Here is a 288,358-nt window from a genome sequence, read left to right on the forward strand (position 1 = left end):
TCTCCCCGTCTCCACTTTCCCCCACTCTCTGCTCCCCCTCTCTCTCCCCTTTCCCCACTCTCTGCTCCCCCTCTCTCTCCCCTTTCCCCTCTCTCACCCCTTTTCCTCTCTCCTTTCCCCCTTTTCTGCTCTCTCCCTTTACCCACTTCTCTCACCACTTCCCACTCTCCCTCCCCTCTCTCCTACCACCGCTCCACTCCCCCTTCCCCTCGCATCTTTCTACCCCTCTCTCTCTTTCTTTTCCCTCTTTCTCCCCCTCTTTCTCCCCCTCTCACCCCTTCGCTCCTCTCCCTCCCTCACCCCTTCTCTTCTCTCTTTCTCACCCTCTCACCCATTCGCTCCTCTCCCTCCCTCACTCCTTCTCTTCCCTATTTTCCACTCTCTCCCTTCCTTTCTCCCCTGTTCTCCTTCACTCCCTTCCCATCTCTCCCTTCTCCCTTTCTATCCCTCCTCCTTCCCCTCCTCTCCTCTCCCCTTCCTTCCCCTCCTCCCTCCCCCTCCCCTTCCCCCTCTCCCCTTCCCCTCTCTCCCCTTTCCCCTCCTCCCCTTTCCCCTCCTCCCCTTTCCCCTCCTCCCCTTCCCTCTCCCCTTCCCTCTCCCCTCCCCTCTCCTCTCCCCTCCCCTCTCCTCTCCCCTCCCCTCTCCTCTCCCCTCCCCTCTCCTCTCCCCTCTCCTCTCCCCTTCCCTCTCCTCTCCCCTTCCCTCTCCTCTCCCCTTCCCTCTCCTCTCCCCTTCCCTCTCCTCTCCCCTTCCCTCTCCTCTCCCCTTCCCTCTCCTCTCCCCTTCCCTCTCCTCTCCCCTTCCCTCTCCTCTCCCCTTCCCTCTCCTCTCCCCTTCCCTCTCCTCTCCCCTTCCCTCTCCTCTCCCCTTCCCTCTCCTCTCCCCTTCCCTCTCCTCTCCCCTTCCCTCTCCTCTCCCCTTCCCTCTCCTCTCCCCTTCCCTCTCCTCTTCCCTCTCCTCTCCCCTTCCCTCTCCTCTCCCCTTCCCTCTCCTCTCCCCTTCCCTCTCCTCTCCCCTTCCCTCTCCTCTCCCCTTTCCCCCTCCCCTCCCATATCTCCCTTCTCCCTTTCTATCTCTCCTCCTTCCCCCTCTCCCTCCTCCCTCCCCTCCTCCTCCTCCCCCCCACCTCTCCCCTCCCCCCTGCCTCTCCCCTTCCCCCCTCCTCTCCCCTTCCCCCTTCTCCCCTCCCCCCTCTCCCCTTCCCCCCCTCTCCCCTTCCCCCCTCTCCCCTTCCCCCCTCTCCCCTCTCCCCTCCCCTTCCCCCCCTCTCCCCTTCCCCCCTCTCCCCTCCCCCCCCTCTCCCCTTCCCCCTCTCTCCCCTTTCCCCCCTCCCCCCCTCTCCCCTCCCCCCCTCTCCCCTTCCCCCCTCCTCTCCCCTTCCCCCCTCCTCTCCCCTTCCCCCCTCCTCTCCCCTTCCCCCTCCTCTCCCCTTCCCCCTCCTCTCCCCTTCCCCCCTCCTCTCCCCTTCCCCCTCCTCTCCCCTTCCCCCTCCTCCCCCCTTCCCCCTCCTCTCCCCTTCCCCCTCCTCCCCCTTCTCCCTCCCTCTACCCTTCCCCTCTTCTCCCCTCCCCTCTACCCTTCCCCTCTTCTCCCCCCTCCCCTCTACCCTTCCCCTCTTCTCCCCCCTCCCCTCCCCTCCCCTCCCCTCCTCCCCTCCCCTCCTCCCCCTCCCCTCTACCCTTCCCCTCCTCCCCCCCTCCCCTCTACCCTTCCCCTCTTCTCCCCTCCCCTCTACCCTTCCCCTCTTCTCCCCCCTCCCCTCTACCCTTCCCCTCTTCTCCCCCCTCCCCTCTACTCCCCCTCCCCTCCCCTCCTCCCCTCCCCTCCTCCCCCTCCCCTCCTCCCCCTCCCCTCTACCCTTCCCCTCCTCCCCCTCCCCTCTACCCTTCCCCTCCTCCCCCCCTCCCCTCTACCCTTCCCCTCTTCTCCCCCCCTCCCCTCCCCTCTTCTCCCCCCCTCCCCTCCCCTCTTCTCCCCCCTCTCCCCTCCCCTCTTCTCCCCCCTCTCCCCTTCCCTCTTCTTCCTCTCTCCTTCTCTCCACTTCCCCTGCTCTCACTTTCCCCTGTCTCCCCTTCCCCCTCTTTCTCCCTCTCTCCTTCTCCCCCTTTCCCTCTCTCTCCCCATGTCTAAGGCCCCTCCACACGCCTTTCCCAGCTCCTTGCCCTCCTCACGACCACAGCCACTGCTGAGTCAGACGACTCAGGGGCGGCTGTGATGTCCTGCCCCGTTGGATGAGCTCACTCCGCCCGGGCTACACCCTCTCGCAGCTGGAAGGAGGAGGGCCGGGGAGTGGGGAGTTGGTCTCTCTGTCCTGTCCGCTCCGGGAGACCAGCTGGCGGCCATGAGGTTGCGGCCTGCCCCCCGACCCTCTCTGGGTGTCTTCCTGCTCTGCTGCCGCGTCCTCGGCCGGGCTTACAACCTGGACTCCACCGAGCCCTCCGTCTACTCCGGACCTGCGGGCAGTTACTTCGGATTCTCCGTGGACTTCTCCGTGTCCGATCCCAAATCGTGAGTCACCCCTTCTCAGGTTCCGAGGCAAACTTGTTCATTCAGTTTTAAACGTCTTGTCTGAATCTTTAGGCAAACCTATCGCTGAAGTTTGCAGACAAACTTTTCCCTGAACAAACTTTTCTGAGAGGTTTGCAAGAAAATATTTCTCTGAAGTTTGCAGTCGAATTTGTTCATTCAGTTTTATACTCTTCCCTGAGCAAACTTTTCTTAGAAATGTACAGCGAAAAAAAAATTGCACTGAAATTTACAGGATTTTTTTTACCTCCTGAAGTTTGCAGGAAAACTTTCAGACTATCTTTTCCCCGAATAATTCCCTGAAGACAGAGATTTCACTTTTTAAAACAGAGATTGACAATTTAAGGGAGAGATTGACAGGTATTAGTCAGGGCATCAGTATACAGGGAGAAGGCCTGGGAGTGGGGGCTGAGTGGGAGGGTGGACCAATGCGTGATAAAAATTTCAGTGCCGTTTCGATGGGCCGATTGGCCTGATGTATTGAAGTTTTCAGCCTGAATAAACTTTTCCCTGACGTTTTCATGCAAACTTTTCCTCTAAGATCTGACTCAAACCTTTTGCAAGTTTGACCATTTTCAAAACTGGTGAGTCAAACTTTTCACAAGTTCCAAGCCAAATTTTTCATACATTTCAGCCAAAACGTTCAGAAGTTCAGAGTCAAAGTATTTGCAACTTATTAGCCATAAATGTTCATGTTCTGAGTCAAACAAGATTGAAAACGAGCATTTCACAAGCTTGGAGTCAAATTTTTCAGATGTTCTGAGTCACTGTTCCAGAAGTATAGACTGTGTGTGTGATTTTAATTGGAGACACGTTTTGTTTTCCAGAGGAAGTGAACTAATGCAGCATTTGGGTGGGGGCTTTATGTGGGAAGGGGGAGGGGTTGAAACTGTAGGTCAGGAGAATTTGTTGTACAGTAGTAGTGCTGTCATTGTGTAATACCAGGGTACAGTGCTGGTAGCCGATGGGTCTGTCACTTTATAACACTGTGATACAGAACTGGTGGGGATGGGACTGTCACTGTGTAACACAGGGGTACAGCGCTGGTGGGGATGGGTCTGCCACAGTGTAATATAGGGCTACAGTGCTGGTGGGGATGGGTCTGTCACTGGACAACATTGAGGTACAGAGCTGGTGGTGATGGGTCTGTCATTGTGTGATACTGGGCTACAGTACTGGTGAGGATGGGTCTGCCACGGTATAACACTAGTGTACAGTGCATGTGGGGATGTCTGTCATTGTATAACTCTGGGTTAGAGTGCTGTTGTGGATGCATCTGTCACTGTGTAACTGGGGTACAATGTGGTGGGGATGGATCTGTCACTGTGTAACACTGGGGGACAGCACTGGTGGGGATGGGACTGTCACTGTTTTACACTGAGATACAGTTCTGGTGGGGATGAGTATGCCACAGTGTAACACTGATGTGCAGTACTGGTGGGGATGGGTCAGTTACTACTGGTGGGGATGGGTCAGTTACTACTAGTGGGGATGGGTCAGTTATTTTGTAATACTGGTCTGTAGTACTGGTGAAGATGGTTCTGCAATGGTATATGCGTCTATCACTATGTAACTGGGGTACAGTGTGGTGGGGATGGATCTGTTACTGTGTAACACTGGAGTATAGTGCTGGTGGGGATGGGAGATTCATTGTGTACTTCCAGGGTACTGTGCTGGTGGGGATGGGTCTGTCAATGTATAACACATGGGAGTTCAGTGCTGGTGGGGATGGGTCTGTCATTGTATAACACTGGAGTATAGTGGTAGTGGGGATGGTCTGTCACTGTATAACACTGGGATACAGTAGTTGTGGGGATTGGTCTGTCACTGATAGCACTGGGGTGCAATTCTGGTGGGGATGAGTCTGTCATGGTATAACACTGGTATACAGTGCTGGTGGGGATGGGACTGTCAATGTTTAACACTAGGGTACAGAACTGGTAGGGATGGATCTCACTGAATAATACCAGGGTACAGTGATGATAGGGATGAGACTGTCAATGTATAACACTGGGGTACACTGCTGGTTTGGATGGGTTCGTCACTGTAAACTCTGGGGTACAGTGTGGTGGGGATGGAATTGTCACTGTATAACACTGGAGTATAGTGCTGGTGGGGATGGTCTGTCTCTGTATAACACTGGGGTACAATAGTTTGGGGAATGGTCTGTTACTGTATAGAACTGGGGTAGAGTGCTGGTGTTGATGGCTCTGTCACGGTATAAAACTGGTGTACAGTGCTGGGTCAGTGATTGTATAACATTGTTAGGTTGAAAGGAAGGGTCAAAATTTTGAGAGAGCCATGGTTTTAAAGGGATATTGGAAACTTGGTTTGAAAAAAGAGGGAGACCTACAATAAATATAAGAAACAAGGAAAAAAGATGTTCAGAGAATATAAAATGTAATATGAGAATGTAAAAAGAATCTTAAGAAAGAATTAGAAAATCCAAAAGAAGGTACGAGGTGGCTATACAAGCAGGATGAAATAAATCCAAAGGGTTTCTACAAGTATGTTAATAGCAAAAGGAGAGTGAGGGACAAGTATGTTAATAGCAAAAGGAGAGTGAGGGACAGGTATGTTAATAGCAAAAGGAGAGTGAGCGGACAATTGTGCGTGGAGCTATAAGTGATGGGGGAGATCTTGAACAATTCCTATTCTTCGGTATTCACTAAGGAGAAGGATATTGAATTGTGCAGAGGGTAATTATGGAGACTATAGTGATTAAGAAAGAGGAAGTACTGCAGCATTTGAAACATATAATGGTGGATAAGTCTCTGGGTCCCGATGGGATTTTCCCCAGGACCTTGAGAGAAATCAGTGAGGAAATAGCAGCGGGTCTGACAGTGGTTTTTCAAATGTCATTAGAGATGGGTTTAGAGCAGGAGGATTGACGTATTGCATGCGGTTCCTTTGTTTAAAAAGAGTTCGAGAAGCAAGCCTAGCAATTATCGGCCCAGTGTACATACAAGTATCTGGAGAGACATTTAACACGGATTTGTTCGTGGAAGGTGTTAGGTCTGCTTTGTTCATGAATGAGTGAGACAAACACCAGGCTGAGTCGAAATCAGGGTTCTTTGTTCTTTATTACCGGATTGTAACACTTGCGACTAACCAAGTTAGTCGGAGAATGCATTCTGCCGTTATCAGCAAAATGGTGATTTTTTATACCCTTGGATACATGCTTAGAACATCATCATATCATTACTTGTCCAATGACTAAAACTGTTGCTATCCTTTCCCTGCTAGCTTCCTGCCTCTCAATCCATCAATGTCTCTCTTATCTTGTAAGTACAAGGATGCATTCTGTTACTCCTTAGTACTGGGTGACTCCTTCTCCGGTCCCATCTCATGATGTTTTACCTTACAAAGGTCATGTTTGACCAATCTTGTTGAATTTTTTGAAGAGGTGACTGGGAATGTTGATGAGGGAGAGCAGTGGATGTTGCCTCTATGGACTTTAGTAAGGCCTTCGATAAGGTTCTGCATGGAAGGTTAGTTAGGAAGGTTCAGTCATTAGATATTAATTTTAAGATAGTCAAATGGATTCAACAGTGGCTGGAAAAAGTTGCCAGAGAATCATAGTGGATAACTGTTTGTCAGGTTAGAGGCCGGTGACAAGCGCTGTGCCTCAGGGATCTGTATTAGGTTCTTTGCTGTTTGTCATATACATTAATGATCTGGATGATGGGGTGATAAATTGGATTAGTAAATATGCAGATGATACTAAAATAGGTGGAATTGTGGATAATGAAGAAGGTTTTCAAAGATTGCAGAGGGATTTGGACTGCTTAGAAGAGTGGGCTGAAAGATGGCAGATGGAGTTTAATGCTGAAGAACTTCATTTTGGTAGGAATAATCAAAGCAGGGCATAAGTAGTAAATGAGAGCGCATTGAGGAATGCAGTGGAGCAGAGAGATCTAGGAATAATGGTGCATTGTTCCCTGAAGGTAGAATCTTAAGTGGATGGGGTAGTGAAGAAGGCTTTTGGTATGCTGGCCTATATAAATCAAAGCATAGAATACAGCATTTGGTAAGTGACGTTGAGACTGCTTAAGGCATTGGTGAGTCCAAATTTAGAGTACTGTGTGAAGTTCTGGCCACCAAATTATGGGAAGGATATCAACAAGGTAGAGACAGTACAGAGAAGATTTATGAAATATCTACCTGGGTTTCAGCATCTAGATAACAAAGAAAGATTGAGCAAATTAGATTTTTATTCTTTGGAGCGTGGAAGGTTGAGAGTGGATTTGATAGAGGTATTTAAGATTATGAGGGGAATATATTGAGTTAAACTTTTTCCCTTGAGGGTATGAGAGATTAAAATAAGAGGTCATGAGTTAAGAGTTAAGGGGCAAAAGTTTAGAAATAACATGAGGGGGAATTTCTTTACTCAGAGAGTGGTGGCTGAGAGGAATGAGCTTCCAGGAGTAGTGGTGGCAGGGCCAACTTTGTCATTTAAGGAAAAAAAATGGATAGGTATATAGATGGGAGTGGAATGGAGGGTTATGGGAAGGGTGCAGGTAGGTGGAACTAGATGAGAGTACTTAGTTCAGTGTGGACTAGAAGGGCCAAAATGCCTGTTTCTGTGCTGTAATTGTTATATGGTTAATACTAGAGTACAGTAGTGGTGGGGATGGGTCTGTCACTGTATAACACCAGGTTACAGTACTGGTGGGAATGTGACTGTCGCTGCTTTACACTGTGGTTTCGTACTGGTGGAGACGGGACTGTAACTGTAGACCACTAGGTTACAGTACTAGTGAAGTCTGGCCTTCCACTGTATAATGCCAGAATAAAGTATATTTGGGGATGGATCTGTCATTGTATAACAATGTGGTACAGTACTTGAGGGGAAGAGGCTGTCACTGGTGGGGTGTTTCTGTATAACACTGGAGTACAGTACTGGTATAGCAAATTGGGGCACAGTACTTGCATCGATGGGTACGTTACTGTAAAACTCTGGGGTATAGTACTGATGGGGAAGCATATGTTATGGTATAATACTAGGTTATAGTACTGGTGGGGACGGGTCTGTCACTGTAGAACACCAGCGCACAGTACTGATGGGGATAGTTCTGTCACTGGATAACTGTTATACCGTACAGTTGGGGACTGGTCTGTCATTGTTTAACATTGGCATACAGTACTGGTGGTCTGTCTGTGTGTAACATTGGAGTAGAGTACTTGTGGGTGTGGGTCTGTCATTGCACAACACTTCAAAGTAGTACTGGTGGAGAGTGGTCTGTCACTGTGTAACCCTTGCATACAGTACTGGTGGGGACGGGACTGTTATTATAATACTGGGGTACAATTCTGGTGGGGATGGGCCTGTCACTGTGTAACACAAGGGTATAGTGCTTGTGTTAGGTATAACACTGGTGTACATTTCTGGTGAGGACTGATCTGTTTATAATATAGGTACAGCACTGGTGCGGATGGGTCTGTCACTGTATCACACTGGGGTATACTACTGGTAAGGCCGATTTTGAGACTGGATAACTTGGGTTCATTACTGGTGGGGAAGGGGCTGTCACTGTATGACCCTGGGGTACAGTAATGGTGGTGACAGGTCTGTTACTGTATGACACTGCAGTTTAATACTGGTGGAGGTGGATCTGTCATTATATCTCAGGGCAAGTATATTGATTGTGGAGATGGGACTGTCACTGTATAACACTACAGTACAGTACAATGCTGGTGGGGACAGGTCTTTCACTGGATAAAATGGGTACAGTAATGTTGGGGACAAGTCTGTGACTATATAACACTGGGGTACAGAACTGGTGGGGATGGGTCTGTCACTGGATAACACTTGGGATCTGTATTGTTGGGAAGGGTCTGTCATTGTAAAACATTGAGGTACAATAAAGGTTGGAATGGGTCTGTCACTGTATAATATGGGGACACTAGTTGTGGGGTCAGGACTGTCACTACATATCACTGGGGTACAATGTTGGTGGGGACTTGTCTGTCACTTTATATCACTGGGCTACAGTACAGGGAGGGACATCTCTATCATTGTATAACACTGCGTTCAGTGCTGGTGGGGACAGCTACGGGTATGTAACTTTATGACGCTGAGGTGCAGTATTGGTGGGGATAGGTGTATCAATGTATAACAATGATATACAGTACAGGTTAGAGTGGGACTCTACTGTATAACACTGGGTTACTGTTCCGGTGAGGCTGGTCTGTCATTGTATGATACCGGGGTAGAGAAATGATGAGTTGGGTCTGTCAATGTATAACAAACAATTATAGGACTGATGGGGTTATGTTTGGCACATAGATGCTCTCAGGTGCATCTGTATAATACTGATGTACATTCCTGCTGCCAATTGGACTGTTACTGTATTAGCATGGAACCAGTACTGGTGGGAATGGGTCTGTCACTGTATCACACTGGGTTTCAGTACTGGTAGGGATGGGTATATACCTGCATAAAACGGGTGTACAGTACTGGCAGGAATAAGTGTGTTACTGTATAACATAGGTACAATACTGGTGGGTTCAAGTCTGAATAACATTGGGGAACAGTTCTGGTGGAGAAGAGGCTGTCGTTGAATCACACTGGGGTACAGTAATTGTGGGGCAGGAACAGAATGTCATTTTTTAACTTTGGGGTACTGGTGGGAACGAGTCTGTCACTGAATAACATTGGGGCACAATACTGGTGGGGACAAATCTGTCAACCGTATCATGCTGGGCTGCAGTAATGATGGGAAAGGTGCTGTCACCATATGATACTGGATTCAGTAATGGTGGGGATGAGTTTGTTGCTGAATAACACTGGGTCACAGTTCTGGTAGGGACAGGTCTGTAACTGTATCACACTGGGCCACAGATTTGGTAGGGATGGGACTGCAACTGTATAACACTGGTGAACTGTAGTGCTGGTGACGGGACTGAGTGCAGGATTGGTGGGGATGTGTCTCACTGTTTAACACTGGGGCACAGTTCTCATGTGGACAGGTCTGTCTCTGTAATAACACTGCGGAACAGTACTGTTGGGGTCCCATCTGTCATTGAGTAACACTGGGGTATGTTATTTGTGGGGACAAGTCAATTATTATAACACCAAGACAGAGTACTGGTGGGAGAGAACCAGAGTGCCATAGCAGATAGAGGAGTGGAGGAGAGAAAGCATTATGTGAAAATTGCATGCTCTGTTAGAACTCAATGAATTGAACGTGGTGGAAATGTTCTCAGGTTCATCTATTTCAATGGAAGGAGTATTGTGGGAAAGGCAGATGAGCTTAGGGCTTGGATTGACATGTGGAATTATGACACTGTGGCCATTAGTGAATCTTGGTTGCAGGAGGGGCTAGACTGGCATCTCAATGTTCAGTCTTCCGTTGCTTTCAATGCAATAGAAAGCGGGGAGGAGTGGCATTGCTCGTCAGGGGAAATATCACAGCTGTGCTCAGGCAGGACAGATCAGAGGGATGGTCTACTGAAGTTATATGGGTGGAGCTGAGGAATGGGAAAGGCATGATCGCACTCATGCGGTTGTATTATAGACTGCCCAATAGTCAACAAGAATTGGAAGAGCAAATCTGTAGAGAGATAGCAGTCGGCTGCAGGAAACGTAAGATGGTGAGAGTAGGTGATTTTAATTTTCCACATATTGACTGTGATTCCCATACTGTAAAAGGGCTGGATGGCTTGAAGTTTGTCAAGTGCATTCAGGAAAGTTTTCTAAATCAATAAATATAGAGATACCATCTTGAGAGGGTGCAATACTGGATCTCCTATTATGGAATGAGAAAGGACAGATGACAGATGTGTGAGGGAACGTTTTGGGTCCAGTGATCATAATGCCATTAGTTTCAATTAATTATGGAGAAGGATAGGTCTGGCCCTTGGGATGAGATTCTAATTTGGAGAAAGGACAATTTTGAGAAAATGAGAAAGGATCTAAAATGAATGGATTGGGATAAGTTGTTTATGGGCAAAGATGTGCATGGAAAGTGGAGGACCTTCAAAGGTGAAATGTTGACAGTACAGAGTTTGTATGTTCCTGTCAGGATTAAAGGCAAAGTTAACAGGCATAGAGAACCATAGTTTTCAAAGGATACTGGGGAATTGGTTCAAAAGCAGAGCGAGGTAATATAACAGGTATAGGTAACATGGGGAAAATTAGGTACTTGAGGAGTATAAAAATGCAAGAAAAGCTTTAAGAAAGAAATCAGGAGGCTAAAAAAAGAAATGAGGTTGCTTTGGCAGACAATGTGAAGGAAAATCCTAAGGGTTTCTAAAGGTATATTAAGAGCAAATGGATAGTAAGGAAAAAAAAAGGACGCCTTGAAGAACAGAGTGGGCGGCTTTGTATGGAACCAAAAGAGATAGGGGGAGATCCTAAATGTTTGTTTTCATCAGAATTCACTCAAGATACAGGCACAAAGTCATGGGAAGTAAGGAAACAAGCAGTGAGGTCACAGAACCCATACAGGTTAAAGAGGAGGAAGCGCTTGTCTTAAAGCAGATAAGGGTGGATAAATCTGCAGGGCCTGACAAGATATTCCATCAGACCTTGAGGGAAGCTACTGTAGAAATTGCAGCGGCTTCGGCAAAAATATTTAAAATGTCCTTAGCCACGGGTGTGGTGCCAGAGGATTGGAGGGTAGATCACATTGTTTAAAAAAGGCTCCAACAGTAACCCTGGATATTATAGGTGAGCCTGACATCAGAAGTAGGTAAATTATTGAAAGGTTTTCTAAGAGATCGGATATACAATTATTTGGATATCCAGGGACTGATTAGGGATAGTGAACATGGCTATGTGAGTGGTAGGTAGTGTTGAATCAATTTTATAGAGTTTTGCAAGAAGGTTACCAGGAAAGTTGACAAAGATGTGGATGTGGCTGTGGATGTTGTCTCCATGGATTTTAATAAAGCCTTTGACAAGGTCCCACATGAGAGGTTAGTCAGGAAGGTTCAGATGCAAGGCATTCATGGTGAAATAGTGAACTGGATTCGACAATGGCTGGATGGGAGAAGCTAGAGAGAAGTGGTGGATGATTGCTTCTCAGACTGGAGGGCTGTGATTAGTGGTGTACCATTGGGATCAGTGCTGGGACCATTGTTGTTTGTCATCTATATCAATGAACTGGATGATAATGTGGTAACTTGGATCAGCAAGTTCGCAGACTGCATTAAGATTGGAGGTGTTGTGGACAGCAAAGAAGGATTTCAAAGCATGCAGAGGGATCTGGACCAGCTGGAAAAATGGACTGAAAAATGGTAGATGGAATTTAATGCAGACAAATGTGAGGTATTGCATTTTGTAAGGACAAACAAGAAAGGACGTACACAATGAATGGTACGGTGCTGAAGAGTGGTGTAGAACAGAGGGATCCGAGAATTCAGATACATAATTCGCTGAAAGTTGCATCACAGGTGGATAGAGTTGTAAAAAGAGCTTATGGCATATTAGCCTTCGTAAATCAAAGTATTGAGTATAGGAGTTAGGATGTTATGATAACGTTTTATAAAACAATGGTGAATTGTTGACAGTACAGAGTTTGTATGTTCCTGTTAGGATTAAAGGCAAAATTAACAGGCATAGGGAATCTTCGTTCAAAAACAGAGGGAGGTGTATAAATTTGGAGCATTTGTGTGTAGTTTTGGTCACCTCAACATAGGAAAGATATCAATAAGATAGAAAGAGTGCAGATATTTACTTGGATGTTGTCTGAACTTCAGGAACTGAATTAAAGGGAAAGGTTAAACAGGTTAGGAATTTATATCCTGGAGTGTGGAAGAATGAGGGGTGATTTCATAGAGGCATTTAAAATTATGAGGGGGATAGACAGAATAAATGTAGGTAGGCTTTTTCCATTGAGGGTGGGTGAGATACAAATCAGAGGACATGGGTTAAGGGTGAAGGGAAAAGTTTGGAGGGACACGAGGGGGAACTTCTTCACAAGAGAATGTGGGATTGTGGTACGAGTTGCCAGCTGAAGTGGTGAATGTGGGTTTAATTTCAACATTTTAGAAGAATTTGACCAAGTATATGAATGGGGAAAGTATGGAGGGCTATGGACTAGGCAGAAAAAAAATTCATTAAGGATTAGAAGGGCTGAAAGGGCCTGTATCTGTGGTGTAATGTTCAATGGTTCTATGTCTGTACTGTATTGCAGTGGTGAAGATGTGTCTGTTTTATAACACTGGGATACAGTACTAGTGGGGACAGAGCTATCACTGTTTAACACTGGAATAGAGTGCTGGTGTGGATAGGTCTGTCACTGTATGACGGTGGGCTACAGTATTTATGGGTACACGTCTGTCATTGTATCAGACTGGGGTACACTACTTGTGTGGATGGGTGTCACTGTATAACAGATTTCAGATTTATTGTCAGTGTACATACATGACATGACATACAACCCTGAGATTCTTTTTTTTTTCTGGAGGCGATGAAGAATTATCACTAATTGGTAGTACAAAAACAATTGTAGACAATGTACACATATAAAGAAATAAAAAACTGTAAACAGATAATGATTTTAAACAAATTGTACAATACAGAGAGAATAAAAAATAATAAAGTGCAAAAATAAGAGTTCTTAAACGAGTCCCTAATTGAGTTTGTCATTGAGGATTCTGATGGTGGAAGGGTAGCAGCTGTTCTTGAACCCTGGTGATGCGAGACTTGTGACACCTAGACCTCTTTACTGATGGCAGCAGTGAGAATAGAACATGTGCTGGGTGGTGTGGATCCTTGATAATTGCTCCTGTTCTCTGACAGCAGCATTTCCCGTAGATGTTCTCAGTGGTGGGGAGGGTTTTGCCAGTGATATCCCGGGCTGTGTCCAGTACCTTTTGCAGGGCTTTGTGCTCAGGGATACTGGAATGTGTGATGCAGCTGGTCAGCACACTTTCCACCATGCATCTGTAAAAATTTGCCAGGGTTTCTCTCTTTCAATATTTTTTATTGAGTTTTATAGAACAAGCACGCATTGTATGGAGATCACAAGGTTAAATATGAAGAAAATAAGTACATTTCCAAAAATAATACAATAGCGATATCTCCCTTCTCCATACAATGTTGTCAGAATTTCAAAAAAGTGAAAAAAAAACAAAGAAAAGAACTTTAATCCTCTTCTGAAAAAAACCTGGGATGTTTTGATATAAAATTAAAGGTCATATAGTTCTGCAGGATCTATAAAACATTACTAACTGAAGGAAAACCACGTAGATAAATAAATACATTCAATGATCAAAACAGATTTAATGAGCATGAAAATAGTCTATAATGTTATGAAAATTAGTGTTAGCATATAAAATGGAAAACCTTCTTTTCTAAATTAAGGTAAGACATGACATGACAGAACTACTGAGTTTTGGAGCGGGTAGAAGTGGATCGCTTTTCATGCCATAGAAGTGGTAAATAGTATGACTTGATGATCAGATGAAGAAAATCGCTTGTTAATATTATCTAACACTCCAAACAAAGCCATTAAATTATTAGGTTCACAAAAAATCTCCTTTCAATAAGGTTCAAGATCACAATAAGACCACAATATGCATATCAAGGTTGCTTCCCTGTCATTACATCCATCATATTGGGAATTCAGATCAGGAAATATATGGGACAATTTGTCATTAGACATGCAAGTCCAATGTACAACCTTGCAATGAATAAGAGAATGTTGAGCACATAGTGAAGATTTGTTAACTAATTTAAGAAGCAAATCCTAATTTTTATCCGAGATAGAAAACTGTAGATCATGCTCCCATGATCTTTTAATGTTATTGAGGGAAACCTGATATGATTTTGAAAGCATATCATATATAAACCCTTCTGGGAGGGTTGTAATTTGAAAATTACATCCAATATGTTAGTTTCACAACCCATGGGGAAATTTGGTAATTGAACATGAAAACAAAAATTCTGATCTGCAAATATCTAAAATAAATGTGAATTTGATGAATTAAACTTGATTGATAACTGTTCAAAAGACATGAGACACTGTCAACAAACAAGTCACGAAAACACTGAACACTATTATCATACCAATTAACAAATGTCGAATCATATAAAGAACGAGGAAATATTGTAGTGCACACCTTATGCGAGAGTGGAGAAGAACATCACGCACAACAAAACCTTGGATAAAGGAAATGATTTATTGGTCTAGTGTCATGCTTATATGGGCTCCTGGCACTGATGTCGGGGCCCCATTTTATCAGAGCACTGGGCTCAGATTGGCCAGCGTTCCCACCAGAGTTCTCTTTGTTCCCACCATGCAGATGTCACCTGGGACGACAGCTCGTGTCACCTCCAGGTCTGCGTGGTCGCCACATTCATTGACCATTTTGTGGGCCAGTCCACTACACAACACCCCCCACATCCCCCCAGAACTGGTGACCAGGTCATTGTTTGTAGCCTTAGGTCACCTGTCCCTGCAGCATGGGGGAGGAGTGGACATCAGCTCATTACAGTGCAGATATGCTGGTTTCAGGCAGTCGTCGGTAAAAGTCTCCTCGTGCCTGCTGATGTTGAGGATGAAGATGGAACCATTGTTCTTAACAACTTTGTAGGGTCACTGTAATGGTGTCTGAGTGCATCTCTCCTCACGATAATAAAGGTAGGATGAAGATTAAGGTAAAAGGTAGAAAAGAGAATATAGGTGAGGGTCATTCTCTGAAATGCATATATTTTAATGCAAGAAGCATAGTGAACAAGGTAAATGAGCTTAGAGCATGGACAGATACTTGGGGTCATGATATTGTGGCAATTAGTGAGACCTGGCTACAGGAGGGGCAAGACTGGCAACTTAATATTCCAGGATACATTTGTTTTAGATGTGATAGAGCAGGGGGTAAAAAAGGGGGAGGAGTTGGTCTGCTTGTTAAGGAGGACATTACTGCCGTGAGGTGGCAGGATGGTCTGGAGGGATCTTCCAGTGAGGCTGTTTGGGTGGAATTGAGGGGTGAAGGAGGCATGAGGGTGCTAATACGGGTGTATTACAGACCACCAAATGGGCCAAGAAAATTGGAGGAACAAATTTGTAGGGAGATAACGTATATGTGTGAGAATCATAAGGTAGTGATCATGGGAGATTTTAACTTCCCTCACATTGATTGGGATACCCCATACAGTTAGAGGGCTGGATGGGCTAAATTTCGTTAAATGTGTTCAAGATTGTTTTCTAAATCAATTAGTAGAAGAACCGACTCGGGAAGGTGTAATACTAGATTTCCTGTTAGGGAATGAGCTAGGTCAGGTATCGGACATTAATGTTGGTGAACAAATTGGGTCTAGTGATCATAACTCTGTTACTTTTCGGGTAGTTTTAGGGAAGAGCAAGGAGGGGCCTAAAGTTGAGGTTCTGGATTGGAGAAGAGCACATTTCGAAGGAATAAGAAGGGATTTGGGCAGTATTGAGTGGGACAGGATATTTTCAGGTAAGGATGTAAATGAAAAATGGAGGATATTCAAAAAAGAAATTTTGAGGGTACAGAGTAGATATGACCCAGTGAGGATCAAAGGAAAGGCTGGAAGTCATAGGGAGGCTTGGTTTTTGAGGAATATTGAAAATTTGGTTAGGAGAAAAAGGGAGGTGTACAAGAGGTATAAAGAGCAGGGAGCTGAGAGTTTGAAGGAGAACTACAAGGAGTGTAGAAGGAATCTTAAGAAAGAAATTAGAAAGGCCAAAAAAAGGCACGAAGAGGCTTTGGCAGACAGAGTAAAAATAAATCCAAAGGATTTCTATAGGTACATTAAAAGTAAAAGATTAGTGAGGGATAAAATTGGACCCCTTGTAGATAGCGAGGGTTAGGCTGAGTGAGAAGTCAGAGGAAATGGAGGAAATTTTGAATGATTTCTTTGCCTCAGTATTCACTAGGGAAAAAAATATTGAACCAGTTGAAATAAAGAAAAATAGTGGGGAGGTCATGAAGCATATAAGGATAACTGAGGAGGTAGTGATGGCTGTGTTGAAAAAGATAAAGGTGGATAAATCTCCAGGACCGGACAAAATATTCCCCAGGGCACTCAGGGAGGCTTGTGGACAGATAGTGGAGCCATTAACAGAGATATTTAGGATGTCACTGGTCACGGGGCTAGTGCCAAAGGATTGGAGGGTGGCGCATGTGGTACCGCTGTTTAAGAAAGGAAATGTAAACCTGGGAATTATATGCCCGTGAGTCTGACGTCTGTGGTGGGTAAGTTGATGGAAAGTGTTCTGAGGGATGGTATTTACAAATATTTGGAGGTACAGGGATTGATAGGGAGTAATCAGCATGGTTTTGTCAGGGGTAGATCATGCTTGACAAACCTGATTGAGTTTTTTGAGGGGGTTACAAAAAAGGTTGATGAAGGGAAAGCTGTGAATGTTGTCTATTTAGACCTTAATAAAGCTTTTGACAAAGTTCCCCACAGGAGGTTAGGGAAAAAGGTTAGGTATATATAAGGAGGTAGTGAAATGGATTCAGCAATGGTTGGATGGGAGGTGTCAGAGAGTAGTGGTAGAAAATTGTTTGTCCAATTGGAGGCCGGTGACTAGTGGAGTTCCTCAGGGATCGGTCCTCGGTGCACTATTGTTTGTTATCTATATTAACGATCTGGAAGTAGGGGTGGAGAATTGGATAAGCAAGTTTGCGGATGATACAAAGATTGGTGATCACCTGAAAAGGTGATTTAGGAAGGCTGGAGGTGTGGGGTGAGAAATGGCTGATGGAATTTAATACAGATAAGTGTGAGGTGTTACATTTTGGAAAGGCAAATCTAAATAGGTCTTATGCATTAAATGGTAGGCTATTAAGATGTGCAGAGCAACAAAGGGATTTAGGAGTGATGGTAAATAGTACCCTCAAGGCTGATACTCAGGTAGATGGTGTGAAGAAGGCACTTTGAATGTTGGCCTTCATAAATCGGAGGGAGGTTATGATGAAATTGTACAAGGCATTGGTGAGGCCAAATTTGGAGTACTGTGTACAGTTTTGGTCACCAAATTATAGGAAAGATATAAACAAAATAGAGAGAGTGCAGAGAAGGTTCACGAGAATGTTGACAGGATTTCAAGGTTTGAGTTACAAGGAAAGGTTGTGCAGACTAGGGCTTTTTTCTCTGGAGTATAGAAGATTGAGGGGGGACTTGATAGAGGTGTTTAAGATTTTAAAAGGGACAGACAAAGTAAATGTGGATAGGTTTTTTCAATTTAGAGTGGGGGAGATTCAAACTAGAGGGCATGGTTTAAGATTGAAGGGGGAAAATTATAAGGGGAACATGAGGGGAAATTTCTTTACGCAAAGGGTGGTAGGGATGTGGAATGAGCTTCCGGCAGACATGGTCAAGGCGGGATCATTGGTTACATTTAAGGAAAGACTGGGTAGTTACATGGATAGGAGAGGACTGGAGGGGTATGGACCGGGTGCTGGTCAGTGGGACTAGGAGGGTGGGAATTTGTTACGGCATGGACTAGTAGGGCCGAACTGGCCTGTTCTGTGCTTTAAGTGGTTATATGGAACACATACTGACAAGTCTGTAGGTCCTTTGGGACACTATGCTTGGGCTGGCTGTGCAGTGGGGGTTGCTTCGGGACCAGGAACACCCCGGGGATGATTAAAGGCATGCGGTAGATCATCTCTGTCGCCAAGGCATTGAAGCCCTCCTTCAGGATGGAACGACTTCCCAACAGGACCCAAGGCAGTTCATCCACCCAGTTGCGACCTTTGAGTGGGGCCATCAAGGCTGCCTTAAGGTGTCTGTGAAAGCGCTCCACCAACCCATTGGCCTGAGAGTGATAGACGAGATGTGGTGAAGCTGCATCCCCAGAAAGTTAGCCAGCGTAGCCCAGAGGTGAATTGTGCCCCCCTTGAGTGCCCTGGTGCAGGTTTCTGTGGTGGGATCAGCCAGTGGAACTGCCTCCACCCACCTCGTGGAGTGGTCAACCATGGTCAGGAGGTATCTCGCTCCAAGGGAAACTGGTAAAAATGTCTGTGTGGGCACTGTCGTGTCAACCTGTACTTCGGAGGACTGACAGTTCATTCAGTTCTTGGCCCACTGGCTGAACTGTTTACAGAGGCCATACCAGACAAAACCTGCTGGTCACCATTTTGACTGTGGTGCAGATGGCAGGGTGCACCAGGTTGTGGATGGCCTCAAAAACCTGGTGCCTCCATACAGCCAGAACGATTGGACGGGGGCTACCAGTAGAGACATCGCACAGCTGTGTCAGGTTACCTGAGGCAAGAGAGGGCTGTCCTATAAGCGAGGATCTCAAGGTCTTGCTGCCGTGCTTTGGTGAGGGCCACGTATTTGTTCCCTTGGGACAGGGCGTGTATCAATTCGATAGTGGGGCAGGACAAAGTGTCGGCTACCATATTGTTTTTCCCGGCAATATGTTGAATGTCTGTGGTAAACTCAGATACATAGGACAAGTGTCTCCGTTGTTGGACTGACCACTATACCTTATGGAAGTCAGTAACATGGTCAGTGAATACTTTGATTTACTGGCCTTCCAAAGAGTAATGGAAATGGCTTACTGCCAGGTACAGTGGTAACAGCTCTCAGTCAAAAGTGCTGTATTTAAGTTCTGGGGAGTGGAGGTGCCTGCTGAAGAAGGCCAGTGGTTGCCATTGTCTTTTGCCTTGCTTGTTATTAGCACGAAGAGGGGAGAGTATGAACATGTGATAAAAGTTTATCATATCAGTGAATTCCTATAACCCTTTAACCGTGTGAAGCTTAGCGAAGTGCCAGACTGCCTCCATCTTCTCATCCCCATGAAATCGATGGTGTCCAGACTGAACTGGCATTTTGCGGGGTTTATGATCAGCCCGAACTCACTCAAGCAGGTGCACAGATATCTGAGGTGGGTGGCGTGGTCCTTGCAGCTCCAGCTAGCAATGAGGATATTGTCCAAATAGATGAACACAAATAGGAGATCCCAGCCCACTGCATCCATCAGCCACTGAAAAGTTTGTGCCACATTTTTTAGCTTGAAGGGCATGTGGAGAAATTCAAACAAACCAAAGGGGGTTATGATTGCAGTCTTGGGGACATCGCGGGGGTGAACTGGGATTTGGTGATACCCCCGGATGAGGAACACCTTGGAGAACACCCATGCCCCAAGCAGTTTGGCGGGAAGGACTTGGACGTGGGGCGTGGGATATCTGGCAGACATGGTTAATGTAGTATGGGCGCTACATGAGCATGGAGAGGAATGACACACATGAGACTGATTTATTGCTTTGACTGTTGCGCTAACATCAGAGCCCAGCATCATCGGAGCACTGGCCTCGGATTGGTTGGAGTTCCCACCAGAGTTCCCCCATCTTCCCAAAATGCAAAAGTCCCCTGGGGTGACGGCAATGTCACCCCAGGTCATCGCAGTTGTCGCATTCGTCATCTATTTTGTGGGCCGGTCCATGTCTCTGCGCACTGGCCGCTGCAATATAAAACTTGATAAGGAAAAACCTTTTAAGTAAAAAAAAAGCTTGAAGTGAAACTAGATATGCGAGGAATGTTTTATTACAGGGCTTTATATCATTCAGTTAAATTTAGCTAAAGAAAAAAGGAAGTGCTACTCCTAAAAAGGATAAAACAGAAAACTTCTCAGCCAACCTCAATTCCAAAGAGACCAAAACTGGATGGTACAATCCTAAACAATAATGAATCCTAAACAAGATAAAACATATGTTGATTGCCCAGTAATAGTATCTAAGATTTGAAAATTCTAAGCTCCTTTTAGATCTCTGCAAATGAAGCTTATTCGGCCAAGGATGTTAGTGTTTTTTTCTGATGTTATACTAAACTTTCATAAATTCCTGAGGAAGTTGAGGAGCTGAGGAGTTTCTTCATGATGCCATCAGTGTGTTGGTTCCAGGAAAGATCCTCCAAGTTAGTGGGGATTGTCTCTCACAGTATAATACTGCAGTATATAATTTTTGGGGATGGATCAGCTTTTATAACATTGGGGTACAGAACTGGTGGGGTTGGTCTATCACAGATTCAAAGTGAGGTACATAACTGAAATGGTTGACCACTGGTAGATTCCTGTCACTGGTGTGGACAGGGTGAAGGTGCTCAGCGAAGCAATCTCCCAGTCTGCACACAGACTCTCTGATGTAGAGAAGGCATAAAGGGAACATTGGATGCAGTAAATCAGTTCTGCGGATGCACAAATGAAGTGTTGCTTCACTTGAAAGTCTGTTTGGTGCTCCAGACAGTGGAGAGGGAGGAGATTTGGGTGCATGTCATCTCCTGTGACCACACGCAAAGGTACTGGGGGGCGGTTCGTAGGGAGGGATGAGTGCATGAAGGAGTCATGAAGGGAGCAGTCTCTACTGAAGGCAGAGAGGAGCTGGAAAGTTGTGTCTGGTAGTGGGGTCCTGTTGTAAGTGTCATGAATTCCAGAGGATAATATGCTGGATGTGGTCCAACATTGTATGACATTGGAGTAGAAAACTGATGGCAAGGGTCTGTCTCTGTATGACACTGGGGTACAGTACTAGAAAGTATGGGTCTGTCTCTGCATAACAGTAGTGTACAGTACTGGCAGGAACAGGCCTGTCAGTGCATAACACTGGGGTATAGTATTGGTGGGAAATGGTTTGTCACTGAACAACTACAGGGTACAGCACTGGTGGGGTTAGGTCTATCACTGTATAACCATCATGGTTGTGACTACCCCTCAAGGTTGAGGATGATGGACTTCGTTCCGCTGATCTATTTATTTATGGGCTCTCAATCTTGTCTTTGAAAGATCTTCCTCATCCAGGACAGGTCGTTCCAAATGACAGATTGGCTTTGCTTCTTGCTGCCTCTCTCTCGATGTACTTATCTTTACTTCTAGTTCTGCATATCTGTTCGAAAGTAGAAGTTCCTTCTCGAATGATGGTTTGACAGAATTTCCTGTCCTTGGCATTAGTTTCCCAATGATTGATGTTGATGTTACATTTCTTCATTGATTGTTGATTTTAAGACATCTTTGAATCACTTCTGTTGTCCACCTCTCTTACACTATTTTTTTATTTTTCAAACTATGAACCATATCAACCAAAATATGTACAAACGTTTCTCATTAAATTTACACAATGGTCTTTTCTCCCTTTTTCCCCCCTTTCCCTCCCTCCTCTCTACCCACCCTCCTCCAAAACCCATTCAACATATACAATATAATAAAACCATAAAACAATGTCTTCACACAAAGGAAAATAAACAAGAAAAATGCATCATCTATTTATTACACACTGAATTTAGTTGTTTTCTCTTCTTATCATTTTCATTCTCATTCTAGGGGATGGAGGTCATAGGCAAGCTCTCTCTGATATGTTCCATTATAGTTCCCAAATTTGTTCAAACATTGTGACTTTATTTTTTAAATTATATGTTTTTTTTTCCAATGGAATACATTTATTAATTTCCATGTACCATTGCTGTATACTCATGCTCTCTTCCATTTTCCAAGTTGACATTATATATTTTTTTGCTATCGCTAAAGCTATCATAATGAATTTTTTTTTGCACTTTATCCAATTTGAGGCCTAATTCTCTACTTCTTATGTTACTTAAAAGAAATATCTATGTTTTTTTGGTATGTTATTTTTTGTAATTTTATTTAATATCTGATTTAGTTTTTCCCAAAACGTATTCACTTTCATACAAGCCCAAGTTACATGTAATGTTGTTCCCATTTCCTTCTTACAGTGAAAAAATCTATCCGCTAATGTTGAATCCCATTCTTTTAATTTTTGAGGAGTCATATATACCCTGTGTAACCAATTATACTGTATCATGTGTAACCTTGTGTTTATTGTATTCTTCATAGTTCCAGAACATAACTTTTCCCATACTTCATTTTTTATCTTTATGTTTAGATCCTTTTTCACACTTCTGCTTAGGTTTATAGCTTATTTCATTTTCCTTATCTTGCAGCTTAATGTACTTGCTGGTTATAAATCTTTTAATCATCATTATGTCTGTAATTAAATATTCAAACCTGCTCCCTTCAGGTAATCTCAAGCTGTTTCCCAATTTATCCGTCAAATAAGATTTCAATTGATGATATGCAAGCATTGTACCATGAGTTATTTCATATTTGTATTCAACTGTTCAAATGTTAATAAATTATTTCCCAAAAAAACATTTTTTTATTCTTTTGATTCCTTTTCTCTCCCATTCTCTAAAGGAAAGGTTGTCTATTGGAAAAGGGATTAGCGGATTTTATGTCAATAATAATTTTGGTATTTGATCATTCATTTTTTTCCTTTCTAAGTGGATTTTCTTCCATGTATTAAGTAAATGATGCAGTACTGGTGAGTTTTTATAATGCACCAGCTTTTCATCCCACTTATATATGTATATGTTCCGGTACCTTCTCCCCTATTTTATCTAGTTCTATCTTAGTCCAGTTTGGTTTTTCCCTTGTCTGGTAAAAATCTGATAAATACCTTAATTGTGCGGTTCTATAATAATTTCTAAAATTCGGTCACTGCAAACCCCACCTTGATTAAGTCTTTCTGCTAATTTATCTAACGCTACCCTTGGTCTCCTCTCTTTCCACAAGAATTTCCTTATTATTCTCTTTCGTTCATTAAAGAATTTTTCTGTTAAATGAATTGGTAACGTTTGAAATAAGTATTGTATCCTTGGGAACACGTTCATTTTAATGCAGTTTACCCTCCCTATAAACGTTAGAGGTAATTCTTTCCAATGTTCTAAGTCTTCCTGCAATTTCTTTATTAGTGGCTGATAATTTAGTTTGTACAAGTGGTTTAAGTTATTATCTAACCTGATCCCTAGGTATCAGATTGCTTGTCCTTGCCATTTAAATGGTGATTCTTTTTAAAATTCTGTATAATCTGTGTTACTCATTGGCATCATTTCACTTTTCTTTGCGTTGATCTTGTACCCCGATATTTCTCCATATTCCTTCAATTTCTTATGTAATTCTTTTATTGATATTTCTGGTTCTGTTAGGTATACTATGATGTCATCTGCAAATAAGCTGATTTTATACTCCTTCTCCTTTATTTTTATCCTTTTTATTTTATTTTCTATTCTTATCAGTTCTGCCAAAGGTTCTATTGCTAAGGTGAACAATGAGGGAGATAGTGGACATCCCTGTCTAGTTGACTTACTTAATTTAAAGTGACTCGATACATATCCATTTACTGCTACCTTCGCCAACGGTCCATTATACAATGCTTTAATCCAATTTATATACTTTTCTGGTAGATTGAACTTGTGTAATACTTTAAATAAGTAGTTCCACTCTACTCTGTCAAAGGCGGCTTTTTCTGCGTCTAGAGCAACACCCACTGTTGGTTTCTTATTTCCTTGAACTGTATGGATTAGATTAATAAATTTGAAGACATTGTCCGCTGTTCGTCTTTTCTTAATAAATCCAGTTTGATCTTGTTTTATTATTTTAGGTACACAATCGGCCAATCTGTTTACTAATAATTTTGCTATTATCTTATAGTCTGAGTTAAGTAGAGATATTGGTCTATATGATGCTGGTTTTAATGGATCCTTCCCCATCTTTGGTATTACTGTAATTATTGCTGTCTTACATGAATCTGGCAAGTTCGGTGTTTCTTCCATCTGGTTCATTACTTCCATGAGAGGAAGAATTAATAACTCTTTTAAATGTTTTATAAAATTCTATTGGAAACCCATCCTCTCTTGGTGTTTTATTGTTCGGCAGCTCTTTTAATATATCCTTACTTCCTCTATTTCAATGGTTTTATTAGTTTGTTCTCCTTCTTGCAATTTCAGCAGTTTAATTTTAGCTAAAAATTCCTCTATTTTATCATCTTTCCCCTCGTTCTCAGTTTGATACAATAGTTCATAAAATTCCTTAAAATTTTCATTAATCTCTGTTGGGTTATATGTAATTTGTTTGTATTTTTTCCTTGATGCCGATACAGCTCTTTTAGCTTGTTCTCTTTTAAGTTGCCAGGCTAATATTTTATGTGTTTTTTCTCCCAGTTTGTAATATTTGTGCTTTGTTTTCATTATGTTCTTCTCCACCTTATACGTTTGTAATGTTTCGTATTTATTTTTTTTGTCCACCAATTCTTTCCTTTTCGTTATATCATCCCTTTTTACTAATTCCTTTTCCGTACTTACTATCTCCTTTTCCAACTGCTCTATTTCCCGATTGTAATGCTTTTTCATCTTAGTCACATAACTTATTATCTGCCCTCTAATGAAGGCTTTCATTGCGTCCCATAATATAAATTTGTCATTCACTGATCCTGTGTTTATTTCAAAATATGTTTTAATTTGGCGTTCAATAAACTCCCTAAATTCTTGTCTTTTAAGTAGCATGGAGTTTATTTACCCTCTATCTATATGTTCTTGGTGGGATGTCCTCCAGTTCTATTGCTAATAATAGGGGTGAATGATCTGATAGTAGTCTAGCTTTATACTCAGTTTTCCTAACTCTCACTTGAAAATGGGCTGACATCAAAAATATAAGTTTTGTGCCTACTCGAATAATATGAAAATTCCTTCTCTCTTGGGTGTTGCCTCCTACATATATCCATAAGTTTCATTTCCTGCATTGATTTAACCATAAATTTGGCCGCTTTATTCTTTTTACTTGTCTTTTTTTCCAGTTTTATCCAACATTGGGTCCAAATTAAGGTTAAAATCCCCTCCTATCAATATATTTCCTTGTGTGCCTGCAATCTTCAAAAAAATATCCTGCATTAACTATTGATCCTCCTTGTTAGGCGCATATATATTGAGCAAATTCCAAAATTCTGAGTATATCTGACATTTTATCATTGCACACCTCCCTGCCGGATCTATTATTTCATCCTCTATTTTGATTGGTACATTTTTGTTAACTAGTATGGCTACACCTCTAGCTTTTGAATTATAGGATGCTGTCGTTACGTGTCCTACCCAGTCTCTCTTTAGTTATGCTCCGCTTCAGTTAGATGCGCTTCCTGCACAAATACTATATCTATTTTTTCCTTCTTCACTAAATTTAGTAGCCTTTTCCTTTTAATTTGGTTATGTATTCTATTAATGTTTATAGTCATATAGTTCAATATGGCCATCTTATATCTTGCATACACCTCTTTTCTACCTCTTCACCACCTTCATCCCCCTTTTCCCCATTTTCATCTCTTAGTTTTCTCTTATTACACTTAATGTACGACAACGCATTTAAGACAGAAAGTACCCCCACAGTTTCCACATCCACTAATACTTTATCTCCAAAAGTTTCCCCCTCTCTGAGTTGCCCCATATCCCTTGCCGGGCAACCACAACTCCCCTTTTCATTTGGATTGTGATCATGTTTGCAGTGTCAACTGATTTTGCAGTGACAGTTATGCCCCCTCTACCCAGCCCTCTCCAGAAAACACTTTTTTTTAAACACATATAATAAAGCTCTCTCTCTTCTTTTTTTCTGCCTTACTCCCTTCCTTCCCTTCTCTTTTCTCTCTTTAATTCTTTACATATACATTGTTTTTACATCTTTATATATACTTTATCGCTGTTCTTCATTCTTGTTAAATTTCTTCATCTCTTCTCCTGTCTTGCAAACGTTCTGCAAATTCTTGCGCTTTCTCTGGATCTGAGAACAGTCTATTTTGCTCCCAGGATATAAATATTTTATGCATGGCTGGATGTCTTAACATGAATTTGTAACCTTTTTTTCCATAAAATCGATTTCGCTGTATTAAACTCCTTCCTCCTCTTTAAGAGTTCAAAACTTATGCCTGGGTAAAAAAAATATCTTTTGACCCTTGTATTCCAATGGTTTATTATCTTCTCTAACTTTATTCCTTGCCCGTTCCAGTATATTTTCTCTTGTCGTGTATCTCAAAAGTTTTATTAAGATGGATCTTGGTTTTTGATGTTTCGGAGCTAATGCTCTGTGTGCCCTTTCTATTTCCATTTCTTCCTGCATTTCTGTCGTTCCCAGGACCTTCAGGATCCATCCTTTTATAAATTCCTTTTATAAATTTGTTCTTCAAAAAAAACTTTTATCTATATTCTGTTCATCAGTTTTACCTTTTATTTCTCTTTGTCCATCAGTTTTACCTTCTATTTCTCTGTGAAGATCTTGGTATTCTTCCTCTTTTTCTGTGTCTGTACCTGTGTTTGTGTCTTCTTCTTCTCTTCTTTGTGTCTGTGTCTCTTCTGTTTTCCCTGATGAGCTGCTTGTATTCCTTTGTTGGGCCTCTTCTTGCTGGGACTCCCCTCCTGGTCTGCTCATCTGTTGTGCTTCCTGTCGTTGGCCTTCTTGTCGGTCATTCCTCCGTCTATCTTCCTCATCTGTTTTATCGCTCCCTCTTCTGCTGTCTTCTTAGTCCTCCAGCTGAGAGCCCTGGTGACGGGCGTCCCTCAGCTGTTCGTGCTGTGGCAGCCCACTCCTCTGCTGAGCTCCGCTCCTGCCGGTGTCCTCTTTCTCCTTTGATTGCGCACTGGGAACTTTTGTTCGGCTGCGAGAGCCATTTTTGTAATCCATCGGCTGGTGAGTTGTGACTCTGCAGGGCATACACTGACCTTGAAGGTTGGGCCCCTCACCACCACAGTGCCCTGTTCCTTCTTGCAGGTAAGGCCTTCTTCTTTCTTGTCTGGTGACTTTTCTACTTCATTTTTTCCAGTAGTTTTTAACTTTCTCCTTCTTGGGAGCCATCTTCTTTCTCTTCTCTGTATCTTTATCTTCTATTTCTTATATTTTATTTTTGTTATGCTTTGCTTTTTCCTAATGTTTTTCCTATTTTTCTGGAGAGGGCTGGTTTTCCCGACCGGCCACTCCTCCATCACATACCTTGCCTTCTTTAAGGTGGGAGTAAAAGATTTGTTTTGGCAACGTTCGTGGTTGATCTGCTTGTTGTTTTTGCTTCATTTAGCATGCTGATGTTAGTTCTTCTATCTTCCCAGCTGATATTTAAGATGTTTTGAAGACAGCATTGATGGAACTTTTCAAGTGCCTTCAGATGCCATCAGTATGTTGTCCAGGTTTCCGAAGAATACAGAAGCGTTGGGATCACCATTGCTTTGTACACTAATATTTTGGTGTCAATTCAAATGTCACGATCATAAAAGACTCTTATTTGGAGATGTCCAAAAGTTGTTCCAGTACATTTAAGACAATGTTGGATCTCATCATGAAGATCGGCATTGGAAGAGAGGTGACTTCCAAGATACAGAAAGTGGTCCACACTTTCCAAGATTGTTTTGCTAAGTTGAAATGACGGTTCTATCCAATTTGTCTCAGTTGGTGATGGTTGGTAGATGACTTGAGTCTTCCTGAAATTGATGGTAAGTCCAGGTTTCGTGTATGCATGGCCAAAAGCAGTCAGAATATGTTGTAGGTGGTATTCTGAGAGAGATGCAACACTGTGATTATTTGCGTATTGGAACTCGATGAGGGAACTCATGGGTGTCTAGATTTTGGACTTGAGATGGGGAAGTTTGAAAAGTCTGCCATCAGTTCGGTAGATAATTTTGATTCCTGGGGGTAGTTCTTCCTTGATAATGTGGATTATTGGTGCAATAAAAATGGTGAACAAAGTTGGGAAAATCACATATCCCTATTTCACTCCATATTTGGTGAAAAGACTCACTGCTTCTGTTGTTGACCATGACTGTGGCAAACATACCATCATGGAGGAGTCTCAGGATTCCAATATACTTTTTTAGGACATCCATAGGGTGGATAGGACATCCCATAGGAATTCCCTTGATACTGAGTCAAAGGCTTCGGTGAGGTTGATGAATGCCATATACAAAGGTTAAAGATGTTCACGACATTTTTCTTGCAGTTGTTGATTGATCCATGTGATGGTCTAAAACCAGTTTATGTCTCTGGAAGGATCTTTCCTGCTGTTGCTAACAGGGAAATTCTATGATAGTTTTCACATTCAGATCAATCGCCTTTCCTTTTGTAAATGGTAGCAATTGCTGAGTGTCTAAAGTTTGCTGGTTCATCTTCATTTATGCAGGTCTTGATGAGAAGTTGATGCAGTTGGTAATGAAGTGGGTTACCTCCACTTTTGTACACCTCAGGTGGTATTCCATTGAGACCAACAGCCTTATTGTTTTTCAAGATTTTAATGGCTCTCTTGACTTATTCAAGTGTTGGTGTTTTGCTTGGGGGGGGGGGGGTCATCAATGGGATGCTTGGAATGTTGTTAATTGGTTTGATTTAGATCTTCAAAGTGCTCCCTCCATTGAAAGTATATGTCAGTCAGCATTGCTCTTCAGGATGGTTGAAACATCTTTGCTTTTGAGAGGGGCTTGACTGAGTAGATGGGCCAAAAATAACTTTATTTGCATTAAAAAAGCCTTGAGTATCATTGGCATCTGTTAGTTGTTGGATTTCCTGAGCTTTCTTCCTCCACCATTGATTTTTCAGGTTTTAGGTGCTCTTCTGGACGGTAGCCTTGCGTTCCCGATAGTGTTTCTTTTTGGTAGCCGATTGTTGGTCATATTGTAAGATGATGGAAGCTTTTATTTTTTCATGGATAAGTTGTTGGGGTAGTTTGTTGCTATTATTGAACTAATCCTCATATTTTTTTTCTCCTGAACTCATCTGTTTCTTTGCAGGAGGTGATGACAGGATTCTTCAATTGATTCCAGTGTTTTTCTACAGATGATGAGATTCGTTCAGGCAGTTGTTCATGAAGATAATGTTGGAACTTCAGTACATGGTTGATGTCTTGAAGGATGTCAACATTGAATTTCTTAATAGAGTTCTGATTTTGATGTTTTGTTTTGGGCCGAATCTTCATTCTCATGGTGGATGAGATGTGGTTGGTCCAGCACTCGTCAGCACATCTTGTTGGTCCCGAGATCGTACAATGATATAGTCAGTGAGGTGCCAATGTTTGAAGCTTGGATGCTGCCAAGATACTTTCTGTCTATTTTTCTGGTGAAATAGGGTGTTTGTAATCACCAGGTTGTTCTCAGCACATTGGCATTGACCTTGCCAACTTCTTCTTTGTTTTATAACCAAGTCCAGAACCTATGATCTTTCCAGAATATGGCATTGAAGTCTTCCAAGAGAATGATCTTGTCATTGTTGGGAACAGAGGAAAGATCGTCGTTAAGTTGCGCATAGATGTTCATCTTGACTTCAACTTTAGTGTCCAGAGTTGGAGCATAGTTGTTGATGATGGTGCCATGTTGGTTCTTGATGAATTGGATTTACAGAGTCATGAGACGTTCGTTAATTCCCAGTGGTTGTTCTGTCAGCTTCTGAAGTAGGCTATTTCGGATGGCAAACCCTACTCCATGGATCACTGGTTGTTCAGGATCAAGATAGTTGCAGAAATAGATATCGTTACGAGCCGAGAGGACCCTAAAACACAGCAACAATAGATATTCATCAAGACAAATGGTTTCTTAAACAAAAGTTGCTTCAATTATCTTTAAACATGGTAATAGAAATCAATCTTTAAGTTATCACTTTTAACTTAATTAACCTAACTTAACCCCCTTCTAATTCTAAGCACATGTGTATGTAATGTGTGTGTTAGTTCAGAAAAGGTCTTTGGTTCACAGTGTAATTCACTGCTTACTCCTCTACGTTCGCTGGTTGCAGGCAATTCTTACACTGTGCACAGTACTTAACACATAAAGTTCACCAGGCTTTGGTGCTTGAAACGTAAATGGTTACCTCTCAGGAAGGTTCTTGTTGGTTTTCAGAGAGAGATTTGTTGTTCCAGGACATCCATAATTGATGTACTTCCATCAACCACTCCAGTGTCTTGCTGACGAAACGTGTCCCTTCAGGATTCTTTCAGGTAACCAAGAGTTCATTTTTGTTTCTCATATTCCAAGTGAAACAATAGACAATAGGTGCTGGTGTAGGCCAATTGGCTCTTCGAGCCAGCACTGCCATTTATTGGATCATGTCTGATCTTTCCCTTTCAATAACCAATCCCAGCCTTATCCCCATAACCCTTAACTCCCCTGCCCATAAGAGCCTCAGCTAACTCACTCTTAAATATTTCCAACGAATCTGCCCCCACTACCCTCTATAGCAATGCAATCCACAGACCCACAACTCTCTGGGTAAAAAAAATTCACCTCATTTCTCTGTTAAATGGCCTTCCCTGTATTCTTAAACTATGCCCTCTAGTCCTAGTCTCACCCATCATTGGGAACATGTGCTCTCATTTCACCCTGTCAAGCCCTTTGATAATCCTAAATACCTCAATCATGTCTCCCCTCATCCTTCTAAACTCCATCGCATATAATCCAAGTCTTTCTAACTTATCCGCGTATGACAATCCTGCCATCCTGGGATCTAACCTTGTAAACCTGCGCTGCACTCCCTCTATAGCAAGTATGTCCTTTCTCAAATATGGGGACCAGAACTGGACGCAATACTCCAGGTGTGGTCTCACCAGGGCTTTGTAGAACCGCAGGAGGTCTTCTCTACTCCTATACTCCAATCCCCTCTTTACTGTTTGCCTTCTTCACCACTTGCTGAACCTACACATTAGTTTTCAATGACTGGTGAACAAGTATGCCCAGATCCCTTCGCATTACCCACTCCCTAGCGTAACACCATTTAAATAATATTCTGCTCTCTTGTTTCTTCCTCCAAAATGGACAACCTCGCATTTACTCACATTAAACTTCATCTGCCACCTTTCCGCCCACTCCCCTAAACTGTCCAAGTCCCCTTGCAATTTCCTGACATCCTCCTCGCTCTTTACACTACCACCCAGTTTAGTGTCATCTGTGAATTTGCATATGTAGTTATTTATCCCCTCATCCAAATCATTTACATAAATGATAAACAACTGAGGGCCCAACACCGACCCCTGTGGGACCCCACTCATCACATCCTGCCATCCAGAAAATGACATGTTTATCCCAACCCTTTGCATCCTATTTCTCAACCAATTATCTATCCATGACAGCACCCTACCCCTGATAACGTGGTCCTTGATTTTGCAAACTAGCCTCCTGTGTGGGAGTTTATCGAAGGCTTTCTGAAAGTCCAAGTGCACCGCATCCACTGGCTTCCCGAGTCCACCCTCCTTGTTATGTCCTCGAAAAATTCCAGGAGATTAGTCAAGCAAGATTTTCCTTTAAGGAACCCATGCTGACTAGCACCGATACTATTATTCCTTCCTAAGTGTTCTGCTATTTCTCCTTTAATGATGGATTCCAATATCTTCCCCACCACCAACGTCAGACTGACTGGTGAATAATTTCCCATATTCTCTCTCCCTCCCTTCTTAAAAAGTGGTACAACATCAGCCACTTTCCAGTCTGCAGGCACTTCCCCCGAATCTAAAGAACTTTGGAAAATGTCAAGTAGTGCTTCCACAATTTCCAGAACAACCTCTCTAAGCACCCTGGGATGCAGCCCCTCAGGCCCAGGGGACTTATCAGACCTCAGTTCTAACAATTTGCTCACAACCACCTGCTTCTGGATCTGAATATCCATAAAAATCTCTGTTTCCTTCAATAAATTCACCAAGTCTCTAGATACTGCCTAACCCCTACCCCTATTTTGATCATAACCAATATCCTCCTTGGTGAAAACAGATGCAAAGTAATTGTTCAATTCCTCAACTATCTCCATGTCCCCATTGATAATTTCACCTTTCTCTGATTAAAGGGCCCAATTTTGGCCCTAACCAATTTCTTCCTTTTAACATATCTGAAGAAGCTTTTGCTATCCCATTTTATATTACTTGCCAATTTTGCCCTTGTACTTCATTTTCCCCTCCTGAATGACTTTCTTAGTTTCTCTCTGTTGGTTTTTAAAGGCCTCCCAATCCTCTAACCTCCCTCTCTGCTTTGCCATCTTATACATTTCTTTTAGACCTGAATCTGGTTTTGATCTCCTTTGTCAGCTATGGCTGCCATTTGCTCTTCGTAGAGCCTTTCCTCTTTTTTGGGATGAATATATTCTGAATCCTGTGAAAAATGTCTAGAAATACCTGACATTTTTGCCCAGTTGTCCTCCCAGCTAGAACGTCCTTCCATTTTATTTTAGCTAGCTCCTCCCTCATAGCTGTATAGTCACCTTTATTTAGCTGTAGCACTAATGTTTCTGACTTCCTTCTCTTCTCCCATTCCATTTGCAGATTAAAAGTAATCATATTATGGTCACTATTACCTAATGGCATCCCTACCTCAAAGTTCCTTATTAACTCCACGCCGGTGCACAGTATCAAGTCCAGAATTGACTTTCCGCTGGTAGCTTCCGTCACAAGCTGCTTCAAGAATATATCTCGGAGACATTCAATAAACTCATTCTCTACCTTTTCCATACCTACTTGATTTTCCCAGTCCACTTGCAAGTTGAAGTCACCCATAACTACTGTATCACTACCACTCTGACATTCCATTTTTAATTCTTTATACTGATTCTCACATCAGAGCCACTGTTTGGAGGTCTGTATATAACCCCCATTATGGTTCTTTTGGCTTTGCTATTTCTCAACTCTATCCAAACAGACTCTACTCCACCTGATTCAATGTCTTTCCTTTCCATCGCCTGAATTTCATTCTTCACCAACAGAGCCACTCCACCTCCTCTACCTAACTTTCTATCTTATCGATAGGACATATATCCTGGAATATTAATTTTCATTAAACATTAGACAGCTAATCCTCTCCTCTTGCATGAATAACAAGGGCTTTGACTATGCTGTTTTTCAAATGGGCTTTCCATAAGCTTGCCAGCTTATCTTGTTCCAGTCCCAGCTACTTCTGTTGGCTATTACACTGTACAAGTGATCTCTCTCTCTCTCTCCCTCTCAGAGAAAGCCTGTTTGACTCTGTCTGCTTGCAAAACCATATAACCCTCTTAGAACAACGTTCTCTTCCAGACAATCTGCGGCTCCAGCAATATCTTTCATCTGTTGCCTTTTGTAAACAATAATCCATTAGTGAAGTCTCTTGAGCACGCTTCAAAGCTCTTGCGAAAGGTCTGAGGCCCTGATATGTCTAGCATGGGGCAGAGCTCCAGTATTTCAAATAAGATCTGTTTTAAAGTGTTTGTATGTAACGTACTCTTACAAACCTTTCCCAATTTATCTCCCAAAAATATTTCTATATACCCTTTCTCTTCCCTTAGTTGCCATTTTCCAGCTCTGCAAGTCTCACTCAGAGCAACAATGTCAAAGTTGAATTTTTGATATTCCTGGGCAACAAAGGCAGTTCCCCTCTCTGATTGATCTGAATTTGGGTTTTCATCAGAGTTCGTATATTCCAGGTTCCAAATTTCATAGTTTCATTTATTGATCTTTTCGACTGCATGATGGTGATCCCTTTGGATGCAGCTTTCCGGACAGGAAGGGGTGACCCTACAAGGAGCATAGCTCCAGACGGCATCGTTCTCGGGATCTTAGGACCACGCAAGCTTCTCTACCACGACAAGGAGACAATCCACGGAGAAGCACTGTTTAACACTGATGTATCATACTGGTGGGATCTGGTCTGTGGCTGTGTATAACACCAGGGTATAGTACATGTCTGTCACTGTGTTACATTGGCGTACAAATTGGTGAGAAATGTCACTGTGTAACACTGTGTAAAGTGTTCCCCAATGGTACACTTGGGGAAAGGTCAATCACAGTATTACATGTGTACAGTACTGGTGAAGTCAGGTCTGTCTCTCTCCAACCCTGGGGTACAGTTTTAGTGGGTTTTGATGTGTCATTTTATAAAACTGGGATGCAGTACTGATGGGGATGGGTCTGTCACTGTGTTGGATTAAAATACAGTAATGGCAAGTATGGCTTTGTCTCTGTATAACATGAGCTTACAGTACTGGTGGGGACTAGTCTGTCACTGCATAACACCAGGATCCAGCACTGGTGGGGATGGGTCTGTCACTTTATAATACCGGGGTATAGCACTGGCGGGGATCGGTCTGTCACTGTGTAACACTGTGGTACAATACTGTTGGAGAACAGGTCTGTCAATGTATAACACTGGAGTACAGTACTAGTGAGGACGGGTCTCACTGTATAACATTTGGATACAGTACTGGAAGGGATGGGCCTGTCACTGTGTTATACCAGTGCACAGTACTGGTGGGGGTGAGCTGCATAACTCTAGGGTAAGGTACTGGTGGGCATGTGTCTGTCACTGTATAGCACTGGGGCACAGTACTGGTGGGGACGGGTCTGTCAATGTATAACACTACGAGATAGTACTGGTGGGCGTGGGGCTGTCACTGTATTACACTGGGGTACTGTACTGGTGGGGACAGGTTTATCACTGTTTTACACTGGGTTACTCTACCGGTGGGGTCACATCTGCTACTGTGCGGAACAGTACTGATGGGGACTAAAGCTGGGGTACATTACTGGGTGGGAATGGGTCAGTCACTGCACAAAATTTCGAACCACTCAGGGTGTGAAGGTGATCTCTCCTTGTCCCTAAGCCTTTGACAATATGTGTATGAATGTCTTTCCCTGATGTCTCCCTTCTTTGAAATCCCCACACATCCCTGCTGAAATAGGCTCTACAGCCCTTTGAGTCTGCCCTGTACTTTAATCATGAGTGATCTGCTCCACTGTCTGGCCACCACTGATGGCCTTGCTAATTAAGAATCTACCAATCTCTCCTTTAAATACCCCAAATTACTTGGGTTCCCATAACCACCTGTGGCAAAAGATTCACTACCCTTTGGCTGAAGAAATTCTTCTGCATCTCTGTGTTTGTCCTTTTCTCACTTTGGGCAAGAGAGGTGGGAACGCAATCCCTTGTTCATCAAACAAAACATGGAACACAGAACATTGCCCAGTAAAGGCTCTTCGGCCCATGGTATTGTGCCGATCTTTATGAACCTACTCAACAAACTAAACCTTCACCTCTAAAACCCTCTATTTTTCTTGCATTCATGAGCCTGTCTGAAAATCTTCTAAATGCTCCTCAAGTTTCAGCCTCCACCCCTACCCCGGCAATGTATTCCAGGCACCCACAATTCTGTGTTTAAAAAAAAAAGTTATCTCTGACGTCTCCCCCAAACTTTCGTCTCTTAACTTTATAAAGATGTCCTCTGGTGTTTGCAGATTCTGCACTGGGAAAAAGGATGTCCACTTTATCTATACCTCTCATAATTTTGTAGACATCTCTTACTCACCTCTCATCCTTCTTCGCTCCAAACACAAAAACCCAAGCTCTGCTAACCTTGCCTCATGTCTAATTTACTAATGCAGGCAATATCCTGGTAAACTCCTCTGCACCCTCTCCATAGCTTCCATCCCCTTCCGATAATGAAGTGATCAGAATTGAACTCATTATTCCAAGTAAATTTCCTGGGAGCAGATCACCATTCTTGGCTTGAAGTACCCCCACCACCCTCTTTACCACCTCTTCTCAGTGCTACCCTCAGACTGGAGGCCCCATGGCCAATGATGTACCTCAGGGTTTGGTGCTGGGGCTGTTGCTGTGTGTCATCATCATCAATAATTGAGAACTAAATGTCCATGGTATGATGAGCAAGCTTGCAGGGCATACAAATGTGTTTGAAGGGTGAAGATAGTAGCCACAGATCACTGCAGGATATTGATGGATTGGGTTGGTGCGCACAGGAAAGATTGATTGAATTTAATATAGATAAATGTGAAATGTTGTGTTTTGGAAGGTCCAAAGTGGGTATGACATACACAGTCAATGGTGGGGATTTGGGTATTGTAGTGCAGAGGGATCTGGGAGTTGTCGAGAAGTGTGGGTGGGATAGATCCATGGATTTAGAGATCATGGTGCAAGTGGGACCACTGTGGGTGCGACAGTTTTATGGATAGGGTGGATTTGGAAGGAGATGGGACAGGTGGGACCATTGTGGGTGGGACAGATTTGTGGATACGGTGGATTTAAGTAGATGTGGCAGGAGGGAGCAGTGTGAGTGGGATATTTGGACAGGTCAGTGGATGGGCTCTCTCACCCTGGCATGATGGAAAGAGAAGGGTCTCATGATGGTTCTCTCTCTCTCTCTCCACCCCCAGGCCGTCGGTACTGGTGGGAGCACCACGCGCCAACACGAGCCAACCTAACATCACCGAGAGTGGGGCGGTCTACTCGTGCCCCTGGGGGGGCAATGACACTGCGTGCTGGCAGCTGCCCATCGACCTTACAGGTATGGATGCCCCACAATCTCCTCTCCCTGTCCTGCTCTCGCATGCTCCTGAGTTGACACCCCCACTCCCATGGAAATTGCTCAGCCATCGATCGAGTCCTACAGCACAATCTGTGGGAGTTGGGGGTCAGGAATTACCATTCCTGGGCAAACATTTGGGAGATTCCACCTTGCTTGGATCTGGGGAGTATGGTGGAACAGAGGGGTCTGGGAGCTATAGTGAAGAGGGATCTGCGAGTTGGAGAGCAGAGGGATCTTCGAATTGGAGAGCAGAGGGATCTTGGAATTGGAGAGCAGGGGCATCTTGGAGTTGTAGAGGAGAGGGATCAGGGAGCTGTGGAGCAGATGGATCTGAGAGTTGTAGGGCAGAGGGATCTGGGAGTTGTTGGGCAGAGGGATCTGGGAGTTGTTGGGCAGAGGGATCTGGGAGTTGTAGGGCAGAGGGATCTGGGAGTTGTTGGGCAGAGGGATCTGGGAGTTGTTGGGCAGAGGGATCTGGGAGTTGTAGGGCAGAGGGATCTGGGAGTTGTAGGGCAGAGGGATCTGAGAGTTGTAGGGCAGAGGGATCTTGGAGTTATAGAGCAGGGGTCTGGAAGTTGTAGAGTAGGGGAATCTGGGAGTTGTTGGGCAGAGGGATCTGGGAGTTGTAGGGCAGAGGGATCTGGGAGTTGTAGGGCAGAGGGATCTGGGAGTTGTAGGGCAGAGGGATCTGGGAGTTGTAGGGCAGAGGGATCTGGGAGTTGTGGAGCAGAGGGATCTTGGAGTTGTGGAGCAGAGGGATCTTGGAGTTGTGGAGCAGAGGGATCTTGGAGTTGTGGAGCAGAGGGATCTTGGAGTTGTGGAGCAGAGGGATCTTGGAGTTGTGGAGCAGAGGGATCTTGGAGTTGTGGAGCAGACGGAGTTGTGGAGCAGAGAAATCTGAGATTTGTAGAGCAGGGGGATCTATTTGTGGAGCAGGGAGATCTGGGAGTTGTAGAGAAGGGGGATCTATTGGTAGAGCTGGGAGATCTGGCATTTGTAGAGCAGAGGGATCTGCGAGTTGTAGAGCAGAGGGATCTGGGAGTAGAGAAATTCTGAGACTCTGAGATAACTCTCTGATAGGGAAGAAACTCAGCTTGACGAAGCAGGCTGATCTGTGTTTTGGAACTCTTTGCAAGCTCTAATTATTTGCAGCCGCCAAGTTATTCTGGCGTCTGGGGAAAAGGAAATAAATCATTGAAATGTGGAGGATATATTAAAACCAAATGGGGGATTCTCTTGGATCTGGGCCTTGTTTGCTGAAATTGGCTCTCAGTCACAAGCACCCACCATAGCGGTTGTCGTCAGACAGTGTGAAAACATAGAACATTCCTGCACAGTCCAGGCTCTGCAGCCCACGATATTGTGCCAACAAACCTACTCTACAATCTAAACCTTCCTGACCTTGCACTCATAACCCTCTATTTTTCCTGTATCCATGTGCCTGTCTAAGAGTTTTTAAAATGCCCCTAGTCCAGCTTCCTCCACCACCTCAAGCAAGGTATTCCACGTGCCCTCAACTCTGTGTGTATGAAAAAAAAAACACTGACCTCTGACATTTCCCTTAAATTTTCCCTCCCTACTTTGTACAGATGTCCTCTGCTGTTTGCTAATCTCACCCTGGATAAAAGCTGTTGACTGTCGACCTTTTCTATGTCTCTCATAATATTGTCGATCTCTATTAAGTCAACTCTCATCCTTTGCTCCTGTGGTAGTACACCACTTGCCTACTGCAGGGGGCAACCTTTATTCCTGCAGAAGAACATTGGGACAAGATAACACCTGGCCGGCTGTCAATCAGCCGACCTGAATAGACCAAGCCCCACCCAATCGGGTATCAATCACCCTCCAGGATATTAACCTGAGTTGGCCCTTCGAAAACACTCTCAGAGTTGACAGCAGCTCTCCTCACAGCTGGCTCTGTGGAAGTAAGTTTATGTTGAATAAAGCCTGTTGTACAGTCTTTAGGTGTTGCGTGTTTGCTTCTGACTGACAGCGCATCACAACTCCTTTTTTTTTCAAACTTTATATAGAAGATAACAAAAACACAACATACAGTATAGAAATAATCAAAGAAAATTTTACATTAACACCCATCCCACCCTCTCACCCCTTCAGGGGAGCAAAAAAAAATTATATAGGTTATATATATTGTAAATGTTAATAACATTTCAAAGTATATCTAAGTGCTTATATTTGAAATATGGAGACCACTTACTAACAAAGAAAGAGTAATTATCATGTAAATTATAAGTAATTTTTTCCATAACAATAAATACTTTTAATTCATTATGCCAACATGCTATATTAATCTCAGTATCATCTTTCCAAGTACTAGCAACGCATTTATGCGCTACTGATAACACTAAACATACAAAAGCAATTTGAATTTATCCAATCCCATTCCCCTTAATGAATACACATTTCCCAACAAGAAAATCGTTGGATCTAACAGTAATACAAAATTATATAATTACTCCAAAACTACTTTAATTCCTTGCCAAAATGATTGAACTTTAACATAACTCCATACCGCATGTAGAAAAGTTCCAATACATGAGCCACATCTAAAACAAGAATCCGAATTACTAAACCCATAATTTTGTAACTTTTCCGCGGTCAAATATAATTGATGTAAAAAATTATAATTAACCATTCCATATCGTACATTAGTCAATTTAAATACATTGTCCTGACACATATTTGCCCAATATCTTTCGGAAAAATAAATACTAAATCATTCTCCCATTTATGTTTAGATTTCTCCCAATCTGGTTTATATCTTATACTATCTTGTAACAAATTATAAATAACTGAAATATAACCCTTTTTTGGTATAGAGGAAATCAAAGATTCAAATCTCGACAAAGTAAGTAAAATTATCTCTCTACCATAATTATCTTTTATCAAAGCTCTAAGTTGATAATACGCAAACAAAGAATTTACAGGTATATCAAATAATTCTCTCAATTGATTAAAAGAAAGAAATTGCCCCTCTACAAAACAATCTTGTATTGTCTTTATACCTTTAAAATCCCAAATCTTTAAATGATTATTAAACATTGAAAAAGGAATAAACTGATTGTTATACAATGGAGTTAAAATCGATAATATATCTTTTGACCCTAATACCCTATTTTTTTTTAACCAAATCTTTAACAAATGCTTCAATATTGGCATATCATATTGCAGTAACAAAATCAAATTCCAACAAAATATAAATTCATGTATTTCAACTCAAGAAATACACGCCATCTCTACTTTAGCCCAGCTGGGAGGCTGATCTAAATCCATCAATCTAGTAATAAACTTCAACTGGACCGTTTCATAATAATTTTGAAAATGTGGTAACTGTAGTCCGCCCAATGTATACTTCCATGTATGCAGTGCCATTCGGGCTAATTTACCTTTCCATAAAAACTCTCGCATTGCTTTATTCAAACCTTGAAAAAAGCCCTTCGAAAGTAAACAAGGTAGTGACTGAAATAAATATTGAATTCGAGGAAAAATATTCATTTTAATACAATTAACCTGACCAATCAGTAAATGGAAGATCTTTCCACTTAATAAAATCTGCTTTAATCTGTCTTAATATAGGTACATAATTTAATTGATATAATGATTGATAGTTCATATCCATAAACACACCTAAATATTTAAATTTACTTGTCCACCTTAATTTTGTAATTGTTTTAAATTCAGAATAATCTCCCACTCCAACTGGTAAAATTTCACTTTTATTTCAATTAACTTTATATCCCGATAATTCTCCAAATTTCAACAAACTCTCTTACTATTGTTCCGTAAATATACCAACACATCATCCGCAAATAAATTAATTTTATATTCTTCATTCTTAACCCTCATCCCTCTAATTTCTTCATTTTGTCTAATAGCCTGAGCTAACAGTTCAATAACCAATGCAAATAAGGCTGGTGACAATGGGCAGCCTTATCGAGTTGAACGAGTCAATTTAAATGGTGAAGAAATCTGTCCATTTGTTACCACCCTAGCAGTCAGGTTCGTATATAAAGCCTTAACCCAACCAATAAAAAAAGCGGAGAATTTAAATATCTCTAACACTTTAAGTAAAAAATCCCACTCAACACTATGAAAAGCTTTTTCTGCATCTAATGCAGAATCTAATGGTTAGGTTGCTTTCGATATGCGTTGACCAAAGTAATTAATTGAAATATATTGTCTGATGCATTTCTATTCTTAATAAAACCTGTTTGATCAATGTGTACCAATTTAGGTAAATATTTTAGCAAGTCTATTAGCTAATACTTTCGCTATAATTTTATACATCTACATTTAATAAAGAGATAGGTCTATATGAAGATACTTTTAATGGAACTCCATCTTTTTTTGGAATGACAGTTATTAAAGCACTTGAACATGATTCTGGTAACTTCTGATCTTCAGTAACTTGATTCAACTCCAAATTCATTAGGAAAATCATCATAAAAGAGCTTATAAAATTCCACAGGGAATCCATCATCCCCTGGGGACTTTCCATTATGCATTTCCTGAATAACTTCCTTAATTTCAAAATCCGTAAATTGAGATTCCAGTTCCTGAACATCATTTCCATTTAATACCGGTAACTTTAATTTAGATAAGTAAGAATCAATAGAACCATTATCCTGTTTCCCCTCAGAAGTATATAATTTCAAATAAAAGGAATAAAACTGGTCATTAATTTCCTGAGGTTTGTAAGTAACTTTTGAATTCTTCTTAACAGCATTAATAGTCCGAGACATCTGTTCAGCTTTCAATTGCCAAGCAAGTACCTTATGAGCCCTTTCCCCCAATTCATAATAACATTGTTTAGATCAATTAATTAAGCGTTCAAACTGATGTTTGTAAAGTATTATAACATAATTTCAACCTGGCTAATGTAACTTTTTTTTATCTTCTGTTACACCTTTCTGAAAATCTTTCTCTAACTCAGCAATCTTATTTTCTAACTCTAAACTTTCTGCCATATATGGTTTCTTAACTTTCGTAGAATAATTAATGATCTGCCCTCTCAAATAAGCTTTTAAAGCATCCCATATTACAAAATAACTATCCACAGAATTAACATTTTCAGTCAGAAATAAAGAAATCTGCTCTTTAACAAAAGTAACAAACTCTGCTTTTTTCAATAACATTGCATAGAACCTCCATCTAAACGATGGATATACTACCTCCGAACTTTCACTGAAAAAAAGTAATAATGAATGATCAGATATAACTCTACTTTTATATTCAGCCTGTAATACCCTACCTTGTAAATGTGCTGATACCAAAAATAAATCAATTATAGAAAACAAATAATGTCTTGAAGAATAAAAAGAGGAATCTTTCTCTGTAGGATTAACTTTTCTCCAAATATCCACCAAATTTAAATCTTTCATTAATTTGTGTTGCCATCTTTGATTTCGTTATACTTTTTGGATTTCTGTCCAATAAAGGGTCGAGAACACAGTTAAAATCACCACCAACTAAAACATTTTCATTAGTTTGAGTTAACAATAAAAAAGCTTCTGAAATAAACCACTCATCATTTATGTTAGGAGCATAAAATTCAGTAAAGTCCCAGATTCAGCAAAAATTTTACAGTTCACTTTTAATACTCTGCCGGCATACCCCTCTGAAGATTCCAAGACAAATGGTAAATTTTTATGAATCAAAATCGCTACTCCTCTTGCCTTAGAATTAAAAGAAGAAAAAGCATGACCAACCCAATCTCTTTTCAATTTCAAATGTTCTTTTTCAATCAAATGTGTTTCTTGTAAAAAAGCAATATTAATTTTCATTTTTTTTATATAAGCCAATATTTTCTTTCTCTTAATTAGATTATTTAACCCCTGAACTTTAAAAGTTGCAAAATTCAATTTAGACATATTTTTAACTATTTACACATTATATATTATATTTACACATTATAAAATAATGCTCCCCTCTATAATTCTTCCAAGAAAAAAACCCTCAAAATTTAAAAAAAACCAGAAAAATACAAAAAAACCACCCAAAGTTAGTAATACCTTAAAAATCTGGGTGTGGTGAATCCACTAGCGGCAGATGACTATCAAAGCTTTCAGTGTCATCCACCCCTCCCCCCCAGCCAGATACATATTTATTATTTAATCAAACACAATAGAATATAGTCCATATATTCAGCCCAATGATTCCAAGCCCAACGATTGCTGCGGATCTTCAACATCAAGAAGACTTTGTGTCAACTCTTCTTTCTTTCCATTCTTTCTATACTTTCTATTCTTTCCATTCCCATGTCCATTTCCATTTCCATTTACTCTCCTCTTAGGAGATAACGGAGGGGAACACCCATTTCTTCGCAATTCCGGCAAAGAATTAGCAAAAACCAAAGCATCATGATCATTCTCAAAAAATTGAGATTGAAAATTTCCAGAGAAAACCTTCAAAATTGCAGGATAACGAAAAGCAAACTTGTAGCCTTTTCGCCGCAAAACATCTTTGGGCATATTAAATTCTCGTCGTCTTCTAATAACCTCTTGACTCAAATCAGCATAAAAAAACACTGTTATTTTGAACCATTAATGGAGATCGATTCTGCCGTGCATTCTGCACTGCCATACATAAAATAATTTCTCTATCTTGATACTTTAAACAACGAATCAATACTCGGTGTTTGTCCTGGAAGTGGTTTTCTTCTCAGAGCTCTGTGAGCCCTATCTAATTCCAAACCTTCAGGGGAAAGCTTTTTACCAGCACCTCTGGGATCCAGTGTTTAAAAAAATTTTATACAGTCAGCTCCTTCAATGTCCTCTGGGAGACCAACTATTTTCACATTATTCCTTCGACTTTGATTTTCCAACAAATCAATCTTCTTCATTAAATCGCTTTTCTGAATCCCCCAATCTACAAAAGAACCTTCCACTTTTTCCATTTTTTCTAAATTATGTTCTACCTGAGTTTGACACTCAGAGAAGGCTGTTTCAATTTTCTTAAAATTATCTTGCACAGTATCAACTGATTTTATACATCTATTAATATCATTTTTTAACTACAGTCATTTCCTGTTTCACAGTTGACATTTCATCACACAAGATATTCATTTTTATTTTCATCTCCATAAATCCTTCATTCACTTGAGTTGATAATTGTTTTGACAAATTGTGCATTTGACAAGCAATCCCTTCCAAAACAGTAAACACTGAATCCAGTCCAGATTCCACTTCCACTTTTTGAGATCCACCTTCTTTAACTGCAAGCTCCTCCTCCTGGACGAATTCCAATAAGGTAAGTTCCTCTTCTTCCTCAGTCATCGTAGGTCCCTTAGCTAAATGGTTGCGGGTCTGGGCACCCAACACTGGCACCCTTACCACTTCGGGACACCAGCGTTTGGGCTCCCCCACAGCCCACACTTTCTCCAGCAGTTCTCGGACCCGCGATGCCCCACGCAGGCCAGGCAAAGCTGTCAGATGCGCAGGAGCGTCCTCCGACGCTACACTGCGCGCAACTGGGCCGCCCAGCAAGGTCGTGGTTTCGCAGGTCCCCTTATCAGCTGTGCCACCCGCGCGCACGGCTTCACATGAATGCGGGTTGGCAATGGCCGAGCTCACCAATGCGCTGGCACCATCTTGCGGAGGCAGGATTGGCGCTGGAGTCAGACTCAAAAGGGCTGGAGTCCTCTGAGGCTTGGAGACTCCCACCGATGACTCCGTTGATTCAGCTATGCAGGTAGGCCTCAATTCTTCCGCACTTTTATATGGTAGTTTTTTCTGAAACTGAGGTTTAAATTTTTTCACATTGGATGCCATCGTAAAGCACTGTTATTTAAATAACTGTAAATCTTATTTTTAACCACTTTTATACTTTTTAAAAACCGTGCATTTAATGATCCAGCTGGGGAAAGGTGGAATACAGGTCTTTCTTCTACTCCATCTTGCCACGGCCCCCCCCCCCCCCCCCCCCCCCACAACACCACAACTCCAAAGAGAAAACTCCCTGGTCTGCTAATCTTACCTTATGAGACTTGCTCTCCAATCCAGGCAACATCCTGGTAAATCTCTTCTGCACCTTCTCCAAAGCTTCCACACCATTCCTGTAAAGAGGAGACAAGAACTGAACACAATATTCTAAGTGTAGTTTCACAAAAGTTTTATTGAGCTGCAACTTTACCTCATGACTCTTGAACTCAATCTGCTGACTAATGAAGCGCAGCATCCCATGGGGCTTCTTAACTATCCTATCATCGTACTCAGCCATCTTGAGATAGCTATGGTTTTGGACCTCAGGCTCCCTCATTTCTTCCACACAATTTCACAGAATCCTACCATTAACCTTGTATGTTTCCTTCATTTGACCTTTGAAAATGCATAATTGAAATGCACTTATCCAGATTGAAGTATACCCAACACTGCATTCTTTCTATATCCTGTTGTAGCCTACATCCACCCTCTACACGACCTACAGCACCTCCAATCTTTGTGTCATTAACCATACTTCATGACATACTTCAACTTTTGCCTGCTGTAAGCTAGCCAAAGAGTCACCAATAGTGTCTCCTGTTTCCCCTTACAGTACAAGAGAAAGGGAAGCAAAAGAGAGCCCTGTCAGAGTCCCTGAGTGACTGTGAATTCACTTCCAGAGCTCCTGCAGCCTCTGCAGTTGCACAGACCCCAGTTTAAACCATCAACATCCCGAGCTCTTGATCGAATCTCCGACACAATCAGGAATTGTTCAGCACCTATGGCCTCTCTGGAGCCCTTTTTCCTCAAACCCCGAAATCGATACCTGGTTCACCTGAGCCAGTCTCCAGCAGCCTGAAGCTTCTGTGGATATTTCAGCCACTGAGCTCCTTGTTGGTCTGCTGCCATGGTGTTGGAGTAGTCCCCAATTCATGTTACAAGGGAAGGCTCAAGACCCTGCTGGCTGCCGGAAAGAAATAGCTGGGACGAATGTGATGGGGAATCCTTGATGATATCCATTAGCCAAAGGAGCAGAAATGGTCTCCAGCTCATTGCGTTTACCCCACCATTTAATAATGAGCTGATCCATTTTCCCTCTCGGCCCCACTGCCTGTCCTTCTCCTCATAACCTTTGATGTGCGAGCTAATCAAGAATCACCAATCTCTCCTTTAAATACACCCAATGACTTGGCTTCTGCAACCAACTATGGCAACAAATAGTACAGATTTACCACCCTCTGGCTAAAAAAATTCCACCCATCTCTGCTTCAAGCAGATTTCCTTCAATCCTGAAGTTGTGCCCTCTTGTCCTAGACTCTCCCACCAGAGGAAACAATCTTTCTATATCTAATCTGTCCATGCCTTTCAACATTCAAAATGTTTCAATGAGATCCACCCCCATCCCCCCCCCCCCCCCCCCCATTCTCCTAAATTCCAACAATTACAGGCCAAGAGCAGTCAAATGCTCCTCATATGATAACCCCTTCATTCCCGGAATCATCCTTGTGAACCTGCTCTGAACCCTCTCTAACATTAGCATGTTCTTCTTGAGGTAGTGCCTATGACCATAAGATTTTTGGAGCAGAAACAGGCTGATCTGCAATTTTGATTATGAGCTGATCCATTTGCACACTCAGCCCCACTCCCCGGCCTTTTGCCCATAACGTTTGATACCCTAACTATTCAGATTTCTATCAATCTCTGCCTTAAATACACCGAAAAACCTGGCCTCCACAGCTGCCCGTAGAAGCAAATTCCAGAGATTCACCACTCTGGCTAAAGAAATTCCTCCGCACTTGTTTTAAATGGCCATCCTTCAATCCTGAAGTTGTGCCCTCTTGTCCAAGATTCCCCTACCATGTATAAAAACTTTGCCACCTTTATTCTGTCCTGAGTTTTCAACATTCAAACTGCTTCCTATTCTTCTGAACTCCAGGACTACAGTCCAAGAGCCAACAAACTTTCTTTACATGCTAATGCTTTCATTCCAGGAATCAATCGTGAATCCTCTGAAATCTCTCCAATGCCAGCACATCCTTTCTTAAATAAGGAGACCAAAACTGCTCACAATGTACTGTCAACAGTGCCTTATAAAGGCACACCACCATACCCCTGCTCTTCTATCTTATTCCTAGATATGAACGCAAACATTGCATTCTCCTTCTTCATCACTAACTCAACCTGGAGGTTAACCATCAGGGTATCCTCCAAGAGGATTCCAATGTCCCTTTGCATGTCCAAAGTTTGTATTTAACCCCAACCAAATAATAATCTACCCTTTTATTCCTTCTGCCAAAGGGAATGATTGTACACTTTCCGACATTTTATTTCATTTGCTGCCTCTTTTCCCATTCTCTTGATCTATTTGGTTCCATATGCAGCCTCTCTATTTCCTCCTCACTACCCACCTATCTACCTTTGTCATCTGGCTCGAGTAGGAGGTCAGAGTATGTGATGTACCTGGCTATGTTTGCTGCCTTTTGCATCTGGGACAGAATTGTCAAATGGTCTTCTTTTAGCTATTGTTCATCAAACATGAGAGCACAGTACAGGCCCTTCAGCCCACATTGTTGTGCCGACCCATATAAACCAATTCCACAATGGACATTTTCTACAAATCCACCAATTTCTAGTTACCTCCACCTTCCCCCCTTGTCTCTCTGTCAGGATTCTACTCCTTTCTCTAAATTCCTCCGTCTCTGTCACACCCACAGATTGGAGGAACAACACTCTATATTCTGTCTAAGGACCCTCCAACCAGATGGTATTAACATAGACTTCCAGAACCACAGCACAGAAACAAACCCTTCAGACCTTCTAGTCTGTGCCAAACTATTTTTTGTTCAATCCCACTGATCTGCACCCAGTCCAAAGCCCTCCAGACCTCTCCCAAATTCTTCTTAAATGTTAAAATTAAGCCCCATTCAGCACTTCAGCTGGTAGCTCATTCTACATTCCCACTACTCCCAATGTGAAATTACTTCCCCCTAATATTCCCCCTAAACTTCTTCCCTTTCACTCTAAACCCATGTCGCCTGGTTTGTATCTCACCTACTTTCAGTCGAAAAAGTCTACTTGCATTTACTCTATCTGAACGCCTGATAATTTTAAATACCTCTATCAAATCTCCTTTTATTCTTCTACACTCCAGGGAATAAAGTCCTCATCTGTTTAACCTTTCCCTATAGCTCAGTTCCTGAAGTTCTGGCCACATCCTAGTAAATCTTCTCTGCACTCTTTTTATCTTACCGATATTTTTCCTGCAGTTAGTTTAGCAAAACTGACTGCACCAATGTATTATACAACTTTGCCATAATATCCCAACTCTGATAATCAATACTTTGATATATGAATTTTAAAAAAAATTAAACGTGCCCACAAGCCCATGCCACGCAAATACCCCAATTAATCTGCAACCCCCGTATGCTTTTGAAGGGTGGGAGGAAACCAGAGTGCCTGGAGGAAACTCACATAGACATGGGGAGAATGTACAAACACCTTACAGACAGCATCAGATTTGAACCCTATCAGGGGTAAGTTTTTTTTACACAAAAAATATGGCTGCCTGGCTTGCCTTGCAGGGGTGGTGCTGGACGCTGGCACAGGAAACAAAGAAGACTAGAGCGCAGTACAGGCCCCTTGTCCCTTGATGTCATGCCACCCTATGTATTCCCACCAAAAACTAAACAAAAAACAGCTTTCATAACCTTTTATTTTATGTGCCTGTCGAAGAGTCTCTTAAATGATCCGAATGTTGCAGCCTCCGGCACCACCCCGGCAAAGCATTCTAGTTACCCACTATCTCTGTGTTTTTTAAAAAAAACTTCCCACTGATGTATCCCCTAAATTATCCTTTGTTCACTTTGAATAGATACCCTCTGGTGTTTGCTAGTCCCACCCTGGGATAAAGGTTCTGAATGTCCGTCTTATCTATGCACCTCATAATCTTAAAGACCTCGATTAAGTCACCTCTCATCCTTCTTCGTCCAAAGAGAAGAGCCCCAGCTCTACTAACCTTGCCTCATAGCACTTATTTTCCAATCCAGATAACATTCTAGTAAATCTCCACTGCACCTTCTCCAGAGCTTCCACATCCTTCCTATAATGGGGTGACCAGAACTGAACCTAATGCTCCAAGTGTGGTCTCACCATAGATTTACAGAGTTGCAACATGACCTCTCGAATCTTGAACTCAATCCCCCGACTAATGAAGCCCAGTGACCTATGGGCCCTCTTAACTATCCTATCAATCTACGCGGTGACCTTGAGGAATGTGTGGATTTGGAACTTAAGGTCCTCCTGTTCTTCCATAACCCCATATTTTTCACACAATATTCTTTTAACAGGAACATTTAAAAGACACTTAGACAGGTATATGGATGCAAGAAAAAGAGAGGGTTATAGATGTGAGGTAGGGTGAGATTGTTTAGTGGGTTTATATAATTCGGCACAGCATTGTGGGCCAAAGGGCCGGTGCCGTGCTACAATGTTTTCTAATCACTCACCCTCGAGAACCATGACCATTTACGTTCACTCCCTGCTCGGATCTGCCCCTCTGCTGCCTGCTCAGTCTCAGACAAGATGACAAATGCAGGGGGTGGGGGTGGGGGAGTGGGTTTGAAACAGCGAGGAGGAATCCCACTGGTTCCCGGCCAGGGGAGAAGAGGGCTGTTCAAAGTCAGATGGAATCTGACAGGGAGCAGCATGACATGTTGTCAGCTTGTGGGGGGAGGGATTGACCAGGGCAGGAACTACCCAGGGAACGGAGGGAGCTTGGCAGGGCATAGGGGTCCGGGAGCATAGCTGCACAACTCCCTGTGTGGGGATCGGGCCGTAAAGATAGGTCTTGGCACGTTGGCTTTTGTCATTCGTAGTGATGGATCAGAGGAGCTCAGGATGATGCTGTACCAGAGCCCAAATTTGGAGAATTGCCCTGCAGTTTTGGATGGCGACCAGCAGCAAGGATATCAAGAGGATTAAAAGATTGCCGAGAAGATTAACAGGACCTTGCTAGGACTCAAGAAACTGAGTTACTGGGGAAAGATGGATAGGTTGAGACTTTATTCCCTCAGTGAAAAGCCCCCGCTCAGTCCACCTTCCTTCAAAAAACATAGAACATCGAACCAGAGAACGTTACAGAACAAAAACAGACCCTTCGGCTCTTCTAGTTTGTGCCAAACTATATTCCACTTCGTCCCACTGACTTGCATCCAGTCCATACCCCTCCCATATATGTACCTGTTCAAATATTTCTTCAATGTTAAACTGAGCCTGCATTCACCACTTCTGTTGCCAGCTCGTTCCACACTCCCACCACTCTCTGTGTGAAGAAGATCCCCCGTATATTACCCCTAAATGTTTTCCCCTTTCTCCCTTCACCCATGTCCTCTGGTTTTTATCTCACCTCCCTCCAGTGCGAAAAGTCTACTAGCATTTATTCATAATTTTAAATCTCCCTTCAAGTCTCCCATCATTTTTCTATGGTCCAGGGAATAAAGTCCTAACCTGTTTAATATTTCCCTGTAACTCAGCTCCTGAAGTCCCGGCAACATCCAAGTAAATTTTCTCTGTACTCTTCCAATCTCATTGATATCTTTCCTTCAGTTAGGTGACCAAAACTATGCAATACTCTGTGGCAGATCGCACCACTTAGTTCTCAAGCTCAAACCGACATTCAGGTTCTCGTGGGAGCAGGTGTCCGGAGCGTGATGGATTGGGAGAAGCAGACTGGTAGCCCGAGGCTGGGTGGTTGCTTTTCCTCTCTCTGAGTCAGCAGGTCGACTCACGTATTCGACCGTGGTTAATGACATCTGAACTGACCTGTTGAATTATTAAACTTAACGTTTGAACTGAATGGTTAAACAATTAAACTCAGTGTTTGTACAACCCACAAACAACTACAGTGGTCACCCCGACGATCCAAAACTACCTTTTTCGGATTGCAAAATGCTGGAAGGAGACAATGTAGGTTTACAGAACACAGTTTCACTTAAACTGCCACTCCCCGGACATCATAACCTCAAATATAGTTTGAAAAATCTGTAGCCCAATTCCACATACATCAGATAAACGCCAACACCACAAAGTACTACTACGTGGTCAGTGCACTGGACTAGGAAACTGCCGGGCACATCATCTATTACCTTCACCAAACACCAGCCGACAAGTTTGAAGGGATCAAAATGTCTCTCTTGGCGCAACAGGATGGCAAAACTGCTTCACATTGGATGGCTTAGGTGACGGCAAACCATCCACATTTATGAATGAAATGCTCGCCCTGATGGATGGACACAAGACCTGCCTCCTCTTCAAATAGGTTTTCCTTGAGCAAATGCTTGAGGACATCCACCTGCTCTTCTCGGATGTTGAATTCATCACCCCCCCCCCCCCAACCCCGATGGCTGGCAGCCCGTGTAGATGTACTATGGCAAACCAAACAGCCGGGCGAAGCAACTATCAACTGGGTGGCAGCTGTACCTCGCCAGGTGATACAGACGGCCCTGGCCTCCACAGAAATTGTGACAGTGATGTCAGTTTGGACAGCCCCAGTAAGGACAAGTAGTGTTCGCAGATGTCAACCACTGTGCATGCATGACCGGGAAGCACCTCGGCTGGTTATCGGTAATGGCAACAGGGGCTGGCCAAAAATATGAACTCCTCTGGGATTGTCATTCAGGATGGCATTCTCTTTTTGTTGCAGGAGTGGAGGTCAGTGTGTTGCCCCCCTCGAGCATTGACACTTGTTCTGGAAGGAAGGAGCCTCCCTTGACCTTCACCAACAGCAGCAGCATCAGGACATTTGGGTTCGCATGATCATTCTCATCTTCAACTCCTGCCATTTCAAGTGGACCTTTACCGTCTCTGACGCCTTACAACCGCTGCTGGGCACCGACTTCCTCCAGGCACACTCCTTGCTGGTCAATTTGAAAGGTCAACATCTTGTCAATTCTAAGACATTTGAACTGATTGCCTGGCTGAATTGACTGCACCTCATCTCGGCTCGGTGACCTTCTCTGACAACGAGTATGCCAGGATTCTAGCTGATTTCCCAGACATCATAACTCCCCAGTTTACAATAACCATTCCTAAGCATGGGGTGCAGCACCACATCCTCATCACCTGACCGCCACTCCATGCAAATGGACACAGACTGCCCTTGACAAGCTCCAACTGGCCAAAGACAAATTCTGAGGGGTGGAGGAAATGGGCATTGTTCACCACTCAAACAGCCCATGGGCATCCCTGCTTCACGCAGTCCCCAAACATCTGGGGGCTAGAGACCCTGTGGGGACTACCACCATCTTAATGAGGTCACACAACACCTGACCGGTACCACGTCCCTCATATTCAGGATTTCACGGCAAACCTGGATGGTGCCAAGGCATTTTCCAAGATTGACCTGGTACCAGGCTACTATCAGATTCTGGCCGACATCCCCAAGACACCTCCTTCACACCATTCAGGCTTTTTGATTTCCTGCACGTCTTTTGGCCTCAAGAATCTGGCCCAAGCTTTCCAAAGGCTTATGGATATGGTAGGCTGCGGACTTGACTTTGCATTCACCTGACATCCTCATAGCCATCTGCTCTTGCCAGGAACACCATGCACACCACCAGCAGAACTGTCAGAGGCTCGATGAGCATGACCCGGAAATCAACCTTGCCAAGTGTCAGTTTGGTCTCTCTTCTATCAACTTCCTCGGCCACCACATCAACAGGCACAGGGTGGTCCTGCTCCCATCCAAGGTCACGGCCATTCAAAAGTTTCCCAAACCCTCTCCTGTGAAGGGAGTTTGTCGGCATGATCAACTTCTATCACCGTTTCATGCCTGCAGCAGCCAGAATAATGCAACCACTTTTCAAGCTCCTGGCGAACAAGCCAAAAGAGTTCATTGAGGATGACACAGGCTGCATTTGATCATTCCAAGTAAGTGCTGGCAAAGGCAACACTGCTGTTACATCCAGGGGCCAACGAACCAACCGCTCTCATAGTCGACCCATCTGGCATAGTTGTGGGTGGAGGGCTGGAGCAACTGATCTATGATAGCTGGCAGCCCTTGCCTTTCTTAGTTATCACCTGAGACTGCCGAACAGAAATACAATGCTTTTGACCGGAAGCACCTCGCTCTCTACTTCACCATCCGGCATTTCTGCTACTTTCTCGAGGGGAGGGATTTCACGGCTTTCAGGGACCACAAACCACTCACGTTTGTCTCTGCCAAGTTAAAAACACAATGCTGCTGAGACTCAGCAGGCCAAACTGTCCTTTATGTAGTAAGGGTAGAGACACATAACTGCCGTTTCGAGCTTGAGCCCCTCATCAAAGTATGAGAAAATTCGGTAAGCATCAGAATAAAAGAGTAGGAGGGGGAAGTGGGGGCAGGAGATGAGAGATGGAGAAAGGACGGAGGGGACAGCAGCACTGAGGGGGAGGTGGATGGAAAGGCAGGGCAATGTAGGTGAAAGAACTGGAAAGGCAGAAAATGGGGGGGGGGGGAAGGCAGCAGGATTAATGAAAAGCAGTGAAGTCTATGTTCATGCCATCTGGCTTCAACTTCAAATTAAAAGAGTACCCATGGGTATCCACATGGGTCCCAGCTACACCTGCCTGTTTGTGGGCTTTGCAGAGCAATGCATGCTGTAAGCCACACAGGTGACACCCCACAATTCTCCATCCAGTATATAGTCGACTACGTAAGGGCTGCATCATCCACCTGCGATGAGCTTGTCAACTTCATCTACTTCGTGGTCAACTTCCACCTCGATCTCAAACTCACCTGGTCCATCTCTGATAACACTCTCCCCTCTCTGGATCTCTCCATCTCCATCTCGGGAGATATCCACCGATGTATACTACGAACCCATTAACTCCCATATCTACCTGGACTTCACTTCCTCACACCCTGTCCCCTGCAAGGATTTTATCCCCTTCTCTCAATTTCTCCATTTTCGCTGCATCTGTTCCCAAGATGAGGTCTTCCAGTTCAGAGCTTGTGAATTCCACATGCCTTCCCCTCCACCACTATCAACTCAGCCCTCACCTGCATCTCCATTTCCCACTCATCTGCCCTGGATCCCTCTTCTCCCAGACACAACCAACATAGAATTCCCCCCCCATCCTCACTAACCACCCCACCAGCCACCACATCCAACACATCATCCGCTGGAGTTTCTGGCATTTACTACAGGATCCCACCAGCAGACACCTCTTTCCCACTCCTCCCCTCTTGGCCTTCGGCAGGGACTGTTCCCTCCACAATTCCCTCGTGCAGTCATCCCTTGCACCCCGGCACCTTCTCCTATGCTCTTAGGAGGTGCTACATGCACCCACGCCTCCTCCCTTATCATGGTCTGGGGCCCCAAACAGCAACACTATACCTGTACATCAAGAAGACTTATTTACTGCACCTGGTGCACCCTTTGTGGCATTCTCTATGGAGAGACTGGTTGCAGATTGGGAGATCGCTTCACTTCAGCACCTCCTCTCCGTCCACCACCACAGCAACCTCCCAGTGGTCAACCATTTCAATTTTGAGTCACACTCCCATGCTCACATGTCTGTCCATGGGCATGTATACTTTTCACCCTGACCACCTGCAGATTGGAGGAACAACACCTTATTTTCCATCTGGGCACGCTCCAGCCAGATGGCATAAACATTGACTTCACTGCTTTCCATCAAACCTGCTGCCTTTTTTCCTCCCACCCCCATTCCCTGGCTTTCCAATTCTTTTACCTACATAGCCATGCCTTTCCACCCCTCCCCCTCAGTACAACTGTCCTCTCCTTCCCTTCTCCACCTATCATCTCCTGCCCTGCCATCCCCACACCCCGCCGCTTCCCCTTCCCACTCTTTTATTCTGACACTCACTGGCATTTTCTCATACTTTGATGAGGGGCTCAAGCCCAAAATATCGGTTATATATATGCCTTTGCTGTATAAAGGACACTTTGACCTGCTGAGTCTCTCCAGCATGGTGATTTTACTTGAACTAAGGTGTCCACAGAATTGTGTTTTACCTTTTGCTTTGCCAAGTGTCTGATCCTTGGTCAGTTCGACAGCAGCGCCAACTAACCTACATCTCGGAATACACAACTTCCATCTAGCACATCTCAAACAAGAAGAACCAGGTCACAGATGCAGTATCCTGTATATCAATGCCACCCACGCTCTGGCCCCAGTGTCAATGACACGGCTGTCACAGCCGCTCAGTGAGAGGTTGAAGAGATGCTCGCCTATTGCACTGCCATTTCAGATCTAACGTTAGAGGATGTGAGATTTGGGCCCACTGACATCACACTCCTCTGCGATGCCAAGACCCATCATTCCTGGATTTTCAATGTTATTCATGACCTAGCTCACCCTTCCATTCTGGCAACAAAGAAACTTATTGCAGCCAAGTTCATGTGGCATGGGCTGCACAAATAGGTCGGCAACTGGGCCAGAGCAAGCATCCCCTCTCAAACCTCCAAGATTCAACGACACATCAAAGTGCCACTGCAGAACTTCATCCTGACACACCAACATTTCGACCCTATCTATGTCGACATAGTGGGACCACTACCCCCATCCAGAGGTGTCACCCACCTCCACCATTGTGGACAGATTCATGAGATGGCCAGATGGTGTCCCCACTCTCAGACACCTTCACTTTGACCTGTGCACCTGCCCCTTTCAGCTTGTCGCCAGACATATACTCTGACAGAGGTGCGCAATTCACTTCTAGCCAGCAATGGCCCGGCTGCTTGGCACCCAATGGCCTACCACCCGCAACCAAATGGCATAGTGGAACATTTTCATTGGCACATTAAGGCATCTTTCAAGGCAAGGCTCACAGGCCCAAACTGGATGGACAAATGGCCATGGGTCATGCTAGGCATACACAGTGCCCAAAAGGAGGATCTGGCAACTTTCTCGTCCAAGCTGGGATATGACACCCTCGCTCACGGACCCAGGGGACTTCATCCCGGCAGTGCGTGGACATCAAGAACCACCCATGAGAAGATGGGCACACTTTCTCCAATCCCAATGTCCTGACATGATCTTACAACCACGTAGGTCCTACCTGACCTCCAGGACTGCCAGTATGTTTTCCTTCACTGAGATTCCCACCATACACCTCTGCAAAAGATATACGAGGGAGGGACGCTTCAGAATACTACAAAGTGAAGCTACAGTTTTCATCATTGACATAAAGTGACAGACTCCAGCCACCAGGGACATTGACCAACCAGTTCATATGGCACAAATCTGCCACTAAGGGTGTCCACCATTACAATCAAACCCACCATCAACTTGACAGCCTAACCACCTCTAATACTCCGGTTCTGGGGGTGGGGGGGGGGGGGGTGAGTCGTGTGGTCACTTAGTTCTCGAACCTTCATTCTGAGGTTTGGGCTCTTGTGGGAGTAGGTGCCCAGCGTGTGATGGGTTGGGAGAAGCAGACTGGTTGTGTGAGGCAGGGCGGTTGCTTTTCTTCTCTCTGAGTCGGCAGGTCGACTCAAGTTTTCGACCGTTGATAATGACATTTGAACTGAACTGTTGAATTATTAAACTTAATGTTTGAACCGATTTGTTAAAAATTGAACTCAGTTTTTATACAACCCACTAATGACTACAGCAAATTTGGCCATACCAGTATCTCAGTTGATGAAATAGACAAAGACGATGCAGTCGAACTATAATCATGGCTTTTATTAGTAGAAGCTAATGGTACAATAATGAAGGACAGTGGGCACATACACAGTTATACCCAAGGAGAGTGTCTTTAACTGTAGAGATAATGCACAGCCAATGTTAGTAAGTCAAGGCTAGCCGATGGGAAGGCTGTCAGCTCAGCAGAGATTCACCACAATCTCATACAACTTTAACATAACTTTCCAAAACTTTTATTCAATACTTTGATTTATGAAGGCCAAGATGCCAGAAGTTCTCTTTACAACCCAATCTCTCTGTGACACCACTTTCAGGGTATTATGTATCTGTATTCCCAGATCCCTCTGGATCTCAGTGCCCAACCATTTACCATCCAAGTTCTACCTTGGTTTATCCTTCCAAAATGCGACAACTCACACCAGTCTGCATTGAATTCCTCCTTCTGTTTTGCAGCCCATTTTCCCAGCTGGTCCAGATCCCTCTGCAAGCTTTGAAAGTCTTTCTCAGTGTCCACAATGAATCTATCTTTGTGTCATCTGCAAACTTTCTGATCCAATATATCACATTATCATCCGATTCATTGATATAGATGACCAATGACAATTGGTACCCAGCACTGAATCCTGAGGTACAGGCCTCCAGTCAGAGAGGTAACCATCTCCTGGTATTTTGTATAATCCTATCCAATGCTCTACCTCTTATGCTCCAGGGAATAAAATTCCAACCTGTTTAATGTTTTCTGTTACTTAGCTCCTTGAATCCTGGCAACATCCTTGTCAGCTTGCATGGTGAGATGGTGTTGAAGACAACAAAGAATGACAATGTTGGCATTCATTTCAAGAGGAATAGAATACAAGAGCAAGGATGTGATGTTAAGGCATTGGTGAGACCTCACAGAATATTATGAGCAGTTTTGGGCTCTTCATTTAAGAAAGGATGGGCTGACTTGGAGAGGGTTCAAAGCAGGTTCACTTGGATGATTCTGGGAATGAAAGGAATATGAGGAATGATTGAGATCTCTTGGCCTGTACTCATTGTAATTTAGAAGAAAAAAGGGAGATCTGAAATATGAATCTGAGTAGATGTAAAAAGGTGTTTCCCATCGTGGGAGAGTCCAGGACAAGAGGGCACAACTTCAGGATTTAAGGCCATCTGCTTAGAACATAGATGAAGAGGAGTTTCTTCTGCCAGAGAGTAGTAAATCTGTGGAATTTGTTCCCACAGGTGGTTGTGGAGGTCAGGTCATTGGGTGGTTTAAAGGCAGAGATTGATAGGTTCTTGGTTAGCCAGGGCATCAAAGGTTATGGGGAGAAGACCAGGCAGAGGGGCTGAGTGGGAAATGGATTAGCTCATGATGAAATGGTTGGGAAGATTCAAAGGGCTGGATGGCCTATTTCTGCTCCTAATCTTATGGTCTTAATTCTTCTCAGTGCTGTCACAATGTTATACTCTGGAGGAACTCAATGAGTCAGGGAGAGACCGTGGGTAGTCATGGTCCATCAACATTTGGCAGCAGATTGCCACAGACCCATCTAGTTTTTGCTCATCTCTAATTCACTTAGTCCCACTGACATGCACATTGGGAGGGGGGATCTTCTTCACATAGGGAATAGTGGGAATGTGGAACAAGCTGCTAGCTGAAGTGCAGGCTAAATTTTGACATTTAATAAAAATATGGATAGGTATATGAGAGAGGGTTTGAGGGCTAGAGACTGAGTGCATGTCAGTGGGATGAGGTGGAATGAAAGCTTGGCTCAGACTAGAAGGGTCAAAGGACCTGTTTTCTGTAGTGTGTTTAATGTTTCCATTTTCTTCATCTTATGAAGGAAGGTTGACAGAGCGGGGACTTTTCTCCGAGGGAATAAAGTCCCAACCTATGCATCTTTCTTCAGTAACTCAGTTCCTCTGGTCCTGGCAATGTCCTGTTAACCTCCTGTGAAATATTCATATCTTTGCTGCTGGTTGGTATACAAAGCTGCAGGCAACTCTCCAAATTTGGGCTCTTGTACAGAATCACTCTGAGCTCCTATGCTCGTTCACTACAACTGATAAATGCCAACATGCCAAGAGCTCTGTTTACTGCCTGATCGCCTCACGGGGAGTTGGAATGCCACACTCCTTCAGTTCCCCACCGATCACTGGGTAGATCCTGCCGTGGCCTTCCCTCCCCTCACAAGCTACCGACACATCATGCTGCTCCCCGTCAGATTCCACCTGATGTTGAACAGCTCACTGCTCCCCTGGCCGGGAGCCAGTGGGATTCCTCCTTTCTGTGTCAAATCAACTCGTCTGAGACTGAGCTGGCAGCAGAGGGGCAGATTCAAGCAGGGAGTGAACATAAATGGTTATGATTCTTGAGGTAGAGAGTCTAGAGAACATTCCAGTGCAGCACAGGCCCTTTGGGCCACGATGTTCTGCTGACCTATATAAACTTATTACACAATTTCACTTTTCCTTTCCTCATGCCATAAACCTATAGTTTTGCTCCTGTCTGATTCTTTCAAATGCCAGCATTGTATCAGCCTCCACCACCCCGGCAATGTATTTCAATCACACAGTGCTCTGTATATTAAAAAAAACTTACCCCTGACATATCCCCTAAACTTTCCTCACCTCAACTCGTTCAGATGTCTCTGCTGTTAGCTACTCTGGGTTAAAAGGTGCTAGCTGCCCCCCTCCCCACCCCAACTAAGCCCCTTTTAGTCTATGAAGTCACATCACAAGATTCAGGAGCAGAATTAGGTGCATCGATCCATTGCATCTGCTCCGCCATTCTAATCATGAGCTGATTTATCCACTCACAGCCCCACTCCCAGGCTTTCTCCCATAACCATTGATGGCCTTTATCAAATACCTGTCCATCCCTGCCTTAAATACCAACCTTGTTCACTCCCAGGAGGTAAGACACATCCTTCAATCAGTGCAAGATCCCACAAGTCTTCTCAGTCTCTTCTCCATAGTGTCCTCATCCTTGCTTCTGTGGGAGTAGTCGAATTTGTAAGTAGAGGATATTGGGTGAGGTGGGGAGGTGATTTAACAAGGACCTAACTTTGTTTTACTCAATATATTACTCTCATGGTTTGAACACTCTGTGGAATCACCCCTCATCCTCCTGTTCTCCAATAAATAAATGCACAGCCTGCTCAATCCACTCCATGCCCATCTCACCCTTCCCTAACACCCATAACCCTTTATTTTTTTAATGTGCCCATCAGAGTCTTCAGAATGTCAACCTACTCTACAACAATCTAACCAGGCATATAGAAGAATGAGGTGAGATTTGATAGAGGTATACACAATTATGAGGGGGATAGATAGAATCAATGGGGGTTGGGATATTATGGTGAAGTTGTATGAGACATTGGTGGTGCCAGTTACGAGTATTGTGTATAGTTTTGGTCACCTATCTACAGGATGGATACCAAATAAGTGTGAAAGTACACAGAGAAGATTTACAAGGATGTTGTGAGGACTTGAGGAACTGTGCTACAGGGAAGGGTTAAACAGGTTAGGACTTTATTCCCTGGAGTGTAGAAGAATGAGGGGTGATTTGATAGAGGTTTATTTGATCGGGCCTACTTGGTTCGGCTGGGAGTCAGAGGAGGAACTTGGAGAGAGTCGGGCTGTGAGTCAGAGGAGAAGGAGGAGCTTGCTGAAAGTGAGTCAGAGGAGGAGGAGCTTGCTAAAAGTGAGGAGAAGGTAAGCAATTAAAGTCGGGGGCTTACCGGGGCTTGGGCCTACTTGGTTCAGCTGGGAATCGGAGGAGGAGCTTGGAGAGAGTCGGGCTGTGAATCAGAGGAGGAGGAGCTTGCTGAAAGTGAGGAGAAGGTAAGCTATTAAAGTCGGGGGCTTACCGGGGCTTGGGCCTACTTGGTTCGGCTGGGAGTCGGAGGAGGAGCTTGGAGAGAGTCGGGCTGTGAGTCAGAGGAGGAGGAGCTTCCTGAAAGTGACAGGGTTAATTGGTCAAGGGGCCAGTAAAAGGAGTGAAAGGGGAGGGAGCGGCCAGCAGCGAGGAGCGGCTCAGTAAGTGAGTGTAGCAGTGAAGGAGTGAGACTTCCTGGCTTTGGCTTATCAGGCTTCGGAGAAAGCAGGCAAGGAGAAAAGGTAAGCTGAGTTATTTGCCTTCGTATTCAGAATCATGCCAATAGGGTTAGTGCTCTGTACTGGGTGTCAGATGTGGGAACAATGGGTGACCTTCACCCTCCCAAATGGCCACATCTGCACCAGGTGTACCGAGATGCAGTTACTAAGGGAGCGAATTAGGGATATGGAGTTGCAGATTGATGACCTGTGGCTTGTAAGGGAGAGTGAGGAGTTAATCGACTCAACTTTCAGGGCGATAAATACTCCAGAACCTGTGTCAGGTAAGTGGGAAACCGTCAAGGGTGGAAAGAAAAAAGTGAGAAAAACGGAGAGCCCACCAGTGACTATCCCACTCAGCAACAGTTATGTTGTGTTGGATTCTGTTGAGGGAGATGACCGGACAGAAGATGCCACGGGCACCAGGTCAATGGCAATGAGCCTGGCAGAGTGGTGCAAAAGAAAAGGAAAAGGAGAAATGCAGCAGTTATTGGGGACTCCATTGTCAGGGGTACAGACAGGAGGTTCTGTGAGCCAGATAAGTATACCCGCATGGTGTGCTGCCTCCCTGGTGCAAGGGTACGAGATATCACAAATCGGGTCCAAAATATTCTGAGAGGAGAGGGAGAGCAGCCTGATGTCTTGGTACATGTGGGTACAAACGACATTGACAAGAAAAGGGAGGAGGTAATGAAAAGGGATTACAGTGAGCTGGGACGAAAGCTGAAAGACAGGAACGCTAGGGTGGTGATCTCGGGATTACTACCTGTTCCAAATCCAAGTGATGAAAATAATGTAAGGATAAGGAAAGTGAATGTGTGGCTGAGGTGCTGGCGTACAAGGCAAGGATTTGGCTTCTTGGATCATTGGGATCTCTTTTGGGGAAGGCATGATCTTCACAAGAGGGACGGGTTACACCTAAATCCAAAAGGTGTCAACATTTTGGCAAGTATGTTTGGTACAGCAGTGGGGCAAGGTTTAAACTAATTTGGCAGGGGTATGGGAACCAGAGTGATAGGGGAAAGGGTGGGGAAGATAAAGTAGTGGCCAGTAAAATAGGAAAAGTAATGTTGGGAGGAGAAAGTAAAAAATCAGATGGTGCAATGAGTTTTCGGGTCAATGATAGTGTTAAGAAAATTAAAAAGAAAAATAGTGGGCAGAAAAATCAAAAGAAAAAGTTACAGAAGTCACTAGATATTAAAAGGACAAAGAGCATAAGGGCACTTTATCTGAATGCCCGCAGTATTAGAAATAAGGTTAGTGAACTTGAGGCGCAAATCGGTACCCATGCCTATGATTTGGTAGCCATCACGGAAACATGCCTACAAGGTGACCCTAAATGGGAATTAAACTTTCAAGGATATCAGGTGGTGCAAAGAGATAGACAGGATGGTAAGGGAGGTGGAGTTGCACTCTTAATCAAAGATGAGCTCCAGGCAGTAGTGAGGAATGATATAAGATCTAAAGAGCATAATGTTGAGTCCATTTGGGTAGAGATAAAGAATATCAAAGGGAAAAAATTATTGGTGGGTGTTATCTATCGCCCACCAAATAACAATAGTTTAGTGGCACAGGAAATAAATAGAGAGATAAGTGAGGCATGTAATAATGATACGGCAGTAGTCATGGGGGACTTTAACTTCCACATAGATTGGGAAAATTAAGTTGGTCGTGGGAGTCCAGAAGAGGACTTCATAGAATGCATCCGCGATAGCTTTCTTGAGCAGCATGTTAAGGAACCCACAAGAGAAAATGCTCTTCTGTATCTACCTATCTCCTGTGCAATGAGATAGGTAGAGTAAATGATGTAATAGTCAGAGACCATCTGGGAAATAGCGATCATATTATGATTGAATTTCTCATTCAGATGGAAGGGGAAATAGTTAGATCTAAAACTAATAAATTATGCTTAAACAGGGGTGACTACCATAGGATGAGGGAGGAATTGGGCAGAGTGGACTGGGAGCACAGGCTAATTGATGAAAGAGTTGAGGAACAGTGGAAGATTTTCAAAGAAATATTTTGTAATGCTCAACAAAAATATATTCTGGTCAGGAAAAAGGGCAGCAAGAGAGGGAAAAATCAACCGTGGTTAACAAAGGAAATAAAGGAGAGTATAAAATTGAAGGCGCAGGTGTACAAAGCTGCAAAGAGCATTGGGAAACTGGAAGATTGGGAAAACTAAGAGACAACAAGGGGTTACAAAGCGGGTAATAAGAAATGGGAAAAAGGATTATGAAAGTAAATTGGCACAAAATATAAAAACAGAAAGCAAAAAATTTTATAAATATATAAAACGGTAGAGGATGGCCAGAGTTAACATAGGACCCTTGGAGGATGAGAAAGGAAAACTGGTAGCAAAAAATGAGGAAATGGCCGAGGCATTAAACAAATATTTTGTGTCAGTCTTCACGGTGAAAGACACGTCCAGCGTGCCCAAATGCGGAGTTAAGGATGCGAATGTTGGGGAAGGCCTTGATAAAATAGTTGTTACAAAGGAGGTAGTGATGGAGAAACTAATGGGACTAAAGCCAGAGAAATCACCTGGTCCTGATGATATGCATCCAAGGGTTCTGAAGGAAATGGCAGAAGTTATAGTTGATGCATTGGTGGTCATATACCAAAATTCCTTGAATTCTGGGCAGGTCCCGGCAGACTGGAATACAGCAAATGTCACACCACTTTTTAAGAAGGGATGTAGGCAGAAGACTGGAAATTATCAGCCAATTAGCTTGACGTCTGTAGTTGGAAAAATGCTTGAAGCCGTCATTAAAGATGAAATAGTGAAACTTTTGGAACGTAAGGGTTCAATCAGGCAAACGCAGCATGGTTTTAGAAAGGGAAGATCTTGTTTGCCAAACTTGTTAGGATTCTTTGAGTAGATAGAGGGGAACAGGTTGATGTTGTATATTTGGATTTTCAGAAAGTGTTTGATAAGGTGCCGCACAAGAGACTTATCAGTAATTTACAGGAAAGTGGAGTCCGGAGAAGTATATTGGCCTGGATTGAAAATTGGTTGTCTGACAGGAGGCAGAGAGTTGGGATAAATGGGAGTTTTTCAGGTTGGCAGAGAGTGGTAAGTGGGGTGCCGCAGGGGTCAGTGTTAGGCCCACAACTGTTCATCATTTACATTGATGACTTGGAGGAGGGGACAAAATGTGGTGTAGCCAAGTTTGTGGATGACACCAAATTGAGTGGAAGAGCAAATTGTAATGAGGATGTGGAGAGTCTGCAGAGGGATGTAGTTAAGCTGGATGAGTGGGCAAAGGTCTGGCAGATGGAGTACAATGTTAGTAAGTGTGAGGTTATCCACTTTGGCAAGAAAAATAAAAGAGCTGAATATTATTTAAAGGGTGAAAAACTACAGCATGCTGTTGTGCAGAGGGACTTGCGAGTGCTTGTGCATGAATCACAAAAAGTTAGGTTGCAGGTGCAGCAGGTTATTAAGAAGGTAAATGGAATGTTGGCTTTCATCGCTAGAGGAATTGAATTCAGGAGTAGGGTGGTAATGTTGCAACTGTATAAGGTACTGGTGAGATCACACCTGGAGTACTGTGTCCATTTCTGGCCTCCATATTTGAGGAAGGATATACTGGCTTTGGAGATGGTCCAGAAGAGGTTTACTAGGTTGATCCCTGGGATGAAGGGGTTGACTTATGATGAAAGATTAAATCGTCTAGGATTGTATTCGCTTGAGTTCAGAAGAATGAGAGGAGATCTTATAGAAACATATAGGATTATGAAGGGTATGGATAGGATAGATGTAGGAAGGTTTTTTGCGCTGGCCGGGGAAACTAAAACGAGAGGACACAGTCTCAAGATTCGGGAGAGTAGATTTAGGACAGAGATGAGGAAAAATAGTTTTTCCCAGAGAGTAGTGAATGTTTGGAATTCTCTAACCAGGGAAGTGGTTGAGGCTGCCTCATTAAACATATTTAAAATTTGGTTAGATAAATTTTTACATGATAGAGGAATTAGGGGATATGGGGAGAAGGCAGGTAGATGGAGTTAGGTCATAAATTAGATCAGCCATGATCGTATTGAATGGCAGAGCAGGCTCGATGGGCCATTTTTGGCCTACTCCTGTTCCTACTTCCTATGTTTACAAAATGATGAGTACAGACATGGTAAATGCAGGTAAATTGGAGGACATGGGTTAAGGGTTATGGGAAAAATATAGAGGGAACATGGGGGGAAATTTCTTTGCACAGAAAGTGGTGCAAGTGTGGATCAAGCTGCCAGCTGAAGTGGTGAATTTAGAAAAAATTGGATTGGAGGGGTACTGAGGGATATGGACTGGATGCAGGACACTGGGACAGGACAGAATATGAGTTCAGCATAGGCTCGAAAGGCCGAAGAGTCTGCTTCTATGCTCCATGGTTCTAAACTTCCCTTCCTCACAACCATAATTATCTAGTTTTCTTGCATCTATGGGCCTGCCTAAGAGTCTTTTGAATATCCCTATTATACCAGCCTCCTCCATTACCCCGGGCACCCTGTTTAAAAAAAACACCCTGATGTCTCCCCAAATTTATCTCCCCTCACTTTGTTCAAATGCCCTCAGGTTTTTGCTACTCCTGCCTTGGGAAAAAGGTGCTGGCTGTCCACCACTATCTATGCCTCTCATGTTCTGGCAGACCTCTATTAAGTCACCTCTCATCCTTTTTCGCTCCAAAGAGAAAGCCCCAGGTCTGCTAACCTTGCGTCATAAGACACCTTCTCAAATCCAGGTCACCACAGGATATAGACGGAATGCAGAGTTGGGTGGAAAAGTGGCAGATAGCATTCAATCTGGATGCTTTATGGAAGTCTTGAAGGCTGGATTCTTAACAGTGTGGAAGGACCTTGGGATCCAAATCCATAGATCTCTCAAGGTTGTTTTGCATGTTGATATGGTAGATAAGAAGGTCACTGGTATGCTGGGCTTCATTAGTCGGAGGACTGAGTTCAGGAATCAGGAGGTGATTTTGTAGCTTTATAATTCTCTGGTGAGAATTGTATTCAATTCTGGTCAATTCATTACTGGAAAGGTGTGGAAGCAGCAGAGGGTGCAGAAGAGATTTACCAGGATGTTGCCTGGATTGGAAAATAAGTCTTATGGAGCAAGGTTAGCAGAGTTGGGACTTTTCTCTTTGGAGTGAAGAAGGATGAGAGGAGACTTAATAGAGGTCTACAAGACACAGAAGCAGAGATAAGGGAGACAGCGACCACCTTTTTCCTGGGGAAGAACTAGCAAATATCAGAGGACATCTGTGATAACTGAAGGGATGAAAGCTTAGGGGAGATATCAGGGGTAAGATTTTCTTACATAGAGAGTTGTGGATGCCTGAAATGCCTTCCAGAGCTGGTGGTGGAGGCACTTAGACAGGCACATGGATGCAACAGAAATAGAGGCTCTGGGCATGAAGGAAAGAAGGGTTAGTTTATTAAGTAGGTTTAGATAGGTCGACACATCATTGTTGATTGAATGGCCTGTACTGTGTGACCATGTTGTGGGATGATGGAGAATGCGAGACTGACAAGAGACTTCAGAGGTTTCAGAGCCACCTGGGACCCCATTCCAGTTCCAGCCCTGTCTCAGCTGAGCTGACTTTTCCAACGGACATGTTCAATTTCCATCGGATGCCGTTTAAATTCTGTCAGGTTTGGAAAAGCTCCGCAGGCTCCTAATTCGACCTCCAGCCCAATGACTTGGCCTGCTTCCCCCCCCCCCCCCCCCCACTCAACCACAGGAAATGTCTTGTTTAAATCTGCAGAGCCTCTGGAGAATAGAGTCTGGGCCAGAAATCCCAACCTTGAGTCAATTTCCTTCCTGAACAAACTTCCTGCTGTTGCTGCAAAGCACAGAGTGAGCTGGAGAAACTAAGCAGATCAGGTCATGCAGTGTCCATGGAAGTAAAGGGCAAATATGCATGGGACACAACAGCACAGAAAACAGGCCTTTTGGCCATTCTAGTCTGTGCCAAACTTTTTTTCTCTTGTCCAATGACTTGCACCCAGTCCATTGCCCTCCATACCCATCCCATCCATGCACCTGTCCAAATTTTTCTTAAATATTAAAATATGAGCCCACATTTACCACTTCCATCACTCTCTGTGTGAAGAAGTTCCCCCTAATGTTTCACCTAAAATTGTCCCCTTTCACCCATAACCCATGTTCTCTGGTTTGTATCTCACCAAACCTCAGTGGAAAAGGCCAACTTGCATTTACTCTGTCTTTACCCCTCATAATTTGTATACCTCTATCAAATCTCCCTTCATTCCTCAGGGAATAAACTCCTAACCTGTTTAACCTTTCTGTGTAACTCTGTTCCCCAAGTCCTGGCAACATCCTTTTCAATCTCTGCACTCTTTTGATTTTATTGATACCTTTCCTGTAGTTAGGAGACCATAACTGCATTCAATACTCTAAATTTGTCATCTGCTATGTATCCCCAAACTAATCCCACTGCCTGATACTCTCCCAACAGCCCTGTATCAGTTCTAAACTCTTCCACAGTCATGTATCAGTCCCTAAACAGATCCCACTGCCCTGCTCTCTCCCACACCCCTGTATCAGTCCCACACCAATCCCACTACCCCACTTTCTCCCCACACCCCTTTAGCAGTCCCACACAGATCCCACTGCCCTGCTCTCACCCACACCCCTGTATCAGTTTCACACAAATCCCACTACCCTACTTTCGCACCACACCCTTCTATCAGTCCCACAATAATCCCACTGTCCCGCTCTCCCTCCATAGCCTGTTTCAGTACCAAAGTGAATCCATCTTGCCTCACACTCTCCCCACAGTCCTGTATCAGTTTAAAATAATCCCATTGCCCCGTTCACTCCCAACAGCCCTGCATTAGTCCCCAAACTAATCCAAGTGCCTCATTCCCTCCCCATAGCCCTGTATCAGTTCCTAAACTAAATCTACCTCCTAGCTGTCTTGCCACAGCACTACTTCTAACCCTGAACTAATTCCACTGCCCAGGTCTATATCAGTCCCCTAACTAATCCCACTGCTGCACTCTCTCGCTGTATCAATCTCACACTGATCCCACTGCTCTGCTCTCTTCCCACAGTCCTGTAATAGTCCCCAAATGATTTTCACTGTTCCACTCTCTCCCCATAGCTTTTTATCAATTCCAAAACTAATACACTGCCCCTCTCTCCCCACAGTCCACTATCAGTCCTTAAACTAATCCCATGCTCTGCTGTTACCCAACAGCTGATTCAGAACCAAACTAATCTCACTGCCCTGCTCTCTCCCTACAGCTCCACATCTGACCCCAAATTAATCCTTCGCCCAGATTTATCCCCACAACCCTTTATTAGTCCCCACACTGATCTCACTGACCCCCTCTCTCCCCACACTATTGTGTCAGTTCCACACAAATTCCATTGCCCCCTCCATGACCCTGTATCATTCCCACTGCCTTGCTTGCACCCCACAGCCCCGTGTCAGTCCCACAGTAATCCCACTGCCCATGAACCTTGATTGGGAACTAAACTAATCCCACTGCCCCTCCCCCACAGCCCAGTATCAATTCCTAAATTAAACCAAATGCCCTGCTCTTTTTCCACACTAATCGTACTACCCCACTCTCTCTCCAATTGTCTGTACCAGTCTCCAAACATACCACTACCTGTGCCTCTCCATTCAGGCCAGATTCAATTGCCAAACATATCCCACTCACTCTCCACAGCCCTATATCCTTCCGTAATTTGATCCTGCAGACCTGATCTCTCCCCATAGCCCTCTTTCAGTTCTGAAATTAATCCCATGGCACCTCTCTCTCCCCTCAGCAATCCACTGCCCCACTCTCTCTTCTATTGTTTGTACCAGTCCCCAAACTAAATCCACTGCATTTGGCACTCCACACATGCCTGTATCAAACTTATCCAACTGCCCAGCTCTCTCTCCATTCCCGTTTCAGTCTTCAAAACAATTCCACTGCCCCACTTTCTCTCTCTCCCCACAGCCCTGCAACAGTCCCACATTAAGCCCACTGGCCAACTCTCTGCTGACAGCCGTCTATCATTTCTCAAACTCATCCATCCGCTTCACTCTCTTCCCTTGCCCTGTAACAATCTCCAAACTGATCCCACTGCCCCACTTACTACCTATGGCCCTGTATCAGTCCTGAAAATAATCCATCTTGCTCCACTCTCTCCCTATAGTCCTGCGTCAGTTCCTAAACTGAACCTTCTTTCTAGCTTTATAGCCATAGTCCTGCCTCTGATCCCAAACTAATCCCATTGCTGGGTCTCTCCAGAAAGCCCTGTGTCAGTCCCCTTACTATTCAGACAGCCACACACTCTCCCCATGGCCCTGTATTAGACACATACTGTTTCAACGCCCCTGATCTCTCCCCACAGCCATTTATTAGTCTCCAAACAAATCCTTCAGCCTCACTCTATCCCCACAGCTGTTTATTGGTCACTGAAGTAATTCCATCCCCTTGCTCTCTCTCTAATTTTCTGCACCAGTTCCCAAACTAATTTCACTGCCCCACTCTCTATACATTGGCCTGCATCAGTTTCCAAAACAATCCCACTCCCCTTCTCTCGCTCCCAGCCCTGTATCCATCCCTAATCCAATCCCACTGCTCCACTCTCTACCTACAGCCCTTTATCAATCCTAACTAATCCCACTGCCTTGCACTTTCCCCACAGCCCAGGACGAATCCAAAACACGTGCAACTTCTCTCTCTCCCCAGTTCCTTGTCCCATCCCCAAACTAATCCCACTGCTCAGCTCTCACCCCACAATACTGAATCAGTCCCACATTAATCCCACTGCTCACCTCACCCCACAGTACTGAATCAGTCTGACATTAATCCCACTGCTCAGCTCTTTCCCCCACTGCCCTGGTTCAGAATCAAACTATCTCACTGCCCTGCTCTCTCCTCCATTCTCTGTACCAGTCCCTACATTAATTCCAATGCCCCTCTCTTTCCCATTCCCTTGTATCCAAATGAAACCTAATGCTCTGTTCTCTCCACAGTCCCACAACTGACCCTGAATTAATCCACTGCCCTGGTCTCTCCCCACAGACCAGGTCCAGTCCAGAACAGATCCTACTGCATGCCTTTTCCCCATTTCCCATTTCCATCCCCAAACTAATCCCACTGTCTCTCTCTCTCTCCCCCCCAGTTCTCTGTCCCACTCCCTAAGTTATTTCCACTGCTCTTCTCTTCCCCACAGCCCTGTATCAGTTCTGAACCTAAGCTACTGCCCAGTTCTCTCCCCATTGCTTTATATGTCCCTCAACTAATTCATTGCATGACTCTCTATAAAGTCTTGTATCAATCCCTAAAGTAATCCCACTCCCCTGCTTTCTCCCCACAGCCATGTATCAGTCCCAAAACTAATCCCACTGCCCCGCTCTCTCCCCATAAACCTTTATCTGTCATCAAAGTATTTCCACTTCCCCACTCTAGACCCATAGACCTATATCCATCCCCAAACTAATCCCACTGCACTGCTCTCTCCCCACAGCTTTCTATTAGGCCCACAAATAATATCACTGCCCCTCTCTCCCCTATATAGTCCTATATCAGCCTTTAAACTAATCCCATTGCCCCACTCATTCCCCATAGCCCTGAATCTATACCCAAACAAATCCCACTGCCTCATTCTCTTCCCAGAACCCTATATCATTTCTTAAATTAAAACTTAAACTATGCCCTGCTCTATTCCCAGAGCCCCATGTCTGATCCCAACTAATCCCACTGCCCAGATCTCTCCACACAGGCATGTATCAATCCCACACTGCCCTGATCTCTTCCCACAGCCCTGTATAAATCCCCAAACTATTCCAACTGGCCCTCAATCCCAAAGACTAACATGATGACTTTGGGTTATTGTTAACATTCTGAGATCCAGTTGTTGGAATCTGGTGATCTGTCCCTTTCACCTCTGAGGTCTGATTTGATGAAGGCTGTTTTTGGAGGGTTCTTGCAATCAATGGTTTATGTTCATGACACCAGTTTGAGAACATTCAACCTCAGCACAGGCCTTTTGTTCCACAATGTTGTGCCATCTATTCTACAATAGTCCAAACCCATCCCTACCTTGCACCCATAACCCTCTATTTTCCTTGCATCCATGTGACTGTCTAAGAGTCTCTTCAATGTCCCTATTGTTCCAATCTCCATCACCATCCCTGGAAATGCAATCCACATGCCCACAACTCTCTGTGTGGAAAAACTTACCCCTGATGTCCTTAAACTTTGCTCCCTTCACTTTGTACAGATGATACTCCCACCCTGGTGAAAAAAAGCTCTGGCTGTCTACCTCTCATAATCTTGTAGATTTCTATTAAATTACCTCTCATCTTTCTTCGCTCCACAGAGAAAAGTCCCAGCTCTTCTAACCTCGCCTCGTAAGGCATATTTTCTAATCTAGGCAACAACTTTTGCGCCCTCTCCAAAGCATCCACATCCTTCTTGTAATAAGGGGACCAGAACTGAACTCCAAGTGTGGAATCACCAGAATTGTATGGAGCTGGATCATTACCTCATGATTATTGAACACAATCCCCTGACAAATGAAGCTCTGCATACTATTGGCCTTCTTCACTGTGGTAGAGGAGCCGAGGGCAAGAGGGCATAACTTTGATTGAAGGGCACCCATTTGAAACAGAAGTGCAGAGGAATTTCAGCTGCAGAGCCTCTCGAATTTGCTACCATGTGCAGCTGTGAAGGCCAGCCCCCATTGAGTGCATTTAAGGCAGAGTTTGGTAGGTTTCTGAATAGTCAAAGTAACAAAGATTATGGGGAGAAGGTCAGGCAGTGGAGCTGAGTGGGAGAATGGATCAGCTCATGATTAAATGGTGGGGCAGACTCGATGGGCTGAGTGGCCTAGTTCAGCTCTTATATCTGGTCTTATTGACCTTCTACAGACGTGTGGGGAGGAGAGGTCAGAAGAAGGAACACAGGCTAATAGGTAAAAAGTAGTAGTTGGATACAGGTGGGAGGGTAGATGATGAAGAGCTGAGGTGAGAGGGGGTGAGGGCCAATAGTAGTAGACTGGCGACAAGGAGGACTTTTCTGTTTCAGCAGACAGATTGAAGATGATGAACGAAATAGTCTCCCGGTCTGAGTCCACTAGTAACCTCCAAGATTATTCCACACTGTCTACCACACCCCTAATCCAATCACGCTCGGCACTGGTGCATCTCAGGTATGCATGCTCAGCTTGTTCCTGTTTATGCTACTGGCCCACCCCCTCTCACGGCTACCCCCACCCACTACTCCATCCCCTTCTCACACCCACTCCCACCCATGGGTCCATTCTTTTCTCACACTCCATCCCCCTCACGTCTCCCCACATCTCCCCCCTTGTCTTTCCCCCCCATGCTCTCCCCCTGGTCCAGCTCCAACAGTGTTATTGTTTGCAGTTGACAACAGTAGTTGGCCTCATCATCACATTACTGAATACAGAGAAGAAATGGAAAATCTCATGAAATGACACGAGAGTAACAACCTGAGTCTCGAAGTGGACAAGATGAAGGAGATAATCATAGACTTCAGGAGGACCAGGAACAATCAATAACTATACATCAATAACTCAGTAGTGGAGAGCACCAAGTTCCTTGGAGTTCTCTTAACTAGTGACCTATCGTGGACACTCAACATCACCTCACTTGTTGGGAATGCGCAACAGAGACTGCACATCTTGAGGAGACTGAAGCGGGCAAGGCTGCTGGCCACCAGCATATCAACTTTCCAGAAGAGCTCTATCGAGAAATTGATCAGAAGTCAATCCACAAGACCATAAAAGTGGCAGAGAGGATCACTGGAGTCTACTTCCCCCCCTCCCCCCCACCCCAGTATCCTCCCAGCCTTGACGTGACCTGCTGGCATCGATGTCTGAAGAGGGCTTGCAAAATTATTGAGGACAACTTTCAGCTGCTCAAGTTGGGAAAGTGATACAAGAAAATCAGAGCCAGCACCACCAGGCGGAGTAACAGCTTCCTTCCCACAAGCTCAATGACTCACACTAAGAATTGGAGACCCTCTTATTCAGGAAACAATATTTACATCAGAGATGAGGGTATTAGTCGATGACGAAAGATTGTCATCGGGGACTATACTCGTTAGAATTTAGAAGCATAAAATTATGCAAAGTATTGATGAAAGTTGTTTCTATTCATGGGGGAGCCAGAACTAGAGGTCACAGCCTCAAGATTCAGGGTGGTAGATTTAGGACAGGGATGAGGAGGAACTGCTTTTCCCAGAGGGTGGTGAATCTATGGAATTCGCTGCCTATTGAAGTAATGGAGGTGATCTCAGTAAATATATTTCAGACGTGGTTGGATAGATTTCTACATAGTAGGGGAATTAAGGGATATGTGGAAAAGGCAGATAAGTGGAGATGACCCTATCATCAGATCAGCCATGATCTCATTGAATGACGGAGCAGGCTTGACAGGTCAGGTGGCCAACTCCTCCTGCTATTTCTTATATTCCTATTTGTATATGTGAATACTTGTCCTGCATATGTATTGTTTGTCAATTGTGTGTTATGTCTGGTTGTGTGTCTGCATGTTTTGCACCAAGGATCTGAGAACACTGTTTTATCAGGTTGTACATGTACAATCAGATGACAATGAACTTGACTTGAACCTTTGGGTCATCTTCAAACCCTGCCCTCTGCACCACCTCTTCAGGTGCACATTCATCTGCCACAAGTTGCTATTCCTACCTTCACCAGCACAAGGCACAGGCAGCAATCCCGAGACCACCCTTGAGGTCCCTTACTTCCTATATTCCCTGCTCAGGACCTCATCCCCACACCTATCCATGTCATTGGTACCTTTGTATAATCTTCCAACTCTTTGATTCACTTCCACTTCTCTACTAAACTCCCCATCCCGACTGTGTCTTGTTGTAACATCCAAGCAATCTTCCACATAACACGCAACCTTGTTGTGTGATCCAACCCTCTTGAGAATCATGCCATCAGCCAGTCACACAGCTACACCTGACCTCCAAATGGGTTTTCCCTGGCAGGGGACCGTCTGTTCAATGACACGGAGGTGTTGGAAGAGAAATCCAATCAGTGGCTGGGAGCCACCATCCGCTCGCAGGGGAGCACAGTGCTGGTGAGTTGGCGGAAATCCGCGGGTGGTCCTCCAATGGCGAGGGAGAAAAGAGGGTGGGGGAGAGATGTGGAGGGATGTGGAGGGGGGATCAGTCCGGAGGGACGAGGTGGTGGGAAGGGTTGTCCATGGACCTCATGGACATTCTATGGACTGTGGAGGGGAACAGGCCTTCTGTAGTCAGAGGACGGACTGGGTCTGGGGGGGAAATTGGGTGGAAGGACCAGGGGGAGAGCATGGGGGGGAAAGACAAGGGGTGAGATGTGGGGAGACGTGAGGGGGATGGAGTGTGAGAAAAGAATGGATCCATGGGTGGGAGTGGGTGTGAGAAGGGGATGGAGTAGTGGGTGGGGGTAGCCGTGAGAGGGGGTGGACTGGAGGGGGTGGACATGAGAAGAAAATGGACCTGTGGGAGGGGGAAATTGTAGGAGAGATGGACCTCAATTACACCAATAACAATCGTAAACATTAAATCCTGATAATTTGCCAGGACCAAAAAAAACAGATAATAAATATAAAGGAATAAATAGCCACAGATGTCATTAGAGAAAGAAAAAAAGAATGTTTGAATCACGCCAGCAGAACTGTCAGTGGTCCTGGAGTCATTATGGCAGAACTGTCAGTGGTCCTGGAGTCATTATGGTCAGCCTCACACTGGGTCATTCACTGACAGCTGTTGGTCACACTGTTCCTGATCCTGGGGGTGCTCCTCTCCAGGCTTCTGTATCTACTGCCCAAATGGAGCAGAAAGACAAGATTGTCGCTAGGGTGACGGAGTGATGGATAATGCTCCACCTGCCCACTTGTTCTCCATGAGCTTTAATTCCCTGATGAGACAAAATTCCATCCAACTGTGTCTTAAATACATTCAGTGCTGCTTCCTTTGGCAGGTGATTCACCATTCGATGGGAGAAACTGGCTTTCCGCATCTAAAATTGTGCCTAGCCACAGTCATGGGTGTATAGTGAGTGGAGCAATGGGCACTATATCCACCTATCTAAAGGCCTCTTAAAAGTTGCTGTTATTTCCACTTCTATCCACATTGTTGTCCAGATTGTGGATCTAGATGACAAGCTACGGTGGTCCCAGCACCGATCCCTGCAGCACACCACTAGTCACAGGCCTCCAGTCTGAGAAGTAATTGTCCACGGCCACTCACTGGCTTCTCCCACACAGCCAATGTTTTTGAATATTTTAATATGAGATTTCACATCCAAAGTACAGAGAACCTATGGATAGATGTTAAAATTCTCAAAGATACACTGCACTTAAAATCACCAATGCCTGAAGAGGGCGCACAAAATCAGTGAACCAGTGCGGACTGTTTCCGCTCCGTAAATGGTTATATGGTTATATGGTTAATGTTCCCCAGTTCTAGTCTCACCTGCACAGTGAAAATAACCTCCCTGCTTGTATCTTATCTATTCCTTTCATTGTTTTGTTTCCATATTATCCCCTAATTCTTTTACGCTCTGGATTTAGATTCAACGATTCTGAAGGACTAACCAATAATAATGAATTTATTACCCTACACATTGTACAATGGACATATGCCTCAAATCCTTACTTACTGCAGCCGAACAGATACTTTTTAAGAAAATATAAGAGTAAACTATTTGAATTAAATTAAAAGAGGCAATCTTTACAGAGGATAAATATAAATCTGCATAGTGAAAATCCTCGTACAACAAAGTAACTTACAATAGTGTGGACGGTTCCTTTGTGGTGTTGACTAGTCCCTGATTAGTGTATCAAGGGATGGGAGGGGTTCAAGAGCCTGATAGTTGTTGGGAAAAAAAAACTGTTCAGGATGAGGTGGTGGAACTGTATATCCATGGACCTTGCCGACGTTCTTTTGACCACCTGTAGATGATGTTGATGGACGAGAAAAGACTTTCACTGCATGGACATTCTATAGACGTTATTGAGGCATGTGGGAAGGAACGAGGTCATAATGGGACATTTGTAAATGTTGTTGAGGTGTTGAGGGAAGTGGGGTTGTAGTCTCCATCAACCACCTGAAGATTTCCTGAAGGATGAGCTATTGATGGCACACTTGTAGATGTAGATTGATAGAGGGATGGATGGGTTTGCCAGTGGAACCAAGAAGGGGTAGGCAAAGACATGGGGGTGGTGGGTGAGATGGACTTTCCATGGGCCTTAAAGATGTTTCTTCATGGTCCTCTTATGGACAGTGTTGAGAGACAAGGGAGGAGTTTCTCTCCATAGACATACTACAGACATTGTTGAGGGACGTGGGGAGGAACGTGCTTGTGATGGGACACATGTCAAAATTGTTGAGGTGCTGAGGGATGTGGGAGATGTTTTTGAGCAATAAGAGGGTCTGTGGTCTCCATTGGCCACCTGTAGAAGTTCTGGAGGGATGAGCTTGTAGAGCTTTGTAGATGATGTGGAGGGACAAAGGGAGGGATAAGGTTGAAGACATTGGGGGGAGGAGGTGGTGCATCGGACTGTCCATGGACCTCGCCAATGTACTCTTAATGGGCTGTGTTGTGGGATGAGGGAGATATTTTTCCGTCGACAACCTGTAGAAAGCATTCAGGGATGAGATGAGTCATTAGAGGAAGAGTTTGCCTGTGTTGGTTTGTAGCATGGATTGTTCCATGTAACCAACAAAAAAGCAGACATAGCTTGGTCCCCTTAGGAAAGTATGATATGTCAAAGGAGAAGTTATTGAAGGTGAGGGCACGTTCTGCCAACTGGAGGAGGTTGGTGGTGGAGGGGGACTGCTTGTGTCTATTGAACAGAAAGAAACAAAGGGCTTTGCAGCCTTCTCTATGGGATATGGAGGTGTAAAGGGATTGGTCATCCACCATGAAAATGAGATGGTCAAGTTTATGGAATTGGAATTCATTGAATAGATGGAGGGCATGTGAGGGATCACAGATATAGGTTGGGAGGGACTAGACTGGAAAAAGGGCTGAGTTGATGGTGGTGGAGGGGAATCCACTATCTCCAGCTCCCTATCCTTCCACCTATCTGAGAGAACCTTGCTGTTCCCCACCTTTCCTCCTATCAGATAGCACCTTACTGTTCTTCACCTCCTTCCCACAATTAGAGACCCCCTTTCTTACTGTTCCCTACCCTTACTCCTATCACACAGTCCCTTAGTGTTCTTTATCGATTTTCTCATATCAGAGAGAATCTTGCTGTTCCCCACCTCTTCCTCCTATTTGATAGCACCTTACTGATCTCCACCCCTTCCCACAATTAAAGACCCCCTTTCTTAGTGTTCCCTACCCTTCCTTCTATCACACAGTCCTTTAGAGTTCCTCAGCTCTTTCCTCCTATCAGAGGGCACCTTCCCTGGAGTGTAGAAGAGTGAGGGAGATTTGATAAAGGAGTACAAATTTATGAGGGATATGATGGAATAAATGTAGGTTGGCTTTTTCAACTGAGCATAGGTGAGATATAAACCAGAGGATGTGTTAAGAGTGAAAGGGAAAAGTTTTGGTGGCATGGTTGGCATAGCGGTTAGTTCAAAGCCATTACAGTAGCAGCAATTGGGACCGGGGTTTGAAACCTATGCTATCTTTAAGGAGTTTGTACGTTTTCCCTGTGGCTCCATTTTCCTTCCACCGTTCGAAACGTACCGAGGGTGTTGGTTTATGGGGTGTAACATTTGGTGGCATGGACTCGTGGGTTGAAATGGCCTGTTACCATGCTGCATGCCTAATTTAAAAAAAAAATTAAAAAAAACAGATTAATGTGGAGAAGGTCTAATTTTCACATCTTGAGACTGGCGTGTCAGGGGGGTTAATTGGTGTGAGGGAGGGTAGAGCGATCTTGATAAGGAACAGGTTAATGTCCAAAAGGATCTTAGATTGATTGGAGGAACAATGCTTCATGTTCTATCTGGGCACTCTCCAACTGGAAATCATTAACAATGACCTCCAGTTTATGTTAGTTTGCCCCTGGAACCTTTATCTTTTATCTTCTCATTCTCTCTTTCCTCGTCCCTCCATCTCCTCTTCAGATCTGTGTCCACAGAGCTACCCTCTCCCCTGATCCATTCTCCTCTCCTCCTATCTATATCCAATGAAGGCTTCTTGACTATTGACCTGTGCTCATCCCATTTCCCCTCCCTCCCTCCCTCCATCCCTTCCCCTCTCTCCCTCTATCCTCCACTTCCCCTCCCTCCATCCTCCCCTTCCTCTCCCTCCCTCCATCCATCCCTCCATCCTCCACCCCCCCTCCATCCTCCCCTTCCCCTCCCTCCCTCCTCTCATTTTGCTGCCTCTTGCTCCATCCATTCTACCCTTCTCTCCTTCCCGTCCACCCATCCCACCCACCCCTCTTTCCATCCCACCTTTCCCTCCCCTTTCCTCTCCCAAATTCCTCTTTCCCTCCTCTCCTTCCCTGTATCTCCCTCCTACCCCACCTCCCTCCCCTCCTACCCTCTCTCTCCCTCCTCCACCCCTCCTCTCCTCCCACTCCTTCCTCCTCCCCTCCCCTTGTCTCTTCTCTCTCTGATCCTCTCCCTTCCCTGTCTCTCCTTATCCATCTCCCTTCATCCTCCCCCTCTCTCCTCCCTTCTTGCTTTTTCTTTCCCCCTCCTCCCCTCATCTTCCCTCCACTCCTCCCCTTATCCTACTCTTCCCTGCCTCCATCCTGTTCTCCACCCCGTCCCTCCATACCTCCTCTCCTCCCACTGCACCCTCCTCTCTTCCTGTTGCTCCCGCTCCTCCCACTGCCCATCCTCCTCACCAGACCCAGACCAACGTGACCTATTTTGCCTTCCACTAACCTGCTGGCTTCCTCCAGCACATTTGAGCATTAACTAACCTTCAATCAATGACCTTCCTCCTTTTCTAGGCCTGTGCCCCTCGCTACACCTGGAGGGAGAACCTTCAGGACTATGAGATGGTTGGGACGTGCTTTATCTCCCAGGGGAACCACTCCCAGGTGGTGGAATACTCTCCATGTCGAACCAGTAAGTGAAAACCGAACAAACTCCTGGGGCACCACTGTCTCGGGCCTCCCTCAAGGTTCTTATTCTTGTCACGCAATAACACATGGTTGTGTGGCGAGGCTCATGCGTTATTTATAAATGTGGCAGCCACAGGTGTTGGCAGAATCACAAACAGCAATGAGGAAGTGGACAGGATGGAGATAGATGAGCTCGTTGAATGATGTCACACCAACAACCGTGCACTTAGCATTAGCAAAATCAAGGAGATGATTATGGACTTCGGTAGGGGAAAACCAGAACATGAACCGGTTCTCATCGAGGAGTCAGCTGTTGAGAGGATCAAGAACTTCAAATTTCTGAGTGTCAAAATCTCTGAAGATAAATTCTGGTTTTGATGCATAAAAATATAATATACTTGATAGACTTCAACTTTTGTCTGCCACTTTCTGGCGCCCCTCATGATAGAAGAAAGAGAAGCAAAAGAGAATCCCTTCAGAGACACTGAGTATCCATGGATTCGCCTCCAGCACTCCTGCAGCCACACAGATTCCTGTTCGATCCATCGGCAATCTGAGGTTCAGATCCAAACCTCCATCCTCCGAGGCCCTTCGGAGCCCTCAGCACTGTCTCGAATCCCAGTTCCGATACCTAGTCCCCATGAACTGTCTCCAGTTCATCGACCACAATTCGCCCGCAGCCTGTGTGGGTTCCTCAGCTACTGAGCCCCTCGCTGGTCCGCCACCATGGTCACTACCATGTAGGAGTTCGACCATGGAGAGGACAATGTACTTCCAAGTCAAGACATCATGCAACTTGAAAATTGCATTCAAATCTAAATTAAATTTGGACATACCACTCAGTAACACGCCCTTCAGCCCACAAGGCCATGCCGCCCAATTAAACTCAATTAACTTACAACTGCATACATTTTTTGAAGGGTAAGAAGAAACCTGAGCACCTGGTGGAAACTCACCCAGACACGGGGAGGATGTACAAACGCCTTACAGACGGCACCAGATTTGAACCCAGATCACTGGCACTGTAACCATGCTGCCCTGACTCTAACTGTGCCATTCAGTTCTGGTTGCCTCATCACAGGAAGGATCTGCAAGGTTTGGAGAGGGTGCAGAGGAAATTTGCCAGGATGTGACTGGGACTTGACAAACTGTTACTGGGAAAATGAAAACAGGTTAGGGCTTTATCAGAATCAGAATTTATTGTCAGGAATGTGTGTCATCGAATTTGTTGTTTTGAGGCAGCATTACAGGTGCAAAAACCTGCTACAAATTACATTTCAAAAATAAATAAATTAATGCAAAAAAGGAAAAAAGTGAGGCTGTGTCTGTGGTTCATTGATGGTGGAGGGGAAGAGGAGATTTTGTGCCATTGGGTATTCATTTTCAGACTCCTGTACCTCCTTCCTGATGGCAGCAGCATGAAGAGGACATGGCCTGGGTGGTGAGGGCCCTTGAGGCAACACCACTTATAGATGTCCTCAATGGAGTGAAGACTGATGTCCGTGATGGCGCTAGTCAAGTTTACAACTCTTTAGCATTTTTCTGTCCTGTGCATTGGCACCTCCGTACCAGCCAGTGATGCTATCCATGGTATGTAAACCTGTAGAAATCTACAAAAGTCTTCGGTAACATACTGAATATCCTGACTTCCTCATGAAATATAGCCACTGGTGAACCTTCTTCATAATCTCCTACCATCGAGAAGGAAGTACGGGAGGCTGAAGATGGACACCCTGTGGTACAAAACCAGCTTATTCCCTTCCGCCGTCGCCATGAAGGCGCCAGGATAGATAATAATGGGGGTTATAGACAGAATAAATGCAAGCAGACTTTTCCCACTGAGGCTGGATGAGATTTAAACAGAGGACATGGGTTGAGGGGGAAAGACTTGCAGAATAAAGGGGAGAAATTTAGGGGGAATTTCTTCACACAGCAAGTAATGGGAGTGTTGAACAAGGTGCGAGCTGAAGTCATGAATGCGTGCTTAGTTTTAACATTGAAGGGGAAATTTGAACAAGTACATGAATGGGAGAGGTATGGAGGGATATGGACTGGGTGCAACTGAGTGGGACTAGGCAGTGGGAATAGAAGGGCCAAAAGGCCTGTTTCTGTGCTGTCGTTTTTGCCCCAGTTTTTGGATGCGGGAGTTGTGGTTGATGTGGACCTGCAGAGAGCAGGGAACCAAATATCAGCTCTTCCCCATGGAGTTCAACTGCCCAGCCTGACCGGACAGGCTTTAAACAACCCGTTAAAGGAGCTGACGCATTTTAAAATTCTTCAGCTGCGGGGGTCTGGGCCCAAGATGGCGGCACCTATGATCAGAAGTGGCCACGAGGGGTTGCAGACTCTGGAGAAGTAGAAGACTGGAACAGGACAACAGAAAATGGGAAGACCACCCATTTGAGAAGGAGATGCAGAGTAGATGACCCACTGTGACCACAGCGGCTGATCAGTGAGAGGACCTGAGGCTGAAGAACACACAGACGGTGGGCTGTTTGCAACTCAAGGTGAGGAACCCACGCAGACTGTGGGTGACTGTGATCGAGGGATCTACATCATGCAGTGGACTGCTGGACACTGGTTGAAGGGGTAGCAGGTATTGGAAATGGGATGCGAGGGTTCTGAAAGCTTCCTGATTGTATTGGATCTTCAGAATTCAGGTTGCCGATGATTTCGACTGTAGGCTGTGTGGCTGTGGGAGCGCTGGAGGAAAATCCACACAATCAAGATGACTCTGGCGGGGGGGGGGGGGGCGTGGGGGGAACGCTCTTTTGTTTCTCTTTTTCTAGCTTCAAGGGGAGCTGGGAAATTTTCGCTGATGGTAAAAAGAAATTTTGTGTAATATCAAATTTTCTGTTTATTATACGACAATAAAAATGATCTAGAATCTAATCGTGTCTCTCCGTGTCTCGATAGATTGGCACACCCATTCTGGACAGGGTTTCTGCCAGGCTGGCTTCAGTGCTGACTTAACAGAGGTAAGGGTTTCTCTGGGTTCCTCCGTGGCCTCTCCATCTGACCTGGATCGCGCTGGGCAAATCCAGTGACTCACGCAATGTCCACGGCAAGTGGAGGATATTTGGGGTTTGGGACCTGAGTACAGGGTTTCCTCTCACTTCACAGGAAGGTGCATAACCATAAAATATTGAAGTATTACAGATAATTAACCCCCTCCCCCAAGTTTACAGATAAAGCATCTGATAGGGGCGACTCTTTCTAAGCAGGGATGAGACACTCTAAGAGAGTCACCCCAACGACGAGCAACATCAATCAGCTCTTCCTCCTGGGCGACGACATTGCTGTTTCACACAACTTTATTCAAACAGTTGCTACCAAAGCCCAACCACTGGCTAAATGTTTGCTCCCACCTTCATCAAAGATGTCTATGTTACCACCGAAAACATTTACAATTGTAAACTTGCATATTTTTTTACCATTATTTTCAAATTTCAAATGTATTGTCAGTTTACCTACATGACAGCACATATAACCCTGACTTTCTTTTTCATACAGGTGATGCAGAATTACCTCTTATTGGTAGTGGAAAATAAACTCTATTCAATGTACACATGCAGACAAATAAATAACTGTAAACAGATAACAAATGCAAACAAATTAATAAACTGCAAAAGTAGTCCTTAAATAAATCCCTGATTGAGTTTGTTGTTGAGAAGTCTGATGGTGGAGGGGGAGCAGCTGTTCCTCAACCTGGTGGGGCGAGTCTTGTGGCACCGACACCCCTTTCCTGATGACAGCAGCAAGAACAGAGTATGTGCTGGGTGATGTGGGTCTTTGATAATTGCTGCTGCTCTCTGAAGACAGCAATCACTGCAGATATGCGAAGGGCTTTGCCATGATGTCCTGGACTGTGTTCTCTAACTTTTTCAGGGTTTTCCACTCAGGGGTATTGGTGTCGCTATACCAGATTGTAATGCAGCCGGTGTTAGGTCTGCTTTGTTCATGAATGAGTGAGACAAACACCAGACTGAGTCGAAATCAGGGTTCTTTGTTCTTTATTACCGGATTGTAACACTTGCGACTAACAATGTTAGTTGGAGAATGCATTCTGCCGTTATCAGCAAAATGGTGATTTTTTATACCCTTGGATACATGCTTAGAACATCATCATATCATTACTTGTCCAATGACTAAAACTGTTGCTATCCTTTCCCTGCTAGCTTCCTGCCTCTCAACCCATCAATGTCTCTCTTATCTTGTAAGTACAAGGATGCATTCACATCTTGTTACAGCCCTGTACAGGGTAACTCCTTACACATTCCCATCTCATGATGTTTTACCTTACACCGGTCAGCACACTTCCCTCCGTGCACCTGTAGAAATTTGTCAGGGTTTCTGATGTCATTCCAAACCTCAGCAAACTCCTGAGGACCTGCTTTCTTCACGATGCTATTTGTGTGTTCGACCCAGGAAAGATCTAATGAGAATTTTATTCTAATTGTTAAAAATTTTTAAAATTTATTTTCCATGCTTTTTTGTGCTGGTTGCTTGAGTTCTGCAGACCTATTTTATTGTATATTTATATCTCCTTTCAGAGTGGACGAGTGATTCTCGGAGGTCCTGGATGTGTCTTTTGGGAAGGTAAGTGGGGAGTGTGGTCAGAGTGTAGAACTTTCCAACTCTGTGGCCCACAATGTTTGGAGACCTCTGTAAACCTTCTCAACAAGCTACATCTTGATTTCCTCATACCCATAACTCTCTATTCTTCTTTCATCCATGTGTCTGTCTAAGAGGTGTTTAAATGTCCCTATTGTTCCAATCTCCACCACCATCCCTGGAAATGCATTCCACATGCACACAATCTCTGTGGGGGAAAAAAAATTACTTCTGATGTCTACCTTAAACTCTCTTTACATTGTACATATGTTGTCTGGTGTTTGCTACTCCTCCCCTGTCTTCCCCTCTCTCTGCTCTCTCTCACCTCTCTCCATTCTCTTTCTCACCCCTCTCTCTTTCTTACCCCTCTCACCTCTATCCCCCTCTCCCCGTCCCCATGTCCCCTCTCCCACCCCCTCTCCCTCTCTCCCCACTTTTCCCCTTCTCCCTCTCCCCCTCTCTCCATCTCTCTCTCTCCCTGTCTCTCTTTCTCCCCTGTTCTCTCCACCCTCCCCTCAACCTCCTCCCTCTCTCTCACCCCTCCACTCTCTCTAGCCTCATTCTCTATCTTTCCCCTTCTCCCTCTCTCCCCCCAAACTCCACACCCCTCTGTCTACTCCCCACTATCTCTTCACTCTCTCCCCCAATTCCCTTTTGTCAACTTATTCTTCCTCTCGCCCCCTCCACACCACCTAACCATCTCTCCCACCCTACCCTCATCCCCTCCTCACCCGTCAGGCATTACTCTCCCCCTCCTTCCCATCCCTTTCATCCTCATACCTATTTTCCATCCTCTCTACCCACTCCCCTACCCACTCCGAATCATCTCTCCCCTTTCCTTCCCTCCCTCACCCCCATCCCCCTCTCACCCCTCCGCACCCATTAACCACCTCTCTCTCTCCCCTTCTCGTCCCCACTCTCTCCCCTTCCACACCCATTTGCGATCTCCCTTTCCCCGTTCCCCTCCCTCTCCACATCCTCTCATCACCATTTTCTCTCTTCCCTCCAGGACAGCTGGTTTCCGCCTACATCAAGGACATTTTGCCACCAAGCGAGGACCTCAACTTCATCCAGTTCACCCATGGGGAGATCCGCACTGGCACCTCGTGGGGAGACTTTGAAGACAGCTACCTGGGTGAGCGAGACCCAGGGAGTGGGGAGGATTGGATGGGAGACAGGGGTTCAGGAGGGGGCGGCGGAGGGAGACATCGAGAGGCTGGACTGGGAGCATGGAGCGGGTATGGGGCAAATGCAGGGTGTCAAACCTCCAACTTCTCCTGAGGGGTCACCAATCTATAGGGACAGAACCAGGGCATAGAGAGCAATGAAACAAGGTCCATTGGTCCAATCTGCCATGCCAGCCAAAATGTCCCATTGCACACTGGTCCCAGCTACCCCATATCCCTCTAAACCCATTTTATCCATGGATCTATTTCATCCACAATAATCCCTCCTGCCCACGTCCCTCTAAACCCATTCTATCATCATAGATCCATCTGAACATTGCAATAGACCCTTCCTCAAACCCCACCTCTGGCAGCCCATTCCACACACCCACCTCCCACCATGCAAAAAAAATACTCCTCAGGTTCCTATTACATCTCTCTCCTTCATATTAAAGCTATGTCCTCTGATTGCTGATCACCTGTTGTGGGCAAAAGACTGTGTGTTTACCTGATCCTCTGTGAGATCACCCCTCATCCTCCTGCACTGCAACGAATAAAGCCCCTGCTTGCTTCACCTCTCCCAGTAGCTCAGGCCTGCGAGTCCTGGCAACAGCCTCATCAGTCTCCTCTGTGCCCTCTTCAACTCAACATCAGATTTCCTGTAATACAGTGACCAAATCAGAACACAATTCCTCCAAATGGGACCTAACCAACGTCTTGTACAACTACAATGTGACCTCTCGACCTCTCTACTCAGTAGTCTGATGGATAGAGGCCAATGTGATTGAGAGACTTTTTAGACCATCCTGTGTATTTGTGATGCCTCTTTCAAGGGATCGTACCTGTACTGCCAGATCCCTCGGCCCTACGGCTCCCGGAGCCCTCGGCCCTACGGCTCCCGGAGCCCTCGGCCCTACGGCTCCCGGAGCCCTCGGCCCTACGGCTCCCGGAGCCCTCGGCCCTACGGCTCCCGGAGCCCTCGGCCCTACGGCTCCCGGAGCCCTCGGCCCTACGGCTCCCGGAGCCCTCGGCCCTACGGCTCCCGGAACCCTCGGCCCTACGGCTCCCGGAGCCCTCGGCTCTCCACTTTCCCCAGGTCCCCACCGTTTAGTAGTAAAACACGAAAGTCTGCAGACACCATAGTTGAAGTAGAAACACAATGCTGGAGAAACTCAGCAGATCAAATAGTGACCTTTATATTGCAAAGATAAAGATACATAATCAACGTTTCAGCCTTGAGCCCTGAGAGCCGCAGGGGTTACAGTTGGGGTCGAAACGACTCGAGTCCAAAACATTGTTTATGTATCTTTATCTTTGCTATATACAGTACACTGTTTGAACTGCAGAGTTCCTCTAACATTGTGTTTTTACTGCACTGTCCACTGTCTTGTTCCTACCCTTGAGAGCCCTCCCCAAACCCAACTCCTGGTGTGTCCCTGAATCAAAAGGTGAAAGTACGAGTGATGAGAGTTGGAGAAGAATCTATCCCAGATGGCACTGCAACAGACACAGGTTGGGTGGTGTAGCGGAGGGTTGGGTGGGAGAGACTTTGTGTCCTGGGCTGGAGGGGTCATGGTCGGGCGAGAGCAAGAATGGCCCATGGTTTTCTTTCTGTGCTAAGACGGGACTTGGTTTCCTTTTCTGTAGGCTACTCGCTGGCAGTTGGAGAATTCAATGGAGATTTTGTCGAAGGTGGGTCACATTTGAAGGCAGAATACAATGTTTGCAGGGCAGAATGTGAGTGGCGTGGATGAACAAGAGACGTTGGGGTCCCTGTCCACAGGACACTCAAACCTGTTGATAGAGTTTATCACCAAGTTTCAAGGTTCCTTTTATTGGCACATAATCATGCATTAAAAATTCAATATACATTATAATTTATTTCAACTTTGGTCTGCCGTAAGGCAAACAAAATGTCAGCATGAGCATTGCTTGGCTTCCCAAGCAGTAGGAGAAACTGAAGCAGAGGAGAGTCCCTCCAGAGTCAATGCACTGCCATAGCCTCTTCAGGTGCACAATCTCCTGTTTGATCCATCTCAAGCTTCAGATTCAAGCCTTTGACATGACCAGGATGCCATGAGCACCCAAAGCCCTTTGCGAGTGCTTTTTGCCCTCAATAACCTCTTGAATTCCTGGCTCCGATACCTAGTTCCACGAGCCAGTCTCTAGCAGCCCACATCCTGTGTGGGTCCTTCATCCTCTGAGCCCCTGCCTGGTCTGCTGTCATGATCACTGTCCTTTCAAGTCATCTCTGCTTCTTCTCAACAGAGGATGTTCTCACCGTTTCTGGTGCTCTGTGCCAGTCTGCTGCACCCCAGAGTCTGCATCCCCTCATGGTATGCTGCCTATGTTAACATCTGACAGTGTATATCCAACCCAACGAAACAGCATTTCTCCAGAACACTGAGCAATAAAAACACTCACGCACACATGCACATGACAGGCGCAAACATGCTAATGCATACACACGCACACAACAGGCGCATACACACACAAACAGGCACACACGCACATAACACACCCACAAATATTAATCACACAAATATATATAGAGAGAAAGATACAATTTAAAATAAACATAAGTAAATATTTTGAAATGATTTACTACGTGGCACGATACTATTCATCAATCTCAGAGCCTGTGGGAAGAAGCTGTTTCCCAACTTGATCTTGATGCTCCTGTATTTCCTTCCTAATGATGAGTAGATATTGTGTGTTGGATGGAAATTATCTTCTATAATTCCTTGCGCCCTATTTAGACACCACTTCCAGTAAATGATTTCTACTGAGAACCATAGAACAGTTCAGCAGAGAAAAATATGCCCTTGGCCCATTTCAGTCTGTGCCAAACTATTATTCTGCCTCGTCCCACTGAACTGGACCCAGACCATAGGTCTCCATACCCATCCCATCCATGTATCTGTCCAAATTTTTCTTAAAAGTTAAAATTGAACCTGCATTCACCACTTCAGCTGGCAGCTCATTCCACACTTCCACCACTCTCTCTGTGTGAAGAAGTTCCCCTAAACTTTTCCCCTTTCACCCTTAACCCATGTCCTCTCATTTGTAACTCACCTCACCTCCGTGGAAAAAGTCCATTTACTCTATCTATGCCCCTCATAATTTTGTAAACTTCAGTCAAATCTACCCTTATTCATTTACGCTCCAGGAAATAAAGTTCCAACCTGTTTAACCTTTCCCTGTAACTCAGTTCTTGAAGTCGGGTGCAACATCCTAGTAAATCTTCTCTGGACTCTTTCTATCTTATTGATATCTTTCCTGTAGTTATGTGACTAAAGCTGCACACAATACTCCAAATTTTGTCTCACCAATGACTTATACAACTTTACCATATCATCCCAACTCCTGTACTCAATACATGTAGTCCTCATTAGCCCGCTCATAAGATCAAAATTTTTTTTTAAAATGCTGTACATGTGCTGAGATTCTTCATTAAAGATTTATTTGATGATTTTTTTTGAAAAATTGCTTTCATACCTCATTAGGATATTCAAATCCAACTTGCAACCAATCTGAGTTATGATCCTCCTTCAGTCCCAATTACAGTTGTAAGTTGAGGACTACCTGTAATTTGATTTATGAAGGCCAATGTACCAAAAGCTATCTTTATAACCCCATCGAACTGTGACACCACTTTCAGAGAATTATGTATCTGTATTCCCAGATCCCTCTGATCTGCCGCACTCCTCAGTGCCCTACCATTCACTGTGTCTGAGGGAATTGAAATCCCAGTGATTTTCATGGTCGTTTTAATGATCCTCTGCCTAGACCAGTCTGATTCTTTGCACCAACCGTCTCACACAATGTTGCAGCCAGACAGGACACTCTTGTGAAATGTTTTCAAGATGGTGGCTGGTATCCTTGCCCTCTTCGACCTCCTGAGGCAGCACCTCCCTGACTTGTGAGGAGGTGATCTCGGCCCAGGATAGGTCATTCTTTGATTGCACACCAAGGAACTTTGTGTTTCAACATATGGTGGAGAAGGCACATTGTGTGTTGACCTTCATTAACCACAGGATAGAGTTGGAGCCGGGAGGTAATGTTGCACCTCTGCAAGTCCTTGCTTGGACCTCATTTGGAATACAGTGATCCATTCTGGTCACCTCACTGCAGGAAGCACGTGGATGCTATAGAGAGGGTGCAGAAGAGAATTACTGCCTGGATTGGGGAACAGGTCTTATGAGGATAGGTTGAATGAATTTGGTCATTTCTCCTTGGAGCAATGGAGGATGTGGGGTGCCCTGACAGAGGTGAACAAGATGATGAGAGGCATTGATTGTGTGGATAGTCAGGCTTTTCCCCAGGACTGAAATGGCAAACATGAAGGGGTATACATTTAAGGTGCTTGGGAGTAAGAACTGGGGGAATGTAAGAGGTAGGTTTTTCACACAGAGTGGTGGGTGGATGGAATGCACTGCCAACAATGGTGGTGGAGGCAGGTACAATAGAATTTTTGAAAGACTATTAGATATGTGCATGGAACTGAGAAAAGTAGAGGGTTATGCTGTGGGGAAACTCTAGTCAGTTTCTCGAGTAGGTTATTGGGTTGACACAACACTGGGCCGAAGGGCCTGTACTGTGCTGTAGATTTCTGTGCTCCATGAAGGAAAATGTCATGTTGATTTAGACTTCTTCAGAACACAAAACATTCCAGCAAAGAACAGTCCTTTTGAGCCACAATGTTGTGCCGACCTACATAAACGTACTCAACAAACCCTCCCTCTCTCTTTCTCCATCCTCCCTCTCTCTTCCCCTGTCCTCCCTCTCTCTCTCACTTTCCTTTCTCACCTCCCTGTCCCCCTCTCCCACCTATCTCTCCTTAATTCCCCATCTCTTTCCACTTTATCCACCTTCCCGCTCACCCCCTCTCCTCCCTCTCTTGTCTCTTCTCCCTCTCTCCTCCTCTCCCTTTTTTCTCTCCCCCTTCTTCCCATCTTTCTATCCCTTTTCTGCCCCTCTCTCTCTCTCTCTCTCTCCCCCCCTCTCTCTCTCCTATCACTTCTCTCACTCACACCCTTAATCCTCTATTTTTCTTTCATCCATGTGCTTGTCTAAGCGTATTCTAAATGTCCCCCTTGTTGCACCCTCCACCACCACCCCTGGCGATGCATTAGCTTTGTGTTAATAAAAAAAAACATCACAGATGTCTCCCCTAAACTTCCCTCCCTTCACTTTGTCCAGATGTTCTCTGGAATTTGCTATTCCTGCCCTGCTAAACAGAAACTGGCTGTCAACCCTATTTATGCCTCTCAGAATCTCGTAAACCTCTATTAGTTGACCTCTCATTCTTCTATGCTCCAAAGAGAAAAGTCCAAGCTCTGCTAACCTTGCCTCATAAGACTTATTTTCCAATCTAAGTAACATCCTGGTAAATCTCCTCTGCTTCCACATCCTTCCTGTAATGAATTGACCAGAACTGAACACAATATTCTAAGTGTTGTCTCACCAGAGATTTATAAAGATGCAATATCACCTCATGACTCCCTGAACTCAATCCACTGACTAATGAAGCCCAGCATATCTATCTAATTATCCTATCAACCTGTGCGGCAACCTTAAGAGATCTATGGATTTGGACCCCGAGGTCCCTCTGTTTCTCTACACTGTTAAGCACCCTGCCAGTATCTCTGTATCCTTTCCCCTCACAATCTTACCTGAATGAAGTCATCTCTCCTCCTTCATCACTCCAAAGATGAAAGCCCTCAGCTCGGGTGTGAGATGCTGTTACCCCAAGGAACTGGTTCTCTCTGTCCCACCCTATCGCTGTCTCTCGTACACCGTCATCATCTATCTCTTCCGCCTCATGTAGTGGGGAAGAAGGTGGAGGGAGGGAGGGGAATGGGGAAGGAGGCAGTGAAGGGAGCGAGCAGAAGGAGGAAGAAGAAAATAGAGGGAGGGTGGTGAGGGAGGGAATGGTAAGAGGGAGCAAGAGGTGGGAAGAAGCAGAGGGGCAGGAAGGAATCGAGGGGGAGGGAAGGAATCAACGGGGAGGTCAGAGTGAGGGAGTGAGAGGAGGAAGGGAAAGTGTAAGGAGATCATCAGACTGACTCCATGTCCCTTCCTTTGAGGAGGGAGAAGGAGCAGATGGTGAGCCCAATAACGGATGGCAATTGAGGGAGGGATGAAGGGGAGGGTGAGGAAGGTAAGTAAGAATAGGGAAATAAGGGAGATGGTTAGCATGGGATCGTGAGGGAGGGATGGTGAGGGAGGAAGAGGGGAGGAAGTGGATATTAAGGGAACTTGTGAGGGAAGTAGGTGCAGGGAAGGCGTTAGGAAGGAGGAGAGGGAGGTAGGTGGGAAGGTAGGAGGTTGGAGGGAGGAAAGTAGAGAAAGAGTGAAAGAGTGGCAAGAGGGAGGGAGGGTCGAGAGGAAAGACAGGAGCGAGGGAGGGAGAGGCTGGGAGTGAGGGAGGGGGAGAGTACTAGAACGGAGGTGCTGGGGAAGAAAGAGGGAAGGGGAGGGGGATGATGGACAAAAAATGGGAGGGTTGAGGAGACAGACACTAACCATCTCCCTTCCTGTGGGCAGATTTTGTGACGGGAGTTCCTCGTGGGACACGCTCCCTGGGACACGTAAGCATTCCACTCGCCCGTCCTCACCCTGCCCTGACCCATTCCCTCCACAACCCCTTTCCCTCTCATTTCTCTCATCTCCTGGGGTTGGGATATTCCACCAGAATGAATGGGCAGGGTGGAGTGAAATGTCTCCAATGTTGGGGGGATGGGGGAGTGGAGGGATTTTGGACACAGGAACATGGAGAGATGAAGGTGGGAGGTGTTGCAAAGAGTGTAGGAAGTTCGAATGCGATAGAGACAGTATAGGGAGTTAGGAGAGGTGTGGGCACTGAGAGGTTTGCTAGCATTCATCATCCATCCCTCACTGTCCATGGGGAAACTGGGAGGATTGCCAGCATTTATCACCCATCTCTCATTTTCCATGGGGAAATTGGGAGGTTTGCCAACATTTATGACCCATCCCTCGATGTCCATGGGGAAACTGGTGTGGTTTGCTAGCATTTATCACCCATCCCACACCACCCAATGAGAAACTGGGAGGTGTGACAGCATTTATTCCCCATCCCATTTTCAGTGTCCAGAGGAGTTCCACGGGGATCTGTTCAGGGACCTCTGCTTTTTGTGATTTTTATGAATGCCCTGTAATAGTAGTCGAAGAAGTGGATTGATTGGTCAGTAGCATTTCCAGATGATGCGAAGGTTGGAGGAGTTGTGGACAGTGTTGAGGGTTGTTGGAGGTTACAGGTTATAGACAGGATGGGAGTTGTGGGCATATCTCTCTGAACCTGTCCTGTCCATGGATCCATCCAAATATCACAATAGTACCTACTGCAACCACCTCCTCCGGCAGCCCGTTCCACACACCCACCATGGTCAGTGTGAAAAAACTCCCATTAAATCTCTCCCCCTCACCTCAAACCCATCCCCTCCAGTTACCGATTTGCCAACTCTTGGCAAAAAACTCTGTGTATTCACTCAATCTATTCCTCTCATCATTCTGTACCCCTCTGAGATCACCCCTCATCCTCCTGCACTCCAAGGAATTAAAGTCCCAGCCTGTTCCTCCTTTCCCTGGAGCTCAAGCCCCAGCCTCATCAGCCTGCTCTGCACCCTTCCCAGCTTGACAACATCTTTCCTGTAGCACAGTCACAATCCCCTAACAGGACCTCACCAACGTCTTGTTCAACTGCAACGTGACCCCCTGACCATGACTGACGTTGTGCCAAAAGCCTTCATAAGGTCTGGACTGATCTCCTATCTCTCCAAACAGGTGACCATCTTAAATGGGACCAACATGAAACCTTTATTCAACTTCACGGGAGAGCAGGTGAGTGTGACTGTCCCGCATCTCTTCTCACACACGCAGAACCCTTCGCCATCTCAGGATAAGGAACTAATGAGCTCTGTGCAGGGCCTTCGGTTCACAATGTTCTGACATTGTATAGAAGCCTACTCAACAATCTGAACCTTCCCCCAACAAACCCCCACCACCCCACTGCGCCGTACACCAAGAACCTATTTTTCTAGCAACCATCTGCTTGTTTTAGCGGGTTCTAAATGTCGCAATGGGACCAGCCACACACACACATACACACCACACAGACACACGCGCACAGAATCACACATATAGAGGCGCGCGCGCGCGCACACACACACACACACACACACACACACACACACACACACACACACACACACACACACACACAGATACTCACGTGCAGACAGGCACACGCGCATATACACTCACGTACAAACAAACAGACACACACACTAACTCATTTATTTCCAGATGGCCTCCTACTTTGGATACGCGGTGTCGGTGAGCGACGTGAACGGCGACGGGTGAGTGTCTCAAGTGTGGATGGAGATGAGGAAGAGCCAGACCCCCCTCTTGTAGAGGGGTGTGAGGTGGGTGGGGTGAGAGATATTCCCACATCCCTCCCCCATCCATCCCCTCCAACACCCGCCTCTCCATCAACCTCTTCCCCTCACAATCCACCCCCTCCCTTTATACTCCCCTTCCGCTGCCTTTCTACCAGTTCCCCCTCTGCCCTCCTCCTGATCCCATCCAACCCTCTCCTCCCATCCTCTCCCACAACCCATCCCCTCTTCCTCCCTTCCCACCCTCACTCCTCTCATTCTATCCTCCACTTCCTCTCCACCTCCTCATTCTTACCCTTCTGCCCCTCCTCCTAATCACCTTCCCTCCTTCCTCTTCCCATCCTCCTCCCACTCCTATTCTCTCTCCTCTCCTTTATTAATACTCCATCTCCTTGACCCCCTACCTTATTCCTATCCACCCCACACCCCTCATTCCCTCCCCATCACTCTGCTGCTCCTCCTCCCCCCACCAACCCTATCACTTGCACACCCCTCCCCCTCCTCTGGTTCTGATGCTACCCCTCCATTGCAGAATCTCCCATCCACCCAGGGTCCCAACAGCTAGTTTCCCCCAACCCCCAGTGTCTGTGATCTCAGACTGTGATGGGGTCATGGGTGGGCAGGGAGCTCCTTTTCCCAGCTGTGGTATGACAAGCCCACTCCTGCTCATCAGAGGCTGAGAGCTCTTCACATGTTGTCCCCACTCACCTGTATCACACCCTTCCCTCCCTCATACCCAGAACTCCATGTTTTCATATATCCATGTGTCTGAGTCTCTGCACTACAACTCCCAGATCCCTCTGCTCCACAACTCCCAGATCCCTCTGCTCCACAACTCCCAGATCCCTCTGCTCCACAACTCCCAGATCCCTCTGCTCCACAACTCCCAGATCCCTCTGCTCCACAACTCCCAGATCCCTCTGCTCCACAACTCCCAGATCCGTCTGCTCCACAACTCCCAGGTCCCCCTGCTCAATAACTCCCAGGCCCATCTACTCTACCCTTAAGCACAGCTGCCATTGATATTTCTCTTGGACTGGATGGTCTGGCAACCCTGGTGTGTGTCCCACGATTTGGTCTCCCCATTGTGCTACCCCGCCTCTCTCCCATCCCTACCCATAGATGGGACGACGTGCTGGTGGGGGCCCCCATGTTTATGCAGAGGGATTCGGCAGGCAGGCTCCAGGAGGTAGGACGGGTCCATGTCTACCTGCAGACTGGCCTCCTGCAGTTCAACGCCACCCAGACTCTGACCGGTGAGGAGGTGTATGGACGGTTTGGGACTTCGCTTGCTACCTTGGGGGATCTCGACCAGGATGGCTACAATGGTAAGTGGGGATGGGAGGAGGGTGGGCATCATATCTGTGGGGGGAAGAGTTCAGTCACACCCAGAGAATTAGGTGGGCAACCAGACTGACCCCCTAAAGTCTACTTGCCAAAGGTCATCTGTAAATCTGGACACAATAGCATCGAGCAGTACTGCACATAAAACAGGTCATTCAGCATTTCTAGTCTGTCTGAATTGTTATTCTGCCTCGACTCACTGACCTGCGCCAACTCCATTGCCCACCATACTCATCCCATCCATGTACCTACCTGTCCAAATTCATCTGAAATGCTAAAATTGAGCCCACATTCACCACCACAGCTAGTAGCTCATTCCACACTCCCACCACTCTCTGTATGAAGAAATTCCCTCCTGATGTTCTCTTTAAACGAAGTTCTTCCCCTCTCTCCATTCTCTAAGAGACTCACTCATTCCTCCTCTCTGATTAAGTTCTCTCCCTCTCTGCGTTCATCGAAAGTCTCTCCATTCCCTGATGAATTTTTTTCTCTCTCTGTTCTGGAAATGTCTCTCTCGCTCTTCTCTGAAGTTCTCCGCCCTCTCCTATACACCCTCCTCACTGAGTTCTACCCCCTACTCTCTCTTCTCCAAAAATGTTCTCTCCCTCTCTCCACCCTCTGAGTCTTCCTCTCTTCCTTGAAGAAATTCTTCACCCTCCCCTCCATTCTGTGAGTGCCTTCCATGAGGGTTCTGTCCCTCTCTCCATTCTCTTAGTATATAACCATATGTCAATTATAGCACGGAAACAGGCCCTCTAGTCTGCACCGATTTAAGTGATCTCCTCTAGTCCCACCTACCTGCTCCCTGTTCATAACCTTCCAATCCCCTCACATCCATGCACTGATTTAACCTTTTAAATTACAAAATTGACCCTGCTGTAGATTTAAGATAGAGATGAGGAAGAATTATTTTTCCCAGAGACTATTGAATCTCTACCCGTAGAAGCAGTGTAGGCAATCTCAGTAAATATCGGTGTTCTCCTCCTCTTTCTGTCTGTGTGAGACTCTCTGACATTCTCTCTTTGAAGTTCTTCCCCTCTCTCCATTCTCTGGATCTTTATCTCTCCCCTCTTCTTGTTTCTGGAAGAAGTTTTCCTGTATCTCTCCGTTCTATGAGAGTTTCTCTCATACCTCCACCCTGCTGAATGAGTTTTTTCCTCTCCATTTTCTCTGGAAAAAATTCTTCCCTCTCTCAGTTCTGTGAGAGTCTCTCTCACTCTTCCTCTCCATTGGAGTTTTCCCCCTCTGTATATTCTGCATCTGTCTCTCTGCTCCCTCTCTTCCCTGAAAAAGTTCCTCTCCTCTCTCTCTCTGTACTCCTCCCTGTTCTGTGAGAGAGTGGCGAGTGTGTGGAATGATCTTCTGACTGAAGTAGTGAATGCGGGCTCGATTTTGAAATGGGATGGAGGGTTCGGTTGCAGGGCCTGTTTTTGAGCTTTGGTAGAAGATGGAGCAAGCCAGCACACTCCAGGCTCTTCCGCTCACATGTTGTGTTGACCGACACAAAACCCCTCCCTACCCGGTAACCCTCAATTTTTCCTTCATCCATGTGCCTGACTAAGAGTCAACCTCTACCACCATCCCCTGGCAATGCATTCCAAGCACCCACAACTCTCTGTGTATAAAAACACCCCTGATGTCTCCCCTAATCTTTCCTCCTTCCCCTTCCTGCCCTGGAAAGAAAGCACTGGCTGTCCACATTATTTATGCCTCTCAGAATCTAGTAGATCTCTATTAATTTAACTCTCATTCTTCTTCACTCCAAAGAAAAAAGCCATGACTCTGCTAACCTTGCTTCTGAGACATGTTCTCAAAGTGAAACAACATCCTGGTCCATCGCCTCTCCACCCTCTCTGAAGCATCTCCATGCTTCCTTCCATGAGAGCCTTTATGCTGTAGACCTACTCCATAACCATCTCACCCTTCCCTTCCGCACACCCATAACCCTCTATTTCTCTTACATCCATGTGCCTTTCTAAAAGTCTTAACTGTCCCTATTATTCCAGCCTCCTCCACCGCCCCTGGCAATGCATTCCAGGGTACCAACCTCTCTCAGCAAGATGAATACAGGGTTCTGAGTGGAAGAGTTAAATTGTTGTGCAGTTGGTCTGCATTTAAGCCTGGTGAATAGGAAGAATCTGGGGAATTATAAACTAGTGAGTTTTACATCAGTGGTAAGCAAACTATAGGAGAGGATTCTTAGGGACAGTCTACTCAGGGATAGTCAGCATGGCTTTGTGAGGGGAAGGTCGTTCCTCACAAGCCTATTTGAGTTTTTTGAGGAGGTAATAAAAGAAATTGATGAAGGTAGGGTTTGATGTGTGTATGATTTTCATCAAGTATTTGACAAGGTTCCCCATGGAAGACTCGTTCAGAAAGTCGAGAGTCATGGGATCCATGGAACGTTGGTTGTGTGGATTCAAAATTGACTTGCATGTAGAAAGCAAAGAGTAGGAGTGGACAGAAAGTATTTTGCCTGGAGATCAGTGACTAGAGGTTTCTGCAGATGATGCGAAGGTTGGTGATGAAGATTGTCATAGGTTACAAAAGGATATAGACTGGATACAGAAGTTGGGTGGAAAAGTGGCACATGGAGTTCAATCCGAATAAGTGTGAAGTGATGCATTTTGGAAGGTCAAACTTGAAGGTTAATGTTAGGATATGTAGCAGCAATGAAGAACAAAAGGACCATACAGGTTGCCATACAGGTGGATAGGAAAATTAAGAAGGCCTATGGCATGCTGGGCTTCATTAGTCGGGAGATTGTGTTCAGATATGGGAATGTTGCAGCTCTATATAACTCTGGTGAGACCACGTTTAGAATAGTGGGTTCAGTTTTTGTCACCTCATTATGGGAAGGATTTGGAAGCCATGGAGAGGGTGCAGAGGAAATTTACTGGGATGTTGCCTGGATTGGAAAATGCCTTGTGAGGCAAGGTTAGCAGAGCTGGATTGTTTCTCTTTGGAGTGTCGAAGGATGAGAGGAATATTAATTGATGTCTACAAGATTGTGAGAGGCATATAGGTAAGGTGGGCAGCCAGCATTTTTTCCACAGGACAGGAGCAGCAAACACTAGAGGGTATCTTTACAGAGTGAAGGGAGGAGGGTATAGGGGAGATGTCAGGTGTGTTTTGCTTTTATGTAGGGTGTTGTGGGTGGCTAGAATGCATCACTAGGGGTGGTGGTGGAGACTGAAACAATAGGGGTTTTCAAAAGGCTTTAAGAATGGCACATGGTTGAAAGAAAAGAGAGGTTTATGAGGTAGGAATGGCTTTTTTTTTTGGTTGGAATATATAGGTTGGCACAACATCCAAGACTGAAGGGCCTGTACTATGCTGCGTGTTATATGTCCTAAGACTAGAATAGGCATGGTTGTCGGAGACCCAGAGGGTGATGTTAAAATGGACCTGAGTTTGCTTAAGAAACAAATGTGAATACAGCTGCAAAAACAGATTTTTTTAATCACTTTGCAGAGCATGAGAACTCTTTCACAGCAAGATACACTACTGATAGCAACTCGTCTCACCTCATGAGAGTCTCCACAGAGCTTACAACGTCCAGTTTTCCAGAACATTCAAACTGATTTCTCCATATCAGATTCATATTTCAGATTTACTGTCAATACATACATCACATCGCATACAACCCTGAGATTCCTTTACCTACGGGTGAGGCAGAATTACCACTTATTGGTAGGGGGAAAAAAACTGCACAATATACACATGTAAACAAATGTAAACAGTTAACAAATGTCAACAAACTGCAATACGAGAGAGAAAAAAACATTAAAGTCCTTGAATGAGTCCCTGATTATGTTTGTTGTTGAGGAGTCTGATGGTGGAGGGGGAGCAGCTGTTCCTGAACCTGATGGTGCAAGTCTTGTGGCACCTAGACCTCTTTCCCGATGTCAACAGCGAGAACAAAGCGTGTGCTAGGTGGTGTGGGTCCTTGATGATTGCTGCTGCTCTCTGATGGCAACTCTGTGTAGATGTTCTCGATGGTGGGGAGGGTTTTGCCTGTGATGTCCTGGGCTGTGTCTACTACCTTTTGCAGGGCTTTACACTCAGGATATTGGTGTTCCCATACCAGACTGTGATGTAGCTGGTCAGCACACTTTCCACCACACATCGATAGAAATTTGCCAGAGATTTCCGATGTTATACTGAACCTCTGAAAACTCCTGTGAACCTCAAGTTTTTCAAAATATTCAGACAGACTTCTCCATAGAAGTACATGTTTCTTGGATTTCTCTTGGGATTTGTTAACCAGGGTTAATGGCAGATGCCATCTCACTGGCCTCACACAAAGCCCTGGAACATCTGGACAGCAAAGATGCACACAATAGGATGTTCTTTATCGACTACAGTTCGACATTTAACATGATCATCCCCTCAAAACTGATCAGCAAACTCCAAGACCTGGGAGTTAACACCCCACTTTGTAATTCGATCCTGGATTTCCTCACCTCCAGACCACAATCAGTGAAGATTAATAAGAACATCTCCTCCACAATCACCATCCGTGCCGGAGCACCTCAAGACTGTTCTTAGCCCCCTGCTCTACTTACATTACACCTATGACTGTGTAGCTTGGTATGACAATAACACCATCTACAAATTTTCTAACAATACCACAGTAGTGGGTTGTATAAAGGAAGGGGATGAGTCAGCGTACAAGATGGAGAGTGAAAACTTGGGTGAATAATGTAACAACAACAATCTCATATTCAAGGTCACCAAAACTAAGGAGCTGATTGTTGAAGGGAAGGAAACCCAGAGGTACGTCATCCAGTTAATTGGGGTAATCAGAGATGGAGAGGGTGAGCAAATTAAGTTCTTGGGAGTCACTATCTCAGGAGATCTTTCCTAGACCCAACCCACTAATGGCATCGTGAAGCAAGCACGTCACTGCCTCTACTTCCTCAGGAGTATGCAGAGGTTTGGTATGACATCAGAAACCCTGGGAATTTCTGCAGATGTGCGGTAGAAAGTGTGCTGACTGTCTGCATCACGGTATGGTAAAGTGACACCAATACCCCTGAGCATAAAGCCCTCCAAAAGGTATTGGACACAGCCCAGGATATCACTGGCAAAACCCACACCACCACTGAGAATATCTATGGGAAATGCTGCCGTCAGAGAGCAGCACCAATCATCACCCAGCACATGCTCTGTTCTCACTGCTGCCTTCAGGAGAGAGGTGTAGGTGCCACAAGACTCACACCATCAGGTTCAGGAACAGCTGTTACCCCTCCACCATCAGACTCCTCAACAACAAACTCAATCAGGGACTCATTTAAGGACTCTCATGTGCACTTTATTGAGTTTTTCTGTTCTCTATGTATTGCACAGTCAGATCATTTACATTTGTTATCAGTTTACTGTTCCTTTGATTGTTTACATGATTATACTGTGTACAGTTTATTTTTTTGCACTACTGATAAGTGGCAATTCTGCCGTACCCGCATGATAAAGGAATCTCAGGGTTGTATGTGATGTCATACAAGTTCTTGACAATAACTCTGACAATAAATCAGAAATCGGTGTACGTTACTCAATGCTTAGTAACCTTTAACTGCCTTAGCCAAATCTGGAGATGTTAAAGTTTGCTGAATTATCAAAATCTTCCATGCAATCTTCTCTGTGATTTTACTTTGGTTATCACTTTAGAAGTTACATTCTCATGCGAGGGAAGGGCCATATTTCCATGGGGCAGGAGGATGTGGATGGGTCAGGGCTGACTAGTGAATTGCAGGCAGTGGGAGGGACCAAGTCAAACCAATGGGCTGACCTACTGCCTTCTCCCCTGCAGACATGGCGGTCGGAGCACCCTATTCCGGGCCGGAAGGCCGAGGGCTGGTCTTTGTCTACAACGGAAGCCCCAGCGGACTCCGTGGGGAACCTTCCCAGGTCTTGGAAGGGCGGTGGGCAGCAGAGGGAGAGGTCCCGGCGGGCTACGGGTTCTCTGTTAGGGGGGCGACGGACCTGGACCTCAACGGGTACCCAGGTAAGGTCACAAGTGGGGAAATTGGTAGTCAGGTTATGGATATCATGGAAAAGTTGGAGGTCAGGAACAGGTTGGGGTGGTGTGGGAGTGCCAGGAGGTGGGGGAGTCATTGAGTGGTTGACGTCAAGGTACCCAGGGAGGGTCATGGACCTGGTCCTCAGTGGATCATCAGGAGTTAGAAAGTGGGTGTGAGTGGGACAGGGTCAGGGGGAGGTCATGGGAGTTCACAGGACAGGGGGCATAAGGGAAGGAGGGATGAACATCAACTGGAGCGACTACCCGGCTCAGATTGCAAAAGGGGTCATGGGGCAGGGAAAGGTCAATCGATGGCCACTACCCCCTTTGTGATCCCCCCATCCTCCCTATCCCTTTTACTACCCTCGAGCTGACCCCCCACCCCTCAGCTGTCCCTACCCCTTGGGCCTCGAGCTGCCCCCTCCCCATCCCCTCCGACCACCTCCACTCGCCCAGCCTTGCCCCCTCGGGCTGTCCACCCTCTCTTGCCCACCCTTGCTCTCTCGGGCCGCACCCTCTCACCAGTTTGCCTCCTCTCTCCTCAGATGTTATCGTTGGAGCCTTTGGAGTGAGCCGAGCTGCCGTCTACAGGTTAGTCCGTAGTGGTGGGGGGGGGGGGAAAGTTACTCCCTCTTCCTATTCCCACTTGGTGTACAGGTATCTCTGCCAGGTGGATCCTCCCCTCATTGCCCCTCAGCCCCTCCACACCCTGAGCTCTCTGTCCACAGGTTGGTGCAAGGGGAGATCCCACCCCCTGGCTCCTTTCCCACCCCATCCCTCCACTCAACCCCCCCTCACTCCTCCCCCCCCCCCCCCACCCTCACCTCTCCCCTCATCTTCCTTCTTGCCATCCTTCTGTCTCCCCAGGGGAAATAATCCCTGACTCAAATATTCAAATCTGCAATTCAGGGGAAAGTGTTCAATTTAGACTGAACAAAATTCCGAACTTGCAAATATCTAAAAAAAATATCTATTAGAGAGTATAAATTTAACTGACAATTGTTGAAAAGAAGCAAAGTTATTTTGAATAAATACATCTTTAAAATTTTTAATACCAAATCTGTACGATTCTCTTTCCTGATGGTAGCAATGAGAACAGAGCATGTACTGGGTGATGTGGATCCTTGATGAGTGCTGCTGCTCTCCAACAGCGGCATTCCCTGGAAATGTTCTCGATGGTGTGTCATGGGCTGTCTTCACTATCGTATGGCGGACTTTACGCTCAGGAGTATTGATGTCCCCATACAAGACTGTGATGCAACCGGTCAGCACACTTCCCACCACACATCTGCCTGGATTTCTGATGTCATACCAAACCTCCGCAAACTCTGTCCCTCAACCAGAGGTGTGACCACTACTGACCCTATCTGTCCATCAAGCAAGGTTCATTCATGACTGACCACTCTGCCTCTCCATCCAGGTCCAGGCCTGTTGTGCGTGCTAACGCCTCCCTGAAGGTGACCCCCTCGGTATTCAACCCTGACGAGCGGTACTGCACAGTCAACCAAACACACGTTTCCTGGTAGGTGCACTTGGGCATCTCCCACACTGATACCTTGTCTTGTGAGGAACAGGCCTCTTCCGATCCCTGCCCAGGACCTGGAGGTGAGAACCTCGCTCTGGGTGCCAAGAAAGACAGAGAGCCTTCAAATCCATCCTCCCAGCCAGAAATGTCAAAGTCCTGGCGTTTTTCGAGTACAAAATTCTGGAGGTCATGTTATGGTGTAACAGGATGTTTAAGAAGGATTTATGAGTTGTACTGCAGAGGATCTGGTAGATGTAGAACAGAGGGATCTGGAAGTTGTGGGGCAGAGGGTTCTAGGAGTTGTAGTGCAGAGGAGTCTGAGAGTTGTAGTGCAGAGGGATATGGGAGTTGTAGAATAGGAGTCTCGGAGTTGTAGGGCAGAGGGGTCTGGGAGTTGTAGGGCAGAGGGGTCTGGGAGTTGTAGGGCAGAGGGATCTGGGAGTTGTAGGGCAGAGGGATCTGGGAGTTGTAGGGCAGAGGGATCTGGGAATTGTAGGGCAGAGGGATCTGGGAGTTGTAGGGCAGAGGGATCTGGGAGTTGTAGGGCAGAGGGATCTGGGAGTTGTAGGGCAGAGGGATCTGGGAGTTGTAGGGCAGAGGGATCTGGGAGTTGTAGGGCAGAGGGATCAGGGAGTTGTAGGGCAGAAGGATCTGGGAGTTGTAGGGCAGAGAGGTCTGGGAGTTGTGGGGCAGAGGGATCTCGACATCCAGGTACATAATACCTTGATAATTGTGTCGAAAAGGCAGTCAAAAAGTATTTTGACACATTGCATTCTTCATTCAGGATACTGAGTTTCCATTTATCTCCAGGTAACTGTCATTATTCGGAGATCCCAGTGATCTTCTCAGCCACTTTGATGATCCACTGATTTGACATCCAGTCCAATGCTTTGCAGTTACAGTCCATGCCATGATGCAGCCAAACAGGGCACTCTCAATGGTGTTCCTGTGGAAGGTGGTGAAGGTGGAGGCCTGTAGCCTTGCCCTCATCAAACTCTTGAGGATATATAGCACTGGGAATGTAGGGACATGGAGGTGTTGTGGGTCCAGAGTAGTTCGTTGCACACCAGGGAGCTTTGTGCTGTCTACATCTCTCCACGACAGAACTGTCGATGCGTGGTGGAGGGAGTTGCGATATCCGTTCCCCCAATGTGCGTCACCATCTCCTGCGTCTTTCCCATGCCATATCTCAGGTTGTTGTTCCCTTATAGTTCTACGAAGTTCCCAATCTCCTTCCCGTGAGCTGAGTATTCACCGACCTGTAGTCAATTTACTGACAAGGTGTGCATTGTTCATGATCATTCCCTTGCCGCTGCTGGTCAGGGAAGGGGTGGTGCCCCTCATCCGTTCCAGGCCCTGGAGACTGCTACGGGGGGAAGTGGAGGGGAGGTCCAAATTCCCTGTGTTCTTCTCACCCCCTTCGTCTCTCTCCCCCTGACACAGCGTCAACATCACCTACTGTTTGAGTGCCTTTGGACCGCACCTTCCTGGATCAATCGGTGAGTGTAGGGGTAGGGCATCATGCTCGAGGTGAGCCCCCACCTCTGACCCAAATATCTCCTATGACCCCACAGCCCCTCTGATCCCCACAGCCCCTCTGATCCCCACAGCCCCTCTGATCCCCACAGCCCCTCTGATCCCCACAGCCCCTCTGATCCCCACAGCCCCTCTGATCCCCACAGCCCCTCTGATCCCCACAGCCCCTCTGATCCCCACAGCCCCTCTGATCCCCACAGCCCCTCTGACCCTTACATTTCCTCTGATGCTCACATCCCATCCAACCCTAAACCCCATTGACCACTAACCTCTGACCCCACATCCTCTCTGACCGCCAGCACAGTTCCCATGTCTGACTCCTAAAGACTCCTCTGAACGCCAACGCCTCACTGAGGTCCGATATCCATGACCTCTGACCCATGACCCCTCCAACCTCTGAAACCAATAACCTCTGTGACCCCTCCACTGACCTGCCCCAAGCGGCCCTCCCATCTGACCTCCCACCCTCCTCTAATCACACACCTCCGACCCCATCCCCTACCAACCTATGATCCTAATAACCTCTCACCCTTCTGCTGACCCCCAAAGAACCCCCTCCAACCGTCCACCCTGCTGCTCACTATTCCCCATCCTATCCAACTCTGTTGGATCCTGTCAGGTGGCCTGTCCATTGCAATTGCCTCCTTCATCATGCCTATTGCCAATTCATTGTGGTCCTCAGAGGTTGCCCATTTCAACCCATGGGTGTTCTTCCATATGGCCTGTCCAAATCTTGCTGGGGCCACCCTATCCTGTCCCCATCACCCTCTTTCTCTGACCCCCCCATTTCCTCTCCCTCTGCCTCCCTTCCCATTCCCCTTCCCCTCCCCTCCTTTCCCCCTCTCCAGTCCCACATCTTGCCCCTGCCCTCCCCTCTCTTCCTCTCCCCTGCCTGCTTCCCATGCCTCTCCTTGTCTCCCCTCCATCCATCCCCTCCATCAGCCACCTTCTCTCCCCTCCCACCTCCCCACTGCACTATCCCTTCCCCCTCCCAGCCTTTCTCGTCTCCCACCCTCCTCACCCTCCCACTGCTGCTTCCCCTACTCATCTTCCCCTTGTCTTCACCCCTCCTCCTCTCCCCCTCCCAATTCCCTTCCTACTCCCCTCTCCATATCCATTCTCCCACCTCCTCTCCCCCTCTCCTGTCTCCTTTCCTCACACATACACCACCTCTCCCATTCTCTCTTCCCCGCTCACCTTACTCCTCTCCACCCTTCCCCCTCATTTTTCTCCACCTCATCCTCTCCCACTCACCCCTCTCTCCCATTATATACCCTCTCCCCTTCCCCTCTCCCATTTTTGTCCCTGCTCTCTCCCATCTCCTCTCGCTCCTCTCACATCCTTGGCTTGTACGTCCTCCCTTCTCCTTGCTCTCTCAGCTCCCCCCTTCCACCTCCCCTTCCCCTCCCAACCTTCTCTTCTGATCTCTGGCCTCGGACTCCCCATCTACCATTCTGCCCTTCCCCCCTACTCTCTCACATCCCCTCCTGATCTCACACCTCAACCCCCTCTCTCACCTTTCCTTCCTCCTTTCCCAATTCCACTCCCCCTTTCCCACTTCCTGTCCCGCATCTCTCTTCCCCATCTCCCTTTCTTCCTCCTGTGATTCTGACCTTCTGCACAGGATGTAGGCAGGCTTGTGAGTTGGAGGGAGAAGTAGAAGGATGGATCAGTAAGTTTGCAGATGATTGGAAGGTTGGAGGATTTGGGGATACAGTTGAGTGCTGCCATGGGTTACAACAGTATATAGACAGGATGCAAAGTTGGGTAAAAAAGTGGCAAATAGAGTTCAGTGTGAGGTGATGAGTTTTGGATGGTCAAAATGAAGACAGAGTGCAGTTTTAATCATAGGATACCCGTCCACATTCTTAGATCTCTACAGGTCGCCGTGCAGGTTGGTAGGACAGTTAAGAAGGTCTATGGTCTGCTGGGCTTCATTAGTCGGGGGATTGAGTTGAAGAGTTGCAGCTCGATAAAACTCTGGTGAGACCACACTTGGAATATTGTGTTCAGTACTGGTCACCTCAATAAAGGAAGGGTGTGGAAGCTATGGAGAGGGTGCAGAGGAGATTCACTAGGATGTTAACTAGGATGAAGAATCTATCTTAACAGGCAAGTTTAGCAGAGCTTGGCCTTTTCTCTTTGCAATAAAAAAGGATGAGCGGTGACTTAATTGAGGTCTATGAAATACTGAGAGCATAGATAAGATAGACAGCCACTGTCTTTTTCCCAGGATGGGAGTAGGAAACACCAGAGGACATCTGTACAAAGTGAAGGGTGGAGAGCTTGGGGAAGAGATCAAGGGTAAGTTTTTTTACACAGAGAGTTGTGGGTACCTGTAATACTTTGCCAGGGGTGGTGGTGGAGGCTGAAACAAAAGGGGCATTTAAAAGACTCTTAGACAGGTATATGGATATCAGAAAAATAGAAGTAGGAAGGGAGGAAAGGAATTGATTTTCAGTCAATGCAACAACGTGTGCTGTGCTGGAACGTTCTATGTTCACCTTTGTCCCTTCTTTCCCTCTTGTTCTGGGCAGGTTTCCTGGTGGATCTACATTTGGATGCACGGAAACAGAAGGGATCTGTAAAACGCATGCGGTTCCTCCATTCCCAGGAGCCGTCTTTTGAGGACAACATAAGGCTGACCAATGGCGCAGATACTGAGTGCCGTGATGTGGTCGTCTATCTCCTGGTGAGTCCTGGTCCCCATCACACACCTTCCCAGTCCCCTTGTTTCTCCCTTGGGGCCCCTGCCTCAATGCCTGATGATCACCCAGTCAGTTGGGGTCCATGGGGAGAGATGATTTGCTTCAAGGGTCCTTCACCTACTGGAGGGGCTCAGTGGGTTAGGCAGCATCCATGGGGGAGGATCCTGGTGTGATTCTCCAGCATTCTGCTAGTGTTCTTCTTCAGCAGATTGTTCCTGTGGACCTTGTTGTGTGGAGGAATGGTTGATAGATGATGAACTGTAGGGATATGGAGAGTATGGTGGTGCAGAGGGATTTGGGAGTTGTGGAGCAGAAGGATCTGGGAGTTGCAGTTAAATGATCAAAACTCCACACAATACTCCAAATTTGGCCTCACCAATGTCTTATACAACTTTACCATAACATCCCAACTCCTATACACAATTGTTTGATTTATGAATGCTAAGATCCCAAAAGCTCTCTTTACAACCCTATCTACCTTTTACTCCACTTTCAGGTAATTATGTATCTGCATTCCCAGATCCCATTGTTCTGCTGCACTCCTCTGTGCTCTACCATTTACTGTTTGTCTTTCCTTGGTTTGTCCTTCCAAAATTGCATACCTCATTTGTCTACATTAAATTCAATCTGTAATTTTCCAGCCTATTTTCCAGCTAGTCCAGATCCCACTGCAAGCTTTGAAAACCTTCTTTGCTGTCCACACCATCTCCAATCCTAGTGTCATCTGCAAACTTGCTGATCCAATTTATCACATTATCATACAGATCAATGATAGAGATGACAAACAACAATACTCCCAACACTGATCCCTGAGGCACACCACTAGTTCCAGGCCTGCAGTCTGAGAAGCCATCTTCCAACACCCCTCTCTGGCTTCTCCTGTCCAGACATTGTCTTACTACTTCACCATAGATACACAATATTTTTCACAAGAAAAAAGAATTTCAGCAATTTTGAGGATGACTTAAAGCAGACTGAAACGCTTGAGCATGTTGACATTAAGAGAGACAATGCGCTGGAGCTATTTGAAAAGCAGGAAATTGGATAAGTCACCAGATCCAGGTGAGATTTACCCAAGGCTGCTGTGGGAAGCGAGGGAGGAGATTGCTGAGCCACTGCTGAAGATCTTTGCATCATGACAGGGTACTGGAAAAATACTGGAGAATTCGAGGGTTGGAAATATTGTTCCCCTTTTCAAGAAACAGAGTAGAAATATCCCAGGAAATTATAGACCTATGAGTCATACTTCAGTGGTCGGAAAGCTGTTAGAGAAGATCCTGAGAGTCAGGAATTACAAGCATTCAAGGAAGCTTAAACTGATTAGGGATAGTCAGCGTGGCTTCATCAGGGGGCGGACGGGTCTGATGAGCCTGACTGAATTCTTTGAGGATCAAACAAAGAACATTAATGAAGATAGAGTGATGGATATGATGTGTATTTTAGTGTTTAGTGTATAGATTTGATAAGGTTCCCCATGCAAGGTTCATTCAGAAAATATGGAAGTGAGGCCTTATTTTGTGGGTACAATGTTGGCTTGTAGGTGGTTTGTATTCTTCATGGAGGTTGGTGACCAGTGGTATTCTTCAGGGATCTGTCTGGGACACCTCTTCTTTGTGGTTTTTCAAAAAGAGGGTGGTGTTATGGATAGTCTGAAGGGTTGCCATTGATTACAAAAGAACTTTGACAAGATGCAGAGCTGGGCTAAGAAGTGGCAGATGGAGTTTAACCCAGATATGTGTGAAATAGTAAATTTTGGTTAGTCAAATTTGAAGGTACAATACAATGTTAAAGGGAGGACTCTGAGCAGTGTAGAATAACTGAAATATCTTGGGGTCTGTGTGCATAGGACACTCAAATCTGCTGCACATGTTGATAGAGTTGTTAAGAATGTGTATAGTGTGTTGGCCTTAATTAACCATGGGAGTGAGTTTAAGAGCTGTGACATAATGTTGCAGTTGTATAAGACCTGAATCGACCCCACTTGGAATATTGTGTTCAGATCTGGTGACTTCATTACAGGAAGGATGTGGATACTATAGTCAGCATGCAGAGAAGATTTACAAGGATGCTGCGTGGATTGTAGGGCACACCTTATGAGGATAGGTTGAATGACCTCAGTCTTTTGTCCTTGGAGCGATGAGGGGTGACCTGATAGATTGTACATGATGATGAGAGACATTGATCATGTGGATAGACAGAGGCTTTTTCCAAGAGGACTTAGGAAACCCCATGCAGAATATCCTAAATGTTAACCTCCAGGTTGAGTCAGTGGTGAAGAAGGCAAATGTAATGCTGGCGTTCATTTCAAGAGGAATCGGAGACAAGAATGGAGATCTGATGTTGATACTTTACAAAATACTGCTGAGACCTCACTTGGAGAATCATTTAAAAAAGAATGTGCTGGCATTCGAGAGGTTTAGAGAAGATTCACAAGAATGATTCCTGGAATGAAGGGATTAGCATTCAAGGAACATTTGACAGCTCTTGGTCTGTACTCCTTGGTGTTCAGAAGAAAAAGGGGGTATTTCTTGGAGACATTTTAATTTCAGATTTTTAAAATTTAAATTTAACATATATTTCTTAAACATAAACATACTAACAACCCTTTTAAATGTTGTTTGGGATTTGTGACAGAGTATATAGAGGTGTTTGGGAGATGATTTGGGAAAGGTTTGGTGGAGCAGGTCATACACAAACACTTGAAAGCACAGAATTTTTGCAGGAGCTTTTGCAAGAGTGCTCAGACTCCTCATGGACTGTTGTTTGCAAAATATGTAACAACAGGCAGTAGCAGCTTTGTCTGGAAAACAGAACTTACAGAACAGAAGGTCATGTGATCTTTGCAGGCAGAGAGCAGGAAAAAAAGGCTTTGCTCTCAGAGAGCAGGGAGTGAGAGAGGGGAGAAACAAACATCGGTTCTAGAGGGACAAGCTGGCAATCTTTGGAAGATGGCCTGGTCAAAGGAGAAGAGTGGCTGTCCGGTGTTTCCCTTGGTTTAGGAAAAACAGAGAGGAACTCTGTGGTGAATGTCCTGGAACAAGAAAAACTCTCTCAAAACCAATAAGAACCCTTTCTGAGTGTTAACCATTTACCTGTTAAGCAACAAAGCCTGGTGATCTTTATCAATGTTAACTTCTGTGCACAGTACAAGAATTGCCTGCAACCAGTGAGATAGGACTGTGAACCAAAGAACTTTGCTGAACTTACACACACATGCGCTTAGAATTAGAAAGGGGTTAAGTAGGTTAACTGAGTCGAGAGATAAGTTAAAGTTTGATTCTAGTTTCATGTTCAAAGATAATTAAAAGCAACTTTTGTTTTAGTAACTCTTTGTCATGGTGCATATCTATTGCTGCTGGGTTTTGGGGTCCTCTGGACTTGTAACAGACTAAAGGGACTTTATTAGCACTAACACAGGAACAGCAATGGAAAATTCACCAGACAATGGCAAATTCAAAATAATAGGTTTTTTTTATTAAACTATTAACAAGATAACTCTAAACTTAACTCTAAATTTATCCCCTCTATACGCAACTGCAAATCTGTGTGTGTGTGTAATTAAAGTCCCACTCCAAAAAGTCAATCCTTAAATGTTTAGAAATAATTATAATGGCTTTTAAACATCATGTCTTCAGGTCTTTTTACTCACAATGTGGTTATCTTCTTCCACAAAAGGGTCACAAAGCAGACAAGGGTTAAACAAAGTGGCCATGCAAAAATAGACCCAGTAGAATTCTTTCCTCTTTTCCTAAGGGACAACAAAGTTGTCTTCCTTATCTCAAAAGCCACTGATTCTGTGTTCCGCTTTTCCAGGGGTTACACACAACAACAGCGCCAAGTCTGGCTACTGTAACTCAACCCTGGTCCTTCACAAGGTTTCAACCCCTGTGTCACAGGGTTTTGACTTCTGTATTCTCCAAACTGAACTCTTCCCAAAAAAATACTGACTCAAAATGTCTGAATTTGGTAATATATTTCTCCAATTTGTGTGACCATTACATCATCATCATCACCAAGGTTAGTCCCAATTCTTGGAAACTGCATGACCATCAGTTTTATTTCTACTAAAATTCTAGTTCCTTTCACAAAGACATACCATATCCATAACAACCTCTGACCTCATCTCTGTTCAAGAGGCTTAAGTGGCGTTGATTACAAACAGATGGCTTCCTTCAGCAGTTCTTGAATAATTAAGACCCACTTGAAATCCATTAGCTCTGTCTGTCCAAGCCACTGCAAATCCAAGAATGAACACTCTTCCCTGAAAACAATGGTGTAAACGTGCTGTGTCCTGTGTATGACCCTGTACCAGCCCACAACTAACTTACTAAGAATACAGATACAATATTATAATTCACTTTTCTAAGGAATTTTTATAAAAGAAATATAGTTTAACATTAAATTAAAGGTTAACCCCAATCCATTACAGCATGGTAACAGATCATTTCGGCTCACAAGCACGTGCCACCCATTTAACATCCAATTAAGCTGCTCCCCGGTACATTTTGAATGTTGGGAGCCTCCTTACAGACAGCACAGAATTCGAACCGTGGACTTGATCTCTGGCACTGTTAAGACATTACGCTAACTGCTGCACCAACTGTGTTGCCCCTATTGTTGAAAGGCCTGGACAGAGTAGATGTAAAAAGGTTGTTTCCCATGAGAGGGGAGTCAAGGATTGAAAGGTACCCATTTAAATGGAGATGTGGAGGAATTTTTTTAGCTAGAAAGTGGTGAAGCTGTGGAATTTGCTACCATCCACAGCAGTGGAGGCAAGGTTATTGGGTGTGTTTAGTGCATAGGCATCTGAATAGTCAGGGTATAGGGAGAAGGCAAGGGAGCGGGGCTGAGTGGGAGAATGGATCAGCTCACAGAGATAGTGAGGCAGATTCGATGGGCGGAGTGGCGTGGTTCTTCTCCTATATCCTATGGTCTATGGCATTTGTTCTGGAGATATCCAGTTTTCTGGGATGAAAGGTAGGTGAGATTGGGAACCGGAAGGTGGACTTGAATCGCTCATCTCTGACACTGACGGATCCTGGTTCTCTCTTGCCAGGAGGGTCACAAGTTCCGAGACAAACTCTCGCCCATCCACATCACCTTGAATTTCAGTCTGGACACCACCAATGCCAGTGAACATGGCGGACTTCAACCGATGATCAGCTCCAACACCATTACTCAACTCCAGCAGGAGGTAGGTTCCCCTAGAAGCTTCTATGCGCAAGGTCGCACTGAGGTAACCTCACCTCCCAGCACAGAACAGGCCCTTTGGACCACAATGTTGTATCAACTTCTGTTAACATATAATCTAACCCTTCCCCCCTCCCTCCCACAATCCTCTATTTTTCTCATATCAAATGTGTCTGAACATCTTTAAAATGTGATCCTGCTCCACAATAAACTCACCCTTTCTTCCCTTACACCCACAAACCTTTATTTCTTTGAGATCTATGTGTCTATCAAAAAGGCTCTTAAATGCCCCTATTGTACAAGCCTCCACCACAATTCCAGACACCCACCACTCTCTGTGTTTTAAAAAAAAGTATCCCTGATGTCTCCCCTAAACTTTCCTCCCTTCATTTTGAACAATGTCCTCTGGTGTTTGCTGCTCCCATCCTGGTGAAAGGCACTGGCTGTCCTGCTTATCTATGCCTCTCAGAATCTTGGAAACCTTTATCCTTCTTTGCTCCACAGAGAAAATATACTAGATCTGTTAAACTTGCCTCATAAGAAATATTCTCAAATCCAGGCAACATCCTGGTAAATCTCCTTTGCACTCTCTCCAAAGCTTTGATATCCTTCCTGCAAGAAGGCAACCAGAACTGAACACAATATTTGTAGTGTGGTCACAGACTTTTATAGAGCTGCAACATCACCTCACGGCTCTTGAACTCAATCACCTGACCAATGAAGTCTTCTTAACCACCCTCTCAACTATGAAGGATTGATGGACCTGGAGCCCAAGATCTTTCTGTGGCTCCTCACTGTTCAGAAATCTGTCATTCACCACCCTATCATTTCCAATTTCTCCCTTGTGGACCAGTGGTCATTGGTGGATTAGAGGTGGAGAGGGTGATCAAATTTATATGCCTGGGAGTCACTATTTTGGTGAACCTTTGTTGGACCCAAAACATGAATGCCATAGTGAAGAAGGCACATCAGCGCCTTTGCATCCTCTGGAGTTTACAGAGGTTTGATATGACTTCAGGAATCCTGGCAAATTTCGACAAATATGTGGTTGAAAGTGTACTTACAGGCTCTATCCTGGTCTGGTATGGAGATACCAATAGCTCTAACCATAAAGCCCTGCAAAAGGTAGTGGGCCCAGCCCAGGACATCACAGGCAAAACCCTCCCCACCATCAAGAACATCTACAGGGAACACTGCCGTCGGAGAGCAGCACCAATCATCCAGGACCCACGCCACCCAGAACATGCCCTGTTCTCGCCGCTACCATCAGGAAAGAGGTATAGATGCCAAAAGAGTCGCCCCACCAGGTTCAGGAACAGCTGCTACCCCTCCACTGTCAGACTCATCAATGACAAACTCAATCAGGGACTCATCTGAGGACTTTGCACATTATTTATTACTGAATATTCATTCTCAGTATTTGCAGTCAGTTTGTTTACATTTCTATCAGAATCAGGATTTATTGTCATGAACATGTCACGGAATGTATGGTTTTGTGGCACAATCACGTGCAAATTTTGCTGTGAGTTACTTAAAAGTAATTAAAATGACAGAAGGAGAAGACGAAATGAACTGACCCAGTATGTAAAAGTAGAAGACACAAATTTCTTGTTTATTTTCATTGTGTGATGACATTGTTTAATGGGTTTAATTTATCATATAGGTTGAACGTTGAGTGGGTGGGGTGGTGGGTGAAGGAGGGAGGGAAGGGAGGGGGTAAAAAGGGGAGAAAATGACACTGTATATTCAAGAGGGATATGTTTGTGTGTATTTTGGTCAGTATGGTTCATAGTGTGAAAAATTAAAAATTTTTTAAAAAGTAACTAAATTAGTGGAGAAAGAACAGAAAGTGAGGTTGTGTGCGTTCATTGATTATTCAGGAATCTGATGGCACCGGAGAAGAAGCTGTCCCTGTGCCGCTGAGTTTTCGTCTTCAGGCTCCTGTACCTTTCCCCAATGGTAGCAGAGTGAAGAGGGCATGGCCTGTTTGGTGCGGGGTCTTTGAGGCTATTTGTTTTAAGACACCACTTCTTGTAGATGTCCTCGATGGAGTGGAGACTGGTGTATATGAGGACACAGGCCAAGATAACAACCCTCTGGAGTTTTCCTGTCCTGTGCATTGGCACCTCCAGTCCAATTATGATATAACCAATCAGAATGATCTTCATGGTACCCTGTAGAAATTTGCAAGAATTTTCCTGACAAACCAAATCTCCTCAAACTCCTCACGAAATGTAACCACTGGCAAGTGTTCTTCGTGATTGCATCAATCTGGAGGCTCCAGGACAGATCCTTGGAGATGTTGACACACAGGAATTTGAAGTTCTTGACCATCTCCACTGCTGACCACTTGATAAGGATTAGTTCATGCTCTCCTGATTGCCCCCTCCTGAAGTCCACAATCAGCTCTTGTACCTTGATCTTGATCTTTATCGAGTACAGTTGTTTTGCACTACCGACAAATAGAAATTCTGCCTGGCCACAGGAAATTTGTATGTTGTATGTGTTGTCATGTATGTACTCTGTCAATAAATCTGAACTCTGTACTTTTACCTCAGGCCTTTATCGAGTTGGGATGTGGGGATGACAACATCTGTGTTCCAGACCTTCACCTCTCTGTTCAAGGGTAAGTTGTTCTTTTCTAGATTCTGCGCCAAGTCGAACTTTCAACACGATAGAAGATCTGGCACCCAGATGTTCTAAATTTAAATGACACAGCATCAGGCCGTTCCAGCCCATGAGCATGATCTGATTAAATAAACCCAGTTAAACCCCACATGTCTCTGGAATGAGGCAGGAAATCATGATATGAACATACAAACTCCTTACAGACAGAAGAGGATTTGAACAGGGTCCCTGTGCTGTAATAGTTTGCACTGACCATGCTGGGCTTATTCTCTCTCTCCTCCTTCACCTATCTCCGTCTCTCCAGTCCCCTCCATTCCATCCACCTTTCTCGCCTCCCCTAACCCCACCCACACCTTCCCCCTCACCCCACCCTCAGCTTTCCCAACCCATCGTCAAAGTCACCCTCACCACCCTCGCCTTCCCCCTCACCCTACCCTCGCCTTCCCCTCACCCTACCCTTGCCTTCCCCTCACCCTACCCTCGGCTTCCCCCTCACCCTACCCTTACCTTCCCCCTCACTCCACCCTCACCATACTTCTACCTTCCCCTTACCCCACCCACACCATCCACAACCCACCCACACCATCCACAACCCACCCTCACCTTCTCCCTCCCCACACTCACCTTCCCCTCACCCCACACTCACCTTCCCCTCACCCCAACCTCACCTTCCCCACACACGCAACCTCCCCTTCCCCTCACCCACCCTCGCTTTCACCCTCACCACAACCTTGCTTTCCCCTTATCACTCTCAACCCACCCTCGCCTTCATCCTCAAGCCACCCTAATCTTCCCTCACCCCATCCTCACCATCCCCTCACGCCACCCTTACCCTCCCACTCACCCGACCATCACCTTCCCCCCTCCCCACCCTCACCCCCCTCATCTGACCATCACCTTCCCCCTCCCCACCCTCAACTTCCCCTTACCCCAGCTTCACCCTCCTCCCCATACTCACCTTCCCCCTCACCCTACCTCACCTTCCCCTCATCCCCCTCACCTTCTCCTCATCCCCTTACCTTCCCCTCATCCCCCTCACCTTCCCCTCACCTTCCCCTCATCCCCCTCACCTTCCCCTCATTCCCCTCACCTTCCCCTCATCCCCCACACCTTCCCCTCATCCCCCTCATCTTCCCCTCATCCCACCCTCACCTTCTCCGTCACCTATCCTCCTTCCCCTCACCCCACCCTTACCTTCCCCTCACCCCACCCTTACCTTCCCCTCACCCTACCCTCACCTTCCCCTAACCCTCCCTTGCCTTCATCTAACCCTCCCTCACCTTCTACCTCACCCCCTCATCCCAGCCTCTCCTTCACCCTCACCAAACCCTCGTCTTCCCCTCACCAAACCCTCGTCTTCCCCTCACCAAACTCTCACCTTCCCCTCACCCACCTTCACCTTCCCCCTCACCTACCCTCTCTTCCCCCTCACCCACCCTCACCTCACACTTGCCTTCCCTTCACTCCAGCCTTTCTTTCTACTTCACCCAACCATCACCTTCCACCTCACCCCACACTCACCTTCCCCTCAACCCACTTGCCTTCCCCTCACCCCAACCTCACCCTCCCCTCACCCCAACCTCACCCTCCCCTCACCCCAACCTCACCCTCCCCTCACCCCAACCTCACCCTCCCCTCACCCCAACCTCACCTTCCTCTCACCTCAAACTCACCTTCCCCTCACCTCAAACTCACCTTCCCCTTAACCCAATCTCACCTTCCCCTTAACCCAACCTCACCTTCCCCTCACCCCAACCTCACCACCTCACCTCAAACTCACCTTCCCCTCACCCCAACCTCACCTTCCCCTCACCTTAAACTCACCTTCCCCTCACCCCAACCTCACCTTCCCCTCACCTCAAACTCACCTTCTCCTCGCCCAACATCACCTTCCCCCCCACCCCAACCTCACTTTCCCCCACACCCATAGCCTCATTCTCCCTCACCCACCTCACCTTTCCCTTCATCCCACCCTCGCCTTCACCCTCACCAAACGGTCGACTTCCCTTCACCCACCCTCACCCTGTGATCCCACACCTGCCCTTCCCTCCATCAACTCCACTTGCCACTCCCTCCTCTCCTTGGACTGCCCCTACCTTGCTCCTCTCTTCCCCACCCTCCAATCTTCCCCTTCCTTCTTCCTCTCCTCTACCTACCAATCCTTCCCTCCTCCTTCCCATCACTCCCTCTTTTCTCAGCTCCCTCTGCCCCTCCCTCCAATCCACCCCTGCCTCCCTCCTCCTCTCCCTCCTCCCCTGCCCATCCCTCTGTCTTCCCATCCCCTACCCATCCCTTTGCAACCTCCAGAAATCCCCCTCACTCATTTGCTCCTCCCTTCTCTTGACCGTCTGACCGACATCCTCCACTGCCACACCCCCTCCTCTCCTCCCCATCTCTAGTATCCTGCCACTCCCTCCCTTCCCCTCCCTTGCCCCTCCCTCCTCTCATCCTCTCCTTTCCCTGCACCTCCCTCTCTCTTCTCCTGCCCCTCTCTCTTCCCCTGCCCTCCCCTTCCTCCTCTCCTCTCCTCCCTTGCCCTCCAGCGTTTCTGTTTATTCTCCGTTCACAATGCCTGCAGACTTTCCTGCTCCACACCCCACTGCCACAGCACCCAGCTGCCCTGCCTCGTACAGCCCACACCAATGAACATGTGGTTGTCTTGCAGGGACCGCCACACAGTATTTGTCGGTGCTGAGAACCCACTGACCCTCACTTTCCAGGCCCGGAACCTGGGGGAAGGAGGTGCTTACGAGGCAGAGCTCCACGCATTCCTGCCCCCAGAGGCACACTTCAGCGGAATCGTACGGGATGAGGTAAGTGGAGATGGAGGGTTGAGGTGTGGAGGAAAGGGGCCATAGATCTGACCTTACAATTCAGGAACACCATCATCAACCTCTCCCAAATTCACCAAGCCTCCCCATTCTCCTCAAGTCTATATCATCTGAATCTGATCATGGCTCTCTATACACATGTACTATACACAGGGTATGTATTCCACAACACTTTGATCCCTCTACAATTCCCAGCACTCTCTGCTCTGCAACTCCCAGATCTCTCTGCATTAAAACTCCCAGAGCCTCTGCTCCACAACTCCCAGAGCCTCTGCACTACAACTCCCAGAGCCTCTGCACTACAACTCCCAGAGCCTCTGCACTATAACTCCTAGAGCCTCTGCACTACAACTCCCAGAACCTGTCCACTACAACTCCCAGACCCTCTGCTCCACAACTTCCAGATCCTCTGCTCCACAACTCCCAGATCTCTCTGCTCCACAACTCCCAGATCCCTCTGCTCTGCAACTCCCGGATCCCTCTGCTCTACAACTCCCAGATCCCTCTGCTCTGCCACTCCCAGATCCCTCTGCTCTACAACTCCCAGATACTTCTGCCCTGCAACTCCCAGATCCCTCCGCTCCACAACTCCCAGATCCCTCCGCTCCACAACTCCCAGATCCCTCCGCTCCACAACTCCCAGATCCCTCCGCTCCACAACTCCCAGTTCCCTCTGCTTTGCAACTCCCAGACCCCTCTTCCAGATGCTGCGTGACCTACTATGTTTTTCCAGTGCTTTTCTGACCTTCCCTCAATCTCCCGGTATGTGCCGATTATTTGGATTTACCTTCCCTTTCTTTGGTTCCAGGGAATGGCCCTGCTCAGCTGTACCTGTGAGAACCTAACCTTGGTCTGCAACCTTGGTAACCCCCTGAAGCCTGGTGCAGAGGTAAGGAATGATGCTGAGGTGTTTGAGTGGCTGCAAGAGGTTTCTAGATCATTCTCTTGTAAAATGCACAGGTACTTGATGAGATTGCACATCTCATGAATCAGCCATTGGCTATATGGGAGAAGCCAGAGAATGGTAGTGGATGATTGCTTCTCAGACTGGAGGCCTTTAATTAGTGGTCTGCCTCAGAGATCAGTGATGGGACCATTGATGTTTGTCATCTATATCAATGATCTGGATGTTAATGTGGTAAATTGGATCAGTAAGTTTGCTGATGACACACAGTTTGGAGGCTTTGTTGACAGTGAGGAAAGTTTTCAAAGCTGGACTAACTGGAGTTGAAAAATGGGAGATAGGATTTAATGTCAACAAGTGTGACAAAGCAAGAAAGCACATACACAGTAAATGGTAGGGCACTGAGTAGTGAGGTAGAACAGAGGGATCTGGGAATACAAATACATAATTCCCTGAAGGTGGCATCACATGTAAATAGGATTGCAAAGAGAGCTTTTGGCATATTGGCCTTAATATGTCAAATAATTGAGTATAGGAGGTAGGATGTTAAGGTAAAGTTGGTGAGGCCAAATTTGGAATATTGGGTGCAGTTTTGGGCACTTAACTGCAGGACAGATGTCAATAAGATTGAAGGAATGGAGAAAAGATTTATTAGGATGTTGCCCAGACTTCTATTCCCTTGGAGGTAAGGGTATAGACAGTAAAAAATAGGTAGGCTTTTTCCACTCTAGATTGATGAGTTACAAACCAGAAGACATGGGTTAAGGGTGAAAGGGGAAAAATATAGGGGAACAATGGGGGAAACTTTTTCACACAGAGAGTAGTGGGAGTGTGGAATGAGATTCCAGCTGAAATAGTGAACGTGTGTTCAATTTTAATATAAGAATAATTTGGACAGGTACATGGATGGGAGGGATATGGAGGGCTATGGACAGGATGCAGGTTATTTGGACTATGCGGAATAATAGTTTGGCACAGATTAGAAGGGCCAGAGGGCCTGTTTCTTTGCTGTAATGTTCTATAGTTGTCATTGTCTGAAGGAGGAAGCATGTGCAGACTTTCAAAGGACTGAGGAAAAGCTTCACCAGTTGAACTCCAGGTATGGAGAGGGAATCAACCCTAGATGGAAGAAGGGTTTGCGGCTAAAGGAGAGATCGGAGAGTGGAATCAATCAACAAGGTAGAGGCTGGGAGGTTGTTTCCATTGGCAGCTTACACTAGAAAAAGAGGCAGAATATAATTTAGATGGGGAGAAAATTCAAAATCTGGAAGTACAAAGGGACATGGGAGTCCTTGTGCAGGACACCCTAAAGGTTAACCTCCAAGCTGGGTTGGTGGTGTTGAATGCAATGCTGGCAGTCATATTGAGAAATAGAATAGAACAGCAGGGATTTGATCTGGCTTTATAAGGCACTAGTGAGACTGCACTTGGAATACACGGTAGAGTTGGGCTTCTTATTTAAGAAAGGATATCCGAGCAATGCAAGGGTTCAGAGAAGATTTACAGGAATTATTTCTGACATGAAAAATTAAGTGTTTGAGGAACGTGACGAATCTTGGACTGTACTCCATGAGTTCAAAAGAATGGAGGGGGGGGGTGGTGGGGGGTCCTCATAGGAGCATTTTCAATGTTGAAAGGCCTGGACAGATTAAATGTGGCAAAGTTGATTCCCATGGTAGGGGAGTCAAGGACAAGAGGACATAACTTAAGGATCAAAGGCATCCATTTACAACAGAGGAAGAGGAATTTCTTTTGCCAGAGAGTGGTGAACCTCTGGAATTTGCTACCATGGGGAGCTGTAGAGGCCAGGCTGTGTGTATATAAGGCAGCGATTGATAAGTATCTGAATAGGCAGGGTATCAAAGGATGTGGGGCCATGTTTGGGAATGGCTCAACTTATGGCAGAGCAGACTCGATCGGCTGAATGGCCTATTTCTGCTCCTATGTCTTTACAGCACAGAACAGGCCCTTCAGACCATGATCTTGTGCCGACCCATAAATACCATATAAAAAAAACTCCCTACCTCATAACCCTCTATTGTTTTTTGCATCCATGTGTCTTATTGGCCGCTGATGTTCCAGCCTCCACAACCACCCATGACAATGCATTCCAAGCACCCACAACTTTGGGTAAAAAAATCCCTAATGTCTCCGTTAAACTTTCCTCCCTTCCTTGTACAGATATCTTCTTAAATGAAAAGTCACAGTAGCCCCCCCACCACCAGCCCTGCCCCCCAACACCCCAGTCATCCAGGACCTCACCCATGCTTAATGATGATGCAAACTCCTTGCCCATGCTCCTCCAATTTGTTTCCAGCTTTCCCTAACATCCAGGGATAAACATTTGCTCCTCTAATCCCTGCTAATGTTGGGGTGGAGCAAATGGTTGCTTCCCTGCTGTACGGCAATTACTTCTTGTTCACCAGTGAAGGACTGGACCTCAGTCTAGCACAACTTAGCAGAGACCTTGACACAGGAGCTAACAGACTCACAATCCAAAGCGAGTAAGCTGGGAGTGATTGAACTTAAACTATCCCCATTTGCAGGAGTTCAAACGCTTCCTCAATGCTCCTGCAACCCAATTCAATCCTGACCTCCAGAGCTTTCTGACCTCAAAGCATCCACTAGATCCCTCTGCTGCACAACTCCCAGATCGCTCTGCTCTACAACTCCCAGATCCCTCTGCTGCACAACTCCCATCCCTCTGCTGCACAACTCCCAGATCCCTCTGCTGCACAACTCCCAGATTCCTCTGCGCCACAACTCCCAGATTCCTCTGCGCCACAACTCCCAGATTCCTCTGCGCCACAACTCCCAGATCCCTCTGCTCCACAACTCCCAGATCCCTCTGCTCCACAACACCCAGATCCCTCTGTTCCACAACTCCCAGATCCCTCTGCTCCACAACTCCCAGATCCCTCTGCTCCACAACTCCAAGATCCCTCTGCTCCGCAACTCCCAGGTCCCTCTGCTCCAGAACTCCCAGGTCCCTCTGCTCCGCAACTCACAGGTCCCTCTGCTCCGCAACTCCCAGGTCCCTCTGCTCCAGAACTCCCAGGTCCCTCTGCTCCGCAACTCCCAGGTCCCTCTGCTCCGCAACTCCCAGGTCCCTCTGCTCCGCAACTCCCAGGTCCCTCTGCTCCGCAACTCCCAGGTCCCTCTGCTCCGCAACTCCCAGGTCCCTCTGCTCCGCAACTCCCAGGTCCCTCTGCTCCGCAACTCCCAGGTCCCTCTGCTCCGCAACTCCCAGGTCCCTCTGCTCCGCAACTCCCAGGTCCCTCTGCTCCGCAACTCCCAGGTCCCTCTGGTCCGCAACTCCCAGGTCCCTCTGCTCCGCAACTCCCAGGTCCCTCTGCTCCGCAACTCCCAGGTCCCTCTGCTCCACAACTCCCAGATCCCTCTGCTCCACAACTCCAAGATCCCTCTGCTCCGCAACTCCCAGGTCCCTCTGCTCCGCAACTCCCAGGTCCCTCTGCTCCGCAACTCCCAGGTCCCTCTGGTCCGCAACTCCCAGATCCCTCTGCTCCACAACACCCAGATCCCTCTGTTCCACAACTCCCAGATCCCTCTGCTCCACAACTCCCAGATCCCTCTGCTCCACAACTCCAAGATCCCTCTGCTCCGCAACTCCCAGGTCCCTCTGCTCCAGAACTCCCAGGTCCCTCTGCTCCGCAACTCACAGGTCCCTCTGCTCCGCAACTCCCAGGTCCCTCTGCTCCAGAACTCCCAGGTCCCTCTGCTCCGCAACTCCCAGGTCCCTCTGCTCCGCAACTCCCAGGTCCCTCTGCTCCGCAACTCCCAGGTCCCTCTGCTCCGCAACTCCCAGGTCCCTCTGCTCCGCAACTCCCAGGTCCCTCTGCTCCGCAACTCCCAGGTCCCTCTGCTCCGCAACTCCCAGGTCCCTCTGCTCCGCAACTCCCAGGTCCCTCTGCTCCGCAACTCACAGGTCCCTCTGCTCCGCAACTCCCAGGTCCCTCTGGTCCGCAACTCCCAGGTCCCTCTGCTCCGCAACTCCCAGGTCCCTCTGCTCCGCAACTCCCAGGTCCCTCTGCTCCGCAACTCCCAGGTCCCTCTGCTCCGCAACTCCCAGGTCCCTCTGCTCCGCAACTCCCAGGTCCCTCTGCTCCGCAACTCCCAGGTCCCTCTGCTCCGCAACTCCCAGGTCCCTCTGCTCCAGAACTCCCAGGTCCCTCTGCTCCGCAACTCCCAGGTCCCTCTGCTCCGCAACTCCCAGGTCCCTCTGCTCCGCAACTCCCAGGTCCCTCTGCTCCGCAACTCCCAGGTCCCTCTGCTCCGCAACTCCCAGGTCCCTCTGCTCCGCAACTCCCAGGTCCCTCTGCTCCGCAACTCCCAGGTCCCTCTGCTCCGCAACTCCCAGGTCCCTCTGCTCCAGAACTCCCAGGTCCCTCTGCTCCGCAACTCCCAGGTCCCTCTGCTCCGCAACTCCCAGGTCCCTCTGCTCCGCAACTCCCAGGTCCCTCTGCTCCGCAACTCCCAGGTCCCTCTGCTCCGCAACTCCCAGGTCCCTCTGCTCCGCAACTCCCAGGTCCCTCTGCTCCGCAACTCCCAGGTCCCTCTGCTCCGCAACTCCCATGTCCCTCTGCTCCGCAACTCCCAGATCCCTCTGCTCCTCAACTCCCAGATCTCTTTACTACATTTTTCACACCCTGTCCCCTGCAAGTATTTTATTCCCTTATCATAATTTCTCCATCTCCGCCACATCTGTCCCCATGATGACGTCCTCCAATCCAGAACTTCTGAAATGTCTGCCTTCTTCCACCAACATGACTTCCCCTCTACCATCATCAACTCAACCCTCACCCGCATCTCTTCCATTTCCCACGCATCTGCCGTGGTCTCCTCTTCCTACAGATGCAGCAAACACAGAATTCCCCTTGTTCTCACTTAGCATCCCTTAAGCCTCTTCATTCAACACATTATCCTTCAGAATTTCCAGCACTCACAACAGATGAACCTTTCCTTCTTCGCCCCCATCCCCCACTGCCTTCCATATGGACTGTTCCCTCCGTGACACCTTTGTGCACGCATGCATCCCTACCAAATAGCCCCCGCCTTCCACCCTTGGCTGGCTGCAAGAGGTGCCAAATTTGCACCCACACCTCCTCCTTCACCACAGACTGGGACCCCAAACAGGCCTCTCAAGTGAAGCAACACTTCACCTGTGTATCCATAGGATTGATTTACTGCTCCCTTTGTGGCCTTCTCTACATCAGAGTTTAGGAGATCACTTTGCTCAGCATCTTCGTTCTGTCCGTACCAGTGACAATCATGCACTTTGACCTCCCAGCAGCCCACCATTTCAGTTCTGTGTCCCACTGCCACACTCACATGTCTGTCCATAGCCTCATGTACTGTCCCACCAAGACCACCCGCAAATTGGAAGAACCACACCTGAGTTTTCATCTGGACTCTCTCCAACCAGATGGCATTAAAATCAACTCCTCCTGTTTTTGCTAACCTGCTCTCCCTTTCCCCACCCCACCCCCACCTTCCCTTCTTTTGTTCAGCTCTCCATCCCCTTCCCCCTCCATCCATCCAGCTATCCCCCCTCCCCCTGCTTGCTGTTGTTCCCTCTCTTCCTTCTCCACCTATTACCTCCTGCCTTTGTGTCCATGCCACCCCCCACCCTTTTATTTGGATACCTACCGACATTTTTCCATACCTTGATGAAGGGCTGAAGCCCAAATCATTGGTGATCTATTTTTAGCTTTGCTATTGTTTGACCTGCTGACTTTCTCCAGCATTGTGTGTTTTTACTTCATCCACGGTATCTGCAGACCTTTGTGTTTTACTTGTGACACCCAGTAAGTTGATGGCGACGGGGAGATATACACTCTGAGGTGACTACCCTTCTTCTCTCTGATGGGAAGGGTGAAATGAATCCTGTGAGAGAGGATGCCCCCTCCAAAAATATCTCATGCCACCCCACCCCCTCTCTCTCCTTCAGATCTCAGGAGGATTCAGATTCTCAGCCCACCGGCTACGTGGCGACAGGAGGACCATCCAGTTCGACCTGCAGATCCACAGGTAATGGCAAAGCTTTACCTTAGGATCCCTCCGTGGGGAGTGGGGATGTGGTGGGGCGTGGGAGTGTACGGACAGGGAACATCCATGAGTCGGAATGGTCTGTTCAGGAACAGGAATTCTTCATGAAGTATCTTTTAAATATTCTCTGTATGAGAAGAGGGAACTCTGGCGGTTAGTGTAGTGGTTAGCGCGATGCTGTAACAATGCCAGCTACTAGGGTTCAAATCGTACGCTGTCTGTAAGGAGTTTGTTTGTTCTCCCATGTGTCAGTGTGGGTTTCTCCGGGTGCTCCGGTTTCCTCCCACCCTTCAAAACATACCAAGGTTGTAGGTCAATTGGGTGTAAATTGAGTGGCATGGACTTGTGGGCAGGAAGGGCCTGTTACCATAGTGGATATCTTTAAAAAAGGCATAGAAATGTGTCGCATAGTACAGGCCTTTCAGCCCAGTAACCAACTCTAGCAACTGCCTAGAGTTTCCCCACTGCATAATCCTCCATTTTTCTCAATTCCATGTCCCTACCTAATAGCCTCTTGAAGTGCCAGTTGATGAAGTAGACAAAGACGATGTGGTCAAACAATAATCATGGCTTTTATTAGCAGAAACTCATGATACAGTAATGAAAGACAATAGATGTATACACAGTTATACCCAAGGTGAGTGTCCTTAACAGTAGAGATAATGCACAGCCAATGTTAGTAAAGCAAGGCTCACCAGAGGGGAGACAGGCAGCTTGGCAGACATTCACCACACCTCTTAAAATATCCTATTGTCCCTGCCTCCGCCACTGTTGCCAGTGAACCAAGTTTTCAAATGATACGAAAGTAACTGGAGAAGTAGTGTTGAGGAAACCGCAGAGAAACATCGATTAGGAGAATAGGCAGTGAAGTGGCAAGTGAAATAAAATGTTGGAAATTATACAGTTATGCACTTTGGTTGAAAAAAAATAAATGGACAGAATATTTTTGAAATAGAGAAAATGTTGAAAATACCCAGATCCAAAGCGACATGGGAGACCTGATGGTAAATTTGCAGGTGGAGTCAGTGGTAAAAACAGCAAATGCAACGCTGGCGTTCATTTCAAGAAGAATAGAATATCAGAATATCAGAGCAGGGATGTGATGTTGAGGCTTTAAAAGACACTGATGAGACCTCACTGTGTATTGTGAGCAGTTTTGGGCTCCTCATTTGAGAAAAGATGTTCAGAGGTTTGAAAGAGATCAAAGAAGGTTAACTAGGATTAATCCATGAATTAAAGGGTTGCTATATGTCAGCTCTTGGTCTGTATTTGTTGAAATTTAGAAAAATGAGGGGGCATCTCATTGAAACAGTTTGAATGTTGAAAGGCAAGGACAGAGTAGATGAAGAAAGGTTGTTCCTCATGGTAGGAGCGTCCTGGACAAGAGTGAACAATTTCAGATTTGAAGGGTGTCCACAGAACAGAGATGCTGGCATACATTCCCCATTCCTCACCTTCCCTCATATAGCCTCAGTAGATGAGCCCTCTGTTCTGCCGTGTCTGAGCACAATTGTGATATTTTCTCTGAGGTGCAATTCCTAGTTCTCTGATGTGCTAACCAAGTATTCGCACGAGTTCAGAAGAATGAGAGGAGATCTTATAGAAACATATAGGATAGGATAGATCTAGGAAAGTTTTTTGAGCTGGCCGGGGAAACTAAAACGAGAAGACACAGTCTCAAGATTCGGGGGAGTAGATTTAGGTCAGAGATGAGGAAAAATAGTTTTTCCCAGAGAGTAGTGAATGTTTGGAATTCTCTAACCAGGGAAGTGGTTGAGGATGCCTCATTAAACATATTTAAAATTCGGTTAGATAAATTTTTACATGATAGAGCAATTAAGGGATATGGGGAGAAGGCAGGTAGGTGGAGTTAGGTCATAGTAGGTCATAGATTAGATCAGCCATGATTGTATTGAATGGCGGAGCAGGCTCGATGGGCCATTTTTGGCCTACTCCTGTTCCTACTTCCTATGTTCCTACCCTTCCCCTTACACTCCTCCCACTCTATCATGTCTGTAAAAATGGATCCCTGCAACGATGAACATCTCCAATGCAAAGGAAACCTCAATGGGAGCAATGGATGGAGTAGATGACTCCTGCAGGTTCACAAGTGAACTGAACCTTCACTTGGAAGGACTGTTTAGGGCCCGAATGGTGGTGTGGGCATGTGGAATATCTTGCCATTAGAGGGGTAGATGACAAGGGATGATTGGTGGGGAGGGAGAGTGGACAAAGGAGTCACAGAACAGTCCCTCTGGAAAGTGGAGAGGAGGGAGGGTGTTAGAAGAGGTGTTAGAACAGAAAGCTCAGTTTGCTTTTGGGTTCAGTATGATTAATTTTGTAAGGTCAAACTTGAAGGCAGAGTACATGGTTAATGGCAGGATACATAACCGTGTGGAAGAACAGAGAGACCTTGGGGTCCAAATCCATAGATCACTCAAGGTTGCCCCGCAGGTTGATCGGACAGTTAAAAATGTTTATCATATACTGGGCTTCATTAGTCGGGAGATTGAGTTCATGAGTCATGAGGTGATGTTGCAGCTCGATAAAACTCTAGTGAAACCACACTTGGAATATTGTGTTCGGTTCTTGTTGCCTCATTACACGAAAGGCGTGGAAGCTCTGAAGCGAGTGTAAAGGAGATTTATCAGGATGTTGCCTGCATTGCAGAACGTGTCTTATGAGGCAAAGTTATCAGAGCAAGCATTTTTCTCTGTGGAGCCAAGAAGGATGAAAATAGACTTAATAGAGGTCTATAAGATTCTGAGAGGCAGAGATAAGGTGGGATAAGGTGTTTTCCCAGGGTGGGAGTAGCAAACATCAGAGGACATCTGCACAACACAAAGGGAGGAAAGTTTAGGGGAGACGTCAGGGATAAAATTTTGCAGATATTGTTGTGGGTGCCTGCAATGCATTGCCAGGGTTGCTGGTGGAGGCTCGAACATTTGGGACATTTAAGAGACACTCAGCCAGGCAGGCACATGGATGAAAGGGTCATGGGTGTGAGGAAGGGAAAGTTGTTGTGTCAGTTTGTATAGATTGGCAGATCATTGTGGGCTGTAGGGCCTGTTAAATGCTGGAATGTTATATGTCACTGAAGGAACGAGACTGGGAGTTGGGTGGACTGGTCCTGGAGTGATATGGAGAGGTTAGGCCTGGGGGGAATCGATGGATCACGGGAGGGTAATGTATTGGGCAAGGGAGAGAACATGCCCAAGGATAAATGTCACAACCCCTCCACCCCCACCCCACCCCCCCCACTTACCTCTCTCTCTCTCTCTCTCCCCCCCCCCCTCCTTCCTGACATGCAGTAAGAACCAGAACAACTCCCGGAGCGAACTCATCCCGTACCCACTCACTGTGGAGGTCTCAGCACATGTTGACATCCGTGGGTAAGTGAGGAGGGCAGCGAGGAATGGGATGGGGAGGGTGAAGCATGGGTCCCGTTGTGTTGATGTGGAGAAAAGGAGTTTCAAACTCATCCTACTTGACCTATGACCTCTAAACCCATCCTATCCATGGATCCATCCTATTCTCAGTGGTCCCACTTGTCCCATCTTGTTCTAAACCCATTTTATCAACAGATCTGTCCAAATGCCCCACCCCCACTGGTCACACCTGCCCATGTCCCTCTAAACCATCCTACTATGGATCTGTCCCACCCACTCCCCTCTAAACCCATCCTATCCATGGATCTGTCCCACCCACACTGGTCCCACCTGCCCTCATCCCTCTAAACTCCTCCTATCCATGAATCTATCCCACCCACACATCCCACTTTCCACTTGACCTCTAAAACCTTCCTATCCATGGATCCATCCAAACATTGTAATAGTCTCTGCCTTGACCTCCACTTCTGGCAGCCCGTTCCACACACCCACCCTATTGATGCAAAAAAATGTTTCCCTGCTTGAGAAAAGTGAGAGAGAGGGAAGAATTGAGAGGAGTGATAAGGAAAGGATGGAGGAAGCAAGAGATTGAGGAAAAAAGGGATGGGGAAGGAATTGGAGGGTGTGACATTGAGGGAGGTAGTGTTAAAGGAGGGAATGAAGGATGAAGAAAAGGTTTGATGGATAAAGAGGAAGGGAGGGAGCAATTGTAAGGGAGGAGGGAGAGTTTGAGGGTGAGATAGATAGAAAATGGAGGGATTGAAGATGGGGGATTGGGGAGAGAGGATTTGATGGGGTGAGGAGGGAGGGTTTGAAAGAGGGATAGTGAGGAAGGATGGATTGGGGAGAAGGGAGTGACTGAGGGTGGGAGGGGGAGGATTGTGGGAGGGAGAAGGGAGGATTGAGAAAGAAGGAGGGAATTGGTGGAGGGAGTGAGGAGGGAAGGAGGCATTAGAGGAGAGAAGGATTGGGAACAGGGAGGATTAAGGATGGGAGGAGGGAGGGATTGGGGAAGTGAGGAGGGAGATGTTCTGGGAAATATTGAGGGAGGGTGGAGGGAGGGGTTGAGAAGGGTAGAGAGAGGTATTGGAGGATGGAGGAGGGAGGGATTAGGGAGAGAGGGACTGAGGGAGGACAGGTGTCCTTGTCTGTGTGTGGATGAGAAAACACTCCCAGACAATGTTCTCTTGTCCTGAGACAAGAGCAAGTCTTCCAGTCCACACAGTTTGATCCTCTCCTCTTGTTTGGGCAGAGTGTCCATTCAGGACAAGATCATCTTCCCCATTCCCAACTGGGAACCCAGGAGCAGACTGCTCCATGAAGAGGATGTCGGGCCAGCAGTCAAACACATCTTTGAGGTTGGTGTCCTACAGAACACAGAACATAGATCACAGAACATGCAACACAGAATGCAATGTTGAACATTGAACGCAATGTAGAACATAGAACACAATGTAGAACATAGATCATAAACCATCAGAGTTCAGAACATAGAACTCAATGTAGACCATGGAACATGGATCATAGAATATGGAACATTGTATGAAGAACATGGAACATAGAACACAATGCAGAACACAGAACAGAGAGCATAGATCACAGAAAAACATGGATCGCAGAAAATCTAACAGAGCTCAGAACATGGAACTTAGATCATAGAATGACAAAAATAGATCTTGGAACATAGTACACAGCATAGAACTCAAAGCACGGAACATTGCAATACAGAAATGAAATATAGAACACAGGACATAGAAAACAGATCAGTGAACATTGTAGCACAGACATGGAACATTTCAGCTCCATTCATGCCCTTCAGCCCATAATGTTGAGCCAACTGATACAAATCTACTCAACAATCTCACCCTTCCCACCCTCACACCTATGACCTATTTTTCCTCCATCAATATGCCTGTCTAAGAGTCTCTTAAATGCCCCTATTGTTGCAGCCTCCACCACCCACAACTCTGCGTGGGGGGGGAAAAAACTTGCCCCTGACTTCTCCCCTAAACTTTCCTCCCTTCACTTTGTTCATGTCCTCTGGTGTTTGCTATTCCTGCCCTGGAAAAAAGGTGCTGACTGTGCACCTTATCTATGCCTCTCATAATCTTGTAGACTTCTATTAAGTCATGTCTCAACCTATTTCGCAACAAGGAGAAAAGCCCCAGCTCTGCTAACCTTGCCTCATAAAACACATTCTCCAATCCAGGAAGCATTCTGGTAAATCTCCTCTGCACCCTTTCCATAGCTTCCACATCCTTCCTATAATGAGGTTAGCAGAACTGAACACAATATTCCATGTGTGGTCTCAGTAAAGTTTGAGTGAGATTCAACATCATCTTATGGCTCCTAAGCTCAATCCTCCAGTCTAATGAAGATTCCCACACTACCATCACTGTGATGGGGTTCTGCCAGTAACACTACCCTGCCTTCACCTCAACAGCTTTCCAATGATGGACCCAGTTCTATCGGGGAGACGCTCATCCATGTCAGCTGCCCACTGAGGTCACAGAACGACAATCTCCTATATGTCCTGGGCTACAAGAACGTGGGAGCTTCAGTAAACTGTACATCCAGGAGTTCTCTCAACCCTCTCCATTTGAAGGTAAGGTTGTCCTCTCTGTCCATAGGAGTGTGTGATGGAGTGGTAAGGAGGGAGCTTCATTCTGTTTGAACTGAGAGTATGTGATGGGTCAGTGTGGAGGGATTTTCACTCTGTGTCTGAACTGAGAGTGTGTGATGGGACGGTGTTGGAGGGAGCTTCACTGTATCTAACCCCAGGAATGTGTGATGGGATGGAGGGAGCTTCACTCTGTGACTGGCCCTGGGAATGTGCGATGGGATGGTGTGGATTCTCTGCGTCTGTCCCCGGGAGTGTTGATGGGACAGTGTTGAAACCCTGTGTCTGAACTTAAGAGGGTCTGATAGGACAGTATAAACACTCTGTGTCCCACCCCAGGAGGGTCTAAAGGGACAGTGTGGACTCTCTTTGACTGACCCTAGCAGCAAATGATGGGACGGTGTGGAGGGAGCTTACCTCTGTGTCTGACCCTTGGAGTGTGTGATGGAATGGTATGGAGGGACCTTCAGTCTGTGTATGACCCCAGCAATGTGTGATGGGATGGTATGGAGCGACCTTCACTCTGTGTCTGACCCTTGGAGTGTGTGATGAGAAGGTATGGAGGGACCTTCAGTCTGTGCCTGACCCCAGGAGTGTGTGATGGGATTGTATTGAGGGAGCTTCACTCTGTGTCTGGCCCTGCGAGTGTGTGATGGGAGAGTATAGAGGGAGCTTCACTCTGTGTTTGACCCTGGGAGTGTTGATGGGACAGTGTGGACACTCTGTGTCTGAACTTGGAGGGTCTGGTAAGATAGTATAAACACTCTGTGTCCAATCCCAGGAGGGTCTAATAGGATGGTGTGGACTCTCTGTGTCCGACCCCAGGAATGTCTGATGGGACAGTGTGGAGAGACCTTCTCTCTGTGTCCAACCCCAGGAGTGTGCGATGGGATGATGTACCCCTTTATATCCCTGTACTCTGTTTACTCCTGGTATACTGCTGAAACCTCAAACAGCCAAGGAAAGATACTGTTAATTTTGTCTGCAATCACATCGCCCACCCACCCACCTCCCCCCCCCCCCCCCCCACCAATTTCATTTTTCAGAAGTGTAGTCCCCACCTTTGCCTCTCATCTGCTCTTTATGGATCTGTAAAGAACTTTGCACATCCTCCTTAACAACACTGGACAGCCTCAATTTGTAATTCATCACTTCTTGGTTATTTACGTTAACTTCTGATGTCTTGTAATGATGCAATTGAGGAAGGTCGCTCTAATACGACAGATTTCTTGGTTAATGTCGGGGTTCTGATCAGTGTGGAGGAACAGAGGGACATTAGGGTCCAAATCCATGGATGTTTTATTGGTTGCTGTACATTGTGATAAGGTGGTTAAGAGGGCAGTGAGATCCTGGGCTTCATTAGTTGGGGGATTGAGTTCAGTACTCATGAGGTGGGGTTGCAGCTCTATAAATCTCTGGTGAGACCACATGTGATGTATTGTGTTCAGTTCTAGTTACCAAATTACAGGAAGGATGTGGAGGCTGTGGAGAGAACAAAATGTTACCTGGATTGAAAAATAAGTCTTATGAGAAAATGTTAGCAGAGTTAGGACTTCTTTAGGAGTGTAGAAGGAGAGAGGGGATTTCATAGATTGAAGGGCAGGGACAGGGTGGATGGACATCCAGCACCTTTTCCCCCTGAGGTGAGATTAACAAACACCAGAGGAAGTCTGTACAAAGTGTAGAAAGAAAAGTTTAGGGTAGACATCAGGGGCAAGTTGTTTTACACAGAGAGTTGTGGGTGCCTAGAATGCCTTGCCGGGGATGGTGGTGGAGGCTAAAACATTAAGGGCAGCCACACGTCTATATAGGAAAAACAGAGAGTTGTAGGTGTGACGGTGCAAAGGGTGAGATTGCTGAGTAAGTTTGTGTGGGTTGGCAGAACATGGTGGGCTGATGGGCCTGGACTGTTCTGGAATGTTCTGTCTTCTGTGTTCCAGCTGAAGACCTCTCCCGGGGAGACATCTAAGGGTCTGAGTGGAAACGATGGGAGCCGCCAGCATTCTGTCTGGACAAGAGACGCCATGTGGAATCAAGCTTTGGAAAACATGGTGTGTCAGGGGAGGGGGATGGGTGGAGAGCAGTGGGGGAAGGGTGGTGGTGGGATAGAATGGGGGTGGGATAGGGTTGGGGTGGTGTGCAGTGAGGAAGGGTGAGGGTGAGGAGGAGGGATGAAGGGAGGGGAGAAAGGGATGGTGGGAGAGGTGTGGGGAGGGGAGATAGGGATGGTGGGAGAGGGTGGGAGAGGGTGGGGGTGGTGTGAAGTGGGGAAGGGAGCGGGTGGGGAGGAGGGGCGAAGGGACTGGAGGTGGGGAGGTAATGGGTGTGGGTGGGGTGGGTAGGATCACCAGATCACAAGATAAAGAAACAGAAGCAGGCCACTAGGTGCATTGAGTCTGTCTGTGATTCTATGCTAAGCTGAGCCATGCTCACATCTAGTTCCAATTTCCAGCCTTTTCCCCATATCCCTTGATACCCTTACTAATTAGATATTTATCAATATCCTCTTTAATTTCTCCCAATGATCTGGCCTCCACCGTTGTCTGCGGCAGTAAGTTCCACAGATCCACTACCTCTGACTGAAGAAGCTCTTCCTCATCTCTGTTTTAAATGGATAACTTCTAATTTTAAGATTGTCCTTGATTCACCCACCAAGGGAAAAGTCTTATCTACATCCACTCTGTCAAAACCTTTCAATATCGAAATGTCTCTATGAGATGCCCTCTCATTCTTCTATACTCCAATGAATACATTCCAAGATCGCCCAAACATTCCTCATACGCTAGCCCTTGCATTCCAGGAATCATCCTAGTAAATCTCCTCTGCACCCTCTCCAACAACATCACATCCTTTCTAAGATAAGGGGCCCAAAACTGCGCACAGTTCTCCAAATGAGGTCTCACCAGTGCCCCACAGAGCCTCATCAACACCTCTTTACTCTTATTCACTATACCTCTTGAAATGAATGCCAACATAGCATTTGCTTTCTGCACTACCAATCCCACCTGGTCATTAACTTTTAGGTTTCCCTGCACAAAGACACACAGGTCCCTTTGCACTTTCAAAGATTGAATTTTCTCCCCAACCAAATAATACTCTGCCTGTTTATTTCCACGGCCAAAATGTAGAACCAAACATTTCTCAACATTGTATCTCATCTGCATTTTTTTGCCCAGTCTCCTAATCTGTCTGTATCCTTCTGCAAATTTACCGTTTCCTCAACACTTCCTGCCCTGCCACCTATCTTGGTGTCATCTGCAGATATGGCCACAAAACTATTCATTCCATAATCCAAAACATTAATGTAAATTATAAAGAGCAGTGGTCCCTGCGGAACATCGCTTGTAACAGGCAGCTATCCTGAATGGGATCCCTTAATTTTAATCCTTTGCTTCCTGCCTATCACCCAATTTTCTATCCACTCTAATATCGTCCCTGTAATTCCATGGGCTCTCGTCTTATTTAAGGAGGTTGGGGAAAAGAGGAATGATGAGATAAGGGAGGGTTGTAGTGTGGGGAAATAGTGTGGAGATTTGAGGGAGAAAGGTGGAGAGGTAGGATGGGGAGAGGGGAAATGCAAAGGGATGGTGAAAGGTGGAGGAAGTGAGGGAAGGGAGTAGAGGTGGGGATAAGAGGTGGGGAGGAGCAGTGAGGGAAAGGTGGGATGAGGGGTGTAGAGATAAGTGGAGGTGGGTGGAAAGTGTGCGGGTGGCGAGATGTTGATGCGGGGGGCAGGGAGGTGGGGAGGGGAGGGGATGTTGGGGAAGAGAGGTGGAAGAGGTGGAGTGAAGGAAGGGGAGGTAGGGAGTAGGCGGGTTGAAAGGTGAGGGGGAGGTGGGGAGCTCCGTGAGGAGGTAACCTGGGCGGACAGGGTGTATGATGACACCTCTTCCCTCCACACCATTGAGAACTGGCAGTGATGCCCATAGCCTCTGGTCCTCCCTCTGCAGTAATGGGGACCTCCCATTGACCACCCGATACACCTCAGCCCTCTTATCACTTCAGCTTCATTCTCTTCTACTCTGCCACTGATATCCATCTGTGACCCCTTACTTGCTGGCCTGTACTCCTCCCCCTGCCCCCCTCTCTTCCCCTCCATGCCCTTCCCTCCCTCCACTCCTCCCACTGCCCCTTCCTCCCTTCTCTCCTCCCACTGCCGCTCCTTCCTCTTTCTCTCCTCCCCCATCCATCTCTCCTTTCCACCCCTACCTCTCCCTTCCTCTTCTTGCCCCACCCCTACCTCCTTCCTTCATCCTGCTGCCAATCTCTCTCCCTCTGTTCTTCTCTCCCCCCTCCGCCTGCCCCTCCCCTTCTCCCCCCATCCTGGGTGATAAAGAGGCTCCCAGGTGACAGAGGGTGGGTGGAGATGGTGGGAGGGCTGGCGAAGCAGGGAGGGGATGGGAAGGGGAGAGGACAGGGCAGTACCGATGGTCTGAACCCCAGTTCCCCCCATCCTCCCTGGACACAGTATCGTTTCCCCCATACAGGACTGCCGGCCCCCTGATTGCCTGGATCTACGATGCCGGGTTGCGAGGTTGGACAAGGGGGCAAATGTCGTTCTGACTCTGCATTCCCGAGTTTGGGCCCAGACCTTTGTGCAGGTGAGACCCTCATCCACCCGGATATTCAACTTCCTCCTCACAAGAGAATCTCATTTGTCTCTCCATCCGAATATCCCTTCCTGCCTCATCACACTCTAAACCTGTCCTATCCATAGATCCGTTCAAATGACCCCACCCACACTGTTTCTACCTACGCCACTCCCTCTAACCCATCCCATCCATAGTGGTGTTGTGGATAGTGTTGAAGGCTGCCATGGACTACAGAAGAATATAGACAGGACGTCAAGTTGGATGGAAAAGTTGCAGATGAGGTTCAATCCAGATAAGTGTAAAGTGATACATTTTGGAAAGTCAAATCTGAAAGCTGAGTAGAGGGTTAATGTTTGGATGTTTTGCAGTGTGGAAGAACAAAGGGACCTTGGGGTCCAAATCCATACATCTCTCAAGGTTGCCACGTAAGTTGATAGAATAGTTAAGAAGGCCTATGGGATGCTGGCTTCATTAGTTGGGGGATTGAGTTTAAGAGTTGAGTGGTCATGTTGAAACTGCAAATCTCTGGTCATACCACACTTTGGGCGGCACAGTTGGCGTAACATTTAGTGCAAAGCCTTTACAGCACTAGCGATCAGGACTAGGTTTGAACCCTGCGCTGTCTTTAAGAAGTTTGTATGTTCTCCCCCGTGTCTGCGTGTGTTTTCCCCAGAGGCTCTTGTTCCCCCCACCATTCAAAACGTACTGGGGGTTGTAACTCAATTGGGTGGCACGTACTTTTGGGCGAAATGGCCTGTTATAGTGGTGTGTGTCTGAATTAAAAATGTAAAGAATATTGTGTTCATTTCTGGTCACCTCATTACATGGAGAGGGTGCAGAGGAGATTTACCATAATGTTACCTGGATTGGAAAATATGTCCCACGAGGCAAAGTTCGCAGAGCAGGGACTTTTCTCATTCGAGAGTGAAAACTTCATCAAAGTCTACAAGACTCTGAGATTCCAGGATGGGAGTAGCAAACACCAGAGGACATCTGTACAAAGTGTAGGGAAGAGAGTTTAGGGGAGACATGAGGGATAATTTTTTTTACACAGAGACCCTTGCCAGGGTGTTGATGGAGACTGTGTCATTAGGGGCATTGAAGAGGCTCTGAGACAGGCACGTGGATGTAAAAAAATAGAGGGTTGTTGGTGTGAGGATGGAAGAGTGAGATTGATGTGGAGAAAGTTTTCAGTTCAAAGACTCTCATTACAACTAAGGCAGTTTAGAAGATTGAATATGAAGGCAAAATATATTGTTAATAGCAGGATCCTTAACAGTGTGGAATAAAAGAAGGGCATTTGGGATCCAAATCCACAGATCTCTCAAGGTTGCCGTGCACCTTGACAGGGTATTTAAGAAGGCTTCTGGCGTGCTGGCATTCATGAGTCCGGGGATTGAGTTCAAGAGCCTTGAGGTAATATTACACTTCTAATCATCTCTGGTTGAGACCACACTTGGAAAATTGTGTTCAGTTCTAGTCATCTCATTATAGGAAGAATGTGGAAGTTTTGGAGAGGGTGCAGGGATTAACCAAGATGTTGCCTGGATTGGAGAATGCATCTTATGAGGCAACGTTAACAGAGCTAGGGCTTTTTTCTGTGGTGCCAAGAAGGATGAGAGGTGACTTATTAGAGGTCTACAAAATTCATTAGATTAGGTACACAGCCAGCACCTTTTTAACAGGGCATGAGTAGAGGACATCTGTATAAGGTGAAGGGAGGAAAGTTTAAGGGAGTGAGAGGTAAGTTTTTTTTTACACAGAATTGTGGGTGCCTGGAATGCATTGCCAGGTGTGATGGTGGAGGCTGGAAAAATAGGGGTATTTAAGAGACTCTGAGACAGGCACACAGATAAAAAAAAAGAGTTATGATGTAGAAAGGGTTTCAGTTTATCTGTTAGAATACCTAGGTTGGCACAACATCGAGGGGAGAAGAGCCTGTACTGTGCTGCAGAGTTTGATATTCCATGTTCATCCTGTGTTTTCTCCCATAAGGCCAACCTTTAGCTCAATGTCCCATTGGATTTGCTGCTTCCAAAGCAGCCTCCCATGTGAAACCTGATCAGATGCCCATTTATGTTTTTACAGAAGATGTTTCATCCATACCATGTGCACTGTAATGCCTCCTTCCAGGTCCTTTCTCTGCCCTATCGAATAATGCCCACCGACTACCCTAGAGGAACAATACAGGTGAGGATTCAAACTGGGGAGATTGCAGACATTGAAAGGCTTGACCAACAGGCTGTGACTATGCTGGAGAGCCTCAGCAGGTCACGCAGCTCCAGAGGATGTATCTGGGAGGTAGTGTAGTGCAGAATGGTCTGGGAGTTATAGAGCAGAGGATTTGGGAGTTGGAGAGCAGAGGGATCTGGGAGTTGTAGGGCAGAGGGATCTGGGAGTTGTAGGGCAGAGGGATCTGGGAGTTGTAGGGCAGAGGGATCTGGGAGTTGTAGGGCAGAGGGATCTGGGAGTTGTAGGGCAGAGGGATCTGGGAATTGTAGAGCAGAGGGATCTGGGAGTTGTAGGGCAGAGGGATCTGGGAGTTGTAGGGCAGAGGGATCTGGGAGTTAGTGCAGAGGGTAGTGGGAGTTGTAGTGCAAATGGATATGGGAGTTGTAGGGCAGAGGGATCAAGCAATTGTAGTGTAGAAGGATCTTATTTGGTCATGGGGCAGGTGGAGCAAGTGTGTTAGGGTCAGTTTGGCTGTCATGGGTTACTCAGGCCGAAGGGACTGTTTCCACACTGAGTGACGCATGACTCTCAGAGTGGAGGGTTGATGGGGGCAGTCAGTGAGTTTGGGATGAGGACATGGAGGTATCCCAGATAGGGGAAAGGGGATATGGTGGAAGCGGTGATAGGGGAACAGGCTAGAATAAGGGAGAGTGGAGATTGTGAAGGGGGAAGGGGAGTTTGGAAAGGGGAAAGATTTGGGAAAAGAGATGGAGGGAAGGGGAGTTGGGAAAGGTAGTGCGGAGGGGGAAATGGAAGGGAAGGAGTGGGAGGGGAAGGTGAAATGGTGAAGGGGTTTGGGATGGGGGGTTGTTATTTTCAGTTGGGGAAGGGACATAGGGCAATGTGGTGTAGGGAAAGGGTCGGAGGGAAGGGGATGGGATGCGAGGGGGTAAAGGGTGAATGGGAGAGGGGCTGCAGTGTTTGTTACTCCCTGTGGGGTTGGTGTGTTCTCCCCCAGGTTTTGCGTCTTTCCTCAGGGGTCCCTGCCCTGTTCCCCTACCTGGAGTGACTTGCCCACTCCTCCTGATTTCCAGGTGACAACCTCAGTGCTGTGGACCAAGTCTGGGGGTTCTGGCTCGCCCCCACTCTGGGTGGTGGTTCTGTCAGCCTTGGTGGGCCTCGTGTTGCTGTCGGCACTGGTTTTGGTGTTGTACAAGGTGAGGCTGCACAATTCCTGGCCTTCCCCTCCCCCCTCCCCTCTTCCCTATTCCTCAGTCCATCCCTACTCCCTTTCCTCCCCCCTTCCCCCTGTCCCTCCACCTTCCTTCCCTGCCACACTTGCCCCATCCCTCCCTCCCCTCTGGCCTCCCCCTCCCTGTTCCTTCCCTCCTCTCCTCCTCCCGCCCCTCCTCTCCCCTCCTCCACCTTACCCTTTCTCTCCCCTGCTCACCACCCCCCACCCCTTTCCCTCCCTCCCCTCCCTGGTCCCATTGCATCTCTCACTTCCCTCTACCTCCCTTCCTCCTCACTCAGTAACTCCCTAACTTGGTAACTCCTTTCCTTTGTAACTCCTTTTCCCCCTCTTCTTTTCAGACCTTCCCCTCCTCCTCCCTCCATGTTGGGGCGCTATCAGTAGCCCCAATAATGACAAAGACTGAGGGGAACAATAGGCTTTATTGTACAAGAGACTGTTGGCCCAGGTCCAAGGCTAGGAATGAGTGGGAAGGAGAGGGGACTCGATCTTTATGGCCTGGCGTCACATGGTCAGGACTAAGGGAGGAGCTAAGGTAGGAGGACACCCGGAGGGCGAGCTAGCCAGTACATGTAATCATATCACTACATTCACCTCCCTTTTTAAAAAAAAATGGAACCCACCGGAAAACAAACAAAACCGGGGATGATAAAGCAACAATTTTAAGAACAATACAGTAGCACAACAGCCGCAGTATAATTACATAATACAAGGGGTGGGAGAAGCAGACGCCCCCACCAGCTAGAGGTTGAGCTGCACGGGTGGCCTCCTCTGTCTACCAGACTGCCATGGGACCAGCATGTCCGTACGGCACTCCTCTGGAGAGGGGACCTTTGGGGGAGCGTCCACTGCAGGGACTATCTGAGAAGGGGTGCCAGCGGTGGACTCCCGGAGTGCTAGGGGGTCCTCCACTGCTGCATGGGGAGTAGATGCCTGGACGTCCGGCTGTAAGGCAGACAGCTCAGGCTCCAGGGTTGTGCTCTGATGCAGCACGATCAGGTCCGCGGCGTGGTCAGTAGCCAGCCAGGTCTTGTATTGGCACAGTGACCTTGTGGCCATCCGGGTACCTCACAAGTGAGTATTAAGGGTTTACATGTATGAGGTGCACTGCTTCAACCAGTGGGTCCATCTTATGGCCCCTGACGTGCTTCCAAAGCAGAACCGGCCCTTGGGTTGTCAGCCAGGGAGGGATGGAGAGCCATTCGCTGACCTAGGAAAAGCAAAGAGGCGTTCATGCGGGGTGGTGTTAGTAGCGGTGCACAGTAAAGACCAGATGGCATGGAGGACTTCAGGCAGAACATCCTACCAGTGGGACACTGACAAATTTTTGGATCTAAGGGCTAGGAGCGTCGTCTTCCAGACGGTGCCATTCTCCCTTTCCACCTGCCCATTACCTCTGTGGTTATAGTTGGTGGTCCTGCTGGTTGCTATACCTCTGGCCAAAAACTACTGTCATGAATGAGATCCCCCGATCGCTATGAATATAGTTGGGGTACCCGAAAAGAGTGAAGATACTGCTCAGGGCCTTGATGAGCGTAGCCGAGGTCGTATATGGGCAGGGGATTGCAAAAGGGAACCTGGAGAATTCGTCCACCAACGTCAGGAAGTAGGCGTTCCTATTTGTGGTCTGGAGGGGGCCCTTGAAATCGACACTGAGGCATTCGAAAGGGCAAGTGGCCTTGATGAGGTGTGCCTTTTCTGGCCAGTAGAAATGAGGTTTACACTCAGCGCAGATTTAGCAGTGTCTGGTCGTGGACCGGACATCCTCTACGGAGTATGGGAGATTTCGTGTCTTGACAAAATGGTACAACCTCGTGACTCCGGGGTGACATAGGTGATCGTGCAGGATCTGGAGATGGTCGAGATGCACACTGGCGCATGTCACTCGGGATAGGGTATCTGGGAGATCATTGAGCTTACCTGGCCAGTACGAGATGTCATAGTTGTAGGTGGACAATTCAGTCCTCCACCTCAGAATCTTGTCGTTCTTGATTTTACCCCTTTGTTTGGCATTGACCATGAAGGCCACTGCCCTCTGGTCAGACAACATGGTAAATCTCTTACCATCCAGGGCTTGCCCGCACCTCTGACCATGAGGACCTGCGCACTCCAGGGACTGGTGCTGGGGGCTATGATCCCCTCGACCAGGAATCTTTGAACGTCAGCCCGGATGAACTGCATGTCCTCCAAACTATAGCGCCTACTCTTGGTGGCGATTGGCTTGCAATCCGGGGTGAGGTTCGCGAACAGTGACGGGGGTGGGGCACCTGTAGAGTGGTGAGGCTGTAGGACGGTGCCAGAGACTGAGTGCTGAGACCGCGGGACGGTGCCAGAGGCTGAGTGCTGGGACCACAAGGGGGTGCCAGGGACTGGTGGCTGTGGACAGTCAGCGGTGGTTGGGGGCCCCCGAACGCCATCGTCAGGCTCCTGAACTGACTGAAAGTCAAGGTCCAGGAGGATCGGCGCACAAAGGCAGGGCATAATAACAATACAAAATCGTTACCCACTGTCAGCGGATACTGGTCTGTTGGTCCCTTGCAGCCATTGAAACCATCCCGGTCATGGGTCGGACCGGGAGGGAGAGTCTCTGGTCCATCTCGGGGTGCACAAAACTTTCCGTGCTGCCGCTATCGGAAAGACAGTTCGTTTCATGCCCATTCACCTCGATCCGCATCATGGAGATCGAGATCGGGTGAGGGCTGGCTTAAGGTGACCGATGCCATCGTCGTCGTCAGTGGGGAGGCCTTCCCAAAATGGCGACCTCCATGTTGACCACACAGTGTTCGATGAGGAAGAAGGCGGAAGTGGAGTCATGGCGGATGGAAGTGACATCATCACGGCATTAGGCCGAGGTGCTGAGGTTGGGAGCGATGGCTGATAAGATGGCGCACCTCTTACCATGCACGCGGTCAGCACTGGAAGCTCCTCTGGAACGCACGCCATGGTGCTTGCAGACTGCAGTCAGGACCTGCAAACCTGGTAATGGCCCTTCTTCCCACAGCCCGAATACATAGCTCCTCTCGCTGGGCAGAGGCATCACAAATGCTTGGACTTCCCACAGAAGTTGCATCTCGACGATGCCGTCAGCATTATTGCAGCCGCGATCAGGTCGGTAACGCCTGATGCTGAGTCCCAGGCCAAAGGTCCTCATGATGGACCGCTTCTGCCCGCGTGGCACTGGGCCGAGTCTAAAGTCCTGATTAAGTCGATAGTCTTTTTGAGTGGGAGCGGGTCCTCTTCAAGGAGTTGTTGCCGGATGTTATCCGACCTCAAACCCGACACTCAGGCATCTCGAATCAGTTCTTCTACGCACTGGGTTAGGGATATAGTGGGTACCCCCAAACAGTCTTTTCCCAGTGTACCAGAGACCGGACAAACTCTTCAGTGGACTCACCAGGCTGTTTCTTTCCTGACGCCAGCAGGTAACGGGAGTATACCACGTTCACTTTAGGCTTGTACAGCGCCCATATCTCAGCCATTGGCCCTTTGTAGGTTGTGCTGCCTTGGATGGTCAGGAACGTTCTCTGGATGACTCGTACCTGAAGGATTTTTAACTAATTCTCGTCGGAGTTGATCACCTCAGCAGCAGCGTCGAGGAAGTTGTTGAAGTAATTCATCCACTGTTTGAAGAGTACCGAAGTAGCTGGGACTTTGGGTCAAATTCTAGCTGTTCTGGGTGCAGCAATTTCTCTATTTCCGGAGACCTTCAAAATCTAGTACAATAAATTGTTGGGCACTATCAGTAGTTTCAATAATGACACAGACAAAGACTGAGGGGAACGATAGGCTTTAAAGTACTAGAGACTGCTGGGCCGGGTCCAAGGCTAGGAATGAGCGGGAAGGAGAGGGGACTCGGCCTTTATGGCCCAGGGTCTTATGGACAGAACAAAAGGAGGAGCCAAGGTAGGAGGACACCCGGAGGGCGAGCCAGCCAGTACATATAATCATATCACTACACTCCGTAAACATCATTCCTCTCAGCTCCCCTCTCTGGTCTGTCTGTCTGTCTGTCTGTCTGTCTGTCTGTCTGTCTGTCTGTCTGTCTGTCTGTCTGTCTGTCTCTCTCTCTCTCTCTCTCTCTCTGTCTCTCCCCTCTCCTTCATTCACTCTCTTTCTCTTTCTCTCTCTCTCTCTCACACACATTCACTCACTGGCACTCTCTCTCTCTCCACCAGACACAAATAATTTCTCTCACACTCACTGTCTCTCTCTATCTCTCCACCATATATATACATTCTTTCTCTCCCTTGCTCTCTCTCTCTCCCTCACACTTTCTCACTATCTTGCTCTCTCTCCATCATACACAAATTCTTTCTCTCCCCTCTCTTCCTCTCTTTCTCTCACTGTCTCGCTCTTTCTCCACCATACACATTCTTTCTCTCCCTTGCTCTCTCTCCCCCTCACACTCTCTCACTGTCTCACTCTCTCTCCACCATACACAAATTATTTCTTTCCCCTCTTCTCCCTCTCTCTCAACCCCTCACACTCTCCCTTACTGCCTTGCTCTAGCTCCATCAAACATAGGTTCTCTTTCAATCCTCTGTCTCTCTCTCTTTCTCCTCACCCCCCCACCCCACCAATCCTCAACACCTCTTCCCAGAATTGAGTGTCTTGACACCTTGTTTATTTTGTCTGTGTGTTACAGCTGAATTTCTTCAACCATTCAAAAGGACCTTATGGAACAGCCACGGAGAAGGCACATCTCAAACCACAAGGAGCCTCTGAGGCGTGACATTGTGTGGTCTCTTCAGGAGATGGGGGTGGGGGGGAGGGAGGATACGGTGAGGGAAGGGAGAGACAGTAGAGAAAATAAAGAGGAGAGGAGGGAGTGGGAGAGTGAGGAAGGTACATAGAGAAGGACAGGGGGAGGGGCAATAGAAAAGGGGAGGGAGGGAAAGGGGAGGGGAGAAAGGGGGATGGGGAGGGAAAGGAGAGGGAGAAGGTGGATGGGGAGGGGCAGGGAGAAAGGGAAGGGAGGGGGAGGGTTGGAGAGCGAGAGAATGAGTGCAAGGGAACAAAAGGGAGGAGGGAGAAGAGGCAGGGAGAAGGAGGGGGGAGGGTATATGTGGGAGAGAAAGGGGAGAATGGGAGGGAATGGTGGATAGGGAAAGAAGAGAAAATGGCCAGCACAGTTAGCACAGCAGTTAGCACAATGTTATTACAGCTCTGGAGACCTCAGTTAGAATTCTGCACTGTCTGTAAGGAGTTTGGACGCTCTCCCTGTGTCTGTGTTAGTTTCCTCTGGGTGCTCCGGATTCCTCCCATCCCACAAAACGTATGGGGGCTTGATGTGTTCATTGGCTTCATGGACCAGAATGTTGTATCGTCTTGTACAACTACAACATGACCTCCCTAGTTCTGAACTCAATACTCTGACTGATGAAGGGCAATGATCCAAAGACTTGTTGACACCCTATCTACCTGAGATGCAGTTTCATGACAGTATGTAGCTGGTCTCGTTGATCACCCTGCACTACAATACCCAGATCCCTCTGTACTATAACTCCAAAATCCCTCAGCTCTGCAACTGCCTAATCCATCTGTCCCACAACTCCCAGACCCTCTCCCCTAACTCCCAGATCCCTCTGCTGCACAACTCCCAGATCCCTCTGCTGCACAACTCCCAGATCCCTCTGCTGCACAACTCCCAGATCCCTCTGCTGCACAACTCCCAGATCCCTCTGCTGCACAACTCCCAGATCCCTCTGCTGCACAACTCCCAGATCCCTCTGCTGCACAACTCCCAGATCCCTCTGCTGCACAACTCCCAGATCCCTCTGCTGCACAACTCCCAGATCCCTCTGCTGCACAACTCCCAGATCCCTCTGCTGCACAACTCCCAGATCCCTCTGCTGCACAACTCCCAGATCCTTCTCGCACTACAGCTCCCAGATCCTTTTGCACTACAACACTCCCCATGTCTCCACCATGCATTGTGTGGTCCCACCCATGTTACAGCTCATTAATATAACACCTAATATTTCTCAGAGTCACAGAGTTTGAGTGACTCTGTGCCTGTCTAAGAAACTTTTAAATCTCCCTATTGTACCAGCCTGCACCACTACCCTGGCAATGCATTCCCACACCCACAATTCTCTGAGTAAAAGGACTTATCCCTGACATCTCTCCTAAACTTTCATTTCAGAATCTTGTAGACCTCCATTAAGTCACCTCTCATCCTTCTTTGCTCCAAACAAATACCCCCAGCTCTGCTAACCTTACCTCACAAGAAACATTCTCCAATCCAGGCAACATCCTGGTAAATCTCCTCTGCATCTTGTCCAAAGCTTCCACATCCTTCCTGTAATGAGGTGACCAGAACTGAACACAATACTCCAAGTGTCTCACCAGAGATTTATAAAACTTCTACATCACCTCATGGCTTTCGAACTCCACCCCCCGACTAATGAAGCCCAACATGCCGTAGGCTTCCTTTACTGCACAGTAGCCTTGAGGGATGTATGGATTTGGAACCCAAGATTCACACTATTCAGAACTGTTACTTTGTGACCAGGGTTTCACCAGAGTGACCAGCCTCTGTCGAAGTGGCAATGTCCCACCTATTGGGTGAACACACCAAAGTGCTGGTGATACTCAGCCGGTCTCATGACATCCAAAGGACGCAAAGGTTCATTACCAATGTTTTGGGCCTCAGCCCTTTCTCAAAGTGTGAGCGAAAGGCATGCAGGTGCCTTAATGACGATGTTGGGATGGAGTGAAAGAAGATGGAGATAGTCCAATCCTGTCTGGGCACCCTCCAACCAGATGGCACTTACATCAACTTCCCAGGTTTCCCTGCAGAATTCCCACTCCTATCTCACTGTCCCTTCCCCTAACATGATTTCATCTTCTCTCCAGCTCTGGCTCTCTCTCATCCCTTATCCTTCTGTCCTCCACCTCTCCATTAACAGAGCTGCCTCACAGCCCCTCTGCTCTTACCATGCCTTTCCCTCCATTCACTGCCTCTCCTTCCACTCCCTCCATTCTCTCCATCCCATGGCCCTTTCCCCCTCCTCTCCCCTCTCATCCCTGCCCCTCCCTCTTCCCCCTATCCATTCAATCCAGCTTTGCACCTGCTTTGTACTCACCAGACATCGGTGGTATATCTTTGCCTCCTACGCATGCAGTGAGACCGCTTGTTTGTGTGTCAACTCCAATCTCAGGATGAGCAGATTTTGATGTTTTTCCCCCATGCTGTAAGAACCATATGTGGATTCCCATCAGGACAGGTACATGGACAGGTACAATGTGTTCAAGGAGGTATCGTGTCCTGAGCGAGACCCGATGGGAGACCTGGCCAGTCAGTTGGGAGGCAGACAGGGGAAGGTGATATCCCTCGAGTTTGTCAACAGGAAATTTCAGCAATGATTCCTTCCTGGCGTTTTACGAGGACGTTGCCAGGATTCGGAGGCCCGAGCTACCGGGAAGGGTGGAACAGCTGGGGGAACGGTGATGTCTATTCCGTGGAGTGTACGAGGCTGAGGGGAGATTTGTTATCATTTGTACATACACAACCTGACAGGGCAGGTTTTCTCTGGATCACAGTTCCTGCACAAAAGCACACATGCACAAAGACAGAGACACAAACATGCATTCACGCACATACAATAATCAACATACACATCCAGATATAATTTAAAACAAATATTTTGGGATGATTTACACTGTTACATCAAGCTCACAGCCTGTAAAAAGGAACTGTTTCCTAATACTTTTGACCAGAAAGCATAGGAGGTGAAGTAGGCCATTTGGCCCATTGAGTTTTCCCCATCATGAGTTGATCCGTTCTCCCGCTCAGCCCCCATTCCCTTGTTTTTTCCCCACAACCTCTGATAGTCTGCCAATTTGGATATCTATCAATCTCTACCACTTTAAATACACCCAACAACCTGGCCTCCACAACCACCTGTAGGAGCAAATTTCGGAGGTTCATCACACCCTGGTAAAGAAATTCATCTGCATCTATGTTTTAAATGGGTGCCCTTCAATCCTGTTTTGCCTTCTTGCCTTGCCTCCCCAATCATGCGAAACAACATTTCTGCATCTACTTTGTCCAGGCCTTTCAACATTTAAAATTCTTCTCTGAAGTCACCCGCCTTCCACCCATAATTCTTTTGAACTCCAAGGAATATAGTACTCTTTGAGCATGTTCCTCACAAGCTAATCCCTTCATTCCAGGAATCCTCACCAATGTTAGATCATTCTAATAAGGAGGCCAAAACTGCTGAGTTGTACACCGTGAGGTCTAAGCAATGCGTAGCAAAGCTCAACCTCATATCTCTGCTCTTGAATCCTATTCCTCTGGATATGACTGCCAACATTGTATTAGCATTGCATCTATCTCCTTCCTCTGTCCAAGATCCTGTGTGTTGGTCCTCAATAATTGAGCCCTATTCAAGCAAAGCTCCTGGTGAATGTCCTCAGCAAAGGAAAGGGAAACTGCAGTGATACTCTTGACCATTTTGATGAACCTCTGTATTGAGTTCTGGACTGGTGCTTTACAGCTACTGTCCCACACAGTGATGGAGCCTATAGGTCACTCTCAATTGTGCTCCAGTGAAATGTTGTCAAGATGGGGACTGCTAGCCTAGTCTCCTTGACATCCTGAGGAAGGGGAGGGGATGGGGAAGGGAGGAGGGTGCAGAGAACTGGTAGGGGAGGGGAGAGGGTGTAGGGGGTGAAAGGAGAAGTGAGGAGGGAAATTGGAAAGAGGAGCAAGAGGGTAGAGAGTGTAGGTAGAGGGGGGTGAGGAGGGAGAGGAGGAGCAAGGGGGAAAGTGGGAGAGAGGGAAGGTGTGGAGAAGGGTGAGAGGAGGAGTGGGGGAACAGGGGGAGGATGTAAACTGCATTTACAGTGGGAGGGGAACCAGAGTGCTAGAGCAGATAGTGGAGTGGAGGAGAGAAAAGAGGATGTGAAATTGCATGTAACATTAGACGTCAAAGGTTTGTATGGGGTGGAAATGATCCCAAGGGCACCTATTTCAATGCAAGTGTGGGAAAGCAGATGAGCTTAGAGTGTGGATTGGCACTTTGTGGCCATTAGTGAAACTTGGTTGTAGCTCATGCCCTGGACATCTATTGCTTCCAATACAATAGAGTGGGTGGATGAAGATGGGAGGGAGGGGGGGTCTAAGAGTGGTATTGCTTGTCGGAAATTAACAGCTGTGCTCAAGCAGGACAGACCAGAAGGCTCCTCTGCATGCAATATGTGGAGCTGAGGAACAGAAAATTTATGACCACACTTATGAGGTATATTATAGACTGCCCAATAAGTCAACAGGAATTGGAGGTGTATATCTAGAGAGATAACAGACAGCTGCAGAATGGAGGTCCATCGCCTTCCCAAGATTGTGTTATATGGTGAGCTCTCCACTGGCCACCTTGACAGAGGTGCACCAAAGAAGAGGTACAAGGACTGCCTAAAGAAATCTCTTGGTGCCTGCCACATTGACCACTGCCAGTGGGCTGATATCGCATCAAACCGTGCATCTTGGCGCCTCACAGTTCGGCGGGCAGCAACCTCCTTTGAAGAAGACTGAAGAGCCCACCTCACTGACAAAAGACAAAGGAGGAAAAACCCAACACCAAATCCCAACCAACCAATTTTCTGCTGCAACCGTGTCTGCCTGTCCCGCATCGGATTTGTCAGCCACAAACGAGCCTGCAGCTGACATGGACATTACCCCTCCATAAATCTTCATCCGCGAAGCCAAGCCAAAGATAGTTGATTTGAAGTTTCCCCATATTGACTGTGACTCCCATACTGTTAATGGACTATGTCTTCGTGAAAGACTTGCTAAACAACATATAGTGGTACCAACTAGAGAGAGAGTTCAACACTGGATCTCCATTTGGGGATTATGCAGTGGGACATTTTGGGTCTCGTGATCACAATGGTATATATTTGTAAGTTAATTATGGAGAAGGATAGGTCTGGTCCTTGGATTGAGATTCTACACTGGAGAAAAGCCAATTTTGACCAAATGGGGAAGGATCTAGAATGCATGGATTGATTTTTTTTTCTGGCAAGGATATTAGAGATAGGTGGAAGACTTTCAAAGATGAAATGATGAGACTACAGAGTTTGTATGTTCCTGTCAGGATTAAAGGCAAAGTTAATAGGCATAGGGAATCTTCATTTTTGAGGGATATTGGGGATCATGTTCAGAAGGTGTATAACAGGTATAGGCAATATGGATCAAATGAGGTACTTGAGAAGTATAACAATGCAAGAAAAGAAAAACAAAAGAAATCAGGAAGGTGAAAAGAAGACATAAGGTTGCTTTGGCAGACAATGTGAAGGAAAATCCTAATGGTTTCTACACGTATATTAAGAACAAAAGGATAGTACGGAAAAAAATTGATCCCTTGAAAATCAATGTGCTCAGCTTTGTCTGGCACCAGATGAGGATCATAAATGGTTAATTTACATCAGTATTCACTCAGGAAATAAGCACAGAGTCATGGGAAAAGAAAAAAAACAAGCAGTGAGGACATGGAACTTATACAGATAAAAGAGGAGGAAGTGCTTGCTGTATTAAAGCAAATAAGGATGGATAAATCCACAGGGCCTGATGATATTCCCTTGGACCTTGAGGGAGGCAAGCATTGAAATTGCAGGAGCTTTGGCAGGAATATTTAAAATGTCCTTTACCACAGGTGTGGTGCTGGAGGATTGGAGGGGAGCTCACGTTTCATTGTTTAAAAGATCCTAAAGTCACCTTAAAAATGATAGGCCAATGAGCCTGACATCAGAGAAGGTAAATTATTGGAAGGTGTTCTAATAGATCAGGTATACAAGTATTGGGATAGCCAGAGACTGATTGCAGACAGTCAATGTGAATTTGTGTTTAGTAGATTGCGATTAACCAATCTTACAGAGTTTTTTGAGGAGGTTACCAGGAAAGGATAAAGAAAAGGCTGTGGATGTTGTCTACATGGCCTTTAGTCAGGCTTTTGACAAGGTTCTGAATGGGAAGTTAATCAGGAAGGTTCTGACACGGTATTTATGGTGAAGTCGTGAACTGGATTAAACAATGGCAAAACAGAAGAAGCCAAAGAGTAGTGGTAGATGATTGCTTCTCAGGCTGGAGGCCTGTGACTAGTGGTGGCTTCAGGGATCGGTGCTGGGACCATTGTTGTTTGTCATCTATATCAATGATCTGCATGATAATGTGGTAAATTGGATCAGCAAGTTTGCAGATGACACTAAGATCGGAGGCGTGGTGGACAGCGAAGAAGGTTTTCAAAGCTTGCAGAGATCTGCATCAGCTGGAAAATGGGCTGAAAATGGCAGATGGAGTTTAATTCAGATAAGTACAAGGTGTTGCATTTTGAAAGGATAAACCAAGAAATGTTATACCTGGTGAATGGTAGGGCACTGAGAAATATGGTAGAACAGAGTGATCTAGGAATACAGATACATAATTCTCCTAAAGTGGTGTCATAGGTAGATGGGGTTATAAAGAGAACTTTTGGCGTCTTGGTCTTAATTAAACAAATTGAGTATAGGATTTGGGATGTTATGGTAAAGTTGTATAAGACATTGGTGATGAAAGATATTAACAAGATTTAAAGTAAGTAGGTCAGGACCCTGGAGCTTAGAATAATGAGGGGAGATTTGATAGATTAAAAAAATTATGAGGGGGATAGATAGAGTAGATGTAGGTAGACTTTTTCCACTGAGGGTAGGTGATACAAACCAGTGGACATTGATTAAGAGTAAAGGGGGAAACGTTTTGGGAGAACATTTGTTCAGTGGGTTCACATTGAGACGAATCTGGACACAAGTGTTACAATCACAGGTAACTTTAATTAACTCACAGGAGAGAACATCAAACAGTACTCAATTAATCTACTACTAAACAATGCTATAGACATTCACATTGGAACCAGGTTGGACTCCATATCAGTGACCACTGGACTCAACATCCTTACACACTCCCAGTTTCCTGTACCAATGGGGCTTTGGCTCTGGAGATATTGATCTATCATAGTACTATGGTTTAGCTTCATTGTAGTGTACAACTTACCTGTAACTCTTCCAGCAATGTCCAGGGATGCAGTGCTGCTGGAGCTCACTGGAGCAGCACTCTGCCACCTCACTGGGCTGCTCTGGCACCTCATCAGGCAGCTTTGGGGCTACTTTGGCATCTCATGCTAGTGGCACCTTACAGTGGCACCCCCCCACCCCTGTTGAGTGCTATTCTCTATTCTGGACATAAGTGTTTCTACAACCAGTCATCCTACTTTGTAGTCCTACAGTTTGCTGTCAATTATACATTGCAAAATTCAACATGGTGGCCATCAAGGCCAGGTCTTGTGACACCTCGTTGTCACTGTTTAGGTGGCCTCTGGCACCTAAAAAATTAGCACTGCACTCCTGGTGATGTCCACAGTAGTGATCTGATGTGGAGCGATGTCCAGCGGCTTGGAGCATGAGACAGAAAGGAAGAATGTGTTATGCATCGATGTTTTATATGGTTATGATTGGGGCACCTAGCCAATAATGACCCTAGATTAATTAAATTAGCCAACGGTAAGGTGTACACTGATGGATGGCCAGAGTCCAACCTTGATTGACAGGCGATGTGACTTCTGAATACGTGAGGGGGGGGGGGAACATGTGACCACCTGCAATCCACAATATTCTCCACAATCTATATATAATAATATTAGGGGAACTGTTCAAAGAGAGTGGTGGGAGTGTGGGTTGAGGTTCCAACTGAAGTGGTGAATTCAGGCTCGCTTTAATATTTAAGAAATATATGGGCAGGTACATGGATAGAAGGGGTATGGAGGGCTATGGCCTAACTACAGGTCAGTGGGACCTGACAAAAATAGATAGGTACCGACTTGGAGGGCTGAAGACTCTGTTTCTTTGTTTCAGTTCTAGTGGGTGTGGTGGGGAAAGGGAGGGAGATTGGGGGTGGAGAAAGAGGGGGGAAGGGAAGAAAGAAAGGGAAAGGAGTGGAGGGGAGAGATAGGGAAGGAGCAAGGGGGATAGGGAAGAGGGGAGGAGGGAGAGCAAGGGTGGAGAGGAGACAGGATGGAGAGATAGGGTAACAGATCAGGAGAGGCAGAGGGAGGGAGTGGGAGTGAGAAAGAAGGCAAGAGTTGGGGCAAAGGGAGAAAGGGGTGTTAGGGGAAGGGGAGAGAGAAAGGAAAGAAAAGATGAAGGGAAAGTGGGGTGAGGGGCTGAAAGTAGGTTAACACAGGTGAGGTGGTAGAGGGGGTAGGGGATGATGGAGAGAAAAGGGATGGGGTGAGGGAAGAAAGGGTAAACGGTATGAGAGGGTGGAGAAGGTGAGAGGGGAAAGAGATGGGGCATTGATGTTTCAGGATTGGGGTGGAGGAACGAAGGGGAGAGATGAGTAGAAGAACAAAAAAAGGGAGAGCGTGGGGAGGGAAGGGGTGAGTTTTGATCTGTTGGAGAGAACGTAGAGAGGCAGGAGTGATGAGGTGAAAGGGGAAGAGAAGAGATGAATTGGAGATTGGAAGGGGGTGAGCGGTGGAGAGGAGGAAGAGTGAGTAGGGAAAGGGGAGAGTGGGGGAAAAAAAGGAGAAAGGTGGATAGAAATGAGGGAGTAAAAGAGAGGAAGGGAGGGGGGTGGGGAAAACAGGTTGGAGAGAAATGGGAAAAGACTGGGCGTGAAGAGAGCAAGGAGAAAGGTTGAGTGAATGGGGTGGGATGAGGAGGGAGAGGTGGTAGATGGAGAGGGGGAGAGAAAAATAAGGGAAGAGAGAGGGGAGGGTGGGAGAAAGGGGAGAGGGAGGGCAGAAAGCTAAAGAGACAGAGAGAGAGATAGTAGAGGAAGAGGGAGACGAATAGAGATGGAGGGAGGGGGCAGACTGGGAGAGGGGTGGGCAGGGAGAGGACATAGAGGGGATAGAGAGAGATAGAAGAGAGGGACAGAGATTGGAAGTTAGGGGTCAGAGGAGAGATGGGGGAAACAAAGGACAGAAAGTGAGCAGGAAGAGTGAAGGCAAAGAAAGGGGAGAGAGATGCAGGGAGGTGGAAAGAGGGTAGAGAGTGGGGTAATAGGGAAGAGAGGATGGAGAGATGTTTTATCAGTGCGGAAAGGGGAGAGAATAAAAAATGTGGGTGTGAGTGGAGGATTGACGAGGAAGAAGAGTTGGAATGGATTAGTGCAGGGGGAGACAAATGGGAGAGAATTCACAGAGGATGGAGAGATTGGAAAAGGCAAGAAAGTTGTGAGAGTGTGGAGAGGGGTTTAAGAGGTTTGAGGAAGGGTGGGGCAAGAGTAGGAAAAAGCGAGATGGAAAAGGGAAGAGAACAAGGAGGAAAGAGGGAGAGGGGAGAGATGAGATGGGGAGGGAGTGGGAAGGAGACTGGGAGAGGGTGTAGTTAGTGGGAGACTTGGAGGGTGGGGATAGATGGGAAGAGATGGGGTGGAGAGGGAAAAGGAGGGAGGGTAGAAAATGGGGAGTGGGGTGACGGAGGAGAGGGAAGGGGAGAGTAAGGGGATAGGAAAGAGGGTGAAAGAAAGATGGAGAGAGTTGAGAATGCTGAGTGGTGATAAAGGGAGGAGAGAAGGGGGAAGGATGATGAAGGGGGAAGAAGAGAGAAATGTGGAGAGTGAAAAGGGTAAGAGAAGGGGATAAGTGGGGCAAAGAGGGCAGACAGGTGGTGAGAGGTAGGAGACGAGGGTGGAGAGCGTGGGGAGAGGGAGGCAGCGTGGAAGAGATGGGCTGGAGTGGGAAGAGACGCTTTAGGGGAGAGCGGAGCGAGTGGTGTGGAGAGGAGTGTGGGTAAGGGGAGAGAAGAGATGGGGAGTGGGGAAGAGTAATGGAAGGCTGAGGGAGAAGAGGACAAGAGAAGAGGAGAGACAGGAGGCAGGAGATGGCGTGGAGAAGTGGTGGGGAAAGAGAGGAGAGTAGGGGAGTGTGGTGGAACACTGTACTGGTTGGCCCGCACCATCCAGGATCCCTAATACAGGAGGTATCACCCAATCTCCTCCCTCATTACTGCCTTGGAATCAGGCCAACAGCATGTAAAATATGACTGTAAATTAGCAATTAGACTTTAGGTAAGAAATTGAGATTAATAGGCTTTAATCACAATACACTTAGTCATATCTTACATGCTGTTGTGGGTCTCTGTTTTGTGTTTGATTTTGGAGTTTAAATAAAGTTTGTAATTAAAAAAAGAGGAGAGAAGGGAGGTGAGAATGGGTGAGTGAAGGGGAAAGCAAAGTGATTGGAGGTAGGGAGATGGATGAGAGAAAAGGGGAAAGAGTTGAGAATGAGGGTGAGATAAGAAGAGTTGGTGGACAGGGTGGAGATGGGGCAGAGGGGAGATAGGGTGAGTATGGAAAGGGGGGAATGAGGAGGAGAGTTGGAGAGGGGTAATGTGGGAGAGGGCTATGTGGGAAGATGGGGAGACGTGGTGGAGGCAGCTATGGGAGAAGGGTGAATATGGGGAGAGACAGAGAGTGTGGGAAGAGGGGATGAGGAGAGAGTGGAGGAGTGTGAGGGGGAGGGAGGGGAGAGCAAGGTGGACAGTGAAAGCGAGGGAGAGAGTGAGGAGAGAGCTGGAAAGGGAGTGGATGAGAGTGGTAGAGGAGTTGGTGTCGGTGTCAAGCTGGAGGAAGGGGAAGTTGTGAGAGATGTGATGAGCCCAGAGGACCCCAAAACCCAGCAGCAATGGATATTCACCAAGACAAATGGTTACTTAAACAAAAGTTGCTTTTAATTATCTTTAAACATGAAAATGGGATCAAACTTTTTCTTATCACTATTAACTTAACTCCCCTCTAATTCTAAGCGCACATGTATAAGTTTAGAAAAATTCTTTGGTTCACAGTCCAACCTCACTTCTCATTCCTCCAAGTTTACATGTTGCAGGCAATTCTTATACTGTGCACAGAATTTAACATTTATGAAGTTCACCAGATCTTGTTGGTTTTGAGAGAGAGATTAATTGTTTGCTGGACACCCACAACTGATTCATTTTTAATCAGCCACTTCAGTCTCTTGCTGAAGAAACGTGCCCCTTCAGGGTTCTCCAGATGATAACCTCTTTCTTTCAGGTCACCACAGAGTTTCTTTTTGTTTCACTTTTTTCAAGTGAAACATTAGACAGCCAGTCCTCTCCTCTTGCATGAACCACCAGGGTTTTGACCAGGCTGAACTAAGCACTCACAACCTGTCTTCCAAATGGGGCTTTCCAGCTTGTCCTGTTCCAGTCCCAGCTGCTGCTGCTGACTGTAAAACTGCAGAACTAATCTCTCTCTCTTTCTCTATCTCTCTTTCTCACTCTCAGAAAAGAAGCCTGTTTGTCTCTCTCTCTGCATGTAAAACCACATGACCCTTTTAGAACAGCAAGTTCCACTCCAGTCAGCCTGCGAGTGTTCTTTAATCTGTTGTCTTTTTGTAAACAACAATCTATTAGTGACGTCTCTTGGGCACTCTCCAAAGCTTTTGCAAATGATCTTGGTGCTGGCCTGTCTAGCATAAACAGAGCTCCAGCATTTTAAATAAGATCTGTTTTAAAGTGACCTACACTAAAAAAACACCTGTCCCAAAATGTATCTCCCCAAAACATATCTATATACAATACAAACACAACATAATCTGTCACAGAGGGGGCATGGAGAAGAGGATCAGACAGTGGAGCAATGAGGGGGAAGAGGTGTGTGAGGTGTGGGAAAGCTGTGAGACATGGGGAGATGGAGGAGAGAGGGAGACACGGGGTGGGATGAGAGGGGAGAAAGGGGTAGAGAGTGGAGAATGAAAGGGCACAGTAAGGGTAGAGAGAAGGGGTGAGTGAATAAAAGGATAAGGGGAGAGAGGAGGAGGGAGAGGGGTGAGAGGCAAACGTGAGAAAGAGGGAATGAGAGTGTGCAAAGTGGATGGGGAGAGAGGAGAATGGGAGGAGAGTGTAGGCAGAGAGGGGAGAGTATGGGAGAGGGACTGTTGAGGGGAGAGACAGGAGAAGAGGAGAGGGGATTGGGAGGTGGGGTGGAGGAAGTGGTGTTGAGAGAGTGTATGAGGAGGGGGAGAGGGGAAAGCACAAGAGAGGGTGAGGCGGATGGGAGAGAGGAGAGTGGTGAGGAGTGGAGAGAGGGGAGAGAATGGGTGAAAGAAGAGAGGGGCGAGGAGTAGAGAGAGATTGAGAGGGTGTGGAGAAGGGGTTGGGAGAGGGGGACAGTGGGAGATAGGGGCAGAGAGGGGAAAGCAGGCAGAGAAAGGATGAGACTGGAGACAGAGGGGCAGAGAGGGTGGAGTAAGATGAGGGCGATAGAGGGATAGGTGGAGAGGGGGTAGTGGGAAAGGGAGAGGAGAGAGAAGGTGAGGGGGAGAGTGGGAAATAAGGGGAGGCAATGAGAAGGGGTAGCAGAGGAGCAGGAAGGTGGTGTGCAAGGAGGAGGGAGGGAGAAGGGAAGAGCAATATAGGGAGAGAGGGGGAGGAGAGAAAGGATGATATTAGAGAAAAAGAGCAGGGGAGGGGAGGGGAGTGGGGGTAGGGGGTAGAGAATGGCTAGAGAGGGGTAGGAGAGAGTGTGGGGAGTGTAAGAATTAGGGAAGCCAGAAGGGGAGAGTAGGAGTTAGGGGAGCCAGAAGGGGAGAGTAGGAGTTAAGGGAGGCAGAAGGGGAGGACGGAGAGAGAAAGGAGAAAAAGGGAGGGTGGGAGAGAGTCAGACCAAAAGAGTGAAGGAAGTGAGAGCAGGGGTGTTGGGCAGGGGAGAGAGAGAATGGGGTAAAGATTTGGGTAATGACGGTGGAAGAGGAGGGGAGATTTAATGGACATAGCTGAGCTAGGTGCAGAGGGGGATATAGGGAGAGGGTAGAGAGGTGGGGCAAGTGAGTGAGGGGAAAATGAAAGGGTAGAGAGAGGTGGGTGAGGGGAGAGTTGATAGAGATGGGGAGAGGGAAAATGGGGAGAGACAGGAGAGAGTATGGGGAGAGGATGGGAGAGGGGAGACAGGAGGAGAACAAGGGACCAAGGGGGAGAGCACAAACTAATGTTACAAGCCCAGAGGACCCCAAAACCTAGCAGCAATAGATATTCACTAAGGCAAATGGTTACTTAAACAAACATTGCTTTTAATTATCTTTAAACATGAAAATAGAATAAAACTTTAACTTATCACTATTGATTTACTTAACCCCTTGCTAATTCTAAGCGCACATGTATGTAATGTGTGTATAATTTCAGAAAAGTTCTTTGGTTCATAGTCCAGTCTCACTTTTCATTCCTCTAAGTTCACTGGTAGCAGGCAATTCTTATATTGTGCACAGAAGTTAACATTTATAAAGATCACCAGGCTTTGGTGCTTGTAAGGTAAATGGTGACTGCTCAGCAAGGTTTTTTGTCAGTTTAAACAGAGATTTCAGGACATCCACAACTGATTCCTTTTTAATCAACCACTTCAGTGTCTTGCTGATGAAACTTGCCCCCTTCGGTATTCTCCAGATGATAACCTCTTTCTTTCAGGTCACCACAGAGTGCTTTTTTGTTTCTCTTATTCCAAGTGAAACATTAGACAGCCAGTCCTCTCCCCTTGCATGAACTACAAGGACTTTGACTAGGCTGAACAAAGCACTTACAAACACATCTTCTGAATTAGGGTTTTTCACAAACTTTCCAGCTTGTCCTCATCAAGTCCCAGCTGCTGTTACTGGCTGTAACACTGTAGAAGTGATCTCTATCTCCTCTCTCTCTTTCTCTCTCTGAGAGAATGCCTGTTTGACTATCACTGCTTGCCAAACCACATGACTCTCTTAGAACAACTCCAGACAATCTGCAGCTCTGACAAGATCTTTCATCTGTTGCCTTTTTGTAAACAACAATCCATTAGTGAAGTCTCTTGGGTGCTCTCCAAAGCACTTGCAAAGACTGTTGGCCCCGTCATGGGCAGAGCTTCAGTATTTTAAACAAGATCTGTTTTAAAGTGTTTGTATGTGACCTACTCAAACAAACCTTTCCCTTCCAAAAACATATCTATATACTCTGTCACACTAGTGGAAGGGAAGAACGAAGTGAGTGAAGGGCTACGAAGAGGGATTGTGTAGAGAGTTTCAGTTTAAAGTGCTACATTGGGCTCATGTCCAAAGGCAAATTTGGCCTTTTTTTCTAACATTCATCCTATTTGTGATAGACGTAAATCAGAAGTGGCTTCTCTAATTCATATATTTTGGTCATATCCTATGTTGGAGAGGTATCTGATAGATTTTTAAGACTTTGTCAGCTATACTGGATATCAGTTTGCAACATAACCCATTGACTGCTATTTGTGGAATGATAATTCCAGAAACTGGACGAGTTCCTACTTCCACATATTGGGCTGAAACCTTTTCTACACTGTTGGCAAGAAGAACTATCTTATTTAAATGGAAAGCTTCTAATCCACCTACCTAGACGCAGTGGCTCTCTCAAATTATGTCATGTTGAAGTTTTATTTTTGTAATTTTTTTGTTTATTGCACCATGAGCCATATCGGTAACAATATATAGACCAATATTCATCATAAAATATACATGGTGACACTTCCCTTCCCCCTTTCTTGCCTCCCCCTCCCCTCCCTCCTTCATAAACCAATATAAAACATAAGATAGAAGAAGACTGTAGCTGATCGCTACAAAGAAACACACAAACACACAGTGTGGCAGGTTAAGCTCACTCATTTATTAGGGCTGGAAAGGCTACATTATACTGTTCAAGTTCCCGCCGTTTTTACTGATTGACTGAATCATCCATTTGAATAGCAATAGCAGGCGGAAACGTGCATGCATATGAATGCCCTTCTTCCCCAGCCTGTTTCTGCTGAGTTAGCTGGGCAGCTTGACCTACACCATTTTAGGGCTGTTGGTCTAATGCTGCCCCAGGTTATACCCCCGCCAGTACATTGTCCTGGGAGTCGCTTTAGCAATCTCTGTCCACGTCTGCTGCCACGCAATGTGCTGGCCCTATCTCCGCAATTGCAGGCCACCACATGACATCCCCCCAGCCCACCAGAACTGGCATCACAATCTATTGTGTCCATAGGTATTGTCCCCAAAGTCTTTTGTGATCTGCCTCTGCGTCGAGGTGTTGGTCTCTCCATGGGTTCTGCTGGTTCTGTGTGGGCAGGCTTGAGTCTATTTGTAGTGAAGACCTTTGGTTTACCACTGATGTCCATCTTGAAGGTGGCTCCATTGTTGCGGATGACTTGAAAGGGACCTTAGTATGCCTTCTGCAGTGGTGAAAAGTGGGATCCTCTGCATACAAACACGTACTCACAGTCCTTGAGTTCTTTGGAGATGTTGGACTTGGCATGTCCTTGCCTTGAGGGTGGGATCGGAGCCAGGATACCGATCTTTTCATGCAGCCTGTTCATGAAGGTGGTTGTCTCCCCCTGCTGTCCTCTGGCCTGTGGAATGAAATCCCTGGGAACCGTGAGTGGGGCTCCGTAGACGAGTTCAGCAGAGGATGCATGGAGGTCTTCTTTGTTTGGATGCCCAGTAGTGCCCATGGAGCTCGTCCACCCAGTTGGGGGCCTTGAGTCTGGTCATGAGGGTGGTCTTTAGGTGCCTGTGGAAACGCTCCACCATGCCATTGGCTTGCGGGTGGTGTGCCATTGTATTGTGTAGCTGAGTGCCTCACAGGTTGGCAATGTCGGTCCACAAACTGGAGGTGAACTGTGCACCTCGGTCAGAAGTGATATGCTGTGGTCATCCAAATCTTGCAATCCAGGATGAGAGGAGTGCTTTAGCACAGGACCTGGTGGATGTGTCGGCCAGGGGGTTGCCTCTGGCCATCAGGTGAAGTGGTCAACCACTGTGAACAGGTAGCAGAAACCCTGAGAGACTGGTAAGGGTCCCAATATGTCCATATGAATCTGGTAAAATCTGCATTCCATTGGCTTGAAAGGCACTGCACTTTGGCTGTTTGGCACTGTGTACATGCCTTGGCCCACCCTCAGACTTGTTTCTGCAATCCATGCCACACATACTTGCTGGCCACCAGCCAGATTGTAGTCCTGATGGATGTATGTGCCAGCCTGTGGATGGAGTCAAAAACTCGTTGCATCCATGTTGTTGGGACAAAAGGTCGAACCTGCCCAGTGGCCACGTCACACAGGAGGGTGATACTACCTGTGCTGACTAGAACATCCTGAAACTAAAGGCCTACGACAGCGGTCCTATACTACAGGATCTCATTGTCCTGCTGCTGTGCCTCTACCAGTGCTACGATGTCCAGACCATTGACCAGGGAGTGGATGCTATGTCTTGACAAGGCTTCCGTGACCATGTTATTTTTGCCCGAGATGTGCTTTATGTCAGTGGTGTACTCCAAGATGTAAGACAAGTGTCTCTGTTGGCGGGCTGACCAGTGATCAGAAATTTTAACCAGGGTGAAAGTCAATGGTTTATGGTCCGTGAAAGCCCTTACCTCAAGAAAGTACCACAAATGGTGGATGGCTAAGTACAGCTCCAGCAGCTCTCTATTGAAAGCACTGTACTTTAGTTCAAGGGGCAGCAGATGTTTGCTGAAAAAAAACTAGTGGGTACCAACTTCCTTCTATCTGCTGCTCCAGGACTCCACCAATCACGAGGAATTGACTGTGAGGGCCATGGGTGCATCTTGTCTGGGGTGGATCAGGAGTGTAGCTTTGGCCAGGACTTCTTTGGTTTCCACAAACGCACATGCGGATTCGTCATCCCAAGTCAGGTCCTTCTTGGCTGGACATCAGGATGAACAGAAGGCGCATCATTCGGGCAGCTGCTGGGATAAATCTGTGGTAAAAGTTTATCATCCCCACGAACTCCTGCAGACCTTTGGTTGTACTGGGCTTTGGGAAGCTGCGGATGTCCTCTACCTTGCAGGGCAGTGGCGTGGCCCTGTCCATTGTAATCCTGTGGCCCAGGAAGTCAATGGTGTTTAGGCAAAACTGGCATTTGGCCAGGTAGATGGTGAGGCTGAACTCCTGCAGATGACTACAGAGATTTCTGAGATGCTGAAGGTATTCCTGTCAAGTTCTACTTGCCATGAGGATATCGTCGAGGTAGACAAAATTTCCGTCCAGGTCTCGGCCCATTACGTCCATCAGTCGCTGGAGGTCTGTACCACACTTTTGAGTCCAAATGGCATCCTCAGGAACTTGAACAGCCGAAATGGAGTGATGATGGCTGTCTTAGGGATGACATCAGGATGCATCACGATCTGGTGATATCTTTGCACGAGGTCCACTTTTGAGAATATTGTTGCCCGATGCAGGTTTGCCGCAAAATCCTGGATGTGTGACATGGGTAATGGTCCGGGTGGTGGCCTCGTTGAGCTGGCGATAGTCACCACATGGTCTCCAGCCCCCAGTTGCTTTAAGCATCATGTGCAGGGGCGAGGCCCATGGGCTATCTGACCATCAAGCAATACCCAACTCCTTGAGCTTGCAGAACTCCTCCTTTGCTTGTCGGAGCTTCTCCGGGGGAAGTCATCTCACCCTTGCAATGGAGAGGTGGGCCCTTGGTCAGGATGTGATGTCTGACACCGTGTTAAAACATCTCCACTGTGAACTGAGGGGAAAGGATTGCCAGGAATCCTGCTAGCGCCTTGGAGAACTCATCCAGGAATCCTGCTAGCGCCTTGGAGAACTCATCCTCCAAGCTGTGGATGGTGCCCAGGTGCATTGCCGGAAACTCAGTGTGTTGGTCTGGTAGGTCTTGGTGTGGATGAGTCGCTTGCCCTTAAAGTCCACTAGGAGACTCGCAGGAAATCTGCTCCAAGGAGTGTTGTTCCACTGCACCCAGCGTGAACTCCCACGAGAAGTGACTGCCCCTGAACTGCAGCTCGGTCCTACAAGTGCCATAGGTCCATATACTGCTGTTGTTGGAAGCCCTCAACGTGGGTCCTGCTAGCCTGTGCCTAGTGTCCAACCAGGTCAGGGTTATCATGCTAACCTCTGCTCCTGTATCCACTAGGAAGCGTCTGCCGGACAGGCTGTCCCAGATGTACAGGAGGCTCTTGGTGGCCAGCCATTGTGGCCATCAGCAATGGCTGGCCTTGTCATTTCCCTGGAACACTCAGGGAGATTGGCATCAGTGGGCCTCAGTGCCCCATCTTCAATGGTGAAAGCACCATCTGTCACTGGACTCACTCCCTCCTCTCGTCTGCTGTTCCTTGCTTGGGACTGCTCTGGTCTGATTGCAGGACTTTTTTACAAGCCCCACAGTAGCCAAGCACTTCTGTTTCTGTTTCCACAGAATATCTGCCCATGCTGCAACTTTCCGGGGGTCAGTGAATTCTGCATCCGCCAGGAGCAATTAGATATTTTCAGGTATCTGTTCCAGGAACGCTTGCTTGAACATGATGCCGAGCTGCTCATCTCCCAGGAGAGCCAGCATCTCATTGATGAGTGCCAATGGTGATCTGTCTGCAGGTGGTGCAAAGGTGCTCCTTGCTCTTTGAAAGCAGTGTAAGTGCCTTCCAATGATACCCTGTGGATAAAGTTGGCCATTCTGTCTGCAGTCTGTGGATCCAGGGCACTGACCACATGGTAGTATCAGGTGATCTCTGCTGCGATATCCCTGATCTGTAACTGATCCTCCGCCTGGTCAAACCACACACCGGGTCAAACTGTCCAGAAGCTCGGGAGTTTCAGGCCGACTGCGCTGACTGCTGCTTCATTCTCCATCGCTAGGTTTAGATTCCTTCTAAACTGTCGTTGTCACCAATTGTAGTCAACTGCTACAAAGAAACACACACATGCAGTGTGGCAGGTTAAGCTCACTCATTTATTAGGACTGGAAAGACTGCTTTTATACTGTTTAAGTTCCTGCCATTTTTGCTGATTGACTGAGTCATCCATATGAACAACAATAGCGGGTGGGACCATCCATGCATAGAACGCCCTTCTTCCCCAGTCTGTTTCTGCTGAGTTAGCTGGGCAGCTTGACCAACACTATGTTAGGGCTGTTGGTCTGATGCTGCCCCAGCTTCTACCCCCGCCGGTTCGTGGTCCTGGGAATTGCTTTAGCGATCTCTGTCCGCACCTGCTGCCGCACGATGTGTCGGTCCGATCTCCGCAATTGCGGGCTGCCACAAGACAACAAAATGAAAAGGAAGTCATATCACTCACATTTACATGTTTAAGTCTCCTTGTATTTGTTTTCGTATCACTTCAGGAGATGGAGGTCTGAGGTCAGCATTTTCTAGCATATTTTATGTATGGTTCCCAAATTTGTTCAAATAAAGTATATTTGTTCGTTAAGTAGTATGTGCTTTTTTTCTAATGGAATGCACCTGTCCATTTCTGTCTGCTATTGTTGTATTTTAAAATTTGCTTCCATTTCCAAGTTGTCATTATATACTTTTTTGCTACTGCAAGCGCTATCATAATGAACCTTTTGGGGGCACTATCTAATTTTAGACCTAGTTTTTCGTCTCTTATGTTATTTAACACAAAATTTCTGGATCTTTTGCTATGTTGATGTTTTGTAATTTTATTTAATATTAGGTTTAAATCTTCCCAGAAAATTTTCACTTTTGTACATGTCCAGACTGCGTATAATGTTGCTCCAGTCTCGTGTTTACAGCAGAAGCATTGATCTGATATTGTTGGGTTGCACTCTTTTGTTTTCTAAGGAGTGATATATAGTCTATGTAACCAGTTATATTGTATCATATGTAATCTAATATTTATCGTGTTCCTCGTAGTTCCTGTACATTAGCTCCTCCCATGTTTTGTTCTTTATCCTTTCTATAAATCTTTTCCTGACTTTGTTTAGGTTTATACCTTGTTTCATCCTCTTCCTTGTATTGCATTTTATTATACATGTTTGTTAAATTTTTTTTTAACTATCATTATGTCTGTGATTAAGTATTCATAGCTGCTACTTTCTGGTATCTCAGGCTATTTCCCAATTTATCTTTTAAATATGTTTTCAACAGATAGTATGCAAACCATGTACCATGTGTTATTCCATATTTGTCTTTTAATTGCTCAAATGTTAATAAATTGTTTCCCAAAAAACAGTCCTCTATTTTCTTGATTCCTTTTCTACCCCATTCCTTGAAAAAAAAATTATCTATTGTAAAAGGGATTGTTAGGTTTTGTGTCAATATCATTTTTGGTATTTGGTGATTTATCTTTTCCCAATCCAGATGTGTTCTCTTCCATATTTTGAGTATATGGTGTAATACTGGTGAATTGTTATTATCACACCAGCTTCTCATCCCACTTATAAAGTAAATGTTCTGGGACATTTTCTCTTAATTTATCTAGCTCCATCCTAGTCCAATCTGATTTTTCTCCCATCTGATAAAAATCTTAACTGCGCTGCCATATAATAATTTTTGAATTTTGGTAGCTCCAGCCCTCCTTGTTTGTATCTCCATATTAATATTTCTCGCGCTACTTTTGATTTTTTAAAAACTCTTACATAAAATTTTCCTGACTATTTTCTTCAGTCCTGTAAAAAAAAATCCTATGTCAGGGAAATTGGTAACGTTTGGAACAGATATTGCACCCATGGAAATAGATTAATCTTAATACAGTTTACTCTTCCTTTTAAAGTTAATGGTAGCTCTTTCCAATTCTCTAAATCTTCCTCCATTTTTTTTGTTAGTGGTTGATAGTATAATTTATATAAATGTTTTAGGTATTATCTATTCTGATACCAAGGTAACATATTGCCTGTGATTGCCATTTAAAAGGAGATTCTTTTTAAAATTCTGTTCATTGGACTCACTTTGTTTTTGCTAATGTTAACCTTGTATCCTGATATCTCTCCATATTCTTTTAGTTTCATATATAGCCTTTTTATTGATCTATCTAGCTCTATTAAATATACTATGATGTCATCCATGAATAGGCTGATTTTATATACTTTCTCTTTTATTTTTATTCCTTTGATCATAGTTTCCTTCCTTATCAGCTCCGCCAGTGGTTCGAAAACCAAGGTGAACAGTGAGGGGCATCCCTGTCTAGATGACCTGCTCAATTTGACACATATCTGACACATATCCATTCACTACTACCTTTGCTAATGGTCCATTATACAGTGCCCTAATCCATGTAAGACCTCAACAATGAAGACGCTGTTTACATCCGGTACCGCACGGATGGCAGTCTCTTCAATCTGAGGCGCCTGCAAGCTCACACCAAGACACAAGAGCAACTTGTCTGTGAACTACTCTTTGCAGACGATGCCGCTTTAGTTGGCCATTCAGAGCCAGCTCTTCAGCACTTGACGTTCTGTTTTGCGGAAACTGCCAAAATGTTTGGCCTGGAAGTCAGCCTGAAGAAAACTGAGGTCCTCCATCAGCCAGCTCCCCACCATTACTACCAGCCCCCCCCACATCTCCATCGGGCACACAAAACTCAAAACGGTCAACCAGTTTACCTATCTCGGCTGCACCATTTCATCAGATGCAAGGATCGACAATGAGATAGACAACAGACTCGCCAAGGCAAATAGCGCCTTTGGAAGACTACACAAAAGAGTCTGGAAAAACAACCAACTGAAAAACCTCACAAAGATAAGCGTATACAGAGCCATTGTCATACCCACACTCCTGTTCGGCTCTAAATTTTGGGTCCTCTACCGGAGGACTTACGGTTCCTAGAACACTTCCACTAGCATTGTCTCCGCTCCATCCTCAACATTCTTTGGAGCGACTTCATCCCTCACATCGAAGTACTCAAGATGGCAGAGGCCGACAGCATCGAATCCACGCTGTTGAAGATCCAACTGCACTGGGTAGGTCACGTCTCCAGAATGGAGGGCCATTGCCTTCCCAAGATCGTGTTATATGGCGAGCTCTCCACTGGCCATCATGTCAGAGGTGCACCAAAGAGGAGGTACAAGGACTTCTTAAAGAAATCTCTTGGTGCCTGCCACATTGACCACCGCCAGTGGGCTGATATCGCCTCAAACCGTGCATCTTGGAGCCTCACAGTTTGGCAGGCAGCAACCTCCTTTGAAGAAGACCACAGAGCCCACCTCACTGACAAAAGACAAAGGAGGAAAAACCCAACACCCAACCCGAACCAACCAATTTTCCCCTGCAACTGCAGCAACCATGTCTGCCTGTCCTGCATCGGACTTGTCAGCCACAAATGAGCCTGCAGCTGACATGGACATTTACCCCTCCTTAAATTTTCATCCGCGAAGCCAAGCCAAAGAAGAATCCAATCAATACATTTTTCCGGTCATTTAAATTTCTATAGCATTTTAAACAAATAATTCATTTCTACCCTATCAAAGGCTTTCTCTGCGTCTAGTGTAACAACCACCATTGGCATTTTATTCATTAGTGCTGCATGGATTAAATTAATAAGTTTATAAACATTATCTGCTACTCGTCTTTTTTTTTAACAAATCCAGTTTGATCCTGCTTTACCAATAGTCAATTGGTACATAGTTGATCAGTCTGTTTGCTAATAGTTTTGCTATTAATTTGTAATCTGCATTTAGTAAGGATATTGGTCTGTATGATGCTGGTGACAGTGGATCCTTTCCCAGTTTTGGAATTACTGTAATTATTGCTGTTTTACATGATTCTGCTAAGTTTTGGGTCTCTTCCACCTGCTTCATTACTTCTAGGAGGGCAGGATTAATGAAATTAATGACTTTAATGAACTCTATTGGGAATCCATCTTCACCTGGTGTTTTAGTATTTGGTAGTTTCATTAATCTATCCTCTTCAATCTTAAAGGGTTTTATCGCTTTGTTTTGATCTTCTACTTGTAGTTGTGGAAGTTCGATATTCGATGAAAACTCGTCAATTTTATTGTTCTTTCCTGTATTTTCAGTTTGATAAAATTATTTATAGAATTTTTTTTATTTTCATGAATCTCTAATGGGTTGTATATGATCTGTTTATCATCTTTGCTTGTTGCTGGAATGGTTCTTTTAGCTTGTCCTGTTTTAAGTTGCCAGGCCAATATTTTGTGGGTTTTGTCTCCCAATTCATAATATCTTTGCTTTGTTTTCATTATGTTTTTCTCCACTTTATACATTTGTGGTGTTTTGTATTTTAATGTTTTCTCTACATAATCTCTCTTTATCTCTACGTCTTCTCTTTTCACTAATTCCTTTTCTATAATTGGTATGTTATGTTGAAGTTTAGAGAAAGTTAGGAGTCATACATTTGATACTATTGCTAAATTTGAAGACATTTGGTGACCTTTTCTAAATTATTTTACGACGGATAGTAGAATTATTTTCCCTTCCAGATTATATTTAATTTTATTTATTTTGTTGGTAAAGACCAGACGATCAATTTTTATTGATAAATTCTCATAAAATGGCTTCCCAGTCTTTTATTTGCTTATTTTTTACACTAAATGGGGTTTTATATAATAATTTGTTTGAAGGTTTCAATTTGAGGAAATGAGAACATTGTGATGCAATGGGTTACAATTGGTTTACACATTGCAGAAGAGATGGCAGAAAAATTTCTATATAAATGGGACTCTAAATTAATCAGGAAAATAGCAAATAATCCTCTATTGAGTCATGTATTTTATGTCTGGGAAAAGATCAAACAATTTTTGGCATTAAAAGAGGGATTGTCCTCAAAGTGCTTTATTTTCCAAAATCATACAATACCCATGACTTTGCGGAATAAAATTTTAAATTCCTGGTTTCAAAATAGAACCAGGTTTATTGAGGATTGTTACGGTTAACAGAGGCAATTCAGGACTTGTGAAAAACTAAACATTTAATATAATTTGACTAAAAGAACATTGCTCTGCAATTGCAATCTTTTTGAAAGGATAAATTTGGATCATCATTGACCCGACCAATGTGTACAGAATATGGAGGTTTTCATTCAAAAGGGGAATGCAACTACATTTATTTCTACTCTCTATTTTCTGCTCCAAGAATAAAGCCCAAAAATTGAATGTCATAGATCTCAGGAGATATGGGAATTGACAATACTTGTCAAATTTATGCTTAGATAGTATGACAGCTCTTATTAATTTAATTTACCTGCTTCATTACTTCTAGGAGGGGTGGGATTAATAAAATTAATGACTTTAATTAACTCTATCAGAAATCCACCTTCACCTGGTGTTTTAGTGTTTGGTAGTTTCATTAATATATCCTCTACTTCTTCAATCTTAAAGGGTTTTGTCAGTTTCTTTTGATCTTCTACTTGTAGTGGTGGTAGATTTCAATTTTTTTGCATCAGCTCTATTTCACACCGCTCTCTAAAGGAAAGATTATCTATTGTGAAAGGGATTCGTTGATTTTGCATCCTTATTAATTTTGGTAGTTGATAATTTGTTTTATTCCTTTCTATGTGAATCTTCTTCCAAATGTTGAGCAGATGATGCACCAGCTTTTCATCCAACTTACATAGTATATGTTCAGGTACCTTCTCCCTTATTTTATCTAGCTCTAATCTGGTTTTTCCCTTGTTTGATAAAAATCTGATAGGTATCTTAATTGTGCTGCTCTATAATATTTCTTAAAGTTTGGAAGCTGTAAACCCCCTTGTTTGTACCATTCTGATAATTTATCTAGGGCTATCCTTGGTTTCCCCCCTTTCCATAAGAATTTCCTTATTATTTTCTTTAGCTCCTTGAAGAATTTCTCTGTTAGGTGAATTGGTAACGATTGAAATAGGTATTGTATCCTTGGGAAGATATTCATTTTAATGCAATTTACCCTTCCTATCAGTGTTAGTGGTAAGTCTTTCCAATGTTCTAAGTCATCTTGTAATTTCTTAATTAATGGCTGATAATTTAGTTTGTATAGATAGCCTAGATGATTATCTAGTTGTATACCTTGGTATCGGATTGCTTGTGTTTGCCATCTAAATGGTGATTCTTTCTTAAACTTTGTGAAATCTGCATTATTCATTGGCATTGCTTCACCTTTATTTGCGTTTATCTTGTACCCCGATATTTCTCGATATTCCTTCAATTTCTTATGTAATTATTTTATTGATATTTCTTGTTCTGTTAAGTATACTATGACATCATCTGCAAATAGACTGATTTTATATTCCTTCTCTTTTATTTTTATCCCTCTTATTTTATTTTCTGTTCTTATCAGTTCTGCCAGTGGTTTTGTAGCTAATGCGAACAATGAGGGAGATAGTGGACATCCCTGCCAAGTTGATCTGCTTAATTTAAATTGGAGAGAAATGGGATCAAAAGAATAGAAAATTGTTTTTCGGGAAATAAATTAGTATCTTTTGAACAAATGAAGGACAAATATGGTATAACTCATGGTACAATGTTTGCATACCACCAACTGAAAACCTACTTGAAGGACAAATTGGGAAGCAGACTAAGGTTACCAGAAGGAAGCAAATTTGAATATGTGATTACAGACAAAATGATAATTAAAAGATTTATAACAAATATGTACAAGAGAACAAGGAAACAAGCTGTAAACCCAAACAAAAATGGGAACAAGATCTAAACATAAAGATAAAGAATGAAACATGGGAAAAGCTATGCTCCGGAACTATGAGAAATACAATAAACACGAGGTTATGCATGATACAATATAATTGGTTACACAGGCTATACACTATGCCCCAAAAGTTAAATAAATGGGACCCAAAAGTATCAAACAGATGTTTTCACTGTAAGAAGGAAACGGGAACAACAGTACATGCAATTTGGGTGTGTGAGAAAGTGGGAAAGTTTTGGGAAGATCGAAACCAGGTATTAAATAAAATCACAAAAAGCAACAAACCAAAAAATCCAGAGATCTTTCTTCTAAGTAATAAATGTTTTTAAACTTTATTTATTTGATCTAAAAACAAATAATATATGACATTTGCAGCAATTAAACATGAACATGAACTTTTTTATATATATAGAAAAAAAAGTAAAGAACCCCCCCCTTCAGCCAACTCTCCTAAGGAGACCCATAAAAAAGAAAGAATATTAAAGAAAAAATTAAATATACATTAAAATCTAATCAATATAAATTGAAATATAAATATTCTGAGTATAACAGCCACTTATTAATAAAAAAATTATAATTATCATGTAATACATATGTAATTTTTTCCATTATTAAACAATATTTCATCTCATTATGCCATCAATTAATATCAATCATATTTGTATCTTTCCATGTACTAGCAATACATTTTTCCGCTAAATATACAAAAGCAAGCTGGAATTTATCTAATCCCAAACCTTTTAGAGGTTGCAAACTACCCAATAAAAATACCGTTGGATCTAAAACTATTTTAATTTTATACAGGTATTCTAAAAATGATTGAATTTTCTTCCAAAAAGATTGTATATGTATACATGACCAAACAGCATGAAAAAATGTTCCAACAGAATTACCACATCTAAAACACAAATCTGATTCATTAAAACCATATTTTAAAAATTTTTTCAGGTGTCAAATATTATTGATGTTAAAAATTGTAATTAATCATTGCATAATGTGCATTTATCAATCTAGTTACACTATCATAACGAATCATCTTCAGAAAAAATAAAACCAATATCCACTTCCCATTTAATTTTAGATCTATCCCAACCCATTTTATCCATACCATGCTGTAATATTTGATACATAAATGAAATATAACCCTTCTCTGGTACCTTCATATTTGGTCATTTTAGGTGAAATCATATCTCTACCCAACATACATTTTACTAAAGATCGAATTTGATAATAAAGAAATAAAGAATTCTTATCAATACCAAAATCTTCCCTCATCTGATTAAAAAATATAAACTTACCCTCTTTAAAACAATCTCCCAAATTTTTCACACCTTTAAATCTCCATTGCAATAAACTTTGATTATGTATTGGAAAAGAAATAAGTTGATTATTATACAATGGAGTCAAAGCCAATAATTTACCCCTAGAGCCTATCATTTGATTTTTCTTTATTCATAACTTCATTAAATGTTTTAGTATAGACACATTATATTGTTGTAACAAATTTATATTCCACTTAAACAAAAATTGATGTATTTCAAATTCAGAAATACTTGCCATCTCAATTTTAGCCCAACTAGGAGGCTGTACCAAAATCCATCAATGAACTAATAAATTTAAGTTGGGCTGCCACATAATAATTTTGAAAATGTGGTAAACATAGTCCCCCTAACTCATATATCCAAGTTAATTTATTCAAAGCTACTCTCAAAAATTTTCCCCTCCATAAATCTCCCTAACTGTTTTATTCAAATCTCGATAAAAAATGTTATCAAGTAAATATGGAATAGATTGAAACAAATATTATATACGCGGAAAGATATTCATCTTAATTGTATTATCCTTCCCATTAAATTAATAGGTAAATATTTCCATTTAATCAAATCAGGTTTAATGTTTTCATTAACGGAGGATAATTTAATTTAAATAAAGATTGCTAATTAACATTCAAAATTATACCCAGATATTTAATTTGATCAGTCCACTTCAAATTAATAATATTCTTATAAACTGAATAATCTCCTTCACTTACCGGTAATGTTTCAGTTTTTCCCCAATTAACTTTATATCCAGAAAGACATCCATATTGTATCAGACATTCCTTCAAATGCAAAAGTGACTGAGCTAGGTTTATTAAATACACCAATACATCATCAGCAAATAAATTAATTTTATACTCCTCATCTAAAACTTTCATACTTTGTGTCTGTGTATTTTCTCTTATCAATTGTGCTAAAGGTTCAATCACTAATGCAAACAAAGATAGTGATAAAGGACAACCTTGATGAGTTGATCAAGTTATCTTAAAAGATTCTGAAATCAAACCATTCGTCAATACTCTAGCTATCGGTATACTATATAGAGCCCTAATCCAACCAATAAAAGAAGGACCAAACTTAAATTTCTCCAAAACTTTAAACAAAAAATTCCATTCAACTCTATCAAATGCTTTTTCTGCACCTAAGGATATCACCTTGTAAAGATTGTCAAAATCTATTAATCAAACTAATCACGCGCAAAATGTTATCTGAAGCATATCTATTCTTTATAAAACCTGCTTGATCAATATGAATCAATTTTGGTAAAAAATTAGCCAATCTATTTGCTAAAATTTTAGCTATTATTTTATAATCTACATTTAACAATGAAATTGGTCAATATGAAGATACTTTACTTTCAAAGGATCTCTATTCTTTTTTGGAATTATTGTAAGTAAAGCACTAGAACAGGACTCAGGTAATTCATAATGTTCTCCAACTTGACATAATACATTCCCAAACTCTGTAGATAAATCATCATAAAAATTTTTTTATAAAATTCAATCGAAAATCCATCATCACCAGGCAATTTACTGTTTGGCATTTCCAGCATAGCCATTTTAATATATGAATCATTAAATGGTTCTTCTAACTCCTGTATATCTCCCTCCTCTAATATCGGTAAATTCAACTGTGATAACAAAAAGATCAATCGATTCAGTTTCTTGTTTTACTTCAGATGTATATAACTTTTTATAAAATGAATAAAATTCATCATTAATCTCACGAGTTTTATAAGTAATAAGAGAATTCCGTCTAACAGCATTAATAGTCCGTGATATCTGTTCTTTCTTTAATTGCTATGCCAATACCTTATGTTCTTTCTCTCCCGATTCATAATACCGTTGTTTAGTTCTATTAATCACACATTCAAATTGTTAAGATTGCAAAGTATTATATTTCAATTTCAGCCTAGATAATTCTATTTTCTGATCTTCTGTAGCATCTTTCTGAAATTCCTTTTCTAACTCATTGATCTGTTTCTCTAATTCAAGACTCTGATTTAATCGATTCTTTTTTATTTTAGAAGTATAACTAATTATTTGTCCTCTCAAATAGGCTTTCATAGCATCCCATAAACTTACTTTGAACAGAATTAGAATTTTCTTTCAAAAAAATTAATCTGTTTTTAAAAAAATCAATAAATTCCATATTTTTAATAACATTATGTTAAATCTCCAACGATAATCTATTTGAGTTTTATCAGAAGTTTCATATGTAAAATAAAACAAAGAATGATTTGAAATCACCCTACTTTTATATTCTGCTTGCTGTATTTTCTCTTGTAAATGTGCCGATACTAAAAAAAAATGCAATCCTTGAAAACAATTCATGTCTAGATGAATAAAAGGAAAAATATTTCTCTGTTGGATTAAGGCATCTCCAAATATCTACTAAATTAAGATCTTTCATCAACACTTGGACCTGAATTGCCATCTTGGAATTTTTAACTTTCTTTGGAGATTTATCTAATAAAGGTTGCAAAACACAATTAAAATCACCACCAACTAAAAATATTATCATTAGCCTGACCCAAACCTAAAAATGTATCTGAAATAAATATTTCATCATTTATATTTGCGGTATAAATATTAAGTAAAGTCCAAAATTCACTAAAAATATTACAATTCAATTTAAGAATACATCCTGCCTTTTCCTCCATTGATTATAATTCAAATGATAAATTTTATTTATCAAAATTGCTACACCTTTAGCTCTAGAATTAAATGAAGAACAATATACATGCCCAACCCAGTATCTTTTTAATTTCATGCTTTACTTCACATTCAAATGTGTTTCTTGTAAAAAGGCAATATCAATTTTCATTTTCTTAATATACACCAAGACTCGATTACATTTAATCGGACTGTTTAATCCTCGAACATTAGAAGTAGCAAATCTCAACATTGACATACCTACTTTTATTACTAAATACCAATAATATCCTTATATAAAAACTCAAATCAATGTATATAGGCCCTCCAATGAAAAAATCACAAATTATAAACTAAAAAAAAATTTTAAAAAAAGAAAATCGCCTCAAAAAAATAAACTACCAAAAGGTAGAAATCCCCTAAACAAAAATTGAGTGTGGGTCACCCACCAGTGGCTGATGACTAGTAAAGAACTTAGTGCACATCTCTCCCTCCCCAACCAAACAGTCAGTAACATCAAAATATCACAATTACAAAAGAAAAAATAGATTAAGAAAATTCTTCTTTTCATCCAGAAGATTCCAATCTCGAAGATCCCATTTCAGAAGGAGGTAGACTCTTTCCATTCCCCTTTTTCCAATTTCTGCCATTTCTTCCATTTCCAAAGCAACCAGATTTTTATTTAGGAGATAATGGTGGACTACGTCTTTGTCCTCTTATATCTGGCAATGAATCAGCAAAAATCATTGCTTCACGGTCAGTTTCAAAAAACCAAAATTGATAGTCTCCATAAAACACCTTCAACAGTGCAGAGTAATAAAAAGTAGACTTGTAACCTTTATGCCACAAAACTTCTTTAACTGGATTGATTGAGGTTGACGTTGAATGACCTCTTGACTCAAATTAGGATAAAAAAATACTCTGCTATTCTGAATCAATAATGGGGTTTCTCGTCTCGCATTTTGTACTGCAAGTCGAAGTATTGCTTCTCTGCTCAAATAACACAAACATCGAATTATTACCAGTCTCAGTGGTTGACCAGCTGAGGGTGTTTTTAACGCTCTATGGGCTGTTTCCAGTACCAATCCCCCAGAAAAAAATTCTTGCCCTAATATTTGCGGAATCCAGTCTTTAAAGAAATAAATAAAAAATTTCACATTATTCCTTCTGCTTTGATTCTCCAAATAATCTATTTTTCTTTCTAGCTCCTTCTCACGTTCTCCTAATTCTATGATTTATTTTTCTACCTTCAACACTTTTTCTGTGTTAGAAGTCACTTGTTGTTTACAATCCAAAAAAGCAGTCTGAAATTTTTTTAATTCTTCATAACTGGATCCACACGTGTCTTAACCATATTTAATTCTGATCTTATACCACCATTCATTTGAGCCATTTCATTCATTTGCGATGTCAACAAAGGTTTTATAACAGCTTGAATAACTTCATTTAATTGCATACACTGTGATTCAGTAAAGCTCAGCTCTGCTCTCTCTGACATAGTGCCAGAACAAGGTAACTGCAGCTCCTGTTGCAACGCAACAGAAGGCATTTTAAAAGTTTTATTGTGGGTATGGACTCCCAGTGACGGCACTCCGACTTCCTCAGGGAGTCGCCAGAGGTCTCCCTCCTTATCTCATTTTTTTTTCATCAATTCACAAAGAAAAACAATTTCTTCAGATTGAAATGCTACCTGATGCATTTCCAACAATGGAGTCGCCTTCCTGTGTACTCCCTCCATTGAAATTGAAAGGCTTTCCAAATCAGGGTCCACTTCTTGGGAACAGGCACCTTCTTCTGAAGAATGGGTAATTCCAGCGCCATCCTTCATTTGGTGAGTAATAGGTTTTTTTTCAGCCCCCACAGGCAATCTTTGGGGTTTAGACAATGAAGAGATTGAGCCTGGGGCTGTATCAAGTCGTCTAGGCCCCAAATCTTCAGCTCTTTGAAAATCTAACTTTTTATGAACTTGAGGTTTAGTCTTTTTACCATTAGTGGCCATAATAATTCCTTAATACTTTAAACTAAAATTTAAAAAGGTTTACACTTGAAAAGAAAGAGTTATAAAACAGGTATTTAAAAGTCTGGCCAGAGAGGTCGATATTGCACGTCTAGACTCTACGCCATCTTGCCACGCCTCCCGTGTTGTGTGGCCTTATGTTAAAAAGTGACAGTTTGCCTCAGAGAGCCAAGGTGAAGATGGACTGCTGAGAGAGTGGGAGACGGACTGAGCATGTGCAGAAAATAATCTAAAAATTTCTGGACTTGGATGATAAACGACCACTGGGGGTGCTATTGAATGGAAGAAGGCCCAGAGCATGAGCCATTGCCTGGAAGACAGTTTAGAATGTTGGGATTTCAAAAGGGGATGAACATTCTGAAGGCAGCCAAAAGGATCTGGACCAAGCCAGTCTCTCTGCAGGCAACACAAGAAGACAACTTTGAATTTTGTGCTCTCTTTTTGTCTTCAGTTTACCGAACAAACTGAATTTTGTTTATGATCTTTGCTTTGGTTGAGATCGAAGTTTTGTGAGTCTTGTATGTTTTGTGTCTAAGTTTTTCTGTTGCAAATATAACTTTGTACTCAATTACATATGTTATATTTAGGCTGGGGAGTTTATTAATTTTACACTGTTATAGAAATTTGCATAGTAACCAGTGGCCATTGTTAGAAAAGGGTTTTTTTTAATTAAAGTTTGAAGGTGAATTTTTGTTAATAAATTATAGTTCATCTTTACCCCTGTTTGATATACCTTCTTTGTGGTTGCTGGTTTGATCTTGTAACATAATTTGGGGTCATTGTCTGGGATCAAACCAATTTGGAAGCTTTAGGGGTGATTGATTTGTGCTTAGTTATCAGTCGTCTGAGTTTGACTCAACCTCCAGCTTGAAATTAACAATGAACAGTGAGGGTATAAATCACCAGCAGAAAAACCAGCAACTATGAACATTGACCAGTTCATAGCGAACCCTTCAGTGGTTAATTGGAAAATGGCTAAAAAGTCAGAACTTATGGTTATAGTTGGCAAGTTAAAACTTCTTACAGTAAGAACTGGGATGAACAAGGGAATTCCTTGAAAAATTGTTAAACCCTATGTAGGAAAGGGGGTATTTGAAGAAACTGCATTAGAATGGTTTCCAAAGGAGAAAACTTCAGAGGAAGTAAAGTTGGCTTTGAGAAAACAAGAGTTAGAGGAAAAAAGAGAGACAGAAAGGAAGCAGTAAGGCAGGAGAAAGGGAAGAGAGAGAGAACAGAAGAATGAGGTATAACTAGCTAAATTTAAGCTGACCCTAATGCAAGGAGAGGGAGAAGCCCAAAACCCACGTGCTGGTTAGGAGGAGAGGTTTCTGGACAGTAGAGAAGTGAGGTTAGTTCCTCCATTTGAGGAAGCTGAAATAGACCAGCATTTTCAGCAGTTTGAGAAAGTAGCTGTAAATTTAAAATGGCCACCAGACCAGTGGTCACTCCTGCTACAAAATATTCTTCAAGGGAAAGCCCAACAGGTGTATTCGTGTCTCATGGTACAACAAGCAGCTGCTTACGAATTTGTAAAGCAGGCAATACTCCAATCTTCTGAACTAGTCCCAGAGGCTTATAGACAAAAGTTCAGGAGTTTAAAAAAGGCACCAACCCAACCTTACCTGGATTTTGCTTATAGGAAGGTTGTGTGTTTTGATCGGAGGTGTGCCACAATGAAAGTAGAAAATAACTTTGATTTATTGAGGGAAATCATTTTGATTGAGATTAAAAATTGTGTTCCTGACGATATTCAAGACAATAATATAAAAACTTGGCAAGAATTGGCTAAGTGGACACCAGGGAAAACCTTTCAAAGGAATACTGCTGACAATACAAGTAGAGTAGAAAGAAAATATAGAAGTGAGGTTAAAGGAAGAGAGGAAGAGAAATAGGTGAAGGAAAATTTTTCGAGTGTTATTTGCCACTATTGTATGAAGCCAGGGCATATAATAACAAATTATCCTGTTCTGAAAAGGAAGAAAGAGCAAAGGGTGGTACCAACTGCCTGTGTTCAGAGTGAGAAAGTTAGGGATATTTTTAAACCATTCATGACTGAATTTCGGCTAAAGAAGGATCCAATCAAGTGCCAGTTAAAATCCTGCTGGATACTGGAGCAGCCCAATCGGATTCTGCAAGAAGGATGAGAAAATGTAAATTGACATGGGAGGAGATGCTTCTGCATAAAACTAGGTGCAGGGTGGTGGTCCAACAGCTCCATCTCAAGAGAATACACAATCCCATATGTTGCATCCCTGTCTGTCTAAGCTGGTACAGACGAATGCCACAGCAGGGTGCTGCTCAGTATCCTAAAAATATTACCTCTGTTCTTCAGATTTTTGTTTGATTTTAAAATTTTGTGTTGCTGCATTCCCTGTTCATTATCTCAGCCTCGCCATTACCCCATCCCGAATCTCTCACTCCTTACCCTCCCATCGACTTGTATTCCTGTTCACAGCTGCCTGCACCTCACTGCTGTGCACACCCTATTCCAGCTGCCTGTACTTCATTGTTCTGCACAACCTATTCCAGTTGCCTGCACCTCCCTGGCATGCGGAACCTATTCCAGCTAACTGCACCTCACTGCCGTGTGCACCCTATTCCAAGTGCCTGCACCTCACTGCCATGTACACCCTATTCCAGATGCCTGCTCCTTACTGCCGAGCACCCTATTCTAGCTGCCTGCACCTCACTGCCATGCACACCCTATTCCAGCTGCCTGCACCTCACTGCTGTGTGCACCCATTTCCTGCTGCCTGTACTTCATGGTTGTGCACAACCTTATCCAGCTGCCTGCACCTCCCTGTCATGCGGAACCTATTCCAGCTGACTGCACCTCACTGCTGTGCGCACCCTATTCCTGCTGCCTGCACCTCACTGCTGTGTGCACACTATTCCAGCTGCCTGCACCTCACTGCTGTGTGCACCATATTCCAGCTGCCTGTACTTCATTGTTCTGCACAACCTATTCCAGTTGCCTGCACCTCCCTGGCATGCGGAACCTATTCCAGCTAACTGCACCTCACTGCCGTGTGCACCCTATTCCTGCTGCCTGCACCTCACTGCTGTGTGCACACTATTCCAGCTGCCTGCACCTCACTGCTGTGTGCACCCTATTCCAGCTGCCTGAACCTCACTGCCGTGCGCACCCTATTCCAGCTGCCTGCGCCTCACTGCCATGTGCACCCTATTCCAGCTGTCTGCACCTCACTGCCATGCACACCTTATTCCAGCTGCCTGCACTTCAGTGCTGTGCGCATCACATGCCAGTCACCTGCACATCAGTGCCTAGTGAACCCCTTTCCAGCTGCCTGCACCGTACTGCCATGCACACCCCATTCCATGATGCAGTCCAACAAATTGTTCTCCCACTTTATATCTCCATATTTGGTTGCTTTCATGCTCTCTCACAACAGCTGTCCTCTTTATCCATCTTGATCTATCCTTCACATGGCACCTATAATATCTTTCCACTGGCAACATCACTGTTCACAGATCCAATCTCCAAAATTTACTTGTCTATTTCTGCTCAACCCTCCTCATCCTCCTCCAGCCATCTCCTGATGCAATGGTGTTACGAGCCCAAAGGACCCCAAAACCCAGCAGCAATAGATATTCACCACAACAAATGGTTACTTAAACAAAACTTGAACTTATCTCTATTAACCTAACTAAGCCAAATTAACCCCCTTATAATTTTAAGCGCACGTGTATGATGAGTGTGTAAATTTAAGAAAAGTTCTTTGGTTCATAGTTCAATCTCATGTCTCACTCTTCCAAATTCACTGGTTGCAGGCAATTCTTATACTGTGCACAGAATTTAACATGCATAAAGTTCACCAGGCTTTGGTGCTTGAAAGGTAAATGTTTACCACTCAGGAAGGTTCTTTGGAGGTTTGCAGAGAGAGATTTGTTGTTCCAGGATTTCCACAACTGAGGTACCACTACTAGTCACCGCAATGTCTTGCTGATGAAACTTGTCCCTTCAAGGTTCTCCAGATGTTAGCTTCTTTCTTTCAGGCAATCACAGAGATCCTTTCTGTTCCACTTATTCCAAGAGAAACATCAGACAGATAGCACTTCCAGCCATCTGCTGCTCTGGAGCTTTTTGTTTCAGTTCCAACAAGCTTTTCCTGCTTGCTTCAGCTGTGTCTGCTCTCTCGCTCTCTCTTCATCTTCCAACTGCTATAAAGCCCATGTGACCTCTTGCAAAAACCCCCACCTTCTCCAGCAAACAATAGGAGTTAGTATTTTGATCCCATCCATTGTCTTAGGTAAACAAAACATCTCATTGACCTTTGAGTGAGCCCTTTGCAGAAAGGTCAGAAGCCTTGTAAAAATGCTCAAGACAGACAAATTGTCTCCAGTCCATTCATTTGATGACATCATTTCAATTAGCAGCCTCTTGTGAAATGTGCATAGCATTCTCCATAGTTTCTGTAAAGTTCACTGAATATGAATTCTTCAGTATTTCAAATAAGGTCTGTTTTAAAATGTGTGTATTCTTGTAGCCTATTCTAATTTTACCAAATTATCCAAATATTTATCTATATTACAATGGAATCTCCTGTTTCCATTCTAAACGTTTACTAAAACTGTTCCCTGGCTTGCCAACATGAAAGTCAAACTGTGGGGATTGGAAATTTTAAAAAATCTTGTCCACGGTTATGGAGATGAATACAAATGTTGCAGAATGAATGACTTGTTCGCCACTGCGAGAGAATCTGGAACACTGGAAGCCTAGGCCATAGGGGCCGAAGAGATTTGCATGTTTTGAATTTGTTTGGTGACTTGAGAGAGATTCCAAAGCTGGGAAAACCTCGATAATACTTGCTTGTGAATGTGCAAAGTATTGATTCTATTTTATGGCATGGTCTGTGAGATGAACAAGTATTCAACCTTGACTTTGGTGTACAGAACATATAATATTTCCATTGGGGTTTTTCACAGAATGAAATTTCTCATGGAAGAAACATGTGCACAGCTTTGTATTTATCATGCCATGAATGCGAGATGCAGGAAAAACACACGCGTGAGATATATGGGAGGGGGAAATGGATGAGAGCGTACGGAAAGCCCACCCTTTCTGGGTCACTGTCATAATGAGATAAATATCAAATGAGCATTTTGCATCCATCCTGAATATGAATTAAGATTTTGGCTTCGAGACACGCAATTTCAGAAGGGCAAATGTTATTGTTTGAAAAAGGCACATATAAGAGGAGCAGATCAGATTATGTCAAACGCATTTTAACTCAACGGTCCTCCAATGTGTTGGGTTTTGGCAGGTTCAACGTGGGCAGTATTTACACCGTGAATACCTGGCCCTGGGTAGAGTGGAAGAAAAAAGAGTTTTGGGGACCACGGACAGTGTTCAATGAAAGTACCCACCCAGGAAGATGCAGGACAGAGGTGATAACAGGACATTGAATCAATCAAATTCGTGGTATTGTGGAGTTGTGGTAACCAGATTGCGGGAAAGATATAAATAAGGGATAAACAGTGAATGTTAGATATCGGATTCACGAGGGCCTCAGGAAAAGAACAGATTAGATCTGCTGGAAAACTTCTCCATTTTTAAATTGTTGAATGGAAAATGTATTACTAAAATATTAATAATTCCACAAAACATGCCGCCACTCTGAAAATAAGAAGGTAGAGCTGTCGGTGCTGGTCACCTCTTTTCACCTTTGCATGACTTACCGTGATGGGGCGAAAATCCTAAATTTGGCACCTTGTTTGAAACTCGCAAATCAGCTGGCGGAAAAATGAAACTGTTTATCTCTTTCGATGGTTAAAATTGCTCGGAAATGCTATTTGCTAAATGCTAATGCTAAATGCAAAGGACCCCATTAACCAGGAAGGCAAAAGTAAGCCCACCCTAAAACGGGAAGATGGCAAGCACAGTTGTTGACGACCACTGTATTGCCTCCGGTGTAAGGACACGTAGAGAGCAGGGAATCCCTTGCAGGATTTCGAAACCAAAAAGCAAATTGCTGTTGTCTCTTTATAGCATAACATTCCCTATTATATTATGTGACAATAAAATCCTTAGTTGATTTTGTTTCATTTGGATTTCCATTTTATAATCTTTACATGAGGGCCTTTTTTATTTATTTATTCTGGTGAATGTCGGCGTTTCTCATTCCAGCAACATTGGCTCCACTTCTGTCATTCCATTCCTAAACCATGAATATGTCTTCGTCAACCTTATCCCTCATTATTACCTGTCAGACACATCCATTGATATTACCCTGAGTAATAGGATTTAAACTCAAAGTCCTTCAACAAAATATGGTACCATTGTGAGCAAGTCCTGGCAGTGATCATGGGGTGGGACACATCAAGCCGTGAATTTCCCATGTAGTTAAAGAATAAAGTATAAACCAAATTTTTTTAAAGTATACTGTCAAGAAATAGAACAATTCAAAGAAAAGATATAGTAATTTTAGAGAAGGATTGAATGAAACAAATCAACATAGAAAAAATACAGACAATTGACGGGTAAAAAATGAAATATAATACATTACAAAAATATCGAGGAGAAAAATATTTTGAGTACAAAACAAAGATATTATAAATTAGGAGAGAAATCTCACAAAATATTGGTTTGGAAGTTGAAAACAAAGCAAAAATAAAAGAGCTATTGTAGCAACAAGGAAAGGTAATAACCACATTTCATATAAACCATAAGAAATTAATGATAATTTTATAAGCAATTATTTCAATCTGAAATTCTAGGAAAAACAATGAAATTGTCACATATTGATCTACCTCAATTAGATTTGGATGAATAAGGTAAACTATTAAAACCTTTGTTTGTTACAGAGGTCTATGATCAATTAAAGACTTTACCAAACCAAAGGAACAATGTCAAATGGATTCCCCATGGAGCTTTAAAAAGGTTTCAATGATTTATTAATTCTGCCCTTTTTAGATGTAGGAAAACAAGTGGAAGAAATTCAGAATTCACCTGACTCTTGTAAAATTTCAGTCGTACCAAAAATAGGAAAAGATCCTTCATTACAATCTTCATATAGACTAATAAACTAATTGCAAATTTTATTGGCAAATAGTTAAATGAATCCCACAGTTAGTGAAGTTAGACCACACTGGATTTGTTAAAAATAGAAGGCCAAAAGATAATGTGTGAAAATTTATTAATCTGATTCATACAGCATAAATAATGCAAGAACCAACAGTTGCAGTAGCTCTGGATGCAGAGAAGGCCTTTGACAGCCTTGAATGGAGTTTTCTCTTTAAATATTACAGAAATTTAAATTGCTGGAAAAATGTATTAACTAGACCAAGGCATTATATAATATTCCTAAGGCAAAAGTATAAACAAATGGATAATATTTCAGATTCTTTTACATTTAATAGGTCAACTAGACAGGGATGTTCACTATCACCCTCCCCTTTTGCTTTAGCAATAGATCCATTACCAGAATTGTTAAAATCAGATAAGGGGATAAAGGGAATAAAAATAAATGCTGAAGAATTTAACATTAGTTTATTTCTGGATGATATTGAAGTTTTAACACAACCTGAAATATCAATAAAGATGTTACATATCAAATTGTAAGAATATGGGGCAACATCAATATTGATAAAAGTGAGGTGATGCCGACGAACAAAGTTGATTATTGCACAACGCACAATCTCCTTTTAAATGATACTTGCAGGGATTTCGTTATTTAGGTTTCAGAATAAATAATAACTTAAGCCATTTATTTAAATTCAGTTATCAACCATTACTAAAAAAAGATACAAGATGCTTGAGAGAAATTGAATAATTTACCTCTAACACTAATAGGGAGGGTAAATTGCATCAAAATGAACATATTTCAGCAATTAAAATATTTATTTCAAATATTACCTATTCCCTTATCGCAAATGTTTTTTTCTAAAATTGAATAAATTAATACAAAAGTTCTGATGGAAAGGTAAGAAACCAAAAGTGGCTTTGAACAAGTTAACTTGGATGTATAAACAAGGTGGATTGCAGTTACCAAATTTTCAAAATTATTATAGGGAAGCACATTTAAGAATTTTGTCTAATTTTTATCAGGTAGGAGAGAAACTATCTTGGTTCTGTTTTGAGCTCAAAGGACCCCAAAACCCAGCAACAATAGATACTCACCAAGACAAATGATTACTTAAACAACAGTTTAATTATCTTTTAATTATCTTTAAACATGAAAATAGAAACAAATTTAAACTATATATTATTATTAAATTACTTAACTTAACCTAACCTAATGCCCTTCTAATTCTAAGTGCAGATGTGTGTAATGTGTGTGTAAGTGCAGCAAAGTTGTTTGGTTCACAGTCCCATCTCGCTGGTTGTAGACAATTCTTATACTGTGCACAAAATTTAACATGTATAAAGTTCATCAGGTTTTGGTGCTCGGAAGGCAAGTTGTTACCTCTCAGGAAGGTTCTTGTAGGTTTTGTAGAGAGAGGTGTGTTGTTCCAGGACATCCACAACTGAGGTACTTCCCTCAGTAACCTGAGTGTCTTGCTGATGAAATTTGCCCCATCAGGATTCTCCAGATGATAACCTCTTTCTTTTAGGTTACCACAGAGTCCCTTTCTGTTTCACTTATTCCAAGCAAAATATTAAACAGTCAATCTTCTAGCCATTTTCCACTCTGGAACCTTCTTATTCAGTTCTAGCAAGCGTCCATTGCTTGTCACAGCTTTGTCTCCCTCTCTTACACACACACACACACACACACACACACACACACACACACACACACACACACACACACACACACACACACACACACACACACACACACACACACACTCTCTGACCCTAAGTCAGAGACTGATTTCTCCCTCTGCTTGCAAAAACCACCTGACCTTCTCAATTGAACAATAGGTGTAGCCTTCTAGTTCATCTGTTATTTTTACGTAAACAAGAACCCATCAGTGACCTCTCTGAGCACTCTTGCAAAAAACCATCATCTCTCTGCTGTTGCTTTAAAGACCATTCATTCCACAACGTCAGTCCAATTATCACCTTGTTGTAAAGTTTCCATAGGTATTCTTCCAAAGTTACTGTGGACATGAAGTTTCCAGTATTTTAAATAAGATCTGTTAAAAAGTATTTTTTTATGTAACCTATTCTAACTTTTCCCAATTTATCTCCCATAAATATTTCTCTATATTCTGTCACAGTTCAAGATAGAATGATATAAACAAGAAGAAAATGTTTCTGAATATTAACTCTATAAATGGAATGAGAAAACAATTAAAAAAATTAACATTTACCAATATAGAATCATATATTAAAATATGGAATAATATACATTTGGAATGAAAAATGATAAATTACCAATTGCAAAATATGTTGTTAAAACAAAATCAATTAATTCCTTTTACAATGAATTATAATTATTAACAAAATGGACAAGGAAAGGAATTAAAAGAATAAAGGAATTTTTTGGGTAATACCTTATTGACATTTGAACAATTAAAAGATAAATATAGAATATATTTCTCAATATATGCCTCAATATTTTCTTATTATCAATTAAAAGCGTATTTAAAAGAGAAGTTGGGAACAAACTTAAGGTTGCCTGAATTAAGTTGCTTTGAATATTTAATTACGGATCATTTGAGAGTTAATCATATTACAAATATGTATATTAAATTACAAAAATAATGGAAAAGATGAGGCAATGTACAAACCCTAACAACATTGGGAAAAATATTTAAATATACCAATAAATAATGAAATTTGGTTGGAAATATGTGCAAGTACTCTGACAAATTCAACCAATTCTCGCTATTGCATGACACAATATAATTGGTTACATAGATTATATATTACATCTCCAAAATGAAACGAATGGTATCCTACATTATCTGATAGGTGTTTCCGCTGTACACCAGAAATTGTTACAATATTACATTCGATTTGGACGCAAAAGTAGAACCTTTTTGGATGAACTAAATTACATATTAAATCGAATTACAAAAAAATAAAATACCAAAAGACTCCAAAACCTTTATGTTAAAGAATATAAAGGATAAAGACTTACAGTTAAAATTAGATAGATTTCAGGAACGATCATTAAACAACTTTGAAAATACACCGTTTGTATATAGAAATTAATAATTGTATTCCACTAGAGAAAATCACCCATATTTTAAGAGACAATCGTGGCCAATTTAAATAAATCTGGGCCGCTTATATAAAGTTAATTAATGACCACCAGATTCAAATATCAAACTCTTATGTTATACTTATTAAAATAATAAAATTAAATAATATCTAGACGACACTGCTTTTTCTCCGCTTTTCTCTTCCTTTCTATAGTTTTTAGGGGTATAAAGAGAGTAGAAAATGGAAAATGTCACTGTGTACATATACATATGGAATTTATGTCTGTAACCTTATTGATCTGGTATATTGTGACTTAATAAATAAAAAATAAATAAAAAGAATAAATTCCGCAGAAGCCGCGATTGTAGCTGAGCAAAATGTTCCCATTTGTTTTTTTGCTCATTTGAGTAGAGGAAGTCGATGTTTCTGAAGGAGATGCAGGAGTTACCTCCTGGAGTAATTTCGATACTGCCAGATGGTTTCAAATTCCATTACATGGATTTACAGGATTTGACAATGGCACAGGAGAGGGTGATATGTATGTTGCTTGGTTGGCATGGAATGGATATGGAGAGATATTAAACAAGAATTATTTTATGTTTACTCTGCAGCATCGGTAGATGTCGGTAGATTACATAGAATTCTGTAACATTATGAACGCAATTCGTCGTCTGCTCAGGCATAATAATTTTCCACGGTGTAAAGGGTCACATTCCAGAGAACATGCCATCTCACTGGAGATTCTGAAGAGTTTAGTCACCATGTTTGCAAGTCATGAAATTTGGTCCGATTACAAATAACGTCAGCAATTATCACCATATGCCCATCCAAGAGCATTGAAGTCCCATTTTATCTGAGCTTCAACCAGCACTCCGGCTCTGCAATGTTACACATCCACTACTGTCCTTGTCAATGTATTTTGGAGAGCGACGAAAAATTATTCAAGTCCCGTATTATCTGAATTCCAGAGGGCAAAACGTGTCGATGCTATAAACTTGATCGGCATTTATGTAAAACATGCTGAAATCGAGATTTGGAGGAAAAAAAATCGATGGAGTGTAAATTAGTTAGAGAGAAAACAACAGACAGGGCGCTGTCGGAATGCGCTCAGGCAAAGGATTTCTGAATGAAACGAACCACTGCGCAGACGATATATTTCAGGGCGCTCTTCAACTCTTCCCTGAACTTGGACTGCGTTGTGGCATAAATAAACGTGTTCGTGCAGCAGCTGAGAGTTCGTAGCAAATATCCAACAAAGTTGAAGACCCTTTGTGATTCATTTTCGTTCCCCCCGATTCCTGCGACACGATAATAAGCGAACTGCAGGACATTCGTCATCCACAGGGAGAGAAAGCTGCCGGAGATGGTGAAGAGTAAAACCATAGACCTCCTCCTGCCCTCCATCCTCGGATCACTGCGGTTCTCCGCTTTGCTCAGACCAATCAACCCCTTACGCACCCGACTCGCCACAAAAACGAATCTGATTGTCAGACCGTTGAACAGCAGGATGATAATGAAAGGAAGGAACGGATTTAAGCATTTATCGAACCAATGAAACCCATTCCATCCCGGGTCAGTGTAAATGCTAAGCTTCACTTGACAGAACCAGGCAACGTTATCGATCAATTCCAAGGGTTCATAGAAAAAGTAGAAGGGGACATTTTTGGTAAAGAGCAGAACGCCCGTCGTTGCCAGAACCAAAGCCGCGGTTCTCCCGGTGCAATATTTCGCTTTCAATTTCAGGCAACAAATGGCGACAAAGCGATCAACCGTGAAGGAGACGGTGAACCAGACCGAACAGTCCGTGGCAGCACGAGTGAGCACAAGTAAGACACTGCACACGGGGGTGATATGCAGGAAACACATTGGGAAGTAGTGGAATTTGATCCGACTCAAAATAACTTCAGTAATGATCACCATCAGATCCGCCGTTACCATGGCCACCAGGTAGCGAGAGGTGCAGGTGGAGAGTCCGCACTTTCCCCGGGACAGGATCACAATCGCCACGAAATTCACTGGAGAATGAGAAAGCGAGAGGCAATCAGGATGATGAATTCAATCAATATTCCTTTGGCCAAAGCGAACTTCAAGGGGCCTCAAAGGGGCCACTTGCTCCGGAAAATAACGCTAAGATAAAAGTGGCAATGATGGGCAGTGAGGGTGGAATTAGCCAATAATCATAGTCCGAAATAGGTTTAATTTTTAAGCACGGCAAGCAGAATTCTGGTGAGTCAGTAGTCAATCCCTGAGACCATACACACTCTGGTATGTTCCCAGAACTATATGTAACACATGACCAGAGGTTCCCACGATATTAGCTGCTCACAATCAATGAACATTTTCAATATGTGCTCTCCCATTGAACATTGCATTAGTGCTTTATGCTCTGACATTTCCCGCAGCAGTTGATGTATCCTGCAGAATGCAGTAAAGTTATTCTCGGAGCTCCATTGAACCCCAGCGATCTGAATTCGTTTCATTTTTAAGTTGGAGATACAGGAGCGGTAACTTGGTGTTTCTGCATCCATTACCGCATCGAATACACACGTGTGACTAATGAAGTGACATATACGCTAGGGTTGAAGAACGAATCCAGAGCGCCCAAAGGAAGCCCATGCAGTCCCTTGGCGGAGGGAAAGGACAACGTCCTAACAGAAAGCAGTGGATTCAAACCAGGTAGCAGGCACTGTAACAGCTCTGCCGAAACTCTCTGCCACCCTTGCTTCACTTAATGTATTTCTTGCTGATAATGTAATGAACGAAAATGGCGTTTCATGAAATGCGTTTTCACACACTGAACATCAAGGAACATGAATTCCGAAAGTTGTATCCGTATAACAAACAGAGCAGAGGAAAATCAAAATCAAAACATACAGAGCAAGAATCGACAATTCAGTGTTTCTGATTAAATGTAATGAAGACTAATGTTCCAAACCTCCCTCCCCTTCTCTCTCTCTCTCTCTCTCTCTCTCTCTCTCTCTCTCTCTTTCAGCGTACGTGTGTGTCCTGGCGCGATGTAACCCTGCAATTGTTCAGCCTCTCGCGTTTTGGCAGACATTTATAAATGTTGATGATTGCTTTCCCCTGATGATTTCACACACTAATTTCTTAATGGTCCTTTTCGCATCTCCACCTGTTTTGTAAAACCTTCCCTCCAAGTTAGACCCTCGAAAACAGGTTTCAATTTTTAAATGTTCACATTCTGCTCGGTCATAGACCCTTCTGACTCAGGATTACCTCAATTAACCTGCAAACTCTCTATGTTTTTGAAAGGTCGGAGGGAACCCGAGAAACTCACGTCGTCACTGGGAGAACGTAAAAATATCTTACACAGATAGCGCCGAATTCAAACTCAGACGCGGGTGCAGTAACTGCCGAGCGTTGGCCACTTCCATAAATCACTTTCATGCTTCCACGCTAACTTTAAGTCCGTTTTAAATGACGGGGTTAGATTATCCATTTCCCAAACAAACTTTGCACAACGGCAATAACGATTAAAGACTTCTATTTTTGGATTGTTGAGCACATTTAAAAGGAGTTTCTTTGCGCAGTTACTTCAAATTAAAAGCTCAGAGTAGCTGAAGGTCATGCTGCTGTCCAGCGCTGTCTGTAGGAACCAGAACCCGATGTTGTCAGAGTTCGCATAGCGTAGACTATCCAAAAGAGCTACACTACTTCACAGAACGTATCTTTTCGCAAAGGTTACCAGGGACTCCGGTGACTGCGATGATCAGGTATAATACTTTCTCCACATTGAGATAGCTCTCCCACATGTTCTTCGTGAAGCGACGTGTTCGCCTTGGTCGGATTTAATTCTTCCGAGTGTAGTTTCAAAGCAATAAATGCCCGATATTTTATGCCCGATGAGATCTCCGTTGGGACATTGAGGTTTCAACACAGTTTAAAATAGGAATTTCAAAAATGTGAACAAACAAACCACGTCAGCTGGTCTAATCCGCCGCCATAACGGGTTTGAGAAGCACAGCGACGCTAAAATGTGTGAGGTTATAATTGGGAACGGCGTGGCTTCAGCAATGGGGCTCAAACCACTTCTCTAGCTTCAAAGTTTGTATTCAGTTCTGTTATTTCAAATCAAAATATTCTCAAAGGAATGTTCGCCGCGTAAACTGGATATTTTGGACTTTGCATCTCTGCATTTAAAATATATTAATTCACCAACAAAAAAGCACATGTCACGGAACAGATCATTGTTCCATTTATGGAACCGTCCCCAAGTGCTACTGGGCCTTCAGGCACCACATATTTTTATCAGCATAAAATGCAAGCAGAATTATTTTGATGCAGACCCTCAAACAGATTCAGTTACTTACTCCTATTTCCAGCACACGGAAATATCCGTTGATTTCGCTCCATCAACCATTGTTAATACCTTAAACAAATGATGGCGTTTGTCTGCAGAGAAGTGGCAATACACGTATCCGCAGAATCAAAATGAAAGTTCGTGAAATATCGAAATGTCCATGGAAATTACATCTCAGGGTGAACGTTAACGTTGAAGAATATAACATGAAAACGTCAAAATGAAAGATACTTCATCACAGCCATGATGTATTAATTTTCTTTTCAAATTTTTTATTGCTGTTATCAAGTAAATGTTACATAGGTACATGATAATAAAGCGAAGTATTAACAAATCACATGCATGAATGAACATTTAAAAAAACCTAAATAAACAACTGCCTCTCTTCTGAAGTTACCAGCGAAACATAAACAGTCCACTGTCTTATAATAGAAAGTGAAAGTAAACAATGGGGTCAAAAAAATCAAAAGTAAACTAACCTAACAATTTTTGAAAATAATTAAGAAATGAACCCGATATGGAAACAAAATTAGGCTTAATTTCAGTGGTGGAGCATCTAACTTTATTCCAAATTCGGACACGCTATCATATCAGAGAACCCTTGAGTGTGAATGAGAAGGAGCGATACGGGAGGCTAAGGCAACGACGCGGGATTGTGAACCATTTAATATGAGATCCCTTAGTCCACTTTTTTTTTAAAAAAAGCGCAAGGAAAATATTTGGAGTCAAAGTAAAGAAGTAGATAAGGCACGAAATACACCTTCCCAGAAATTGGACAGAGAGTGACATAACCAGAACGTATGATACCGTGAACCTTCTTCAGTTATAGGTATCACATTTAGAAGAAATGTTTAAACAGAATTTAGCTCAATGGACATTGGAATAGTGGGACCGGTCTACTTTCTTAAAATGTCTGGTACAAAGAGAGAACGAATGCACTCACTTCAGAATAGAATCCATGTCGTTTCAGAAAATAACGGCTGATAATCTTGTTCCCATAGTTTTTAAATTCTGTCCAGGGAACTATCCCTCGATATTAAAAATATTTCATAAAGGACTGATAGCAACCGCTTGTAATCAGGTTTAAAATATAAATCTTTCCCATCATTTTGGGTTCCAGATTTTGAAGGTTGATGTAATTTATATTGAAACAGAAATATATCTGCACTATTTTGCTTCACAAAATGTTATATTCTTCAACGTTAACGTTCAGACTGACGGTGACACTTTAGTTTTTTGCTGAACCCTATGTTTATAGATCATCTCACAGAAAATCTTATCAAATTAAGGTCTAATTTAAAGATTGCTCTTTTGCATTGATGGAACAAATATATTCACCAAAAAAATAGGACAGCACATTGTGGTACAACCCCGAGGATAAAGAATTCAATATATACCAAAAACATTCTCCTAGATAGAGGAGTCAGTAATGAATGGTTACCTGAATTTTACCACTTCAAAGCCGATTGTAAATAAAGGTGAACTGAATGCCGATTGATTCCAGAGATGCAAACATGCCGCCGAAAGATTTCAGGCTGCTCATCAGCACATGACCCACAGAAGCATGCCGCATGGACACAGACCTCTGAATTAGACTAACACTAAACGTACACTTATCTGGCGAGTGAACACAGCAACAACAACAACAACAACACTCTTGTCTCCACTGCTGGTCTATCCCAATTTGATAGATCCCAATTTCCATTAGAGCCCCGACTAGTGAAGTAGCAGGGAATTGGAGGTTCCTGCAACATAATAAAAAGCGGTGGTCCCAAAGTAGACAGAATTGTTGGTACAATAAGCACAGTTTGTAAGGGGTCTACGTACTTTAAAGTTCCATGATGTCTCTTTAATACATACTTCTTACGTATGGCTGCCAGATCCGATGAGAGCACGGAGAAGAGATTGCATCCGGGGTATGATGGGACTGTGGCGGCTCACCACAAGGCAGGTGAACCAGCCCGCTTGTAAGCCACGTGTCGGGACAGCCGGCCAAAATGACGCCATCAGGGGTATCCCTTCCTTCCAGGGGGCTCGGAAACCAGCGCTGGAGTCCACGTGACGTCAGCGCCTTCCAGCGCGGTTCTCAGACAGGTCGGGTTGGGAGTTTTAGTATAGCCCAGCAGCCTGGAAGTGTGTGTGTAATTGCAGGAGCAGTGTAACTGCTGCTACAATTGGTGACCCCGACTGGTTCAAACGTCTTTGAACCCATCATGAGCTAGCCTGGGATCAGTGCTAGAGCTGTAAAACTGCCTGAATTTTGGGTTTAGGAATTGGAGACCTGGTTCAGCCACATGGAGGCCCAGTTTCACCTCTGCCAGATTTCATCCCACACGACCAAATTCTACCATGTGGTCACTGTCCTGGACCAGGCCACTGCCAGATGCGTGCTGCCACTTGTTCAGTACCCACCCGCTGAGGACAACTACAAGACCATCAAGCGAGTGCTTACCGGGTCCCTTGGACTATCCAGACTCCAGCATACCACTCGGATGCTGCACCCTGGGGGTCAGGTCCATGATGGACGAGATGCTCGTGCTGATGGGTGAGCACACCAACTGCCCACTCTTCGAGTGCATCTTCCTTAAACATATGCCTGGGGACACCTGGCCACTGCTGGTCCAGGAGAGCTTCACCAACCCAAGGAAGGTCACCCAGAAGGCTCAAGAGCTATGGCTCGCATGATTCGTGCATGGCTTAGTGGTCCAGCATGTCATAAGGCACGGGCATGACCACACCAAGCCCACCCCTAGCGCTGTGGTAGAGCACCCGGCCCCTGCAGGGGCCCCCAAGAGCATAACTAAGCCCACAGCATCTGCTTCAGGCCTCTACTTCTACCACCAGCACTGGGGAGCCAAGGCTTGGAAGTGTCGTCAGCCCTGCTCATTCCAGGGAAATGACCAGGCTGGCCATTGTTAATGGCTGCAGCAGCTGGCCAAGGACACAGCCTTCTCTAGTCAGCAGCTGGCGGTTCCTCGTTGACACTGGAGCCCAGGTCAGCATCATCCTGTCCATCAAATCCAGGAACCGATCTTGTGGACCTCCACTCTGTGTGACCAACGCAATGGTAATCTGGATATATGGAGACAAGACAGTCCACTAACAGATCGGCCAATGGAATTTCGCGTGGAGGTTCACTGTCTCGTCCCTCCCGACTGCCATTCTGGGTTCAGATTTCCTCCTCACTCACGGGCTTCTGGTGGACATTTGAGGTAGGCACCTGGTGGATGCCTGTACCTTCCAGACAATTCGCCTCGATGCCTCCAGCTCGGAGTAACCATAGACGGCCATGATCAGCACACCTAGAGATGAGTTCCAGTGGATCCTGGATGAGTTCCCAACACTCCTCAAGCCACAATTCTCTGCTACCTTGCTGCTCCACGGGGTGTTCCACCACATCCCCACCCAGGGCACGCTGACTCCCGCCTGTGAAGCTGCAGGTAATGAAGGAGGAGTTTTCGCATCTGTTGTAGCTGGGGATCATTCAGTGGTCTGACAGCCCTTGGGCCTCACCACTCCATCTGGTCCTGAAAGCCTGTGGTGGCTGGTGTCCCTGCGAAGACTACTGATGGCTCAATGAGGCAACTGTTCCTGACTGTTACCCCAACCCTCACATCCAGGACTTTATGGCCAACCTGCACAGTGAAAGGGTCTTCTCCAAGGTTGACCTGGGGTGCAGATATCACTAGATCTTGGTGTTCCCTGAGGACCTACCCAAGACGGCCATCATCATCCCATTTGGCTTGTTCGAATTCCTGTGCATGCTGTTCGGGCTCAAGAACACCTCTCAGACCTTCCAGGGCCTCATGGACTCTGTGGGCAGGGACTTGGATTTTTTCTTTATTTATTTGGATGACATCCTCATTGCCAGCAAGGATTGGGTGCAACACAAGGCCCACCTACATGCCATTTACTCCCGCCTGGCTGGCTTCGGCCTTATCATCAACCAGCCAAGTGCCAGTTCAGGAAAGAGTCCCTGCAGTTCCTGGGCCATACCATCACAGCCAAAGGAGCCACACCTGCCCCTGTGAAGGTCGCTGTTATCAGGGAGTTCCCACACCTAGACAGCCTCAAGGGGCTGCAGGAGTTCACGGGTATGGTCAACTTTTACAACTGCTTCATCCCGGGAGCTGCGCACATCTTGCTGCCGCTGTTTACCCTCATCAGATGGACTGGATGAACAAACTGCCTTGGGTGCTCCTGGGCATCTGCTCCACTCCCAAGGAAGATCAGCAGGCATCATCAGCTGAGCTCCTCTATGGTGCGCTGCTGGCAATACCTGGTGAGTTCGTCAATGCACCTCACAATCCCCAGTGGTTGCCACATGAACTACATCCTCACCTCAGGGCATGCTTGGACTCCTTTGAACCCCCAATGCTGCCCAGGCATGGCAACCGCCTATCTCACATTCCGGCGAACTTCTTTCCGTGAATTATGTTTTTGTTTGATGGGGCCTCTGCAGTAACCATAAAAGGGTCCATACAGAGTTGTACAGCATTCCGGCTCAATGCTCACACTGGACATGGGTGGCAAGCAGGAGCTGTTTACCATGGACAGGCTGAAACCAGCGCAATTCGATCCCACTGAACTTGTGGTCATTACCCAGCCCAAGAAGCGAGGCCGCCCAGCAAAAAAGGACATTGGTGCCAGTTCTGGGGGGGGGGGGGGGGGGGGCGGGCGCTGTGTAGTGGCTCACCACGCAAGCAAACCAGCCCAGCTTGTAAGCCATAAGGCGAGGCAGCTGGCCAAAATGGCACTGTCATGGTTATCCCTTCCTTCCAGCATGGGGCTCAGAAACCCGCGCTAGGGAACCAAGTGACTTCCGGGTGACATCTACGCCCTCCAGCGCGGTTCTCAACCAGGTCCAGGCTAGGAGTGTAAGTGCAACCCAGTAGCCTGCAATAAACTAGTCTGCTCACTGAGCTCAACCCGTCTGGTTGTACGTGCTATTGCAGGAGCGGTGTAGTCGCTGCTACAGGACTTTCATTATGTTTTCTGTTTTTTCTTCAAGCAATTGGAGATGAAGATGGGTGTAATGGAGGGGAACGAGGTTTTCGAAATGTTCTGAGCTGCATTCAGCCACAGACAAGAACAAGTCTCTTGTTGTCTATGGAAGAGGATAGGTTGTCCTCAAAGTTTTGTCTGCTAAATAGGGCTTTGGCGGGGTCATACCAGCATCTCTTCTTTGCTATAGGGGTACCGGAATCTTTCTCTGCAAACATCGGTGCATGATATCACACCTTATTTGATGCCGTCAGAAATATATTGAGCCATAGAAACGTGCAGAATTTCACGATCCAGGTATGCGGTCAGGGTCTCCAAACTACCGCAATGAAATCAATAATCTGCTGACTCTCTCCTATAATACCCAGGCTGAAGTAATGCACACTCCGGAAGGGTCCTGTCCTGCGGTTTGACCCTTTCATTGTACGTACATTTTATGAAGGTGAATCTTAGATATGAATTTACCAAACGCAAAGGGAGATAGATGTATTCTACACTGAACACGCTTTCAAATAACACACGAAAGTCTACAGACACTGTGGATCAAGTAAAAAACCAATGCCGGAGAAACCCAGCAGGTCAAACGGTGTACTTTATATAAGCAAAGATTTAAAAAAATCTTCTGGCTATCCATCCCATAGGATGATAATGGTTCCTTTCAGTCAGTTTGTGGGGTTTGACATGAGGATACCCCACTCCTCAGAAAGGAACAGCGTGTTTGTGAGTGGATTTAGGTGAGTAGGGCGTTGCACAGGTCCAGAACCACATCCCCTCCGGGATCCAGCAGTATGGGGAGGTCCAAGACGGTTGGAGAAAGTTCTGTTGCAGTGAATGTCCAGAACAAGGATGCTCTTTCCGCACTTCGCGGGACGTGTTTGCTCGATGGCCGCTGACCCTTTTGACACATCTTGTTTTTCATTCTGCAGGGTGTCAAACCCCCCTCCGTATCAGGCAATCCCGGTGGGGAATCCGGTTTAGTCTCTGTCGAGTGGTCTGACTACTAAAGACAAAAATGCAGAACGAACATTTTGGGATTAAGCCCTTCATTCGCCTATGAATAAATGCAGGTAGGCGCCCGAGTACGGCCACCAAGAATATGCCTTTCATCAAAGTGATGTGTTTCTACAGATTCAAAGACTAACATTTGGTCCTTCACCTCCCTCAATTGGCGATTCCAGTGTTCGCTGCGATGCACTTCAATGCTGTGGGAGCACCTTCCTCTCATGCGCTGCGTCCTTGACGCTGCCCGCCACATTTAGCGCTGTGGCATCAGTTCACTTCATTCACTCGAATCTACCTTCGACATCCCTGAACCCGCAATGCTATTTCTTTTCCTACTTATGGTAACACAGTTGCACCGAACTCTCCCGTCTTCGCGGTAAAATGCGTCCCTAATATCGGTTCCTCCACATCAGCCAGACATAACGCAGTTTAGCTGAATGTTTCCCTGAACATCTACACTTTGTTTCTGGGTCTAAATTAGAATTAGTTACAGTCAACAATTTTCACCTCCCAATCATTACTGCAGTTTCACGTCTGTCTTCGGTAGCATTGATGTCAGCGCTGAGCGTAAACCTAAGAAAATACTCATCATATACTTTTCAGAAAATGTCAAACGTTATGGGCATTCATATTTTTCAAAATATTTAATCTTCGTCTTATGCAGTTTCCGTGATTTCTTTCTTTACCAGTACTTATTTACAGTGATCGCTGGAACTTGGTCCTCCCCATAGTTTATCGATTTGTTGCGCCACTTTCTACACCTCTAGCCTTGAGGTCTCAGCAGCGCCCCCTTTCCATTTTATATTGCAATTGTCAGATACATTCTTTGAATTTGTATTTGGGTTCGGACCCAAATTGTTGACTGACATTGTGTGTCTACAAACATTTTCAGACCTCCTGTTTTCCACCAGGAATTCTTTGGGTGTCAATGACCGGGTACACTGCCAGCATAGCTAAGGTTTAAATAAGATCATATGTAGTGATGGCAGAAGGCAAAGCGTTGTCCACATGTTAGAGGGGCCATACGTTCCTAGTTTAATTGAAATAAACCATACCGCGTGGAAATAGGCCATGCGTTCAAACGGCCACCGATGAAAATGTCCCATCCACAAGAACCCCCCCCCACCTCCACCACAACACCCCTAACCCCGGCTGCATTCGGCATGTACACATAAGAACGTCCTAGCTATTAATCTCTTCAATGCATTGTTAAGAAATTTGCCCATCTTCTTCACCCAGTAGCCCATTTCCATACACACAGAACTCTGTAGGTTCCGGTTAAATAATTTTTCCCTCAACTTCAACCAATGTGCTATTGCTAACGATTTACCTACTGTTGGCAAATTGCTCTCTAAATTACACTGATCCATTCTTCTCTTGATTTTCTATACACCTAGGTGATCGCACCACTTTCTCCACTGCTCCAAGGAAGACAGCACCATCCTACAAATGCCCTCCCCATTGTTTAATACCGCGAGTCCTGGCAACATCGTGGTAATAATCTCAGTATCCTCACCACACTCACTATATATTCATGTGGTACGGTGACCAAAACTGTACACATGCTGAAAATGGAGATTCGCCAACATTTAATACAAACGCAACATGACCTCTCAACTTCCAAACTCATTGTTCGTATTGACGAAATGCAATGCGGCTAAAGCCTTTTGGACACCCAATCCACATGTGACGGTACTTTCCATGACCTAATCCTGGATTTTTCAGCTTAGTAAAACTGCCTAGATTATTACAATTCACGTTTTATTCCCTACCCACGTTAAATCTTCCAAAATGCAGCTCTTCACATTCCATCAACCATGCATCCGTCCACTTGTCCAACCGATTAATATCCTGCTGCATTGATGAACGATACGTATGCCACATCTCTACGATTTCTACATACTATCTGCATTCCTTTCAGTTCGCCACGTGATCTATTTTTGAACCGTCCCTAGAGTTGACGCGGTCTCTGACTTCTCTCTGCTTTCTTGCTCTCCTATCCTGTTCTGTACATTCGCTATCTTAATTTCATTGACCCAAACCTTGAAATACTATATTGCGGTGAGTTGCAACATCCGAGTCAATTTGAATTCCTTCGGCGCGCCTATCTCCCTTAGAACGTATTCCTGAAGTGCTCTGCAAAACAATACAGAAGGACATAATCACGGACAAAGCAAGATAACCAACACCATTGTGGAGGGATTTTTGTTGCTTTATATCAGCTCTGGATCTGAGGTTCCGTGAAATCTAAACCATAAACATCTGCTGAAACATTTCTATTGTTGGACCTTCAATGTGTAAACAAACTTATATCTTTGATTTTCTGCAACAGAAACCATTCCCTGAAGATCCTAAGTATATTTCTTTGAGAGCACCAAATCCCTCATCTCATTCACATCAACCACACACGGACTTGTATCCATTGGTGAGCTGCTCTACCTTTCAACTTTCAGATTTTTTTCACGAATTATTCAGATTCCCCTCCTCTTGATTCATGGTCCTTTCTACGATACTAAACTCAAAGCACTGAAACGACGACTGGCAAAATCAATCATGAAGTCCACCATTTAGTGTTAATTGCTTTGTGTTCAGGTTGTGATGTTCGTCGCGAGGCAGGTAGAGTAATCCTAATGGGGTCGTTATCCACACGTTTCACTCGGTGAATTTGTGAAATTACGCGTGTAATGCCCATTAAAGTGTCAATGGCACCCTGGTTTAGAGGCTGGATCAGTGAGGTGCTACCAGCCTCTAAAGTATCGGTTTCTTTATCCAGGACCAGAAGTGTCCCCGACTGGTCCAGTTTCGCTTTCGGATTTTATCCACTACCCACATGAAACACTTAGCCACTTGATCATTTGCCGCCAACTAATCCAGGCGCTCTGTTGTCTTCTTTTGCAACAAACGCTAAGAGAACCATTCGTTCCCACCAAAAGGCAGTCTCGTCTCATTGCATTCAATTGGGTTTTTCGCCCTTCTTAATGAGGTTGCAGCGTTGTTATCCATCACGATTCTCTCCTCACTGAATGAATGAATTAAGTCGTATTTTTCATTTGAATTCTATATTTGTCCCGCTATGCTCTGAGAAAACCAGACCATTCGCGACAAAGCAATGTAATCCACGCAACCTGAAGTTACAGGCGTGATGACAGCATGGAGTGGTGACCTCATTTTGATTGAATTTGTGAGCGAGGATATTTCCCTCTCCATCAGTTGTCTGTTAATATGTTGTGGTCACTCTCATTGAAATCGTGTCCCACCGAGAAGTCTACCAGGTGACCAGGTTCATTTCCCGGTTTAAAATATGGTATGGCCTCTCCTCTAGTCCGATGGCTCACATACTGTGTCAGGATCATTGTTGTACAAACCTGACAAATTTTATTCCATCTATCCCTCTTGCAGTCAGGAGGTGCTTGTCAATATTAGTCTCCCATAAGAAAACCCCTATAACTTATGTACCAATCCAAACTCCGTTTTACCTGTTCCTATGGCCCCAGGGGCGATTTGGGGACCCATAGATTACTCCGTACAGTAATGGCTCCCTTCCTATTTCAACCTTGCTCTCACACTGACTCAGCAGACACTCCCTGTACATTCACTCTCATGGATACAGTATTTTCCAAATCCCAAACATTGTCCTCTGGTCCTACTTCTACACATTGTCCTAATTTCACTCATTCCCACATTGTCCTCTGGTCCCACATTGACTCATTTTCCCTGCTGGTCCCATTCCCAGCTATTGTTCAAATCCGATCATATACTATCAGCCTATTCCGACCGATTGTCTTTTCCACTCACCTTCCCAGTCTCGCCTCATTCTGGCCTGGTCCCGTTCCTACAAGTTGTCCAAATCTAGCCTCATTACCACAAAGTTTCCCAATCTGGCTTCATTCCGTGTTATTATCCCAATCCAGTCGCATTACATGTCGTTCACTTCTGTCTCCATTTCCACGTTGTTTAATTCGGTCTTCATGCCGAGATTTTGTCGTGTCAAAATACCTAAGTATTAGTCCAGGTTTTAGATTAGATTAGATTCAACTTCATTGTCATTGAGGCAAATAAAATACCAGGCCAGTGAAATGCAAATTAACATCCAACCAGAAGTTAAAAAAATTAGTGCAATAGACAAATAATATAACTGCTTGCACATAGAAGCAAGCGCTGTCAGCAAGAAAACAATTATAAAACTTCTGACATTTCCATGTGAGTGCAGGACCACTCAGGGCTGTGAGTTAAGGTTCAGCAGGGTCACAGCCTCTGGAAAAAGCTCTTCCTGAGCCTGCTGGTTCCATTGCAAAGGCTCCCGTAGGACTTTCCAGATGAGAGAGGAGTACAAAATTCATCGTTTGGGTGTGATGCATCATTGATGATTCCTTTTGCCCTGCCCAGTCAGCGTTCTTGATAGATGTTCTCCATGGCGGGCAATTGGATGCCGACCATTCGCTGTTAAGTTTTCCACCACACGCTGAAGTACTTTTCTGTTCGGTACAAGATAATTGCCATACTGCCCTGAGATGCCATATGATCTCAATGGTACAGCGGTAAAATTCCATCGATATCCTGGGATAGAGGTAAACTTTCTTCAGGCTCTTCAAAAAATAAAGTCACTGTTGCGCCTTTTGGATCAGGATGGAGGCGTTCAGGGATCAGAGGGGATCATCGGAAATGTGAACACCAAGAAATTGAAAGCTTGATACAAGTTCCAACACCACTCCATTAATGTAAATAGGGACAGGTGTGTGGCTTCCAGTACACCTGAAATCCACAATCAACCCCTTTGACTGGGAAGGTGAGTGGAAAAGGAACCGGTCAGAGACAATCGGTCGGAATAGGCTGATAGTATATGATCGGATTTGAACAATAGCTGGGAATGGGACCAGCAGGGAAAATGAGTCAATGTGAGACCAGAGGACAATGTGGTAATGAGTGAAATTAGGACAATGTGTAGAAGTGGGACCGGAGGACAATGTTTGGGATTTGGAAAATACTATATCCATGAGAGTGAATGTACAGGGAGTGTCTGCTGAGTCAGTGTAAGAGCAAGTTGTTGTCGGCACACCACGTGGCTAGGTGCTGGTCCTCATCCCTATTGGTCGTTTCATCCTCCCCTCTGATTAGGCAAACTACCGTGGTGTCATGTGCGAACTTGATTATGGAATCAGATCCATACAGTCAAAGGTGAAAAGGGAATACAGGAGCGGGCTCAGCACACTGCCCTGGGGAAAACCAGTGTTCAAGATGAGAATGGAAGAGAAGACATTGCCTAAATTAAAAGACTGGGGTCAATTAATCATAAAGTCCAAGATCTAATTACAGAGGGATGAGCTGATACCAAGCTGACGAAGTTTGGCGATCAGTATGGAGGGAATCACAGTATTGAATGAGGAAATGAAATAAATGAACAGTATTCTGACGTAGGAGTTGGAACTGTCCAAGTGGTTCAGGATGGAATGAAGTGCCGGAAATGGCATTTTCGGTTCATCTGTTGTAATAAAGTTAATGAATCCAAGGTGAAGGGAAAATGTAATAAAACCAGTCTTCTCTCTCACTCACACTCTTTTATTATGAAGCTCACCGGCATTTTCTCATAATCGTCAGTAATGTATCTCTGCTTTTGCTACACCCTTTGACCTGCCGAGTCTCTCCAACGTAGTTTGATTTTATAGTCTCCCAAAACACTTCGCAATGATCGTGTGAGTACAAATGGACGGAAGTCATTCAAACTCGTGGCGTTAGGACATATCGTCGCAAGCACGATGGTGGCAATAATGAAAGTGAAGGGAATATCTCCCCGGTCCGGGACAGAATGAAAATATCCGTGAAGACCCCGGCCAACTGTTTTGCACACGGCCAACTCTACCATTCGGACCAGCTGCCTTCCATACATTCACCCTAGTCAGGGTGGCCCAAGCATCAGAGATGGAAAGTCAGTTTGGCCGTATTCCATTACGTTCATGCACTTCATACAAGGTCTGCATTGTTATACTCTTCTAGTACTGTCAGGGTACGATATTTAACAAGAGACTGAATAGTATAGCACAGAAGCAGGGTTTTCGGCCCATCGTTGTTTCCAAACTATTATTTTTCCTCGTAGCCTTCACATGTACACAGAGCACAGCACTCAGAAACCAACTATAATATGTGCCAATCTAAATGTTTATCAAATATAAAAATCGAGCACGAATATACCACTTCATCGCGCACCTCGTTCCATGTTCACCAAATTTTCCCTTAAAAGATTTGACCTTTTATGCTTTATCCATGTCCTCGAGTTCTTTTCTCATCCAACATTAGTATAGGCCGACTACTTGCATTTTCTCTAATAAAATCTAATAATTTCCCTCATATCTTTACACACCTCCATCAAATCTCCAATCATTCCCAAATGCTCCTAGGAACAGTGGTCACCCCTTACACAGAAATATATTCTCTGTAATTAGCTCCTCGAGTCCGGATAACATTCTTGTACACCAACACAGCAATATTTTAAACATTGGATGTAGTAGGTGACCGGATCTGCACACCATGCCTTACATTTGGCTTCAACATTGCCTTGTACAACTTCACCAGAACATCCCAAATCCAATTTTACGCCACACTTTGCCACAACCTCTCATGCAAATGTCCGATCCACCCCAAGGCAGACAAGCCGCCCCTCACCGAAGTACTCTGCTCTAAAGTACGGTCGCAAGCACTCAATGCAACTTCAACCACTCTCGGGTCAGTAATATAGCCCGAAATAACTCGCAGCATTCGGGTTAACGCTGGAAAGGCCAGATTGGTCGTCATAACAATACAATCTCATCAAGGCAAAACCACTTGCTCTGAGAACGCTTAAATACAGTCACTCGTCGTAATACTGCAAATTCACCACACACACCTAAATCTCTCACATCCACAAAATACGTCCGTACTTCAACAACCCAAAACACGGCGAGAACTCCAATATTTCCGCAAAGTCAGCACACCGGTATCCACTCACACACCTTCATTCCTGTAATAACCGACAGACTGCATTTTTTCTGAAAACCCCCACCAGCAGTGCGCCCATGCGGTCAACCCTGCAGTACCCCCTCCCCAACACGGCGACACAATGAACATCGACAGACGGACAGACCTGCAATCAGAGGTCGTGCAATTATCCACACACTCCGACAGTCCTGTAAAGCTCCACGTGCCGTCATAGCATCATTAATCTCCAATTTTATCCTCGCCCGGTCCATCCTGTCACATACCGGTAACCCTGCAATAATTCCAAACACGGTTAGCCGCACAATACAGTCCTCACGCACTCAGCTCTGTTTTTGCACACAAATCATCTGCCCTGCAATAACTCCAGACACCGTAAGCCATAGAGTACCACTCTAATATCGTCGGCCCTGCAACATTCTCACACAACGTCAGTCCAGCTATACTCCTAAGCACCAACAACCTGCAACACACACCCATACTCTTTTCGGCTCTTTAACACACCGTAACCCCTGCAACACCCCCGACGTCAGTCTGCGATACCGACAGGCAGCTGCCCCTGCAACACCGTCAGTCGTCCGATATACACAAACAGGATCAGCCTTGAAATACGCCCACACACTGTCAACCCTGCATCATGTCATCATCGTTTGTCCCACAGTATTCCCCACAAGCCATGAGACATCCAAACCCCCGCATTTTCACCACGGAAATAACTCCACTTGGCACACACATTCAGACCTGCCATCTCTCTCCGTCGTCAGACCTGCAATGCCAACCATCGCGAGCCCTGCAATACTCCAACACACCGTTAGTTCGACAATACTCCCATTCACGGTGAGTTCTGCAATATCCTGTTTCACACTCAGCCGTACAATATCAAACACACAATTAATTTTGAAATATCTCCTTACACCATATCCCGAGATGCCCCGTCGTGAGGGCAAAGTTTGAAGATGGTAGAACCTGACTTTCATTATTTCCTTCAGCCAGTAGAGGAGATTCGCGGGCGTGGTTTTGTCCCGTTCGTGGTTATCAATTGACAGTCGGAACTTCTTATCAAGACCAAGAGTCGAGTTGCTTCCCGCGACCTGATATCTTGCCAACTGATTCTTTTGGTGGTTGCGACCTTTGTGTCATTCAAGAATGCGGGGAGTTGTATTCTATACCGCCTGCACTTGACACCATCCAGTGCTTGCCGCCCAGAAACGACACGGCTATCTTTCTCACCCCGTAAACAGGCAGCATCGTCCCCACTGAATGGTCAACATGCATGAGCCCTGCCTTATATATCTTCGATCTGGGGTGGAGGTGAGAAAATAGATTTTAGAATTTAGTAACCATATAAGTTTAAAATGGTAACTGGAAGCTTTAAAATGATGACGAGAAGGGACAAGGGAGTAGGTTGCATTTTGGGGTTGCATTCCGTCCTAGTCATCAGTTTGGGAGCCGATCTCATTTTGTAGAGTAGCGTGAAACCAGTTGACGAATTCCGAGAGAATTTTAATGAATATGTATTTATAAGCAGCAGTGCCCCGAATGTTGCAGAAGCTAGAGATTAGAAACTATATATTAAGTGATTGTATAAGCCATGAGTATTCACCTTTATAGCATGTTAGCAGCTTCTGGCTGAGCTGCTTGCTGCAACGGAGCTTTCACACCATGAAAAGGGGGTCATTCGTTGTTTTTGCCGCTGTATTCGAACTCCCTTTGGAGCAACCCCAGGTCCACTTTAACAGTCGGCGTTTCAGAAGTCTGCAACCTGTCATCAATTTTTCAATGGACTCACCGGACGCCTGTCACTTCTGCTCTGCCTGACGTCCAGCCCTTATTTTAGGGGTTACGAACCTCCCGCGTGTCCATGGAGAAATAGCACTGAGAGTTCATGGGCAGCATGGAGGGTTTCCTTGAACAATTGGCAGAGATAACCGAGTTTTAACTTGACCCTTATTTTCTGTGTGCATAAGTTCGAATTGAAGGAAAATGCAATGCTTTAATGCCTGTAATGTAGGGCTTGCAATGCAACTCAAGTGCTGTCAGCATTACAAGGCCACCCGCACCGTCAACACTTCAGTAAAATCCCTAAGAACATCCGGTACCTGAGTTGAACCCCAAGCATTTTTCGTGCTTGAATACAGCCCAATTACCATCAACAATGTGGTGTAGTCCCCAATAAAGATTTCATTCTACTCTTAAAAATATGATGAGGATTTATTGTTTGGAGAATGGGAAAGATTGGGATGAAGGTTTTCATTTATTGTTGTTTGCAGTGAGAGAGGAGTGAAGGAGTCATTAGGTTTTAGCTTTTGAAATTGTGTTTGGGCATCAGGTTAGAGGTCCTTGGATGTTATTAAAAGAACAATGGGTGAATGAGGAGGAGCAGTTGGACTTGCTGGATCATGTTTCTAAATTTAAAGTAAGGCTACAAAAAGTGTGGACTTAAGCTGGAGAATTTAGAAATGGCTCAGGGTAAAATGAACTGTTTATTAAATGAAACCTCAAGTGAAGAAATTTAAGATAGGAAGTAAAGTTTTGATTTTTATTCCAACACATGACAATCCTTTGAAAGCTAGAGTTTCTGGTCCATACACAGTTAAATCAAAATTGAATGATATTATCTATGTTGTTAACACTCAGATAGAAGGAATAAAACTCAGGTTTGTCACATAAATATGTTGAAACCTTATTATGAGAATCATGGTAATGGAGACCAATCTTTAACAGAGGTGTTGGCTGTTGACAGAGTGGAGGAAGTGGTGGATCATGAGATTACGGAAATAAAATCTTGTGAGGGTAACCTTAAAGAAACCATGGTTCCTGTGTGCTTGTCTAACTCAGAAATTTTAAAAAATTTAGAGAAAAAGTTAGTTCATCTTAATTCACAAGAACAGATACAGTTGAAGGATTTAATTTTAAAGAACACAGATCTTTTTCCTGACGTTCCAAAAAGGGCATCAGTAATTTATCACAATGTGGATGTTGGTGAGTCAAATCCCATTAAACTACACCCATACAGAATAAACATTCAGAAAAGGAAAATTATGGATCAGGAGGTGGGATATATGTTGAGAAATGATATTATTAGACCTTCAAACTCAGATTGGTATTCTCCTTGTATTCTGGTACCGAAACCAGATATAACTGTTAGGTTTTGGACAGATTGCAGGAAGGTTAATGCAGTAACTAAAACAGATGCTAATCCTATTCCAAGAATAGATGATTGTATTGATAAGATTGGAAAAGCTAAATTTCTTACTAAGTTGGATTTGTTGAAGGGTTACTGGTGTGTGCCTTTAACTGAGAGAGGAAGGAATATTTCAGCTTTTGTTACTCCATCTGGCTTATATGAGAACAATGTGTTACCTTTTGGCATGAAAAATGCTCCTGCAACATTTCAAGGAATGATTAATTCAATAATCGAAGGGTTAACACATACAGATGCTTTTATTGATGATTTGGTCATAAAATGTGACAAATGGGAAGAACATTTGAAGGAATTAGACAAATTGTTTGCAAGATTATCCAAAGCAAACTTAAGTTAACTTAGCAAAGAGTGAATTTGCAAATGCCATTGTATCATACTTGGGTCATGTAGTTAGTCATGGCAAAGTTGCACCTATTCAAACAAAATTGAATGAAATTTCTGAGTTTCCTATTCCCAATGGCAAGAAACCAGTGAGAAGGTTTTTAGGAATGGCAGGGTATTATAGCAAGTTTTGCATAAATTTTGCTGATGTTTTGAAGAAGGAGGAGAAGTTTGTGTGGACTTAAGAGTGTCAGGCAGCTTTAGAAAATTTAAAGGATAGGCTATGCCATTATCCTGAATTTGATAAATCTCTGTTGCAGTGGATAGGAGTGAGGGAGCAGTAGGGTCAGTTTTATTGCAAAAACATAATGAAATCGACCATCCAGTTGTCTACTTTTCCAAAAAATTAAATGTTCATCTAAGGAACTATTCTACTATTGAGAAAGAATTATTGGCAATTGTGTTATCTTTGCAGAATTTCGATGTGTATTTCAGTACATCTCAAGAACCAATTGTTGTAATTACTGACCATAATTCTCTGGTGTTTTTGAATAAAATGAAGAACAAGAGCAGAATATTGACAAACTGGAGTTTGATATTATGAGAATATAATTTGCAAATTGTTCATATCAGAGGTTTAAATAATATAATAGCGGACTATCATCAAGATGTTAAATTTTATCTTGTATAATATGCTGCCAACATATTTATTATGACATTTATATATTGTGAATTTTTATATTTTTAGAGGTTTTAAAGACAGTTTAGTTATTACTGAATTTTAACTCAGAATTAAAATTCCTTTAAAGAAAGGGAGGTGTAACAATATTAATATTTGGGGAGAATTTATAAGATTTAGAGTAGGTCATATACATACACACGTCTTATTTGAAAGACTGAAGAATTCACATTGCAGGATCTCTGGAGAATGTAAGCACCTTTCACAAGTAGGAGTTCATTGAACTGACATCATAAAATCCTTGACCATTGTCTTGCTGGAGTCATGCTGTCTATCAGTGCCCTTTCTGCAAAGTGCTCACAGAAAGGTCAATTCTGGATTGTTTCACTAAGATAACAACATGAGAAGAAGAAAGAATTCCTGTTGTTTGCTAGAGAAGGTGGGGGTCTTGCAAGTCATAGGTCACATGCTCTTTTTGGAGTTGCAGTTGAAAAAGAGAGAGAGTTGAGTTAACAGCTCAGTCAGTCAGTCAGTCAGTGTGTGGGACACACAACTGTTTGAAAATTATGAAAGCAAGTTCCAGTTCAGTAGATGGCTCGAAGTGCTATCTGTCGGATGTTTCTCTTGAAATAGACGAAGGAAAGGAACTCTGTGGTAGCTTGAAGAAAGCGGTTACCATCTAGAAGACCCTGATGTGGCAAGTTTCATAAGTGAGACCCTGAGGTGACTAATGATGTTACCTCAGTTGCAGAAATCCTGAAGCAACGAATATCTCTCTCTCTCTATACAAACCCTACAAGAACCTTCCTGAGCGGTAAACATCTACTTTTCAAGCACCAAGCCGGGTGAACTTTATACATGTTAAATTCTGTGCACAGTGATTGCCTGCAAGCAGAGAACTTGGAAGAAGGAGAAGTGAGATTGAACTGTGAACCAAAGAACTTGAATTAATGCACACATTACATGCACGTGTGCTTAAAATTAGATAGGGGTAATTTGGGTTAGTATAGAGTACAGTATAAGAATAGAGTTAAATTAAAGTTTGATTCTATTTTCTCGTTTGAAGTTGATTAAATATAACTTTTGTTTTGAAAGCCACTTGTCTTGGTGAATGTCTATTGCTGCTGGGTTTTGGGGTCCTTTGGGCTCATAACACAAGCAATTGGGCTGCTCCAATATCCTGCAGGATTCTAACTGGCACTTGATTGGATCCTTCTTTAACCAAAATGAAACCTTCAGTCAGGAATGGTTTAAAAATATCCCTAACTTTATCACTCTGAACACAGGTGGTTCGTACCACCCCTTTCTCTTTCTTCCTTTTCAGTACAGGACAATTTGCTTTTATGTGCCCTGGTTTCATACAATAGTGGCAAATAACACACAAAATTTTTTACTTCACCCATTTCTCTTCCTCACTTCCTTTAACCTCACTTCCAGATTTTCTTTCTATTCTACTTGAATTGTCAGCAGTATTCCTTTGAAAAATTTTCCCTGGTGTCCACTTAGCCAATTCTTGCCAAGTTTTTATATTATTCTCTTGAATATCGTCAGGTACACAATTTTTAATCTGCTCAATCAGAATGATTTTCCTAAATAAATCAAAGTTATTTTCTACTTTCATTGAGGCACACCACCAATCAAAACACACAACCTTCCGATAAGCAAAATCCAGGTAAGGTTGGGTTGGTGCCTTTTTTAAAACTCCTGAATTTTTGTCTATAAGCCTCTGGGACTAGTTCATAAGATCGGAGTATAGCCTGTTTACAAATTCGTGATCAGCTGCTTGTTGTACCATGAGACACGAATACACCTGTTGGGCTTTCCCTTTAAGAACACTTTGTAGCAGGAGTGACCACTGGTCTGGTGGCCATTTTAAATTTACAGCTACTTTCTCAAAATGCTGAAAATGCTGGTCTATTTCAGCTTCCTCAAATGGAGGAACTAACTTCTACTGACTAGAAACCTTTCCTTCTAACCAGCACATGGGGTTTGGGCTTCTCCCTCTCCTTGCATTAGGGTCAGCTTCAATTTAGATAGTTCTAGCTCATGTTTCCATTCTTTCTCTCTCTCTTCCCTTTCTGCCTGCCTTACTGCTTCCCATTCGGCTTTCCTTTCTGCCTCTCTTTTTTCCTCTAACTCTTGTTTTCTCAAAGCCAACTTTACTTCCTCTGAAGTTTTCTCCTTTGGAAACCATTCTAATGCAATTTCTTCAAATACCCCCCTACATAGCGCTTAACAATTTTTCAAGCAATTTCCTTCATTTTCATCCCAGTTCTTACTGTGAGAAATTTTAACTTGCCAACTATAACCATTAGTTCTGACATTGTAGCCATTTTCCAATTAACCACTGAAGGGTTCGCCATGAACTGGTCAATATTCATAGTTGCTAGGTTTTCTGCTGGTGATTTATACCCTCACCGTTTATTGTTAATTTCAAGCTGGAGGCTGAGTCAAACTCAGACGACTGATAACTAAGCACAAGTCAATCGGCCCTAAAGCTTCCAAATTGGTTTGATCCTTGAGTATTTCATAAGTGTAAAAAAAATTTCATAAATTTCTTATAATTATCATCTTTAGGTGGATATATATTAAATAATATCCAAGATTCTGAATAAATGTGACAGTTCATCGTGATATATCTACCCGTTGAATTCGTTATTTTTTTTTCTCTTTTAATGGGTATGTTTTTTGTTGATTAAAATAGCTTTTGAATTATAAGATGAGGAAAATGTTGCACCTCAGTTAAATCTGTTTCTCATATAAATACTCTATGTATTTTTATGTTTTTAAGTCGTCTTAATCATTTTTCCTTTTAACCCTGATTCTGTATTTCATTAATATTAGTAGTTATAAATTTCAATGTCTTAATTATATTAATTTCAATTTATTCATGTATCCCCATTTCAAATGCTCCAACTCTATTACTCGAAAAATATCTATTTGAAGATTATTCTTTTTGACTATATTTGATGACACAAGTGACATAAAAATGGTAAGAATTTTAAGAAAAGAGAAGGAAAATTAAAAAAAAAGTCCTAATTGAGTTGTCTTTACTAACTTATAAAACAACCACAACACCCTTAACATATTGAGTTGCGGTATAAACATTAATAGTGACTTGATCCTGCAGCATATTATCCTTTCTCCCCCAGAGAATTTATTGACATATTTTCAAAAAACATAAAGACTTAATACAATCAAATCTTTACCATCTATAATAATTTATACAGTCCAATATTACTTTGAATAAAAAACAATTTATGCATATTAACTTCAGATGTCATTTTGTTGCATTAATTCCACATTTTCCAGTTGATTTTCTCGCAACTGTTCAGCAAACTGCCTAGCTTTTACTGGGTCAACGAAAAAATCTATTATGTTTAAAGTGCCTGGATAATGTAAATTATAGCCTTTCTTCCATAATATTCTCTTTGTTGAATTAAATGCATTACATTTATTTTAATATTTAAAAATGTATAGCTGGATAAACAATATTTAACTTCCATCATATTCCAGTGATTCGTTTCTTTCCCTGGCTCGTCAATCAGCCAGTTCCCTTTTTGAGTAGCATAACATTTTGACTAAAATAGATTGTGGTTTTTGATTTGTATGAGGTATCGGTGTCAAAGCTCTGTGAGTTCTTTCAATTTCAATATTGTCTTGAAATTCTTCAGATCCTAAGACTTGTGGGATCCATTTCTTTGAAAAATCTTTGATATCTTTACTCTCTTCACCCTCATTCAGACCTACTCTTTTTATATTGTTGTGTCTGCTAAAGCTTTCTAAACATCAATTTTCTGAGTCAGTATTTCTTGAGTCTTAGTGACGTTTATTCATAATATCTGTTTTTTTCCTTCAGATCACCCATATCTCTCTCCATACCTTTTCTCTTTCTTCCACTTCTTCAAATTGCTTTTCATGACCATCATTGCATTCTCTACAGGTTGTATTTTAACATCCGTTTCTAATACACAGTTTCCATTAACTTTAATTTTGGACATCAGTATTTCCTTTATTTATGTCGTTCAAAAAACTATTAGTACATGGCATATACAACAAGTAACAGAAAAAAAGAAAATAGAGAAGAACCCCCCATTGATCCAACTCTCCTAGGAAGAGGCATAAAGAAAAAAAAAGAAAAAATATTAAGAAAAAATTAAGAATACATATTAAAATCTAATAATTTAAATTGAAATATAAATATTCTGAATATAACAACCACATTAATAAAAAAACTATAATTATCATGTGAAACATATGTAATTTTTCCATTATTAAACAATATTTCATCTCATTATGCCATCTATTAACATCAATCTTATTTGTATCGTTCTATGTACTAGCAATACATTTTTTTTTGCTACAGATAATGCTAAATATACAAAAGCAAGTTGAAATTTATCTAATCCCAAACATTTCAGAGGTTGCAAACTACCCAATAAAAATACTGTCGGATCTAAAGGTATTTTACTTTTATACAGGTATTCTAAAAAAAATTGAATTTTCTTCCAAAAAGATTGTATATATAGACATTACCAAACCATGTGAAAAAAAAGTTCTAACAGTGTTACGACATCTAAAACATAAATCTGATTCATGAAAACCATACTTTTTCAGTTTTTCAGGTGTTAAGTATAATTGATGTAAAAAATTATAATTAATCATTGCATAACGTGCATTGATCAATCTAGTTATACTATCATAACAAATATCTAACCAATCATCCTCGGAAAAAATAAAACCAATATCCACTTCCCATTTACTTTTAGATTTATCCCAACCCTTTTTAACCATACCATCCTGTAATATTTGATACATAGATGAAATATAACCCTTCTCTGGTACCTTCATAAAAAGAGTCTCAAATTTAGTCATTTCAGGTAAAATCATATCTCTACCAAACACATGTTTTACCAAAGATTGAATTTGATAATAAAGAAACAGAGAGTTCTTATCAATACCATAACTGTCCCTCATCTGATTAAAAGATAAAAATTTACCTTCTTTAAAACAATCTTCCAAATTTTCCACACCTTTAAATCTCTAATGTAATAAACTTCGATTGTGTATTGAAAAAGAAATAGGTTGATTATTATACAATAAGCCAATAATTCACCCCAAGAACTTATCATTTTCTTTTTATTTGTCCATAACTTCATTAAATGTTTTAATATAGACACATTATGTTGCAGTAACAAATTTATATTCCATCTAAACAAAAATTGATTTATTTCAAATTCAGAAATAGTTGCCATCTCAATTTTGGCCCAACTAGGGTGCTGTTCCAAATCCATCAATGAACTAATAAATTTAAATTGGGACGCTTCATAATAATTTCAAAAATGTGTTAAACATAATCCCCCTAACTCATATTTCCAAGTTAATTTATTCAAGGCTACTCTTAAAAATTTTCCTCTCCATAAAAACTCCCTTACCATTTTATTCAAATCTCAAACAAAAAATATTATCAAGTAAATATGGAATAGATTGAAACAAATATTGCATATGCAGAAAAATATTAATCTTAATTGTATTTATGCCACCCAATAAATTAATAGGTAAATCTTTCCACTTAATCAAATCAGCTTTAGTTTTTTAATTAATGGAACATAATTTAATTATAAAGATTGATAATTAACATTGAAAATTATACCTAAATACTTCATTCGATCAGTGCATTTCAAATTAATAATATTCTTATAAACTGAATAATCTACTTCACTTACCAGTAATATTTCACTTTTTTCCCAATTAACTTTATATCCAGAAAGACATCCATATTGTATCAGACACTCCTTCAAGTGCAAAAGTGATTGAGCTGGATTTATTAAATACACAAATACATAATTGGAAATAAATTTTATTTTATATTCCTCATCTAAAACTTTCATACCTTGTATCTGTGTATTTTGTCTTATCATCTGTGCTAAAGGTTCGATCACTAACGCAAACAAAGCTGGTGATAAAGGACAACCTTGACGAGTTGATCAAGTCAATTTAAACAGTTCTGAAATCAAACCATTCATCAATATTCTAGCTACAAGTTTACTATACAAAGCCTTAATCCAACCAAACTTAAATTTCTCCAGAACCTTAAACATAAAATTCCACTCAACTCTATCAAATGCTTTTTCTGCATCTAAAGATATCACCATTGGGTGATCTAAAGATTGTCGAAATCTATTAATTAAACTAATCACACGCAGAATATTATCTGAAGCATATCTATTCTTTATAAAACCTGTCTGATCCATATGGATCAACTTAGTTAAAAGTGTAGCCAATCTATTCGCTAAAATGTTAACTATTATTTTATAATCTACATTTAAAAACGAAATTGGTCTATATGAAGATAGTTTCAAAGGATCTCCATCTTTTTTTGGAATTACTGTAATTAAAACACTAGAATAAGACTCAGGCAATTCATAGCATTCTCTAACTTGATGTAATACATCTCCAAACACTGTAGAAAGATCATCATAAATTTTTTTATAAAATTCAACAGAAAATCCATCGTCACTAGGCAGTTTACCATTTGGCATTTCCATCATAGCCATTGTAATTTCTAAATCAGTAAATGGTGCTTCCAACTCCCATATATCTGCATCCTCTAATGTCGGTAAATTCAACTGTGATAAAAAAAATCAATCGATCCATTTTCTTGTTTTCCTTCAGATGTAGATAACTTTTTATAAAATGAACAAAATTCATCATTAATCTCACGAGGTTTATAAGTGATAAAAGAATTCCGTTAAACAGCATTAATAGTCCTCGAAACCTGTTCTTTCTTTAATTGCCATGTCAATACCTTATGTGCTTTCTCTCCCCATTCATAATACCCTTGTTTAGTCCTATTAATCATACATTCAAATTGATATGATTGCAAAGTATTATATTCCAGTTTCAACCTAGATAATTCTATTTTCTGATCTTCTGTGGCATCTTTCTTAAATACCTTTTCTAACTCATCAATCTGTTTCTCTAATTCAAGACTCTGATTTAATCGATTCTTTTTATTTTAGAAGCATAACTATTTGTGCTCTCAAATAAGCTTTCATAGCATCCCATAATAAAAACTTACTTTGAACAGAATTAGAATTTTCTTTCAAAAAAATTAATTTGTTTTTTCAAAAAATCAATAAATTCTGTATTTTTTAATAACATTGTATTAAACCTCCAACAATAGGCCACTTCAATTTTCTCAGAGGTTGCATATGTAAAGTATAACAAAGAATGATCTGAAATCACCCTACTTTTGTATTTTCACTTGTAAATGTACCGATACTAAAAAGAAGTCAATCCTTGAAAACGATTCTTGTTGAGATGAGTAAAAGGAGAAATATTTCTCTGTCGGATTAAGACATCTCCAAATATATACTAAATTAAGATCTTTCATCAGCGCTTGAACCTGAACTGCCATTTTAGATTTCTTAACTTTCTTTGGAAGTTTATCTAATAAAGGTTCCAAAACACAGTTAAAATCACCACCAACTAAAACATTGTCATTAGCCTGACCCAGATATAAAAATGCATCTGAAATAAATATTTCATCATCTACATTTGGGGCATAAATATTAAGTAAAGTCCAAAATTCACTAAACTTCTTACAATTCAATTTAAGAATACATCCTTCCTTTTCCTCCATTGATTGTAATTCAAAAGATAAACTTTTATGTATCAAAATTGCTACACCTTTAGCCCTGGAATTAAATGAAGAAGAATATACATCCCCTACCCAGTCCCTCTTCAATTTCATACTTTCTTTGACATTCAAATGTGTTTCTTGTAAAAAAGCAACATCAATTTTTATTTTCTTAATATACGCCAAAATTCACTTACACTTAATCGGACTGTTTAAACCTCGAACAGTAAAAGTAGCAAACCTCAACTTTGACATATTTATAATATTACTAAGAACTAATAATATCTTTATATAAAAGCTCAAATCAACATTAAAAGGCCCTCCAATAGGAGAAAAATCCCACAAATTAAAGGCTAAGTAAAATGAAAATTAAAAAAAAGAATAAAAAAAGATAATCAAACAAATTAAAAAAAAAAACCCTAAAAAACTACCAAAAAGAAGTAATCCCTAAACAAAATTTGGGTGTGGATCACCCACCAGTGGCTGATGACTAATAGAACTTAGAGCAAATCTCTCCCTCCCCAGCTGAACAAAGAATAACATCAAAATATCATAATAACATAAAAAATAAAATAACAATAAGAAAATTCTTCTATTCACCCAAGAGATTCCAAACTCGAAGACCCCATTTCAAGAGAAGTTGGACTCTTTCCATTCCCATTTTTCACATTCCTGCCATTTCTTCCATTTCCAGAACAACCAGATTTTTCTTTAGGAGACAATGGTGGACTACGTCTTTGTCCTCTTACATCTGGCAATGAATCAGTAAAAATCATTGCTTCATGATCATTCTCAAAAAACTGAGATTGATAGACTCCATAAAACACCTTCAACACTGCTGGATAGCAAAAAGTAGACTTATAGCCTTTACGCCACAAAACTTCTTTAACTGGATTAAATCTACATCGACGTTGAATGACCTCTTGACTGAAATCGGGATTAAAAAAAACTCTGGTATTCTGAATAAATAATGGAGTTTGTCGTTGTCTCACATTTTGCACTGCTGGACAAAATATTGCTTCTCTGTCCAAATAATTCAAACATCGAATTATTACAGGTCTCAGTGGTTGACCAGGTAAAGGTGTTCTTCTTAAACCTCTATGAGCTCTTTCCAATACCAAGCCTCCAGAAAAATATTCTTGCCCTAGTACTCGTGGGATCCAGTCTTTAAAAAAAACGAAGAGGATCTTGTCCTTCCATACCTTTTGGCAAACCAACAATTTTCACATTATTCCTTCTACTTTCATTTTCCAAGTAGTCTATTTTCCTATCTAACTCCTTTTCACATTCTCGCAATTCTATAACTGATTTTTCAACCTTCAACACTTTTTCTGTATTAGAAGCCACTTGCTATTTATATTCCAAAAAAGAAGACTGAAATTTTTTAAAATCTTCACAAGATGCTTCCACACGTGCTTTAACTGTATTCAATCCTGAACTTATCATTTGAGCCAGCTCATTCATTATAGGCTGAATGACAGCATTTAACTGCTTGCATTGTAGTTCAGAAAAGCTCAGCCTAGCTTTCTCTAACATAGTGGCAGAAGAAGGTAACTGGAGCTCCTGCTGCAACTCAACAAAAGGCATTTTAATGTTTTTACTGCAGGTCTGGACTCCCAGCGACGGCACCCCGACTTCCACAGGGGGTTCACGCTGGTCTCCCCTTGCAGCTTGCTGTCTTTTACAAAAATCACGGAGGAGATCAAGATCTTCAGGATGGAATGCTTCCTGAAGCATTTCAGGCAATGGAGTCGTCTTCCTGCGAGCTCCCTCCATTAAAATCGGAAGGCTGCCAGAATCAGGATCCATTTCTTGGGGACACATGCCTTCCTCCAGAGAATGGGTAATTCCAGCACTGTCCTTCACTTGGTGAGTAGTAGACATTTTTTTTCAGCTCCCAAAGGCAATCTTTGTGGTTTAGGCACTAAGGAAGTTAAACCTGAGGCTGTAGCAAGTTGTTTAGGCCCCAAATCTTCAACACTTTGAAAATGTAACTTCTTCTGCACTTGAGGTTTAATCTTCTTACCATTAATGGACATAACAGTTCCTTAATACGCTAAACTAAAATTTTAAAAGTTTAAACTTGAAGACAAGGGGTTAAAAACGGGTACTTAAAAGTCCGGCCAGAGAGGTCAAGATCACAGGTCCAGACTCTACGCCATTTTGCCATGCCCCCCGACATCAGTGTTTCCATTAAAATTAAAACCGTTCAGCAAATTTTGTATCTGTATTCCAAGATCCCTCTGTTCTATCGCACTCCTCAATGTGCTGCCATATATTGTGTATGTCATTTCTTGGCTTGTCCTTCCAAAATGCAACATCTAACACTCACAACATCCTCATACCAGCCACACGACTTTCTCTTCTTAACCACATCCTCAATCTCCCTCAAAACCAAAGTTCCCTACTCCTGTTATCTTTGCCTTTAATTCTGGCCGGAGCATTGAAGCACTTTACTGAGAATATTGTACCTTTGATTACCCTTCAACTATCAAATACGATATTGCCAGAGACAAACAAGGGTTTTTTTTGTTTTCAGTTTTTTTTCAATTAACTAGTTCAATATGGGGTTAATATGGTCATTATAGATCATAGCATTAAACAGAATGTACACTGTGCTTAGATCAAGGGATAGTCTATTGTAGTTTTACATATTTCCTATGCACGTGCATATGATACCACCTGTTATTTGTTTGATTAAAATACTTTGTATGAGGGATTTATGTGTTAAATTCAATAAAAATATTTAAATAAGAAACAACCTGGCCCAATCCATGATTTCAACAGTATATCCTTTCTAATTTAATTAAAATTAAAATTTCTCCAATTGATATAATAATAACATTATGATCAGTGTTCCTCCAAACTCACTTCTGGTACCTGTACTGTCTTTTGCCCAGATTGTACCGGGTCAAGGTGGTTTCGCTTTATCTTGATTTTGATATCATTCCAGCCGAAGCCAGACAACAACTCTCAGACATCTTTCCTTATATTTTCCTCCATCACGAGCCCAATATAACTCATCAAACCACTCGATTGTGAGCTCTCTCTGAACTCATTGCTTCCAGTCTTCTCCCTAGCACGTCACCCAACCTTCTTGTTTCCCAAGTCTACACTGTCTGTTGTCTATCTCCTTCCTAAGATCCCCAAATCCAATTGATTTGGCAGAGTCATCATGTCTGCGTGTTGTTTCCCCACTGATTTGGTATTGGCTTAACAGGGCTCCATTTTGTCATTCCTGGTTCAGACCCTCCCCATCTACACCCTGTATACTTCACATGTGCTCCATAACTTTAACAACATCCAGTTCCTGGAGGTCATTTGGATTGTGTTTGCCATGGACATCCAAAAATTTTACCCAATAGCAAATGTACAGACCCATCTAGTCCACAACCAACATCCTATCTCATCCTCAGTTTAAATAACTTCTTTGTCTCATCCCACTTCATCTTGGTCAAAATTTGCATGGGTACCAGAATGGGCCCAATGTTCACCTGCGCATCTATCTATCCGCCCATCCATCCATCTATCTTCCTATCTTATTATCCATTTTAACTATATATACATTTATATATCTATGGTTAGTGTCAATCATCTCGTTTGTTTGATTCAAAGTAGATTACATTCATTGTTTTCTTTTTTTTAACTAAGTACTTGTTCGGCCACAACAATAAGAACTCAGATGCATTTTACAAAATATCCGCGATCATAGTCAGTGCCAACTCAAGGTCAGTGTTATTGTGGCATTGTTGGATGAGGGATCTCCCTTGGATTTAAGGTACAGTCAGGAAGAAAATGGGAATTTATTTATCAATTAACTATAATTTTAAGTTTGACGGAAAAGGGGCTTTCCCTTTCGAGCTACAAATGACACAAGACAACATAAAGAAGTAAATAACATGGGGGGGCGTGGCAAGATGGCGTAGAGCCCAGACGTGTAATCTCGACCTCCTTGGCCAGACTTTTAAGAACCCGTCTTTAACTTTTTGTTTTTAAGTTTAAACTTTTTAAAAACTTGGTTTAAAGTATTAAGGAGTTGTTATGGCTACTAATGGCAAAAAGATTAAACCTCAAGTGCAGAAGAAACTACATTTTTGGAGTGTTCAAGATTTAGGGCCTGGAAAAACTGCAGCTGAAAAAAAAATGATTACTGTTCACCAGGAAAAGGATATCTCTGCAATTATTCGTTCTCAGGAGGAAAGTGCGTGTTTCCAAGAAGTGGATCCTGATTTTGGCAGTCTGCCAATGGCAGAGGGAGCTCGCAGAAAAATTAATCCATTGTTTGAAACCACTCAGACAGGACTTCAATCTGAAGAGCTCGATCTTATGCGTGAGTTCGTGAAACAAAAGTGAGTTGTGAGGGGAGACCAGCATCAACCCCCTGAGGAAGTTGGGGTGTCGTCATTGGGAGTTCAAACACATAGTAAAACTGTTAAAATGCTTGCTGTTGAGCTGCAGCAGGAGTTGCAGTTATCTGGTTCTGACACTATGTTAAAGAAAACAGGGTCGGGTCTTTCTGAACTACAAGTTAACCTGTTAAATACCATTACTCAGCCGATATTGCAAGAGTTAGCTCAAATGAAAGATAATATGAGGTCAGAATTCATTACAGTTAATACACGAATGGAAGTATTTTCTGAAGATTAAAAAAAAATCAGTCTGCTTTTTTGGAATGTAAACAACAAGTGGCCTCTAATACAGAAAAAGTGATGGAGGTGGAAAAATCTGTTAAAGAATTGTGAGAACATGAAAAGATGTTAGAGAGAAAAGTAGATTATTTGGAAAATCATAGAAGGAACAATGTGAAGATTATTGGTTTGCCGGATGTTATGGAAGATCAAGATCCTCTTCATTTTTTTACAGAATGGATCCCACAAATATTGGGACAAGAATTTTTCTCTGGAGTCTTGGTATTGGAAAGAGCTTATAGAGTCTTAAGAAAAAGGCCTTCACCTGATCAATCACCGAGACTCGTGATAATTCGATGTTTGAATTATTTGGACAGAGAAACGATACTAGCAATGCAAAAAGCGAGACAACGACAAGCTCCGTTAATGATTCAGAATAGTAGAGTTTATTTTTTAATCCCAATTTGAGTCAAGAGGTTATTCAGCGTCGGCGTCAATTTAATCCAGTTAAAGAGGTTCTGTGGCGTAAAGGCTATAAGTCTACTTTTCATTTTCCAGCAGTGTAGAAGGTGTTTTGTGGAGACTTTCAATCTCGGATTTTTGAGAATGAACATGAAGCAATGATTTTTGCTGATTCGTTGCCAGACGTACGAGGTCCAAGACGTAGTCCACCATTGTCTCCTAAAGAAAAATCTGGTTGTTCTGGAAATGGAAGAAATGGTAGAAATGGGAATGGAAAGAGTCTAATTTCTCCTGAAATGGGGTCATCGAGTTTGGAATCTCTTGGATGAATAGAAGAACTTACTTATTCTTACTTTATTCTTATGTCATTATGATATCTTGTTGTTAATTTTTGTTTGGCTGGGAAGGGAGAAATTTGCTCTGTGTTCTATTAGTCATCAGCCACTGGTGGGTGATCCACACCCAAGTTTGGTTTAGGGATTACTACCTTCTTGTAGTTTTTTTGGGGGGTTTTATTTTTACTTTATCTTATTTTCTATTTTTTTACATTTTTATTTTATTTAGACTTTAATTTGTGGTTTCTTTTTCTCCTATTGGAGGGCCTATTTACGTTACTTTGAGTTTTTATATATAGATATTATAAGTTCTTTGTAATATTAGTGGATATGTCAAAGTTGAGGTTTGCTACTTTTAATGTTCGAGGTTTAAACAGACCGATTTTTGGCATGCATTAAGAAAAAGAAAAATTGATGTCGCTTTTTTAATATGGTTTCATGAATCAGATTTGTGTTTTAGATGTGGTAACGCTGTTGGAACTTTTTTTCACACGGTTTGGTTATGTCTATATATACAATCTTTTTGGAAGAAAGTTCAATTATTTATGAAATACCTGTATAAGATTAAGATACTTTTAGATCTGACAGTATTTTTATTGGGTAGTTTGCAACCTTTGAAAGGTCTGTGATTAGATAAATTTCAACTTGCTTTTGTATATTTAGCATTATCTGTAGCAAAAAAATGTATTGTTAGTATGTGGAAAGATACAAATATGATTGATGTTAATAGATGGCATAATGAGATGAAATATTCTTTAATAATGGAAAAAATCACATATGTATGTTTTGCGTGATAACTATAGTTCTTTTTATTAATAAGTGGTTGTTATATTCAGAATATATACATTTCAATTTAAATTGGTTAGATCTTAATATGTATGCTAAATTTTTCTTTTTCTTTCCTTATGGCTCTCCTTAGGAGAGTTGGATGAAAAGGGGGGGGGGTCATTTTATTTTACTCTTTTTTCTTTTATATATATATAAAATATATCGTTCATGTTTAGTTTTTTGTTATATATGTTACTTATCTGTATTTTGAACAAATAAATAAAGTTAAAAAAAGAAGTCAATAACATTACAGTGGGCTGATACAACCATTGATTTTTTTTCGATGGTAAGAGAAAATCTCAGAGAATAAGTTGAATTGAATGCAGTTTAGTGGTGAGGTCAAAGATAACAGACACAGGCATGTAAGGAAAACTAGAGGACTATTTGTAAGTTGGAGTAAAAACTTAGATTGTTGAGTATCATCGTGGGCAGAAGTCCTGGCTGTGCTGAATTATTCCATGTCACTGTTTATGTGTTCTGACCATCGGTTGAGGATGGAGATCTTGTCGCCGAGGAGGACTTTGCCGTCTGAGCTGCGCAGCGGGCTTTGGACTTGGGGTGAGGGGGACGTACACAGCCTTTAGAACCTCGTAAAAACCCCTGAAGTCGCCAATGTCCACGCTGAGCTGGGTTTGTTTGGCGAGGCTAGACCACCACTCATTTTGGATCTCCTGGAGTTTGTGCTGAAGATGGCTGCATTTCTTCTCTGGCCAGGACGGCTTTGCAAGGTGAGCCTGGTGGGCAGCTCGCTTCTTTGCCGGCAGATCCTGGATTATCTGGTTGTTTTCGTCGAACCATTCCTTGTTTTTTCCTGGAGGAGAAGCCCAGTACCTCTTCAGTGGACTGCAGTATGGCAGTCTTCAGCTGATCCCAGAGGATTTCAGGGGACGAGTCCGTGAGGCGGATTGCATCCTCGAGCTTTGCTTTGAGGTTTGCCTGGAAGTTTCCTCTCACTTCATCTGACTGAAAGTTTCCAACATTGAACCTCTTTCTGGGGGCTTTACTGTTCCTGGACTTTGGCTTGAAGTGAAGGTTGAGCTTGCAGCGAACCAGCCGGTGGTCAGTGTGGCATTCCATGCTGGGCATGACCCTGGTGTGGAGCGCATCTCGTTTGTCTCTTTCTCGCACCAGGACGTAGTCCAGGAGGTGCCAGTGTTTGGATCGGGGATGCATCCAGGTAGTCTTCAGGCTGTCCCTCTGCTGAAAAAGAGTTTTATAATGACATGCCACTGTTCTGCGCAGAGCTCCAACAGGAGGCGCCCGTTGGCGTTGCACTTGCCAACACCATGCTTGCCCAGGATTCCTGGCCAGGTTTCTGAGTCTTTGCCGATGCGAGCATTAAAGTCGCCAAGGATGACAACCTTGTCGGCTGTAGGGGTGCGTTGAATGAAGTTGCGCAGATCAGTGTAGAACTTGTCCATTTCTGTTGGTTCCGCCTGGAGGGTTGGAGAATAGACACTGATGAGGGTGATGCAACGCTTGTTTTGAAGGGGAAGTCACATGGACATGCTCCAGTCCGAGTGGCCTGTTGGGTGGTTTTCGAGTTTGGAGGCAATGGAGTTCTTGACCATGAAGCCTACACCAGATAGGCGTCGTTCATCCATAGGCTTGCCAGACCAGTAGAGTATGCAGCCCGCGCCATGTTCTTGGAGGCTGCCTACATCTGCAAGGCAGACTTCACTGAGAGTGGCTATGTCGATGTCAAGTCTGAGGAGTTCATGTGCGATGAGGGCAGACCAATGTTCAGGTCAGTGGCTGTCAGCCTTGTCTAACATGGTTCTGATGTTCCAGCATGCTAGCTTGAGTTTCTGAGCATCTTTTGAGGGGGAGGACGTGGACCTGTCCTCGGGCCTGCGCAAAGGAGCTTTTAAGTGGAGTGCAATGTGCGCAGTACTGGCCCCACCCTTTACACCCGTGAGCTGTGGCCAAGCAAGCTGGGACGTGGCAGCGAGGTCCTTGGGTCGTAGGTTTTATATCAGAGTGGCCTTCTCCTATGCAGATTTCTTATCCGGGCTAGAGGGGCCTGCCTCCTCTCCTAGGTTGGACCATACCTGGTCGCAAATCACCTGTGGACATGGCCTAGGTAAGTTTAATTGGGTTCTCTAACTACCTCTGAGGTAGGTCAGGGACCCGGTTGGATTCTGACGGGGTTGACCAAGTCACACCCTGTGTAACTGGGGTGTAAAATGTAAAAAGCAAGGGGGAGGCGGAGGCCCGGGCCTTGGTCGAGTGAGGCAGGCGGAGGCCCTGGTCCGGAGAGACGCGAGGGGGAGGCGGTGGCCCCGGCCTTGGTAGACCATCTCACCCGATGGTCAGAACACTTCCAATCTCTTTTCAGTGCCAACCGCTCAGTCCAAGAATCCGCCCTGCTCCAGCTCCTTCAACAGCCCTTAAGGCTAGAGCTGGATGATGTCCTCACCCTGGAAGAGACATATAAGGCAATTGAACAACTGAAAAGTGGAAAAGCAGCAGGTATGGATGGAATCCCCCCAGAGGTCTGGAAGGCTGGCGGCAAAACTCTGCATGCCAAACTGCATGTGTTTTTCAAGCTCTGCTGGGACGAAGGAAAGCTGCCTCAGGACCTTCGTGATGCCATCATCATCACCCTGTACAAAAACAAAGGCGAGAAATCAGACTGCTCAAACTACAGGGGAATCACGCTGCTCTCCATTGCAAGCAAAATCTTCACTAGGATTCTCCTAAATAGAATAATACCTAGTGTTGCCGAAAATGTTCTCCCAGAATCACAGTGCGGTTTTCGCACAAACAGAGGAACTACTGACATGGTCTTTGCCCTCAGACAGCTCCAAGAAAAGTGCAAAGAACAAAACAAATGACTCTACATCACCTTTGTTGACCTCACCAAAGCCTTCGACACCGTGAGTAGGAAAGGGCTTTGGCAAATACTAGAGCGCCTCGGATGCCCCCCAAAGTTCCTCAACATGGTTATTCAACTGCACGAAAACCAACAAGGTCGGGTCAGATACAGCAATGAGCTCTCTGAACCCTTCTCCATTAACAATGGCATGAAGTAAGGCTGTGTTCTCGCACCAACCCTCTTTTCAATCTTCTTCAGCATGATGTTGAAACAAGCCATGAAAGATATCAACAATGAAGATGCTGTTTACATCCAGTACCGCACGGATGGCAGTCTCTTCGATCTGAGGCGCCTGCAAGTTCAAACCAAGACACAAGAGAAACTTGTCCGTGAACTACTCTTTGCAGACGATACCGCTTTAGTAGCCCATTCAGAGCCAGCTCTTCAGCGCTTGACGTCCTGTTTTGCGGAAACTGCCAAAATGTTTGGCCTGGAAGTCAGCCTGAAGAAAACTGAGGTCCTCCATCAGCCAGCTCCCCACCATGACTACCAGCCCCCCCACATCTCCATCGGACACACAAAACTCAAAACGGTCAACCAGTTTACCTATCTTGGCTGCACCATTTCATCGGATGCAAGGATCAACAAAGAGAAAGACAACAGACTCGCCAAGGCAAACAACCAACTGAAAAACCTCACAAAGATTAGCATATATAGAGCCATTGTCATATCGACACTCCTGTTTGGCTCCAAAACATGGGTCCTTTACTGGCATCACCTATGGCTCCTAGAACGATTCCACCAGCGTTGTCTCTGCTCCATCCTCAACATTCATTGGAGCGACTTCATCTCCAACATCGAAGTACTCGAGATGGCAGAGGCTGACAGCATTGAATCCACGCTGCTGGAGATCAAACTGCGGTAGGTAGGTCACGTCTCCAGAATGGAGGACCATCACCTTCCCAGGATCCTGTTATATGGTGAGCTCTCCACTGGCCACCGAGACAGAGGTGCACCAAAGAAGAGATTCAATGACTGCCTAAAGAAAGCTCTTGGTGCCTGCCACATTGACCACCGCTAGTGGGCTGATATCGCCTCAAACTGTGCATCTTGGCACCTCACAGTTCGGCAGCCAGCAACCTCCTTTGAAGAAGACCGCAGAGCCCACCTCACTGTCAAAAGGCAAAGAAGGAAAAACCCAACACCCAACCCCAACCAACCAATTTTCCCCTGCAACTGCTGCAACCGTGTCTGCCTGTCCCATATCGGACTTGTCAGCCACGAAAGAGCCTGCAGCTGACGTGGACATTACACCTCCATACATCTTCGTCAATGAAGCCAAGCCAAAGAAAAAAAGTATATGTACAAGCAGATGAAGGTGCATTTCTCTCCACCATGGTGCCCTCATATACGTACATAATAATCATATATAAATAGAAACATGATACAATTTAATTTATATGAATATTTTACAACAAATTAACCATTTACATTGATGAGAGCAGATAACACGTTAAAAATAATTCCAAAAAAATAAATTGGGGATTGTTATGGAGAACTTCACTTTTAACACAAATAAAATTTCACATTTAATGATCATGAAAGATGTTGGAGAAATATTTAGTTGACTTTTCTTGAATTTTGCATGTTTTTCTAAAATATTATGCCGCTGATTTCCATTTGTCCTCAGCATTTGATGCCTCTCGTGTTAGTTTTCATCAATAGTCGTCCAGCATTGATGGATTCCTGTGCCCCAGATATGCTATTTTATGTTCACATGACGACAGATAACTCCATTCTTGCAGTCTTGCACCAAGTCTTTTGTCCCTGACCAGTTCATTTAAATCTGGATGTATTATCAGAGAGGATAACCAAGCATAAACAATCTAAAACATGGATACGTGTCATTTTCCACATCTGGTTTGTGCATTGTGTCATCTTCATCCTCCTCATCTTGGCTCCAAGTTTCTGGTTGTTTCTGAATTGGAAACTGTAGTTATCCAGCACTGGTCTCATGGCTGAAGGCAGATTGGAGTATTCAATAGATTTGTTATTGTTAAGCAGAGAAGCCAGATACATCGGTCAGACATAAGTAACACTCAATCGCCTGATCCCTTTGTCTCACCAGATCATGAAAACTGCAAGTGGCATTGACTTCCGAATACTTCTGAGCCAAGCTACACATGTTTCACAACAAATGTGAGGTTTGCCTTGGTCACAAATTTTACACAGACATTCTTATTAAATGCACATCATTGACCCATAAGCATATACATGCCACAAATATAACAGAATGTATCACAGATGTTCCAACATTGAGGAGTCATTTTTGCTGTATTAAATTTTCTTGGAGGCCCTAAATTCTATTGTTAAATACACTATGTTATTGTCCGTAGAAACTTCGTTCAATCTATATCAATATAATACACACCATCTGAAATTGTGAGCTGATTTTATAGACTCTCTGCATCTAATTTGATGAAATATTCCCAGCTCTAAGACAACATTTGCATAGCGCCCACACTTAGTACATGCCCATGCCTGCTTTGTCTGATCAAAACAGCTTGCATTGTGGGCAATATATATGTTACGGCCTATTCCAGCAGCAATAGAAATTCACCAAGACAATGAGGGGTATTAAAAAAATATTTTTATTATTTGCAATTAACATAACACTTCATACTTTAAGTTAACCCCACTATGTGCGTGTGTGTTGCAGGTTTCAAACATTTAAAGTTAAAGCACAATTCTTGAAAGTCAATTTTTAAATTTCAGTCTCAGAAATTTATGATGAAACTCAAAATCCTTACTGTTGATCTCAAAACTCATGACTTCTTGTAGAGTTGCTTTCAGAGAATTGTTTCTTCACAATTTTTTCCACAAATCCCCTTTTTGCATGGATTTTAAAGAACTTGAATAGTATACCCTGAGTTCACAAACCCAGCTAAGGTTTACATGAAATGACCATTTAAAAATGGATACGACAGAACTGTCCACTTTTGGAAAAGAGACGGTGAAGTGGCTTACTCACATGACAAGAATACAACACAACAGTTTCTCTCTCACTGAAGGCTACTGAATTTCTTTGACTTCATTTGAAGCATGGGCCTACATTAAAGATGCCTTCTTGAAGTGTGTCAATTACATGAAATGACATCACCACAAGAATTGATGGAATTTCATCTCTTCCAAAGGTTCCTGTGCAAATGCCTCCAAGTTGTCGGCATAGCTAACAAGCAGATGGGCTTCTGTTTACACAGGTGCTGCTCCTGAGCAAACACCATTATTTTCAGTTTCAATGGAAAATCACCACTGACTTTTATGGTTACTTGATTGGGAACTTCTCAAAATGGCAGGGGGATTGGTGCTGGGGGGTGGGGGCTGAAGTAAACTGGGCAGGGGTAGAGGAGGGGTTTCCTGGGGAGTTTTTCATTTTGTTCTGAATTGTGGATTCTATTTTTTAAAATTTGTTTATTTTTTTTGCAGAGCATGGTTTCCTGTGCCAAGGATCCACGCAGGAGAATGAGGATGGAGGTTGAGTATCAGGGGATGTGAAGGAAGGGGAAGGGAATAATGGACTGGTCTGGGGGGAAGTCAATCAAATTTGTGAGATTTAATGTAAATAAGATAAACAGGGAAATTAAGTGAAAAAAGAATCTTGCCAACTCTAAAAAAGATGCAGGCAGACATAACGTTTTTGTAAGAGATCCACCTTGCAAAGCAAGAAATTTAAAAGTTAAAGAGGGGTTGCTGTGCCAAGTAGCAATGTCCTCCTTCAGTTCCAGATCCAGGGGAGTGGCTATTCTGATAGAGAATAATGTCCCAGTGATGGGCAGGGAGATGGTCGCTGACTCAGCGGGAATATTGTTTTCTTTAATTTTCTTATTTATTTTTCACACTATGAACCATACTGACTAAAATACACACAAACATTTCCCTCATGAATATACACAGTGTCATTTCTCCCCTTTTCCCCCTCCCTTCCCTCCCTCCTTCACCCCCCCCACCTACTCACTCAATGTTCAACATATATGATACATTAAACCCATTAAACAATGTCTTCAAACAATGAAAATAAATAAATAACTTGTGTCTTCTACTTTTACATACTGGGTCAGTTCATTTCGTCTTCTCTTTCTGTCATTTTAGGTGGTGGAGGTCTTGATGATGCATTGTCAAATATACTCAGAACCCTAGAAACATACGAATATTTATACCCCAAATTCTTATGATCAAAAATTTATACAGGATATATTCTTGAATGTTTCCAAGGCATGTGAAAATATTTTGATTGAAGGGGACTTGATTTTTTTGTCTTGATCTGGTCATGGACAAATCAGAAAAGAAGGAAAAAATGGCAAGAGTGGCTCAGTCTAGAGTGGAATCCCATAGACGTCTGGAGAAGGCTAAATCTGAAAGTAAGGAATTACACCCTTTACTCGTGACAACATGATTACTACACTAGAATTTATTTATTTTTGGCGTCAGACCTATTGGAGAGTAGGATAGTGGATGATGAGTACACGGCTCCAACTATTGTCTGAGAATTCAACTCATGACACTGTCCATTAAACAGCCAGATAATCATGCCTTGGTGAATATATTGGGAAAAATTGAATTTTGTAGTTTTATTAGAGATTGGATAGAATTGTTCTGTGAGAAGAACTGTCCTTCTACTGAGGATAACTTTGTAATATAGGACACAATGAAGGCTTATACTTGGATTTCCCAAGAAAAAGGGGCAATTGAAGGAGGTTAATGTTTTAGAACAGGAAATAATTCAACTGGATAAGGAATATCAAAAGTCAGGCACCAAAGGATAATACAGGAATGTGATGAATTAAAAAGCTCAAATATAATATGATACACACATATAAGAAAAAAAGGTTGATTTAATATTTTGACAGATCGAGTATTATGAGCTAGGGGAGAGGGCCATAAAAAGCTTGTCCTGACAGGTGATGGCAGAAGAGACCTCAAGAACAATTAATGCAATTCAAAGAGGGGAAGGAAAGATCTCATATAAAACAAAACAAATAAATGAAACATTTGGAATGACTTATAAGGAATTGTATAAATCTGATTTAGGGGATGATCCATCCAAAATAGATGATTTCTTGTATCCATTGGATCCACAAAATTTAGACCATGAAGAATGAGAGGGGTTTAGTGCACCTTTTTCTTTGAAGGTTGTGAAATCACTGAGGGAGGACGGTCTCCTTGCCAAATTTTATAAAGAGTTCAAGGATTTTATTGCCTCTTCTTATGAAGATAGTCGGTCAGGTGGCAGAGATGATTACACTCTTGGAATATATGCCCACAGCAATCATCATTTTGATTCAACAAATTGCAGGGATCCATTGAATCCTGCCTCATATACACTCATCACATTATTGAACACAGATTATGAAATCATTGCAAAAGCATTGGTCAATTATTTGTCAGTATATTTGCCAAAATTAACAAATCCAGACGAAGATGGATTTGTAGGAAGGAGACAAACAGCAAGATTGCTTATGGGTGGATCCAAGAGTGACAGTAGTTCTGGATGCGGAAAAAAGTATTTGAAATATTGGAGAGGGATATTCTGTCCAAGATACTGGAGAAATTTGGATTGGGTCAAACATTTATTAATTTCATAAGCACATTTTACTCTAACCCCTCCCCAAGAAAAAAATATTAAAAATGGGCAGATGTCTCCAGTATTTCCACTAGTCGGCAGGGAAGTCCATTATCCCCAGTGCTGTTTATAACAGCAATTTAGCCTCTGGTGGAAGCCATTTGGCAGGATCCAGGCATTAAAATGTTCTGGGTGGGCCAGGTGGAACACAAAATCAAACCTTTTCGCTGATAATGTGTTAGTATATTTGACGGAGTCCTGGATTCGTTGGCCAGGCTGAGGACCATAATAGAGGATTATGGAAAGGTCTTCGGGTATAAGGTAAATCTGGACAAAAATGATATTATGTCTTTGAGAACTGGGAATATAGACAATATTAACAGAGAAGTCTATTTAAATTGCTGGAAAAAGCATTAAATACCTAGGGTTAAAAGTAGAGAATGATTTATGCAACTTCTACAAACTTAATATTATCCCTTTGCTCTGGTAGATTGAAGTGGTCCTGGCTAGAAGGAAGACTCTGCCCATAACACTGATGGGCAGAGTTAACTGTGTCAGATTGAAGGTGATGCCAAGTCTCCAGTATCTTATTTCAATGGTTACCTATTTTGTTGCTCCAGGGCATTTTTAAGATGTTCAACAAATGTGTCAGAAGGTTCCTGTGGAATGGTAAAATATCCATGGAAAAGTTGATGTGGGACTGTGGCAGGCTGCACCAAAGGAAAACTCAGGCACAATGTTGTTTGGGGTAACACAGTTTTATTCCACTCAGATAAAGATAGTTGGCTGCTAACTGCTTGCAGCAGTGATCCCGAGGAGAGAGAGAGCAGACGGGGCTCTCTTGGCCCACCTGTTGGCCGAGTGATCGACCGCAGCATATCATCACATTCACCCCCTTTAAAGAAAGTCCTGGTATTACAAGTCCAGGCGTACCATTGGTTTCCACACCCTCTGGGACCTTCTTTGGGTTTGTGCATGCTTTGGGTTGGGGGGGGGATGGTCATTCGGCCAGGTGCTGTGGGTATATTGGGTGGGTTGTGGGTCCCCATGGGGGTGGCAATTTCCTCTGGGGTGCAGCTGAGGGTGGTCTGGGATCTTGGAGGGGTATATCGATTTGGTTGGGCTGGGGTTCTTCTGTTTCTTCCTCTTCTTCTTTAGCTGGTGCCAGGTCCCTCATGGAGACGGAGTCCTCCCTCCCGACAGGGAACATCACAAACGCGTAGTTCTGGTTTGCATGGATCAGCACACCCTTTTCGACCAGTGGGTCTGTCTTATGAATTTGTCCATGTTTCTTGATCGGAACCAGGCCCGGTGAGATCATCCAATGTGTCACCTCTGTGCTCAGGCTCGATTTTCTTGTGAAAGAGAAAAATCTGTCATGTGGGGTCAGGTTCATGGCAGTACACAATAATGAGCGCAACGCATGTAATGCCACGGGTAACACTTCCTGCCACTTGGGCACTGGGAGGTCCTTTGATGTTAATATCAGAAAGACCATCTTCCAAATTGTACCATTCTCCCTCTTCACTTGTCCGTTCCCTTGGAGATTGTAGCTTGTGGTGCAGCTGGTAGCAATCCCCCTCTCTCAGAAGTATTGCTGCAGCTCGGCACTCATGAAAGCTGCCCCCCCCCTTCGTGTTGATGCAGTTAGGGGATCCACAAATGCTGAAGATGGATTTCAGACACTTAATTACTGTGCCATGGACACATCTGCACAGGGGATGGCGAAGGGGACTGGGAGAAATCATCTATCACAGTGAGGAAGTAACAGTTGTTATTAGTGGATGAGAGGGGGCCTTTGAAATCAATGCTGAAACACTCTAATGGCTGGGTGGATTTGACAAGGGCTGTCTCAGGCAGGCGGTAGAACTGTGGTTTGCACTCTACACATATACGACAACCCCTTGTAGTAGACCTTACCTCTTCTGCCGAGAATGGCAGGTTGGCGCTTTTAATGAAATGGAACATTCCGATCACTCCAGGGAGCCCCAGCTCGCTGTGGATATTCTGCAGCTGAAACATGTGTGGAGTGGCGGCGCAAAGACCCTTGGACAGTGCGTTCGGAGGTTCATTGAACTTACCGCGGCGGTATCGGATGTCATGTGAGTAAGAAAATAGTTCAATCCACCAATGTAAGGTTTTATCATTCTTAATTTTTCCCCTGTTTTGTTTGTCAAGCATAAAAGCTACCGACTGTTGGTCTGAGATGAGCGTGGCCCTATTTCTCCACTGCTGGGTGCATAGTTTCTGACCCTGTTGTGTTCGAGAAAAGAAAGTCACTGGGCTGCTCTGGCTACATCTGAGGCTTTGGTCTCCACCTGGAAGGGGAGTGTTTCATCTACAGCCCTCATGGTGATGTGTGCCAAGTGATTACACAGGCTGTTAAATGCCAGGACTGCCTCACTGGGCAGAGGGAATACTTTTGCTCTCATCAGTGGACGGGCCCTGTCTGTGTACTGGCATATCCACTGCATGTAATAGGCAAATAAGCCCAGGCATCTTTTGAGTGATTTCGGCAGAGTGGAGATGGGTAGATCCATCAGGGCCTGCATGCGAGCTGGATCAAGTCCCACCTCCCCGTTCTGTACTACATAACCCAACAAAGCCGGCTTCCTAGCCCCAAACACACACTTGTCTTTGTTGTATGTTGGTTGCATTCTTTGGCTGCCTCCAGGAATCTCTTTAAGTTTGCACTGTGGTCACTCAACAAGTGCCCGCAGATGGTAACATTGTCCAGGTACGGGAAAACAGCCTCCAGGTGGTAGTCATCCACCGTCGGTCCATTTCCCTCTGGAACAGTGATACCCCGTTAGTGACTCTGAATGGGAGTCGGAGGAACTGATAGAGTCGGCCATTGGCTTCAAACTCCGCATAGGGAATGTTGTTCCTCCTGATGGGCACCTGGTGGTACACAGCCTTGAGGTCGATGGTGGAGAATACTTTATACTGGGTTATCATATTCACAATCTTGCTAATCCAGGGAAGAGGGTATGCATCCAGCTGTGTGAACTTATTAACGGTCTGGCTCCAGTCAACCACTAAGTGTAGTTTCTCCCCCCCACCACCCTGTCTTTGCTACGACTACCTGGGCTTGCCATGGTCTGTTGCTGGGTTCAATAATACCCTCCTGCAGTAATTGGTGTGTCTCCAATTTAATAAAGGCTCTGTCTCAGGGGCTGTACCTCCTGCTCTTTATGGCTATGGGTTTACAGTCTGGGGTGCAGTGGGTAAATAAGGGGGGGGTGCTCAATATTAAGGACCGATAGTGCACAGTGCTTTGGCTCGTAAGCACTGGGGGGGGGGGTGGTGTGGGCCATTGTGGATGACCGAGAAGCTCTCCAGCTGGCTCTGGAAGTCTAATCTCAACAGTACTGTGGTGCAGAGCTGTTCCAGGACCAACAGACAGAAGTCCTTATACTCCCTCCCTTTTATTTCTAGTGTTACCACCTAGTACCCCTTTACTTCCACTGAGTGGGTGTTGAATGCACTATTTTCTGTGGGGTTCTAGTGCGGAAGTTGCATGCCCGTGTTGGGGCTCTTTCTGAGAGCATGAAATCCTTGAAGGACTCCCCTGGTTGCTGTCTTCTGGTTAGGAGACTGTGTCTCGCATGTACTTTGCCTGCCCCTTGGAGATAGTGGGACTGGAGCATGTCCACATCCTTGGATTAACGCTTCGGGGAGGTCTCCCAGCTGGGTCACTAGCAGCGTGAAAAGGTCGTCCAGGTGCGCACTCAGCATCATCATGCAAGCCTTGTTCAGGAAACAATGTCTCCAGTGGCTGAAGTGCATGTGTGCGCAGGAGTTTAGTTCCAGGCGGTCCGTCCGTGACATCGTTAACAGGTGCTGCCATTTATTTGTTTCTGGGTTCCCCGATTGTGCTGGGGACTGTTGCCTCCACTGATGGATGTGGGACTCCCCAGGGACCCGCGTTACCTGGTGGGCGTCCACTGAGGGTCCAGCGTCCTCACTCATCCACTGTCTGAGCCAGTCTCCACCAGGTTTGGGCGGTCGCACGCATCTCAACCATGAAGAGTTTGTCCCCCTCCCCAATCTCCTCCTCGTGTTTAGGTGGGATTGCCAACATTTTATGTAAGTGGAATATATTGTGTCAGGCTGCAGCAAAGGAAAACACAGGCACAATACTGTTTAGGACAACACAACTTTATTCCACTCACATAAACATAGTTGGCTGCTATCTGCTTGCAGCAGTGATCCCAGGGAGAGAGAGAGAGCACATGGCCCAGGCCTCAGCTTTATACCATGGGCCCTCTAGGCCCACTTGGTGGTCGGATGTCATTAGGCTGGGTGCTGTGTCTCTAGGCCACCTGTTGGCCGAGTGATGTACTGCACCATATCATCACGGGAACTATATTCTTTGGTGGGGGGGGGGGAAGGATGGGGATTAAAATTACCTGATTTCAAAATAAAATGCTGGGCAGCCCAAGCAAGGTTTATCTCCTCACGCTTTGAGGGATCCCCACCCCACTCCCCACCCATCCTGGGCACAAATTGGACTACATGTGTAATGCAACTGATTGCACTCAGAGAGAAGTGAGGAGTGAAGCACACTATTAATAGCTTAAAACGATGGCTGGGAGATACAATAGTCCTCAGGCGAATCTGAGGAATGGCATGAAAACCAGGGTTTATATTGGGAAAGGTGAGGGTGAAGCCCAAGGTGGAATCATTCATCAGAAAAATGCACAGGCAGTGAATTTCAGTTCATTTAATTCATTCCTTCCTTCAGAATAGTGACTTTGGGTGAAAAACAGATACAATTCATTCAAAAAAATCTAATATTTTACAAATAAATATGTAACGTCTGTTATGGAGTCTGGTAATTCTGGTTGAGTACCACAGCACAGGAGTCTTTTGTGTTTCCTAAATTTCCTGTGCCCCCTATGGGACTTGAGGGTTCTGGCTCTGGTCACAGAGTGGATTGGACCATTTCCCGAGCAATGTCTCCAGATCCCTGAGTAGGGTACTCGGTAGTACCTGGCTAGTTTGAGGCATCAGATCCTCAGTTCCAGCATGTGCTAGATCTATGATCAAGACTGTTTCCTCTCAGCCATCAGGGTATGCCATGTGGGCATACGTTTAGTTGGCATGCAGCAGGCACACACTCTCAATCGGGAGGTCTATCTTGCTTGACCACATACTATCTCAGCAGGGCTGGTCTTGCCATTAGCCAAGCCGGGAGAGTTGTCAAAGACGTGGATTTCCTCTGGAATGTAAACATAAGCTCGAGAGGAGTTGCGGTGTTCACTCTGCACAGGAGCAAACTTATGCAGCAGGTAGGATCTCTTGGCAGCACGAGTCTAGAAGGTCTTTGGATCGGAGAGCCAATTTCAAGGCCTACCATGCAGTCACGTTCCCTTTTGCATCTTGTCTCTTCCCCCAGGGATTGTGGCTAGGCATTCTGCTTGAGAAAATGCTTCTTAAGAGCAGGTAGTGGCATAGATCTTCTTTGATAAATGATGACCCTCAGTCATTATGATATAGGTTGGATACCTGAACAGGGTGAAAAGAGTGTGCAAGGCGCTGATGGTGTTGGTCCTGTCTGGGCAGGGGATGGTGAATGGAAAACTTGAGTGCTCATTGATGACATTGACAAAGTACATGTTTCTGTTGCTTGAGGACCCTTGAAATCAACACTGAGTCTTTCGAAAGGGCAGGATGCCTTTATCGGGTGTGTATTATCGGGGTGGTAGAAGTAGAGCTTGCACTCCGCACAGATCTGGCAGGAGCTCGTCATTTCCCTGATGTCCTCCATGGAGTAGGGAAGTGTCTTGGGTAAACTTATACCTCTCATTTTGTTCATTTTAGATTGGTCACAGTGTTTGAGCTACCGAAAGAAAATAGACACACACACCGAGAGCAGTGCAGTTTATACAAATGTTTATTACTATTTCAAAAGCTGATTTCACACTTCAATATGCAAGCCCTTACCATCTATACTTATCAACACTTGGACTGGTCCCAAATGCCGAAGTGAGGGAACTACTGCACACTTGTAGTAGGTTGTCAGGGAGTCGGTAGCAGCTTCTCCACCTCCCTCAACCGGGACGTTGCTCGGACTCTGGCTGTTCTTCCTTCTTGATAAGGGGTGTTCCCACCCCTCGGAGAGTCTACACTTCAGTAGCAATTCCACAGGCTTATATACCCCAAAAAAACAATTAATCATGCGCCTACTCCTGGCAACATTTGTCAGTCAAAATCAAAACTGAACATACTATTCTACAATTTAGAAGATTAATTATTATGGAACCAGCATGCTATGATTTCCTGGTTTATCTCGTAGATACAAGGACTCATTAAAACTTCTTGAGCAAGACAGGTTGTGACCATTTCGTCAATTTCAGAGTGTCTTATTTGACAACTGCTTCCACTGGGCCTCACAGTGGAATTCCATTTCAAAGTGTATCTTCAGATAAATCCCCATGGCTGAGTTTAATTACATCTGCTAGTTCTGAAAATAAGGCGACCTGAGTGTGGCCCCAGTGTCGTCAGTTCCACATAAGCAAAAAGCATCTGGGCACATGGTTTTAATCCTCCATTACATTCCACCCCTTGGTCCCATTCTGTCATTTGCGAGGCCTAACCAGTATTTGAGTACAGAGGGAGTGAAAAAGAGAAATCAAAACAACAACAATTACAAAGATAAGCAATGACGTGAGCAACCAGTGGAGGATAGTGTGGCCCACTCCCCCAAATGTAGCAGTTAGCCATGAGAAAGGATTCCACCCAAAGCTCATACTGTCCTTATGGGCCGCAGTACCCAGACGCTGAAGATCACGAATAGTTTTCGAAACATGCTGAATAATAACAGAAACATATGAGCTGCATATGAGGCGGGTGACCGAGGACTTCCTTCATGTAATGCATCAGACCATGTCTCCCACGGGCAACTCCCTCGGAACGTCCTCATCATTACAAATCCAATTGCTGGTACCAAAGCAGCTGTTAAGCCAGATCATCAGGAGCGTAAAACGAAGAACCGAGAACCAAGAAGCCTGACACATGTCACTCACCATACCATAAGCGTTCAGTGTTGAAACAGACTAAATCATCCTGTCCCTCAATACCTTCCCATCGAGTGTTACCACCGACTTCTTCACACTTCTGAATTACAGCCTATTCCAGACGAAAAACAATCATTGCCCCCCACTTCCGAACTAGAGAATGCCGGACAAAAGGTATGGGCGGCACCACCAGGTAGTGGCCCTCCTGTAAAAGGAGAAATAGTGACACCTGCCCAGGGTAACACACGATGGGTAGGTATTGAGGGAGATCATCATGAACAAGAAAGGGTCAGAAATACTGCGGGTCAATATAAATTGTCCAGATGTAGAAAAGAATTGGATAGCGGTGAGGGTGTGGAACATGCTGCTTCTTAAATCGTGAAAAGAGGCTGTATTTGTCATTTTCCATTTAAAAAAATGATACCGGTGTGGTCGGGAAGGGTATGGTCAGGGTGCAGATCAGTGAAACAAGGAAAGATAATAATTAGGCCAATAGATTAGCCGAAATGTCTATCTATTCTGCCGTGTCCAGTGGATTGTTTTTGTTCAGTCGGTGCGGAAACATCATTCCCGTATTTGCACTGACCTGCATGCATTGCAAGAGCAGAAGTGAAACGTTGATCTCAAGAGCCTTTATCCAGCTCCGCCCATAGACGCGGAATTCACTACGGATCAGTGGGCCCAGGTATGATGAAACACCACTCTCATCCATGCCACGGCTCCGATTGATTGCTCTCTTAGCCACCTCGACCGTCCGTCTATCACTGGGCCAGGAGCAGCAAGCAAACAAAGTGGCACGGAAACGGATTTATACATTTATTTCCAGTTTCATAACTGCCGCTTTTCCTCATTGACTCACACACAAATGATACCAAGCTCTTGCTGGATCAACTACACCGGACGGCAGCAGAAATCATCAAGGATCCACCCCACCTAACACATGCTCTGTTCTCGCTGCTGCTCTCACGAATGAAGTGTTGGTGCCACAAGACACGCCGCACCAGGTTCAGGAACAGCTGCTCTCCCTCCACAATCAGACTCCTTAACAACAAACTCAAATCAGGGATTCATTTAAGACGTCTGACTTGTGCAATTGATTGATTTTTTATTCTCTTTGCATTGGACAGATAGGTTCCATTCGTTATCTGTTTACATTTCTTAACCTGTACATGTTGAGTGCAGTGTTTTCGCTAACATTAGGTGGTAATTCTGACTCGCCCACAGGTAAAAGAATCTGAGGGTTCCATGTGATGTGTGTACTTTGACAATAAATCTGAATATCAGATTTTCAAACATTTCTTTAATACCTGTTGGCTTTTAAATTACATCTGTTGGAATGAGCGGATAGGTTTCAAGGTTTGGATGTGTAACCAGCACTCGTTAGGTATCTGTCTGCTCATGGTTAACATTTCTTCATGTTGGTACACTCGGATCTAAGGTTTCATACATTTGGCGATGAGCATCACCGGGCATTTCACGGCCTCCATCAGCTCCTTTCGAAATGTTCTCAGGGTCAGTACATAAATCCCCATGTTTGTACAGGTACTTAGAAGCGGGACCATGAATGCGATTGCTGGAAAATCACTGCCGACAAAGTACTCAGCGCCTAAAGCATGCTCAGTCACAACGTATACAACTAAAATACTCCACAACAATATGAAACTGCCAGATATGCTGAAAAGTAAAACAATGGATTTCCTCCGTTTCCCGATCTCCGGGTCATTCTCTCCATTTCTGCGGCCCCTGAGCTTCTTGCGGACCCGACCAGAGAGGAAAATATATCTGCCGGTCAATGCATTGAAGCACAAAATCAATACAAATGGGAGGAAAAGAGTTAAAGATAATATGAACAAATCAAACGAAGCCCATGCGGGTGAAGTTAAAAATGCCTTTTTCCAGACACAACCCCGTGGTGTACCGTTGGTGATAAAACCTGGGTCCATTGTAAAGTACCAGGGCCAGTTTGTAACACAGCTCAGCACAGTCACCGTGCCGAGAAAAAGTGTCGCCGTTCTCTCGGTGCAATATTTTATTTTCCAATTTTGACAACAAATGGCAACAAACCGATCAAATGTAAAGCCCAGCGTGAACCAGAACGACATCATTGTGGTTGCCCTTATCAGGACCCAGTTAAGAGAACAGAAGGAGGTGATGGTCAGGAATGAAATTGGGAAATATATTTCAACAATGCTCCTTAATATGGCTTCATGGAGGTTCTGCAGGAGGTCAGCCGCTGCAATCCCCACAAGGTAACGAATGATACAATTGGAGAGGCCGCACTTTCCTCGTGCCAAGGTCACAATCGCCACCAAGTTAACTTGAAGGAAAGATAAAAAGTACATTATAATGGGATCGCAATGCACTCTCGTCCACGTACGTTTTCCTGGGCTTGGAATAACAGATTTTTGAAAATTTAACTAATTTACAATAATTACTGGAAAGAATCGAAGAAATCAAAATATGTTTTCAGCACAACTCCATTTCACAAGTGACTGACGCCAAATTCGGTGCAAAATATGTGGAATGTGTGAGTTCTCCCTGACATTAGATGTCTTGTTTGGTTTGTCTATGTCTGTGATCTGGTTCTTATTTTTTGATAAATTGGATTAGCAATTTTGCTGATTACAGAAACATCGGAGCCATTGTGGACACCAATGAAGATTCTCAAAGTGGTTTGGACTAAATTGGAGAATAGTCAAAAATGGCAGATGCAGTTTAATGCAGACATTTTGGAAGGGCAAACCAAGATAGGATATACACAGTAAAGGGGAGGGCACTGAGAATCGTGGAGTAGCAAAAAGATATGGGAACATTGATACATTGTTACTCGTAGGTGGCGTCACATGTGGACAGTGTTGCAAAGAAACCTTTTGGCATCTTAGACTTTATTGATCAAAATATTCAGTATAGGAGTTTGGATGATATATTGACATTTGTTAAGACTGTGAGCCCAAATTTGGAATATTGTGTGGAGTTCTGGGTGCCTAATTACAGGAAGAATATCGGTAAGATTGAAATAGTGCAGAGAATCTTTACTAGGATTTTGGCGGGTCTTTGGAAGTTGAGTTACAGGGAAAGATTGAGGATGTCAGGACTTTATCCCTTGGTGCGATGAAGAATGAGTGGAGATTTGATAGAGGTTTACAAGATTATGGGAAATATAGACAGATTGGATGTGAGTAGGCTTTTTGCACTTAGATTGGGGTAGATAAATATGAAATGTCATTGTTTTAGGCTGAGAAGGGAAAGGCTAGGGGGAACATTAGGGGAAAGTTATTCACACAGAGTGTGGTATGTGCTGCCATCTGATCTGGTGAATGTGGGCTCGATCATAAATTTTAAGAAAAAAATTGAAATTGGAAAAAAACATGGATGGGAGAGGCCTGGAGTGATATCAAATGGGAATATGTCAATGGAAGTTGCAGAAAAATTGTTTGCGGGCTCTAAAAGGCTTTAATGACCTATCTTCTGTGACGTAGCATTCTATGTTTCAATGGTTCTTCCATCAAATTCACAATTCTTCCTGTACATTCACTAATATACCATTGACATATATGGATATACTAAATTGCATTTAAAATCATGTTAGTGGTACAGTCAACAGCTGAGAAAGGAAAAGAGGGCGAGTAAGTATTCTGCTTGGAGGATGGTAACTCATGGAGTGCTGCAGGAATCTCTTTTGGGGCCTCTGGTCCTTGTGACTGTTATAAATGACTTGGGTGGAGAAGCAGAAGGGTGTTCAATAGGTTTGCAGTTGATATGAATGTTGGAGAAGTTGTGATGAAAGCTGAAGATTGCCAGAGGTCACAAGAGGATATAGACAGAAAAGTTGAAGATGGGTTTCAATCTGGAGATTTGTGATTTGCTACATTTTGGACGGGCTATTCAGAATACCAAGTACAGAGTTAATGGTCAGTTGCTTAAGACTGTGGATGAAAACAAGATCTTGGGTTCCAAATCCTTACATACCTCAAGGTCACCGTACAGGTTGATAGGATATTTAAGAAGGCCTATGGGATGGTGGTATTCACTAATAGGGGGATTGAATTCAAGAGTAGAGACCACACTTCGAGCATTGTGTTTAATTCTGGTCACCTCATTAAAGGAAGGGCTTGGAAGCTATGGAGAGGGTGCTGAGCAGATTTTCCAGGAATGTTGCCTTGATTGGGAAATATATCCTATGAGGCAAGGTTAGCAGTGCTGGTATTTTTCACTTTGGAGCATAGAAGGATGAGAGGAGACTTGACAGAGGTCTACAAGTTAAGGTGGTTGAGAAGCCTGGGTTTCCATGCGAAGAATCAACAAACACAAGATGACATAAGTACAAAGTTAAGAGAGGGAAGTTTAGGAGAGACATTAGGGGTAAGATTTTATTTATACAGAGAATTGTGGATATATAGAATATGTTGCTGAGGATGGTGCTGTTGGCTGAAAGATTGGGGGCATTTACATACTCAGAGAGACACGCGGATTAAAGGCAAATAAAGGATTATGGGTTGCGAAGGTTTAGCATTTCTTTTTCGAAGGAGTATGTGGTCGGCACAACATCGAGGGCCGAAAGGTGTGCACTGTGCTGCATTGTTCTATGTTCTATGAAGAGGCAAAAATTAGGGGTGACGCCATGGGTTGAATTTTTACAGCGAGAGTTGTAGGTTCTTGGAACGCCTTGCCAACGATTGTGGTTGGTGCTGTATAATGAGGGGATTTGAGGGGATTCTAGGAGCAAGGATGAAAAAAAGTAAAGGGTTACAAGGTCGTCAGGATTAAGTATTTTTTTATGGTAGGTATATGTATATTCATAACATCAAGTACTGTGCTCTATGAATGAAATATCACCAGTTAAAATTAAATGGATAGATTTAGACTTCATTGGAAAGAGCTGTAATTTATCAATGGGGACGTGAGGTGGGTAGTTTGGCTCAGGCGATGAATGCGAGATGGGACGAGTTGAGATTGAATAGGTAGGGGAAATATAAGAAGGGGATCTCACAGGTTGTTTTTGATGTCTGGATATTACAGGGTGAAGTGATCGTGGGTCTCCAGAATGTCCTTACCACATATCCAGAATGTGGAAAGGAATGATCACAGCACATGGAACTTTATGCCAAGAGGACAGCATTATTTCCAAGAAAAGAGAGGCTTTACTGTAATATAAAGGGGATTGGTGGAGTCGTTTCTGGAACAATGCGCACAATTCAATGGACACCGAAAAAACCCAAATGTAGCATGGTCAGAAGCTGACGACATAAGGTTCAGCAGACGATGTAATGATATGATAGAGTAATTCTTGCAACAGACGCGAGAAAAGTTTTGACCATGTTGGTTGCGATTCAGAAACATGATATGTTTAAGCAATGAAAGGATACCCTCACACACACACTTCAGCCAGACAGCACCCGAGGTCAGGATCGAAAGATGATCTCCTGTGCTTGAAGGCAGCCGTTCTTGCTGCAACTACTCAACTGTGCAGCCTGTGCGAGAGGAGAAGCTGAGAATCGGACAGGGATATCAGTAATGAGGAACAACGGGCAATACAAGGACCGGACACAACGACCAACAGATGCCAGACCACCTGAAACAATAAACATTGGCAGAAAAACAAAAGCGATTTAATAAATGTCGAAGTTCACGTTGAACTGCATCGGAAGATCTGTGGGGTGAATGAGAGGCAATGTTGATTTTCAGTTAAAATAATTGAGGGCTGGGACCTGAACTCTAATTCCACTTAATTATTTGTTCTCCACAATCTACATGACAACACACGCAGTTCCCTTTCCTCCCCCTTATCCATGAGTTCCCTGCATCAGTAGATTCACCTTCAGGATCGATGTCCCGCAGCACATGGATATATTCCCAATCATAAAAGATATCGCTTTTCTCCAATTATGTTCGTTCACAGACACCGGATTCCCAGGATGGAAATCCATGCAACAACAGGGCACCACTTCTGTGGACAGGAATTTAGTTAAACCAAGAATAGCCAATCCCAGACATTCAGAAAATGAAAAGCTGCACCAATCCTTGAATGGAACCACAGATGGAAATATACAAACACACTCTGGATGTTGGAAGTATGAAACGAAACTGAACATAACGGGGAACTTGGAAATATTCAAATATGCTGTGCAAGTCCCAGTCGGGGACAATAAATAGCATCGCCCAGATATTTTTTGAATATTTTATTTATAGTTTTCAAAATTGAACTCATCTGACACAAACACGTTTTAACAAATCTGTGTCAATTACAGCTTATCCTAATCTCATCAATGCGTATTCTCTGTCGAGTCCAAGGCTGACACTCTTTTCCCTTTCTCCCTTCCCCACCCCCATTCCGTCAACCTCAAATACATAACACAAAAAGGAAAATAAGAATCATAAAAAAGTAATTAAGACATTAAAACTTACAAAACACGGATAAAAATCATATCGAGGAGTTCTGGGTCTGGCCTGGCCCAGCGGCCAGAGATTGGGGCGATTTTACTTTGTTTTCCTGACTTTTCCTGGCTGGACTTAGGGGGTCACCGTGCACCCACCCACCTCTCCAGCCATTGGGAAGGAATCGGGGTGAGCCAGACCGCGAGGCAAAGATGTCTTTTTTTCTCGGCCGTCCTCTTTTATTTCTCAGATACGCCTGCCATTTTTATGGAAGTTGCCATACCTTCCCCTCAAGTTATAGGTAACTGTTATATAGAGAATTTAGGTTAAAAAGACTTAAGTTAAAATGTGATGATTAATCATAAACAGGGAAGCCAGAACGGACAGAGAGTTTACTAGCAGTCAAGGACAGAAGGATCTGCTGAATATGTTTTTTTAAACCTATCTTTTCATGGTCATAGTGAGAGACATGCAGGAGACAAAGGATTGATAAGAAGTGTGAGAAACAGAATTTAGTGAATGTAGAGTTCACAGCGTACGTAACGAACGTGATAATTAATAATGCAGTTATACTTAGAATGTTTTTGTAATACTAACCAATTAAAACAGTATTAATAAGAAGGGGAAGGGCAAATAATAAGGGTATAAAAATCAATGCACTGTATGTATCGGGGCTTAACTGGTGAGAAACCAGTTGAGTCCAACTCTGCAGACTTGTAAATAAAGCTTGTCGTGTCATCAGTTTTAAAGAGACTCATGTGTGAGAAGTTTTATTTCTGACAGTAACTGTCTCCAGGAGAACTCAGGCTTGTACCTTCCTACTCCATTGCAAAATACCCAGGCAAATGTCGGATTTCCAGGTAACCGCTATGCACTTCCTGGCCGCCGCCAACGCGATCATCAGGAATTGAATTTTGAAGCATCATTTTAAGTCTTAGGTCCATTATATTACCCAGCAGAAACAGGTCAGGGTCTGTGGGAATTCTTTACCAATAGTTTTCCCTAGGAATTCACTCAGTTCTCGAGTTCTGTCCAGAACGTACATATCCACGTTGCATGCACAAAGGGTCCTATCTCAATGCGGCATCTAAAACAATGATCGGGCAGATCAGTTATTGACCTGCATATTTTTTTGTGAGTTAGGTACAGCTGATACAAAAAAAATATATATTGCACTAGACTGTACCTGTACCTTGCATTGATCACTGCTGTCATGCTGGGCTGACCAGCACCACTCATCGATTGTTATTCAGAAGTCTGAGTCCCACCTCTGTCTGAATTTATGATAACCGTTTGGGTCCTTCTACTTGGAACAGCGAATAAATTGACAAAATGAATTTCCAGGTGATCCCTTTTCAATCAAGCTCTCTAAGTCACTGAACATTGATGGGCACTGTTGGACCCAATTTGATCTGCACAAAACGATACTATCTGAAGGTAGCAGTGGAATATCTTATTTTACAAATTGTAATTCTACCTAAGATGCTCAAATTACATTAATAGTCCTTGATCGTAACAATCGTCCATGTACATGATGCAATTCTAGCACCAGGTGTGTAGGATCCTGTTACCCATTGTCAAAGGTATTAGCCAGTTTGGAGTAAGGGGAGTTCCTGGAGAAAGCCCTAGTTTATTCCTAAATACTGATTTATGTCACCCAAAATGCGAATAATCTGCTTTAGTATGGCACTGTCTGTTTTCCAAGATAGCAATTCGGCAGCCCACTTGGAAATAAAGTCCTCTGCTTAATGTGTGGATTGTGATGAATGGCACCAGCCAAACATTCCATGCCAATATGAACAGAGCTGGAACTTGTGAGCATTCCTGTCTGTTGGACCTTGTGAGTGGGAAGGCTGAATTATTGCTTTGGGTGCATAATAGAGCACTCTTATCCAACTAATCCTATCACTGTTTTCTCCAGGACTATGAATAAAAAAGTTCCACTTTAACCTGTCAAATACCTTTCCTGCATCGAGAGGGATGGCAAGCTCCCCAAGCATTTGGCTCGTGCCAAATGCATTCTACTAAGCAGTCTGCCCAAGTTGTCAGTCAGCTGCTTTTTTGCACAAAGCCCATTTGATCTTTCTTGATTAGTTCTGGCAAATGCTTCACTAATCCGCCGGATAACCTTTATCTGGAGTGGAAGTGCAGTTAGATTCACAAAACAGATCTATCTGTGCTCTTACAAATCTCCGGTTTCTTTAACAGCAATGCATTGTGATGCCATCGGTATACCGTTTCCTGTTTGTCCGGCATCTCAAAACTGACTACTAAAGGTGAATGATCTGAAAGTAATCTCGCCATGCACTCAGTAACCTCTAAATGGGCTAAAGCCACGAAAACACCTATTCTAGAGTAGGAGTCATGCTGACTCAAGTAGAAGGAATAATCAGATGCTTCTGTCTACACACATCTATCGAGTTCAGCTTATTCATACTGCAAATAGCGCCAGTGGCCATCTTTGTTTTCACTAATATTTTCATTGACTACTCCAAAACAGGATCCAAACAAAAGTAAAATCTCCCCAAATTAGAATATTCTCTTTTGCTTCTGCCAATCAGGAAAATGTCTTGCCTAAATTTATCGTCATCTATCTTGGGGTCGTATAGATTCTCCAGGGTCCAGGAATTGGAATATATTTGACAGTCACACATTCAAATCTACCATTTTTATCCATTCATTAGAACACTTACTGATCAAAATTGCCACCTCCTTGCTTTCGAACCGAATGAGAAAGCCAGTACCAGGCCCACCAATCTTCTTTTTAATTTTTGGTGTTCCACTTCTGTGAAATGAGTTTCTTGGAGGGAGGCCAGGTCCACTCCCAATTTCTTTATGTATGACAGGACTCTTTTTCTCTTAGCATTTCCTTTCAAACCATTCACTTTGAAACTCGGAAATGTTATACATTTAGACAGTTATCGTACCAATATTTCCTTTGTACCTTGGTCTCTCAGAGATCCTTCGTCATCCAGTCCCTTATTATAAGCCATCCCGAGTCAATAGCCACATCATTTTACTGAGTTACAGACATCCGCTTTCAATCACCTAAATTGTCCACAACTCAGTCAAATTTGTATTCGCTTTAGGCTTTTTCAGGTGCATTCTACGCTAAGAGCGTGCCTGAAGAAGCAGAAGCGGCCCTGTAAATTGCCCTTCAGCTGGCATTGTTTCAAGCGCAACGCTGGCCACCTGAAGGACGCCGCTGCACAGGATGCGGCTCTGAGCGCACTGGGGCTCCTGCCCAGTGTCAAATGTGATCAGCAGCCTGACCCTTTAACAGCTGCATTCAGGCGGCTGGGGAAGCCACTGAGCTGGGCTGATTATCCCTCTCGGAGGAGGGTGACGTCGCTCGCCTCTCCTGCACATTCAGCTGGCCTCAAAACAGCCGCATATTGCCTAAACATGCGGCTTTACATGCGGGGCAATTGGCCACCTGAAAGTGCCTTCTGTTTCAATCCAGAAGAAGTCTTTCACTTGATCCAAGAAAGGGTTGATGAAGGATATCTCCAATTCAGCCAACATCCATGTGGGAAGTGATCAAAGTTTCGGGTTTACGAGACCCAAATAGATGAGTAAACTTTCTAACTATCAAAGAGGAAAGAAACAAGGCAGGGGCCCAGAGCTGATGGAGAAGAGGACGGAGGATGAGAGAGGCGGAGAAACAGCAAAGAATCAGATGGGGGAATAAAAATGAGGAAGTCAATGGGGAAAGAAACTTTGGAGAGTAAAAATATATGCAGATGTAAAATCACGACCGAAGGGGAAACGTGCAATCTGATTCACACAAATCTAAAAGAAATCTGTCGACCGTTGACTGGTGATCCCTCCAGAAACAATGTTTGTCCTACTGATCTATGACAGAATTTTCACTCTGGATGTGGGAATATTCAACGACTTCAGTGAATCTAGAGCCCGGACGGATGTGAAACTGAACAAGTTCTCAGTCAGCTGAGCGACCACCGCGGAATCACACCGTGCCAGAGAATTCACATCCAATCTCTGGCCCGTCAATGAGAAATAAAGTCGTTGAGAGCAGGTCAGCGTCGTTCAGTTCTGCAACAGCGTCCAGATCCAGGAACACCAACCCCACCGCCTTGCATTGGTTGACCATGAATTTCGCAGAACAAGCTCATCAGCGTGTGATTCCACTCTGGCCACAAACTCAGTCCGTCAACTGCTGTCGTGTTCATGGGACTTGTCCGCACATTGAACTGTGAAAAGGAAGCCTGGCAACTTTACCGAGATAACGGCTTGGACTGAGACACCGGGTTAATTTAAAGGAAACCCCATCATTGAGCAGGCGTCGCTCATCGATTTCATAACTATTAAACCGCATCCCATGAATGCGGTCCCCATCCAACACCAGGAACTGGCTGACTGGGAAAAACACATCGAGTATATTTGCTCACCCGGAACACCGACAGCTGCCACAACAGGATAATAAATGGCAATGATTTGACTTAGTAACCAGGCTCCCATGTTCTCAGAGAAGTGACAAATCAAACGTCAATGAAACACATTTTTAACGGCATCTCTTCTTATAGAAGAGAGGAATCTCCAGCCGCACGGATCTCTTGGTAATTGATGTGAGTTGCATTCACTGAACAAACAAGTTATGTCACCTGCTCCCAGAATGACAGCACTGTGGGGATTCCAGACTCAAAGTGGAAGATCCACCATCAAAAGGCATTGTTTCGATGCCATGTCAGTGAGCAATGATGACATGTATCAGGATCGTGAGAGGGTTGATGTACACTCATTGGGTCACTGTGTTCCCCATGTTTCTGCATCTGAAAGTGCACTGCTCTGGTCGCCTGAATGTGTGGATCCATAATAACTGAGGGTACACCGAGAACTGCACCGCAGTCGAGGAAGGCAATTGGAAGACATTATAAAGAGACGTCAGTGTCACTGGAGTTATCAACATTTTCATTTATCCTGACTCAATTCCTACTATTGGTGGGAACAATAAGATATCTTATGCTTGGAGTCAGAGGAAATGTGATAAATGAAGATTCTGCATCAGTTTTTACCCAGGAGCGTTAAGTGTAAAATCAAAATGAGTAGAATGGTGTGGAAAAGGCTCGTGTGCTCGGGACGTTTGAAAGTAAAGAACGAGATGGGTTTATTTCCGACATAAGTCGTGGCAGACCTTAAGCGTTGATGACATTTATTTCAAATTTTTGGAAGAGGCAAATACAGAGATGGTCTGGACCTTGACAAAGTAATTGATATTTTTAAGAGGCGAATGGTCCCTAAATCCAAGCAGCAAAACCTGTGCACCACGACAAAGGGTTGCTTAAACAAAAGTTGATTTAATTATTTTGAATATGAAATTTAAATCAAACATTAATTTATCTCTGTTGACTCACAGCCTACTTAACCCCCTTCTCATTTTAAGTACACGTATGTGTCATGTGTGTGTAAGTTCAGCAAAGTGCTTTAGTTCACAAGCCAATCTCACTGGTTGCAGCCAAAGCTTGTACTGTGCACAGAAGTTAACATTAACACAGTTCACCAGGGTTTGGTGCTCAACAGGTAAATGCTTACCACTCAGAAGGTTCTTGTTAGTTTTCAGAGAGAGAGAGCGTTTTTCTTGTTCCAGGACATTCCCAACTGATTCCTTTTTATCAGCCACTCCAGTGTCTTGCTGACGAAACATGCCCCCCTTCAGGGTTCTCCAGTTGATAACCTATTTCTTTCAGGTCATCACAGGGAAAGACCGGACAGCCAGTCCTCTCCTTTGACCAGGCCATCTTTCAAAGCTCGCCAGCTTGTCCCTCTGGAACCAATGTCTGTGTCTCACTGCTCTCTCTCTCTCTTAACTCCCTCCAACTCTGAGAGCAAAGCCTGTTTTTTTACTGCTCTCTGGCTGCAAAGATTACAGGACCTTCCAGACAGTAAATGCTCTTTTACAGACAAAGCTGCCACTGCCTGTTGTTACATTTGTTGCCTTTTGCAAATGACCATCCATCATGAGACTAAGCATCTTGCAAAAAGCACCTGCAAAAACTCTGTGTTTTAAAGTGTTGTGACTGACCTGCTCTAACAAACCTTTCCCCGTTTATCACCCAAATACCTCTATATACTCTGTTACAGTAGCTTCCATCTGGTGAAGAAATCGGAATGTGGTGCAGTTTCATAATGGCAGTTGAAAATTGCAGCCACCTTCACACTGAAAACTCATATCAAACAACTCGAATGATGTAACCATGATAGTTTTCAAGAACAATTGAACAGCAAGTCAGGAATCTCAAAGGGGCTATCTTCAACATTGGCCTGTCTAAAATTAATGGTTAAACTGTGAATTACTGTCCATTTCCATCATTCCCTTTCCTGACATGTTCAGGTGACAATCTCCCTTTAGATTATTGACACTGAATTGGCCATCCTCACATGTACCTGCAATACACTGCAACAGCAATGAATTTGTGTACTTTCCTAATCTATTCCTGCTACCCTTCACTGGTCTGGAGTCCACCTCACAGATCGAACTGCCACTCAAGACTCATTTGACAATCTATTCACTTTCCGCTGATAGATCGTAAATATTTATTGTAAATCTCCATTGTACCAGCGCTCAACATTTTTCTGGTGCTCATAAATGGACTCACTTATTTCAGAGGTTTGCTTGCACCCAGCCAATGAGTTCTCCATGCAATACTCTCTGATTTTACACAGCAATTTCTTGTGCAGAACCTCAACAAATACAATTAGAAAGTACAAACACAGCATGTCAACCGGTCCACTTGAGGAAAGAAGGAGTTAAAAGCCAGTGAGAGTAAAAGTTAGATTTTGCAGCATTCAAGTAAGGCAGGGAAGGCAATTCAAAAGGTCCAATTAGCACCATGACTAACTATAGGATTTTTTTTTTTCTGAACCAATCAACGAGCAGGTCTGATAAGAAGCTGTCAATCTTATGTCACAATGGAATTTGTACTTAGTAGCAATTGCATTGGGTAAGAATGTATAGTATAGGCCAATGTAACCCGACTCATGTGTAAACTGAACAAAGGCAACTGTGAAACCGAGGTCAGTCTCTGCAAGCCTTTATAGAGAGAGTGTGGCAAAGTAAGCAGTGGAAGAAACACAGCCACTACTCTGTGACCATCTGCACAGTTTTCTTTACTGCTGGCTAATCGAGGTTGTGGATCAGACTGAAGCCCTTCACCCTCCAGTGCGGCAGGAACAGTGGGTGCAGTGTTTCTCTTGAGAAGTCGCAGAGCAATGTGTCCGGGCTGTTGGGCATCCGGACATCCTTGAGGTTGAGGCCCGAGATGGCACTCCCCAGCAGTGGTGGTAGAAAGACCACATCGACTGGCCCTGATCAATTTGCTTTTATTCAAATTCAGCATGCTCCTTTAAGGGCAGCATGAGCTCAGTCACCTGGTCCATTGTGACATCATAATCGTTGCCCAGGGTGCACGCTGGAAGGGATGCTGGAGTCAGAGAGAAACCTCTGATGACGCCATTTCCCCATGGCTACCCTGCCATGTGGCAGGGACCGGTTCACCATGAGAATGTGCACTGCCACACAACCACACCCCAGAACTGGCTACATGTCCTATCATTTTGGAGGCCAACCCAGGCCCTTGGGCATGGCCATCTGCACTGCCTTTGAAAAGACCAGGTGGACCACCTTCAGGCGGTCCACCATAAAAAAATGTTCCTCTCTCCCCCCAACATCCAATGTGAAGTTTCCGCTAAACCGGTGCAAGACTTTGTATGGCCCCTCATATGATCGCTGTAGCTATGCAGATTGTGGTCCCCTCCACACAAAAATGAACTTGGCCAAGTTAAGCTCTTTGTGAAGATGAAATAGCCGGGTGCTGTGGCATGCTAGCAGTGGGGAGGTCCGGCAGCAGGATTTTGTCAGTGGCCGTGGTGTCAGGGTCTGGCCTGAAAATACACCCGTCAGGAAAAGCTGTGTGCCATTGGCCATCTCCGTTGTTGAAGCCTGTAGGACCACTTTGGGTGCCACCTTAGTCCCGAGGAGGAACCAGGGTAGTTCGTCTGCTCAGTCTGGTCCAGAGAACCTGGCCATAAGGTGCCTGTGGAACCTCTCCACTAGCCCATTAGACTGTGGGTGGTATGCTGTGGTGGGGTGGAGCTTGACCCCCAGGAGTTTCACCATCTGAGTCCACAGGACAGATGTGAACTGCGCCCCTCGGTCATTAGTGATGTGCGCCAGGACTCTGAAATGAGCGATCCATTGTCTGACCATAGTCCTAGCACACATTACCATGGAGGCCTCCTTAATCAAGATGGTAGCCCAATCCTCCTCCTTAAGACGGTAAACAGCCTCCTTGTACATTGGCAGGGGCCCAAGGACATCAACGTGGATGTGTTGGAAACTGCGAACTGCCAGATCGAAGTTCTGGGTGGGGGCACACGCATGTCACTGGACCTTGGAAGCCTGGCACCTGGTACAGTACCTGGCAAGTTCCACGACCTCCTTCTTCAGCCTGTGCCACACAAGCCACTCCACGACCCTCTGCACAGTTGTCTTTACCGATGGGCGAGCGAGGTTGTGGATCAGACTTATGCCCTTCGCCATCCAGTGTGGCAGGACCAGCGGGTGTGGTGTTCCTGTTGAGACTTCGCAGAGCAATGTGTCTGGGCTGATGGGCACCCAGACATCCTTGAGTTTGAGGCCCGAGATGGCGGTCCCCAGCACTTGTGGTGGAAACATCAGGTCGACTGGCCTCCTCTGGCTTGGTCTTGGGGGTGATGCGATCTGTTGGCTTTTAGTTGTGCCACCTGGTTGAGGGCTTCCTCATTCTCCCTCTTTGTGTGCCAGATGGAATCCACATGGGCTTCTGCTCTCCTCGGGTTCAAGAAGTCTTCATCTGTGAGGAGCAGCTGGATGACCTCCATCATCTGATCCAGGAATATCTGGTGGAAGAGTAAACAAGGATTGTGGTCTTCTGCCAGGGCCAGCATTTCATCCATCAGTGCCTACGGACTATGGTCCCCAAGCCCAACTAGGTGAAGGAGCCTGGAAGCTCATTGCTGGGGATTTAGCTCAAAAGTTCCAAGCAGCAGGTCTTTGAGAGCAATGTACTTGCCAGTAGCCAGGGGGTGGTGGATGATGTCGTCCACCCTCACTGCTGTATCTTGGTCCAGAGCGCTCACGACATGATAGAACATCGTAGCATCTGAGGAGATAAAGGTCTGGGCTCATTGGGGTCACCATGGAGTGAGCAGTGGAAGAAACACAGCTACCACATGGAGGGTCGTTACTGACAGTTTTTATTCAAATTCAGCACTCCCCTTTAAAGGCAGCATGAGCTCAGTCACCTGGTGCATTGTGACATCATAATCGCTGCCCAGGGTGCGCGCTGGAAGGGATGGTGGAGTCAGAGAGAAACCTCTGATGACACCATTCCCCCATGGTTGCCCCGCCACGTGGAGATAAAAGCGAGTCCAATTTTCCATGTGGATGTGTGCCGCCACATGAGCATCTTTGTGGGGCTTTGTGCAGATAATTCATAATTTTGCAGAATAAAATAGTCTGACCATGACAAAAGTATAGATAACATCATTTTATTTGATCCACTGAACCAACTGGAATCTACACACTCTTGTCCTTTCTGATGGTGACAAAGTTAAGTGAACTGCAGCCCTTCACACTTCAACCTTCATTATGCTGAATACCAACACCATCCAGCTTAGCCTCATTGATAGTATCTTCCCTTGATGCCCTTCTATTAGTTAAGTTAATTGTCATAAGATTACAAAAGTTCCACATGACAAAACAGAGTTCTCTGGTCCTTTGTGGGTAAAACACGCAGGCATTCAAGCAGAAAAAACACACACAGGAAAATAGTACTTACGTAGTTCAAGTTTTCATATATCCAAATAAATAAATATTGTTTCGTGAATGTGAGATTCTCAAATAGTTAATGTGAGCAGTTCATTTGGTCATTCAGCATTCTCACTTCCCATGGGAATAAGCTGTTCCTCAACCTGTTCATATTTGCTGTCATACTCCTGCATCTCTTCAAGAAGGGAACAGCTGAATGATATTGTCTGCATGATGGAAGAGTCCTCAAAGCTTTTGCAGGCCATCTTCAAATGTTGGTGGGTGGGAAAGCAAGACTCCAGTGATCCTTCAAAGAAGGGTTTTCTGTAAATTCACTTTGTACTTTTCACTCTGCCAAACTTTTGGTCCTATGGATTGGCCTCTATTTCTTTGCTGTACCAGTACCTCCCAGTGATGCAGTCGGCCAGGAGCTCTCCATAGAGATCCTGTAGAAGGTTGCGATAATGGTGGCACATATCTTTGCCCGTGTTAGTCTTCAAAGTGGGAGCAGTCAGGATTGCACCTTCCTGACATTTGAGATGTTTGTCCATGATAGGTCACTACTTAAGTGAACTTGGTGAAATGTGGTTCTTTCTACTCTGCCAACTGCAGGTTTAATGATGTGTAGTGGAATGTGGTCATTTCTGGACTTCATAACATCCACGATCACCTGGGAAGCAGGTTTAATATAGTGGTTAGGCCTAGAGCACCATTTTTACAGCGATAATAAGTAGGACAGGAGTTCGAAGTGCTTGGGTTTTACTCGGGGCCTTCGGTTTCCTCCCACCATTCCAAATGTTGTAGGTCAAATGGGTGTAATTGTGCAGCATGGTCTCTTGGGCCAAAAGGGCCTGTTACCTTGATCCATGTCTAAATATAAATTTTAATTTAATTTAAATGTATTATATCCTTCACCTTGTCTACATTCAGATTTGGGTTGTTACTCTAGCACCATATCATGAGATTTTCCTCCTCTGCAGCACAACATCGTTGTTGCAGATGAGGCTGACTGCAAATTCCATGACACTGTTGGAGCTGGATCTGGTGATGCAGTCATGGGTCAGTAGCACGAAGAGGAGCAGGACTTGGGATTGCTCTGTGCTCAGGGTGGCGGTGCTAGATGTTCTGATACAGACCTGAAAATATTGTGGCCTTTTTAGGAAGTTCAGAATTCAGTTGCAGAGATGGGCATTGAGTCTCATCGAGAGGAGCCTCTCCAGATGCCTCTGAGAAATTATACTAATGATGGCCTAGCTGGTTGATTAACAGAAGGATGGTGTGAGAGGCATCATTGTCGAGATGGGTCAGCATGGGGTGAAGTGACAGGTTTATAACATCAGCTATGGAACAGTTTCTTCTGAAGGTGAATTGAAATGGGTCCAGTGTCTCTGGGAGGGTTGGTTTGATGTGCTCCATCAGCAGATGCCAGGAGCATTTCATAATGGTAGGGGTCAGTGCCACAGGGCGACACTGTGGCCTAGAACTAATGACTTAGGTGAAGAAGCAGAAGGATGGGACAGAATGTTTGCCAACGATACAAAGGTTGAAGGAGTTGTGAATAGTGTTGAAGGTTGACGTAGTTTACAACAGAGTGGAGACAGGATGCAGACATGGTTGGAGAAGTGGCAGATGGAGTTCAAACCCAAAACATTTGAGTTGATGCATTTTCGGAGGCCTGAAGGCTGAGTACAAGGTTTATGGAGGATACTTCACAGTATGGAAGAACAGGGTGACTTAAAGGCCAAATTCCTACCTCTCTTAATGATGCCATGCAGGTTGACAGCATAGTTAAGAAGACTTATGGGATTATCGGTTTGATTAGTCAGAGGATTCTCTTCAATGTTTGAGAGGTTATGTTACAACTCTATAAATCACTGATGATTAGGTTGCCTTGTGTTCAGTCCCGCTTCTATTAACCCATAAACACATGTTCACAGCAAACTTCCTTCCCCACTTTTATCGACCAACATCAGCAATACCACGTATTGGAGCATGGAGCACAGTCAATTACCGGGGGCAGGTTTATGTGAAGCTTGATGGACTCAGTTGATCTGGCGGCATGTCTGGAGAGAAATTATCCTTTATTTCCCAATAGGGCATTCCGACATGAAACATTGACTCTCTGTGAATGTTATCTGTCACCTTGACTCTGTCCTGATTCTGCTCCTTGGCTCAATGTTCCATCATCTACAGTTATTGTGGTTGACAATCCCTGTATGTCAAAATGACACAAGGAATATTTTAGAGCAAATCATTCTGCATCAGAATGCACATCTTCGCAGTACACTGATATTGGCACAACACCGTGAAAATATGCGTTACTTTTGCATATATGCTGTGAATTTTACTTCCGAATAAATGATCAAGCATGACTGCATAGGGGTATAAATTTATACCTTGCATTTTATTGAATTGTTTGTAATAGCTGTAATACTTCATATTGATTGAATTACAGTTGCAGCACATAAAACTCTTCACTGAACCATGCTGTGCAAAATTTTTAAAAATATGATATAGATATATAAATGGAAATCGGCTTTGCAGACCCATGGGCCCATACCGCTGAAATACACCAATGACCCTACAATTGATTATTATTGATTTCAAATTGTATGTGTGCGTTCACCATTCAGAAGAATTGCTCGCGTCCACTGTGATGACTCCAAATTCTCAAGTGCACGTCAACACATTTGTGTAAATAGCTTTGTGATTCAATAACAAGCAATATATGAATTTACTGGCTGCGAAATTAAGCAGCAAAATTTAGCTGAACACTGAAAACCTCAAGACTGGAATTTCTAATCAATGTCGGGCCAAATGTTTTAAGTCCCTGCTTTCAAAGACTTTAACCATGTGTGTCTGTGACGATAAAACTGCAAGGAAGGCTGATGCTGGAAATGTCATGTGAAAGCAACAAGTCAAGTTTCTGCACATCGGTTATCCAGAGGGGCAAATAGAAAGACAGGTGGGAAAGGAAGTGCGCATAAAATCCTGTCGTTCAATCTTAGGAATCAATTAATTTAATGAAAGATTTGCTAGCTTTTTTAAGAAAAAGTAGGAATGAGAGTAGAGAATTAAATCATCGCAACTTGTGCAGTGAAGTTGTCATTTAAATGTAGTGCGCACCAGAGGGTGCGATCAAAATGGCAGGGGTTGAGAGAACGTGGCAGGGGTGGCCAAACCTGCTGAATGTAAGAACCACAAACGATAAAACTCAGATGCTTGAGAGCCGCAGGACATGAACAAAAATCACACATACATGTTTATTGTTACAAACACATTTAGTTACAAAAATTTTAAGTATTTATATAAATATTAAATGCAATAATATTTATTCATGCAGTTTTTAATCTGTTAAGTTGTATTAGTTTCTGTCATCACAAAGACTCAAATATGTAAAAAAAAAGTAAACCAAAAAATTAGGGATATTTTGATCAGATTTTCACCTTAAAAAATTGGTCTTATTATTATTATATTTTTATGACTAAGATACAATATGACAAATATTAAAGATGTGATGGACCAAGACTGGCAGCACGAGTCAGACGCGTGAGATATTGGCATTGTGAGTTGGGCGGGCGAGGGGGAGAAACCGGCAGCATGAGTTTGGCGGGTGAGGGGCGTTGAAATTTATAGAATATTCACATTTTCCATGAGCTGCATATTAAAGGTCAAAGAGCCACATGTGGCTCGCTGGTCACCCCTGTTATTGAGACTTCACAGATAGGTGTTAATTGGAGATGCTGTGGATTAATGGATTATTGTTACAAAAGCAAAAGATGAAGATGAAAGGACTCAGAAGTCTGGGTCCATAGAACAGCAAACTACACTACAACCAGACAGATTGCGGCAATGGACCGCATGTGGTTTTTCAGGTAGCGTGCGAGTGAGAGAGAGAGAGAGAGAGAGAGAGAGAGAGAGAGAGAGAGAGAGAGAGAGAGAGAGAGAGAGAGAGAGAGAGTGAGAGCACTGCTTTCTACAGACATGGTAAGCTGGCAGCTTGTTGAAACCCCATTTTGAAGATGGGTTGATTTCAGACTGTTCCAGATATTTGTGGTCCATACAAGAGGAAATGGTTGGCTAGAGTATTTAACCTGACGTAAGGGAAACTAAAGGAACTCTGTGGTGACCTGCAGAAGAAGAAGTTATCATTTGGATAACCCTGATGTGGCTAGATTCTTAGAGCAAAACGCTGAAGTGGCTGATCGGAAGGAATCAGTTTGAGCGTGCTGTGACAGAGTATTTAGAGGTAGTTTGGAGGAATTATTAGAGCAGCTTGCACGCACACATTTAAAAAAAAAAACAGAATATTTGCAGGACTTTTGCAGAATGCTTTTTGCAGGAGGGAACAAAGTATCGACAACAGCTTGCCTGGGACAGCATGTGATCTTTGCAGGCAGAGGAGAACAGTCTTGCTCTCAGAGAGGGAGGATATGAAATAGAGAGAGGAGTCACAGTAATTATTTGTTGAAGGACAAACCTGGCACACTTTGGAAGTCTGTCAGGTCGAAGGACGAGACTGTCGGTGTGAAAGGTGACCTGAAAGAAAGAAGATAATTTGGAGAACTCTGAAGGGGGTATGTTTTGTCAGCTAGACTGATTAAGAAGGAATCAGTTGTGGATGTCCTGGAAAAGGAATCTCTCTCTGAAAACCGGAGAGAACCCTCCTGAGTGGTGACCATTTTCCTGTTAAACACCAAAGCCTGGTGAACTTTGATAATGCTAACATCTGTGCACAATACAAGAATTACCTGCAACCAGTAAGATTGGACTGTGATCCAATGAACTTTTCTAATCTTAAATATACATTACACACACCTGCGCTTAGTGTTAGAGGGGGGGGGGGATTAAGTAGTTAAATAGGTAAAGTAATAAGTTAAAGTTTAATTCTAATTTCTTGTTCAATTATAATTAAAACTACTTTTGTTTAAGTAACCCTGTGTTGTGGTGCATATTTATTGCTAGTGGTGTTTGGGATCGTCTGGACTACATAACAATGTCCAATGAGCAACAAGTCTTTCTGTAAATCCAACAAGACCATTTTCTGAGATGTAACCGATTATCTTTAAGCTTCAGATTTTGGTGAAAATTCATAACTGTTAAATTTTGTGCACAGTATAAGAATTGCCTGATACTGGTGAACTTGAAGGAGTGAGAAATGAGATTGGACTGTGAATCAAATAACTTTTCTGAACTTGTGTACACATGAAATACATGTGTGCTTAGAAATAGAAGCGGGTAGGTTAATTAGTTAAAGTTTGTACCTGTTTTTATGTTTAAAGAAAATTAAAAATGACTTTTATTTAAGTAACTATTGGTCTTGGTGTATTTCTATTGCTGCTGGGCTTTGGGGTCTTCTGGGGCCCTAACATTTGTGGGCTTGTCTTTTCAGATTGAAATATTTGGAGTGTTGGGATCTTAAATATTTGGAGTTCTTGTGATATATTAGTTAATTAATTTTTCCAAGTTAATTTAAAGCTTTGTGCCCAAAGGACCCCAAAACACAGCAGCAATTGGCATTCAACAAGACAAGTATTTATTTAAATAAAAGTTGTTTTTAATGAACTTTAAACATGAAAATAGAATCAAATCTTAACTTATCTCTATTGTTACAAGCCCAAAGGACCCCAAAATCCAGCAGCAATAGATATTCACTTCGAGAAATAATTATTAAACAAAAGATATTTTTAATTAACTTTAAACATGAAAATAGAATCAAACTTTAACTTATCTCTATACTTAACTAACCCAAACTAACCCTCTTCTAATTCTAAGCGCAGGTGTATGATGTGTGTGTAAATTTAAGAATTGGTTCAGAGTTCAATATCACTTCTCCTTCTTCCAAGTTCTCTGGTTGTAGGCAATTCTTAAACTGTGCACAGAATTCAACATGTATAAAGTTCACCAGGTTTTGGAGCTTGAAAGGTAAACGTTTAGTGATCAGGAAGGTTCTTTGAAGGGTTTCCAGAGAAAGATTTGTTGTTCCAAGATTTCCACAACCGAGGTACTACCATTAATCACCTCAAGGTCTCGCTGATTAAACTTGCCCCAACAGGGTTTTCAAATTGTATCCTCTTTATTTCAGGCAATCACAGAGTTCCTTTCTCTTCAACTTATTCCAAGAGAAACATTGGACAGATAGCACTTCCAGACATCCGCCACTCTGGAGCTATTCTGCATCAAACCAGCTTCCTGGCTTGCACTGTTCAGCTGTTTTCAGTGTCACACACACACAGGCTGAGAGTACTTGTGAACTAGTCTTCTCTCTCTCTCTCTCTCTCTCTCTCTCTCTCTCTCTCTCTCTCTCTCTCTCTCTCTCGCTCTCTCTTTCTCTCTCTCCAAGTGAGACTGCTAGGAAGCTCATGTGACTCTCTCACCTGCAGAAAACCCCACCTTCTTCAGCAAACAACAGGAGCTCTCCTCCTTGGTCAAGCTGTTGTCTTAGGTAAACAAAACCAGGAGTAACCCTTCTGTGAGCATTTTGCAGAAAGGTCAGAAACCTTGTAGTTATCCAACCATCCAGTCTGTCTCCAATTCAAAACAATGATCTATTCATTTCATGACATCATTTTAATTTGCACCTACATGTGAAATGTGCATAAAAGTCTCCAAAGATCCTGAAATGTTACTGAATATGAATTTTTCAGCCTTTCACATAAGATTCTACTCTAATTTTCCCAAATTCTCCCAAATATCTATATCTATCTCTCTATCTCTCTCTCTCTCTCTCTCTCTCTCTCTATATATATATATATATATATATATATATATACATTACACTATACTTAACTAATCGAAATTAACCCCCTTCTAATGCTAAACGCACGTGTATGATGTGTGTATAAATTTAAGAAAAGTTATTTGGTTCACAGTGCAATCTCACTTCTCCTTCTTTCAAGTTCTCTGGATGCAGGTAATTCTTTTACTGTGCACAGCATTTAACATGTATAAAGTTCACCAGGTTTTGAAGCTCAAAAGGTAAATGTTTACCGCTCAGGAAAGTTCGTTGTAGGGTTTGTAGAAAGAGATTTTTTTTTCAGGATTTCCACAACTGAGGTACCACCACTAGTCACCTCAAAGTCTCGTTGATGAAGCTTTCCCCATCTGGGTTCTCCACATGCCAAACTCTTTCTTTCAGCCGTCACAGAGTTCCTTTCTGTTCCACTTATTCCAAGAGAAACATCAGACAGATAGCACTTTCAACCATCCACTGCTCTGGAACTTTTCATCAGTTTCAACCAGCTTCCTGGCTTGTTCTGTTCAGCTGCTTTCAGTGTCACACACACTAACTGGGAGAGATTCTTGAACTTTTCTCTATCTATCTCCAACTGCCCTCTGCTAGAAAACCATGAGACTCTCTCACTTGTAAAAATCCCCACCTTCTTCACCAAACAGCAGGTGTTATCCTTTACTTGGTCAAGCTGTTGTCTTAGGTAAACAAAACCCAGGCGTGACCCTTCTGTGAGCACTTGGAAGAAAGATCAGAAGCCTTGTAATTATCCAACCATCCAGCCCTTCTCCAATTCCAAACAATGGTCTATTATTTCATGACAACATTTCAATTAGCATCTACTTGTGAAATGTGAATAAAAGTCTCCATAGATCTTGCAATGTTACTGCATATGAATTCTTCAATCTTTCAAATAAGATCTGTTTTAAAATGTATGTATGTATATAACCTACTCTAATTTTACTAAATTCTCCTCAATATATATCCTCCATGACAGTGTGGAAAACAGCAGCAATGAATTTTAGTACATTTTTGCCTCAAACATCACCTGCAGAACTGCAGAGCAAGAGAAAAGAGGAAGTGATGGTCATTGCTGAGACATAAAATCTGACTGAAATTGAGAATTGGATGAGTTAAATACAAATAGAGAAGATTGTAGTTAAATATTATATAGGTGAGGGAAAAATTGTTAATAAATTCTTAGAAAATTTTCTGGAGATACATTTTTTGAATTGCAATTGAAGTTGGAGGAATTTAGAGAGTAAAAATTGTTACAAACCCCAAAAATCATAGCAAAAGATATTCAATAAGACAAATGTTTACTTAAACAAAAGTTGCTTTTAATTATCTTTAAATATGAAAACAGGATCAAACTTATCTTATCACTATTAATTTAACTAACATGATCTAACCCCTTCTAATTCTAAGTTTGTGTACGTAATGTGTGTGTGAGTTTAGAAAAGTTCTTTGATTCAGAGTACAATCTCACTTCTCATGCTTTCAAGTTCACTGGTTGCAGGAAATTCTTATGCTGTGCACAGAATTTAACATTTATGGAGTTCACCAGGCTTTGGTGCTAGAAAAGTAAATGGTTACTGCTCAGAAAGGTTCTTCTCAGCTTCAGAGAGAGAGAGAGAGAGAGAGAGAGAGAGAGAGAGAGAGAGAGAGAGAGAGAGAGAGAGAGAAAGAGAGAGAGAGTGAGAAAGAGAGAGAGAGAGAGAGAGAGAGAGAGAGAGAGAGAGAGAGAGAGAGAGAGAGAAAGAGAGAGAGAGACTGAGACAGAGACAGAGAGAGAGATTTGTTGTTCTCTGGACACCCATAACTGATTCCTCGTAACCAGCCACTTCAGTGTTTTGCCGAACGAACCTGTCCCATCAGGGTTCTCCAGATGATAACCACATTATTTTAGGTCACACAGACTTCCTTTAGTTTCTCTTATTTCAAGTGAAACATTAGGCAGCCAATCCTCTCCACAAAGACTTTGACCAGGCTGAACTAAGCAGTCAAACCCATCTTCCAAATGGGGGTTTCCACAAGCTTTCCAGCTGCTGCTGCTGACTGTAAACCCGCAGAACTGAACTCCCTCTCCCCCTCTCTCTCTGTCACTCACACACACACACACACACACACACACACACACACACACACACACACACACACACACACACACACACACACACACAGAGAAAAGCATGTTTTACTCTCTCTGCTTGAAAATCTGCCCTACCCTATTAGACCAGTAAATTTTACACCAAACAGACTGCAGCTCCGACAAGTTCTTTCATCTGAGGTCTTGGCGCCAGCCTGTCTACCATGAACAGAGCTTCAGATTTTTAAATAAGATCTGTTTTAAAGTGACCTACATTAAAAAACCTGCCCACATTTATCTCCCAAAAACATATCTAAAATCTGTCACACCTTCCCCCTTTAAAGGAATTTTAACTCTTGAATTAAAATTCAGTTATAACTAAATTATCTTAAACATCACTGAAGGGGTGACAATGCACAATATATAATATGTTATAATGCAGTAACCCAATTTTGAGAATCTTTTTATACATGATCAATTTTAATATCTTGACAAACAATCTGCTATCACATTATTTATTCCTCTGATATAGTTAATTTGCAGATCATATTCTTGTAAAATCAAACTCCAGTTTAACCATCTTCTGTTTTTATTCTTCATTTTATTCAAAAACACCGGAGGATTGTGATCAGTGAATACCACATTTGGTTGATAAGAGGTACCAAGATATATGTCAAAATTCTGCAGAGCAAATATAATTGACAACAGTTCTTTTACAATAGTGGAATAGATCCTTAGATGAATATTAAATATTTTTGAAAAGTAGGCAATGGGATGGTCAATTTCTTAAGGTTTTTACAAAAATAAAACTACCCATGCTGCTCCCTCACTGGCTTCCACTGTTAAAGAAATTGGTTTGTCAAAATCAGGAGATTTTAACACAGCACAATGGCATAGCATCTCCTTAAAATTTTCCAAATCTTTCTGACAACTTTCAGTCCACACAAATTTCTTCCCTTTCTTCAAAAGGTTGGTTAAAGGAAAAGAAAAAGCAGCAAAATTTCTCCAAATTTCCTCTACTATCCTGCCATTCCTAACAATCTTCTCACTGCTTTCTTGGTATAGGAAACTCAGAAATTGCATTCAACTTGCCATGGCCAACTACATAACCCAAGTATGTTATCGTGGCATTTGCAAATTGGCTCTTTGCTAAATTAACAGTCAAGTTTGCTTTGGATAATCTTGCAAACAATTGGTCCAATTCCCTTAGATGTGCTTCCCATTTGTCTCTTTTTGTGACCAATTCATCAATATAAGCATCTGTATGTGTTAACGCTTGGATAACCAAATTAATCATCCTTTAGAATGTTGCAGGGGCATTTCTTCATGCCAAAAGGTAACACATTATACTCACATAAACAGGATGAGCCAAGTTATATTTGGCTCAATCAAAAGTTCATACAATACATTCTTATGCAATGCAATTGCTACTAAGTAGAAATTCCATTGCTACAGATGATTGACAGCCTCTTATCAGACCTGCTCGTTTGATTGGTTCAGAGTAAATTCCTACAGTTGGTCATCGTGCTAATTGGACCTTTTGAATTGCCAGGTCCACTTTACTAGAATGCTGCAAACCTAACTACACTAACACTAGCTGTTAACCCTTTCCTTTCTCATTCCTCCCTTTCCTGATTTCATCACAACTTCCTAAGCAGTCGTGGTGGATTAAAAGCGGCATATCCCAACAAAGGGGATGTTTCACACTTGTCCCTAACCCACCATCGGCCACTTCCTCACTGCCTATTTCCATACTCATCTATATTTCTTAGTCTCCAACACTCAGCCTCCTAAAGCTCCAATTCTATCTGAGCCGGTATCTCCTTCTCCTCCCACTGTTCAGTCTCAAACCACACCGATTCCATCCTTTGCAGCATCATAATGGCGGCTGGGCTTACTCAAGTCAAAAAAATATTCTTAATCAATGGCAACAAGAGGCATCCGGTCAAGAGGGGAATTATTAATACGACTGCTAAATTTATCATAATCTTAGTAACCCATGAACCCCAAAGTTCAAAGTTCGCATACAACCAATTAAAGAAACGGTGGCCAGAACCAGAACCTTTAATTCTTGCCGCAGATTCTTAAGCTTATTCATAGCCCGAGTAAAGGAACCATCTAGAACTGTGTTGTTTGGAAATAAAGGTACAACATTTCTTGCCAAACATAATGCAGACACCTCCTTCTTTAGCCACTAACCAGTCCAAAGTCTGTTGATTCTGCCATGTCATTTTTCTGATCACATCAACCTGATCCCCAGGGAACTCAATAAATCATTGGATTAATTGATAAATCTCTGTTGGTTATAATAAATATAATTCATCCATTTTGCATTCTTCGCAATTCCAATTATTGGTAGTAAGGCTTCCCATCTTGTGAAAGAACAAATCCTGCAACATTTAAACCAATTAATATCCTTTCTGTACATTTCCTCTGTCTTCTCTTCTTCTCCTGTATCATTCATGGAATCTCTCTCAATCCAGACATCTGGCTTCCATTTTGTGTTTTAATTCACTTTAACAGCTATCAAAGTTCATTAGCAACGCTACTACAGACCGGGCAGGTTAAATGATCCCTCTGAAGCATTGTCACAATCTCCTGCTGGTGCTGAGCAGGAGGGGCTAAAAGAAATCCATATCAGACTGTGCCACCCATAAGGTTCTTCCACTACATAAGGACTTTTTCCCTCTCTGGAAGAAGTCAGGAAACTGACTAAAAGCTGTCCTGTTTGTTCAGAATGCAAACCGCAATACTTCAAAGCTCTAGAGGTCACTCTAATCAAAGCAACCCGATCTTTTGAGAGGATTAGCTTAGATTTTAAAGGACCATTACCTTCCAACAACAAAAATGTATATTTCCTTACTGTAATTAACGAATATTCCGGGTTTCCCTTCGCGATACCCTGCCCTGACATCTTGTCAGCGTCTGTCATTATGTCATTAGACATAATTTTCAGCATTTCTGGTTTTCCCAATTACATTCATACCGATAGGGGCTCAGCATTCATGACCGCTGAACTGCAGCGAGCCCTGCTAAAGAAGGGGATTGCCACAAGCCGTACCACAAGATACAACCCGTAGGGTAATGGGCAGGTCGAAAGGGCTAATGGTACAGTGTGGAAGACTGTTAATCTTGCTTTAAAAACACATGGTTACCCTGTTACCCGGTGGCAGAAGGTGTTGCCTTAGGTGCTACATTCTATTCGGTCATTATTGTGTACTGCAACAAATCAACCACCTCATTAACATATGCTTTCCTTTCCTAGGAAATCAGGAACTGTGATGGACTGGCCAGCCTGCTTATCTGAGCCTGAACCATGCTGCTGAAGAGCCATGCTTGGGTGTGTAAACCAGACCCCCTAGTCCAACCAGTTCAACTACTGCATACCAACCCTAACTGTACTCATGTTAAATTCTCAGACTGGAGTACTGACACTGTACACCTAAGAGATCTGGCCTTGCCAAGTTCGCCCCTACCTCACACTCCTATTCAGAGTGAGCCTGAGAGATTGGGCTCATCCCCCCATCCAGTGACCCCAAGTAAGCTTTCAGATGGCCATGATGATGCTGCACTGCCTCACGCTAGTGATTCTGGAGTGGGTCCAGAAGTCAGTCCTTCCCACACTACAGACCCAGGACCTGTACCAGTTCCCAAGGTTGCAAAGGAGCCATCTGTATTGAGAAGAAGCACCAGAATTCATAAACAACCTGATAGGCTGACATATTCATAAAACATCTCATTATATTTCGATTGCTTGCAAGATACTGGCGTATTTTGGCTGTTAGAGTATTCTCAATGCCGAACGTGGTATCCATGTATCGCTTGCTTCAGTCTTTCCTAGAAGCTGTCCTGTTGATTTTAACCCTTCTTCTGCTGGGGAAGGGGGAGACTGTGGTGATTGTCTGCAAAGCTGCCTGTCTCCCCTCTGGCGAGCCTTGCTGTACTAACATTGGCTTGGCATTACCTCTACTGTTAAGGACACTCCCCTTGGGTATAACTATATATAAATCTATTGTCTTTCATTATTGTCCCATGAGTTTCTGCTAATAAAAGCCATGATTATTGTTTGACCACATCATCTTTCTCTACTTCATCAACTGGCACTTCAAAAAGCTCCTTCAAAAGCTATTTTCTCTTTACAGTCAAAATGGTTATTGCTTGCAAAATCACAATTATCAATTTCACTTTTATGAAATGGAGGAACTAACCACACCTCTGCACTGGCTATAAACTTCTCAGTTAGACTAGAAGATATAATTCTGCTTTGTCTGCTCTGCCTGATACCACTGCAACCTTACTCCATTTTTAACTCATATTGTCTTTGTCTTTCTTTTTTCTCTAACACCACTTGCATTCTTTGTTTTCCTCTGCCTCAATTTTTAACTCACTCGTTTCAAACACAAGCTTTGCTTTAATAGGTTTACACTCAGAAATTTCTCTAATTCTGCATCTTCAAACTTGCCCTCATCTACATATTTCCTTGCTATAATTTCCTTTATCTCCACCTTTCTCAGGGACATATTTCCTTCAGAAAGTCCCACACTATTCACCACAATATTCATCAAATCATCCCTTTATGCCTTCTGCAATTCTGCAGGATATGGTGACTTGAAAACGGCTTAAATATCTATTACTGCTTTTACACACACTCAAGACTCTCAATTAGTTTGGAAAAAGGACTGTATCAACCTAATCTAAATTTAATTTATTACAAAGCTCCAAATTCTGTGCTGCCTTCTGTGGCACATACATTATAAGCTCCCCAATTTGCTTAAGCTTTATTAGCTCCAAATGTGGTAAAAAAAAATGTCGGATGACAAGTCCCCAATTTTGTTAAGAACCGCACATCAAACGGACCAATAGAAAATGAACCAGACAGAGTTCAATTTTAAAACACTAACTTTATTTCTAACTCTTAAATATAATCTTAACTTTTAAACTATCCTTAACACTAAATCTATCCACATCTATCTGCATGTATGTGTGTGTGTGTGTGTGTGTGTGTGTGTTTGTGTTACCTGAACCATTAACATCCAGACCATAATCTTGAAAATTACTTCAAAATCAGTCTTTCAAATTCAGTGGAGGAGATGGAACTGTGACGGTGGCAGCGGAGCTTTGAGGGGTTATTTGGCTGACGAACCCACACAGGTGGCGGGCTATTCGCAACTTGAGGTGAATAAATGACGGAGACTGTGGGCTGCTGGAGACGCGTGTCAATGGATTTCGAGACAAAACTGTGGATTGCTGGTGACTGGCTCAAAACTAGCTGAAGGGGTACCATGTAACAGAACCGGGTACGTGTGTGCAGAGGGCTTTGAAGAGTTCCTGATGGTCTCAGAGATTCGAATCTGGACTCAAGTTCAGGGAGCCAATGGTTTGGTCTGGAATCTGCATTGCTGCAGAAGCGATGGAGGAGAATCCACGGACACTCGGTGACTCTGGGAGGACTCTCTTTAAAAATGTTGCATCTCTTTCAGGAAATTTCTACCGATGGCAAAACTGTCTGCAACAATTTCTTGTAATTTGGTCCTGTTTCTAATTACATGACAATAAATTGAATCTTGAATCTTAGATCTTGAAACTTGAATCCTTACTTCCTTTCTATGAGGGTCAGTGCCGCCCTTCGCTCCGTCCATCTTCTCCAACTGCAGATTCTTCACTTTTATCTGTGTGGCATCAACTCCACTTGAGAACGGTGCCAGAAAGAAGAGATCATCATGAACACGAAAGGGTCAAAAATACTGCGGGTCAATATAAATTGTCCAGATGTAGAAAAGAATTGGATAGTGGAACATGCTGCTTCTTAAATGGTAAAAAGCCGCCTGTATTTGTCATTTTCCATTTAAAAAAATGGTACCAGTGTGGTCTGGAAGGGTCTGGTCAGGGTGCAGATCAGTGAAACAAGGCAAGATAATAATTAGGCCAATAGATTAGCCGACATGTCTATCTATTCTGTCGTGTCAAGTGGATTATTGTTGGTCAGTCGGCCCTTCTACTCTGTGCGGAAACATCATTCCAATATTCCCACTGACCTTCATGCGTTGCAAGAGCAGAAGTGAAACGTTGATCTCAAGAGCCTTTATCCAGCTCTGCCCATAGATGCGGAGTTAACTACCGATTAGTGGGCCCAGGTATGATGAAACACCACAATTATCCATGCAGCCACGCCATGGGCGTCTCCGATTGATTGCTCCCTTAGCCACCTCGACCGTCCGTCTATCACTGGGGAAGCAAACAAAGTGGCACGGAAACGGATTTATACATTTATTTCCAGTTTCATAACCGTCGCTTTTCCTCATTGACTCACACACGGATAAAGCCAAGCTCTTGCTGGATCAACTACACCGGAAGGCAGCAGAAATCATCAAGTATTCACCCCACCCAGCACATGCTATGTTCTCGCTGCTGCCCTCAGGAATGTGTTGTGGGTGCAACAAGACTCGCCACGCCAGGTTCAGGAACAGCTGCTTCCCCTCCACAATCAGACTCCTCAACAACAAACTTAAATCAGGGACTCATTTAAGACCCATTGTGCAATTTATTGATTTTTTTATTCTCTTTGCATTGGACAGATAGTTTCCATTCGTTATCTGTTTACATTTATTTACCTGCACATGCTGAGTGCAGTTTTTTGCACTACCATTAGGGGGTAATTCTGACTCCATCACAGGTAAAAGAATCTGAGGGTTCCATGTGATGTGTGTACTCTGACAATAAATCTGAATATCAGATTTTCCAATATTTCTTTAATACCTGTTGGCTTTTAAATTATGTCTGTTTGAATGAGCGGTAGGTTTCACGGTTTGGATGTGTAACCAACACTCGTTAGGTATCTGTCTGCTAATGGTTAACATTTCTTCACGTACCTGTTGGTACACTCGGATCTAAGGTTTCATACATTTGGCGATGAGCGACACCGGGCATTTCACCGCCTCCATCAGCTCCTTTCGAAATGTTCTCAGTGTCAGTACATAAATCCCCATGTTTGTGCAGGTCGTTAGAAGTGGGACCATGAATGCGATTGCTTGAAAATCACTGCCGACGAAGTTCTCAGCCCCTAAAACACGCTCAGTCACAACGTATACAACTAAAATACTCCACAACAATATGAAACTGCCAGATACGCTGAAAAGTAAAACAATGGATTTCCTCCGTTTCCCGATCTCCGGGTCATTGTTTCCATTTCTGCTGCATTTGAACTTCTTGCGTGCCCGACCAGAGAGGAAGATACATCTGCCAGTCAGTGCATTGAAGAATAAAATCAATACGAACGGGAGGAAAAGTGTTAAAGAAAATATGAACAACTCAAACGAAGCCCACGTGGGTGAAGTTAAAAATACCTTTTTCAAGATACAACCTCGCGGTGTACCGTTGGTGATAAAACCTGGGTTCATTGTAAAGTACCAGGGACAGTTTATAACACAGCTCAGCACAGTCACCGTTCCGAGAAAACGTGTCGCCGTTCTCTCGGTGCAATATTTTATTTTCCAATTTTGACAACAAATGGCAACAAACCGATCAAATGTAAAGCCCAGTGTGAACCAGAATGACATCATTATGGTTGCCCATATCAGGACCCCGTTAAGAGAACACACGGGGGTGATGGTCAGGAATGAAAATGGGAAATATATTTCAACAATGCTCCTTAATATGACATCACTGATGTTCAGCAGAAGGTCAGCCGCTGCTATCCCCACAAGGTAACGAATGATACAATTGGAGAGGCCGCACTTTCCTCGTGCCAAGGTCACAATCGCCACCAAGTTAACTTGAAGGAAAGAGAAAAAGCACATTATAATGGGATCACAATACACTCCCAGCCACGTACGTTTTTCTGGGCGTGGAATGATTGAGTTTCGAAAATTAAACTAATTTATAATAATTTCTGGAAAGAATCGAAGAAATCAAAATATGTTTTCAGCACAGCTCCATTTAACAAGTGACTGACGCCAAAATCCGGTGCAACCTATGTGGAATGTGTGAGTTCTCCACGAGATTAGTTGTCTTGTTTTTTTTTCTATGTGAATGAACTGGATCTTGTTTTTTTTTAAATAAATTTGATTAGCAATTTTGCTGATTACAGAAAAATCTGAGCCATGGTGGGCACCAATGAAGATTCTCAAAGGGATTTGGACTAAATGTGAGAATAGTCAAAAATGGCTGATGCAGTTTAATGCAGACATTTTGGAAGGGCAAACCAAGATAGGATATACACAGTAAGGGGGAGGGCACCGAGGATCATGGAGCAGCAAAGAGATATGGGAACATAGATACATTATAACCTGAAGGTGGCGTCACATGTCGACAGTGTTCCAAAGAAATCTTTTTGGCATCTTAGACTTTATTAATCAAAATATTCAGTATAGGAGTTTGGATGTTATATTCACGTTTGTTAAGACTGTGAGACCAAATTTGTAATATTGTATGGAGCTCTGGGTGCCTAATTACAGGACTAATATCATTAAGATTGAAATAGTGCAGAGAATCTTTACTAGGATGTTGGTGAGTCTTCAGGAGTTGAGTTACAGGAAAGGATTGAAGATGTCAGGACTTAATCCCTTGGAGCGATGAAGAACGAGTGGAGATTTGATAGAGGTTTACAAGATTCTGGGAAATATTGACAGATTGGATGTGAGTCAGCTTTTTCCACTTAGATTGGCGGAGTAAATATGAGATGTCATTGTTTTAGGCTGAGAAGGGAAAGGCTAGGGGTAACATTAGGGGAAAGTTATTAACACAGAGTATGGTATGAGCTGCCATCTGATCTGGTGAATGTGGGCTCGATCATAAATTTTAAGAATAAATTTGAAATTGGAAAAAAATCATGGATGGGAGAGGCTTGGATAGATATCAAAAGGGAACATGTCAATGCATAGAGCAGAAAAATGGTTGGTGGGATCTAAAAGGGTTGAACGACCTATCTTCTGTGACATAGCATTCTATGTTTCAATGGTTCTTCCATCGAATTCACAATTCTTCCTGTACATTCACTAATATACCCGTGATGTATATGGATATGCTAAATTGCATTTAAAATCATGTTAGTGGCACAGTCAACAGCTGAGAAAGGATAAGAGGGTGAGTACAAATATTATGTATTTAAGTATTTCATGTGATGAATATGATGGTAGCATCTACTAGATGGTTTGCATGTGCATCAACATTTAATTTCAATGTGAACAAAGCAATGTACAAAATTGGTGCAGAGGGCAAGGGCACAGATTTCTGGATCATTGTGATCTCTTCTAGTGAGTGAATGACCTGTACAAAATGATAGAGGAGGTGGGGGGTGATTGGTGGCAATATCCTGGCAGGCAGGTATTCTACAGCAGTGGGAGAGGGTTAAAACAAATTTGGTAGGGGTTTGGACCATGGGAAGCAGAAAGTGAGTGGAGAGAGCAAGGAAGAAAGGGTTAGGAAAGGACAAAAGCATGATACGATGTGCCCTGAGTTAGTGAGGAAGGTGAGGCAGTGGGCAAAACATAGAGAGGGTCTAGTTGGATGGGTTGCAATGTGCCTTTTTCAACACAATGATCATTAGAAATGAAGGAGATGAACCTAGAGCATACATGGAACTACGATATTGCAGCCATTACCAGAAACTTGGCTGCAGGAAGGGCAAGATTGCCTAACGTAGATACTTGGGTTTAGATATTTTTAAAAAATATTAGGATTGGAGGTAGAAAATGGAGGAGTGGTCAGGGATAGTATAACGGCTATAGAAATGAAGGATGTTGCAGAGGGAATGTCCATTGCGTCAATGTGGATGGAAGTTCGAAATAGGAAGAGAGATACCACTAGGCTGAGTGTAGTCTATAGGCCCCTACATACCACTCAGGATACCAAGGAGCAGATAAGCAGGCAGATTTTGGAATGGTGTGGGAAATACAGAGTTACAGTTATGGGTTATTCAACATCTCTAATAATGATTGGCAGAGTATGTTGGCTGGCCGACAAATGGAGACGCCACACTGGATCTGGTTCTGGACATGAATCTGGTCAGATGGTGGATCTCTCGGTGGAGGAGCATTTTGGTAACAGTAAACACAATTTCCATAGTTCCAACTAAGCCACAGTAAAGGATATAAACAGTTAAACTGGGAAAGTTCTTAATAAGAGAACTCTAAATTTTGAAGGGATAAGCAGGCAGTTGCGAGAGTAAATTGGAAACAGATGTTTAAGGGCGAAAGTGCAGAGGAAATGTGGAGGACTTTTAAGGACTACATGTACAGGTTTCAAGATAGGTTTGTCACACTGGGATAAGGTAAAGATTCAAGGAAAAGGGAACCATTGCTGATGAAGCAGGTGAGGCAGTTAAGTCAAGAGGCAGAAGGAAGAATACTTTAAATATAGGAAATAGGAAACAGAAGGTGCTCATGAGAAGTGTATGGTAGGCAGGAAGGAGCTTCAGAAAGGACATTAGAACTTGAAAGGGGCATAAGAAAGCCTTGGCAGGTGGAATTAAGGAGTCCCCAAGACTGTCTATGTGTACATAAAGAACACAGGATTATGAAAATGAAAGTGAGGCTGATAAAGGATAAGGGAGGTAAGATGTGCCTGGAGTCAGAGGAGGTTGGGAGGTCCTAAACGAATACTATGTGTCAGTTTTCACAAGAGAAAAGGACAGTGATCACAGTGAGGTTGAAATTGAACAGCCATCTATGCTAGAGAGTGTGGAGGTTAAGGAAGCAGATGTGCTGGACTTTATTAAAAACTTAAAGATTGATAGTCTCCAGGACTGGCCAATATATACTCATGGTCGAGATAGCTGGGACAGTAGCTATGATCTTTTAGTCCTCTTTGGCGACAGGAGAGGTTCCAGAGGATTGGAGAATGTCAAATGTAGTCCCCTTATATAAAGTAATAGGGAGAATACTGGGAATTATAGATCAGTGAATCTTACGTCAATCATGAGCAAACTAATGGAGAAGATTCTTAAGGAGAGGATCTTTGATCATTTGGAGAACTTGAGTCTGCTCAGGGATATTCACAATGGCTTTGTAAAGGCAAGGTCATTCCTTACAGGTCTAAGTGAGCTTTTTAAGGAGGTAACTTAAGAAATTGATGAGGGTAGTGTGGTAGATGTGTTTCCATGGACTTTAGCAAAGCATTTGGCAAATCCACCATGATTGACATATCCAGAAGTTCACGAGACATCGGATCAGTGAAACCATGGCTGTATGGACAAATAATTGACTTGTATGAAGAAAGCAGAGAATATTAGAGAAAGGAAAGTATTCTGCTTGGAGGATGGTAACTAGTGGAGTGCTGCAGGAATATGTTCTGGGGCCTCTGGTCCTTGTGACTGTTATAAATGTCCTGGATGAAGAGGCAAAAGGATGTTCAGTAGGTTTGCATTTGACATGAATGTTGGAGAAGTTATGAATGAAGCTGAGGATTGCAGAGGTCACAAGAGGATACAGAGAGAAAAGTTGAAGATGGGTTTCAATCTGGAGATTTGTGAGTTGCTGCATTTTGGAAGGACTATTCAGAATACCGAGTACAGGGTTAATGGTCAGTTGCTTACGAGATGTGGATGAAAAGAAGACATTGGGTTCCAAATCCTTGCATACCTCAAGGTCACTGTACATGTTGATAGGATATTTAGAAGGTCTATGGTATGGTGGTATTCACTAATAGGGGGAATGAATTCAAGAGTGGAGACCACACTTCGAGCATTGTGTTTAATTCTGGTCACCTCATTATAGGAAGGACTTGGAAGCTTTGGAGAGGGTGCTGAATAGATTTTCCAGGATGTTGCCTTGATTGGGAAACATATCCCATGTGGCAAGGTTAGCAGACCTGGTATTTTTCACTTTGGAGAACAGAAGGATGAGAGGAGACTTGACAGAGGACTACAAGGTAAGGTGAATGACAAGCATCGGTTTACATGGGAAGGATCAACAAACACAAGATGACTTAAATACAAAGTTAATGGAGGGAAGTTTAGGGGTGACATCAGAGGTAAGATTCTATTTGTACATAGAATTGATCTCACACTTATCCCAATTTATCTTGTACCCGAGAATCTCCCCATTGTCTTCCAGAGTAGAGGGCAGCTTCGGCAATGTGTGTATAGGGTCTGTCAAATATATTAGTATAACATTTGCAAATAAACTGATTTTATGTGCTTCATGTGCCACTTGGAACTGCTTAATGTGTGGATCCTGATGAATGGCATCAACCAAAGATTCCATGCCAGTATGAACGGAGCTGGAAATAGTGAACATTCCTGTCTGCTTGACCTTGTGAGTTGGAGGTCTGAAGAAATTTGCCCATTAGTCACAACTTTTGCTTTAGGTGCATAATACAGCACTCTTATATAACTAATCCTATCACTATTTTGTCTACGACTATGAATATAAAAGTTCCACTTTAACCTGTCAAATACCTTTCCTGCATCGAGATGGATGGTGAACCCACCCGGACCACCACCTATTTCTCTGGCTGGCTTGCACCAAATGTATTCTACTTAGCAGTCTAACCAAGTTGTCAGTCACCTGCTTTTTTGCACAAAGCCCATTTGATCTTTCTTGATTAGTTCTGGTAAATGCTTCACCAATCTGCCAGATAAACTTTATCTGGAGTGGAAGTGCAGTTAGATTCACAAAACAGATCTATCTGTGCTTTTACAAATCTCCAGTTTCTTTAACAGCAATGCATTAAGAAGCCATCTGTATACCGTTACCTGTTAGTCCGGCATCTCTATCCTGATCACTAAAGGTGAATGATCAGAAAGTAGTCTCGCCATGCACTCAGTAACCTCTAAATGGGCGAAAGCCAGGAAAACATCTATTCTGGAGTAGGAGTCATGCTGACTCGAGTAGAAGGAATAATCAGATGCTTCTGTCTTCACGCATCTATCTCGATCAGCTTATTCATACTGCAAATAGCGCCAGTGGCCATCTTTGTTTTAACTATTATTTTCATTGACTTGTCCAAAACATGATACAAACAAAAGTAAAAATCTCCCCAAATTAGAATATTCTCTTTTGCTTCTGCCAATCAGGAAAATGTCCTGCCTAAATTTTTCGTCATCTATATTGGGGTCGTATAGATTCTCCAGGGTCCAGGACTTGGAATATATTTGACAGTGCACCACTAAAAATCTACCATTTTTATCCATTCATTAGAACACTTCCTGATCCAAATTGCCACCTCCTTGCTTTCAGACCGAATGAGAAAGCCAGTACCTGGCCCATACATCTTCTTTTTAATTTTTGGTGTTCCAGTTCTGTGAAATGAGTTTCTTGGAGGAAGGCCAGGTCCACTCCCAATTTCCTGATGTACGCCAGGACTCTTTTTCTATTAATCTTTCCATTGAGACCATTCACATTGAAACTCGGAAATGTTAGACATTTAGCCAGTTATCGTACAAATATTTCCTTTGTACATTGGTCGCTCAGAGATCCTTCCTCATCCAGCCCCTTATTATAAGCCATCCGTAGTCAACAGCCACATTATTTCACTGAGTTACAGACATACGCTTTCAATCACCTAAAATGTCCACAACTCAGTCAGGTTTGTATCCTCTTTAGGCTTTTTCAGGTGCATTCTACGCTAACAGCGTGCCTGAAGAAGCAGAAGTGGCCCTTTAAATTGCCCTTCAGGTGGCCAGCGTTGCGCTTTAAACGCCGCTGCACAGGATGCGGCTCTGAGCACAATGGGGCTCCTGCCCAGTGTCAAATGTAATCAGCAGCCTGACCCTTTAACAGCTGCATTTAGGCGACTGGGGGAACCACTGAGCTGGGCTGATTATCCCTCTCGGAGGAGGGTGACGTCGCTCGCCTCTCCTGCACATTCAGCTGGCCTCAAAACAGCCGCCTATTGCCTAAACATGCGGTTTTACATGCGGGCAATTGGGCACCTGAAAGTGTCTTCTGTTTCAATCCAGAAGACGTCTTTCACTTGATCTAAGAAAGGGTTGCTGAAGGATATCTCCAATTCAGCCAACATCCATGTGCAGAAGTGATCAAAGTTTCGGGTTTACGTCACCCAAATAGATGAGTAAACTTTCTAACTATCAAAGAGGAAAGAAACAAGGCAGGGGCCCAGAGCTGATGGAGAAGAGGACGGAGGATGAGAGAGGCGGAGAAACAGCGAAGAATATATGCAGGTGTAAAATCACGACCGAAGGGGAAACGTGCAATCTGATTCACTCAAATCTAAAAGAAATCTGTCGACCGGTGACTGCTGATCCCTCCAGAAACAATGTTTGTCCTACTGATCTATGACAGAATTTTCACTCTGGATGTGGGAATATTCAACGACTTCAGTGAATCTAGAGCCCGGACGGATGTGAAACTGAACAAGTTCTCAGTCAGCTGAGCGACCACCGCGGAATCACACCGTGCCAGAGAATTCACATCTAATCTCTGGCCCGTCAATGAGAAATAAAGTCATTGAGAGCAGGTCAGCGTCGTTCAGTTCTGCAACAGCGTCCAGATCCAGGAACACCAAGCCCACCGCCCTGCATTGGTTGACCATGAATTTCGCAGAACAAGCTCATCAGCGTGTGATTCCACTCTGGCCACAAACTCAGTCCGTCAACTGCTGTCGTGTTCATGGGACTTGTCCGCACATTGAACTGTCAAAAGGAAGCCTGGCAACTTTACCGAGATAACGGCTTGGACTGAGACACCGGGTTAATTTAAAGGAAACCCCATCATTGAGCAGACGTCGCACATCGATTTCATAACTATTAAACCGCATCCCATGAATTCGGTCCCCATCCAACACGAGCAAATAACTGGCTGACTGGGAAAAACACGCCGGGTATATTTGCTCACCTGGAACACCGACAGCTGCCACAACAGGATAATAAATGGCAATGATTTGACTAAGTAACCAAGCTCCCATGTTCTCAGAGAAGTGACAAATCAAACGTCAATGAAACACATTTTTAACGGCATCTCTTCTTATAGAAGAGAGGAATCTCCAGCCGCACGGATCTCTTGGTAATTGATGTGAGTTGCATTCACTGAACAAACAAGTTATGTCACCTGCTCCCAGAATGACAGCACTGTGGGGATTCCAGACTCAAAGTGGAAGATCCACCATCAAAAGGCATCGTTTGGATGCCATGTCAGAGAGCAATGATGACATGTATCAGTATTGTGAGAGGGTTGATGTCCACTCATTGGGTCACTGTGTTTCCCATGTTTCTGCATCTGAAAGTGCTCTGCTCTGGTCGCATGAATGTGTGGATCCATAATAACTGAGGGTAAACTGAGAACTGCACCGCAGTCGAGGAAGGCAATTGGAAGACAATATAAAGAGACGTCAGTTTCACTGGAGTTATCAACATTTTCTTTTATCCTGACTCAATTCCTACTATTGGTGGGAATAATAAGATATCTTATGCTTGGAGTCAGAGGAAATGTGAGAAATGAAGATTCTGCGTCAGTATTTACCCAGGAGCGTTACATTTAAAATCAAGATGAGGAGAATGATGTGAAAAAGGATCGTGTGTTCGGGACGTTTGAAAGAAAAGAACGAGATGGGTCTATTTCCGACATAAGTCGTGGCAGACCTTAAGCGTTGATGACATTTATTTCAAATTATTGGAAGAGGCAAATACAGAGATAGTCTGGGCCTTGGCAAAATAATTGATATTGTTAAGAGGCGAGAGGACCCCAAATCCAAGAACCAAAGCCTGTGCACCACAACAAAGGGTTACTTAAACTAAAGTTTCTTTTAATTATCTTTGAATATGAAAATACAATCAAACTTTAACTTACTCACTTAATCTACTTAACCCCCTTCTAATTCTAAGCACCCGTGTGTGTACTGCGTAATTTCAGCAAAGTGCTTTGGTTCACATTCCAATCTCACTGGTTGTAGCCAATGAACTGCACCACTTTGTCACTAATGATGTGTATCAGGACTCTGAAACGAGTGATTCATTGGCTGACCAGAGTGCTGGTGCACATCTCCACCGAGGTCTCCTTCATTAAGAAGGCCTCCGGCCACCTTGTGGCCCAATCCTCCACCATAAGGCAGTGTCGAGCCCCCTTGGACATCGGCACGACCTGATGACATCAACGTGGATGTGTTGGAATCTGCGAAATGCCGGGTCAAAGTTCTGGGTGGGGGCTCTTGACCATGGAGGTTTGGCACCAAGTACAGTACCTGGCAAGTTCCGCCACCTCCTTCTTTAGCCTGTGCCACACGAACCACTCCGTGGACATCTGCACATTTGTCTTTTCTGCTGGGTAAGCGAGTTTGTGCATCAGACTGAAGCCTTTCACCCTCCAGTGCAGCAGGACCAACTGGTGCGGTGTTCCTGTTTAGACATTGCAGAGCAATGTGTCCGGGCTGCTGGGCATCTGGACAACCTTGAGTTTGAGGCCCGAGATGGCGGTCCCCAGCACTGGTGGTAGAAACATCAGGTCTACTGGCTCTCCTCTGGCTTGGTGTTAGGAGTGACGTGGTCAGCTGGCTCATGGTTGTGCCACCTGGTGGAGGGTTGCCTCATTTTCCCTCTTTGTGTGCTGGAGGGAATCCACATGGGCTTATGCTCTCCTCGGGTTCAAGAAGACGTCATCTGTGAGGAGCAGCTGGATGTCCTCAATCATCTGTTCCATGAATATCTGGAGGAAGAGTAAACAAGGCTTGTGGTCTTCTGCCAGGGCCAGCATTTAGTCCATCAGTGCCTACAGACTATGGTCCCCAAGCCCATCTAGGTGGGCAATGGAATCCCATTGCTGGGGAATTAGCCTTAAAGTTCCAAGGAGCAGGTCTTGAGGCTGATGTACCTGCCCGTAGCCAGGGGCTGGTGGATGATGTCACCCACACTCGCTGCCGTATCTTGGTCCAGAGTGCTCACGACATGATAGAACATTGTGGCATCTGAGGAGATGCTGCGGAGTTGAAATTGTGCTTCTGCCTGCTCAAACCATGTTCTTCGTCTGTGGAGGCAGCGTTAACCTCTACGGAGTCCATGGTGTTTTGTGTCCAGAAAAACGTCTGGACTCATTGGGGTCACAACGGTGTGAGCAGTGGAAGAAACACTGCTACCACGTTAAGGGTCACTACCCACTGTTTTTATTCAAATTCAGCGCTCTCCTTTAATGGCACCATGAGCTCAGTCACCTGGTGCATTTTGATATCATAATCGGTGCCCAGGGTGCGCGCTGGAATGGATGCTGGACTCAGAGAGAAACCTGACGACGCCATTTCCCCATGACTGCCCCGCCACATGGAGATAAAAGCAGGGTCAGTTTGCCATGAACATGTGCGCCGCCAAACGAGCATCTTTGTGGGGCTTTGTGCAGAATAAAATAGTCTGACAATGACAAAAGTCTAGATAACATCATTTCATGTGATCCACTGAACCAACTGGAATCCACACACTCTTGTCCTTTCTGATGGTGACAACGTTAAGTGAACTGCAGGCCTTCATACTTCAACCTTCATTATGCCGAATACCAACACCAACCAGCTTACCCTCATTGATAGTATTTTCCCTTGATGCCCTTCTATTATTTAAGTTAATTGTCATAAGATTACAAAAGTTCCACATGACAAAACAGAGTTCTCTGGTCCTTTGTGGACAAAACACGCAGACATACAACCAGATAAAACACACGAAGGAAAATAATACGTACGCAGTTCAAGTTTTCATATATACAAATAAATAAATATTGTTTCGTGAATGTGAGATTCTCAGATAGTTAGTGTGAGCAGTTCATTAGGTCGTTCAGCATTCTCACTTCCCATGAGAATAAGTTGTTCCTCAGCCTGTTCATATTGGCTCTCATACTCCTGCATCTCTTCTCGAGGGGAACAGCTGAACAATATTGTCTGCACGATGGAAGAGTCCTCAAAGCTTTTGCGGGCCATCTTCAAACGTTGGTGGGTGGGGAAGCGAGACTCCAGTGATCCTTCAAAGAAGGGTTTTCTGTAAATTCACTTTGTATTTTTCACTCTGCCAAACTTTTGGTCCTATGGATTGGCCTCTATTTCTCTTCTGTATCAGTACCTCCCGGTGATGCAGTCGTCCAGGAGCTCTCCACAGAGCTCCTGTAGAAGGTTGCGATAATGGTGGCTCGTATCTTTGCCCGTGTTAGGTTTCAAAGTGGGTGCAGTCAGGATTGCACCTTCCTGACATTTGAGATGTTTGTCCATGATAGGTCACTACTTAAGTGAACTTTGAGAAATGTGGTTCTTTCCACTCTGCCAACTGCAGATTTAATGATGTGCAGTGGAATGTGGTCGTTTCATAACATCCACGATCACCTGGGCAGCAGGATTATTATAGTGGTTAGACCTCGAGCATCGCTTTTACAGCGATAGCAAGTAGGACATGAGTTCGAATATGGCGCCGTCTGCAAAGAGCTTGTCTGTTTCTCCCCATCATTTCTTGGATTTTACCTGGGGCGTCCGGTTTCCTTCCACCATTCCAAATGTTGTAGGTCAAATGGGTGTAATTGTGCAGCATGGTCTTCGCTGAAGAATGCACATCTTCGCAGTACACTGATATTGGCACAATACCGTGAAAATCTGCGTTACTTTTGCATCCATGCTGTGAATTTTACTTCTGAATAAATGATCAAGCATAACAGCATATGTGTATAAATTTATACCTTGCACTTTATTTAAGTGTTTGTAATATCTGTAATACCTCATATTAATTGAATTACAGTCACAGCACTTAAAGCTCTTCACTGAACCGTGCTGTGCACAATTTTTTAAAATACAATATAGATATAGAGAGTGGAAATCAGCTTTGCAGACCCACGGGCCCATACCGCTGAAATACACCAATGAAGCTACAATTGATTATCATTAATTCCAAATTGTATGTGTGCGATCGTCATGCAAAAGAATTGCTCCCGTCCACTGTTATGACTCCAAATTCTCAAATCCACTTCAACACATTTGTGGAAATAGCTTTGTGATTAAATAACAGTAACATTTGAATTTACTGATTGAGAAATTAAGCAGAAAAATTTAGCTGAACACTGAAAAGCTCAAGACTGCCTTTTCTGATCAATGTTGGACCAAATGTTTTAAGTCCCTGCCTTCAAAGACTGTAACCATGTGGGTCTGTGACGATAAGACTGCAAGGAAGGATGATGCTGGAAACGTCAATGTGAAAGCAACAAGTCAAGTTGCTGCACCTCGGTTATCCAGAGGGGCAAATAGAAAGACAGGTGGGAAAGAAAGTGCACATAAAATCCTGTCGTTCAATCTTAGGAACCAGTTAATTTAATGAAAGATTTGCTAGCTTTTGTAAAGGAAATGTAGGAATGAGAGTAGAGAATGAAATCATCACAACTTGTGCAGTGAAGTTGTCATTAAAATGTTCTGTGCACCAGAGGGTGCTATCAAAATGGCAGGGGTTGAGAGAATGTGGCAGGGGTGGCCAAACTTGCTTAATGTAAGAGCCACAAACGATAAAGCTCAGATGCCTGAGAGCCGCAGGACATGAACAAAATTCACACATACTTGTTTTTTGTTCCATGCACATTTAGTAACAAAAATTTTAAGTATTTATATAAATATTAAATGCAATAATATTTATTCATGCCTGCAGTTTTTAAACTGTTAACTTGTATTAGTTTCCTTAATCACAAAGTCACAAATGTGTAAAAAAAGTTAAACCAAAAAATTAGGGATATTTTAATCAGATCTTCACCTTAAAAAATTAGTCTTCTTATAATTATATATTTATGACTAAGATACAATGCTACAAATATCAGACTATTAAAGATGTGATTTGGGTGGGTGAGAGACCAGCAGCGCTAGTCGGGCAGATGAGATATTGGCAGCGCGAGTCAGGCGGGTGAGGGGGAGAGATCGGCAGCATGACTCGGGCGGGCAAGGGGGGGGGGGGTCCACATTTATAGAATATTCAAATTTTCCATGAGCTACATATTAAAGGTCAAAGAGCCATATGTGGCTCGCAAGCCACCCCTGTTATAGAGTCTTCACAGGTAGCTGTTAATTGATGCTGTGGATTAATGGAGTATTGTTACAAAAGCAAAAGATGAAAGGACTCAGAAGTTTGGGTCCATAGAACAGCAAACTACAACCAGACAGATTGTAGCAATGGACTGCATGTGGTTTTTCAGGCAGCGAGAGAGAGAGAGAGAGAGAGAGAGAGAGAGAGAGAGAGAGAGAGAGAGAAGAGAGAGAGAGAGAGAGAACTGATTTCTGCACACATGGCAAGCTGGTAGCTTGTTGAAACCCTATTTTGAAGATGGGTTGAGTTCAGACTGTTCCAGATACTTGTGGTCCATACAAGAGGAAATGGTTGGCTAGAGTGTTTAACCTGAAGTAAGTGAAACTGAAGGAACTCTGTGGTGACCTGCAGAAGAAGAGGTTACCATTTGGATAACCCTGATGTGTCAAGTTTCTTCAGCAAAACGCTGAAGTGGGTGATCGTAAGGAATCAGTTTGTGCGTGTTGTGACAGAGTATTTAGAGGTGGTTTGGAGGAATTGTTAGAGCAGCTTGCACACACACATTTTAAAACACAGAATATTTGCAGGACTTTTGCAGAATGCTTTTAGCATGAGGGAACAAAGTATCGACAACAACTTGCCTGGGAGAGCATGTGATCTTTGCAGGCAGAGGAGAACAGTCTTGCTCTCAAAGAGGGAGGGTGTGAAACAGAGAGAGGAGTCACAGTGATTATTTCCAGAAGGACAAAGCTGGCAAACTTTGGAAGGCTGCCAGGTCGAAGGAGAAGACTGGTGGTGTGAAAGATGACCTGAAAGAAAGAGGATCATCTGGAGAACCCTGAAGGCGTCACGTTTTGTCAGCAACACTGATTAAGAAGGAATCAGTTGCGGATGCCCTGGAAAAGGAATATCTCTCTGAAAACCTGCAAGATCCCTCCTGAGTGGTGACCATTTGCCTGTTAAACACCAAAGCCTGCTGAACTTTGATAATGCTAACATGTTTTCACAATACAAGAATTACCTGCAACCAGTAAGATTGGACTGTGATCCAAAGAACTTTTCTAATTTTAAATATATATTACACACACCTGTGCTGAGTTTTAGAGGAGGGATTAAGTAGTTAAATAGGTTAAGTTAGAAGTTAAAGTTTAATTCTGTTTTCTTGTTCAATTATAATTGAAACTACTTTTGTTTAAGTAACCCTGTGTTGTGGTGCACATTTATTGCTGCTGGTGTTTGGGGTCGTCTGGACTACGTAACAATGTCCAATGAGCAACAAATCTTTCTGTAAAACCAACAAGACCCTTTCTGAGAGGTAACCAATTATCTTTAAGCTTGAGATCTAGGTGAAAATTGATAAGTGTTAAATTTTGTGCACAGTATAAGAATTGCCTGATACCAGTGAACTTGAAAGTGTGATAAGTGATATTGGACTGTGAATCAAATAACTTTTCTGAACTTATGTACAGTTTAAATACATATGTGCTTAGAAATAGAAGCTGGTAGGTGAATAAGTTAAAGTTTGTACCTGTTGTTATGTTTAAAGAAAATTAAAAATGACTTTTTTTTAAGTAACTATTGGTCTTGGTGTATTTCTATTGCTGTTGGGTTTTGGGGTCTTCTGGGCCCCTAACATTTGTGGGCTTGTCCTTTCAGGTTGAAATATTTAGTAATCCATAAACAAAAGTGGGTGTGGGTCACCCACCAGTAGCTGATGACTAGTAAAGAACTTAGAGCAAATCTCTCCCTCCCCAACCAAACAATGAATAACATCAAAATATCATAATAACAAAAAAATAGAGTAAGAAATAGAAAATTATTTTTTTCATCCAAGAGATTCCAATCTCGAAGATCCCATTTCAGAAGTAGTTGAACTCTTTCCATTCCCATTTTTCCAATTTCTGCCATTTCTTCCTTTTCCAGAACAACCAGATTTTTCTTTGGGAGACAATGGTGGACTACGTCTTTGTCCTCTAATATCTGGCAATGAATCAGCAAATATCATTGCTTCACGATCATTCTCAAAAAAGTGGAATTGATAGTCTCCATAAAACACCTTCAACACTGCCGGGTAGTGAAAAGTAGACTGATAACCTTTACACCTCAAAACGTCTTTAACTGGAGGGGCGTAGCAAGATGGCATAGGGAACAGACGTGCCTTCCATACCTCTCCTGACTCTGATTTATTGTTTTGTCTTTAAGTGCCCGTTAAAGTTCTTTTAAAAATTTATAAATAATAAGAGGTGCTGGATTAATACCTAATGGTTTATATGCAAAATAAAGGTAAAAGAAAACATCAACAGACTGTTAAAAATCTACATTTTCCAAAATTATCTGAGGCTACTTGTTTACAAGAAGCCAGGACTCAACGTAGAATGGATCCAGAAGAAGACGTACAGAATTCGGCATTGAAACTCCGTTTTATACCGGTAAGGATCTCTGAAGGTCACACTCAACAGCTTTCAGAGCAAAGAGTTGGCCGGGAGCCAGTATTTCACACAACGGCCACTGTGAGTGCTGTTACTGAGATTTTGACAGTTGAATCAGCTGGGCGCCACCAGCTGGAGAGTTAAAGAGCTGTCATTCGACTGCTACAGTGGTGGCGCTGCAAAATGCATCTTCAATTACAACGGTTTTTCCAGACATTGATTCGGTGAAGATGATTAAAGAGATTTTGCTTAAAGATAACCCTGATCTTCAGTCTCATGGCATTGCTGGGGGTACTTTGAGAGGGATTTTTATACGAAGTCAAACTGCTAGAAAATATATTAAATTAAGGGAAGGGACAGAAGATCCCATGGTCTCTAAGGATCAGCAAGACCCCATTTTGCCTGAATCTACTTCTGTTGAAATGTCTGTTAAGGATCTTGAATATAAGATATATTCTGTATTGAGTCACTTAGCTAATTTTGTGAACTCGTTTATTTCCAAGATTAATGCGATGGCGGAAGCCATTAATGGAGCTTTTAAGCTTGAAACCATTGAAAGATTTGAAATGTGTGATCAAGGTTTAGTTGATGTACAGGATCAACTGCAAGATGAAAATAGAATAATTGAAACATTGCAGATCCAAAATAAAAATTTAGCAAAAAAAGGTTGATTATTTGGAGAATCAATCTAGACGGAACAACGTGAAAATTGTTGGTTTGCCAGAAGGCATAGAAGGACCAGATCCAAGAAAATTTTTTACTGAATGGATTCCACGAGTGTTAGGACAGGATAAATTCCCTGAAGGTTTAATACTGGAACATGCTCATAGAATTTTAAGACAGAATTCAAGACCTGTTCTGATCGATGTTTAAACTATTGTGACAGAGAGACAATTTTACGTATGGCTATTAGAAATGCCCAGCAAAATAGATCTCCTTTGATAGTTCAGAAAAATCCTGTTTTCTTCTATCAAGATTTGAGTCAAGAAATTATGTTTCAACGACGCAAATTTAATTCTGTGAAAGAACGGTTGTGGAAAAAAGACATAAGGCAACATTCAGGTATCCTGTGGTACTGAAGATTTTTCAGGATGGAAATCAGCCAAAGTTCTTTGACAATCCTAAAGAGGCTATGGACTTTGCTCAGTCTCTACCAATCATGCAGTTTCAGGAACGATGTAGTCCTTCAAGGTCTCCAAAGAGAGTAGAGATGTAAGGTGGGATCCAGATTTTTAAAAGAAATGGAAACAATGGTGACCGAAGTGGTAACGTTGATTTAAAAAAAATAAATCTTTTATCTTTTTTTGAGAAGAGTTAAATAGTTTAAATAATGATGATAGTTTAATGAAATGGGATTTGGGAGAGGGAACTGGGTGGGCACTAGTTTCCAGAAGTCATCAGCTACCTGTGAGTTATCTCACACTCAATATTTTGGGGGAGTTACCACTTTGGGCGGTTTAAACAGGAGGAGGTAGTCGTGACCTCTGACCTGTTTTTTTTTTCTTTTTAATTTTTGGGTTAAGAAGTGAAGGTTTTTTTAATTATTTTTTTAAATAAATAATTTTTTAAAAACTCTTTTTGTTTTCTGATGGTAATTGAGAGGGAATTAGGAGGTTCTTTTTCTCTCCTTTCTTTCTCTATTTTTTTGGGGGGCGGTCTCTTTTTTCTCTCTTTTTTAAGAGGATGATGTCACAGAAGATAATAAGTCAAAAATTGAGGATGTTAAATTAGATGAAGAGGAAGATGAGGGGAAGGAGATAAGAAGAAAAAGAAGAAACCAAGTACAAATACATTGAGGGAGAAGAGTTCAATAAAATTATGTTAATTTTGATAGAGAATTTTGAAGATGTTATCAATGAAGAATATGGAGAATTTTATAAGAGTTTGAACTTTTTTTCTTTTTTTTTCCTTTTTTATATAAAGGGAGGGGAAGGGAATAAAATGTTTATCTGATTGTTTTTCTAAGGGATGTTTTTGTTCAATCGATGAATTATAAAGGAAACTTGGTATTAATGGAAATTCTGTATTTATGTATTATTTATTATGATTTTTTTGTATAACAGATATGTGGTTGATATATGATTTTAATATTTGAACATACTTTTAAAATGGATTTCATTTGTTAAATACATGTATTATGTTTGATTTAAATATATGTTTAAGGGTATTATTTTGGTATTAATATTTTTTTGTTGTTAGTAATTTTTTTTGTTGTTAAGTTTTATCCTTTTCTTTTGTAAGTGAGGTTTTGTCTATTTTATTTAAAACATTGTTAATTAATTCTTCACTCTTTATTGGGGGGGGAGGGTTGGACTAATTTTAAATTAGATGATTAATATTGTGTTATAATGATTGGGGGGGGGTTAATTTGTGTAGTTTAATGATGTAGTATTCTAATTTTTATTATCTTATTTTTTATTATTTCTTTAAATGTAATTTTTATTTTATTCATGTCATAACATTTGAAATAAAGTTTAAAAAAACTTCTTTACCTGGATTAAATCGACGTTGACATTGAATGACCTCTTGACTCAATTCAGAATTTTAAAAAATTCTGCTATTCTGAATCAATAATTGAGTTTGTCATTGTCTCGCATTTTGCACTGCTAGTCGAAGTATTGCTTCTCTGTCCAAATAATTCAAACATCAAATTACCGGTCTCGATAGTTGACCAGCTGAGGGTGTTCTTCTTAGAGCTCTATGGGCTCTCTCCAGTACCAATCCTCCAGAAAAAAATTCTTGACCTAATACTTGTGGGATCTAGTCTTTAAAGAAACGAAGAAGATCTTGTCCTTCCATACCATCTGGCGAACCAACGATTTTCACATTATTCCTTCTGCTTTGATTCTCCAAGTAGTCTATTTTCCTCTCTAACGCCTTCTCACATTCTTCAAATTCTATGACTGATTTTTCAATCTTCAACACTTTTTTTGTGTTTGAAGCCACTTGTTGTTTACAGTCCAAAAAAGCAGTCTGAAAGTTTTAAAGTTCTTCATCAGATGTATCCACACGTGCTTTAACTATATTCAATTCTGAACTTATCATTTGAACCATCTCATTCATTAGAGGCTGAATAACTGCATTTAATTGCATACACTGCAGATCAGAAAAGCTCAGCCCTGCTCTCTCTCTGACGTAGTGGCAGAACCAGGTAACTGCAGCTCCTGCTGCAACTCAACAGAAGGCATTTTAAAAGATTTACTGCGGGTCTGGACTCCCAGTGATGGCAACTCGACTTCCTCAGGGGGTCGCCGCTGGTCTCCCCCCGCATCACGCTATTTTTTCACAAAAGCACGAAGGAAAGTGACATCTTCAGGTTGAAATGCTTCCTGATGCATTTTCAACAATGGAGTCGTCTTCCTGCATGCTCCCTCCATTGAAATCGAAAGGCTTTCCAAATCGGGATCCACTTCTTGGGAACACGCACCTTCTTCCAGAGAACGGGTAATTCCAGCGCCATCCTTCACTTCGTGAGTAATAGACATTTTTTTTCAGCTCCCACAGGCAGTCTTTGAGATTTAGACACTGAAGAGATTAAGCCATCAAATCATCTAGGCCCCAAATCTTCAGAACTTCCAAAATGTAACTTCTTCTGCACTTGATGTTTAGTCTTTTTACCATTAATGACCATAATAGTTCCTTAATACTTTAAATTAAAATTTAAAAAGTTTAAACTTGAAAAGAAAGTGTTAAAAATGGGTACTTATAAGTCTGGCCAGAGAGGACGTGATTACACTTCTAGACTCAATGCTATCTTGCCACGCCCCTTGACAAATGGTTATTAAGCAAAAGTTTTTTAAATTAACTTTAAACATGAAAATAGAGTCAAACTTTAACTTATCTCAATACTTAACTAACCCAAATTAACCCCCTACTATTTCTAAGCACAGGTGTATGATGTGTGTGTAAATTTAAGAAAAGTTCTTTGCTTCACAGTGCAATCTCACTTCTCCTTCTTCCAAGTTCTCTGGATGCAGGTAATTCTTATACTGTGCACAGAATTTAACATGCATAAAGTTCAGCAGGCTATAGTGCTCGAAAGTTAAATGTTTGTCACTCAGGAAGGTTCTTGTAGGGTTGCAGAGAGACATTTGTTGTTCCAGGATTTCCACAACCGAGGTACCACCACTAGTCACCTCAAGGTCTCGTTGATGAAGCTTGCCCCATCAGGGTTCTCCACATGCCAACCTCTTTCTTTCAGTCATCACACATTTCCTTTCTGTTCCACTTATTCCAAGAGAAACATCAGACAGATAGCACTGTCAACCATCTTCTGCTCTGGAGCTTTTCATCAGTTTCAACCAGCTTCCTGGCTTGTTCTGTTCAGCTGCTTTCAGTGTCACACACACTAGCTGGGAGAGCTTCTTGAATTTCTCTCTCTCTCCAACTGCCCACTGCTGGAAAACCATGTGTCTCTCTCACTTGTAAAAATCCCCACCTTCTTCAAAAATCAACAGGTGTTATCCTTCTCTTGGTGAAGCTGTTGTCTTAAGTAAACAAAACCCAGGCGTGACCCTTCTGTGAGCACTTGGAAGAAAGGTCAAAAGCCTTGTAGTTATCCAACCATCCAGACTGTCTCCAATCCCAAACAATGGTTTATTATTTCATGACATCATTTCAATTAGCACCTACTTGTGAAATGTGCATAAAATTCTACATAGATCCTGCAATGTTACTGAATATGAATTCTTCATTCTTTCAAATATGATCTGTTTTAAAATGTATGTATGTATGTAACCTACTCTAATTTTACCAAATTCTCCTAAATATTTATCCTCCATGACAGTGTGGAAAATAGTAGCAATGAATGTTAGTACATTTTTGCCTCAAACATCACCTGCAGAACTGCAGAGCAAGAGAAAAGAGGAAGTGATGGTCATTGCTAAGGCATAAAATCTGAATGAAATTGAGAATTGGATGAGTTAAATACAAATAGAGAAGATTGTAGTTAAATATTATATAGGTGAGGGAAAAATTGTTAATAAAGTCTTAGAACATTTTCCAGATATAGATTTTTTGAATTGCAATTGCAATTGGAGTAATTTAGAGAGTTGGAATTGTTACAAACCCAGAGGACCCCAAAATTCATAGCAAAAGAAATTCAATAAGACAAATGGTTACTTAAGCAAAAGTTGCTTTTAATTATCTTTAAATATGAAAACAGGATCAAACTGATCACTATTAACTCAACTAATATAACCTAACCCCCTTCTAATTCTAAGTGCTTGTGTATGTAATGTGTCTGTAAGTTTAGAAAAGTTCTTTGATTTGAGTCCAATCTCACTTCTCATTCCTCCAAGTTCACTGGTTGCAGGAAATTCTTATGCTGCGCACAGAATTTAATATTTATGAAGTTCACCAGGCTTTGGTGCTCGGAAAGTAAATGGTTACTGCTAAGAAATGTTCTTGTCAGCTTCAGAGAGAGAGAGAGATTTGTTGTTCTCTGGACACCCATAACTGATTCCTTGTAACCAGCCACTTCAGTGTTTTGCCAATCAAACTTGCCCCATCAGGGTTCTCCAGATGGTAACCTCATTTTTTTAGGTCACCACAGAGTTCCTTTCAGTTTCTCTTATTTCAAGTGAAACATTAGGCAGCCAATCCTCTCTACAAGAACTTTGACCAGGCTGAACTAAGCAGTCAAACCCATCTTCCAAATGGGGGTTTCCACACGCTTTCCAGCTTGTCCTGTTCCAGTTCCAGCTGCTTCTGCTGCTGACTGTAAACCCACAGAAGTGAACTCCCTCTCCCACCTCTCTCTCTCTCTCTCTCACACACACACACACCCACCCACCCACCCACCCACCCATATACACACACACACACACACACACACACACACACAGATAAAAGTGTGTTTTACTCTCTCTGCTTGCAAATCTGCACGACTTTATTAGACCAGTAAATTGTACACCAGACAGACTGTAGCTCCTACATGTTCTTTCATTTGATGCCTTTTTGTAAACAACAATCCATTATTGAAGTCTCTTGAGCACACTCCAAAGCTTTTTCAAAGGCTTTTGGTGTCAGCCTGTCTAGCATGAACAGAGCTCCAGCATTTTAAATAAGATGTTTTAAATTGACCTGCACTAAAAAAAACGTGCCCACATGTATGTCCCAAAAACATATCTATAATCTGTCACACTTACACCCGATAAAGGAATTTTAGCTCTTGAGTTAAAATTCAGTTAGAACTAAACTGACTTTTTAATCAGTAGAGATATCAATACAGAATATAACAAGTTGTAACAATGTACCCCATTGTTGAGAGTCTATATTTGCATTCAGAACTATATCAAAAAGGGCATCAATGGGGTGCATGGCAAGATGGCGCAGAAGAATGACGTGTAATTCCACCTTTACCCAGCTAGATTCTTAAGTACCCGTTTTAAA

General features: G+C 43.7%; 2 protein-coding genes across 4 annotated transcripts; one reads left to right on the top strand and one right to left on the bottom strand.

The window, feature by feature from the left end:
* Positions 1–2,108: 2,108 nt before the first annotated feature.
* Positions 2,109–142,653, top strand: LOC138753888 (integrin alpha-5-like). Of its 3 annotated transcripts, none has more exons than XM_069917431.1 (30): positions 2,109–2,508; positions 36,439–36,569; positions 73,268–73,359; positions 78,193–78,310; positions 81,223–81,284; positions 82,860–82,905; positions 83,930–84,055; positions 85,734–85,778; positions 90,636–90,679; positions 91,893–91,949; positions 92,415–92,467; positions 93,629–93,834; positions 99,663–99,857; positions 100,418–100,463; positions 101,293–101,394; positions 102,841–102,896; positions 105,471–105,625; positions 110,698–110,835; positions 113,390–113,457; positions 116,125–116,272; positions 117,099–117,179; positions 123,163–123,242; positions 126,572–126,652; positions 127,902–128,007; positions 129,093–129,254; positions 131,210–131,320; positions 133,757–133,870; positions 135,953–136,051; positions 137,128–137,250; positions 141,931–142,653. In XM_069917431.1, the coding sequence occupies exons 1-30, from the start codon at positions 2,342–2,344 to the stop codon at positions 142,015–142,017; spliced, it is 3,099 nt and encodes a 1,032-aa protein (XP_069773532.1). In that variant the 5' UTR covers positions 2,109–2,341; the 3' UTR covers positions 142,018–142,653. The 3 variants fall into 3 exon arrangements, with proteins under 3 accessions (XP_069773532.1, XP_069773531.1, XP_069773533.1); XM_069917430.1 differs by having other exon boundaries at positions 2,112–2,508; positions 135,950–136,051; XM_069917432.1 differs by lacking the exon at positions 99,663–99,857 and having other exon boundaries at positions 2,112–2,508; positions 135,950–136,051.
* Positions 142,654–184,876: 42,223 nt separating this feature from the next.
* LOC138752406 (probable G-protein coupled receptor 139) lies at positions 184,877–187,542 on the bottom strand. The gene is made up of 2 exons (XM_069915277.1): positions 187,476–187,542; positions 184,877–185,784 (listed from the first exon to the last, which is right to left on the bottom strand). Exons 1-2 carry the CDS (start codon positions 187,540–187,542, stop codon positions 184,877–184,879), a joined length of 975 nt encoding a protein of 324 aa, XP_069771378.1.
* Between the last annotated feature and the right edge of the window lie 100,816 nt (positions 187,543–288,358).

The sequence above is a fragment of the Narcine bancroftii genome, chromosome 2, assembly GCF_036971445.1.
Source record: "Narcine bancroftii isolate sNarBan1 chromosome 2, sNarBan1.hap1, whole genome shotgun sequence".
Taxonomy (NCBI): Eukaryota; Metazoa; Chordata; class Chondrichthyes; order Torpediniformes; family Narcinidae; genus Narcine; species Narcine bancroftii.

Bases quoted from the DNA above. Each gene is read 5' to 3' on its own strand.
- LOC138753888 (XM_069917430.1), top strand. From the start codon at position 2,342: ATGAGGTTGCGGCCTGCCCCCCGACCCTCTCTGGGTGTCTTCCTGCTC. The intron at 81,285-82,859 runs GTAAGGGTTTCT...ATCTCCTTTCAG, and splicing joins TCAGTGCTGACTTAACAGAG to AGTGGACGAGTGATTCTCGG. The intron at 82,906-83,929 runs GTAAGTGGGGAG...TCTTCCCTCCAG, and splicing joins TGGATGTGTCTTTTGGGAAG to GACAGCTGGTTTCCGCCTAC.
- LOC138752406 (XM_069915277.1), bottom strand. From the start codon at position 187,542: ATGTGGGAGAGCTATCTCAATGTGGAGAAAGTATTATACCTGATCATC. The intron at 185,785-187,475 runs GTAACCTTTGCG...CTCATTCTCCAG, and splicing joins CGCAGTCACCGGAGTCCCTG to TGAATTTCGTGGCGATTGTG.